Genomic DNA, 252,740 nt, shown 5'->3' on the forward strand with positions numbered 1-252,740 from the left:
TCCCCTGCCATAGCTTAGTTTTGGTTGATGTTAGACTGCAAAGATCTCGTACTTCCTTATTTTCTCTAGCCTATCCTATCCATTATGCATAATACTAGCATGATTTAAATATTACTATTCTGATATGTTTTTATATTATAAATATCTCTTGGCTATATAAATGTGTCTGACTGGAAGACAATACTATGAGCAAATCAATTCTATTTAATCAGGGTTCATGAGAGGAGATGGGCAAAATACTTATAGCTGTGTAACCCTACAAAAGTACTTTGCTTGTCACTGCCTCCATTTCTTCATGTATAAAATCAGGAAAATATTAGTACCTACCTTACAAGGTGGTTATGAGCATTGAAAGAGTTAATATTTGTAAAGCAATTAAAGCAGTGCTAGACACATGCTAAGCCCTGAAATCTATGTAGGAGTCTGTAAGGAAATCGATTTATCTGGAAAGAAAGAACATGGATGGAAATTCATAGGATGAGGCCCTGAACGCCATTATCAGGAATGACTGATCTTATGTGGCTAGGTTTGTGAGCAGAGGATAGTGAATGTTGTATCTAGATGAAATCTAGTAGTGGAAAGCTTGATGATCCTCTTGACCAGAAACCTGAGCTTAAATCTATTGACAGAATGTTTCAAAGCCTTGATTTATTTACTGTTGTTTTAGATTCAAAACATTGGTCACAGGCATTTCAGTGTAAGGTAATGTCAATTAATTAGGTCCCAGGTAAGACAGCTGTCATAGGAGGTTTACGTTACTATAGCTTACATTTGAGAAAGTCACAATTTTCAAAATATGGTTAGTTCCAAAGTATATTTTTGATAAACCAGCTTGGATACTGCATTGTGGATAACAAGGTTAAATAAAGGTTCTAATAAGACAAACAGCGACAATTTAAATAAATCAGATGTTTTTGCCGAAGATTACTCTGTGATTTTCTCCAATTATTCATGACATTTCACCCATTCATATTGTGATCTGCTTTAATAGTGGAAAGAAAAAAAAACCTTGTCTCCTTGTTTATTCTTTGTTCTCAAGGAGATAAGCTGTTTATAAAGATACGTTATTTGTTATTTAAATCACTTTTACTGAAGTTGTTTATTTCCTTGTTTCAGTTTCTAAAAATATTGCAACAATTGCAATGCTTCATAGAGATGTCTATTCAATTCAAAAATGATTTGTACTGAAATTCTTTGCTAAATGGGCACAGGTGCTGATGTGTATAACATGCTAGAGTGAGTCAAAACTAATAAATGCTAAAAAAAAAAAAAAGATAAGGGGGATATACTTGTGTCAACTTTTGAAATCCGCAATTAAAAACATTTTAGACCTAAAGTCTCAGGTATTTGTAAAGGTTATCTCTATACTTGTCATTTCATAACTATTTAATAATAGTAATAGTAATAATGATAATAATGAATTAGATAACACCAAAACTCTAAGCAGAAAAATTGCATAATTTAAATCCAGAAATCTATTTCTTAGAAAATGCCCTTTAATCACTTCATAGACTTTCAAGATCATAATTATTATATAAAAGTAATTACATTAGAAGATAATTTACCTGGTAGTAAAGTATCAAATTAAAGCTGAAAAACAGTACTTGTAAACAGAATTATATTTTTAAAAAATTGTTGAACAGCAAACATGGCAAATTATATCTCCTGCTTCTCTCTTTGCTATGCATAAAATTACCTCCAGAATAAATTCTGGTAATCTGATACTATAATGCTTCAGAGTAATATAGTATATCGCTGTGTATTACAAGTCTTGCATATCAATGTATAAACTCAAACTATGGCATATCCTAGGTAATCAACAGGACTGATGTGTAAAATAAAGCCAAAGGAATTTAATATTTTAAGGGACAGTTGATTATTTGTAAGAACTCAAGCTTCAAAATCCAGCTGAGTTGATTTGGACTAAAGAAATGAAGCCTGGTACCATAAATTATAGTATGTATTCCTGCTGAGTAAGCCCTGGATATTGCAAACTTGGGTCTGTAGATGCACATCTCTCCCTTTGAAGTTGATGAGAATTGCTTGGCCTAAGTGAGATACATGCTGGGAAAATTGGGCCCTTACAATTGGTGTGTATAGACATTAGAGGTCTCATGACACTTTCCTCATCTGTTCCCTTAGTTTTCTGCACAGTCTTGGTTTTGGCAGAAGATACTCAACTTTGGAATGAACCCTTCTTGAATTAGATATGTCCTATGATTAACAGATATTCAAGTTTTATCATCTAGAGAGTCTAGATTAGGAACTTCTCTGTTGTCAGTAAAGTTGGGTAAATAAAACTCACCTTGATTTAAAACTTATCCCAGTTTTAATCTCCCCAAGATGTCCAATTGAAAGCAAAACAAAACAAAAGAAATACCCAGCTGATTCCTTTGAAGTCTAGGTCAAATCATTGCTAATTCTGAGACTAATCATCTGCTGCAAGTACTAATATTTATTCAAACAAATGAGTTCATACAATTTTATGATTGCATCTTTGAGTTTTAAATATTGGCTGCATTTCAGGCCAACTTATATTCCTTAGAATATGCAGTCTATAGAACTGAAAAACATTTGGTCTATTTGGTTGCCTGTATTGCATCCACCAACTAAACCAACTGACAAAACTAGATTTGTTATGACCATCACTGAGTGTCAATCAAAATTCTATGTAGCATGGTCTACTTTCTTTTTGTCTATATATAGATCTGATTTAAAGGCTATTTGAAGAACTATCTCATTGAATAGGCAAGCTTTCAGCCTCTATTACTAGTCAGTTAACTTCAAGAAGGAGTAATACCTGTGTTATCTTGGGTAAGTTATTTTTTCTAAGTCTGGATATCCATGTGAATAGTCCATAGTCCATCTATGTGAATGTTGTGTGTGTGTGTGTGTGTGTGTGATGAATGCTGAACACGTATGCAGATTTAAACCTGGAACATCCTTGGAATTGCCCTGGAAGTACTCAATTTCAATTTTTTTTGTAAGTTGTTTTTGTAATTATTTTATTAATATGATCTTTTTTCTAATTACACAAAATACCAGAACATACTTAGAAAATAAAGAAGGGGGTAGGGAGTTGGGGCTAGGATCAGTTTTCCAGTTTTTCTAAAATAATATAGAGAAAGTTTCATGAAAACAAATGAGATATTTGGTAAATCGCCCAGTACATGTTTTCTGAGTCTAAGTCATTCGACTGACAGGAGAAAATGTTAAGTTAGGTAGGGGCCAGAGTTTGATTTTCCAAAGGCTTATAATAAAGAAATTTTATTTCATTCTGTAGATAGTAGGAAGGCATTGCAGGTTTAGATTGTGTGGTGGGATGTGGTCAGATCATATTTTTGGAAACAAATCTGACAGCAGGCTGGAATGGAGGAGAAAGAGATGTAGCCAATTAGGAAATGGCTGCATTTAGCCTTGGAAAGACAGGAGGAAGATCCAATGATAATGGATGGATTTAAGTCATATTAACATTATAGGATTCAGGCATATCTGGTGAAAGACTGGATTTGAGGGATGAGGAACAGAAACTAATTGAAGGTGGCTACCAGATTACAAATTTGCATGTGGAGTTGAAGGAGGTTAGAATTGGTTGGGGGTCGCTGCTCTTTTAAAAAGAAAGATGGCAGAGAGGGCATGTGGAGAAATTACATAAGGAAAGCTTCCACTCTACCCTCAAAGTTTAGGTAAGGAACACTTAAGGAGGAAAGATATAGGTAAATACAGACTTGTTGTCATGTGGTTCAAATTAAAAAAAAAAAAAAAAGAATATCCCAGTAAAGGACATTGGAAACTGAAAAACAAACAGAACAAGTTATTTTTTGTTGTTGTTGTTGTTTTTGGGACAGAGAGAGACAGAGCATGAACGGGGGAGGGGCAGAGAGAGAGGGAGACACAGAATCGGAAACAGGCTCCAGGCTCTGAGCCATCAGCCCAGAGCCTGACGTGGGGCTCGAACTCACGGACCGCGAGATCGTGACCTGGCTGAAGTCGGACGCTTAACCGACTGCGCCACCCAGGCGCCCCAGAACAAGTTATTTTTAATCTGTTGTTGAAAATAAGTGGAAAGGAACTAAATAAAGATTTGAGCCCCGGACTTGACTTCAAGTATTTTGTCTTGGTAGTCTTTAGTTACAGGTTAAACAATGTTTCAATAAAGGGAAAAATGGTAACTTTTGTTGGAAAGTTAGCAAATATATAATTCTTACTTACTAGAAGGAATGGACTGCTTGAGACAACATTTATACTTTATGTAAATTTGTTACTGAAGTAGGTACTGTATATTGTGTTTAGAAGTTTCCATAGTTAGTAGGGTACTTAACCATGTTTGATTAGTTTGTTGAAATTAAGTAACTGAAATTATATTAAAAATTTTTTTAATGTCTATTTATTTTTGAGAGAGAGAGGGAGGGAGAGAGAGAGAGCGAGAGAGAGCACGAGCATGAGTGGGGGAGGGGCAGAGACAGAGAGGGAGACAGAATCCGAAGCAGGCTCCAGGCTCTGAGCTGTCAGCAAGCACAGAGCCCGACGTGGGGCAAGAACCCACAAGCCGTAAGATCATGACCTGAGCCGAAGTCAGAAGCTTAATCAACTGAGCCATTCAGGCACCCCTGAAATTATATTTTTGGTTCAGAATCTTTGTGGTTTTTTTTTAAGTTTATTTATTTAGAGAGAGAAAGCGAATGGGGGGGGGGGCAAAAAGGGAGAGAGAGAGAATCTCAACATGGGGCTCAAACCCGTGAACTGCAAGATCATCACCCAAGCTGGAAATCAAGAGCCCGATGGTCAACTGACTGAGCCACCCAGGCACCCCTTGGTTCAGAATCTTTTAAATACAAATGTTGGAATTTAGAAGCTAGATATTTGATTCTACTTTATAAAATGAGTTATTATGGTTTTAAATCATTCCTTATGTGTCTTTGAATGAATCATAGTGTTTCTTATAGCTCTGAAGTATTTCTTTGTTACAAATTAGAAGAACCTGTAATTATGAGGAGCTGTAATTATGAGGATCTATGTGTAATGACAAATCAGCGAATAAATAAATAAGTGGAAAATAAGTGCTCTTTGTTTGTATTCCACTTCTGTGATACTGAGTTTGATGGTGTTTTTTTTTATTTTTATTTAAAAAAATTTTTTTTTTCAACGTTTTTATTTATTTTTGGGACAGAGAGAGACAGAGCATGAACGGGGGAGGGGCAGAGAGAGAGGGAGACACAGACTCGGAAACAGGCTCCAGGCTCCGAGCCATCAGCCCAGAGCCTGACGCGGGGCTCGAACTCACGGACCGTGAGATCGTGACCTGGCTGAAGTCGGACGCTTAACCGACTGCGCCACCCAGGCGCCCCATTGATGGTGTTTTTAATAAATCTTTAAAATGGGCTCAAAATATGAGGAGTATAACTGATTTCATGAAGCAGGTTATTTGCTTTTTTGCAGAGACTAAAACAATAAATTTTGTATTTTTTAAGGCTGCTTATTCGTTCAACAAACACTGAGTGTCTGCTAATCTAGGTACTCTCCTAAACTTTGGGGATATAACAGTGAACAAAACAGACATAAATTCCTGTTCACATGGAGCTTAAATTCTAAGAAGAGCAGATAATAAACTAATAAATTTGTACAGTGTGTATTATGCCATGAAGTAATTGTTGTGGAGAAAATAAAGCTGGGAAGGAGGAAAAGGAGTGCAGGGTGAGACTGTAATTTTATATAGGTAACTAGGGAAGGCCTTAACTGAGAAGATATAAGGAAGTAAGGACATGAAGAAGTGAACCAAGTAGATATCTGGGAGGAGAGCATTCCAGGAGAAGGCATAGGAAATGCAAAAGCTTTGGGGTGATAAGCAGGCTTGTGAGTTCCAGGAATAGTAAGAAAGCCAATGTGGATGGACTGAAGGAGGGTAAGGGAGAGGGGCTTGAGATGAGATCACAAAGCCAGTTGGGGTCCAAGTCATGAGGTCTTGCAGGATGTTTGAACAATTGAGTGACAGGGGAAGGCATTCTAGTGGATGTTAAACACAAGAATGGCATGATTCAACTTAAAATTTTAAAAACAAATCTGGGGGAGTCTGGTTGGTTCAGTTGGTAGAGCATGTGACTGTTGATCATGTGGTGGTGAGTTCAAACCCCATGTTGGGTAAGGAGTTTACTTAAAAAAATAAAATCTTTTTTTTTTAAACGTTTATTTATTTTTGAGAGACAGAGAGAGAAATAGCATGAGCAGGGGAGAGGCAGAGAAACAGGGAGACACAGAATCCGAAGCAGGCTGCAGGCTCTGGGCTGTCAGCACAGAGCCCGACGCAGGGCTCGAACCCACAAACGGTGAGATCATGACCTGAGCTGAAGTCAGACCCCTAACTGACTGAGCCACCCAGGCGCCCCTAAACAAAATCTTTAAAATAAAGTAAAACATAAATCTGGCTGCTGTGTGGAGGATGGACTGTAGGGGACAAGAATGGAAGTGAAGAGACCAATTGGAAGGTAACTGCAGCAATCCAGGAGGGAGGTGATGGTGACTTAGACCAATATGGTGGTAGCAATGTTGATGGTGTAAAGTAATGGGATTCTGAACACTTTCTAAGGTGAAGCTACAAATTCATTGTTGGACTGGATGTGGGATGAGAGAGGAAGAGGATAACTCTCTTATGAGTAGCCTTCCAGTTGCCATCTACTGAGATGGAGAGGGCTACAGATAGGATAGTGGAAGTGGGAATCATGTATTAGGGTATCCTCTTCCTTCAAAGGAATTGGTTTTAGAACAACAATAATAACAGTGTTAGATTTATACTGGGATCCTAGCTAGTTCCTGCCAATGGCTTATTATATCTGTTCCTCTACACTGTGTCTCTGACAGTGGCTAAAAGGCACTCTAAAATGGCAACCTCATGAACTTAGGGATGAAAAATCATAGTGTATTAGAGTTGGAGAAGAACTAAATATTCCAAATCACCCATATTTATTATGGATTATCATCCTGATTTTTTTTTTTTTTTTTTGCTTTTAATGAGTTTCATAAATTTGCTACTTGAAGTATTAAGGTTCAGTAGAACTTTCTTCTATTTATTTAAAAAATTCTCCCTACCTTTTGCAAGCTTAAGAGTACATTCCTTATTTTTATAATTCTTGGATATCATGAATCCATGCTGTCCTAGACTCATTATTTTATATTTTGACCTTATCCTCTTTCAGTTTCTGTTTATAAGTGTATATGATTAACCCTTTATGTATATATATTATCTCATTTAATTCTCACAAAACCTCTGGATGGTAGCTAGGATAGACGTTATCTTAATTTTATAGATAAGGAAAACAAAGGGAGAGTTTAATTTAGTGACAAAATCAGAACCCAAATATAATTTATGATTTCTATATAGTATGTTGTCTATTGACTACTTTCTTTCCCATTTCCTTTATTACTTTATTTGTCATCTGGGTTCTTTACGTTTGGTTTTGACCGTGGGATTAGATGCCAACACCACTTGGCATTTTCTTTAGGGAGATTTTATTTTTTTAAAAAAAAAATTTTTTTTTTCAACGTTTATTTATTTTTGGGACAGAGAGAGACAGAGCATGAACGGGGAGGGGCAGAGAGAGAGGGAGACACAGAATCGGAAACAGGCTCCAGGCTCTGAGCCATCAGCCCAGAGCCCGACGCGGGGCTCGAACTCACGGACCGTGAGATGGTGACCTGGCTGAAGTCGGACGCTTAACCGACTGCGCCACCCAGGCGCCCCTAGGGAGATTTTAAAAATAAGGACAAAATAATGCTTTCTGATTTTCTGATTTCCTTCTATTACTTTTTCTGATAATGTTCAATGAATTTCTTTCAGGGTTATTTTTGCTTTTTTATTTGTTTTAGCAATTGCAGGAACTGCAGGAGCACAGGATTGATGTTTTAATAAAATGGTTTATAATGGCTACTTAATTATTCTTCTGGTCATAATGAATTCTCTTGAATACAACAGATGTAATCTAAGTTACCTCATACTGGCACGCAATACTGGCACACAATAAAGTTTATTTGCTATGTTTCTGTTCACTTGCACAGCCATGTGAAAATTTCCTGTAGATATTCCCGCCAATTTGGCATTAAACTGTCTACGAGTGCTTATTTCACTTCCATAATTGTTAAGCTGTTGGAATCTCTAATAAAAAGTAATTTCAGGGGCACCTGGGTGGCTCAGTCCGTTGTGTCCAATTTTGGCCCAGGTCATGATCTCATGGTTCATGGGTTCGAACACAGCGTCTGTGCTAACAGCTCAGAGCCTGGTGCCTTCTTCAGATTCTGTGTTTCCCTCCCTCTCTGCCCCTCCCCTGCTTGTGCTTTCTCTCTCTCTCTCTCAAAAATAAATGTTAAAAAAAATTATTAAAAAAATTTAAAGTAATTTCATTGACTAAGGCAAGCAATTATTTTTCCAGAGCAAACAAAATGACACACAGACACTCTCTGAAAATCTTGAATGTGATAAATATGTAAATCAAGGAAGAATAGATTTTTTTCAAAAGATATTTCACAAAGTGTCACACTCCAAATTAATAGTATTAAATGCAAAAAAGAAATATTCACTATAGCATGGAGGAATAGTTTGTCATGTCAGACAATACAACTTAAGATAGATATCAAATAGTAAGTGAAAATTTATTTTGAAAGATACAATCAAAATAACTTTTCCATAAACAATTTGACAGTAGAGAGTTTCCAAATTATTATTCTATGCTGTGCTCTTTTTCCTGTTTCTTAGGAATCTTCTATTGTGGATGAATTGTTTGACTTCCTGGAACTCTTTCTAGTGTAGTCTTTTTAATTTTCACTCAATCGAAATGTGGCTTTATCCTTCCTGTAATTCATACTTTCTTGCCTGCCTGCCTTGGTTCACTCTATTTCCTGTTCTTGGAAGGTCTTCATCTCTTGATAAAAGTAAAGCTTCCAGAATGCCCTCCTGATTTCCCAGCCAAAGTGCTCTCCTTAAGTGTTCTCCTTTCATTGATTCCATAACATCTGGTAGAATCTTTTGTTGCTTTTTTTCATCCCTGCTGATGGATTGCCAGCCTCTTCTGGACAGGAATTTGTACTCTCAATACACTTATAATAACTCAAACATTTTTTGTTTAATCAAATTAGGGCAATCACTTAAGAGAAATTCCTCTTTGGACACACTATCCCATGGCCACTCCATCCACTCGTTGTCCATCTTGGGCCATTGGCTTTCCTATGCCAGTTATACACTCTTTAAAAACATTTGAGTGTATGCCATATTGAAAATGATTTATGCTATTCAAATATAGGAAGAAAAAGTGGAAGGTGCTCATTTCAGGTACTCTGGCAAAGATGAGTCGGACGCTGGAGGCAAAGGAATTAGGGCTACCATTTAGGGAGGTGTGACCAGGTAAACATCAATATTTCATTAAAACATGAGTGCCCACTGGGTCACCTACATCTTATTTAGGTTTCGAAATCTCGGTCAGGTACGCAAACCGAAAAAATGCTCAGGGGTGGTGACGTGACCGTACGTCACTACCGCGTTCCACGTTCCAATTCCCTGAAAACGTTTTAGGATCCAGTGCCACGGACGTGGGCTGGCTCTGGGCGTAGGATCGCCCTTCTCCCCAAGCCTGTCCCTCCCCTCGCTCTGCTCCGCCCCCGGCGCTGCCGCATTGCATGCTGGGAGTCGTAGTCTGTCTGGCAGCGCCCGGAAGGACGGAAGGGCACCCGAGTCTAGCCGGTCCTCTTGCTACCGGAGGTCGCATTCTTCCTCTGCTTCCTTTCGTTCTTTCCTGCGTAGCCTTCTGTGAGCACGGCTTGGTTTGTCTGTGCCACCGTTTCTCTTTTGGGTTTCAATAAAGTTTTCCTCTTCCTCCCTTTGTACAGAGCTCAAGATGGCGGCCTCCTGGTCGCCCTTGGTTACACTGCGCTTAGTGCAGAGCCGGCTGAGAGGGAGATGTGTTGGGTGCGGGGCCTGGGCTGCTGCTCTCGCCCCTCCGGCCACCGCCCCTGGAAACACCTTTTGGAAAGGTCAGTGACTGTACCATGAGTAGCCCGAGCCGACTGCATATGACCGGGGAAGCCTCGGGTCAGTCACCCTCTTACCTCTCCCAGTTGCCTCCTGGTTTCACGGTTTTCGGAGCTACGGGTCCCTGGAGAGGAGTTTCAGTCTCTCTTGTCTTTGGCTGGCTGCCCATGAAGGAGCCCTGAGCACTGAGGAAACTGACCCAGAGCAACTTACATTTTTGAGGTCAGAGGTCAACTCAGAGTTTGTTCCCTTCAGGCTTTCAGAGAGTTAACACCTACCTGGTGAGCCCAGGCGTGGGAGTGCCTGGCTTGAATGGATACAAATGTGGGATTGGGGGCTGAGGACCCTTACACCTGCGCCTCACCTACTCTCCTGGCTGGTGACCCTGGCCTGGATCTAAAAGCCAAACCTCGGACTTCTGAGGGCCCTGCTGGCTCTCAGGATTCTGGGAACACAAATGTGCAAGCTTTCGCAGATGGAGCGATCAATTCTTGTTCTTTTCAAGCCACTAGAGGCCTTAGTGGGGTATATTTTGTTACCAGCCTTGCTCATTCATTCATTCATTCAAATTGTTAAGTGTTCAGGAGTGATTGAACATATACTGTGAGTAACCGAGTCCCAGGAATACTGATTTTGCTGCTTATATTCATATACTCTCATGAAACTGTGGGCTACTTAAAAACAAGGACTAAGTGTCTTGTTTCTTCAGCACAGTGTTTAGTACCTGATGGGCAAGATATATTTTCTGAATGAATGAATGAATGAATGATATTCTTATTGTCTCTTCCATCCACATACCATTTTTTTCTCATCTCCAAGCACCGCTTCTTCTGTGTCTTAATCAATTAACTCTCATTGGCTCGTTTGGTTACAACCTTATCAGTCTTTCATTATTATCATCAGTAGAGTTGAAATTAATACTAGAACTCTGATTAAGTCACCTTAGGGTTTTTTTTGTTTGTTTGTTTTTTGCAGTTTCACATAATCTATTTACTACATAATGAAATATTTTGGTAGCATAAAGGTTGGGTCATAATATAAACTTTATTATTTTTAATTTTGGAATAGGTAATAAAAACAAATGATACAAGAAAGAATATGGTAAAATGTTAAGACTATTCCACCCCTATCGCTTAGCCACTTAATTTTCCTCCCCAGAGGCAACCTCTAATACTAGTTTCTTTTGTATTCTTCTAGAGACATTCTGTGTATGAACAAACATATATACATATAAACATCTGTATTTAAAAAACAAAATAGAAGTGGTAACATATACACACCCCTCGATACCTTTCTTTTTTTTTTTCATTTAATATATCTTGGAGATCATTACATATCAATCAATTTAGAACTGCCTGATTTTAAATGGTTGAAATAGAATTCTATGGATGTATCATAATTTATGAAAACTAAGATGTAAGGAACATCATCACAATAACATGCAGTATGCCAAGTGCTTTCTACATATATTATCTCATTTAATTCTCATTATTCTCATGATCCATTTTGGAGATGATGAATCCAGGGTTGCAGAAGTTATATGGCTAGTTAAGTCAAGTAAAGGCTGTATTTGGATTTATATCTTACAACAAAAGCTTTGCTATGCACCTGTATTCATATATATTTTTTTAAATTAAATCAAGATTTTGTTGTTTTCAGAATTATCATTTGGAATTTCAAAACTTACTGGTAACCAAAGGGTTAATGGGACTAATTACAGCAGCAAGCTAATAAGCACAGCTGCAACTTTTCCTCCAGGCCTTTTCCATTTGCCTTCATATTTCCCTCCTCCTTTGGAGAGGTGGATTTGAGGCTTGCTCCTTCATCTCCTTGTTTGGCTACCTCTCAAGCAAACCCTTTTCTGGCTGCATACTTGATGTCTTGGTGATTGTCTTTGCTGCAAGTTGGGCAACCAAACCTGGGTTCAGTTACACATTTGGCAAGCTAGCCAAGACTTTTTTGCCTGGCCCTGCGTGGTTTGTTGGCCGCCAGCTGGTGATGGGGGCCTCGTGACAGGTTGAAGCAGCTGCCTAGGTGACAGGTTCTTTGCTCTAGGAACTGTCCCTAGGGTCCCACCTACCTGGGTACCTCTGACCTTTGGTGCCTAATTTTCACTCTTGTGGCAAGGAAATGTTTTTTTGGGTTCAGTTTGGACAGATGTCTCTTGGTGACTACTTCGTGTGTGATGGACAGCATGTGAGTTTATTTCTTTCTCCCTTTGGTTCGGCTCTCAGATTTCTTACTCCCATTTGGCTGCCATCAAATAGTGGGTTTTGGTTCTCTTAGCCTCCTTTCTTGTTCAAGAAAAGGCTGACTAGGAAGCCATTTGGTTCAGTCAGTGAAGCTCTGATCTTTAGGGAGGAGCCAGAAACTAGGGAGCCATTTGGTTCAGTCTGTGAAACCCCAACTTTTGGGGAGGAACTGATGTTCACAGAAGTACTCTGGGCTTCATGTGTTTTTTTGTTGCTGTAGATTTTGGTATTTTTGAATAAAACTAGCCACGTTCTAACTGGAAAATGGAAAGTGACAATTTGATCCCCACATGCAACCTTTTGGACTGTATTCTGCAAAATTGGGCAGTCTTTTTTTGCAACACCGTTGGCCACATCCATTAATTGTAATACCATCTTACAATTAGATTTGTGTTGTAAAAGGGGGATATTTGAAATTGGGCCTTTAAGATTTTGTTTGCATCGTGTGTGTGTCCATGTATATTGTAAATTTGAGATATTTTCTCTATCTCCAGATGTTATTGCTGAAATTAATTTGTAAAAGAGCTCTATTTAATTGGTTTAAAGGCTAGCACTTATAAGAATTGGGCATTCTAAAAGAAAGATAGAAACTAACCCAGACGTTTTTTAAATTCACATGATCTTGGAAAATATTTGGTATTAAGGCTAATTCATGGTTATTGGTTTAATAAAAATGACATGTCTTTAGAGTTATCAGCATTAAATGTAAAACTTTTATTCTGCCTGTCTTTACTTAAAGTCAAATAAATTAATGTTCTCTCCATTGAGAAAAGAAAAAAAAAACATTAGAACTTTGTCTAATGCCTCAAGAAGTTTTATGAGTATTCTAATAAATATAAATAATTTAAATAAATGTAATTAAGACTACTGGAAATGATAAGGGAGACAACTCTATATCTGAGGAAAGTGAGACTGGTTATTTTTTTTTAAAGAGGAATTAAAAAAAAATTTTTTTAAGTTTATTTTTGAGAGCAAGGGAGAGCACTTGCATGCAAGTAGGGGAGGGGCAGAGAGGGATACAGAGAATCCCTGCTGTCAGCACAGAGCCCAATGTGGGTCTCAAACTCATGAACCTAGATCAAGAGTCAGATACTTAACTGACTGAGCCACCCAGGCACCCTATTATTATTACTTTTAAATGGTTATTTAATTTGAGTGAGAGAGGGAGAGAGAGAGAGAGCACGCATGCAAGCATGCCTGCACTGGGGAGGGGCAGAGAGAAAGGGAGGGTGAGAATCCCAAGCAGGCTCCATGCTCAGCACAGAGTCCAATTGGGGCTCAATCCCATGACCCTGAAATCATGACCTGAACAGATATCAAGAGTCAGATGCTTAACTGACTGAACCACCTATGTGCCCAATAGCAGGTAGTTTTTGATATTTGTTAGTATTTGTAGACAGCCCTGTAAGTTGGGTTGAAACTTCCATGCCTTTCAGAGAAGGCCTCATCAGAATTTTTCAAAAATACTTTTAAGCAAAATTATTCCTAGTTTTGGATTCTCACTAACAATTCAGAGCAACAATGGAGTCGCATTTGGGGCAAAAATCACACAAGCAGTGTTGAATGCCTTGGGCATTCAATGGAAATTCTATGCCTCCTGGAGAAGCCAACAGATTGGAAAATAGGAAAAATGAACTTTGGCAAAAATATGCCAAGAAACCAACTTAACTTGGGAAGAAGCCTTGCCAGCTTCTCTGCTTTGAGTAGAGTGGCCCCTAGAAGTAAGCTTGGTTTAAGCCCCTATGAGGTGTTATATGGAAGACTCTTTCTATACTCATTTCGTGACTTAGGAATTCTTGATGGGGCTCACGTTAGGGAATACTATCAGCTACATTCGCTATGTAAATTCGCGTCCAGGAGGTTGATGTGCCTTTATACCACCTGAATCCTGGAGACTTGGTGTTATTAATGACCTGGAAGAACAAGCACCTGGAGGACCAGCTCCAGCCACCATAGACAGGACCTTAATGAGATGCTGTTGACTACCCATTTTTCAGGGAAACCAAAGGGAATTAAGCCTTGGATCCATCACACTTGAATAATAGAAATCTACAGGTTCCCTATATCTTGTCAGCAAGAAGAACATCAAAAAGAGTCCTGCTTGGACTGGCAAACCTTTGATGGACCTGAAACTACTTTTTAGGAGAGCTGGTCTGAAGAAATCAATAAGTACAACAAGCTAGTTGGTTACAACAAATCTCCCCTGAGACCTAGATAAAATATTGTACAAGAACTAATAACCAAAGTACAAAAATCTTGGTAATGCAGGATGTTGGGTTTCAACCTGGAACCAAGGAATATTTCTAGATGACTGCAGAAAGGTTCTATTCCTCTAACCCTGATCTTCACCCCCATCTCAGCAGGAAGTAACTAATAGAGGTCATTGGCCCAATTCTCTTAAGAATGAGGAATGGTCAAAAGACAGTGGGGATTGAAACCAGTAACCAAAGGGTTAATGGGACTAATTGCAGTTGCAAACTAACAAGCCCAGACCTCTTCCTTTTCCTTTAAATCTCCCTGACTCTCCTTTGGCGAGGTGGATTTGAGACTTGCCTTCCTGTCCTCTTGTTTAGCTGCATCTGGAATAAACCCTTTCCTTGCTACATACTTGGGATCTCAGTGATGGTCTTTGCTGGGCATCAGGGCAGACGAACTTGGGTTCAGTTATAATACTGCCTCTTATACTCAGAATTTAGCCAGTTTTGGGTGTGGAGATTTAATGAAAATACAGGTAAGGGAGAGGTAAATTTAGTTGTAACTACATACACTCCCTTCCTCTCTTTAAATAAAAAGAAAATTTTAAGTTGAAATGTTTTTCCGTATTTAGAGTACAATTTTAAAATTGGTCTTGTATCCCTCAATCTTGGGAGTGGGTGTTATTTACTGTTTACATTTATATTTATCTCCATTTTTTCATCTTTTCAAGTCTACTCTTTACTGCAGTATAACGTGAGGGAAGCATTGGCTTAATGTTAAACAACGGAAGGAAATACATAAAGGAAAGGAATGAGGGGAAAGGAAGAGCATGTTCTTTGTTTTTATGTCTCATCTAAGCTTTCGTGTCAGCCCTGGCTCCAAGATGTTTTGGAAACTGACCTATGAAGACTTGGGGGGGTCCTAAAATACTCTTCATCCAAATTGCCTATTTGATTGCTTCACTTAAAATTCCTTAGGAAATACAATATTATGAATTCCATTTTGGGATCTGTGTATTTCCATTAGTTTATTAAAAATTTAAATTGAAATTTGGTTATCTTATTGTAATTTAAGTAATATGCTCCATTTTAATTTCACTGCCTGTTTTCTTTTAGGTCTAAGTGTATCTTCATTTAATGTAATGTTTAACATCCAGATAGTTAAGGGGAAACATTTTATTCGAGATTAGAGTGGCCATAGTGTGGGTGAAAAATGCCTCAAATTCAGTTGGAGCCTTGTATTTAGAGTATGTGTGTTGGGTGAGGGGAAGTGAATGAAATGGGGTCCCAGCCCTTGAATAGCTCACGGTCTTGGAAGGGAGATGAAATTATAATAGCTAATATTTATCAAGCCCTTTCTATGTTCCAGGCCATCACTGGCAGTTTCTTTTTCTCATAATTTAATCTTCACAAAAGCCCTGTAAAATACTTGTTAACTCTGTTTCATAGATGAATAAACAGGTATGGCCACCCAACTGGGATTTGAACCCAGGTACTTTTTACTCTAGAAGCACAAACTTAACCCTTATCTTCCAGCTCCTTAACATTGGACATTAATAACCCATCATTTCGGTTCATCTTAAGTGTTGTAGGACTACAGAGGGGAAGGCAGCTCTGCTAAGAGAGAGAAGGGGGTTGTAGCACAAGTGTAGAAGTGAGCTGTACATGGCCCTTACTGGTTTATGGGCCCTCAGGGAGAGCAGCTAGAGATGAAGCTGGGAAGGTGGCCTGGCTCTGGTTAAAAGTCCTGTATAGTGTGTGAAGATGTCTAGGCTCAGTGGGATGCTGATGGAGGTTTTATAAGAAGAAAGGTGATCAGATCAGTTTTAGCATGATTATTCTTATTCCTGCCTGAAAAACATCAGGAATGCCTGAGTGGGGAACATTGGAAGTGCAGTGGTTATTTAGGAGGAAGTTGTGGTTCGGGAGAGAGCTGTTCAGGGCCTGAATTACTGCTGTGGTGAGGTGGAGAGCCGGGCAGCAAGGTGGGGGAAGGGGGGAATTCAGAGGCACTTGCTTGGTAGAATTGCCAGGCTTTGGGGGAGACAAGGAAAGAGAAGGGTTAGGATCAATTCAGATATCCTAGTTTGGGTAATTTGATGGCATCACCGTCCATCTAATCAGGGTAATCAAACCAAACAAAAAATAGGGCCAGAGGCATTTTAGGGAGAGATTCCATCTCGGACTTGTTAAATTTGAGGTGGTTATGACATCCTGGGTAAATAAGTTTAATTAGTTCTGGGAAATATGAAGGTCTGAGACTGAGAAAGGAAATACGATATGTCGAGAGCCACGAGAATGTAAGAACTAGCCTGAGAGTATTTGTAGAGTGCAAAGGAGAAAATTTTCCTTGAAGGAAAGCTGACACTTTATGAGAAGAACCTGACCTTGTCAGAGAACATTAAGAGAGGTCCTAGGAAAATGAGAAGAGAAGCCAAAGAGGAGAATTTTACTAGGTTTTCTAAAACTGAAAATTGGCATATCTGAAAATTATATTTTATTTAAGCTAGCCTTGGAAATAAGTTTGTTTCATAAAGGCAAGGTAATATGAGAGTCACGTCTTGTGATTTCTTTTTATTATAGAGTCTTTTTGTATCTCAGTGTTGTATTTTTAGGTGTCTTTATTAAATGATGACTCACATTTACCTTTGGCTCCACAATCTTTTCTTTACTGCGTGTATGTATACATGAGATTTCCATTAGGCATTAATATGAGAACAAATGCACCTCAGCCATATGAATTGGTATAATTAATTGGTAGTATATATTAGTGATTAAGAAAATGGGCATTCCAGGTCACAATCTCGTGGTCCGTGAGTTCGAGCCCCGCGTCGGGCTCTGGGCTGATGGCTCAGAGCCTGGAGCCTGTTTCTGATTCTGTGTCTCCCTCTCTCTCTGCCCCTCCCCCATTCATGCTCTGTCTCTCTCTGTCCCAAAAATAAATAAAAATAAACGTTGAAAAAAAAAAATTAAAAAAAAAAAAAAAAAAAAAGAAAATGGGCATTCGACTTTACTACCCAATTAGATGAATACCTTTACGTGAAACTTTGTTTCTTGGATTTTCATTAATATCTATTATTATATTAGAAGAATGTTCATGCCTACTCTTGAGACTGATAACTTTATGATAATGGTTTCTTCCAAATAGTTTTTAAAAAGGATAGCAGAGCCTATTACATAGGCATAGCTGGTGCCCTAGATGTAGTTCTGGGGTGGTAGGAGGGGCAGATGAAACAGGGCATGTCTAAGAATAGAACTGGTAGAAAGGAATGTAAGAGGTCCAGATATGGGTTATTGAGCTACTGTAGATTAGCACTGCTTTACACCTCAGGAGCTTCATCCTCTTTGTTTAAGAAAATAATATTTAAATGGGGTATAACTATTTTCTTGATTTGTCTTTTTACAAAAAGTACCACAGAAATAATAGGTGTTAAGACTCTGAAACTTGGTAGTTCAGCCTTGGGTGCAGTATAGTGATATATTCCATATATTTGCTGGCAAGTGATCTAGCCTCTGCTTGAATATATCTAACACTTGTTTTCCTAGGTCACTCATATTTTTCACTGACCTGTATCTAATACTTGTCCGAATGTCTCTCTTATAAACCTTTTGGATATATCTGTTCTTCCTACTTTGTTATGTCTTCCTTACCTAAGGTTCTTGATTGAGGTCCCCTTTCTGCATCTATTCTGCTGGTGGTACCAGATTCTTTAATCTCCAGAATCTTTTTCATAGGTTTTCTTTCCTGTCCTGCTCATGCTGCCTTATTTCTTTTCTTCATTGAGCCCTTTCTAGGAGTTACTTTTCAACATATTATCTGTTCATATACTTTTTTAAAAAATATTTATTTTGAGAGAGACAGATGGAGCACAAGCTGGGGAGAGGCAGAGAGAGAGAGAGAGAGAGAGAGAGAGAGAGAGAATATCCCAAGTAAGCTCTGTGCTGTTAGCATCTATCTATCCATATTCTTCTTTTTTAAAAAAATGTTTGTTTATTTTGAGAGAGAGAATGAGAAGGAGACGGGGAGAGGCAGACAGAGAGGGAGACAAGGAATCTGAAGCAGGCTCCAGGCTCTGAGCTGTCAGCACAGAACCCAACGCAGGGCTCGAACTCGTGAACTGGGAGATTGTGACCTGAGCCAAAGTCCGATGCTTAACTGACTGAGCCATCCAGTTTATCCATAGTGGATAACCACCCAGGCTATCCATAGAGGGCCATGTATCTATTCATATTCTTTCCTGGATGGCAGTTTTCAACAACTTTTAAAGCCTGAATGTGTATTTCTTTTAGAGTAGTTCCTTCATAACTCCATAATGCAACCATATCTTAACTGTAAACTGTGTAGATTGCATTAAAAAATTCTTATATGTATGTGTGAGTGTATAAAATTTAAAGTAAATGAACATAACATAATAGATGTTATTTTTCTTTATCATTTGAAAGAAAATAGATCCCTTAGATCTCATTATTAAATAGTGTGTGAACAGGGTGAATATTAAGGAGTTACTCAGTATGCTAGGCCATGCCTATAATTACTTCAGAATAGCTTTATTCAGATTTTTAGGCGGTATTTTACTGATTTGTTATCATGAAATTTAAAGTACTATTTTTTTCCTTTTGTAAAGTTATACACTGGCACATTAAGATTAACTAGCTTCTAAAGCAAAAGAATGATAACCAGCAAGCATTTAGTTTTAATTTTCATAATTTTTCTATTTAAATCAAAAGCACCCTTTTAAAGCCCCTAAATCAGCCTTTTATAAATAAAGTAAATCATCTTGTGATGCATTCCTTGATGATGGCTTATGTTGTTTTTCTAAAGAAAGAGTTTAATTAAGATTTGATTTTCTTCTATTCTGCACTTTGTTTATTCATCACTGAATCAAACATAGGTCTTTAATGCCGCTGGTAAGTCTTGACTTTTTGGGTCATTGATGACCATTGCAGTTTTCAACGAAACAGCCGAATATTTATCTTTCAGGTAGGATTTAGAACATAATAAAAGAATAAATGGGCTGCCTATGACCTTAGTATGGACTTCTGTCATTGTAGGGGAAAATTTCTGGTCAGTGGCCACTGTTTACAGTTTTTTAAAATCAACACAAATGTACAAATAACTCATGAATAATTGTGAACACAGTATTTGAATAGATGTTTAATAAATATGCATTAAAAATCTAATTACAGTAATGAAGTTTACAGCTGAAATTTTAATCCAGCCCTTTAGAAATATTAAACGTGCTTTTCCTGATTGTGCATTTTTCTCACAGCAGTTGGGTAAACATTTTAAACTGGAAATCTAAATTTCTTATATAGTTTTGATTTCATTTAACTAAGCGTGTGTTCTTTTTTGGCAACAAGCTTCTTCCTCTTTGTGAAGAAGTGAAGCTCCTTTTATTCCATAACTGTTACTTTGAAGAATTTTGATCAGTTCTATCTTAGGACTGATGAACATGCAGGATACCAGATGAATAATAAAATGTGACCTGCAAAACTAGATGGTGATTTTGGTTTCATTTGTTGTATGAAGACAGTCATTTAATTGGTGTTTCCATTTTCTTATCTGTAGAATGGGATTAATTATCCTAATTCTACCTTCCTTACAGGTCATTTATGAGGCTCAAATAAGTTACTATGTGAGAAAATAATTTGAAAACTATAAGAACTGTTACATAAATGTGGAGCTATGCTGGGAGTAATTGAAATATTATTAAAATACCAGAGGTGGTAGATTCCAGTCAGTGAACAGAAATGGAATGAATTCAACTCTCTACAGAATTACTGGAATCATTTTAATTTGAGAGGAGGACTCTGTTATAATAACAACGGCAAAGAACCCAGTCTGATTTCAGTGCTTTGAATTCTAGAAAATGAAGCTTTTTTTTTTTTTTTTTTTTTTTTTTTTAACGGTTGTGGAAGGGGCCTCTGTAGGTAGCCAGGGATAGTTTTTGTTCTCCTGGACTTAACTACCTTTTCTCTGGATACTCTCTGAATACCTAAAGGTTCTTTGTCATGATGTTTCAAAGAAACCTGTTGAAGTTTGATTTATAGTATGAAGGTAAAATCTCTTCATTTAGTAAGAAATTGATACTGTTTTCAAAAGTAACTCAACTACTTGCAAATTATTTTCTGTGAAGAAGATATAAAGATAATATTTTATAGAATCATAGAATATTAGAACTGAAGAAGTCCTCTGGGTCATGTAGTCAAAGGATATTAGATAGGCGTGTAGTTTCTGCCTTAACTGTTTCTTTCATTTTTGGAGAACCCTACGTGTTAGAAAACTCTTTTTTTTTAATTTTATTTATTTATTTTAAGTAATCTCTACACCTGACATGGGGCTTGAACTCACGACCGTGAGATCAAGAGTCGCATGCTCTTCTGACTGAGCAGCCAGGTGCCCATAGAAAATTCTTTAAGTAGACTGAAATTTGAGATTTTCTTTACCTTCTCTCCATTCATCTTGAATCTTTCCCCAGGCACAACCTATACAACTCTAGTCCTGATTGCATATATGACAGTTCTTTAAGCATATCAAGACTGATAATATCATTACCTTATTTACTCATTTTTTCATTCATTCATCAGATTATTGGGTGCTTCTTTGTCTTGATTCCATTTGACAACTTTTCAAACATTAAAGACTTAGATTTCTTCCATTCATTCATTTATTCCCCAAATATTTCTTGATGCCATCTATATGCTAGACCTAGGGTGCTTGGATCTTGTTACTGTCTCTTCTCAATGTCAGCCATCCCTTGTCCTATTGGTCAACTCTTATGAAATGGTTTCTAGATCCCTGGAACAATTTCCCTTCTTGAGATTACAATCTACTTTCTGAATGTCACTCTATAAATATGGCCCCTGTATCTCAATATATTCCTTCAGATATGTCTGGCTAGAGTACTGTTGTAGGTTACCTTTCCTGTGTCCTGTTAGATTCTGTCTCACCTTAAGATTCCTAGGGCTGTTAAGACTGATCTCTCCAATTCATATTTGATTACTTTTTTCTTTTTAAAAAATAAATGATATTTAATTACAAAACATAGTATATGTGCATAGTAGAAAATACAGAAAAAAACATTAAGTATACTTAAAAATTAAGTTATTGAGATATAATATTCAGAAAAGTACACAAATAATAAGTGTAAAGCCTATTGAATTTTCATAAAGAGAATAGATCTGAAATAGAAATCTAAATCAAGAAATAGAACATTTATAGAGCCCTAGGCAACTGTTGTAGACCCTCTAAGTCCCTAGCCCTTGACTTGTAATGGTAATCAACATCTTGATATATATATTACTATTGATTTATTTTGCCTGTTTTTGAATTTTATATAAATAGAATCACAATTCTGGCTTATTTCACTTAAAATTATGTTTGTGAGGTTCTTTGATCTTTTTTACACATAGCAACTGTTAATTCATTTGCTGAATATAACAAGATATTGTATGATTATGTCACAATTTTCTTAAAGGTCTTCTATTTTTTTAATTGCAGTATAGTTGACATACAATGTTATGGTAGTTTCAGGTATACACTATAGTGATTAGACAACTCTATATGTTATGCTATGTTCACCAAAAGTGTAGCTACTATGTGTCACCATACAATGCTATTACAATACCATTGATTATATTCCCTGTTTCTTTCATCTTCATGACTTACATGATCTGTAACTGGAAGCCTGTACCTCCCAATCCCCTTCACTCCTTTTGCTCGTCCCCCCACCTCCCTCTCCTTTGGAAACCACCAGTTCTGTGTTTATGGGTCTGTTTCTGGTTTTTTTGCTTGTTCATTTGTTTTTTGGATTCCACACATAAGTGAAATCGTATGGTATTTGTATTTCTCTGCCTGGCTTGTTTCACTTAGCGTAATACTCTCAAGGTCCATCTATGTCATTGCAAATGGTAAGATCTCATTCATTTTTATAGCTGAGTAATATTCCATTGTGTGTGTGTGTGTGTGTGTGTGTGTGTGCACGTGCGTGCATATATATTATATACACCATATCTTTTTTATCCATTCATCTATTGACGGACTCTTAGGTTGCTCCATATCTTGGCTATTGTAAATAATGCTTCAATAAACTAGGGATGCTTATATTTTCTCAAATTAGTGTTTTTGGTTTTTTTTGGATAAATACCCACTAATGGAATTAACTGGATCAATATGCATTTCTATTAAAAAAATTTTTTTTTAATCTTTATTTATTTTTGAGAGAAAGAGAGACAGAGAGAGACAGAGCTCGAGCAGGGGAGGGACAGAGAGAGAGAGGGAGACACAGAATCCAAAGCAGGCTCCAGGCTCTGAGCTGTCAGCAAAGAGCCCAACACAGGGCTTAAACTCACGAACTGTGAGATCATGACCTGAGCTGAAGTTAGACACTTAACTGACTGAGCCACCCAGGCGCCCCTATGCATTTCTATTTTTAATCTTTTGAATAACCTCCATACTGCTTCCCACAGTGGTGTACCAATTTATATTCCCACCGATAGTGCATGAGGGTTCGCTTTTCTTCAGATCTTCACCAACACTTGTTATTTCCTGTCATTTTGATACTTGCCATTCTAACTGATGTAAGAATTCTACCACAATTTTTAAATCCATTCTATACTTTTAGATATTGGGGTTTCCAGTTTTTGGCTACTACTGTTCATAGTACTGCTGTGAATGTTTGTACAAAGTTTTTGGTGTACATATGTATGCTTTCTGTTGGGCAGATACCTGAGAATTGCTGAATCATACAATATATGATCATCTTTAGCAGATAAGGCCAGTTTTCCAAAAGTATTATATCAATATGTATTTCTACTAGCAGCGTATGAGATTTCAGCTGCCATGCATCCTCATCAATACTTGGTATTCTTTTTAATTGTAGTCATTCTACTAAATGTGTGGTGATACCTCATTGTGGTTTTATTTTGCTTTTCCCTGATGACTGTTGAGGTTGAGCACCTTTTTTACATATTTATTGGATACTTGGATTACAGTCTTTTGTTTAGCTTTTCAGGTTTTGTGCCCATTTTCCTAATGCATTTTTTGGTCTCTCTCTCTTTTTTTTTTTAAATGTTTGTTTATTTTGAAAGAGAGAGATAGAGTGAGTGGGGAAGGAGCAGAGAGAAAAGGAGATAGAGAATCCCAAGTAGGTTCTGCCCTGTCAGCACAGAACTGATGCAGGGCCTGAACCCATAGACTGTGAGATCACGACCTCAGCCAAACCAAGAGTCAGACACTCAACCGACTGAGCCACCCAGATACCCCAAGGTCTCTTTCTTAATAATTGTAATTCATTATATATTCTGGATATGAGTCCTTTGTCAGATGTGTAAATATTTTCTCCCAGTCTGTGGCTTGCATTTTAGTTTTTTTCATGGAGTCTTTTCATGGACAGAAGTTCTTAGTTGTAATGCCCATTTATTAGCCTTTTTTTGTGATCCTATTTAAGACATCTTTCCTTATCTTAAGGTCATGAAGGTATTCTGATATCTTTTAGAAGTTTTATTGTTTTACTTTTCACACTTAGATCTATGATCCATCTGGAATTTTTGTTTATGATGTTAAATTTGGGTCAAGATTTTTTTTTTTTTTTAATGTGGATATTCATTGACCTGGGAACATTTTTTGAATAGAGAATCTCTTTGCCAGGCTACTGCGGCATTACCTTTGACATAAATCCAGTGACCATGTATATGTGTGAGTTTCTGTTTTGTTCTGTTTGGTCTATTTTTGTGCCAGTACCACAGTGCCCTAATTATTTAGCTTTATCATCTTAGTATCTGTCTGTATGAGTCCTCTAAATTCACTCTTTTTCAAGATTGACTAGACCTAAATGAGCTGTCTGGTACCACAGCCACTAGCCACACATGGACATTGAGTACTTGAAATGTGGCTGGGGAACTAAATTTTAAATTAAATTTAATTTAATTTTAGTTAAATATAGATTTTAAAAAGGATACTTGATTCAGCTATTGGAAGACATTTTTAAAAAAGATTTTATCTTTAGAGCAGTTTTAGGTTCACAGTAAAATTGAGCATGAGGTACAGAGATTTCCCATGCCTCTTAAAAAAAAAATTTTTTTTTTGATGTTTATTTATTATTGAGAGACAGAGACAGAGCATGAGCAGGGGAGGGGCAGAGGGAGACAAAGAATCTAAAGCAGGTTCCAGGCTCTGAGCTCACAAACCACAAGATCATGACCTGAGCCGAAGTCGGACGCTTAACTGACTTAGCCACCCAGGCACCCCGAGATTTCCCATACCTCTTGCCCTCACACTTACATAGCTTTTCTCAGTAACATTAAGTAATCTTGGAACAACTTAGGAAGGTGAATCTACTTTCTCAACTGTAGATTTTGTGAAGTCTAAGTACAGATTAAATATTTCCAGTGAAAATTTAGCATCCAAATTGAGACATGTTCTAAGTGTAAATTACATACTTAATTTGAAGACATGAAAAAAATAATTAAAAAATTAAAAAAAATTTCATGATTATTTTGAGAGAGTAGGAGAGAGAGAGCATGAGCAGGGGAGGGACAGAGAGAGAAGGGGACAGAGGATCTGAAGTGGGCTCCATGCTGACAGCAGAGAGCCAGATGTAGGGCTCAAACCCATGACCCACAAGATCGCAACTTGAGTTAAAGTTGTGATGCTCACCTGACTGAGCCACTCAGTCGTCCCTAAATTTTTTTTTTTAATTTTTATTTTTGAGAGGGAGAGAGAGAGAGAGACAGACAGACAGACAGACAGACAGAGCTTGAGCAGGGGAGGGTGGAGAGAGAGAGGGAGACACAGAATCTGAAGCAGGCTCCAGGCTCTGAGCTGTCAGGACAGAGCCCAACGTGAGGCTCGAACTCAGGAACCTGAGATCATGACCTGAGCTGAAGTCAGATGCTTAATTGACTGAGCCACCCAGGCGCCCCTGAAAAAAATAAATCTAAAAATCTGAGTACATGTTGATTACTGTTCTTGATGTTAAGAACTGTGAAGGTGGGGCGCCTGGGTGGCGCAGTCGGTTGAGCGTCCGACTTCAGCCAGGTCACGATCTCGCGGTCCGTGAGTTTGAGCCCCGCGTCAGGCTCTGGGCTGATGGCTCAGAGCCTGGAGCCTGTTTCCGATTCTGTGTCTCCCTCTCTCTCTGCCCCTCCCCCGTTCATGCTCTGTCTCTCTCTGTCCCAAAAATAAATAAACGTTGAAAAAAAAAAAAAAAAGAACTGTGAAGGAGCTGAGATTTTATCCTGCTTGCAGGAAACATGTTAGCTTGTCAGGATTTCTTGAATGTTGGCAGAAGACATGAAACTCCTGGGTCAGAGACAAAGAATTTAATTACTCATGGCCCAGCAGGCGATGTGCGTCCTGTATGCCTCCATTCCCCTTGCCCCTCAAGCTCCATGGGGGGTGGTGCAGAGGTTGATCCAGGTGGATGCTGACCTACTCAGTGGTTTTGTTTCACAATTGAAGAACCCTGAACTTAGGAAATCCTATCTTTTATAAGGGAGGTGCAAGGAAATTTTGGCTTTTGACCTGGGAGAGACCTTATTGTACAACAAATATTGTTGGAAAGACTAGAACAAAAGCTGTCTGTTTCTTTACTCACAGGTGTGCAGAAATGTAAAAGATCTATGAAAAATTGTCTTTTAGCAGTTGAAATAATATTTTGGTTATATTGGATTAAATAAAATGTGTGATTGAGATTAACTTCACCTCTTTTAAAAAATGTTTATAACCATGTAGCTCTTAGGGGTGCCTGGGTGGCTCAGTCGGTTAAGCATCTGACTTCGGCTCAGGTCATGATCTTGCAGCTAGTGAGTTCGAGCCCCCAGTGGGCTTTGTGCTGACAACTCAGAGCCTGGAGCCTGCTTCAGATTCTGTGTCTCCCTCGCTCTCTGCCCCTCCCCCACTCATGCTCTGTCTCTCCCTTGCTCAAAAGTGAATAAACACACAAAAAAAATTAAAAATGTAGCTCATAGTGAAATTTAAATTATATATGTTCATATTGCATTTCTTTTGTACAGCACTGCTTTAGGCCATTCTAGGTCCTTTGCATTTCTATATAAATTTCAGAATCAGTTTAGAAATTTCCTCAAAACAAAAAGTGGGGATTTTTAAAAAAGTGAAGTAAAATTTACCTAGAGTGAAATGCATAAATCTTAAATGTATTATTCAAGGAGTTGTAGTAAATGTATTCACTGTTACTTGCACTCAATGAAGATACAGAATGGGGGTTGACAAACTTTTCCTGTAAAGGACCAGATAGTAAATATTTTATGCTTTGTGGGCCGTAGGGTTTCTGCCACATTTTTTCTTGCCTTTTTTGTGTAAAAGCAGCTGTAGATCATATAAATGAACATGGCTGTGTTCCAGTAAAACTTTATTTACAAAAACAGGCAGTGAGCTGGATTTGGCCCATGGTCTAGAGCTTGTTGACTTCTGATAAAGAACATTTCCATCACCCTAGAAAGTCATTCTGCCCCTTTTACTTATTTTTTATATCCTATAGGTTGATCACTGTTCTGATTTCTATTGCCATAGATTAATTTTTCTATCACAATGATTTTATCTGTTCTTGAAGTTCATGAATGCAATTATATAGTATACTCTTTTGTGTCTGGTTTCTTTCACTTACATAATTTTTCAGATTAACTCCTATGATTTCATGTTTTAGCAGTTTTATTGCTGAGTAGTATTCTGTTATATGAATATACCCCAATTTGTTTATCCATTCTCCTTTCAATGGACATTTGAGTTATTTCTAGCTGGTATAATCTTATATTGGTTATTTTGGATATGTTTTCATTTCTCTTGGGTGTGTACCTAGGAATGGCATTTCTGGTTCATATAGTGAGTATAGTTTATAAGAAACTGCCAAACTATTGCCTAAAGTGATTTTACTATTTTATACTCTGAAATAAGTGTGATTGTTCTGGTTGTTATATATCTTTATCAATATGTGGGGTTGTCAAGGTTTTACATTTTAACCATTCTAGTGAATGGAAATGGTATCCTATTGTGGTTTATAAAGTTGCATCTACTGGGGCAACTGGCTGGCTCAGCTGGTAGAGCATGTGACTCTAGATATTGGGGTTGTGAGTTTGAGCCCCACATTGGGTATAGAGATAATAAAAAACCAAATAAACTAAAAAAAAAAGTAAATTTTCGTATACCTAATGACTAACATGTTGAGCAATTTTTCATGTGCTTATCACCATTCATGTATCTTGTCAAGTATTTTTTGATACTCTTCTGTCCCTTTTAAAATTGGGTTGTTGGTCTTATTGGGAGATGTTCTTTAAGTATACTGGAAACAGGTGGGGTTTTTTTTTGTTGTTGTTGTTGTTTTTTGTCATATGTATGTATTGGGAATATTCCTGCAGGAATTTTTCTTTAAGATTTTTTTTTTTTTAATTTAAGTAATCTGTACACCCAACATGGGGCTTGAACTCACAACCTGGAGATCGAGAATCATATGCTTTACTGACTGAGCCAGCCAGGTGCCCCTGGAATTTTTTTAATTAAAAATTCAGATGCAATTCATATTCCATAAAATTCACCCTGTTAAAGTGTACAATTCAGTGGTATTTAGTATATTCACAAAATTGTGGAGACATTACCACTATCTAATTCTGTAACATTTTTACCACCCCCAAAAAGAAACCCAATACTCATTAGCACTCACTACCTATTTCCCTCCTCCACTGCCCCCACCCCTTGGCAACCACTAATTTACTTTTTGTCCCTATGGATTTGTCTGTTGACATTTCCTATAAATGGAATCCTACAATACGTGGTCTTTTGTGTTGGCTTTACTTAACATAATGTTTTTGAGGTTTATTCAAGTTGTAGTATATATCAGTGCTTTATTCCTTTTTCTTAGTTTTTAAATTTTTTAAATTTAAAAAATTTTTTATTTTTAAGTAATCTCTACATGAAATGGGGGGCTCTAACTCATGACCCTGAGATCAAGAGTGGCATGTTCTACCAACTAAGCCAGCCAGGTGCCCCATCATTCCTTATTATGGCTGAATAATATTTCATGGTATGGATGGATATACCTTAGTTTGTTCATCAGTTGATGGACTTTTGGCTTGTCTCCACTTTTTGGTTAATATGAATAATGCTGCTACAAGCATTTCTGTATACATTTTTTGTGTGGACATGTGTTTTCATTTCATGTGAAATGAGCCATGTGTAAACTCTGTTTAAGTTTTTGAGGAATTGTTACTATTTTCCAAAATATCTGCACTATTTTACATACCCATTAGCAATATATGAGGGTTCTAATTTCTCCATACCCTCTTCAACATTTATTATTGTCGTTTTGATCTTCACTCACCTAGTGGGTGTGAAGTGGTATCGTATTGTGGCTTTGATTTGCATTTCCTGATCGACTACTCATATTGAACATCTTTTCATGTATTTATTGACTATTCACATATCTTTGGAGAAATGTCTATTCAAATCCTTTGCTATTTAAAAAATTGGGTTATAAAATTGGGTTGTAAGAATTATATATTCTGGAGCCAAGTTCTCTAGCAGATATGTGATTTGCAAATATTTTCCTCATTCTGTGGGTTGGATTTTAACTTTCTTGATAATGTTTCTTGTATAAAAGTTTTAATTTTGATGAAGTTCAATTTTTTTTCCTTTGGTTGCTTTTGGTGTCATATCTAGGAATCATTGCCTAATTCAAGGTCATGAAGATTTACAATTATGTTTTCTTCTAAGCATTTTATAGTTCTTTACATTTAGGTTTTTGATCCATTCTTACTGGGATTTAGTTGGGATTCAGGAAGTCTGAGTTTCACAGGTTGAGTGTGATGTCCAGACAGGATTGGTCTTAGTAATAAGTCCACACCTACTAGGAGAATAGATCAAAGATTGACAGACTTTTTCTGTAAAGGACCAGATGACAAGTATTTTTGCCCTTGCAGGCCATATGTTCTTTATTGCAACTACTCAACTCTGGTATTGTAGTGTGAAAACAGTCATAGACAATACAGAAACTAGTAGGCATGGCCTGTAGGCCATAGCTTGCAGATCTTTGTACTAGGTAAATATTCATGTGTAGTTTCTTTGAATTTAATATTTACATTTTAAAACCACCTGGAATTTATTTGGTGTGTAGTATGAAGGGATAATTTAATTTCTTCTGTTGTCTCCCAGTTGTCCAAATATCACTTGTTGAAGAGTCTGTTGCTTCCATTGCTTTATTTATTCAACAAATATTTATTGTGTGTCTATCGTATGCCAGGCATTGTAGGTGCTAGGTATATAGCAAATTGAACAGACAGCCTACCTGCTTGTAGTTTGCAGTCTAGTTAAGAGGGATAGACAAGATGGATAACAAAAATATAAGTTAGGTGATAAAAGAACAGTGATAAGATTTGGTATGCTTCCTTCTTTTATTATATATTATGCCATAAAGACTTTTTTGTAAAAGTATCTATTCTATTCATTGATCTTTTGATCATAGTGTTTTACATTTATTTTCACATCTGGTAGGCAAGAACCCCTGTATTAATTTTCACGGTTTTCTAAGGATTTTGGTGGAACTGTATTTAACCTATAAATTGTGAAGAATTGGCGATGTTGGTAAAGTTGTGTGTGTTTCTTTTTTTTTTTTAATTTTTTTTTTTCAACGTTTATTTATTTTTGGGACAGAGAGAGACAGAGCATGAATGGGGGAGGGGCAGAGAGAGAGGGAGACACAGAATCGGAAGCAGGCTCCAGGCTCTGAGCCATCAGCCCAGAGCCTGATGCGGGGCTCGAACTCACGGACCGCGAGATCGTGACCTGGCTGAAGTCGGACGCTCAACCGACTGCGCCACCCAGGCGCCCCAAGTGTGTTTCTAATATTAGGTCTATTTTTCCAAATTTTCATTTAGGCCTTTGAGAAAGATTTTTTTAATATAAATCTTACAAATTGATGATATTGTTCATCTTTATTCTAGACTTTTTATTGTAATGGTATTATCCTTTTTTTTTCTCTTGTATTTTCCAACTGGTTATTGCTAGCTCGTTAGAATGATGAAACCATTAAAATATTTTTCCAGTATTCTCCTTTTTTGCTTAAGAGGGGCATAATCAAACTACTGCATTCTTTAAAACTCCTAAATGGCTTCCTATTGTTTTCAAGGTTAAATTCAACCTGCCTGTCATTGCAAGGCCCTGTGGCACCTGGTTCCTTTATAATTCTCCAGTAGCTCATCTCTTGCCCCATTCTGCTTTCCACTTTACATCTCAGCCGTATTGAACTTGTTTCATTTTCTTTAGTGTGTGCCATGCTCTTATGTTTCAAAGCCTCCTCAGGCTAATGCATCTCATTCCCTTCCTTCCTAACCTGGCTAACTCCTGTTCATCCTTTTGCTCTCAATTGAAACATCATTTCCTCTGAGTACCCTTAACTCCCTAAGCTAGATTACTAGTTTTGGCTGTGATCTCCTAGCATTCTTCTCTTCCCTTTATGTACTATACTGTGTTAGAGTTGTTCATCCACTTGTTTGTATCTCTCCCAGGGCACTGCCAGTATTTTGAGTGCAGTTACTGTGTCTTTCCAGCTCACCACTGATTATATAAGAAGTTTTTAGCAGAGAGCTTTGCACTCTGTAGATGCTTTATAAATATTTGTTTATTTGCTGCTGACTGAATTCTTCTATTTAATAGGTTTTCAACTGATTCTTTTCAGTATAATTAAGTTTTTGAACTTAAATTCATCTTAGTTAAATTTTATGTTGGTATTTTCATCCAGTTTTGTAGCACATTAACATCACCTTGAATCAGGATTGTGATCATTGATGTGTCTTCCAACTTTGTGTCCTCTTCCTATTTGAGGGCTAGGTCATTATGTCTTTATTTAGTGCCAAATGTATTAATATTTTGTTATCAAAGCTCAGAAAGGTATGTATATATAAACCTGGTTTGTCAAAATTCTTAAAAGCCAACTGTGTGAAATATAAGGGTTTTTAGATTCATAGGGAAAGGAATTTCTTTCCTGTAACACTTCATTTTGGGACTTTTAATAGAAAAATCTGCTGCTGGTACATTTTGGAAGTGCCATTTACTAGAAGAGACAGGTTGACCCTAGAATGTAGGCAGGACAGAACTCTGGCAGGGCCCGAGGAGGATGGAGATCCAGGAGGAATGGGTTGGTGTTTGCTCCAGGAGGCTTGAGGACTTCAAATTAGAGGGCCTGAGAGAGGTTTGTGTTTTGATTTTCTGTTGCCTGGCTACGACAAGTGGGAGCACAGCCTTCACTTATCCATAGTATTATGGTTGTTTTAATGAGCGTGACATCCTGGTGGTTTGGGTCACTTAGCTTCAGATCCTGGCTTGGCCGTTCGCTTAAGTTTTCTAACCTTTTAAGTTATTTTAGTTTCTTTATTTGTAAGGAATAATAATAACTACCTCATCTTTTTTGAGAGAAGATAATGTGTAGAAAGTGCTGCCTGTGTGCTAAGTATATAGTAGGCACTTAATAGTGTTAGTTTTCTTTACCTTTCAGAGTTTTGTCATTCATGAATTTTCAAATGAATCCAAGTTTCACAAAGAAAACTTGAAGCTGTTAAAATCAACATAAAGCATATAGCTTTCCTGAGTTATATAAATGCCTCTGGTAGTCTGTTGATTTTGTATAACTTCTTTGATTATTCTACTGCAGTAAACATACATAATGCCTTGAAGTGGTCAGATTCATCACATTGTATTAAGTATTTCTAGATATATAATTTTTAGGAATGAATAATGCAAAAAAATTGTTACCTTGGAGACTCTTTATATTTGTACGGTCATGTGTCATCTTGCATATCTTCGATTCTTTCTTTTAATCATAGGATATTTTTGAGCTTAGAAATCTTTATAGAAGATTTTTGAGCTGAACCCTGCTTTACTGACAAGATATATGTAAAATTTCTGGCCATTAAACCACATCTTTACTGATTCTGAGTATAAAGTTAGAGATAGATTCTCAAAAAATATTTAACTTCAAGTATTAAAAAAAACTTCAGGATGAAGCAGACTTTTAACATGACAGTTTTTTAAATTTTAAATATTTATTTATTTATTTTTAAATTTGTACATGTTTATTTATCTTTGAGAGAGAGAGACAGAGCACAAGTGGGGGAGGGACAGAGAAAGAGGAAGACACAGAATCCGAAGCAGGCCCCAGGCTCTGAGCTTTCGGCACAGAGCCCAATGTGAGGCTTGGACCCATGAATTGTGAGATTGTGACCTGAGCTGAAGTTGGATGCTTCACTGACTGAGCCACCCAGGCACCCCTTTGATTTTTATTTTTTAAGTAATCTCTCCACCCAAGTGAGACTTGAACCCATGACGCTGAGGTCAAGAGTCACATGCTCCATGACTGAACCAGCCGGGTGCCCCTAAAATAACATTTCTTTTTTTTTTTTTTTACATTTATTTATTTTTGAGAGAGATGGAGCACAAGTGGGGGAGGGGCAGAGAGAGGGAGACACAGAATCCAAAGCAGGCTCCAGGCTCTGAGCTGTCAGCACAGAGCCAGACGTGGGGCTTGAACCCACAAGCTGTGAGATCATGACCTGAGTCGAAGTTGGATGGTTAACTGCCTGAGCCACCCAGGTGCCCCTAAAATAACATTTCTTAAAGGAAAAGTGCTTACCTTCTGCTGAAACAGTCTAGTCCACCATTTTCTAAAGTATCTAAACAATATCTTCAGGATATTCTCAACTATCTACCTATGTGTAGAATTAGAAATCCACTCCAATTTAAAGCACCAAAGAATACAAAGGCCATGTATCCCCTATGCTATTATCACTCCAGCTCTATGGAAACAGTGTCAGTACAATTAAGGTTTATAACCTATGTATTAATCAGGGTTTTCTAGAGAAACAGAGCAAATAGAATACACACACACACACACACACACACACACACACACACACATTTAGAAAGAGATTTATTGTAATGAATTGGCTCATACAATTATGGAGGCTGACAAGTGCCAAGATCTATAGTCAGCATGTCGGAAACCCAGAAACCCAGGCAAGTTGGTGGTGTAATTCCAGTCCAAGTCTGAAGGAAGGCCTGTGAACCAGGAGAGCAGATAGTGTAGTTTTATTCTTTCAAGACCAGCAGGCTTAATGCCCAGGAAAAGCCCATATTTCAGTCTAAAGCTCATATTTCAGGAGTCCAAAGACAGGAGAAAACTGATATCCCAGCTTAAAGGCAGGCAGGAATTCTCTCTGACTCAGGAAGGGTCAGCCTTTTTGTTTTATTTAGGCCTTCAGCTGATTGGATGAGGCCCATCCACATTAGGGAGAGCAATTTGCCTTAGTCTACTGATTCAAATGTTCATCTCATCCGGAAGTACCCTCCCACACACATCCAGAATAATGTTTGACCAAATGTATGGGCATCTCATGGTTCAGTCAACTTGACACATAAAATTAACTGTCACAACATATATCAAGACTATTGTTGTCCTCCTCCATGTGTCAACATTTTCCCTCATGTTCTTAACATGTTTGCAGCAGTCCAGGATTCCCCATTTGACAGAGAAAAGTACAAAAGGCAGGAAAGAATGAGTTCTTGTTCTGGTCTCCTTTTAAAGAGCTTTGGGGAACTTGTTGGAATGAGCACTGGGTGTTGTATGTAAGCGATGAATCATGGGTATCTACTCCCGAAACCAAGAGCACACTGTATACACTGTATGTTAGCTAACTTGACAGTAAGTTATATTAAAAAAAAAAAAAAAGCATTGGAGGAAACTTTGGCATAAACTGACTTCCCCTTAGGCATCAGTCCTCATTGGCTAGGATGGTGATCACATGCCCAATCTCCCCAATCCACCATCCGTGGTTGAGAGTCGATTCCAGAGCCCATCCTCCTTCCACCATAATATTCTGCCTCCCTGTTGTACCTGTGGGGACAGATGTTGGCTCTGCCACTACCTGACTATGGGAACATGGACAGGTTACTTACTTAGCCCTTTTGTGCCTCAGTTTCTCTACCTTTATTTCCTTATTTAAAATTTTCTTTATTTTGAGAGAGAGCACGAGCACAAGTGTATGTGAGCTGGGGGAGGGGCAGAGAGAGAGGTAGAGTCAGAATCCCAAGCTGACAGCATATAAGATCATGACCTGAGCTGAGATCAAGGGTCAGACCCTTAGCTGACCGAGCCGCCCCAGCGTACCCCTGACTCTTCACCTTTGAAGATACTGTTAGTACCTATGTCATACGGTAGTTGTGAATATTAAATTAGTTCATATATGTAAAGTACTTAGAAAAGTACCTGGCACTTAGTAAGTACTTAGTAGAGGTCAGCAGTTGTTGCTGCTACTGTTATTAGCCACATGATCTTCATCAGTTTACTTAAGTTGCAGTGCTAACTCTGGTCCAAATTATGGGGATCTTTGAGCTAGATTATTGTTATAGTTTCCTAACTGGTCTCTGCTACTACTTAAGAAAATATAGGTAATAGCTTTTATTTTATTTTATTTTATTTTATTTTATTTTTATTTTTATTTTTATTTTTATTTTTATTTTTATTTTTATTTTTAGAAAGTGAGAGAGAGAGGGAGGGACAGAGGAAGAGGGAGGGAGAGAATTTTAAAAAGGTTCCACACTGAGTGTGGAGCCTGAGGTGGAACCTGATCACAGGATCCTGGGATCATGACCTGAATCGAGTTGGAACCTTAACTGACTGAGCCACCCAAGCACTCCTGTGCTTCATAAACTTTAATGTGTATATGAAATACTCAGGTGTTTTGTTATAATGCAAATTTTGATTCAGACTTCGACGTGGGGCTTGAGATTCTATATTTCTATTAAAGTCTCTGGGAATGCCTAGGCTGTTGGTCAGAGACTCTAGGATATCCCTTTTATTTTCATCACTGTACAGATCACTGTCTGCTCCTTTAATTTTTTGTCTCTTTTCCCCTTGACTGGAGTGAAGGCTCCACAAGGGAAGGAATTTTTAGTGTGTTTTTTTCACTGGTGTCAAGAATAATACCCCAGATGTAGCTGGTTTTCAGCGAACAATGAATGAATGACTGAATGAACAAATTTATCCCTGGATTTTTTAGTTATTTGTATAATAAGATTATTGTGAGGATTAATAAAAATAATTGTCATTACTCTAGTCCATGGCATACGGTGAGTGCTCAAAAAAAGTGAGCAGCTATTGATAGATTTTCCTTCTAAAACTCTTAAATTTTGGTAGTTCTTTAAAACAGTGGTTCTTAACCAGTTTTCACAAACTTGTTTGACAATCCAAAGGAGGCTATAGTATGTTCAGAGATCTTGCCTCAGAAAAAATACACAATTAACACATATACATACCCATAGTTTGTTTTTAATAGGCTCCCAGACCTCCCCACCTCCACCCCGGTCATGAACCATAAATTAAGACCTTGTTTAAAAAAGAACTGTGTGTTCTATAATAGCTCTTGTCAGGGCTATTGGTGACTGTTTGCCTTTTTCCAGTTTCTTTTATAATTGTGCTATGTAGTTGCCTCTTCTTTCTGCATTATATGCTACCATGTGCCATTAAAACCTGTAATTGTAGCTTAGTATTTATTAATGTAGTGAGATTAGTTAAGTGGAGTGTATTAGCTTGTAGACTGCAGAACTTCAGAATTGTTTTCTTCCAAATTGCTCTCCCTGCCAATAGTGCCCCAGCAAACAAACATGGTAAATATTCCCCAAACCTGTGGCATTTCCTGTAAGAAATGGGGCACGAAGTGACATGGGACAAGAAGGGCAAGGATTTTTTTGTAAGCCCAGGGAAAGTGATCTTATTACAGGAAGCAGAGAGGCTGTGGTGGGCAGACTAAACAGATTTTCTGAGAAAAAGCTAAAACTACAAAGGAGATTGTGATGATGCTTGAATGCATTGAACCCAACCGCAGATCTGGGCAGTGCTGGCCATTAAGACACGCAGGCATTTTGAACTGGGAGGCAATAAGAGAAAGGGCCAAGTGATCCAGTTCTACGCTTCATCTTTTGTTTAATATGAAGACCATAGAATCCTGAGGTTATGTTCACTTAAAAAAAAAAAAAAAGGAAATCGGAATAATCACAAATTCACTCAAAGGTTGGGGAAACTTTTTTCCTGGGGTGGAGGGTGGGTAGAAATAATTGTTAAAATACTATCTAGGAAGTCATAAGCACTCAGACAGAAGGACATCATGATATTGACTAAGTCTTGTAGCATGTGAACTATGGAGTGTAGTGAGATCTTCTTAAAACATTTAAGAGAAAATGGTAAAATCAGGTACAAATTGAGGCATTAGAACAGTGCAGGCTTTATGGGCCTCTAAAATTTTCCATTTATGTTTGTAGATCACTGTGTGGATCTTCAGAATGGCATTTTCCCACTGTCCATTTGGAGTACAATAAGACAAATTAATACAAATCAAAATAATATGGCAGCAGCATCCCATAATTTGTGTACACTGATGTAGTAACAGATTTAATTTAGTGCAGCTTTTGAGAAGTCTTTTGTGTTTCAATTTATACAGCTGCTCTCCAGGCCCAAGCTGGCCAATCTCTCAGCCTTGAGTGTCTTGTCTGATTCTCTCTCTCTTTTTTAGACGTTTTTTTTTTAAGATCAGTTAAAAAAAAGATCAATTTTAGGTTCACAGCAAAATTGAGAAGAAGGTACAGAGATTTCCCACATTCCCCCTTGCCCCCCACATGTATTGATGCCCCTATTATCAATATCCCTCACCAGAGTGGTGCATTTATAAGAACTGATGAACCTACATTGATTCATAATAATTACCTAAAGTCCATTTGGGTTCACTCTTAAACAATGGGCATGTATGTATGTATATATAAGGACATGTATCCATCATTATAGTATTATACAGAGTGTTTTCACCACCCTGAAAATACTCTGTGCTCTATTCCCTCCTCCCTGCCTCCCCAACCCTTTGTCTACTATGGATCTTTTTATTGTCTCCATAGATTTGTCCTTTCCAGAATGTCATATAGTTAGACTATCTGACCTTACAATATGCAGCTGTTTCAAATTGGCTCTTTCCCTTAGTTATATGCATTTAAGTTTTGTCCATGTGTTTTCATGGCTTGATAGCTAATTTCTTTTTAGTGCTGAATAATATTCTATTGTCTAGATGTACCAATTTATTTGGCCATTTGCCTATTGAGGGACATCTTGATTGCTTCCAAGTTATGGCAGTTATGAATACAGCTCCTGTGAACATCTGTATGCAGGTTTTGTGTGTGTGTGTGTGAATTTAAGTTTTCAATTCCTTTAGTTAAAAACCAGGGAACATGATTGCTAGATCATATGGTAACAGGTTTAGTTTTGCACGAAACTGCCGAACAGTCTTCCCAAGTGGTTGTACCATTTTGTATTCCCACCAAGAATGAATGGGAATACATTCTTGCTCCATATCCTGGCCAGCATTTGTTAGTGTTCTGAATTTTGTCCATTCTAATAGGCGAATAGTGGTGTCTTATTATTTTGCCTTGCATTTCCCTGATGACATATGTGTAGATTTTTTCCTATGCTTCTTTGCCATCTGTATATTTTCTTTGGTGAGATGTCTTTGGCCCATTTTTAAATTGGATTGTTTTCTTGTTATGAGTTTTAAGAGTTCTTTGTATATTTTGTAGAACAGTCCTTTATCAGATGGGTCTTTTGCAAATATTTTCTCCTGTTCTGTCTCTTGTCTTCCAATGACACCATGGCATTGACTTTCGCAGAAATTTTAGATTTTAATTGAAGTCCAGCGTATCAATTATTTCTTTCATGGATTGTGCCTTCAGTGTTGTATCTAAGAAGTCATCACCATAACTCAAGAGTATATAGGTTTCTTCTATGTCTTTTTACAATTCTCCTATGTTACCTTCTAGGAATTTGATAGTTTTGTGTTTTACATTTAAGTCTGTGATCCATTTTGAGTTAATTTTTTGTGAAGGGTATATGGTCTTGTACATTTTTCTTGAGATTTCTTCTTTAACACATATGTTAGAAGTGTATTGTTTAATCTCCATATGTTTTAGAATTTTCCTGTTACTTTTCTGTTACTGATTTGTGGTTCAATGAGTTGTTGTCTAGAGCAGACATTATATGATTTCAGGTCTTTTAACTTTGTTAAGATGTGTCTAATGGCCTAGAAGTAGTCTGTCTTGGTGAATGTTCCATGTGAGCTTGGGAAGAATGTGTATTCCCCTGTTGGATGAAGTATTCTATAAATGTCAGTTAGGGCAAGTTGATTGTTAATGTTGAGTTCAGTATGCCCTTACTGAGTTTTTTGCCTGCTGGATCTGTCCACTTCTGCTAGGGAGATGTTAGAATATCTGGCTATGATAGTGAATTCATCTATTTCTCCTTATATTTCTGTCAATTCTAGCATCCTATAGTTTAGTTTGATATTCTGCTATTAGGTGCATATGCATTAAGGATTGATTCTTCTTGGAGAACTGACTCTTTTATCATTATGTAATATAATGCCCTTATTTATCTCTGATAACTTTTCTTGCTTTGAAATCTGCTGTGTCTAAATTAATACAGCTACACCTGCTTTCTTTAGTGTTAGGGTATATATTTTTCGCCATTCATTTACTGTTAATCCATGTCTTTATATTTAAAGTGAGTTTCTTGTAGACAACATACACTTGGGCCTTGTGTGTTTTGATCCACTCTGACCATAACTGTCTTTTAATTGATGCATTTATATCATTGATCTTCAAAGTGATTATTGATATAGTTGGATTAGTATCTACATGTTTGTTATCTTCTAGCTGTTGCCATTGTTCTTTGTTCTTGTTTTTGTTGACTTCTCTTTTTCTGTGTTTTGTGGTTTTAACTGAGTGTTTTATGATTCCATTTTCTCTTTCTTAGCCTGTCAGTTATATTTCTTTTTACATTTTGTAGTATACCTTCACAGCTGATCCAAGTCCACTTTCAAATAACACTACACCACTTCAAAGGTAGTGCAAGGACCATGTTATAATAACAAAATAATCCCAACTGCTCTCTTCTGTTCCTTGTATTATTGTTGTCATTTATTTCACTTATATATAAGCATGCATAAACATGTATATGACCTATGCCTAAGCATAAATGATTGAATACATTGTTGCTATTATTTTGAACAAATTGTTATGTGTTAAATCAATTAAGAATAAAGAAAGTAGGGGCGCCCAGGTGACTCAGTCGGTTGAGCGTCCTACTTTGGCTCAGGTCATGATCTCACATTTAATGGGTTCGAGCCCTGCATCAGGCTCTGTGCTGACAGCTCAGATTTAGAAGATTTAGAAGCCTAAGGGGATTTTTTTCCTTTATTGACACTAAGAACTTGGTTGAGCTCCTGGAGGTAAAATTCAGGAAAGTATGGGAGCCCCTCTATGCTGGTTACCCCTGGAGTTTTTAAATCTTGAGTTGTTCACATTGAGCTTCTAGCAATTTGTCAAATAAGTTCAGGTTTTCCTACCCTGGCACTGGTTCCTGGGATGGTTTCCACTTGTGAGTCTCTGCTCCGGTAAGCGATTATTCCCTGTATTTGCCTGTGTTTCTCTTTAATCTTAGGGGCAGTGGTTTGCCCTGCATCCTCCCTTGTCCTATGGATCTGGGAAGAGATGTTTTTTCAGTCTGCTTAGCTTTTTCTTTTTTTTTTTTTTTCTTTTTTTTTTTTCAACGTTTTTTATTTATTTTTGGGACAGAGAGGAACAGATGAACGGGGGAGGGGCAGAGAGAGAGGGAGACACAGCATCGGAAACAGGCTCCAGGCTCTGAGCCATCAGCCCAGAGCCTGACGCGGGGCTCGAACTCACAGACCGCAAGATCGTGACCTGGCTGAAGTCGGACGCTTAACCGACTGCGCCACCCAGGCGCCCCTCTGCTTAGCTTTTTCATTGTTAGGATAGACTGGCAACTTTCAGGCTCCTTGCATGTGGAACTGGATAACTGCTATTTCTCTTTTTATGCCTGCTAACTAGCTGAAGTGATGTCTTATCTTCAGTGTGCCTTGGTTCTCTTTTTTGAAAAATGCAGGTGAAGTATATATACTACTAAATAAAGATGTTAGGCTACTGAAAAATCAGAAGCAAAGAACTTAAGCCTCTCTATGGACCAAGAGAAACAACGTACATTGCCCACAGTCCTGATCTTTCTAATGACTACCTTTAAAAATCAGATATTTTATGATTGTGAAAAGGAATATGAAGACTGAAGAGTAGCTCCTGGATTTGGCAATAGTAGGCCTTGGGTGAATTTAGCAGCATCTGTCTCAGTAGAACCTTGACCACAATGGGTTGAGAATTGAGCAAGATGTGAGGTAGTGGCCAGAAGAAGTAAAGGTAATCAAGTGGTTTGGCTTGTGAAGGAAAGGAGGAAGAACAGATGTCTTATGACTGGTTTTGTCGTTAGTATGTAATTTGAAGATAAGAAAGGGTTGAATCGGTATGAAGAAGCTGGTAGAGAGGGGAAGGTTGATGATATAATACAGAGGTGGTTAGTGAAGAGAATGACATCTCTGGAAAGGTAGGAAGGGAGGGGATTCAAGAAATATTTCATAAGCACCAGTTATGCCCCAGGCACTGTTCACTGGGGAATATACAGCATTAAACAAAACAACAAAAATTCCTGTCCTCAAAGAGCATATACCCTGGGGGGAAACAAACAAACAAACAAACAAACACACACTCTTGGTGGGGAAGGCAGACAGAAAACAAAAAGGTAAATAAGTATAATATATGGCATTTAATATAACTAAATCTAGTAGTTTTGGGCACATATTTAGGTCACATACATATAGTAAAATATGAAAAATACCAGAGTATGTCATGCATATTTTTCTTTTTAAACCATTTATACTCTTACTAAATGTCTTATTTCATGAAAATTGTTTTTCAGTTATTTATACATGAGTGAATATTGGATCATGATGATTAAAGAGGGTTCAAAAATTTGAAAGCCTCTGATTAGAGAACAAGGAGGCATTAATATCCTTGATGGAATGAGAAACAACTCTTAGGCTAAGGAAAGAGAAAAGGATGGGGTAAATACAGGTGAGTTTGGAGGTTTTGGTGGTAGGGAGCTGAGGGACTTTGAAGGGTGGTGAGGTTCTGTGAGGGAGAGATTAGGCTGGCAGAGGCTGGAAGAGAAGGATGTCCAGCCAGGGAATCTGTATGAACAAAGGCACTATGAAATGAAAGAATGGATTTGAGATGTGCTGAGTAATCCACTTGACTAGAAGACAACTCCCATTACTGAATCTCCCTTTGCATTTTCCATTTAACCAGCTTCCTGACATTTCTACTACTGCCCGTCCCAATTTAGGCCTTTATTATTTCCCACCCAGAATAGTTTCGTGACCAGTTTCTCTGTACCCAGATTTCTTTCACTTGCTAGTGCCAGTTGATCTGATACATTACTGCTGCATTTTTTTTTGCCCCTCCACCCCCACTTAAAACTAAAAAAAAAAAGCAACCTTGATATTCTCTATTACCCTGTTACCCATTACATGTGATGGATGCTCAATCGTTTCTTGTATCAGTGGATGCCTTTTGGAGAGTAGAGGGAGAGCAGTCTGGAAATGCAGACTGGGGCCCTGTTCTGGATTTCTCGAACCCCTGAATGAGGATACTGTGTTTGGGGATTCCCAAGACTACCTCCAGGTTTGGTGACTTGCTGGGAGAATTCACAAGACTCAGCATATAGTCGCGCTCACGGCTGTGATTTATTACAGTAAAAGGATACAAACACAGTACAGCAAAGGGGAAAGGCACGCAGGGCAAAATCTGGAAGAAATTAGGTGCAAGCTTCCAAGAGTCTTCTCCCAGTGGAGTCACATAAGACATACTTGGTTTCTCCAGTAATGAATTGTGACAACAGATATGAAATGTTGTCTGTTAGGGAAGCCCCATAGAGACTCAATGCTTAGGGTGGAGTGGGGATGGTCACATAGCTACTTATTGCATAGCATGTACTAACATTCTATATGCGTAGAAGGAAACTAGGTGTTCAGCCTAAGCCACGTTGCTTATACATGGTATAAACGGTTCAGGCACAGTGAGTCACTCTTTCCATTTCTGGGAATGGTGGGAACCCTCTTGGAATCCAAGTTCCCAGCCAAGGGCCCACCGTGTAAGCAGACCTTTCCAAGGACAGTAATCTCAGGCCTGCTGTGCTCACTCTTTTCTGTACACTGTTTGTACTTAATGTGATTCTATAAGGTGGAAAAGTGGTTTCAGGGCTGCTTTAGAAATGGGGGTGGTACAGTTGTAGAAATAAAGGAGTTGTGAAGAGGGTGGGATTTTGTGCTCTCCTCCCACTTTTCTCTTTAATAAATTTAGGATTCCATGGAATGTTTTGTATGTAAAAAACACAAAACAACAAAAAACCCCCACAATGCTGCTGTTAAAATTATGTTTGAAAACCATCCTTTAAACAAGGAGATGAATTTCAAGGTAAATATTGATAAAATCACATTTGGATTTTAGCAAGATCATTTCTATAGTTGATGGAAGATAATTTAGAGATTGTGGTAAATTTGGGGTCAGTGGAGGTGATCAGAGGCAGGGAGGCCAAGCCAGAGATCATGAGAGTCCCAGCTAGGGTGGTGATATGAGGAAGAGTGGGAGGGGATGGATTAGAGTATTTGCCATATAAGAGGAGTAGTATGGACGGATGATTGGCTGAGGACCTGGTTGAAGAGCAAGATAGAAGTTTTTTATTCTTTTCCATGAAAATCCAGTAGGTGGTCCGGAGCTGATTTGGCAGCTTAACATTGTTGGAGAACTTTGCTCTGCTTTGCTCAGCATTCTGCGGGCCTCTTCTTGCCAGGCTGGCTTTTCCAGCTGCAGTCCCTATACTTACATGCCAGTTAGAAAAAGGGGAGGGGGAGCAGGAGCAGTTTGCCCTTTCTCTGTAAGGGCATCCACCAGAGCTGCTTGTTTCAGGTTACATCCCATTGGTTAGAAACGGTCCTATGGCTGTGCCTGGCTGCTTGAGAGGCCAGAAATGGGTTATTTAACTGGGCAGTCTTGTACCCAGCTAAAACTTTTATTCAGAAAGGAAGAAGAGCTGTTAGAAGACAGCCCTGCCCTATCCCCAACATTTGTGATTTATTTAGAATTTTTTTTTCCTCTCTTGGGAAAAAGATGGAAATAACCTTGACTGTTCATTTTTTCCCCAAGGTAAGTAATTTTCATGTTACTGAAACAAAGGAAACATGGTATTCAATGAAATGAGAACAATACTCACAGTGTGTCTTTGCAAAAGTTTTGTCAGACGCAAAGATGGGCACAGCCCTATCTAAAAATGTGCCGGGTTGCTGCTGTTTATTGTTGCTTTTACAAAATAGGGAGAGAGATAGTCAATATTATAATTTTGTATGGTGATGGGTGGTGACCATCTATTGTGGTGAGCATTGCATGAGGTATAGAATTATTGAATCACTATGTTGTCCACTTGAAACTAATATAACATTGTATCTCAATTATACTTCAGTAAAAGAATAAATAAAAATAGAAAGGGAGTTTCTGCTCACTGAAACCTGCCCCAGATAAATAGTTATGACTGATCTTGCCACGGTCAGTCATTTCTCTCCCAGGAGAAGCTAAAAAAAGGATCAGAAAACCTCACTGCTTTGAAACAGACACTCTATTGTGTTTCACCTCTTTGTGTCCAACTTAAAAGTTGTGGAAAAGGGAAGGAATCTTATAAGCAGAGGGCTGAAATCAATGTGGTAATATATGAATGCTGTGTGATTTTGGAGAATAAAGAATAAAGGGACAGTAGAAAACACTTTGTGACTAGTCTCTGTGTCTCTGCCTTGGTACTCAAGAGCCAGAATTAGGCCTAATTCAGAGGGGCCAGCCCTGCTGCGGGGAAGGATCTGATGAACCGAAGTGGCTTGTTTAATGGAGTAGAGATAAAGCAGAGACTCTGTGGCAGGTTAGGTTTTTAGAAGAGGGGTTACAGTGATAGCTTATGGGGTTTGCAGTTTATTCCTTTTTGTTTTATTGTTTTAATTTTTTTTTAATGTTTATTTTGAGAGAGGGAGAGACAAGAGTGTGAGCGGGGCCAGGGCAAAGAGAGAGGGAGACACAGAATTCAAAGCAGGCTCCAGGCTCTGAGCTGTCAGCACAGAGCCAGACATGGGGCTTGAGTCCACGAACCGTGAGATCACAACCTGAACAAAAGTCGGATGCTTAACCGACTGAGCCACCCAGGTGCCCCTATTTTAGTTTTTTAAATGTTTACTTATTTTGAGAGAAAGAGTGTGAGCAGGGGAGGGGCAGGGAGAGAGAGAATCCCAAGCAGGCTCTACGCTAGCAGCTCAGGGGCCCCATCTTGCAAACTGTGAGATCATGACTTGAGCCAAAATGAAGAGTTGGACGCTTAACTTACTGAGCCACCCAGGTGCCCCTACTCATTTTTATTAAAAGGAGATGATTATATTTATTGAACAGAATGTGTTTTAATCAAAATGAGATTTACAATAACTGCTCACATATACATACTTATAACAGAAAGGTTTTAATGTGACCATTAAGAAACCTGTGGAGTATTATGAAATACTTTCCTTTAAGAAAGTCTAAAGTTGTATATATTTTTTGTTTATAGCCTATACAGTCCAGACACCTGAGATTATGTCTCCAACTGCGACTACAGAGGTTTATTCAAAAGCTTTGGCTGTTTGCCATGGACCACTGGACCACTATGACTTTCTGATCAAAGCTCATGAGCTAAAGGATGATGAACATCAAAGAAGAGTCATACAGTGTTTGCAGAAATTACACGAGGACCTTAAAGGATATGATATAGAGGCAGGAGGTCTTTTTTCAAAGGTAAGATTTGTGTGATATTAAAGATCAAACAGTTAAAAGTGTAGGCATTTTATAAAATGGATTAAGTGCAGTTAGTACAATCATTAAACCGCTTCAAGATTTCTCACCAGTTCCTTTAAACAAGCTCTGTTGGATCTCCATTCCTGATCTCTTGATGCTCCATAGCTTTCTTTTACCTTTGGCAGGGGGGATTCAGATAGCTTCATATTTAGGTAATGACTGATGCAGTCTAGTCCAAATGATAGCTGTGCAATTCAAATACTTCCTCTGTCTCTAGCTCAGGCCTGTCCCAGGACCAGCAGTGCAGAAGGCGGAGTGATTTGTTCTTCCCCTTTCTCCCCTCCTCCTCCTTTCTCTGCTTGCCTGGCTTCTCCAGGGTCAGGATGAGAGGGAAGGAAGATTACAGAAAAACAGTGGAGTCTTCAGTGACCAGTTAAAAGCTTTTGGTGTGGTAGACACTGACATGCTAGATCTTTGTTGAGGGGCACAATGGGGGGTTCTTTTGGACCCTGGGGGACCTCCCCACTGCTCCATTTTTGGATCTCTTAGGACTCTAGTTGAATACCTTGCAACATTGCTTTCTGCTGCCTCCCCTTGCCTTTACACTTGACCTTCTTGAGTAGGCTCCTTTCAGGACAGCTCTAGCCAGGACACCTTTTATGGTGTCCACTTAGGCCACAGGGAGAATAACATCTCCTTTCTCTAATCCATACTCCAGCATCAGTAACCCTCTTGGGAACACGTGTCAAGTATTTCCATGAACACTTCAATAGCCTGCTTTGGTAACTGCCTGTGGATTTCCTCACCTAAACAAGCATCCAGCTGAGGAGGGGGATATCCTCTTGTTATATGCTCAATCCTGGTCTTTTTGGATGCTTCTCTTGGGACTACCTGCTCTTAGCATGAGGTTTATCTGGGGGAAATAGATGCCACAGCATTCCTTACTTAGTTAACAGCTTTCTACCTTGATTACTTCAGTTACACTTTGTTTTTAGAAATATTTTTGCCTTTTGTTTTTCTTTTTGAAGTAATTCCTGCATGGGTATGACTAATACTCTCTTTAGAATGTAGGGAAACCTATTTCTCCTTGTCCTTAGCTTTGAGCTTTTGCTGAAATTCTGAACCAACAGGAAAACTCCCATTCCTTATTCCATTATAATGTTTATTTATTTTTGGGAGAGAGGCAGAGACAAAGCATGAGCAGGGGAGGGGCAGAGAGAGAGGGAGACACAGAATCCAAAGCAGGCTCCAGGCTCTGAGCTGTCAGTGCAGAGCCTGACACGGGGCTCAAACCCACAAACTGTGAGATCATGACCTGAGTCAAAGTTGGATGCTTAACCAACTGAGCCACGCAGGCACCCTTTTTTTTTTCTCTAAGTGTTTATTTATTTATTTTGAGAGAGACTGAGAGAGTGGGGGAGGGGCAGAGAAAGAGAGGGAGAGAGAGAATCCCAAGCAGTCTCCGAGCAATCAGTTTGGAGCCTGATCCAGGGATAGATCTCACAAACTGTGAGATCATGACCTGAGCCGAAGTGGGATGCTTAAACAACTGAGCCACCCAGGCGCCCCTCCTTATCCCATTATAGAAGCCATTGTCATCAGCAGTGTCATCTTCAAATTATGAGAGATATTAATAGTAATAAGAATTAGAGTATGGCTCAACCAGACAAACTAGTTTTCTTTTAACTGACTGGCCAAACCATCTCCCCCTGACCAACACAAATATTCTATTACCATGAGGCCTTTAGAGAAAGGTTCAGTATAACGTATGTTAGTAGTACTTTATTTAAAAACTCTAGGGGCATTTGGGTGGTGTAGTTGGTTAAGCATCTGACTCTTGATCTTGACTCAGGTCATGATCTCATGGTTCGTGAGTTTGAACCCCACATCGGGCTCTGTGCTGATGGTGGAGAGCCTGGTTTGGATTCTGTCTCTCCTTTTCTCCGCCCCTCCCCTGCTTGTGCACACACACACACACACACACACACACACTCTCTCTCTCTCTCTCTCTCTCTCTCTTTCTCTCTCTCTCAAATAAATTTAATAAAACCTGTAATCAAAGTAATTTTACTTAAAAAAGTCTTTAGAGTATACTTAGTTTTATTTTTATGGAAAGAAAAAGGCTGTCATTGTATAAATGTCTTTTGGTTAAATGGAGTAGGGATTCATTTAGGTTACAGAAAGAAATGGAGATTTAGAGCAAGACTACATATGCAAATAACAATGAAGGGCATCTCCCTCATATGGCCAGGCCTCAGCCGGCTTTACATCAGTGGCTCTGAAAGCGGCCAATGACTTGATTGGCGGTAGTAACACGTTCTTTCTGATTCTTCCTCCATTCCTCTGCCGTTCATGTCATTGACTTACTTTGTTGTTCCTTTCCCCCGTGTCCATTTCCATTTCTGTTTGTTCTACCAGCTTATTAACTCTCTTCCTGTATCAGTGGTTTAAATTCCTGGGTAAGAACCTGATAGGACATCCAATCACTTTATCCCTGTTTGGGCAGAGCTTTCATACCGGGTTTTTCAGAGGCCACCAGCCAGGGTACAGATCATATCTCTGCCTTAGGTACCATCCAGGGCTCCCATAAGTGTGCTGATTTCCCCCTAGAAGTAGACTGTGAGTGTGGTGGCCAGTATGATTGGCCAGTCCAGCACAATGGTTATAGGAAGTAATAATGAGTTATCCCTTTAGATGGCCACCCCTTCTTTTTCCAATATTTCCAAAAGTCTATAGGTGAGTAAAGAACTAAAAAGTTTGGAAAATGTAGACTGCTTATGTACTGTGCACCTAATTATAGTTTGTAATACAGATGGTCTTCCAAATAAAATATTGGCGTAGTTATGTGTCATAGCCAGGAAACAGGATGTTTTACTTAACTGGGTTTTTGGCTATCTGAGAGTTAAATTGCTTTCATGAATGTTCTATTTTGTTCTGTTTCTAGTCCTTTCTCTCCCTTTTAGAAATACAGTCCTTTTTTTTCCTCCTCCCCATTCTGTATCATCCTTGGGGCTCAACTTACTGTGAGTGGTGAACTCACATTCAGTGAAAAGTATCCTTTAATCATTAAAGTATCTGGTTGCCAATGCAACATGGTTTTTTTTTTTTTTTTTTTTTTTTTTTTCCTTTAAAATTGTTGTTTGGCTCTTTTTAGGGGTATTCTCCCACATTTTGTCTTTTGATTTCTGAATTGGAAGTGATGCGTCTGCCTAGTAAATTGATAGCTATTTAGCAATATGTAAATGTAATATTTAGTATATAGGATCCCTGGTTTTAAGGTGTAGTTGTAATCTTATAGAAGTAAGAGATTAGACATCTCGGTAGTTTTAAACACATCTACTGAAATCTTATATTTGTTAAATCCTAATGCATCCGTGAATAGTCTTTTGTAGACAAATCAACATCTCTTTGTGATGGTATTTGTCCTGTAGTTCCTTAAGCTTGCCGAATCTTTAACATTGAAAAAGACCCCAACATCTAACATAATTTGAATAAAACATATATAAAAGCTTTAGTTTTTTTTGTTTTTTTTTTTTGTTTTTAAAGAGCTAGAAGTTTATTGAATAGAGGAGACGGGGTTCTTCACCTTCAGACCACACCAGGGAGCTGCCCTGGCCAAGACCTTCAGGTGTCTGAGGAGTACTAGGGTTACACCACCAAAGACCCGAAGAGAGGAAGGAGAGGGAAGGTAGGATCCCTCCGAAGGGCAAGAGAGGAAATTCCTCACCCTTCTGGGCAAGGGCAGTCTGGCTGGTTCCCTCTGGGGCTTTGGATCCTCATTGAGGAGTAACATCAGCCCAAGGTCCAGTTTTTACAGACAGTATGTCTTTCTCTGACTGACTTCTTTCGTTTAGCGTAATACACTCTAGCTCCATCCAGGTCGTTGCAAATGGCAAGATTTTATTCTCTTTTTATGGCTGAGTAATGTCCTATTGTGTATATACATATCACATCTTCTTTATCCATTCATCAGTTGAGGGACATTTGGGCTCATCCGGGTGCCTGTATCCCTTTGAATCAGTATTTTTGTATCCTTTGGGTAAATACTTAGTAGTGCAATTGCTGAGTCATAGAGTAGTTCTATTTTTAACTTTTTGAGGAACCTCCATACAATTTTCCAGAGTGGTTGCACCAGTTTGCATTCCACCAGCAGTGTAGGAGGGTTCCCCTTTCTCAGCATCTTATGACACCTGTTGTTTCTTTTATTGTTAATTTTAGCTATTCTGACAGGTGTAAGGTGGTATTGTTGTGGTTTGATTTGTATTTTCCTGATGATGAGTGATCTTTTCATGTGTATGTTAGCCATCTATATGTCTTTTATGGACAAATGTCTATTTGTGTTGTCTGTCCATTTCTTAACTGGATTATTTGTTTTTTGGGTGTTGAGTTGTAGAAGTTCTTTATGTACTTTGGATACTAACCCTTTATTGGATATGCCATTAGCAACTATCTTCTCTCATTCTGTAGGTCGCCTTTAGTTTTGTTGATTGTTTCTTTTGCTGTGCAGATGCTTTTTATTTTGATGAAGTACCAATAGTTATTTTTGCCTTTGTTTCCCTTGCCTTAGGAGACATATCTAGTAAGAAGTTGCTACAGCTAATGTCAAAGAGGTTACTGCCTGTGTCCTCCTTTAGGATTTTAATGGTTCCCTGTCTTACATTTAGGTCTTGAATCCATTTTGAATTTATTGTGTATAGTGTAAGAAAGCGGTCCAGTTTCATTCTTTTGCATGCTGCTGTGCAAATTTCCTAGCACTATTTGTTGAAGAGACTGTCTTTTTTCCATTGGATTCCTGGTTTGTTGAAGATTAATTGACCACATAGTTGGAGACCTATTTCTTCTAAAAATAAGCACTGATATGCCAAGAAGAAGGAAAATTTGGGCTACTAGGTTTTTTTAGTGAAAGGAGAACTTTAATTATAAACTTGTTGATTTTGGAAAGTAGGATTTATGATTTTATTTTTCTTCTAAGCTTATTGAGAAATTTTTGACATTTAGCTTAGGAAAGTTCAAGGGGTACAATGTGATGATTTGATACTCATGTATTACAAAAGATTACCACAATGAAATTAGTTAATATCACCATCCCCTCACATGATTACCGTTTTATTTTTGTGATAAACCATTTAAGATCTACGGTCTTAACTAATTTTGGGTATATAACACAGTATTATTAATTTTAGTCACCATGCTGTACATTAGATCCCCAGAACTTACCCTATAGCTGGTGGTTTGTACTCTTGGACCAGTATTTTGCCATTTCCCCCAGGCCCCAGCCCCTGGTAACCACCATTTTACAAATTTGGCTTTTTTAGAATTCTACATATAAGTGGGAAAATACAGCATTTGTCTTTCTCTGTGTGACTTTTTTCACTTAGCTATATGAGTATTTGGTTTTTGTGTTTAATGTAAGCTCTACACATCATGGGGCTGGAACTCACAACCCCGAGATTAGGAGTCACATGTTCTGCCATCTGAGCCATCCAAGTGCCCCTGGGCATTTGTTTTTAATGCAGATATTTAAACGTTCATTATAGTGGACTTTTTTTTCATTGTACTCCTAAGAAACTTGCTGTAAAGCTAAACTATAATATTAAAATAAAATGCATCTGAATTATTGATGAGAAAAAAAACTGGTGGCAGTGTATTAGGCTGCTTTGATGTACCTGTATAACGATGTTTTCTGTATTAAAAATTTGAAAAAGTTATGAGCAGATGACCATTATATAGAAGCAACAAACTATGAAAAATGAGCATTTATGAACACTTTACCTTTGTTATCAAATAAAACTTACAACCAGGTTAATCTGACACATTTAATGTATGCATAATTGTTATTGTGCTGTGAGGTAATTAGGCATAAATGGTAAGTAGTTCATGTAAATCACTATAATTAGAATTACTTTTACACAGCCAAATCAAGCATTTCTAGAGTCAGGGAGGGAGAGAATTAAATAGAGTGTGGAGTTACTGTGAACATCTCTGTTTCCATTAATCAGGGGTATACAGGCAGCCAGGTTTTTTCATCTCTTGGGAGGCGACATCATAGCCTAAGAGACCTGGGAATAGGAGTGGAAGGCACGGTATTCCTTTCCTTTTCCTCCTGCTCTCTACAAAATAATTTTCAGCTTTTCCCTAATGAGAAATTATTTCAACTTCATCTTACATCCTATCATCTTTTATTTGGATACTTGTTCTTACCCTCCTAAGAACAATGCATAGATTGCGTAGAAAAGACCTGTCCTGCCTTGAAAGCCAGCTAATCTCAGGTCTTGATGCTTTTCTTGTTCTGGCTTCTAGTACCTGGAGGCTATGAGCAGGATACCTGGAATGCTGGGCTGTAGCCTTTCCTCGTAGGGGATGTGGGAGCCCTACTTGTCTGAATCCAAGACTAGGCTATTTGCTGCTTTTCCTCAGTTCTTCCCTTCTCTCTTCCACCTAAGGGAGTGAATACTTATTCTCTCCATTCTTCTTAGAACCAGCATTTCCTATAGGTAAAATGGGTTGAGCAGCATGATTTGGTTAAATTTTCTCTGATCCCTTCATTTATTAGAAAACCATAAACAACCTTGAATACAAAATGGGCAACATCTGTAGCTATATACAGCTTTATTGAAGACCAGGAATATTTTTTTTTTTTTTACTTTTTAAAAAATATATAACATTTTAATTTATTTTTGAGAGACAGAGAGAGACAGGGTGCAAGTGGTGGAGAGAGAGAGGGGAGACACAGAATCCAAAGCAGGCTCCAGGCTCCCAGCTGTCAGCACAGAGCCTGGTGTGGCGCTTGAACCCACGAACTGCAAGATCATGACTTGAGCCGAAGTCAGATGGTCAACCGATTGAGCCACCCAGGTGCCCCAGGAATAATTTTTGAATGAATGTTTCTTGTATCAAATTTTCTGAAAGCTGTAGCAAAATTATGTCCTAACCCAATGTTGGTATTGTCTGTAAGAAGTAAGATCAGGAGTCAGACCACATTGTTTATTGAGAACTAACATATCCCAGACTCATTTAAAATCTGAAATTTGAGAAACAGAGTGTAATAGGCCTGTTTCCATCTACAGAATAATTAACCAGTGCATTCAGTTTTATTTTCTAAGGTGAAATTATGCCATCAACATAGATGAGAATATCTTTAATAATTCCCTTGAAATGAATTTAAAGGAAGGGATATAGCCCTACTTCATAATATTGATGATTGGAATGCTTTCTGTCTTTATCAACCAAAGCTGACTACTTTGGTTATGGAAGCAAAATTACATAGGCCATAAAGAGGAATCAGTACTGTGGAATCTATGCTGAGATTATAGTCAGATCTCTAGATCACAGGTTGGCAATTATTTATTTATTTACTTATTTGGCAAATATTTTAGGCTTTGGGAACCGTATGACCTCTCTCCCAATTACTTGGCTCTGCTGTAGTCAAAGCAGCCACAGAAATACATAAATAAATGTACTTCAACAAATACTTATTTACAAAAACAGGCGTCAGGCTGAGTTTAGCCCACAGGTCATAACTTGCTGACTCCTGCTCTAAATGAGTGCTACCTGAGCAGATTTGATGGCTGGTGGGAGACCACTCATTATATTCACAATTCTACTTAAACTGTACTTAGTCTAGCTTTTCAGTCTGATTTCCCATTACCTCTCTTTATATATACCTGCCTCTAGTCAACAGAACCATTCAGTGTTCCATTAGACAGACAAATAGAACAAAATAGAAAGTTCAGAACTTGAATGAAAACTTGATGTGCTATTGACTTGGCACTGAAAATCAGTGGGGAAAAAGATGGTCTAGTCAATAAATATGGATGAGAGGCTGAGAAAATTGATTATGTGAAAAGTACAATAAAATTAGGTATCTTTTTCTTTAAACATAAACATAAATTACATAGAATTAATGTCTTAAACTTCTTGAAGAAAATATAAAGGAATATCTTTATGAACCTGGGAATAGTAAAAATTTCCTATATAAGATAGGAAAACCTAAATTATGAAGATAAAGATGGATACATTTGACTATACTAAAATTTAAAACTTTTAGCTGAGAAAAAGTGACGTAGAAAAGGTGAAAAGGCAGAACACAGACTGGGAGAGAATACTTGCATTAAAAATAATTGATTGTGGATTGTTATCTGGATTGCATAAAGAACTATCAAAAACAGAAGAAAAAAACACCTCAGTAGAAAAATGGATGAAGAGTCTGTCTTGTGGGGATAACTAGCAGATGCCACAAAACTGGATAAATAAATCAGAATGTATTTCTAAAATGGAATGTTGCGTAACATGGGGATGTTTTCTCTGAGGAAATAGGATACAAAGGGAGGCTTCAGCTGTGTCTAATATTTTATTACTTAAATTTTGGGATAAATATGTTAAAATATAAAGATTTGAAAAAGTTGGGTGGTAGGTAGCTAGCTATTCAATATTTTATCCAATTTAGCCTATTTATTATATTCTATAGTAAAAATATTTTAAGTGTAATTGTTAGATATTTCAACAGGTTTCTTAAAATCATTTTTAGGGGCACCTGGGTGGCTTGGTCGGTTGAGCATCCCACTTTGGCTCAGGTCATGATTTCACGGTTCGTGGGTTGGAGCCCTGTGTTGGGCTTTGTGTTGACAGGTGAGAGCCTGGAGTCTGCTTCAGATTCTGGGTCTCCCTCTCTCTCTACCCCTCCCCCGCTCATGCTCTGCCTCTGTCTCTCAAAAATAAATAAACATTAGAAAAAATTTTAAAAACACAATTTAAAAATCATTTTGGGGAAATTACAACTTGATGATGTAATTTTAGACTCTACTGTTTCATCATTTGCTTCTTACAAATAGACTAAAGAAGGGGAACTATTAGCACATAGCTCAGAAAGGCCTAGAAAGTACTATAGACTTTTTAGCAATGGAAATTTTTTTCTCTTTCTGAAGTTCCATAAGCTGAATTGTCTTGGCTTAAATCTTTTTCATGAGTGCCAGATGTTTCTGAGTCCTATATATGTAGTTAGGTATTCATTTTTATTTATTTATTTTTTTTAATGTTTATTTTTGAGCGAGAGAGAGAGAGCGCGCGCGCATGCACGCGCGCGCAAATGGGGGCGGGGCAGAGAGAAAGGGAGGCACAGAATCTGAAGCAGACTCCAGGCTCTGAGCTGTCAGTGCAGAGCCCGATGGGGGGCTCAAACCCATGAACCGCAAGATCATGACCTGAGCCGAAGTCAGATGCTTAACTGACTGAGCCACCCACGCACCCCTGTAGTTATGTGTTCATTTAATATCGATTTAATCTTATCTTATGTTTGGTAATGTTTTGTCTTTTTCAAGTAATGTGCCCATTTCAAGTACTGGGGAAATAATGAGACAAGTGTTTTCTTGCTTTTTTTTTTTCTTTTCTTTTTCTTTTTAAAATTTAAATCCAAGTTAGTTAACATATAGTGTAATGTTTTCCAGAATAGAATTTAGTGATTCATCACTTACATATAATACTCAGTGCTCATCCCAACAAGTGCCCTCTTTAATGGCCATTGCCCAGTTAGCCCATCCCCTCGCTAAACACCCCACCAGCAACCCTCAGTTTGTTCTGTGTATTTAAGAGTCTCTTATGGTTTGTCTCCCTCTCTGTTTTTATATTATTTTTACTTCCCTTCCCCTATGTTCACCTTTTTGTTTCTTAAATTCTACATATAAGTGAAGTCATATGATGTCTTTCTTTGACTAATTTTGCTTAGCATAATACACTCTAGTTCCATCCGCATTGTTGCAAATGGCAAGATTTCATTCTTTTTGATTGCTGAGTAATATTCCATTGTATATATATACCACATCTTCTTTAGTCATTCAAGAACTATATTTCTAACACATAATCTGATTATACCATTCTCCCACTTAAGGGTTCTTGATGCCCTTGGGAAAAAGTACAGACACATTAGTGTGTTCTACAGGGTCCTTGAGAACCTGGTCCCTGCTTCTAGCCAGCCTCATCTGTTTTAATTCTCTGCCGTTAAAGCACCAGCTGTGACAAACTATTTGAAGCACCTTGGGCAAGACTAGGACCTTCTCTTGCCTTGGAGTCTGCCAATGCTACATCTCATCTTTTGTTTAGCACCTCTCATATTGCCCACCTGGTGACCACATATTCCTTTAGTAAATACTTTGTGTTCTGAATCTTCTGGGTCTGCAGAGCCTAGCTCACTGCCTGGCACAAAGTAGGTGCTCAGTCCTTAATCCTTGTTTGCAGAATAAATGAAAAAATGAATGACAAAGCCATCATTGAAGATTCAGAAGACAATTCTCTGATTGTCAATTCTCTGATAATTCTGAATGATAGGCTATCAGTCTATCCATGTGTCTGTGTGAGTGTTGGTGTCTCTGTGAGTTTCTATATCCATATGTGTCTCTGTGGATGTGTTTGTATTCTCATTCCCTCCTTAGCATCAGTTTTTGATAATCCAGGAGAAGCCTGGAAGGTCACTTTAATTCTTCAAATTCAGAACTTCAACCAGGGATATTCAGACCAAGGGATATTTTTCACATTTTTTTTTTTAAATGAATTCCAGATTGGTTTGAGAATTATGCTTGTGTCTTGGATATCCCTCTGAACTAGTAGTGGACTGGAATAGATCATACCTAGTATAGCTTTGTCTAAGCCAGTTAGAATCAGAGTACCAGTTAGGAGTGAGCAGACAGTGTAGATTTGCTGAAGAAATTACCTGCCGTCATTTGTTTCCCAGTGGCACATGTAGGCACTTAAAAATGCTTGTTGCTTGAATGCATGAGGCATTAAAAAGTCATTTGCATCCTCAAACTATGTTATAATAAAAAATGGAGCCATTTCTTATCCTAGTTGTTCTAGAGGTTTAAGCTCACCCCCCCCCTCGCCCCCCCATACATACTTGCTATTTAGGTACATAAATAGGCTTAATTATAGGAGTAAACTGAACAAATTGGTGTACTTTAGGTTAGGAGGGTTCTTCTGCAATTCAACTGAAGGCATTTTAAAAAAGATTTTCATTTAAAGAGCCTTTATGGGTGCTAACATATAGTTCATTCTTTTAGTTTTTAAAGATCTCCTTAGAAACCTGAAGTGATCTACTTTTATCAGAAAGTGGTCTATGTTGAGAATGATATAATGCTAGTTTTTAAAAGATGTAATTATGCCCAGCATTCCAGCTGGAATCATTGTCTCTGATTCTATCATTTTTGGAGATAATAATGGAATGATGAGGGGAGTGGGGAGAAACAGGAAAAGTAGTATTCCTGCATTTTAAACAAATTGAAAACAACCCTTTTTATTTTAAAGCACCACCCTTATTATCTAATTGTCCTAATGGAAATTATGCTGGAGTAGCAGGTGGGGAGTAACCCGGAAAGGTGGAGGACATGCTATTTCAATTTATAACTTTGGTGAAAATCACCTCGGATTACTTTTTAATGCTAGAATTTTTAACATAAGGAACAAAACATAAGTTAAAATGATTAAATCAAAATATTCAGAATGAGGATAACAAATGTTTACTTTGCCTCAGTTAAAGGAATAGTTTTGGTAACAGTTTTGAAAGCAGTTGTCTAAAATGTAAATATGCAGATACTTTTGGAATAATTTTAGACTGAATTCAAAAGTAAAAGCATTTCACCAAAGGGGGAGGCGGGGAGTAAAAGCAATTTAGTTATTAGTCACCACATTTTTTCCCCAACTTTTTATTTTGAAAAAATTTGGAGCACCTGGGTGTCTCAGTTGGTTAAGCATCCAACTTGGGCTCAGATCATGATCTCACAGTTCTGTTCACGGGTTTGAGCCCCACATCGGGCTCTCTGCTGTCAGCACAGAGCCTGCTCAGATCCTCTATTCCACTTTGGATCCTCTGTACCTACTTCTCTCTGCCCCTACCCTACTCGTGCTCTCTCTCTCTCTCAAAAATAAGTAACCATTACAAAAATTTTCAACAATACTTAAAGTCTATGAATGTTAACAATTTGCCACTTTTGTTTTTTTCTCTCTAAATTATATGTTTTTTTCTTTTTGTTTTTTCTTTAATTACCTGAAAGATGCAACATAATAACACTTGACCCTTGAAAACATCATTATGGGGGCCCCTGGGTGGCTCAGTCGGTTAAGCGGCCGACTTCGGCTCAGGTCATGATCTCGCGGTCCGTGAGTTCGAGCCCTGCATTGGGCTCTGTGCTGACAGCTCAGAGCCTGGAGCCCGTTTCAGATTCTGTGTCTCCCTGTCTCTGACCCTCCCCCATTCATGCTCTGTCTCTCTCTGTCTCAAAAATAAAAAAACATTAAAAAAAAAAACCATCATTATGTATTTCCTAACAAGGATATTCTCCTGAATAACTATATTACCAGTATCATACCCAAGAAATTTAACACTGGTATAATAGTATTATTTAAAATAGAGTTGCCTGATTTAGCAAATAAAAATACAGGATGTCTGGTTAAATGTAAATTTCAGATAAATAATACTTCTTTAGTGTATGTATGTCTCTTGTAATATTTGGGACATAATATGTACTAAAAAAATATTTGATGTTAATCTGAAACTCATATTTAACCGGCCATCCTATATTTTCTCTGGTAACCCTAAATATGAAGCCCATGTTAAAATTTCTTCAGTTGTCCCCTAAATATCCTTTTAACTCTGTGTGTGTTTGGATTCACACTTTGAATTTGATTATGTCTCATAAAATTTTGGTAGAATAATGATTGGATATTTACTTCTTACAATGTAAGCCCCATGTTCAAAAGATTCTATGGGTGTAAATGGGCTTTTATATACTGTATATAAACTTCAAAACATAAGTTTCTACTGAATTTTGCAGTTTGGAGTACATCACAGGCAGGACCCCAAACATTGGTGCTATCAGCACATTTTTCATTGGACAGTTGGCAGTTTAGCTGTATTGTTTTGAAAAATTTTAATGACACTCTTTTAACACCTGCTTTTCCTAATCCTCCCTTTTGATTTAAGTTATTACAGCAGGTCTCCTAAACTTAAGAATGCTCTGTGACTAGAGAGTTCTGTGAGATTTTTTGTTTTGTTTTGTTTTTTAGATTCCACAGATAAGTGGTATCATTCAGTATATATCTTTTTCTTTTATTTTTTGAAGTTTATTTATTTTTAAGTATTTTTAATGCTTTCTTTATTTTTTGAGAGACAGTGTGTGAGCAGGGGAGGGACAGAGGAAGAGGGGGACAGAAGATCAGAAGCAGGCTATGCACTGAAAGCAGCAAGCCCAACGATGGGCTTGAACTCATGAACTGCAAGATCACAACCTGAGCCAAAGTCGGATACTCAACTGACTGAGCCACCCAGGTGCCCCTAAGTTTATTTATTTTAAGGAATCTCTAAACCCAACGTGGGGCTCAAACTCACAATCCCAGGATCATGACTTGCATGCTCCTCCAACTGGGTCAGCCAGGCACCCCAGTACATATCTTTTTCTGCTTGATTTATTTCACTTAGCTTGATGCCCTCAGCGTCCATTCATGTTGTCACAAATGGCAAGATTTCCTTCTTTTTTTATGCCTAATATCCCACTGTAAATATACACCACATTTTCTTTATCTGTTCATCGATTCATATACCCTTAGGTTGTTGTCATGTCTTGGCACATGTAAATAGTTCCACAGTGAACATGGAGGTGCAGATATCTTTCTGAGTTAGTGTTTTCATTTCCTTTGGATAAATGCCCAGAAATGGAAAGCTGGACATCTATGGGGTGTCTCCAAAAGTGTGCAGTGTGACCTCCCCAAATGGGAGTACGTTAAAATTCACTGTGCTATGAAAAAAAAAGATTATAGCAGTTCATATTCTTACCAGTTTATGAGCCTTCCTTGTCTTCTACATTTTTGACAACACCGTATTCCCTCAGACTTCTAGATTTTTGTCATGGCAATATTTCATTGTTATATTAAATCACACCACTTTTATCGTGAATGAGAAGTACTCTTTCAAATGTTTAAGCCATTTGTATTTGTTTTTCTTACTGATTTATAAAAACCCTGTTTACTAAGGAAATAAATTCTTGTCTCTAATAAATATTGCAAGATTTTTTCCTTGTCTTTTACTGTTAGCATTTTTTCCCCCAAGCAGAAATGGTTAATTTCATTGCTTTAAGTCTTTCTGCCTTTTCCATTATAGTTTTTGGGTTTATGTCTTGCTTTGTAAGACATTACACTTAAAGATTGTAAAAATGAATTCACAGGAAGGCTTTTATAAAGATGTTGATGAAAAGGATTACAGGAGAAGTGAAACATTTAATTTGGTGGTCATGGTTCCTGAAAAGGTGGTGGGGGTGGGGGTGAGGACTGAGATTCAGAAATTGAGAGAACATTGCATAGGAAGAGGAATCCTCTTACTTTGTCACGGGAGGGAGAGAGGAAAGGATGGGTGCAGATATGGGTGGGATTGCAATTTCATATAGGAAGTTGAAAGAGTTCCACCTCAATGCCTTCTGTTTTCTCTCTAAGGAGAAGTAGGAGACATCTGCTGAAAGTGATGGGGGAGGTGTAGTTCGGCTTGAAGAGAGCTGAGAAGGTTCCAGAGAAGCACTGCAGAAACAGAGAGTGAACTAACCAGAGAAATGGAATTGCTGGCAATATGAAGGGACTGGCGAGAAGCTGCACTCTAAAGAGATTTCAGACTGTTTCAGCAATATTCCGAAGGCTGGGTGAACATGATGGGAAGGTTGATTTTCTATTTTTAGCTATCCTTCCATCATTTATTTTAATTTTATTTCATTATGGTTGGACTAAAGTGATTCTTTGGAATTTATTGAGGTTTCCTTTATGGCTTAGCATATTGACTATATTTGAAATTGGGCTACATGTTCCTGAATATATTCTTTATTTGTTGAACATAGGGTTTACATAGATATAAAATAGCTTGAGTGCACATTGGTGTTCAGATCTTAGAGATGTCTCAAATGGTACGGTGTTTTTTTTTTTTTTTTTTTTTTTTTTTTTTTTTTGGTGCATAGACTTTGATGGAAACAGACATCCCTAAAACATAAAGTTTGCAGTCTTCAGCATGAAGGAATGGACCTTGCAATTAGTGGGAACGCCCTGTGCTCTGCCCTGTACTCAGTAGATAAGGAAACAGCAGGCTGTTGAGTTGATAAGTCTTATCCAGGGTCACAAAACTAATAAGTAGCAGAACCAGCATTTTTACCCAGCCCTTTGGGGCTCATTTCCAGTATTCTTCTGCTCTTTTATGCTTAGTAGAGGCAGATGATAGGTTACCACTATCTTTCAACATCATCTTTATTTATTTTTAATTAAAAAAATTTTTTTTGTTAACATTTATTTATTTTTGAGAGACCGAGAGAGACAGAACATGAGCAAGGGGAGGGACAGAGGGAGAGGGAAACACAGACTCTGAAGCAGGCTCCAGGCTCTGAGCTGGCAGCACAGAACCTGACGTGGGGCTCGAACCCACAAAGCATGAGATCATGGCCTGAGCTGAAGTTGGATGCTTAACCAACTGAGCCACCCAGGTGCCCCTATTTTTTATTTTTTTTTTTAAATTTAATGTTTATTTTATTTTTGAGAGAGAGAGGGAGGGAGGGAGGGGAGGGGCAGAGAGAGAGGGAGAGAGAGGATCCGAAGCAGGCCCTGCACTGTCAGTGGAGAGCGCAGTGTGGGGCTCAAACTCATGAACCGTGAGATCATGACCTGAATTGAAGTCAGAGCTCAACTGACTGAGCCACCCAGGTGTGCCCCCCACAACATCATCTTTAATCTTACCATCTGCACAGTCTATAATACAGAGTCATTGGAGATTTATCAAAAGCCCAGTGGAGAAGGTGTCGTCATCCTGCTTTATGAATTTCTGAAGATACAAGTAACATAGCAAATCTTACAACTGGTCACTAATGAAACTTGTTCATCTTCAGAGTTTCAGGCCTTTGTTTAGTGTTAAGTGCATGCATTTAAAGGATAGGGTGCGTATCAGAGTCCTGGCAGGAAACCGTTCACAGCAGATGTTTCAAATAAAGACTGAATCAAGATGACTTAGTCATGACTTAATCAGGCCTACGACAGCAAACGAGATGGAGAACGTAAGGAGGAGCCTGGAGTGGGCTGGAGCTGTGGCATGAGGGCCTGATTGATGGTCCTGAAGGGATGCAGTTCTGCCAGAGACTAGCAATGAAGCCAGGAGGAAACAGGAAGGAATGGTCTGATTTTTCTTTCCTCCCTCTCTTCCATCTCCTGCAAGTAGTATGTCACAGAGGCTAACGCCAGCTAGCAGCCGCCGGCAAGGTTAGCCTCCTGGGGTGCAGAGCTGGAGGAAGGAGATGGTTGGGGGAGGGGAGCAAATGGAGAATATCAGCACCTAAGAATGATAGCAGGGTGGAGTTTTCTGAGACCTAAGAACAAATGATAGAAATTAAAACACTATAGGGGTGCTTGGGTGGCTAGGTCGGTTAAGAGTCTGAGGTCGGGTCATGATCTGAAGGTTCGTGGGTTGGAGCCCCACTTCAGAGTCTGTGCTGAGAGCATGGACACTGCTTGGGATTCTGTCTTTCTCTTTCTGTCTCCGCAACCGCCCCCCCCCCCCCCCCCCCCCCCCGCTCCTCCCCTACTCACGCTGTGGTCTCAAAATAAACTTAAAAAAATTAAAGCATCATAAAGGAAATTTAATGGAACTGAAAAATAGGGTAAATTGTGAGAAAATGTAAATTAGGAGCATGTAAATGATGTGGGTTTCTGTCTAAGTCATTTTGAAGAAAATTGTGAACCTTACTTTCTGTGAACTCACTACTATAAATAAGGAATTTTAAAACTTCTTTAGGACCCATTTTATAGTCTTCTAAATAGTCTTACTGTTCACCATTTGATTCTGATTTTCCCCTTAAAATACAGATTTTTATCTTTTTATTTTTATTTTTTTTTTTAAGATTTTAAGTAATCTCTACACCCTATCTCTACTTGGGGCTCAAACTTACAACTCCAAGATCAAGAGTCACACGCTCTACTGACTGAACCATCCAGGTGCCCCGAACTATAGATTTTTAGGGGTGCCTGGGTGGCTTAGTTGGTTGAACATCCGACTTTTGCTTTGGGCTGAGGTCATGATCTCCCGGTTCGTGGGTTCAAGCCCCACGTTGGGCTCTGTGCTGGCGGTAAGGAGCCTGCTTGGGATTCTCCCTCTCCCTCTCTCTCTGCCCCTCCCCTGTGCACATGCTCTCTGTCTGTCAAAATGAATACAAATTTAAAAAAACCTTAAAAAAATATATAGATTTTTAAATCCCTTGAAATAATTTCAGTAATTTTTGGATGACTGAAAGTATATTAGGAGAAAATTGAAAAAGTGAAAAGTGAAAATACTTGGAGTATATTTTGTTTAGGTAGATGGTATCTAACATGTTATAATTATAATATAATATGTATATGTAATACATATTATATAATTTAAAAATATGTATGTAATATATAGTGTAAAATAACATTTGCCAAAATGTTTTTTTCCAAAATATGTTGAGTTTGAGTGGGTAAAACAGAAGATAGGACCAAATGCTGGTTTTTTTTGGCAGCATTGAGTTCTCTCTGTGTCATCTTTTCCTCCCAATCTTTAAGTTTTTGCTTCGAACTTCATTTATTTAGCATATATTGGTGATCTCATGTGGATAGTACTAGAGACCCTAGACTATTCCCGCAAAGTGTGTTATGAAGAATTATGAATTGCTATGACCCTTGGAGTTACCTAATACAGAACATTGCTTTCAAAAGATTTTTTAAAATTTATTTTGAGAGAGAGGGTAGATGGGGGAGGGGCAGGGAGAGGGGGGTGGGGAAAGAGACTCCTAAGCAAACGCCATGCTGTCAGCACAGAGCCAGATGGGGGCTCTGTCTCACAAACCATGAGATCATGACCTGAGCTGAAATCAAGAGTCTGTCGCTTAATTGACTGAGCCATCCAGGCACCCTTCAAAAGATTTCTAATACATAGACTATACTTAGAGATTATGAAGTTCTATGTAAGCTTTCCAATTTGAAGCTGTTCTAAAATTATTTAAGAGCATAATGCTTTTTTCTGGCAAGTTGAAAATAGCATAACCAGTGTACAAGAATGGCTCGTATAAGATCTTAAAACAAAACAAATTAAGAGGTTTTGGCAGGAATGGAATCTGTTTTCAGCTGAGATTTAAGAATAGATTGAGAGTTAATGTGCAGAGGAACACAGGGAATGCAGTCAGCTGGCAAAATCAAATCAAAGAACGTCCTTTTGCCTAAATGGTGGGGAAGGGGCATGCTAGAGTCAGGGGCTGGATTTATAGAGAAGGCTGAGAGGGGCAGGAAAGCAACAGAAGTTTCTGAGACATGTTGGAGTGAACTCACAGACTAAAAAACAACAGCCATTATGTACTAGATTGTATCTAGCCTTTGAGTATGTTCTCAGCCAAAATCCTGACTGCTCTGGTTTGTTCTAAGAGGCATAACCTTTGCCTCTTTCCGCTTTTACCCTTCCTGAATTCTCTCTGCTCTTGCTTACCTTGGTTTTTTGCACAGGTGTCTAGAAATTTGCAGAGTTCAAAGGTTACTTTTCTAAGTGGAACAAAATTTAGTATGGTTATTTGGGTTGACAGTAGTATCAGGCAAAGAGAAGTTGCATTTTGTCTCTTCCTTGGAGCCCTCCATCCTCCTATTTTGATCTGGACTTGATTGCCTTCTTCATCTGCTTGTGTCTCTGCTTCTGGAGCAATTCTCTATCTCACCAGGGCTTCCTTCACAGGATCCTTTGTCTTTCCTGGAGTCTAGGGGTTCCTATTTCTGTTAGGGGGATATTATTAAGACCCGCTATGTATGGGGGCACCTGGGTGGCTCAATCAGTTAAGTGTCTGACTTGGGCTCAGGTCATGATCTGATGGTTTGTGAGTTTGAGCCCTACGTCGGGTTCTGTGTTGACAGCTTGGAGCCTGGAGCCTGCTTCAGATTGTGTGTCTCCCTCTTTCTCTGCCACTTCCCCGCTCACACTCTGTCTCTCTCTCTCAAAAATAAATAAATGTTAAAAAAAATAGACCTTCTATGTATGGAATGTCAATTTTCCATTTTCATACTTGATGTATACTTAGGGTAGATTAGATTGGAAATCGTTGCCCCTCAAATCTTATTCAAGTCTTTATCTGTTGTTTGTGACTTATTACCCTACTCCTTTGTCACCCTCCCCAATGGCCACCTCAGACATTTGTAGAATGTTTCCTCTATCCCTGGTGTGTAAAATTTCAGGGTTATGACTTGGTATTGGTTTTATTTCCCTCTCTCTGCTGGGCACTTACTCTTTCCTCCCAAATCTAGAAATGAAGTCCTTCAGATCTGAGAAAAATCTTGGTATTATTCCTTAGATAACTCCTCCTCTCTTTTCCCTCTATTTTCCCTTTCTGGAATTCCTTTTTTTTTTTTTTTTGGCCAGACATTGGACCTCCTGATGAATTAATCCAGTAATCTTATATTTTCCATTTATTATTGTTGCTGTTTATTGTATTTTCATTAAAAAAAAATGTTTGTTTATTTTGAGAGAGAGAGTGGTGGAGGGGGAGAGCAAAAGAGGGAGATAGAGAATCCCAAGCAGGCTCTGGAGCTGTCAGCACAGAGCCCGATCCAGGACTCGATCTCACGAACATGAAATCATATTCTGAGTCCAAATCAAGAGTCAGAGGCTTAACCAACTAAGCCACCTAGGCACCCCTAAAGACTTTGTATTTTTAAAGTAATCTTTACACCCAACATGGGGCTTGAATTTACAACCCCAAGATTAAGAGTCACATGCTCCACTGCCTGGGCCAGCCAGGTGCCCCTCTGCTACCATATTTTATTTATTTATGTATTTATGTACTTATGTATTTATGTATTTATTTTTTAGACAGGCAGTAGGGTTTATTGGTGGTCATGAATAGGGAAGGTACAGTGCCAAATTTCTCATGAGTGCAGAGCCTGCCATTTTTCCAAGAGGCCATAATTAGGGATGTATTTGACCCCACAGCCATCTGGGATGAGCTGTTTTCCTACTACCATGAATTCAAATTCATCCACATTAAACTTAGTAAATCCCCGTTTCTTAGAAATGTACATCTTCTGTCAGCCAGAGAACTTGAACTTGGCCTTGTGTGGGGCCTCAATCACATGTTCCTTGTTTTGCAGCTTGGTTACAGTTGGAGCCTAAGTTGGAGATGGGGTGAGGTCATACATCAATGTCCACTGGAAAGGGCTGTCTCCAAGGTCCCTTAGGGCAACCCATACAATCACCAGGCTGCATATACTACCAAGGAGGCTACTGTTCGCAGCCATTGCATACTGAGCCCCCACAGGGAAAGAGCACAGCCTACTTACTTAATTGGCTGCAGATCTGCTACCGTATTTTGAATTTCATTCTTATTGTTCCTTTTTAAAAATTGCATTTTGTTCTTGCTTTACAGTTTTAAAAGCTTTTCTCGTTTTCCCCAGCATGTTAATTATACTGATTCCAGTTTTATTTTGAAGTTTCCTTTTGCTGTCTAGGTAGTCTCTGTTTCCTCTGAGTTTTTATCCTCTCTGTACTCTTGCTCTGGTCTCCAGATTTCATCTTGGGCATTTTCTTTTCACGTTTCTATTGATTCTTGGCTGTCAATTCATTTTAGCATCTTTTCAGATACTGACAAGCCGATTGAAGGCTCCATCATAAGAGGGTGGTTGATTGGTGGTGCTCTGTTGTGAGGTGATCTAATAGGGACCAGGTATTTCTTTGGGAAAAGTCCACACATAAGTACCTTTGGGCTTTTTCTTTTCTGTAGACTATTTAGTGTCTCCAGAAAAATTCCTCTGCTCTCTTGCTAGCTGGGAATGAGCTAGGCTGTCATTGTTTGGGGAGCCCACTTGGGGAAGACGGCATAGTTATTAAATGACGTAAGGGAGGTAAACTCCAGTTGTGTGACTTCAGCCCTTGCCCTGGGCTGCTGTGGTTCTTGCCTCCTACATTAAAATGGAAGTTGGGCTTCATAGCTTTTACATCAAGTTTTTTTGTACTCATTATGTATAATAGCCTGTTTTAGTCCTATATGTTATAGTTAGGAACACTGTGTATATGGTGATATTTAATTATTTCCATGTTAGAGATTTATTATTTGTTCTTAATTTACAGCTGTTTTCAAGGAGCAAACCTCCAAGGGGCCTGTATGTTTATGGAGATGTTGGTAAGTGTGCTAAAATAAGTTTTGAGTGGTCCAAACAGGAAATTTCCCAGCTTTAGCCCAGGGATATTTCCATTTCCATCCCTTAGTCTGCCACCAGGTAGGGAATAGGATGGGGCAAAGTAAAACAGGAGGAGAGGATAGGGGAGAGGTGGGAGCTATCTTAGTTTTCACTTTCACTTTTCATAGAGAAGTGACCTGAGCTGAAGTCGGATGCTTAACTGACTGAGCCACCAGGCGCTCCTAGGCACCCCTATTCTTAATGGATGAGTGGTTATGTTTCCTTGGTCTCCCACATCCACATACTGGGCACAAAGACTTACCTTTTCATGGAAACCTTATGAGCTATTGCTTACCTTCTAGATTTAACTAATCAATGAATGTCTGCTTCTTTTCTGACTTTGTTCTCGGTGAAATTGTCTATTGTTTGGCTTCTGTTTCCTTCAAACAAGTTCTTTTCTCCTGGTCCTAAACCTTTCCCTGTTTACCCACATTTATTGATGTCATAAAGGTGGCTCTTATTTTATTTGGTCTTAATGCTTATCAATCATTTTTTTTATTGGCTTACTCAAAATGCACATTTACGTATAGCAAAATCGGTTTGCTCCTCAACTGATAAACCTCAGGCTCCCCTACAGCCATAACAAATTTGTGCTATGAGGAAATGGTAGCAAAAGTTTTTATCTTAATAAGAATTTTAGGACCAGAAAAGTATTAGGAGTTGAATAAGTAGTTATGGTGCCTTAAAGATCCAACTGTTCTTTTCTGGGTCCTCCCTCTTCCCATTTGTTTATGAATGCCTGTAAATACCTGCTCTACACTTAGAGATTTAGCAAGTTTAAGAAAAAGAATCAGTGAGTTCATAAACAAGTGGATGATAAGAGATTGTCCTTTAAGATTCATCAAGTTCTTGGAGCTTACAGATTTGGAAAATGTCAAAGAAGTTCAAGCTATTCTATTTTGTTTTTGTTTTTTGTTTTTTTTTTTTTTTACATTTTAAAGTAATCTCTACACTCACCATGGGGCTTAAACTCACAGCCTCAAGATCAAGAGTTGTACGCTCTTCTGACCAAGCCAGCCAGGCGCCCCCAAGCTATTCTTTTTCTTAGTTCATTGGCTAATTGGTATTTTTAAGAATAGCATATGCTTATTTCTTATTTAGAAAACAATTTATTCCAAAGGCTTATTTACAAAGCAATTTATTCCACAGTTTTATGTGTCTACACCTTTGGGTACTGTTCTCATTCTGTGGTCATCTCTTATTCTCTCTTATTCTTTGCCTCTTTGGAGAACATTTACTTCCTATACCTTCACTTTCACGTTTAGTCATTGCTAAAATCAACATCTTTGTTTCTCCTGTTACCTTAACCACTTACCCATAAATGGAGATGGTTAGTAAAGCACAACTGTTTCTACTTCTGCAAAAGGGCTTTAAAAAAAAAAAAAACCAAACCTATAAAAGTTACTGGATTTTAGTTTGGAAAATACAGCCATATGCTAACAAATTGAAGGGAGGTATAACAAGCGTCATTCGTCCGAGTGCTTGAAGGAATTGGAGAAGATGTGATAACATGGGATGTTCACAGAGCTGGGTGTGTGGCAACCTTTGGTTAAGAACATCTTTATAGCGTAGAGAGGGGAAGAGAAAGGAATTCTAAAATAGGAAGGAAGATGAACATTTTGGTGGCTATACTCAGTTTAGTTTAGGATACTTACAAAAACAGGTAGTAAAAGATAGGTCAATTCTCAGTTTGAGGGCGTTCTCTGGCTGGGAGAATAGCCTCAGAATGCTCTCCCAAGCTCTTTTTTGTTACTATTTTCCTTTTTTTAGACTTGGGAAACAGGTGTTCAGTTTCAGAGAGACTCATGACAAAGAGAGGTCTGTGTCATAGCACCCCCTTCCCTTCCTTATTTCTGCACTTGCCCTAGGCTCTGTCATGCATGCTTCTTTCTACTCGTGTGGAGATGACTGACTCAGATGGATCCTCAATCCAGGAAGCCCCAGTAGATTTGATTCAGTAATTTTCATTCATTTTCACTAATAAAATGCTTATTAGCACATCTCCTGCAGAAGCCAAAAGCTGCAATAGGAGTGTTTTTTTTAATAAAATTTTGTATAAATATGTTAAATGTTATATTTATATAAATGTTTTATTAATGTTAAATTTATTTATTTTTTGAGAGACAGAGTATGACTGGTAGAGGGGCAGAGAGAGAGGGAGTCACAGATTTGGAAGCAAGCTCCAGGCTCTGAGCTGTCAGCACAGAGCTGGATGTGGGGCTCAAACTGATGAACGTGAAATCATGACCTGAGCTGAAGTTGGATGCTTAACTGACGCCCCAGGAGTGTTTTGTGGCTTCATTCTTACCCTGCAGTTGGCTTTCTTGGGTTTCAGCTCTGGCTAGCAGACTGCTGTGGTGATGGCAGGTTGTTGATTTCCCTGGTACATTTGGAGAGAATCAAAGGAGGTTTTTGTTTATCAGTCCCTTTTCTGCTGCCTCCTGATTTAACCTCACCTGCTTCACATTGATAATTTCACCAGTCAAAAGGCAGGCTGGTTTTAGGATTAGGAGTTGGGAAGCAAAACTCTGGGCTTGGGGCAGTGATGGAGGACACCACCCCCAGCTCCTTTAGCAGGAAGATTGGCTGTGAAAAGTGCACCGTGGGGAAGGGGGGCTAGCACTTGAGTAGTCCTTTTTGGCTTCCTAACTATATAGGCTTGAAAGTTAGAACTTAAAAGGGTTTTAGGTTTTATAAGAATCTTCTCTTGAGAAAAATACAAGGTTTTATTTAGGATACTGCAGAGACCAAAGCAAAATTGTGAGGTAGATAAAATTTATTGTTGGTTTCTTCCCCACGTTTTTTCAACATCTGTCCTCATTCTTGCGTTCACTTGACAAGTGTCTGCTGTGTGCCAGGCACCGTGTTGTTTCTGCAGACGGTGGTGGTCAATAAAAGCAGACACAGTCTTTGCTCACCCGAAGCTTACAGACTCTTGTGATGGCTCTAGAAACGTTTTTTGAACATAACCTACAGTAAAAAAATATTTTTACATTCTGACCTACATGTGAGTGTGTGTGTGTGCACACATATGTACACACACACACCCTGAAAAAATAGTTTCATGAAAGAAAACTTACCCTTACATGTGGTACATTTTGATATTTTCTATTCTATTCTATGAAAAAATAATTCTGGTTGTAGAGGCAGTTTTTTAAAAAATTCTTTTAAATCTTTATTTATTTTTGAGAGACAGAGAGACAGTGCAAGTAGGGGAGGAACAGAGAGAGAGGGAGACACAGAATCTGAATCAGGGTTCAGGCTCTGAGCTGTTGGCATTCTAGGGTTTGTTCCTGCTGTTTCATCTCTTTGGGCATTAGGATTTCTCATGCTGGATCTTCCATGAGACACAGCTTTCTCTACTAGTTAAACTTACCTGGTTGGACTCATATTATTCCAGGATCTTCTAGCCTTCTAGCTAAACTTCTGAACTATTTCTAAGCTGTTTTTAATCTTAACTATTCTAAACTACTTTTTAAGTTTTTGTTAAAATTTTTAAATATTTATTTTAGAGACACACACACACACACACACACACACACACACACACAGCACAAGTGGGAGAGGGGCAGAGAGAGGGAGACACAGAATCCGAACAGGCTCCAGCTGTCAGCACAGAGCTCAACGTGGGGCTTGAACCCATGAACTGCAAGATCATGACCTGAGCCAAGGTGAGACACTTAACTGACGAAGCCACCAGGCACCACTACTTTTTAAGTTTTTAATGGGTTCCATTGGATTAATGGGTTACCATTCCAGAACATTTGCATTTAAAGAGAGTCTTCTGAGAGTTAGAATTTCACTGAAACTTAGTATATGAAATAGAACTGTAGTGATTCAGCTGGCCAGTTGGTGATTTTGGGCAGACAAATCTTTTTTTTTTTTTTTTTTAATGTTTATTTATTTTTGAGACAGAGTATGAGCAGGGGAGGGGCGGAGAGAGAGAGAGACACACACAGAATCTGAGGCAGGCTCCAGGCTCAGAGCCATCAGCACAGAGCCCGACGTGGGGCTCGAACTCGTCAACTGCGCGATCATGACCTGAGCCGAAGCCGGACACTCAACCGACTGAGACACCCAGGTGCCCCCTGGGCAGAGACGTCTTTTAACATCTCTGAAATTCTACCACACACAGGCTCTTGCCCACCCATACTAAATCTAATGGTGCTTATCATAGACACATTTAAAGAATTTTACATTTTAGAAAGATCTTTGCTACCATTTCTTTCCTTTTTTTGTTAGTGTCATGAACTTAACATTTTCCTCCTATTCTCCCTAAACACTCTTTGGTGCTGAGGAAAGTCAAATATTAATAATTACTTGGGTATATTTACTAGTCTCTGTTAGAAGTAGAGAAAAAAATAGATATTGGTAGAAATTAATAAGAGAACAAATACAAAATAAGTAGAATTAAGTATATATAAGCCATACCATTTTCATATTAACATTTTAAATTTCATTAAGTATTCAGTTACTCAGATTTCTAATTATATCATAAATGTTTCTGTTTTCAATGTGATATTGTTAAGTCTTTAGTCTGTGTGTGTGTGTGAGTGTGTGTGTGTCTCACATCATACCACAGAAATGCATCAGCAAAATTCAGGCTGTTCATATATATGCAACATACATAATGCATGTATAATGTTACATACATACATATATAAACCGATTTGCCTGGTAGGATTTCCTACAACCTGGATCTTGCTGGTGCATCCCTGTGGTATAGTGTGAGAGTCTTCCAACTTTGTCTTTTTCAAGATTGTTTTGGCTATTCTATGGCTTTTGCATTTCCATATAAATTTTATTTATTTATTTATTTATTTATTTATTTATTTATGAGAGAATGCAAGCATGAGTGGGGAGGGACAGATGGAGAGGTAGAGAGAGAATCTTAAGCAGGCTCCATGCTCAGGGCGGAGCTGGATGCGGGGCTCAGTCTCACAAACTGAGTCACTAAGGCGCCCTGTTATTTTCTTCTTCAAAAAATAATAGTCACCCCAATGAGTGTGAAGTGGTATCTCATTGTGCATTTCTCAAATGATTAGTGATATCGAGCATCTTTTCATTGTAGGTTTCTTTTGTATTTGTCCTTTATGTGTTTGAAAGTATGCTGCTTTTCCTAGTTTGCTGAGAGATTTGATCATAAATGCGTGTTGTTTTTTTCTTTTTTTTTTTTTTTTAATTTTTTTTTTCAACGTTTATTTATTTTTTTGGGGACAGAGAGAGACAGAGCATGAACGGGGGAGGGGCAGAGAGAGAGGGAGACACAGAATCGGAAACAGGCTCCAGGCTCTGAGCCATCAGCCCAGAGCCCGACGCGGGGCTCGAACTCCCGGACCGCGAGATCGTGACCTGGCTGAAGTCGGACGCTTAACCGACTGCGCCACCCAGGCGCCCCTGTTGAGTTTTTTTCAAGTGTGATGATTATATGGTTTTTATATGTTAAATTTTATTTTGGCAGGGGGTTAAGTTACTTACATGCCAGCTCAATTTATTTGAAGGTGTTTTTAATTGAAATTTTTATTAAGATAATTAATAGATTCACATATACTAGTAAGAAGTAATAACGGAGGTATCTGTGTACATGTTACTCATTTCTCCCCAAAGATAACATTTTACAAAGACTACATACACTATAAATATCGCAAACAGAATGACATTGATACAATTCACTGATCTCATTCAAATTTCTTGTTTTACTTGTACTCATTTATGTATGTGTGTATTTAGTTCTATATAATTTATCACCTGGTGGTTCATGTATCCACCACCACAGTCAAGGGACTACACATTCTGTCACCGCAAGAGTCCCTTGTATTGCTCATAATTTTATAACCATACCTAGTCACCCATTGTTTCTAAGTCCTGGAAACTACGAATCTGTTCTCCATTCCTAAGATTCTGACATTTCAAAAATGTTACATAAATGGCATAGTAGGTAACCTCATGAGATTGGCCTTTTGTTTTTTTCTTTCTGAGCGTAATTCTTTGGACATTCATTCAAGTCGTATGAGTTCAGTATCTCTGGAAATTGTTCATCTTACAGTTCCCTGGTGGCCATTCTTTGCCTCGCATCGTAGAGGATCACCCTACACATGAGCAGCTAGTATTCAGCCAAAGACTCAAGAATACCCTCATGTTGATTTCTGGAGCTCTTTCATAGCTTCCTTTTCCCTGGCACTTTGCCTTGCAAATTTCACCTCTGTGGGACTCCTAATTCTGATCTCTCTTAACCCATCTCAGCCAGTTGTGGGTGTTTTGCTTGGATTCCTCCGTTCTGTTCAGCAGTCTGGAGGGTGCCTCCAAGCCAAAAGCTGAAGTGATCTAGGGTTCATCTTGTTTTTTCCTTCCATCATGGATCAGAGTCTTGTACTGTTATTTTCCAGTGTCTGAAAACATTAGTTTCATGTATCTCATCCCGTTTTCTAGTTGTTTACATTGGGATGGCAAGTCTGGAACCAGTTACTCTCACATAGTCTCTCAAATGTTTTCATTTTCTTGGTACACATTGCCAAGCTTTTCTTGCTCCAAGGTGATACAAATGTTCACACATTATCTGCTGGGTCTTTCATATTTGTTAGCACCTTGGATTCATCTGGAAATAATTTTGGTGTGAAATGTGATGGTAGAGATCTAGTTTTATTTTTTGCAAATGGTTGAGCATTTGTCTTTAGCAATCACTGTTTTTTTTCATATACACTCATATATACTCAGATCTGCTTAATTGGTTTAGTTGATTTTTTAAAAAATTCAGTACCACTCAAATATAATTTCTCTAATTTCATAGTATATTTGTATTATGTAGTTTCTCTTCTTCCTGTCTTTTCCCCCCCCATCTCTATTACTTGCGACTTATCTTGTTTTAGAACATTTTTGACATTTTTTAAAAAGAAATTAACTGCTCAGCAGAATTTTTAAAAGTGTGGGTGTTTTGTTTTACTCAAATGTTAAGTGCTTTATTTTTTTCTAATTAATCATGGGTCTTAGATATCATGCCATATCAGAACATACAGATTTACCTCATTCATTTTACTGGGTATAATATTTTATTATATGAACATTTCACAATTCACTTAACCAGTTTCCTGTTGATAGGCATTTGTTTATTTTTTATTTATTTATTTTTTACCAAGAGATTGACTTTAGGATCATGTTGTCAAGTTATTCCTAAATTGATTTTTTTAAATGTTTATTTATTTTTGAGAGAGAGAGAGAGAGAACACGAGCAGGGGAGGAGCAGAGACAGAGGGAGACACAGAATCAATAACAGTAACAGGCTCCAGGCTCTGAGTTGTCAGCACAGAGCCCGATGCCGGGCTTGAACTCACAAACCGTGGGATCATGATCTGAGCTGAAGCCAGACGCTCATCTGACTGAGCAACCAGGCGCCTCCCTAAGTTGAGTTTGATTGGGATTTGACTGAGCTTTGAAGTAATTTAGGGGAAAAAAATCTCCTTATACTATTGATTTTGGTTCTGAGTATTTTTAAATACTTATCTTTTGATGGATACTGCCAAACTGACTTCCAGAAAGGATTTTTTTGTTTATTTTAATTTTATTTATTTATTGTGTATGTGTGTGTGTGAGAGAGAGAGAGAACATGTACAAGCGGGGAACGGGCAGAGAGAGGGAAAGAGAGAATCCCAGGCAGGCTCTGCACTGTCAGCGCAGAGCCCAACGTGGGGCTCAAGCTCATCAACTGTGAGATCATGACCTGAGCCGAAACCTAGAGTCTTAACCGACTGAGTCACCCAGGCGCCCCCAGGAGGGCTGGTTTTATACTACCACCAGAAGTGTGTCGGAGTGCTTGTTTTCCTACATCGTCACCAATATAAAAATGTTGTATAATTGGTGTTTTAATTTGCATTCCTTTTTATTTCTGGTAGAATTAAACTTTTAAAAATATGTTTAAAGCTATGTATTTATATTTTTTGTGTCATTTGAATACTCATATTTTTTTTTTTTTGCTCATTGATCCTCTGTTTTTTTCTTTCCCCTCTTGAGTCTGTACTGTTTAGTACTCTTTCAGTTGTAGCGGGGAAAAAAAGGCAGTTGAGTTAGCTGAACCAGAGGAGGAATTTAAAGGTTGGTTTAATTATTTGGTTGAATAATTAATTAATAATAATTATTAAGTTAAATGAATTAAGTTGATTGAACTGAGGGTAGATCTATATTTACTATCTTAAATAATGTGTTAGGGATCTCTCTCCCTTTCCCTCCATTTCCCTTTTCCTTCATCTTTTTTGTCCTGCTTTCCTTTTTGTCTTCATTCTTGTTCACAGGTTTGTCATTGGATTCATTGTTGGTCACAATTTTTTGCAGTTATAGAAAAGATTTCTGGAATTTTCTAGGTTGCTCTTTCAGAAAGAAAAGAGATGATGGTCATTCTCAGAACCTATATTCACTGCCCCTGGATAACACTGACCTAACCTAGGTACATGCCGATTGCAGGGCCAACCACAGTGTGTATGATAACGGGGTATTTTTGATTGGCCCATCCTGTGATGAATACCCTCATAGAATCATGCTAAGTAGAGAAGTTTGCAGAAGGAAGAGATTTAGGACAGACCACAAAACAGAACAAAACAAAATACACAATTCCATTGTAGTTTTTAAGAGCTTTTTATATTTTAAAGATATGTAAGGTCAATCTTTAAAGTTTCATGAAGGCTGGGATTTTTGTCCGTTTTGTTTACTACTAGATCCTGAGGCACGATAGGGCCTCACACATGGTGTTCAGTAACAATATATTGATTGTATAAATAAAGATATTAATTTTACTTATAGTGATTTTGATATTCAGAAGGTTGAAGTTCATGTAGCCTAATTTATCATTTTTTTTCTTTTTGATTTTTTTTTTTGCTTTTATTTCCAGAAACGTTTTATATGATGGTGTTGTTAAGTCTGTTTTTTAAAGTGTTAGCACAAAGATTGCATTCAAATATATATTATTCACATTTTTGGTTAGATAATTCATGACTTTTTTTCTGGATCTACAAGTATACTGTGCTTCATGCAGCAGAGTTTGAAACTTTATTTTTTGCATAAATGTAATGATTTAAAATCTGCCACTTACTGTATCAGGAAATGTTATACTGAATGGTTTTACAAAAAATTATTTTTAAATCTAATTGATCTCTTTATTAGTGACCAAATGTGTTTGGTGAATTGTACTTTCATATACAAAAAACTTTCTGGTAATTCCAGTGGCATAGGTTCAAAGTCATGTGAAGTGGAGGAAAGCCAAATAGATTTAAGGCTCAGATTTTACATCCTCAGCTACCTATCAATACGCGTAGCTCCTGCAAAGAGAGGATGGGCACTGTGGTAGAGTGGTGGTGGAGAAAGTGGTGAGGGTGAGAGAGAGCACCAGCCTGGCCTGGCTGGGCCTGCTGAGGAATGCTGGGTCTGAACCCAGCTCTAGTGCCACCAGTGTCCCCAGAGCTCTGGGCTTCCTGTGAGGGAATAAGACTTTCTGTGCATACTTTGTTGAATGTGATTCTTTGATTACTAGAGCAATCACAGTGATTAAAAATTTCGGTGTGTTGAGGGGTGCCTGGGTGGCTCAGTTGGTTAAGCGTCCGACTTCTTCGGCTCAGGTCATGATCTCGTGGTTCGTGGGTTTGAGCCCCGTGTTGGGCTCTGTGCTGACAGCTCAGAGCCTGGAGCCTGTTTCAGATTCTGTGTCTCTCTCTCTCTGTGACCCTCCCCTGTTCATGCTCTGTCTCTCTCTGTCTCAAAAATAAATAAACGTTAAAAAAAAATTAAAAAAATTTTGGAGGGGAAGGAAAAAAAAAAAAAAAGAGGTTAGAGTGGGAGAGAGCCAAAGCATAAGAGACTCTTAAAACTGAGAACAACTCTTAAGAGACTCTTAAAAACTGAGAACAAACTGAGGGTTGGTGGGGGGTGGGAGGGAGGGGAGGGTGGGTGATGGGTATTGAGAAGGGCACCTTTTGGGATGAGCACTGGGTGTTGTATGGAAACCAATTTGACAATAAATTTCATATATTAAAAAAAAATAAAATAAAGAATGAAATAAAAAAAAATTTCGGTGTGCTGAATATTAGGTAATTAAATTATAAGGGTTAACTATATTAGAATTTCTTCAAGTAGGCCTCATTTTGAAAGACTTAGGTGCTGAGCTTTTTAAGAAAGTGTTACATTTTAAGAACACTTTCTTAAAAAGCTGAAACAAAACAAACAAAGGGGGAAAAAAAGACAAACGGAGAAAGAGACTCTTAACTATGGAGAACCTGATGGTTACCAGGGCAGAAGTGGTGGAGGGATGTGTGAAATACACTAGGTGATGGGGATTAAGGAGTGTGCTTGTCATGATGAGTTCCAGGTGATGTATAAAATTGTTGAATCACTGTATTGTATACCTGAAACTAATTTAACTCTGTATGTTTACTGGAATTAAAATAAAAAACTTAAAGAGAACATAATATCAACATTTATAAAGGAAATCCTGTAGGATATGCAAGAAGAAATAAAGATTATTTCTTTATTTATAAAGATTATTAAATAAATAATAAACTAATAAATAATAAAATAATAAATTAATAAAATAATAAATTAATATTTATTTATTAAAGATTATTTCTTTATTTATAAAGATTATTCTGTAGAACACTACAGAAAAAGTGTTCTATTGGCAATTCTCCAGTTCTAACATACATGTATTATTTATTTTCAGAATTTATGTTAGATACTAATCTTTTCTTTTTTTTTAATTTTTTAATTTTCAAATTTCCCATAGTGCCTAAGACCACTCCTCATGCGTATGGCCCAATAAAGCCATAAATATTTATTTAATTGATAAAGTTATTTTATTCATATTGATGTCTTTTGGAAGAGAAACTGAAGGATGAATAATCTGCAAATCTTACCAGTTTATTTACATAATTCTCTGGGAGAAATAGCCCCTGTAATGTTAACTAGATGTCATATTTCCTAATAACAGGATTTTAACAGAAAAGAGCAATGTCAAGATTTTATTTTTAGCTGGTTTAACATAAAAAATAAACACTCCTTTCTAAAAAAGTAACATAGTCTTAAGCTTTCCAGTAGAAGAGTGTGGTTTCATTATCCCAAAGCTAATGAACAATCATTAGAGCAATCAGTACATACTGTTTAATAGTTTTTTTTTTTTTTTAAGGTACAGGGAAAACAATGGTGATGGACATGTTTTATGCTTATGTGGAAATGAAGAGGAAGAAACGGGTTCATTTTCATGGTTTCATGCTAGATGTTCATGAAAGTAAGTTAAATGATCTAAAAGAAGGGGTTTTTAAGTGGACAAACACTACAAAATACTTTTCTTCATCTTAAAATTCTTAATCTTTTAATCTTTTAAAATATTAGATTTTGCTTAAAGTAAGGTTTTATTTGGTTTCATTTGTTTTGTGCTATATTGAAATGATTTGTAGCGTATTTAGAGTTGATCCTAAAGACAGATTCAAAATCAGTACTTCCCAATAAGAGAAGAGAGGTTACTATATGAAGGTCAGGTATTTTCTCCTTCTACTAAGGGTCAATAAGAAATGTTAAAAACTCACTTATTTGGAGAAGTTGTTCTTGATTAGGTCCTTTCCTCTGTGTTACCTTAGCATGTAGGCATTCATGTACTTGTAGGCATGCTTTATTGTTTGTCAACGTTCCTTTTTAAAAAAATTTTTATTTTTATTTTTTGAGAGCGAGCTCTGTGTGCGAGGGAGTGCGTGCAAGTGGGGGAGGAGCTGAGGGAGAAGGAGGAGGGTATTTTAAGCAGACTCCGTGCTCAACAGGGAGCCTCAGTTGGGGCTCAATTTCACAGTCCTGAGACTATGACCTGAGCCAAAATGAAGAGTCAGACGCTCAACCAACTGTGCCACTCAGGCGCCCTGCTTTGTTGGTGTTCTTAAGTTATGTCATTTTGCATTACTTGTCTACCAGCTATACTAACCTCACCAGGGCGGGAACATTGTATTTTTCTTCTAATACTTTCAGCATTTAGTACACATATAATGAGTGAAGTGGGACTGGCTAGAGACCAGGAAGCATCCTGATTATGTATGCTAGACGTAGGGCAGGATCACCTCCTCTGCCTCCATCTCTGAAATTCTCAGCAGTAAGACTGATCTGTTGATCCATCTAGTTACCATCTTGTCATCTAGCCTATCATTTGTCATCTCTGAAGTGATTGAAAAGAGGGGGGATGGAATGACTACAAAGTGTCCTTACAGCCATGGGAATGCATTAATATGTGAACAACTTATTTTGAGGTAGAGAAAGTGCAACCAGTTTTCAATAATCACATTTGATTTTATGTGGCATTTACACTTAATTTTTATGTTTACGCTAAGATTTCATTTAGAGATTTAAAAGATATGTTATAGTTGTCTAAAATGGACTATTAATACAATATTTGATTTGTGTTTAATTTTATCCATTAAAGGAATACACCGCCTTAAACAGAGTTTGCCAAAAAGGAAACCGGGATTCATGGCTAAATCATATGATCCAATAGCTCCCATAGCTGAAGAAATCAGCGAAGAGGCATGTCTCTTATGTTTTGATGAGTTTCAGGTAAGGTAGAGATATTTCATAGATGTAGAATGGTATGCTGAATGATATGTGAAGATTTAAATTCTGTTCCTGATTTTATCATTGTTTTATAAATTGATTTGACACATTACCTCTTATGACTTTATTTTACTGTCTGGTCCAGGAGTCAGCAAACTATGGCTTGCAAAGGGAAAATCTTGCCCATCTGCTTTTGTATGGCCAGTGAGAAAAGAATGATTTATATATATATATATATATATATATATATATATTTTTTTTTTTTTATTTTTTTTTTATTTTTTTTATTAATTTTTTTTTCAACATTTATTTATTTTTGGGACAGAGAGAGACAGAGCATGAACGGGGGAGGGGCAGAGAGAGAGGGAGACACAGAATCGGAAACAGGCTCCAGGCTCTGAGCCATCAGCACAGAGCCCGACGCGGGGCTCAAACTCACGGACCGCGAGATCGTGACCTGGCTGAAGTCGGACGCTTAACCGACTGCGCCACCCAGGCGCCCCGATATATTTTTAAAGAGTCTTTTCAAAAAGAAAAAGAAAATGCAACAAAGGCCATATGTGGCTTGCAAAACCTAGAACATTTACTACTCAGTCTTTTATAGGAAAAGTTTGCCTTCCCCTATATTACAGTCAGTGGATTTACATTTCCCCTATACCACAATTGAGATAATGTTGATTACACAATAATGTCTAAAGATATTTGAAGTTTTTTTAAATGCTTATTTTTATTTTGAGAGAGAGTGTGCACACACAAGCAAGCATGAGAGGGGAAGGGGGAGAGAATTAGATAATCCCAAGCAGGCTGTGTGCTGTCAGCACAGAGCTGGACTCGGGGACTCGATCTTATGAACTGTGAGATCATGAACTGAGCTGAAATCAAGAGTCAGACGCTCAGCCAACTGAGCCACCCAGGCACCCCTGAAGTTTTTTGAAAACATTATATAAAAAAACAAATGATTCACTCATCTCATTTAGACTTTACAACTTATTTGTGATAAAGGGAGGGAGTTCGCCCTCCTTGAACTTCTAAAGTTTCTTCTAGTATTAGGATTCTCTGAAATAGTACGTTTAAATTGGTAATATGTTAATTTCTGATCTTTATTTCCTATGAGAGCAAATATGGCATGCCAGCAAATACTGTGTCTTACGTTTTTTTCTGTATCCCAGAGTTTAACAACACCACCACCACCACCACCACCAACAGATACTCTAGTTAAGAATTATTTCCTCATTTCACTGCTTTCTTTAGTAGTTCTGAAATGCAGTAGTTGATTTTTCTATAATGCTTATCAGAAGAGCAATTGGTTATTGGAATAAAAATAGAAAAACCATAAGTACTGAATATAAACTTAAAAATAGGGCATCACTGGGGTGCCTGGGTGGCTTAGTCAGTTAAGCATCTGACTTCAGCTCAGGTCGTGATCTCAAGGTTGATGAGTTCAAGACCCACATCAGGCTCTCTGCTGTCAGCACAGAAGCCTGCTTGGGATCCTCTATCCCTCTCTCTCTCTGTCGCTTCCCTGCTTGTTCTCTCTGTCTCAAGAATAAATAAACTTAAAAAAAAAAAAGTTTCACTCCCAAAGCTTTTGAATAATATTTCTGGAGCTGAGTGCAGAAATTCCCATGTCTGATTGCGTAAAATAAAGGCCCAGAGAACTTTCAAGGGTAGGAAGCTAACGCTTTGTGCCTACTCTGAGGTGGGCCATGGTGAGTCACACATTTTATTTAAGCCTCACGACATATTTGTGATGAAGGGAGGAAGCCGTCCTAGTTGAATTGTAAAGTTTCTTAACAGTTTTAAGATTCTCTGAAATGATGCATTTAAATTGGTAGTGAGTTATTTCTTGTTCTTTTGTGTTTAAAAACCTGGGTTGGTGGGAAGATAAGAGGCCAGGATGCCTTTATCCCAAATGAGGCATGAGAAGTCTCCTTTAGTAGCTTGATACACTTAATCTAAGAGCAGTCTTGATTTATGAGAGAAGAGAAAGAAGAATTTTTGCCAGGAATGGTGTTACACTGAGCCATCTAAGGGAGGGGAATCTTTATTTCATTTTCCCTTCAGTCTATTAAGATACCCTGGCATTCACTTTTTGTACTGTACAGCTACAAAGGTCTTCAGAAGAAAGGCTGATGGGCAAGAAATGTTTACTTACTACTCTGAAGAAGAGTACTAAGTACACCAATGTGTTGCAGAAAGAAAAGGGCCTCATTTAGTTCTTTTTTTTTTTTTTTAATTAATTTATTTTGAAAGAGAGCATGCGTGTAAGCTGGAGAGAGGCAGAGAGAGAGAGAGAGAGAGAGAGAGAGAGAGAGAGAGAGAGGGAGGGAGGGAGAGAGAAAAATCTCAAGCAGGCTCCGAGCTGTCAACGCAGAGCCAGAGGTAGGGCTCTATCTCACGAACTGTGAGATCATGATCTGAGCCTAAACCAAGAGTCGGAAGCTCAACTGACTGAGCCACCCAGGTACCCCTAGTTCTAAACGTAGCACCAAGTTGACAGTTATGCTGTCTTCAATAACAGAAGTCAGCAATCAATCAGGGAAGGCCATTTCTCTTGTTTCCTCATTATGAGTCTGTTAACCACAGTTTCCTTAAATAAAATTGAGTTGGCACAGTTAAATTAAAAAAAAAATTATATGTTTATTTATTTATTTTGAGAGAGACAGCCTGAGGGGGGGGGGTGCAGAGAGAGAGAGAGGGAGAGAGAATGAGAAAAAGAGAGAGAGAGGGAGAGAGATAGATAGATAGAGAAAGAGAGAGAGAGAGAGAGAGAGAGAGAGAGAGAGAGAGAGAGAGAGAATCCCAAGCAGTCTCTGTGCTGGCGTGGGGCTCAAACTCATGAAACTGTGAGATCATACATAACCTGACCCGAAACCAAGAGCTGGACACTCAACCAGCTGAGCCACCCAGGCACCTCTGAAGTTAAAATTTTTAAAAAGGGTACTAACACCCAACCTTTGTAAAATGATTCATGGTTTACAAATTTTTCTTATATGCTTCATTTAATTCTTTTTTTTTTTTAATTTTTTTTTCAACGTTTTTTATTTATTTTTTTTGGGACAGAGAGAGACAGAGCATGAACGGGGGAGGGGCAGAGAGAGAGGGAGACACAGAATCGGAAACAGGCTCCAGGCTCTGACCCATCAGCCCAGAGCCCGACACGGGGCTCGAACTCACGGACCGCGAGATCGTGACCTGGCTGAAGTCGGACGCTTAACCGACTGCGCCACCCAGGCGCCCCTATGCTTCATTTAATTCTATAAAATAGTTATGATATTCATTATTTAGATGAGGATATAGAGGCATCAGAATTTCCTCGGTATCGTATGAAGATCATTACCCTTAACTTAAAATGTGTAAATTTTAAAACTTTGAGAGAAAAGATTGGCCTGTTTCTGTGACATGATGACCATTGACAAGACTATTTAAGAAGCTAAGGAAGTAATGAAAATTTGGTTGTGCAAAGGAGATCCTGAGAAGATTAATAGCAAGCAGGGCCAAATTACCCATGAGGTGCAGGAGGCACAGTACTTAGGGTCCATGATACTTTTAGGACCCCATGAAAATATTTTAATTTCTTTTAAAATTTGAAGAAAAAATGAATGTATCATCATGAATTCAGCCTGTATCTGTCTGTATCTGTATATATCTTACACCACCATAGTCATAAAATACAATTATGTATATAAACACACATATTTTCAAATGTATTTTCTAATTGAGGAAGGGGCTCATGAAGGTAAAACCAGGAAAGTCATAATGTTGCCCAGATAGTGAGGTGATAACAGAAACCTGTCTGGTTGCACGGGGCATTCTCCATTGAGTTCCAATTTCAGAAGGTTGATGCTTGGCTGGGAAGAAGGAAACAAAAGCAACTCTCAGGATACTTATGTTCCAAATGAGTGAGTCTTGCAAAAGAAAGGCAGGCAGTAAAAATGATTTTTTAAATAAAGTATTAAGGAGATCAAGGGGGATACAGGTCCCTTGCCTGTAAAATGTTACTTATCAACAAAGAGAGAGTGGATGTGATGGAACTGTCATCACCTGCCCTGACCAGAGTTGGTTTGATGTTCATTCATTTGTTTACTCATCCATCCCTGTTGCCTTAAATAAAGAACCTTATCCCATACTATAAGACCCTATCTGACCCACAGTCAAATGGACCATGTCTGGACATCTGATCTCTGAGTAGCCTACACGGTTGTCAACAATATTGCACTTTTTGGTGTGCCCTGGGGATTGAGCCAATCATATACTCCATCTCATGTCTTTCAAGTAAAATGCAGTTTTACTGCACAGTAATGAAACAAGGGCAGTTCCTGCACAGTAATGAAACAGGAACAAAGAGACCTAGGAAATAACTGAATCCCATTAGGGGGAAGACTACAAGGCTGCTCCCTGAACAGATGCTGAAGTCTCCAGAGCTACCTATGCTCTGAAGCCAATCTTTAGCTCCGGTTCCCAGTAGGTGCTAACAGTGCTGTTCCCATCCTGGTGTCTTATTTATTTATTTATTTATTTATTTATTTATTTATTTATTTATTTATTTATTTCTGAGAGAGAGACAGAGAGAGAGAGAGAGCGAGCAAGCATGCACATGTGCAAGCAGGGGGGAGTGGTAGAGGGAAAGGGAGAGAGAGAGTCTTAAGCAGTCTCCACGCTCAGCAAGGAACCCATGCAGAGCTCTGTCTCACAACTGTGAGATCCTGACCTGAGCTGAAATCGAGAGTTGGACACTTAACTGACTGAGCCACCCAGCTGCGCTCCATGCATCCTGGAGTCTTAAGTAAACCCCTTTTCTTTATCTGAATCTCCTGTCCCTGTTTCTTGCAAGCAGTCTCGATGAGGATGGAACTCCTGTTTTGCTCTTATCTGCCTTAGTGGTAGGGATTTCCCTGTGGTCTGTAAAAGCTAGCATAAATAGGAGTACTGTGAGGAAATGTCACCTTCCTTCATATAAAATCCAGTACCTCCAGTGGAAGGAGAATTACCTGATGAACTAAAGACAAAAGATCCCAGAGATGAGGTATCTCTTAGGATGCTTTTGACTGCAGGTAACAGAAAACCCAATTTAAAAAGGCTTAAACTCTAAGTGGGGGGTCGGGGGGAGGGATGGAATACAATAAGATAGTGTCATTCCTTTTATTCAAGCCTGCCTCCTTCCTCTCTGATCTTATCTCCTATACTTTCAGCCTTGCTCATTGCTCCCTACTATTTCCATCCCTATTGTTTTCATAGATTAGGGAACCATAGCTAATAGATTTGGGTGTTAAACCAAATGTTTCTTTCCCGTCAGGGCTCTGAAGAAAATTTGCTCAGAGATGGTAAAACAAGACTGAATACCAAATTGATTGCCTTTGTTTAATCCCAAATGCTACTAGAATGAAGCATTCTGGTATGTCAGAGTTGACAACATGAGAGACTCTCTGCTTTTAAGAAAGTTGGCCTGCATGTCTTAGGATGAAACATGTTAGTAGTTTTGCTCTTTTATTTCCTCTACAATTCCAGACTCGAGCCCTGGAATCTGTATGCAAGACCCTGTATGCAAGAAAAGGCCAATATCTGCATATACCCACTGTTGAGAAGAACCAGGAAAGCAAGAGTATAAGGGCAAGAATATGTCCCTTAAGAGCAGAGATGATCACTGAGCAGTACCTGGATCTCCTAGTTTTAATATCTCGACTGTGTTCCACTGGTCTTAGAGAAGCTCCTCCAGCACACCAAAACTGGATTATTTCTAGTCCAAATCTCTCCTTGTCTCTCATTCCAAAATTCAAGAGGATAAAGGGATACCTCAAAAATATTGCTGCAGCAGCATTCTGATCCCCAACATCCACACAATTTAGAACAAATAAGCAGAGCCTTTGCACTGAACTTTCTGCCTGGGACGGTCTCTCCTGGATACCCCTAAGAGTCTCTCACTTCTTCAGATCTTTGCTCAGTTACCTCCTTAACAAGACCTATTCCTACAAAATTGCAATTTGCCATTAATCAGTGTCCCTTAGTATCCTTTAAAGAAATTTTTTTTTTTAATAAAAATTTTTTTTTCAACATTTATTTATTTTTGGGACAGAGAGAGACAGAGCATGAACAGGGGAGGGGCAGAGAGAGAGGGAGGCACAGAATCGGAAACAGGCTCCAGGCTCCGAGCCATCAGCCCAGAGCCTGACGCGGGGCTCGAACTCACGGACTGCGAGATTGTGACCTGGGTGAAGTCGGACGCTTAACCGACTGCGCCACCCAGGCGCCCCTAAAGAAATTTTTTTTAACGTTTATTTATTCTTGAGAGAGGGTGAGAGAGAGAGAGAGAGAGAGAGAGAGAGTGAGTGGGGAGGAGCAGAGAGAGAGAGAGAGAGGGAGACACAGAATCCAAAGCAGGTTCCAGGCTGTGAGCTGTCAGCACAGACGTGGGCTGGAACTCAGGAACCATGAGATCATGACCTGAGCCGAAGTTGTATGCTTAACTGATTGAGCCACCCAGGCACCCTAAAACCATTCTTTAAAAAAATAACATATCATCTTCTGATAGATAATATATTACTTATTATGTTTACTATTTATATAATTCCTCCATAACAATGTAAACTTGAAGGCAGGAATCTTTGTGTGTTTTTTTGAATGTTTATTTATTTATTTTGAGAGAGATTGAGAGAGTGAGAGAGGGGTGGAGAGAGGGAGAGAGAGAATCCCAAGCAGGTCCTCCACTGTCAGTGCAGAGCCCAATGAGGGGCTCAATGCCAAGAACCGTGAGCTCATGACCTGAGCCAAAATCAAGAGTCAGTCGCTTAACTGACTGAGCCACCCAGACACCCAGGAATCTGTTTTTAATTGACGTATCTCAAATGTCTAGAACAGTGTTTGAGGATGAATGAATGAATAATAGTGAGTGAATGAATGAATGAATGAATGAATAAAGCTAGTACCAAATGATAAATATTGAGCTAGTCTCCCAACTAAGTCCCACTTCTCTTATGTATAATAACTACCCACAATTTTTCCTGTCAACATTCTGAATTATCTTAACTTTTTTGTCTAATTTAATAGATGAAAAGTGGCATCTCATTGTTTTAATATTTATTCCTTTAAGTAACAATATAGTTGGATTTTTTCTATGTTTATTTACTAACTACCTAAAATTCATCTTTTATGAACTGAGACTGCCATTTATTGGAATGCTTACATTCCATCTATTATGTGTATTCTGTAATAACATTAGTTTTTGTTTGTTGAGTACTGTGGGGCTATGTTCTTAACTACTGTACTATGCTAAGTATCATTCTATAGCTAAAATTCTATACAGCTACATATAAATAATATGCAATTATACTAGCATATATACCATACATAGATAATACAGCTGACATTTCTTGAGGATTTACTCTAAGGATCATAACAATTTTGCAAGGTAGGTATTGTTACTACCTTCATTATATTGATGAGGAAATTAAGGGTCAGAGAAGTTAAGTAACTTGTCCAAGGTCACACAGCTGGTAACTCAGTTTGAATTCATCATTGGTGCTCTGATTCATTAGTAGTAACAGCTACGTTATATGTTCTCTTTGGTATATGATGTCTTGTGTTATATATTTAAATACATAGATCTAGAGCTGAGTTGACTTTTAGTAGATATTTTAATGACAGAACCTAAAAATTATCCTTAAGCCTATTAAGTCTAGTATAATACATTGCTGATTTTCTAGAAAAGAATTTTTTTGGCCCTTTTTTCTTAACAGCCATATGTCTACAATCATCACATCACTTTTAAAATTGAATCCTACTAGTAGTCTTGATTTTTAACTAGTTATTATTGGCCTTTTGGTAGTGTTAATATAATATTTATTTTACTAGGGAGCTGGACGGGAATTATTGCTGCTTAAAATCAAGAATACATGTGCTCTTGAATTTGAGGAATTTAAAAATTATGTTTTGGTAGCATTCAGATTACATTTCCAGAATATATTCTTCATCAGCTTGGTCATTTTAACTAGGTATAGCATTTCAGTTTTGCCTGTAGTATCAAATATACTATTCTTGTTTTGTTTGAGAAATTTGGCTAGGTAGGTTGTTTTTATGTGTTTTAGTTGCTAAAATAAAAGAACAGCTTTTCCTCAGAGTTTTCTGTAGGGTCTTCATTGTGTTGACTTTGAATGATTATGTTTCTTATTACATCATTTATGAATCTGAAGGTATACAATACTGAAGGAAACCGACTTAAAAAAAAATGTTATTTCTTCCTGTCCCTTTCAGGGGCACTGGATGGATGTTTTACTAATATGGTCTTAAAAACAAAAAAAAAAAAGAATTCTGATGAGCAGAATATCATGCAAAATTCTCCTCTGTAAGCTATCAATATCATTTAAAAAATAGTTTTGACCGTTTTTGTAAAACAGAAAAGCTATTAAAAACTGCTAATAAAAAATAGGTGCTTATTTTTGTGCTAATACTAATTACTGATAATGCATGCTTATGTTTGTCACTCATTACATGGCACTGTACCAATCAGTGGGTGACTGAGACTCGAGCACTTACATATGTAAATTAACCATTAGATTTTCTTTTTTTCCTTTTTTACTTAAGTGAGTCATAATGGAAAGCAACTCTAGGTCATAAAAAATCTTTTCTCTTTAATGCTAATGAAATGTCTCCCCTCTCTGTATTAGCAGACTACCCTTATTGGTAATCTGTAGCCTTCTCTTTTGTTCCTGGTGGTAATGAAATGCTGGGTGCTAAAAAAGCCCGCTCTCCAAGAATGTGTGGCCAATTGTCTTCTGTTCACTTATACTGTAAAATTACTGTTCCCCAGCAAAGCTGAACAAGTGCGGGGACAAGATCAAAAGAGTATACATTGGCACCCGGCTACACCAAGTGACTCCTGCTTTATTAATTAGCCATAGCTTCTCCAAGTTAATTTACTCTGATAGAGCAAAAACATTTCGTAATACAAAAACAACAAATGATAATTCAACCACGAGTCTTTAATAGTTTGCTTTCTTCAACTTCCAATTTAAATCTTTGCAGTATGTTATAAGCTAAATGTCTCTTCACTCTTCTGAACCTTAGCGCACAAAAGCTGTTTTTAATTTTTTTCAACAACATTAGTGAGATAGTGGAAGGACAATTTTTATTTTCTAAAATTGGTAACTTTTAATTGATATCATTCTTTTTAAAAGTCAGTGTATTGGGAATCTAATTTAAAAGTGCACTTGCTTCTGAAATTTGCAAGCTTGTTTGTTCTCTCATCAGAAATGCCACTGGTGTTTAAGCATTTGAAAGGGGCCTTCTCTGTGAGTATTTTTGCGGAAGCAAAATTTGACAGGGAACCTAAGCTCCAAATTTAATAATATCACTTTCTTCTTAAATAATTAAATACTACTTTTCATTTTAGTCACCACTTTGTAAGTTCCTGAAGTCTTTTTAATTTAAGGAGTCTCGTAGTTTTTTAGCTAATGTTTTAAAGTTAGAGCTTGAGACAGCAAAAAAAGATCTGTGGGCACAGCCCCATTTTCTGGTTTGTTTTTGTTTTTGTTCAGGTGGGAAGGAAATAATGTAACGTTTGTGTAAGATAATCACCTGAAAAGAGAAAAGAGATGGAGCCCTGTGTAGCCCAGGTGGTTGTTGTCAGTTAGTTGGTAACTTTCAGTATTTTGATCTAATTTGAAAGAATTCCCCCAGTTTCTATGCTCTAACATGGTTTAAAAATAAGAATGTGATATTTATTGTGTGATTTATTTTGTGAATATAAAACAAATTTTATTATCTAAAATGCCATTAAAGAAAGATCAAAATAGCTTTACTTAAGAAGTATCTAAAACCCATTTTATTATATTTATAAGGGAAGGTAACAATGATTAATATCTACCTTCACTGTACCTTTGTTTTTGAACTCAACTGCCTTCCCTCCTTAATTTCTGTATTTCTTTGTGATTTTAAAAAGCTTTTTAAAAAGTTATTAAGCTTACTTGTTAATTGTGGATTTTCAAAAATAATTTTAGAAAAGGTAGCTCTATGTATCTCTAACTTAGGTGGAACAGTTTTATCTATATTATGCATTTCTGCTTTTGTCAGAAGGAATTTTTTAAAGCCCTGTATTAACCATTCTTGTAAGGTTTTTATTTTTTTCCTTTTTAATAGAAGGAATATTTGTGTTTGCGAAGGTTAGCAGAGGCTGGCTGTGCTGGAAGTGACTGCAGTGCCTTTTGATTATTCATGGACAGTAATAGAAGGCACTTAAAAAGAACAATGAAATTGCTTATTTTTGTGATGGGCCATCTGTTGAATTGTTTTGTGCAACAATTGCACAATAGTATCTATGTCATATCATTCTATTTTCAACAGCAGCTGATTATGTCTCACTGGCTATTTGTCCTTATTTCTAAAGTCCCATGACCATTTAAAGTCACCTTTTCAGGGACCTTTGCCAGAAAGGTATTAGAAATCTCAATCAGCTGTTTATTATTCTTTTTTTTCTTTTTTCTTTCTCTCTCTCTTCTTTTTTTTTTTTTGGTGGGAAGGGGGCGGTGGATGGGGTCTGTGATGGGAGCAGGAGGAGGGATTTGGTCATGTTAGCTCTAATTAATTAGACTTCCTAAATGTTTAGGACAATTATCTATGCTTTCCACCTGTAGTTTATAAAAGAAGTTAACACAGAACCATTTGATAATTTGGGTAGAAATGATAGGCTTGCAAAAAAAGAGTCAAGTTTAAAAGACTACTATACACTCTTTTATGGTTTTAATTATCTGCTCTTTTCTTCATGGTGATAATTAGAATTTTTCTCTTGGAATTCACTTCCATCCTTAAAAAAAAAAAAAAAGAAGATGAGCCATTAGCAAATTTGTTAGAGCAGAAGTGAGTATAAAATAAAACAAATGTGTTGTTGTCCATAGGTCACTGACATTGCTGATGCCATGATTCTGAAACAGCTTTTTGAAAATCTGTTCAAAAATGGGGTCGTCGTTGTGGCAACATCCAACAGGCCACCGGAAGGTAAAAACAAACATTGTGCTAGTCTCATCCAATTAGGTGGAAAATAACAAGCTTTGAAAAATCCATAATTTTATACTCATTTTATTGTGTTAGTAGAATCTGATGACTTTGCTTATCATTCATTTTATAACAGACAATCTAAAAAATCAGTTGGTATTTGTGTCTGAAAAATGTTTGTATTCTTCGCAAGTTAAACCCATGTCACCCCCTGTGTTTGATGCACTTGCTGTTTTTCTCTGAGTATTAGATATATCATATATTTGTATCAAAAAATGATGCCGGGAGGTGCCTGGGTGGGTCAGTCAGTTAAGCATCCGATGCTTAGACGCTTGATTTTGGCTCAGGTCATGATCTCACAGTTTGAGCCCCATGTCGGGCACAAGCCCCCATGTGGAACCTGCTTGTGATTCTCTCTCTCCCTCTTTCTGTGCACTCTCTATCTCTTTCTCTCAAAAATAAATAAACATTAAGGAAAAAAAATGATGCCAGCAGGAAGGCTAGGTTTGAGGACCCAGAGGGGGCCTTGCAGGACCAGCCAAGAGGATCCTTGACTTTACGAAGGATACAAATCAAATACAAAACACCAGAAAGTGAGAACAGGGTTTACTGAAGATACAGAGGGAGCAGATGCAGATGGAGCATCTGGGAGACTTGGGAAGGAAAGGAGCATGGGTCTTGTCTTGGTTCGGGGTTTGGGGGTTTTATTAAGGATTGTGGTCTGCTGTATGTGTCCTTTCAGGCATCTAAGAACTGGTTAGAACAAAGATAAGGGCCCAGGTGTTAGTCCTTGGAGCCAGAGGGCCTTGGCATTGAGATGTCTAGTGCTGGTGGTCTGGAATATTCATATGACAGCTTCATTGGTCATTCTCACCTGGTCCTTCCTTAGATGTAATCTCTACTGAAGAAATCATTAACTAACTCCCTGCCCCTTACAAGGAGGAATTACAGCTGTCTGCATTCTGTGGACTGTGTAAAGTGGGGTATGGGTCCTAGAAAGAACAGAAGCAGGAAAAGGAGCAAAAAGCAGATTTTTATGGAGTTCTTCAGTTCCTCTGTTTCAAAAATACAAGGCTTTCTAATTGCTTTTTAGGGGCTGTAAAAGAAGCTCAATGAAATGAAAGAGAAAACTCCTAATTGAGTCTTAGAAAAAGAGTTGAATCTCGCTTGCATAAGTAGTTTCTAATACTTAATTTTATTCCTAAAAAACCACTTGTGGCTTATTTGAACATCATTTAAGGATTAAAATACAAGTAATATCTAGATAAAAACAAGTTTAAAATGTTTTATCATTCCATGATGTGGTCAGTTGAAGGCCAGAGGAACCAAAACCAATATTTAATGCCTTCTTTAAAAAAAAATTTTTTTTGATGTTTATTTACTTTTGAGAGATAGAGACAGAGTCTGAGCAGGCAAGGGGCAGAGAGAGAGGGAGACACAGAATCTGAAGCAGGCTCCAGGCTCTGAGCTGTCAGCACAGAGCCCGATGTGGGGCTTGAACTCACGAACCACGAGATCATGACCTGAGCTGAAGTCAGAAGCTCAACTGACTGAGCCACCCAGGCGCCCCTAATGCATTCTTAATGTTAACATCTTTCTACCCTGGAATGCTCTACCACCTGGAATTCCCTGCATGGCTAATTCCTTACCTTTTTCAGGTCTTTACTCAAAAGTTATTTTGCCAAAGAACTGTAGACTTATCTTTCTATTTGAATCTACAACCCATCCCTTTTTTTTTCTTACCTTGCTTCTCCTTTCCTCCTTTATTTTCTTCCTTGTGGTTTATTGTTTATCTTCTTCCAGGATGCAAAGGGTTCATGAAGGCAGTGACTTTTATCTCTTCTGTTCATGGGTATATACTGAACAACCAAAACAGTGCCTAGCTGATCTCAATAGTCTTAGAGTGGATGTTGAATGAATGCATGTTTTTAAAGGTTATCCCTGGCTGCAATACTGAGAATGGATTGTGGGGATGAGATTTCAAAGTTGGAAGTAAGGAGACCATTGATGATATCATTGCTGCAATCCTGAGGGGAGATAATGGAGCAGTGAGAGTGGTGAGAGTAGTCAGAGTTTGGATATATTTTGTAAGCAGAGCCAAGAGGATTTACTAATGGGATGAATATATGGTATTAAAAAAAGAGAAAGGGATAAAGAATGACTCAAAGGTTTTGGCTTGAGCAATTAAAAGGATGAAGTTGATGTTTCCTGAGATGGAGAGGACTATAGGAGAAGCAGATTTGGGTAGGGAGGGGAAAGTACTGAGGCAGATGCATATCAGAGTTTGGATTTTAATGGAAAAGTTTAGATTGGAGATGAAAGTTTGGGAGTTCATTGGTCCTAAAGGAAGCTGGTCAGAGCAGCCAGTGAGGTAAGAGGAGAACCAACAGAGTATCAAGTGAAGAAAAGGAAAATGGTACAAAAGGATGGATGGCCACTTTTGTTAAATGCTGCTAGGAGGTGAAGGGGAGGTTGAGAATTGACCATTGGAATTAGTAACATGGAGTTTATTGGTGGATCTGAAAAGAGCAATGTAATAGTGATAGTGTGAGTTTTTCCTTAATAAGCCATGTCATGTGGATGACTTATATTGAGTTTATAATCTGTTGTTACCTAGATCTTACTTTGTGAGCTGCTGTCAAACTAGGTGTCTCTCATTCTGTGTTTGTGTAGTTGATTTCTTTTTTCTTCCTATTACATTTCAGCTTATTAGTCTGTCTGCATTGTTCTATTTTATGATTTATGTTTGATTATATTTGATTTATGTTTGTATCTTTTTGAAGTGTGGTTCTAACAGATTAGTTTTAGCTATCCCTACTAACTATGACGTTTATAAAATGGTAATCATGCTGCTATATCTTCAGCCATTCATTAATTAAAACGTAACCAAGTTTAGACCCTCATAGCATACCATTAGAGGCCTTATTTTAGGGAGACATCAGTTAATTAATACTATTAAATCCAGTTATTCAAACAACTGTAGTTATACCTCATCTATTATATTCTAAGAGAATTATGAATGATTCAGATGCACTTATTAAAATATCTATAATACTGTTATAGATAGCATTCTTTTTTTTAATTAAAAAAATTTTTTTTAATTAAAAAAAAATTTTTTTTTTAACGTTTATTTATTTTTGAGACAGAGAGAGACAGAGCATGAGCGGGGGAGGGTCAGAGAGAGAGAGGGAGACACAGAATCGGAAACAGGCTCCGGGCTCTGAGCTGTCAGCACAGAGCCCGACGCAGGGCTTGAACTCACAGACAGCGAGATCATGACCTGAGCCGAAGTCGGCCGCCTAACCGACTGAGCCACCCAGGTACCCCTTAATTTTTTTTTTTTTAATGTTTACTTATTTTCGAGAGAGACAGAGACAGAATGTGAGTGGGTTAGGGGCAGAGAGAGAGGGAGACACAGAATCTGAAGCAGGCTCCAGGCTCTGAGCTGTCAACACAGAGCCCGGCGTGGGGCTTGAACTCATGAGCTGTGGGATCATGACCTGAGCTGAAGTCAGACACTCAACCAACTGAGCCACGCAGGCACCCCAGCATTCTTGTGATTTACTAGGGTGATAATGCTATGAGACACAGCAGTGAGTGTTTTCATATTAGATCATCTGTGAAGACTCTCCTTTAGCTGACTGGTGACTTAACTGTGTCATCAGTATTGCCTTTAAACATTCAGTGATAAGCTATAAATAGCAAGGTGGTAGAACAAGCTTGGAGCACTGCCCCTGCCACCAGCACCAGTAAAGACTGCCGAAAGGATGATTGCAGTTTGCTGCTCAGTTGGCAGTGATAAACTGAGGAAGGACAGCCACAGGGAAAGGTTAAGGAGCATTCTGGAACTCAAAGCTTTGTAGGAGTGAGCAAAGTTACAGGCCCACCAAGGTAGCATACAGAAATCCAAAGTGGAACCACTTTTCCAGAGAAGACTGAAAGTTCAAGATGTGGAATTACAAAAATTGGGCATTAGCCTCAAACGTAAAGCCTTTTCTAAATACGATCCATTGAAGGGACACTGTCATACACTGTTTTTTGTTTTTTGGGTTTTTTTGCCATGGCAGACAATCATCATAAATGGCTTAATATTTTATTATAAAGAAGATGACATATACGTATGTACCAGGAAAATATAAAAGTATAGGACAAAGAATAAATAGGTCACTGGTTGCCAGAGGCTACAGTGGGAAGGTGTTTGACTGCAAAGGGGCAACATAAGATAATTTTTTTGGGTGTTTTGTATCCTGGTCATGGTTGTAGTTACTTGTATTCAAACTAATAGAACTGTAGATGAAAAAAGTTAATTAAGATTAAAAACAAATCACATGGATAAGAAATGGCAGAAAAGAGGTTAGAACCTAGGTTTTGTGACTCGTTACACATTATCCTCTATCATTTCTCCTTGTTGGTCATCACTGATCTTTGTCTACCGTGTCCTAGATAAAGTGTGTCCTCTTTTCCAACCATCAAAATGCATTCAACTTTTTCTTTAGGTCACAGCTTTTCATCTAGAGCCTCCAGATAGGTTGTTGTTGTTGTTATTATTATTATTATTATTATTATTATTGTTATTATTTAAATAGCATCTACTTATTCTTAGAGTGTTATAAGAGGTGGGGGAAGAATCTTCTTATTAGAGGGTTGAGGCAAAGCCCAATGGCTGGAGAGAGAATGACCCGTTTGAGGAATTGGAAAGTAGCCAGTGTGGCTGGAGTACAGGGAAGGGAGGAAAGTAGGATGCAGTGAAGTACACATAACATGAATCTGGAGAAGTGACAGACCTTATAAAATAAAAATAAGGATTTTGGATTTTATTCTAAGAGAAATGGGAAGACATTGGAGTACTTTCAGTAGGGACTGACAAGAACAGAGTTGGACTATCACTGGGTATAGTGTGGAGAATGGGTTGTGGAGTGGAGTGGAGTGATGCGGTGGACTCAGTGAAGACATGTTAGGAGGCTCTTGCAGCACACTGGATAAGAAATGGTGTTAGTTTGGCATAAGGCAGTTATTGTCACCTAGGGGGATATTGGCAGTGTTTGGGACATTTTTGGTTGTCACAACCAGGCAGGGTGGCAATAAGTGCTGCTATTGGCCTCTAGTAGAATTCTTGGTGGAAGCCAAGAATTCTGTCAAAATATCCTATAATGTGCAGAGCTACCCCTCACAACAAGGAATTATCTAACCAAAAATGTCTATAGTTCTGAGTTTCAGATACTCTGATATATGGTGATACCAATGGATATGGAGAGGATAGATCTGAAAGATATTCCAGAATTAAAATGGATAGTACCTGGTTATAGAGTGGTCACTGAGGAAAAGGTAAAGGAAGATTTAGAAATTGTTTTAAAATTTTAGGCTTGTACAATTAGGTGGTGATGCCTGTCATTCAATAAAGACAGAAAAGTCTGGAGGTTAAAGGTCCTGAAGATAGTGCTCAGTGGAGAAAAACCTAATTTTTCCCTTCATTAATTTTTTAGCATCTCTGTTTAATTTTCTTCTACTTCATTCATCTCATTCCCTCCATTTCTTTAAAAAAATTTTTTTTTTCAACGTTTATTTATTTTTGGGACAGAGAGAGACAGAGCATGAACGGGGGAGGGGCAGAGAGAGAGGGAGACACAGAATCGGAAACAGGCTCCAGGCTCTGACCCATCAGCCCAGAGCCTGACGCGGGGCTCAAACTCACGGACCGCGAGATCGTGACCTGGCTGAAGTCGGACGTTTAACCGACTGCGCCACCCAGGTGCCCCTCATTCCCTCCATTTCTAGTTGTGAAAACATAAACTTCATGAACAAGAATGGGGATTATTGTTGTTGAGGGAAACTGCTATCATACCCTAATTTTTTAACAGCTTATAACTTGTCAATTAATAGACAAATTAATTTTAATGGAAAATGAGCAGAAACATTTAATAATTAATAATTTTAATGAAAAATAATTGATAGCCAAGTGAAAGCAACACCAGAATTTAGGAACCTAAGAGAGAAAAATTGTGTAGAAGAGAAAAAAAGGAAGTAATATTTGAGGGGAATGAAAGGAATAAGGTACCAAAGAGTGACTGCCTGTATGTTACTTTTTTCTAGTCCTAAATTTGAATTCCTCTCTTGCTTGGGTCCAAGGTCTCACTCTTTATACCCCAGGTAGTTGCTAAAACCCCAAACCAGCATCAGTTCATGATTAGTACTTTAGCTTTTAGCCTCCTGTTTTTTTGCTGGTCTATAGGGATTTTCCCACTTTCTTGCAAGCTTAAAATATGTTTAGTATATTATATTTTTAATTTTTTAAAGTTATCTGTTTTGAAAGAGACAGAGCGAGTGGGGGAGGGACTTAGAGAGAGGGAGAGAGATAATCCCAAGCAGGCTCTGTGCTGTCAGTGCAGATCCCAACATGGGGCTCAAACTCACAGCTGTGAGATCACGACCTGAGCTAATATCAAGAGTTGGACGCTTAACCTACTGAACCACCCAGGCGCCCCTATATTTTAGTATATTTTAAGCAACAATTGTAGTGCAACATTTGTAGTGCTACTGTTTTATATTTTCTAGGATAATCTGATTAAGGCTTTTGAGAGAGGATCTTGGATCAAATCTATAGGAATAGGAAATTGCTAGAAAATTTTCAGATAAAACATATCTAGAGATAGTTTTTATTTAATTTCTTATTTTTATAAAACCCCAATTAAATGGTTTATTCATCATTTTTGTCATTTAGGGAAATACTTTGTATGGCCCATATACAAATAGACATAGTTTACTTATCAAAGATTATGCTGTCAGGTCATTAGAAGAGCCAAAAACAAAAATGCACAACTAAAATTTCATATATATGCTACTCAATTTTTAGGTTCTGAAATAGAATGTTGTTAATTACATGATATTCTAGTAGAGAAAAAAATATTTAAGAGCATGGAGAGCCTAACAACAAATTGATAATAGACAAGTAGGTTACATTAATTAAAATGTGAAATTAATAAATTTAAGAACTTATTCAATCAAAAAACAAGAATACATTTTTATGGGGGAAATATGTAAGTTGAACTCAGCTGTGCTTCTTTGACAGTAAGACACAAAGTGGTAAAAGGAAAAAAAGACATTTGGGCTCTTTCCATACTTTGGCTATTGTCGATAGTGCTGCTATAAACATTGGGGTGCATGTGTCCCTTCGAAACAGCACACCTCTATCCCTTGGATAAATACCTAGTAGTGCAATTGCTAGGTTGTAGAGTAGTTCTATTTTCAATTTTTTGAGGAAACTCCATCCTGTTTTCCAGAGTGGCTGCACCAGTTTGCATTCCCACTAGCAGTGCAAAAGAGATCCTCTTTCTCCGCATCCTCGCCAACATCTGTTGTTGCCTGAGTTGTTAATGTTAGTCATTCTGTCAGGTGTGAGGTGGTATCTCATTGTAGTTTTGATTTGTATTTCCTGGATGATGAGTGATGGTGAGCATATTATCATGTGTTTGTTGGCCATCTGGATGTCTTCTTTGGAGAAGTGTCTATTCATGTCTTTTGCCCATTTCTTCACTGAATTATTTGTTTTTTGGGTGTTGAGTTTGGTAAGTTCTCTATAGATTTTGGATATTAACCCTTTGTCTGATATGTCATTTGCAAATATTTTCTCCCATTCCATCAGTTGCCTTTTAGTTTTGCTGATTGTTTCCTTTGCAGTGCAGAAGCTTTTTATTTTGATGAGGTCCCAGTAGTTCATTTTTGCTTTGGTTTCCCTTGTCTCTGGAGATGTGTTTAGTAAGAAGTTGCTGTGACTGAGGTGAAAGAGGTTATTGCAAGCTTTCTCCTTGAGGATTTTGATGGCTTCTTATGTTTAGGTCTTTCATCCATTTTGAGTTTATTTTTGTGTGTGGTGTAAGAAAGTGGTCCAGGTTCATCCTTCTGCATGTCACTGTCCAGTTTTCCCAGCACCATTTGCTGAAGAGACTATCTTTATTCCATTGGATATTCTTTCCTGCTTTGTCAGATTAGTTGGCCATACGTTTGTGGGTCCACTTCTGGGTTCTCTATTCTGTTCCATTGATCTGAGTGTCTGTTTTGTGACAGTACCATACTATCTTGATGATTACAGCTTTGTGATACATCTTGAAGTCCAAGATTGTGATGCCTCTAGCTTTGGTTTTCTTTTCCAAGATTGCTTTGGTTATTTGGGGTCTTTTCTGGTTCCATACAAATTTTACAATTGTTTGTTCTAGCTCTGTGAAGAATGCTGGTGTTATTTTGATAGGGATTGCATTGAATATGTAGATTGCTTTGTGTAGTGTTGACATTTTAACAATATTTGTTCTTCCTATCCAGGAGCATGGAATATTTTTCCTTTTTTTGTGTGTGTGTCTTTTTCAATTTCTTTCATAAGCTTCTGTAGTTTGCAGTATATAGATTTTTCACCTCTTTGGTTAGGTTTATTCCTAGGCATTTTATGGTTTTTGGTGCTATTGTAAATGGGATCAATTCCTTGATTTCTCTTTCTGTTGCTTCATTATTGGTGTATAGGAATGCAACCAATTTCTGTGCATTTATTTTATATCCTGCGACTTTGCTGAATTCATGGATAAGTTCTAGCAGTTCTTTTGTGGAATCCCTTTGGGCTTTTCATATAGAGTATCATGTCATCTGTGAAGAGTGAAAGTTTGACTGACTCCTGGCAGATTTGCATCCCTTTTATTTCTTTGTGTGGTCTGATTGCTGAGGCTAAGACTTCCAATACTATGTTGAATAACAGTGGTGAGAGTGGACATCCCTGTCTTGTTTCTGACCTTAAGGGGAAAGCTCTCAGTTTTTCCCCATTGAGGATGATATTAGTGGTGGGTCCTTCGTATATGGCTTTTATGATCTTGAGGTATGATCCTTCTATCCCTACTTTCTTGAGGGTTTTTATCAAGAAAGGATGCTGTATTTTGTCAAATGCTTTCTCTGCATCTATCATGTGGTTCCTGTCCTTTCTTTTATTGATGTGATGTATCACATTGATTGTTTTGTGGATATTGAACTAGCCCTGCATCCCAGGTATAAATCCCAGTTGGTCATGGTGAATAATTTTTTTAATGTATTATTGGATCTAGTTGGCTAGTATCTTGTTGAGGATTTTTGCGTTCATGTTCATCAGGGAAATTGGTCTATAGTTCTCTTTTTTAGTGGGGTCTCTGTCTGGTTTTGGAATCAAGGTAATGCTGGCTTCATAGAAAGAGTTTGGAAGTTTTCCTTCCATTTCTATTTTTTGGAACACCTTCAGGAGAATAGGTGTTAACTCTTCCTTAAATGTTTGGCAGAATTCCTCTGGAAAGCCATCTGGCCCTGGACTCCTGTGTTTTGGGAGATTTTTGATTACTAATTTGATTTCTTTACTGGTTATGGGTCTGTTCAAGTTTTCTATTTCTTCTTGTTTCAGTTTTGGTAGTTTATATGTTTCTAGGATTTGTCCATTTCTTTCAGATTGCCCATTTTATTGGCGTATAATTGCTCATATTCTCTCATTATTGTTTTTCTTTCTGCTGTGTTGGTTGTGATCTCTCCTCTTTCATTCTTGATTTTATTTATTTGGGTCGTTTCCTTTTTCTTTTTGATCAATCTGGCTACAGGTTTATCAATTTTGTTATTTCTTTCAAAGAACCAGCTTCTGGTTTCCCTAACACACTCACATTCTGTGTCTGTCTCTCTCAAAAATGAATAAACAAACAAACAAAAAGGTGTAAAGTTAGGTTGTGTATCTTTGACCTTTCTTCCTTCTTTAGGACGGCCTGGATGCTGTATATTTCTTTCTTATGACCACCTTTGCTGCGTCCCTGAGGTTTTGGGCTGTGGTGTTACCATTTTCTTTAGCTTCCATGAACTTTTTAATTTCTTCTTTAACTTCTTGGTTAGCCCATTTATTCTTTAGCAGGATGGTCTTTAGTCTCCAAGTATTTGTTATCTTTCCACATTTTTTCTTGTGCTTGATTTAGAGTTCCATAGCGTTGTGGTCTGAAAATGTGTGGTATGATCTTGATTTTCTACTTGTTGAGGGCTGATTTATGTCCCAGTAAGTGATCTATTCTGGAGAAATGTTCCATGTGCACTGGTGAAGAATGAGTATTCTGCTTTAGGATGAAATATTCTGAATATGTCTGTTAAGACCATCTGATCCAGTGTGTCATTCAAAGCCATTGTTTCCTTGTTGATATTCTGTTTAGATTATCTGTCCATTGTTGTAAGTGGGGTGTTGAAGTCCCCTGCTATATGGTATTATTATCAAAGAGTTTCTTTATTTTTGTGATTAATTGATTTATATATTTGTGTTCTTCCACATTTGGAGCATAAATGTTCACAATTGTTAGATCTTCTTGGTGGATTGACCCCTTAGTTATGATATAATGCCCTTCTTCATCTCTTGTTGTAGTCTTTATTTTAAAATCTAGATTGTCTGATATAACTATGGCTACTCTTTTGGCGACCATTAGGATGACAGATGGTTCTCCATCCACTTATTTTCAATCTGAAGGTGTCTTTAGTGGGTCTCTTGTAAACAGCATATAGACAGATCTTGTTTTATTATCCATTCTGTTACCCTAAGTCTTTTGATTGGAGCATTTAGTCCATTGACGTGTAGAGTGAGTATGGAAAGATATGAATTTATTGCCATTATGTTGCCTGTAGATTTGGAGTTTCTGGTGGTGTTCTCTGGTCCTTTCTCGTCTTTGTTGCTTTTGGTCTTTTTTTTTCTCCCGTTTTTTCTCCCTTCAGAGTCACCCTTAAAATTTCTTGCAGAGCTGATTTAGTGGTCACAAATTCCTTTAATTTTTGTTTGTCTGGGAAACTTTTTATCTCTTCTCCTATGTTGAATGATAGCCTTGCTGGATAAAGAATTCTTGGCTGCATATTTTTCTGATTCAGCACATTGAATATATCCTGCCACTCCTTTCTGGCCTGCCAAGTTTCTGTGGATAGGTCTGCTGCATACCTAATCTGTCTTCCCTTGTAGGTTAAGGACTTTTTTTTTCCCTTGCTGCTTTCATGATTCTTTCTTAGCCTGAGTATTTTGTGAATTTGACTATGATATACCTTGTTGATGATTGGTTTTTGTTGAATCTAATGGGAGTCCTCTGTGCTTCCTGTATTTTGAGATCTGTGTCTTTCCCCAGGTTAGGAAAGTTTTCTGCTATGATTTGCTTACATAACTCTTCTACCCCTTTTTCTCTCTCATCATCTTCTGGGACCCCTATGATTCTGATGTTGTTCCTTTTTAATGAGTCACTGATTGCTCTAATTCTTAAATCATGCTCTTTTGTGTTAGTCTCCCTCTTTTTTTCTGCTTCATTGTTCTCCATTAAGTTTGTCCTCTGTATCGCTGATTTGCTGCTCTGCCTCATCCATCCTTGCCGCTGTGGCATCCATTTGACATTGCACCTCAGTTACAGAATTTTTTTTTCATCCCGACTAGCTTTTATCTCTGCAGAAAGGGATTCTAATCTGTTTTCAACCCCAGCTAGTATTCTTATTATTGTGATTCTAAATTCTGGTTCAGACATCTTGCTTGTATCTGTGTTGATCAAGTGCCTGTCATTTCTTCCTGTCCTTTCTTTTGGGGTGAATTCCTTCATTTCATCATTTTGAAGAAAAGGAATTAATAAGGTAAAAAAAAAAACCTTAAAATTAAAAAATTAAAAACAACACAAAAAAGTCAAATAAAGGATGCTAGATCCTACGTGTGTTCTGGTCTGCTTGTTGAAAGGAGCTTGATAGAGAAAAAAGGGAAGGATAAGAAAAGAAAAAAAAAAGAAAATGGTTGAAAGTTTGAAAAAACGAATACAATGAAATAGAATAAAATGAAAGATGGAAGTAAAAAAATAGAATTTGAAAAATTTACAAAAAAGTAAAAAATGTAGTAGGAAAAATGTAAAGAAAAATATTTTTAATAGAAATGGAAAATAAAAATAAGTTTTTTTCTCATTCTATATTCAAGAAATAGAAAAGAAAAAAAAATTTGAATAGATGGACCAGCAAACAGAGTGAGGTATGATTGAAATTACCTTGGTTTCCCCTAGAAGTCGAACTATGAGGCACTTTATAGTCTGTAAACTAAGCAGGCGGAGAGACTTGTGTTGTTCCTGGAGAGTGAGGTTGGTCCAGCTGGGCGGGGCTTAGTGTAACGGCTCCGTTCTCCACTAGATGGCAATGCTTAGCTTACTGGGATGGATTGTTGTGGTCCTTGTAGGTGTGTATGCACATGCGTGGGAAGGGTGAACATCGCGTCACTCAGCTATCCAGTCTCTAGTGTTGGGACTGTGTCCTCCCTGACCAGCAATTGCACACCCCTCCTTTGTCTCTGGCTTTTGTCCACTCCCTGCTTTTACACTGTCTGTGACCAAGCCATCAGGTTGCCAGGTGGCACCTCCCTCCTGAGTTTTATGTCATATGCGGCTGTGTTTCCCAACCCCTCACTTCTGAGGGACTGTGGTTTTGACCCACTCAGACCTTCTGGGGGAGGGTCTCAATGAGCAATGCTGGCCCGCTTCTAGGAATGTTTGGGAGACCATGCTGCTGCTGATGCCCAGAGACTGCAGCTGGGTGCCAGCCTGCCCCAGAAAAAGTTCATGCAATCATGTAGCAGCAGCGTTTTAGGGATTATGAAAATAACAACACACATCTGGCACAGGCTTCCTCCCAACATCCTTCTTCCAGCACCAGCGAATGTGGATGTTCTCCAGGATCCACTGGGACCTTTGGCTATGGGGAGGCGGCACAGCCTCTACCAAAAGTCCTCCCAACAGGGGAACTGCCTCTTGCCATGTATCCTAAGGACCCTGAGGATCTTGCTCTCTGCTCCTGGGGATTTGCCCTTCCCACCAGAGCACTGCCAGGTATTGAGCTGTGGAGTTTCAGACTCTGTGCTCCCCCTGTTTATAGAGTCATAATGGAATTTAAATCCTCTCCTTTCTCCTTTTTCCCTTTTTTTGTTCTGTCCCTTGTGTATTCTGTCCCCTGTGTACTCTTTCTTTTCTCTCCAGCTGATTTCAGGTGGAGGGGATGCCCTCTGTATTCTTCCCCCATCTCTGTCCTCTCTCCACAAGCAAAAACAGCTCCCTGCCCTCTGTGCCTTTCTCCCCCAGTTCACCTCTCCATGCTGTGTACCTGCTGAGTTCTCTGGTTCAGGTTGTGCAGATTGTTGTGTTAATCCTCAAATCAGTTTTCTAGGTGTGCAGGATGGTTTAATGTTGATCTGGCTGTATTTCAGGGACGAGACACGCAAAAAAAAAAAACCCTTCCATGTGATTCCTCCATCTTGGGCCCTCCTCTAGTTTCTTAATATGATACCAAAAATGTGTATATCTGTTCAAAAGTCATTATTATGCTTAGGTGGGACATTGGTATTTCTACTACAAGTATGAACAAAGGAAGGATGCTACCTATCACTTTTTAACATTGAACTACAGTAGAGACAGAAAGAGTATAAGAACAACTGGGAGGATAGGGAAGGGAACCAAGGAGAAAACACATATCTTGATTATAGGGATTCTCTGAGATTAGTCATACCACTCCTTTTTCAAGGTCATGTAAAAAGAAAATACCATAATATGGGAACACTAAGTAGAAAAGAAAGAAGTAAATATTAGGAAATTTCTGTTTTATATTCTTTAAAAATCAGGAAAATATAGACTGTATAATATAGAAGATCTAAGTGGAGAGAAGACAGATTGAATTGAAAACCTATTTACTCAGAAATCAGAAAATGAAATCACTAATGTTTAAGAAGTATGGAGAAATAGAATAAAGAGAATAAAATGATAAAGAAAAAAAAAGTAAGTGCGTGCCCTGGAGGAAAGAGGTCTTAATGTTTCTCAAAAAGAAATGTTTGAAATAAGAAAATTGATGATACCAATGAATTGAGTGTAAATAAATGTTTGTAGTTACTGCTTGCTTAGATATTTGTAAATTTTCTTCCCCTTGGAGAGAGAGTTTACTGATTCTGAGTGACAGTATCATAATTTGTGGTACTTACCCCTGGGGAAATATGCAGTCAAGTATTTTAGAATTTAAGGTATACTTTTCAAATAAGTATAAATAAGGTAAAAGAAAAAATATTTCTTAGAGCAAAAACTAGAAAGCAGAAGAAACAGAAAATAAGTATGCACAGAGCATGAAACAAGATCAAGCATGTCAACAGGAAATATCAATGGGATACATTTATCTATTAAAAACTAAAACTGATATGGCTGAGTTCCTAGCTCAAAGCCCTAAGCTTCTAGCCAAATGGCCTTCTTGCAGACAATAATAATAAATTCTGAATAAAATATATAACACAACTATCTGAAGGTCTTAGAGAGTGAAAAAATGCTAGGGCAGATAAGACTTAGAAGTAGGTCCAAAATTGGAGAGAATATCTTTCTTAATGGTTGTCACCTTTAGGGCAGGTAAAGTTAGTACTGCGCTGAATGACTGAAATTCTGATAGAAAACCCACAGTTTTTCTGGCCTGAAGTACCAGATGCAGAGTTTGGGGCTAGCATTACTGCAGAGAAATGAGAAGTGAATCCCAGAATAAACTAGATGGCTGTAGCTCTAAGTTCTGTGTATAAATCCTGCCCAAGTCTCTGATCTCTGAACCATACATTTGCAGAGTAGATCACAAACTTCCTAACTAAAGGTAGGGTCCTGAACTGAGATTTCTGTTTGTAGTTCAAGTCCATCTAAGGTAATTTCTTGCTAAAACAAAAATATTGACAGTCTTCAGAGAATGAGACAGAATCTACAAGGCCCAGAACACAATCTCAAAGTGAAGAATGAGTAAAGTATGACCCAAGAGAAAAAACAATCAACACAGACCAACCCCAATAGACTTTAAAGTAACAATTATAATAATAATTGTTAGAGAAATGAGTTAAAGAAGATATGTTCATAATGAATGAAGAGATAGGAAATCTCAGCAGAGAAATAGAAATCATAAAAAAGTTCTAAGTTTAAAATTTAGAATTAAAAAAGACAGTATCTTACATGAAAATTCACTTGATGAGCTTAATAGCAGATGGAAATAACTGAGCAGAGAGTCAGAGAACTTGAAATTATCCAATGTGAAGAATGGAGACCAAGTGATAGAAGAAAAGAAATAGAGCTTTAAGAATTTGTAGAACCATAACAAGCTTTAGAACATAGTTCTAATTGGAATCCCAGAAGGCAAGAAGAATGAGGCAGAAAAACTTTTGAAGATAATGATCGCAAATTTCCTAATCTGTGGGAGACAAAAATCTACAGATTCAAGAAACTCAGTGAAATTGAAGCGGAGGAAATACAAGAAAACACTGCTAGGCATATTGTAGTCAAACTGCTAAAAACCTAATGTAAAACAATCTAGAAGCATCCAGAGAAAAATAGCATATTAAATACAGGGGAACAATGATTAGCTTCTGATGACTTCCATTAGGAACTATGGAGGCCAGCAACCATGGAACTACGTCTTTATGCTAGGGGAAAAAACCCATCAACCTAGAGTTGTTTATGAAACAAAAATTTCCTTCAAGAATAAAGACAAATTATTGTCTACACCATGATAAAAAAGTTTCTGTATAGCAAAGGAAACCATCAACAGAATGAGAAATCAATAGGAGAAGGTATTTGCAAATGATATATCCAATAAGGGGTCAATATCCAAAATCTATAAAGAACATAAGAAACTGAACACCAAAATTCCAAATAATCCAATTAAAAAATGGGCAGAGGGCTGATAGACATTTTTCCAAGGAAGACATCCAGATAGTCAATAGACACATGAAAGTGTGTTCAATATCACTAATCATCAGTGAAATGCAAATCAGAACCACAATGAGATATCATCTTACGCTTGTCAGAATGGCTAGTGTCAAGAAGACAAGAAATAGCAAGTGTTGGTGAGTATTTGCAACCTTTGTGCCCTGTTGGTGAGAATGTATATTGGCATAGCTACTGTGGAAAACAATATGGAGGTATCTCAAAAAATTAAAAATAAAAATAGCATATGATCCAGTAATTTCACTCCTGGGTATTTAGTGAAAGAAAATGAAAACACTTATTTGCAAAATTATATGCACCCTGATGTTCATTGCAGCAATATTTACAGTAGCCAAGATATGGAAGCAGCCTAAGTGCCCTAAGTGTCCATTGATAGATGAATGGATAAAGAAGATTTGGTGTATACACACACACACACACACACACACACACACACACACACACAATGGAATACTACTCAGCCATAAAAAAAACCAAGATCTTGCCATTAGTGACAACATGAATGGACCTAGAGGGTGTTATGCTAAGTGAAAAAGTCAGACAGAAAAAGAAAAATATCTTGTGATTCCACTTGTATGTGGAATCTAAAAAAGAAAACAGAAAAAAACATAAATACAGAGAACAAACTGGTGGTTGCCAGAAGGGAGGATGGGCAAAATGGGTGAAGGGGAGTAAGAGGTGTAGGCTTCCAGTTATAGAATGAATAAGTCATGGGAATGAAAGGTATGGCATAGAGAATATAGTCAATAGTATTGTAATCGTGTTATAGGTAACAGATGGTAGCTACACTTGTGGTGAGCATAGCGTGATGTTTAGACTTGTAAAATCACTGTGTTGCACACCTGAAGTAATATAACATGGTGTGTCAACTATAGTTCGATTAAAAAAAAGGAATAAAGACAAAATAAAGACGTTCTGATAAAAAAAAAAAAGAAGTAAAGAATTCATCACCATTGGGCCTGAACTATAAGATATTCTAAAAGAAGTTTTTCATAGGGGCGCCTGGGTGGCGCAGTCGGTTAAGCGTCCGACTTCAGCCAGGTCACGATCTCGTGGTCCGTGAGTTCGAGCCCCGTGTCGGGCTCTGGGCTGATGGCTCAAGAGCCTGGAGCCTGTTTCCGATTCTGTGTCTCCCTCTCTCTCTCTGCCCCTCCCCCGTTCATGCTCTGTCTCTCTCTGTCCCCAAAATAAATAAAACGTTGAAAAAAAAAATTTAAAAAAAAAAAGTTTTTCAGGTAGAAAGTAAATGATAATGGATGGACACTTGGATCCTTAAGAAGAAATGAAGAGCATCAGAAATTGTAAATATTGTGGTAAATATAACTAGCTTTTCTTCTTAATTTTTAAAAAATAGAAATAATTGGTTTTCATGCAATTATAATATTATCTTCTAGGGCTTATTATTATATGTAGATATGATGTCTATGATACCCATCCCATAAAGTGGGAAGTTTGGGGGTACTTATATTGATGTAAGTTTTCTACACTTTTTTGTGAGGTGATACGATATTGATTCTAAGTAGAGTATGAAAAGTTAAGGATATATATTATAGCCCATGGAACAACAACAAAAATAAAGCCCAGAAGTCAGATGAAAAAGGAATTTAAGAATAAATTCAAATAATCTGAAAATGTCAGGAAAAAATGAACAGAAGAAGAAAAAACAGGGGGGATAAAAAGAATACTAATAAAATCAAAGACCTAAATATTATGGATATACCCTTACTTCCTTGCTGCTTGGTGGCATTGCTCACTTTTCCAGGGTGGTCTAGTGCCACTCTTATCTCTGTAAAGCTGTCTTTGAACCATGATAAACTGAATAGCTTTGTGCTCTGTGTATTATGTTTATACCTTCTGTCCCTTTTCACCTTGAATCATGGTTATGGTCTGGTTGTGTCTGTCAGCTGTGGTAAGCTGAACGGGTCACAACATGGTTCTGAAAAAGTCCACAAGTTTTAACATCATTAAAGACCTTGACTCCTAGGTATGCCAATCACTGGCAGGAAATTCAACAAATTACCTGAAACTCTCAGTATCAGTTTCTTTATCTGTAAAAGGGAGGCAGAAATACCTGCTTTGTTGTGTTACTGTGATTTGCATACATTGCCAATCGAATTGCCTGATTCCTAGTAAGTATTCTGTAAATCCTAGTTTATTTATTTATTTCATTTATCTTTTGTCTTTAGCACTCATTTCAGCATAGCTATATAGTAGGAATTCATGAATGTATGTTGAATATAAAATGATAATATAACATCCAATGGGAACATTTAATTAGCTGTATTATCAATGCATTTAGTAACTATTGCATCTCCAATTAGTTGTTTGTTTTTTTTTAAAGCTACATAGTACTTGCTTCTTAAATGGTCTAAAGGGACCATTTTCTTTTAATCTATACTAAAATAAGAATCTCCTGGAAGGATAAATCAGATTGGTTCCATAAAGCCATGCACTTTTTTTTGTGTTAATTTATAGGCACACTCCTTTTAATTATCTGTCCTAAAAGTTTTCTTACTCTCAACAGATATGTACTTATATAAATAAGCATTATACCCTGTTACTTTTGACACTTGGAATTCTTTTTTAAGTTTTTATTTTAATTCCAGTTCATTAACGTACAGTGTTATATTAGTTTCAAGTATACAATATAGTCATATAATACTTATATACATCACCCAGTGCTTATCATGGCAAGTGCACTCCTTAATCCCCATCACCTACTTAGCCCATCCTTCACCACCTCCCTGCTGGTAACCATCAGTTTGTAATTAAGAGTCTGTTTCTTGATTTGTCTGTCTCTTTTTTTCCATTTGCTTGTTTGTTTTGTTTCTTAAATTCCACATTTGTCTAAAACGTCTAAAACCATGGTATTTGTCTTTCTCTGACTTATTTCACTTAGCATTGTACTCACCAGCTCCAATCATGTCATTGCAAATGGCAAGACTTCATTCTTTTTTATGGCTACATAATACTCCATTGTGTGTATATGCCACATCTTCTTTATCTATTCATCAATTAATTGTAAATAATGCTGCTATAAATACAGGGGAGCATGTATCCCTTTGAATTAGTGTTTTTGTATTCTTTCAGTAAATATCCAGTAGTGTGATTTCTGGTTTGGAGGGTAGTTCTATTTTTAACTTTTGGTGGAACCTCCATACTGTTTGCCACAGTGGTTGCACCAGTTTGCATTCCCTCAAACAGTGCATGAGGGTTCCTTTTTTTCCACATCCTAGCCAACACCTGTTGTTTCTTGTGTTGTTGATTTTAGCCATTCTGACAGATGTGAGGTGCTATCTCACTGTACTTTTAATTTGCATTTCCCTGATGGTAAGTGATGGTGCATATCTTTTCATGTGTCTGTTGGCCATCTGAATGTCTTCTGTGGATAAATGTCTATTTTGGATAAATGTCTATTTGTGTCTTCTGCCCGTTTTTTAATTGAATTATTTTTTGGGGGGGTGTTGAGTTGTATATGTTCTTTATAGATTTTGGATACTAACCCTTTATCAGATGTGTCATTTGCAAATATCTTCTCCCATTCCTTAGGTTATCTTTTAGTTTTGTTGATTGTTTTCTTTGTTGTGCAGAAGCTTTTCATTTTGATGGAGTCCCAATAGTTTATTTTTGCTTTTGTTTCCCTTGTCTCAGGAGGCATATCTAGAAAAAAAGTTGATACAGCTGATGTCAAAGAAGTTACTGCTGTGTTCTTTGCTACAATTTTTATAGTTTCATGTCTCACATTTAGGTCTTTAATCCATTTTGAATTTTTTGTGTAAATGGTGTAAGAAAGTAGTCCAATTTCATTCTTTTGCATGTTGCTGTCCAGTTTTCCCAGCACCATTTGTTGAAGAGACTGTCTTTTTCCCACTGGATATTCTTTCCTGCTTTATTGAAGATTAATTGACCATATAGTTGTGGGTTTCTTTCTGGGTTTTCCATTGTCTTCTATTTAACTATGTGTATTTTTGCCAGTACCATACTGTTTTGATTACTACAGCTTTGTAATATAACTTGAAGTCTGGAATTGTGATACCTGTAGCTTTTCTTTTCTTTTTCAAGATTTCTTTGCCTATTTGGGGTCTTTTGTGGTTCCATGAAAATTTTGGAATTGTTTGTTTCAGTTCTGTGAAAAATATTGGTGGTATTTTGATAGGGATTGCATTAAATGTGTAGATCACTTTGGGTAGTATAGACATTTTAACAATATTTGTTGTGCCAATTTGTAAGTATGGAATGTTTTTCCATTTCTTTGTGTCATTTCAGTTTCTTTCATCAATGTTTCATAGTTTTCAGAGTACAGGTTTTTCACCTCTTTGGTTGGGTTTATTCCTAGGTATGTATCTTACTGTTTTTGGTATATTTGTAAATGGGATTGTTTTCTTAATTTCTCTTCTGCCTCATTATTTGTGTGTATAAATGCAACAGATTTCTGTGTATTGATTTTGCATCCTGCGACCTTACTGAATTTATTTATCAGTTCCAGCATTTTTTTGGTGGGGTCTTTCAGGTTTTCTATATAATGTCATCTGCAAATGATGAAAACCTTACTTCTTCCTTACCAATTGGATGCCTTTTATTTCTTTTTGTTTTTTGTGTGATTGCTGTGGCTAGGACTTCTAGTACTCTGTTAAAAGATAGTGAGAGGGGACATCCTTGTCTTGTAGATCTTCAGGTAAAATCTCTTAGTTTTTTTTCTGATTGAGGACGATGATAGCTCTGGGTTTTTTCCATATATGGCCTTTATTATGTTGAGGCATGTTCCCTTTGAATCTATTTTATTGAGGGTTTTTATCGTGAATGGATGTTCTACTTTGTCAAATGCTTTTTCTGCATCTATTGAAATGATCATATGGTTCTTATCCTTTCTCTTATTGATGTGATTGGTTTGCAAATATTAAACCACTCCTGCAACCTAGGAATAAATCCCACTTGATCATGGTGAGTGATTTTTTAATGCATTGTTGAATTTGTTTTGCTAGTATTTTATTGAGGATTTTTACATCTATTTTCATCAGATACATTGGCTTGTAGTTTTCTTTTTTTGTGATGTCTTTAACTGGATTTGGTATCAGGGTAATGCTGGTCTCATGGAATGAATTTGGAAGTTTCTTTCCTTTTCTAGTTTTTGGAATAGTTTGAGAATTATAGGTATTAACTCCTGTTTACATTTTTGGTAGAATTTACTTGTGAAACCTTCTGATTCTGGACTTTTTGTTTGTTGGGAGTTTTTGATTACTTATTGAATTTCTTTTCTGGTTATAAGTCTGTTCAAATGTTCTATCTTTTCTAAGAATTTATCCATTTCTCCTAGGTTGTCCAATTTGTTGGCATATAGTTTTTCATAATATTCTCTTATAATTGTTTATATTTCTGTGGTGTTGGTTGTTATTTCTTCTGACTCGCTTGTGATTTTGAGTCCTTTCTCTTTTTTTCTTGATAAATTTGGCTAGAGGTTTGTCCATTTTACTGATTTTTTGGTTTCATTGATCTATTCTGTTATATTGTTTTTAGTTCCATATCATTTATTTCTGCTCTAATCTTTATTATTACCTTCCTTCTCCTGGTTTTAGATTTTGTTTGTTGTTCTCTTTATAGCTCCTTTAGTTGCAAGCTTAGGTTGTTTATTTCAGATTTTTCTTCTCTTGATGTAGGCCTGTGTTGCTGTAAACTTCACTCTAATCTAGACTGCTTTTGCTGCATCCCAAAGATTTTGGACCATTGTGTTTTCATTTTCATTTGTTTCCATGTACTGTTTAAATTTTTCTTTGATTTCCTTGTTGACCCATTCATTGTTTAGTAGCATGCTATTTAACCTCCATGTATTTATAGTCTTTCCAGATTTTTTCTTGTGTCTAACTTCTACTTTTATAGCCTTGTGGTCAGAAAAGATTCATGGTATGATTTCAGTCTTCTTGAATTTGTTGAGGCTTATTTTATGAACTAAAATGAGATCTATTCTGGGGAATGTTCCATGTGCACTTGACTATAATGTGTATTCTGTTTTCAGATGGAATGTTCTGATTATATCTGTTAAATTCACTTGGTCCAGTGTGTCATTCAAAGCCATCGTTTCCTTGTTGATTTTTTTGTGTAGATGATCTATTGATGTAAGTAGAGTGCTAAGTATTATTGTATTATTATTATTATCTATTATTATATTGTATTATTATTGATTAATTCTTTTATGCTTGTTACTGTAATTATGTTTATTATTAACTGTTTTATGTATTTGGGTCCTTGTATGTTGGGCACATAGATATTTACAATTGTTAGGTCTTGTTGGATCGTCCCCTTGGTTAGTATATGGTGTTCTATGTCTCCTGTTACACTCTTTGTTTTAAAGTCTATTTTGTCTAATGTAAGCATTTTTACTCTGGTTTTCTTTTGATAACTATTTGCATGCTAGATGTTTCTCTGTCCCCTTACTTTTAATCTGCAAGTGTCTTTTGGTTTGAAATGGGTCTCATGTAGGCAACATATAGATGGGTCTTATTTTTTTTTGTCCATTCTTTCACCCTGTGTCTTTTGATTGAGGCACTAAGACCATTTACATTCAAAGTAATTATTGATAGATATATATTTATTGTCATTTTATTATTTGTTTTGTGGTTGTTTGTAAAGATTTTCTCTGATCCTTACTTGCCATTTTTTTCATGTTTTGCTGAATTGTTTAGTGATATGTTTGGATTTCTTTCTCTTTATTCTTTACATATTTATTTGTGGTTTTTGATATATGGTTACCATTAGGTTTGTATATAACCTCTTCTGCGATGTTTGGATTTTTAAGGAAAATATCTGTATATCCATGTACATTAGATCCTTGTAATTACTTTAAAAATCCTCTTTGCATCTGTTTCATCTGTAAGTATTATTATAGTTATTCACTGTGGAGAATGTAGAGGTCCTTATAACCATTCTCAAAAAATGAATGTGCCATAATTCCAGTATACTCTCTTATATGACCAAGTGCTCACTTAACTGTGTTTAGAGGTCGTTAAAAAATCGTAGGCAAGAACTTCTGGTGAATTTTTAAACAGTATTTAGTAAACAATGACAAATGTTGATATAAATGTATCATAAAATCTTTGGGAAAAATCATATTAAACGACTAGTATGAAAAAATTGGTAGCTAAATAACATTTCAGGAGATGGATCTGTTGCATTGATAATTAGCATAATATTTGAATTGCAAAAAACTCTTCAATTTAATGAGTACAGCTCTTTTTCACTTAAGTGTCCTATAAAAACCTAAAGGTTTTCAAGCCAAATGAATTTTGTTTAGAATTCTGTTTAGAAAATACTTTTCAGAGCATAAAGTTTGAATTGTATATCTTTATAAACACAGATTTTTAAAAAAGTTAACCCTTTGAAAAATTAACTCTTGAAGACTTACAGGTATTATTATTTGATTTTGCTGATGAGTGGAAACTTTTAATCAAGACTACTGTAAGTGGGGCTTTACATCCTACTTTACAAGTGGGTACATTGTCATGGACCCACTAAAGGGTGCAGGCTTGTTAAGTTACAACTCAGAGCCTTATGTGTCCATAACAAAGATGTTATTCTGTAATTCCAAAAGGTTACCTTAACATAGATAGACTTTCATTAGTGTGATGTCTTAGTGTTAATTCTATAACATTGTGTTCTTCAGTATTCCCTTTGGTATTTTTCCCAATAAATTTTAGAAGAACATATTAAGGTATAATATACAATAATTGGTACATATTTAAAGAATACAATTTATAAAATATTGGCATGTGTATACATCTGTGAAATCATCACCAAAGCCAATATAATGAACATTTCCATCACACTCAAAACTTTGCTCTCTCCCTTTTTTCATCTGTCCCGGGTGTCGCTGTCATCCTCCTTGCCCCTTCTCTAGGCAACCACTCATTTGCTTTTTGTTATTGTAGCTTTAATGTGCTTTTTCCAGAGTTTTGTATAAATGGAATCAAACAGTATGTACCCTTTTTTTTTTAATGCCTGGCCTCTTACTCTGCATAATTATTTTGAGATTCATCTATTTTGTTGTATGAATAGTTTATCCTTTTTATTGCTAAGTAGTATTTCTTTGTACAGAAATGCCACAGTCTGTTTATCCACTCACCTAGTGATGGACACTTGGATTGCTTCCAGTTTTTGGCCATTGTAAATAAAGCTGAAGTTTTTAGCTTTTATGAATAAAGCTGCTATAAACATTGAGTGTATTTAAAATTATTTTATTTTATTTTATTTTAAAAATTTTTTTTTCAACATTTATTTATTTTTGGGACAGAGAGAGACAGAGCATGAACGGGGGAGGGGCAGAGAGAGAGGGAGACACAGAATCGGAAACAGGCTCCAGACTCTGAGCCATCAGCCGAGAGCCCGACGCGGGGCTCGAACTCACGGACCGCGAGATCGTGACCTGGCTGAAGTCGGACGCTTAACCGACTGCGCCACCCAGGCGCCCCAAGATTATTTTATTTTTTTAACCACTTAGTCATAATCATGGCTGTCAACTCTTATCATACAGCATTATTTTTATGCACCTTTCCCAGCAACTTGGTAATTAGGGAAGACTATGAAAATAACTAATTTTATAACTCATTTTCTACATTTTAGCCATTTTACTCATTTGAGGTATTGACTATAGGAAAGGAAAGCTCTCATTTTGAATGTTGAAATTCCAACAGTCTGGCCAGCATTATCTTACCTTTTATAATATCTCTAAATAAAAATATTAAATGTAACTGAATTAAAGCCTCTGGTCCTTAAGTAACCAAAGAACTTTGCAAATACTTTATACACTGTAATGATATTGTGATGGATATTTTTCTAAAGAGAATAAATGTTTTTTAATGACCATGTTTTATTTCTATAAGCAAATGTGGCAGTTGAAGTCTGTCTCAGTTATCACATTTTCTATAAACAAGGAAATCTAGAAAGAACCCTATAATGCAATATTTAAAAGAAAATTGAGACACATAATCTAATTCATGAGTTTTATTATTGAGAAAGTTTTTACTGTTCTTCACATTTTTATACTTAAAAAAAATCTCATTACTTTAGATTTTACTTTTAAGAGGAATGTTTTATATGCAATAAAAGTTCAATCTCTTGAATAAAATTCCAAGTCTTTTTTTTAGAAGGGAAGAAAAAAGGAAGAGTAAAATAAAATATGCAAAATTTAAAATTTGTTGCCCCTTTTCACTTTTTTGCGCTTGATGGTATGTGTTTATGTGTGTGAATATGTGTCTAAACATACGTACAGTGACACATGCATATATGAAAATTACCATTGTAAAGCACAAGATACGAGCAACTTATTATTTATAAATGCATTAAATTTATAGTCTATTGAGAATGGAATGTTAATTTTGGGGTAATTTCTTTTAAAGTAAAGTGGCCTTGGGGCGCCGGGTGGCTTGGTCGGTTAAGCGTCCGACTTCGGGTCAGGTCATGATCTCGCAGTCTGTGAGTTCGAGCCCCGCGTCGGCTCTGTGCTGACAGCTCAGAGCCTGGAGCCTGTTTCGGATTCTGTGTCTCCCTCTCTCTCTGCCCCTCCCCTGTTCATGCTCTGTCTCTCTCTGTCTCAAAAATAAATACACGTTAAAAAAAAAAATTAAAAAAAAAAAGTGGCCTTAGTGTTATTCACCTTTATGTTAAATATATAACTTTGATACAAATATATGCACAGCTCTGTCTGTTGATGTATTTTATTAAAAGGCTAATCTTGTCATACATTTTTAATTATGTACTAAGAATTTTTACTATAGATTGAGATAGAAGACAATATAATTCCTTTACTAGTAAAATTCTATATTTTCAAATATTAAATACTTTTAAGTATATATCTTGTGTTGAGTTATTGACTTAGGAATATTTGTGATATCTTTGAAATTCTTTCATTGCTTTTTATTGTACTTTAAAGCTAATTTGATTGAATGTCTTTTGATCTTCTTTCTGTAATTATTAATTTTTCTTCTTATTAAGAATGAATTTTGTATAATACCAGAATGGATATCATTTTGGTTATTTTGCTTTTGCATGTTTATCTTTTTTATAAATAAAAGCTTTATTTCTCAGGCCAAAATATGAGTTAACACTGATTTTAAGCTATGTAAAATGCTAATATCAATTTTTTCTTTCAGATCTCTATAAAAATGGACTCCAAAGAGCTAACTTTGTACCATTCATTGCTGTTCTAAAGGTAAGAAAAATCACTTACTTGTGTTCACTGATTAATATCATATTGATTGATAATTAAGGGCTTTTATAGGATTGCCTATGGTCTTTCATTCAAGCAGAATTCATTTTGATATTAGATAGTTATAGTCAAAGACACTAAAGGAGAAAAGAATGTTTTTTATATAGTATTCATCAATGTGTACACAGGAGAAATTATAAAATATAGTCTAAATTATTGTCTAACTGAAACATTTGATAGTTTGCATTTATAAATTCTAATTTGAGGTTTGCTCATAAATATTATAGTGCAGTATTTAACCTTATACATTGATTTCTGAAAAAAATGTTTAATGTTCTCTATTTCTTTCAGGTTAATGGTCTTTAACGTGTTTTCTCAGCTATTAAAGTTGCTATTCTAGAGTAGCATTATTACAAAAATATTCTAATATATTTAAATGTGATTGCCATCAAGTTATGAAATTATGTCAAGTTGAGGCACCTAAATAGTTTAAATATTTGTGTGTATCATCACTGCATGGAGTTTGAAATAGTCTTCATTACAAGATGATTAAGAATAAAATAGCCTCTTTTTTCACTGTTAATTTAAATAAATTTTTATACAATTATTCGATAATTCTATATTTTACCAATACTTATTGAGAACCTACTATGTGCAAAGTGCTACTTTGGGCATGATGGGTAATGCAATCATGAAATAGGCTCTTCTTGCTTACAAGTCATTTATAATCTAGTTGGGCACATGGGACATACACAAATATCTATAACACAAAGCAAAATGAAGTACCAAAAACAGTACCAAAAATAAGCATATGTGCCAAAATATAACTCCCATAATTCTTAGGTACATAGTTTTTCCCAGTCTATAGCAATATAACTGAAGAAGGGATGAGGTTGTATTATTTTTAAAAACCTAAAACCTCAAAAATTCTTATCAAGAAGGAGAAGTAAAACTATTTTTTTCTACAAGTATTCTAAAGATACAGTCAGATAGTCTTTTTCAAATTGTTGCTACCAAACTTTATTCCCTGTGCTATACTTGGGAGAATTAAAACATCTTTTTCCTTGAGCAATTTTAAGTTCCCAGAGGTTTTTAATTTCTCTGAGATATTTATAGATGTAAGGAAAAGTACTCTTTGAAGATTTATGCTGTTAGTATTTTTTTCCCCTTTATATTCATGTTTTGCATTTGGGGGGAAGGTAAATGTACAGTGTTTTCTTCATGCTGGGAATCCAAAGTAATTTGGTACATGTAGATACCAAAATATAAACAGGGAAGCTAAGAAAAATGGGTACTAAAAATAGTATCTTCATGTAGCATAAAATATACAAAATGTAAAGAGAGAAGGCTCACAGAATGAAACAAGTTAAAGGTTCTCAGGGAACTTTGTATGTATACTTTTTATTTTTTAACCACAAACCTTATTTTTCGGCCAGTAATTTGTCATACTTTAATATATAAATATATAATAGCATTATTAATAAACAACTAAATTGGCCAGATTGGGTTTAATTTTTTCCCTTTTTAACCCTCTCTCTCTCTCCATATATATATACTATATATATATATATATATATATATATGTATATATATATGTAGTATATATATAGTATATATATAGTATATATATATAGTATATGTATTGTGCGTATATATATATATATTTGTAGAGAGGAATGAAAAAAAATATATATATATACACACACATACATATTTGTAGAGAGGAAGAAACCCAAACTTCCCAAATTATCCAAATTTGAAATTGAACAAGAACTGAAATAAATGTACAATTTGAAATTGAACACAAACTAAAATTCCTAGGAAACTGAATATCTTATTGGATAAGAAAGTATTTAAAATGTCCCGTTTATTCAAAAGACTTTTCACATGTAACAAAACATCAGCCAGGTAAATATATGCTGTGGCTGGTTTCCCTGGAGCTTTTTTGGTAGGCATATGAGGTTTCCTTCGTAAGGAAAGTTTGTTTCATATTTATTTAAATGACATTTCGCCTATTCACATATGCTAGTGTTACTCTTGCATTTTGACCCAGCTGAGAGAACTGTATAGCAGAAGTCAATCTTAAAACTAATAGAGAATCTTGGTTTAATAAAAAGAGACTATAAACCAGATAGAAATTTATTTGGGGAAAAAGTACAGTGTATATTCACTTTTTCTTTTATGTCCTCTCCTATAAACCAAGTGATAACAAATTGGTAATTCACTACAAGAACTTGTGATTTGTTGCTTGGAGTATTGCAAAAAAACAGAGACTATATAAGTTCTTAGTAAACAATAATATTTTTATAAGATAGTAGGAATGATGAGGAGGACTAATATGCTGTTAAAAAACAAAATGTGGTATATTCATACAATGAATTATTGTTTTGCTATAAAAAAGGAATGCAAATTTTGACATTTGCTACATTACAGATGAACCCTGAGAACAAAGGACAAATATTATATGATTCCACTTATATGATGTGCCTAGAAACGGCATATTCAGAGAAACAAAAGTAAAATAGAGGTTACAGGGGCTGAGAGGAGTGGGGAATGGGTAATTATTATTTCATGGGTAGAGTCTCTCTTTGGGATGATGAAAAGGTTCTGGAAATAGACATTAGTAATGGTTGTATAACATCATGAATGTACTTCATGCCATTGAATTGCACACTTAAAATGGTTAAAATGATAATGTTTTTGTTATGTATATTTTACCACAATTTATTTAAAAAAAGAAAAGATAAAGCCATAGTACTGGAAAGAATATAGAAAATGTTTAGGTATATCTCCTCTAGGAAGCCCCCCTGGAGAACTCCTTCAAGCAAAGCAAGGCAAAACCAAAACAAAGCAAAACCTAACCCTTACGTATAATTTCCACTGCCATTTAAGTGGGGAGGCTCCAGTTTTGCTCTTACTTGCATTTTCTTTGAATTTATCTTGCTCTTCATTTTCTAATTTACTGAGATTAATTTTTTTTAAATCTATTTTCAACCTTCTTTCCTAACTGCATTTAAGGCTATTTATTTTCCCGTAAATAGCTGCATTCCTTAAGTTTTTATATTTAGTATTTTCACTATTAAGTTCAGAGTATTTTCTAATTTCTATTGTGATTTCTTTTTTAACGCATGTGTTAGCTAGAAGTATGTTTTTTAATTTCCAAACAAGCATATGAAATTTCCTGTTGTTATTATTTTCTCAACAAATGCTTAATTGCGTTGTGGTGGGAGGATATGCTCCATGCAACTTAAATCCTTTAAAATTTGTTGAAATTTCCTTTATGGCCTAATATATGGCCAATTTTTATAAAAATATTCTTTGTATTCTCGAAAATAATGAGTACTCAACTACAGTTGTATGTGATAGTATATATAACACAGTACACCCATTAGATTGGAGTTGTTAATTGTGTTCAAATTTTTATTATTTTTTCCCATCAATTATTATGAAGCTTATGGAAAACATCTCTCACTATGATTATGAATTTATTTATTTCTCTGGTAATTCTGTCATTGACCTTAACATATTTCGAGGCTGTAAGTTGCATGCAGATTTAGAATGATTAAATATTGCTTGTGAATAGAACTTTTATAATGAATTTTTTTACTAAGTAGTGATGCAAGCTTCTTTGTTGTTACAAGCATAGTCATAATTGTGGAAGCATTTTTGTCATATCTGCTTTAAATTGCACACGCATAGGGTAATTTTATCAGATAATTTTAACATTTTTGTCATCTTTTTTTTTTTAATTTTTTTTAACGTTTATTTATTTTTGAAACAGAGAGAGACACAGCATGAACGGGGGAGGGGCAGAGAGAGAGGGAAACACAGAATCGGAAGCAGGATCCAGGCTCTGAGCCATCAGCCCAGAGCCTGACACGGGGCTCGAACTCGCGGACCGCGAGATCGTGACCTGAGCTGAAGTCGGACGCTTAACCGACTGAGCCACCCAGGCGCCCCCTCTGTCATCTTGATGTTTTTTTACAGTGTAAGATCTTCCTAGTTTTTGGTGTGAATGAATTTATCTAGTGATTGTCTTTTTATAGTGTGAGATCTTCCTGGTTTTTGGTATGAATGAATTTCATTTGAAATATGGACATTTTCATAATCTGTCATGAGACTTTGGATCTTATTTAAAAAAATTTTTTTATTGTGGTAAAGTATATATAACATAAAATTTACCATTTGAACCATTTTTAAGTGTACAATCAGTGCTGTTAAGTACATTCACATTGTTGGGCAACCATCATCACCACCTAGCTCTAGAACTTCGTCTTCCCAAACTGAAATTCTGTACTCATTAAATAATAACTCCCCGTTCTCCTCTTCTCCCAACTCCTGGTAACCATCATTCTACTTACTATCTCCATGAATTTGCCATTTTTAGGTACCTTATATAAATGGAGTCATATGATATTTGTTCTTTTGTGTCGGGGTTTTTTCACTTACATAATGTCTTCAAGGTTCATCCATGCTGTAGTATGTGTCAGATTCCATTCCTTTTTAAGGAATAAGATTCCATTATACATATATACCACTGTTTGTTCATCTGTTCATCTATTGATGGACATTGGGTTGATTCTACCTTTTGGCTGTTGTGAATAATGCTGCTGTGAACACTTGTGTACTAATATTTGTCTGAGTCCTTTTAATTCTTCTGTGTGTAATCATTGTAGTTTTGATTCATGTTTCTCAAGTGATCAGTGATGAGTAACATATTTGCGTGTGCTTATTGGCAATTTGTTTGTCATCTTTAAACTTGAGTTTTAGATGGCTTTTTGGGCACTATTCTAACAGAAGGATAGGCACTGTCTAATTATTGCTAGATATAGGGGGCAGTCCAGGTTCTTTATCAGCATCTATAGAGCAGGTACTCCTTGTTTTTGCTGGTGGAGAGGTTCCACTGACATCATCGGGGTAGGGAAGGTGGAGTGCTCATTATTGACTGGCAGGGATGAATGTTTCTTTTTTTTAATTTTTTTTTTCAACGTTTATTTATTTTTGGGACAGAGAGAGACAGAGCATGAACGGGGGAGGGGCAGAGAGAGAGGGAGACACAGAATCGGAAACAGGCTCCAGGCTCTGAGCCATCAGCCCAGAGCCTGACGCGGGGCTCGAACTCCTGGACCGCGAGATCGTGACCTGGCTGAAGTCGGACGTTTAACCGACTGTGCCACCCAGGCGCCCCTGAATGTTTCTTTTTTTAAAAAATATTTATTTATTTAAGTAATCTCTACCCCCAACATGGAGCTCGAACTCACAACTCTGAGATCAAGAGTTGCACGCTCCACTGACTGAGCCAGCCAGGTGCCCCAGGGTTGAAAGTTTCAGTTCCCCACTTAGCCTTCTCTGATGTCACTGACAGGAGTGTTGGGATGCCTCATTAACAGCCTTGTGAGAATGTACTTCTAGACTCCTCTCAGCCTTTGCTGGAAAGGGTGCAGGTGGCATCAGTTTTTTCCACTGCGGTGTTTGCCACAGTACAAGTTATTGTTGAAAAGTTTCTTCTTTGCTATGCTGCCTTTTTCCTGGGTCCTCCCTTGTCCATGTCCATTGGCATTCTGGGATGCTGGCTTCTTCAGTTCCAAGTCTGGAATACATGAATTGAACAGAAAAGCAGAGAACTCACCATTCTGTTGTTTCTCAGGTCTTGCGATCCCTACCTCTTTTTTGTTATACTTTTTAGTATGTACCTATGTTTATTTTATATGTGATCTCTAGGATTTTAAATTGTACATGTCAGGAGGGACAGAGAAAGGATATCCACTCCATCTTCCCAGAAGTAGAAGTCATTTTATTAAATGTCCTTGTCTGCTAATTCCTTCATTTCTGTCATTTTGGTTTTGTTTTTGTGTTCTGATTTTAACCTCCCCGCCACCCCCCCCCCCCCCCCGTTGTGAGTCCTCCTTTCCTGATTCTTGGCAAACTTAATAGTTTGTGATTGGATGATGAACATTGTGGTGATTATATTGAGTGTTACTTCCTTTAAGGCTGTTGAATTTTATTTTGGCAAGTGGTTAAGTTGCTTGCAGATCAGCTTTATCCTTCTGAGGCTTTTTAATTAATGTTTATTTATTTTGAGAGAGAGAGAGCACGCAAGTGGGAAAGGGGCAGAGAAGGAGAAAGAGAGAATCCAAGCAGGCTCCTCACTGCCAGCACAGAGCCTAATGCAGGGCTTGATCCCACAAACCTGTGAGATCATGAGCTGAGCTGAAATCAAGAGTGGGACACTTAACCAACTGAGCCACCCTGGGTGCCCCTTGAGGCTTGTTTCTAAGCTTTGATAGTATGTCTCAAGTAGCCTTTACTCTAAGACTATTTTACCCTTTCTTCTAAATGTGACCCTTCTAGAGTCTCTACTGAATCCCCTTAGTGTCACCAACTTCTCTCTACTCTGTCTGTTCAGAATGCTTGTATCTCCCAGCTTTCTGTGGATTGTTCTTTCCCCAGTCTTGTGAAGTTTCACCTTATGCACGTGCAATTTAATATTCAGCCAAAGATTACAGACATTCTCTATGCAGATATTCTAGAGCTCTGTGTCTGCATAGCTTCCTCTTTTACTGAACTCTGCCATGCAAATCCCAACTGCCTCAACTTCCTAGAGCTCTGATCGCTTTCTCCTCAACTGATTTAGACTGCTGTGCTGCAGTCTAGAAATTGCCTCTGACAGAAAGCCATGGGAAGTATAATGCTTGCTTAACTGGTTTATTTCCCACATCTCAGGGATTGTGTCTTTTGCTACTCATTGTATTATGTCTGGTAGTAGAAGTTTTAAATGTTTTGTCCAGTGTTTTAGTGCTTAATGGCAGGAAGGCAAAATTGACTTCTAAATACTCTGTTTTGGCCAAAAGGAGAAGTCTCTTAGTTTTTTTTTTTATTGAACTATAATTAAAATTTACCATTATATTAGCTTCAGATGAAGCTAATCAACATATTGATTCAACAATTCTGTCTATATATTACTCACTGTTCACCACAGTAAGTGTAGTCACCATCTGTCACCAAACATTATTGACTATGTTCCTTATGCCGTACTTCTCATCTTTGTAACTTATTTTATAACTAGAAATTGTACCTCTTTTTAAAAAATTTTTATTTATTTTATTATCTTTTCAAATTTAAATACGTTAGTTAACATATAATGTAATGATGAAATTCAGGAATAGAATTGACTGATTCATCACTTACATATAACATGCAGTGTTCATTCCAACAAGTGCCCTCCTTAATGCCCCTCAGCCGTTTAGCCCATCCCTCTGCCAAACACCCCACCAGCAACCCTCAGTTTGTTCTCTGTATTTAAGAGTCTCTTATGGTTTTTTTCTCTCCCTATTTTTCTTATTTTTACTTCCCTTCCCCTATGGTCATCTGTTTTGTTTCTTAAATTCCACATGAAAGAAATGATATTTGTCTTTCTCTGACTGACTTATTTTGCTTAGCATAATACTCTAGTTCCATCCACATTGTTGCAAATGGTAAGATTTCGTTCTTTTTGATCACCGAGTAATATTCCGTTGTATGTATGTGTGTATGTATGTGTATATGTATGTATGTATATATGTGTATATATACATATATGTATATATGTATGTATACATACATATATGTATGTATACATATATATGTATATATATGTATATATACATATATATGTATGTGTGTGTATATATACATATATATGTATGTGTGTGTATATATATATATATATATATATGCACACACACACATACCACATCTTTATCCATTCCTCGGTCAATTGACGTTTGCGCTTTTACCATACTTTGGCTGTTGTTGATAGTCGTGCTATGAACATTGGGGTGCTTGTGCCCTTTTGAATCAGCACTCCTGTATCCTTTGGATAAATACCTAGTAGTGCAATTTCTGGGTTGTAGGGTAGTTCTATTTTTAATTTTTTGAGGAACTTCCAAATTATTTTCCAGAGGGGCTGCACCAGTTTGCATTCCCACCAGGTGCAAAAGGGTTCCTCTTTTCTGCATCCTCGCCAATGTCTACTGTTGCCTGAGTTGTTAATTTTAGCCATTCTGACAGGTGTGAGGTGGTATTTCATTGTGGTTTTGATTTCTCTTTCCCTGATGATGAGTGATGTTGAGCATTTTTTCATGTGTCAGCCATCTGGATGTCTTCTTTGGAGAAGTGTCTATTCATGTCTTTTGCCCATTTCTTCACTGGATTGTTTTTTGGATGTTGAGTTTGATAAGTTCTTTATAGATTTTGGATACTAACTCTTTATCTGATGTCTTTTGTAAATATCTTCTCCCATTCCGTTGTTTGCCTTTTAGTTTTGCTGATTTTTTCCTTTGCCATGCAGAAGCCTTTTATCTTGATGAGGTCCAGTAGTTCATTTTTGCTTTTGTTTTCCTTGCCTCTGGATACATGTCAAATAAGTTGCTGTGGCTGTGGTCAAAGAGGTTGTTGCCTGTTTTCTCTTCTAGGATTTTGACAGTTTCCTATCTTACATTTAGGCCTTTTATCCATTTTGAGTTTATTTTTGTGTATGGTGTAAGAAAGTGGTCCAGGTTCATTCTTCTGCACATGGCTGTCCAGTTTTCCCAATACTGTTTGCTGAAGAGACTGTCTTTTTTCTACTGGATATTCTTTCCTGCTTTGTCAGAGATTAGTTGTCTATATGTTTATGGGTCCATTTCTGGGTTTTCTGTTCTGTTCCATTGATCTATGTGTCTGTTTTTGTGCCAGTACTATACTGTCTTGATGATTACAGCTTTGTAATACAGCTTAAAGCCCGGAATTGTGATGCTTCCAGCTTTGGTTTTCTTTTCAACATTACTTTGGCTATTTGGGGTCTTTTCTGATTCCATACGGAAATTTGTACCTCTTAATCCTCTTTATCTATTTCACCTGCCAAGAACCATCAGTTTGTTCTCTGTATTTAGGAGTCTGTTTAATTTTTGTTTCTTTATTCATTTGTCTTTTAGATTACATGTATAAGTGAAATTATATGGTATTTGTCTTTCTCTGACTTATTTCACTTAGCATAATGAAGGTCCATCCATATTGTTGCAAATGGTGAGATTTCATTCTTTTTTGTCTGGCTGAGTAACATTCCATTGTGTACATCTACCACATCTTCTTTATCCATTCATCTATTGAAGGACATTTGAGTTGCTTCCATATCTTGGCTATTGTAAACAATGCTGCAGTGAACACAGGGCTGCATATCTTTTTGAATGAATATTTTTGTTTTCTTTCGGTAAATACCCAGTAGTGGGATTACTGAATAGTAGTATGCTATTTCTATTTTTAATTTTTTGAGGAAACTCCATACTGTTTTCCATAGTGGCTACACCAATTTACATTCCTGTCAGGAAGATTCCTTTTTCTCCACATCCTTGCCAATATTTTTCCTTCTTTCCTTCCTTCCTTCCTTCCTTCCTTCCTTCCTTCCTTCCTTTCTCTCTCTCTCCCTCTCTTTCTTTTCTTTTGTAGGCTCCATGCTCAACATGTGGCTTAAACTCCTGACCCTGAGATTAAGAGTCACGTGTTCTACCAACTGAGCAAGCTGGCCAGGCATCCGAGTTATTTCTTGTGTTTTTGATTCTAGCCATTCTGACAAGATGTAAGGTGATGTCACATTGTGGTTTTGAATTACATTTTTCTGATGATGAGTGATATTGAGCAGTCTGTTGCCTGTCTGTATGTCTTCTTTGGAAAAATGTCTTTTCAGGTCCTCTCTCCATCTTTTAATCAGATTACATGGGGCTTTTTGGTTTTGAGTCATATAAATTCTTTATATATTTTGGATATTAACCTCTTATCAGATAAGTCATTTGAAAATTATCTTTTCCCATTCAGTAGGTTGCCTTTTCACTTTTTAATGGTTTCCATCATCTTAGCTTTTAATTGAAAATAAGAAGACAGGATATTTTGTAATTTAGGAGCTCAGAGCCATATTTTTTTTTTTACAGATACTTTAAAAATATAAATAGGATAACTTTTTTTAAAAACTTTTTTATTTACTTATTTTGAGAGAAACACAGATATTGTGAAAGGGGGAGGGGCAGAGAGCGAGGGAGAGAGAATCCAAGCAGGCTCTGCACTGCCAGTGTGTAGAGCCCGACATGGGGCTTGAACTCATGGAAATGTGAAATCGTGACCTGAGCTGAAACCAAGAGTTGGATACAGAACTGACCAAGTCACCCAGGTGCCTCAGGATAACTATTTTTAAGAAGCAGTGATGGGAACATCTTTCCCATCTTTAAAGGAATCATTAAGTAAATGATGGTACAGTCACATGAGGGGATATTATAGTATACTTACTTGGAATGATATTTTAAAAAAGATTTTAATGTATAATAATGTTCACAGATAATTTGAGTGAAAAAGTATGGTGCAAGAGTATATCCAGTACTCTTAACTGTGAAAGTAATGTACATGTACATGAATAGAAAACTACTAGAAATAAACACCTCAAAATATAGCTAGAACTTATTTCTGAAGAGTTAGATTATAGATGATTTACATTTTCTCTGTTAGACTTTTCTAAGATTTCTTTTTTTAAAAAATGTTTATTTATTTTGAGAGAGAAAGATAGAGAGCGAGCAGGGGAGGGGCAGAGAGAGAGGGAGACAGAGAATCCCAAGCAGGCTCTGCTCTGTCATTGCAGAGCCTGATGTGGGGCTTGAACCCACAAACCATGAGATCATGACCTGAGCTGAAATCAAGAGTTGAACACTTAACTGACTGAGCCACCCAGGCATCCCTTACTTTTCTAAGAATTCTAACATTAGACTTTTCTGGAATAATCTTGTATTATTTTTTGTTTATTTTTCTTTTTCATATTCTTAAAATTTATTTTGAGATAGAGATAGAGAGAGTGTGAGTGGGGGAGGGGCAGAGAGGTAGGGAGAGAGAGAAATCCTAAGCAGACTCTGCACTGTTAGCACAGACCTTGATGCAGGGCTTGAATTTATGAACAGTGAGATCATGAGCTGAGCCGAATTCAGATACTTAACCAACTGAACCCCCCAGGTGCCCCTTGTATTATTTTTTATAATAAAACCCATTCTTTTAGCAGGTAAATTTTTGTCTACCCTTCTTAGGAAGTCAGCAGATCTGGGTAGGACTATTCACATTCAGGGTTAAGGAATTAGCAAAAAGCAAAATGGAATGAACATAGGTCCTATGTACAGAGGCTATTATTAAAAGAGTGAAATGGTGGGCATAGGAAGGAAGCAGCAGGAGCAAACAGGAGAGGTAGACACGCACTAATAAGTAAAAGCACATGAAGAGTATACTTCGGAAGAACTACCTAAGGAAATGGGAGACTTTTGTAGATAAAACTATATGTATAAACACACACACACACACACACACACACACACACACACACACATATATGTGTATATATATATATATAGAGAGAGAGAGAGAGGGGTAGGGGCAGAGAGAGAGGGAGACAGAATCTGAAGCTGGCTCCAGGCTCTGAGCTAGCAGTTAGCACAGAGCCCGATTCAGGGCTCGAACTCACAAACCGCGAGATCATGACCTGAGCCGAAGTCAGACACTTAAACTGACTGAGGCACCCAGGCGCCCCATAACTTTACTATATTTTAAAAGAAATTATAAAGAAGTTATGGGTACCAGTGAAATAAGAGGACAGGTAAAGTAGCTGCAAGATTAGATGGAAAGTGAGGTGGCAGAGCTAAGAAAATAGAGTGAGGGTAGACACATTAAAAAAGTGAAAAGCATCTTAGGAAAAACAAGTTAAAGGATTGAAACTGCTAAAAATAAAATTAGTGATAAATAGACTCAACTTATGGAAAAGTCACACAAAGTGTAGCTAGAATAGTCAGATGAAACAATTACAGTGAAAATGCTAGACATGGAAAGCAGACAACAGATCAATCATTCACATAATTCATATTTCTGAAAGAGAAAAATAAAGATAAAATAGAGGGGTAATATATTTTTCTGATGCATAACTGAATTTCAAGGATAAAGAAAGAGTCATACAGTTAAATAGAAGAAAAGTTGGGGAGCTGGGTGACTCAGTGGTTTGGGCATCTGACTCTTGATTTTGGCTCATTTTATGATCTGGTAGTCATGAGATTGAGCCCTGCAGCAGGCTTGCTTGGAATTCTCTCTCCCTCTCCCTCTCCCTCTCCCTCTCTCCCTTTCTCTCTCCTTCTCTCTCCCTCTCTCCATCCCTCTGTCCCTCTTCCCTGCCCTCTCTCTCTCAAAATAAATAAATGAACATTAAAAAAAAAAAGATGTGCCTTCTTGTTAGCCAAGGTGTCACGAAAATTTAAGCCTGCAGATACATATTTTTGGATATGTGGTATTGTAGGATTTATAGAACTCATGAAACTTCTTGAACAAACTACTTTAAGTCAGAATTAATAACTTTTAAATGGAGATATTAGAGTAATAAAACATTGGTGGTGGTCATTGAATCTGGTTAAATATTGTCTTTTTTATGGTCCGTAAGTCAGTAAAATTTTCTTTGTGTCAGGTGGGAACTTCTGTAATTGAGTTAACTATAGAATGCCAAAGAATATAGAAAAGGGGCCCCAAACCACACCAGCAGTTTGAGTGGAGTAGATGGTACATGTCAGGAGTATTTCCAAAGAACGAGTGATACTTAAATTGAAACTTAGAAATCAAATAAAAATTACCAGGCAAAGTGGGAAAGGGCATTCATCATGGAGGAAAAAACCACATGGAAAAGAAACACAAGCATGAGAATTACAGATTAAAAATTTTGTGATTAGTAATTCTTTGAGATTTTTATAACATAACAACTATTACGTTCTTCTGTTTGCTTGAAAGTTGGAAATTAATTAATTAATTTTTGAGGGCGGGGAGGAATAGATGGAAAGAGAATCTTAAGCAGGCTTCACACCTAGTGCAGAGCCCGACGTGGGGCTCCATCTCATGACCCTGGGATCATGACCTGAGCCAAAATCAATGTGAGTTGGCCGCTTAACCGACCTGAGCCACCCAAGCACCCACTTGCAAATATATTTAAAAGTCAGATCCCCACCCCCACCCCCATAAAAGAATATGTATTGCATGTAGGGTAGTTCCTTGTTACCCACAGTTTGACTTGCTACAGTTTCAAATTTTTTTTAAAATTTTTTTTTTAATTTTTTTTTCAACGTTTATTTATTTTTGGGACAGAGAAAGACAGAGCATGAAGGGGGGAGGGGCAGAGAGAGAGGGAGACACAGAATCGGAAACAGGCTCCAGGCTCTGAGCCATCAGCCCAGAGCCTGACGCGGGGCTCGAACTCACGGACCGCGAGATCGTGACCTGGCTGAAGTCGGACGCTTAACCCACTGTGCCAGCCAGGCGCCCCAACTACAGTTTCAATTACCTGAGGATCCCCCTTGGTCTGGAAGCAGATGATCCTCCTTCTGACCTGTTGTCAGAGGTCAATAGTAACCTAACACCACGTCACATTGCCTTTGTCACTCACTTACTTCATCGTATCATGTAGGCATTTTATCATCTCACTTCACAAGAAGGATGAATATAGTACAATAAGATATTTTGAGAGAGAGACCATAACCACATAATGTTCATTACAGTATATTGTTGTAAATCTCTTACTATGTCTAATTTATAATTTAAACTTTATCTCAGGTATGTGTGTGTGTGTGTGTGTGTGTGTGTGTGTGTGTATGTGTGTATAAGACATAGGATATATAGGGTACTATATATATATCTAGGGTACTATCTGCAGTTTTAGGCATCTTGGACTGTATCCATCACAGATAAGGGGGTGGGGGGAGACTACTGTAAATTTAAAAAAATTTAGTATGTAACATTCCCTTATGTATATTAAAGATGGTTAATACTATGATTATTGTGCATGCTTCAAACTTGAAACTCCTTGCTTACTATATAACACAATGTCCTGATTTTGCTGATTTAGTCTTAAAGAATCTTTGTTGTGATTTTAATAAAACAGAAGTAATTCTTCTAAGTATATAAACATATAATTGTGAAAGCATATGTTGGTATCTACATAGCACTATTCTGTAAAATTAAGTATCTGACTTAGTTCCACACTGCAGTATTTTAGACTGTGATAAGCTATACCAGGGATTGTTAAACTATAGCCAGTGGCCAAATCCACTCTGCCACCTGTTTTTGTAAATAAGATTTTATTGAAAAACTTCATGCTTATTCATTTATGTATTGTCTGTGACTGTTTTCACAGTACAGTGGCAGAGTTAAGTAGCTGTGGCACTTACGGCCTTCAAATTAAAATATTTACTATCTGCTTTTAACAGAAAGTTTTTCTTATCCCTGATTTATACAACGTGCAAAGGAAAGAGAGATAAGCGTTTAAAATAACATATGTTATAGCACTTTTTTTCTGTGAAGAGTGACTTTTTTATGTGGTAGAAATCCTGTGTCAACATAGATTCATTTTTAAATCTTGCAGAAAGTGTCATTTTAAGAATTTGCTGTATAAATGGTTGATAGAAGGGAGGAAGCTTCTGGTGAACCAAAAGACAAGACAGTGGCTCAGTATCAATTTCAAATAATTTGATAAGTTGAGAAATACCAGTTTTTTTAGGATCAACTTTCTTAGAAATATCTTCAATTTTTACATTTAAGACAATAATATCTTAAATGCGCATTCATTGTATAATATACATTGAACATAATTTTGTGTTGTAAATATTATTTAAATCATTGTGGTTGAGGGGTGCCTGGGCAGTTCAGTTGGTTAAGTGTCCGACTCTTGATTTTGGCTCAGATCATGATCTCACTGTTCGTGGAATTGAGCCCCACAAAGGGCTCTGTGCTGACAGTGCAGATCCTGCTTGGGGTTCTTGTTCTCTCTGTCTCTCTCTCTCTCTCTCTTTCTCTCTCTCTATTTCTCTCTCTCTCCCTCTCTCTCTCTCCCCTCCCCCCATCCAGCTTGTATGTGTGTAGTGTGTGTGAGCTTTCTCTTATTCTCTCTCTCTCAAAAAAAAAATTAAAAAAAATATATATACATAATTTAAAAAATGAAATCTTTGTGGTCGAAAGGAAAGGACCAATTGGTATTTTGAGAAGAGTAGTTTCTTAGGTTAATTTCAGCTAGACACTATTATTGGCTTTCTTGATACATGGATTGCCTGGCAAGCATTGTTACTTTTCTCATCTGATCAAATTCCAGCCATCTATGGTATTTTGGACAGCTGTTTTATATTTGGGTAAAAATCTGTCTCTTTACTCCATCACTTAAACTTAGATACATCATTGTGTCTGATGCATTCCATAATGAGCCCTTAAAGAGATAAATGCTATTCATACTTTTTAGAGTTAAAAAATAATTTTCCATGTGATTTTATTAACTTTCTTTTATAATTTTCTTTCTTTCTTTTTCTTTTTTAAAGATTTTATTTTTAAGTAATCTTTCCACTGAACAGGGAGCTCGAACTAACAACCCCAAGATCAGGAGTCGTGTGCTCTACTGACAGAGCCAGCCAGGCATCCCTTTTTATGATTTCCTTAATCATTTTAACAATGTGGACAGATCTAAAATAATCTCCCCATGGGAAATGTTCCTGTGTAGTATTGTATGTAGTGTTTTGCTATATGGTGATAGATTCTGTTGTCAGTAATGTGGCATTTTAACTTTCATTCACACTAATGTTTTAGCAAACTATCTTCTTTGTTAAGTTTTTAAATTTCTATTTACAATTAAATGATTAGAAAAGAAATGAGTTAGGTGTTTAATAGATTATGAAAATCACACCTGTAAGCTGGTCAGAAATAACCAACAAGGCATTCCGCAGTATAATTTTCTCTTTGATGAATATTAGATTACTAAATTATCAAAAAATAAGATACTAGCATTAACTTATAAATATGAATTTTCCTTTTCCTGATAAAGAGTTGTCCATTGGGAAAGCATCATAATCTGATTTGGTTTAACATTTGTTGGGTTTAACTATGCAACAAATAAAAATACTTTATAATCTAAAGTAGTAATGGTTTTATTATTATGATTTTTATAATATTTTTTAATGTTCAGGCAATAACTTTATTTCTTCTACTTGGTTGTTAATGTTTCTCAGTTGTTACGCATCCTTTATCTAAAACTGCCCACTCCGGGGTGCCTGGGTGGCTCAGTCGGTTAAGCGTCCGACTTCAGCTCAGGTCACGATCTCACGGTCCGTGAGTTCGAGCCCCGCGTCGGGCTCTGTGCTGACAGCTCAGAGCCTGGAGCCTGTTTCAGATTCTGTGTCTCCCTCTCTCTGACCCTCCCCCATTCATGCTCTGTCTCTCTCTGTCTCAAAAATAAATAAACGTTAAAAAAAAAATTAAAAAAAAAAAATAAAACTGCCCACTCTCCTCAAAATGCTGAGTATTAGCTTTTGTTTTTGTTTCCTGAGGACTTTTTTTTTCCTAAGAAATCTTACGTCAATAGTGAACTCTGAGAATATTCCGGTATTGTGTGATTTCTAGTTACAAACTTAAAAAAAAATTGTTTATAACCCTCAGGTAAAACACTTTAATGCTCAGACTGCCCAGCTACCTGCATTGGGATTTATAGATTTGTTAAGTGTATATTTGCCATTTCTTCCTGCCATAATTTTCATTTCATTGGTGAAATTGATTTGTCAGTTTGTTCATTATAACTTTCAATACTAGAGATTTCAGAGGGCTAAGTAGTCAGAATCAGCTCTTGAGGTCAGTGTCAACTCCACTGACTGACCTCCACTATGTTGTCACCTGAGTCAGTGTAGCAAGGATTAACTCTTTGTTAGTGTGATAATGTCTTTACTTAGGAGTTAGGTTTTTATCCCTTAAAGATTGAAAGAAACAAAATGTGGAAAAGTAATAGACTGAAGTCCAGAATTGAAAAGAGTTATGACTTTCCCCCATAAACCACTAAAGTGTTCATTGGAACTTTAGTATTTAATGTTTTAAGATACAAAAATGAGTTATTGACTTACAAAACATTCCTATAATTTGCCAAATTTTAGGCTAAAGAAATTAACGAAATCTATTTTCATATACCTATTTCCTATATGTTTGAGAAAATATATTTAAGCAAATTGGCTGTAGTAACAGGCATTAAACTTTGTGACAGTATTTTTGTGCTGTGTCCTTGAAATAAATAAATATCTAGACTAAAAGTTATTGTAATGTGGATTTAAAATGTAATTCTTGTTCATCTTGATAGCAGAATGTACACCTTATATTAGTCATGACCTACCTATGGAAAAGTGATTTTGGGTGTATGCCTTTTAAAATAATATTTTCTGTAATTGTCTTACATAAAATGAAAACATAGATTTCCCATGAAATATATAAATGATACATTTATATTTATGTAATCAGAAATAAAATATATAGATGATATATTTATCAAACTGGACTACAACAGGCTATTGCTTATGTGTAAAATATAGACTGTTAGGTCTTGAATTCTCTTCTCTTAGAATAATAAATAGTTATTTTTGGCTAAATTACAAGAAATCAATTCTCTAATGGTAAAAATGGTTGAAAGGAAGTGTGTCTTAAATATGAATTAGTTGTTTGACTCATGAGATAAATTAGTTTAATTACACGTGGCAATTTTCTTGGCTAGTGATGTAATGTGAAATAAAATTCTCCCTTTCCCCTCCCTGAAAACTCAAACCAATTAATAGAACTTTTAAGCTCTTTGTCATAGGCCACCGTGGAGGTCTGCAGAGAAGAACTTTAATCCAATAAACATTTCATTTAGATCATGAAAAGAAAGCATGAGGAGACGCTCCCATAAGAGAGGGTGTTACTATGATTCCAGCCATGAAGAGATGTGAGGAATTTGCCAAATTAACCAAGAGGTCCTCATATTTAACGCATAAATGTGTCAAAACTAACAGAATAATTATTTAATTTGCTTGAACTTTATATTGAGAAAACTCTAAAAAGCCACAACTGTTTGCTTCAAAGCCTTCACTGTTGGGCTGGATGGACAGGGCAAAGGGAGGTTGTGAGAAATCCAGATAGCAAATAACACTGGCCGAAGCTGGTCAGAAAAGGGAATAGATAATTAGACGTAATTAGCGTGTATGAATTGTTGTCTCTCTGCCCTTAGCTTGAATAAATTTTGAAGAAAAAACCCTGGTGGTGAAAATCCTTTGATGTAGGAAGAGTCATTGTGGCTTGGCAGCATAAAGGCAGTGTTTTATACTTCTTACATAATGGTTGTGATACAGAAAGAGTGAATGGACTCAGCACCCCCCTGTCTGCTTTATAGCAAGGACTTTTGGATTCTCTTGAAACAAAATGCATCACAAGTTTTCAGTTGTTAGTAATGAGGGAGCGGACCTCATCAGTGCTCGGAGGAAGCCATCTTTAGCTTTTGTTTAAATCTTAATCACAGTTTTGTGTTTTTTTTCTGGGAAATCTGTTTTCTTAAATCAACACTTCTTTTCCCTCCTTTGCTTGTACCTCCAATAAGAGGAAGGAATAATGATCAAGAAAGCTAAACACAAGAGTTCAACAAAAATTATCACATAAAAGACTTATACATTTTTGTGGTTTTAGTCCCATATGAAAAAGATGCTTGTTATATTCCTTTTTTTGCCTCAGATTGATAAGGTTCCAGGAAAGTGGTTTTGTAATAAAATGTATAAAAAACCTATGAGGAATGATTTTAGATTAGTTTTATAAGGAACTTATCTTTCAAATTGAAATTACACAAAGTGAAGTGGTAAATATGTTCTTTTTTCACCATAGTTAAGTTTTTAAATGGAAGTCAGCTTGGTTAACAATATCACTCAGTAGATTTACTGTAAACTTTACTTATTTGAAGGACATAGTGGAAATATAGGTTTGGGAACCTAGCTCTGTGTGGATATTCTGTGACCACTACTGATAAGACAAGAAATTATTCTTGAGAAAGCATTGCATTTATTTTGAAATCTTCAAAGATCTGAAACAATAAATCATCCAAAATGCATTATCAATTTATTACCATACTGAATTATGTTCACTTTGTCTAAAATATTTTTAAAAGTTAGTCTTCAGAGAAATTAGCTATTTCAAGACTCTAAATCATGTATTTTTTGGGGAGAGGGGTGTTGCTGGTATTAAAAGAGTTTTACATATTATCCTTGGTATCAGAATAATACCCCTGAGTTTTATATTTCTGATAGATTTCCACCCTCTTCCATCAACTATTTTGGTATTACATTAAAAAAAAATCTACCCTTTAACTTCTCAGATTTCCTTCTAATTAATATTCTTCTTTTTACATATTTTAATGATAAGACTTTCTGCAGTAGTCATCAGGATCCATTTCTTAATGTGTAATCTATGAATCTATTTTTATAAGTGTCACTTTGCTTAGTGTATTTTTGTTCTGACGTTTTGATTCTGGATAGACTTCTTTCAAGCCACAATGCTCTGAGATGCTTTTGGCTACTTAACCCATTTTGCATATTGTGCCATTTGTAGAATAAAGTAGCCTTTTATACTTGAAGTTGATTTGAACTCTGAAAGGCAACACCTGAGCATCACACAAAACTGGATAATTATGGCTGATTGTGTTTTTCAGGTATAGGTCACAGGAAATTCATTTGGGGTAAAGTACGTACAAAGCTAAGAAATATGCAGATTTTCTGTTGTAGGATTGTGTAAAAATTATTTACAGTTAATACTTGCATAAAGGTTAGAAAGGTTGATGAAGTGATATTTAGTTTTGCTTTACTATTCACTGCATGTCAGAATGTAATTATGACTGATTCATGAAACTGTCTTAGAAACGAAGCATCTTTATTAAAATGCTGATCAAGATAAGAGCTGACAGTAATAAAGAATAGAACATTTTAGTCTTGTTGCTTTTGAATGATTGCTAATTACCCCAGAGGTCATGTATAGTGCTTGGTAGGATTCATTGACATTATTTCTTTTAAGTCTGCTGTTTCAACAACATCTGAGCATGAAGACACAAACTGTGTGCACATTGAACAATAGTTTGGCCAAGTTTTTGAGGCTTCAAGATATCCAAGAAACCTTTTCCTGCTTTAGTGCATTTAGCTTTTCTCTCTCAAAATTATAGCATACTAGGGGTGCTTGGTACAAAATATTTTGTATATTCTTTTACTATTGACTGTCTCTACACTTCCCATTTATAAGTTGGTGTTAAATAGTATACACAGGTTATTGAGACAATGTCCTCTCTGAGTATACACATAAACACTTAAAGTAAATAAGAACAACATGTAGATTGGCACTAAAATTAGAATTAATAGAAAGGACTTCTTAATGTATAATCAGAATGTACTTCTTACTGTCAATAGTGTTCAGTTTGTTTTTATTAAATGTGAAGTCTGCAATTTGTCTCTAAAGACATGTGGAAGTCCTTAAAGTTATAGTATTCCTCAGTTGATAATGAATAATGATCATTAGGATTCACATATTATAAAGATATGGTTGATTAACTGAATAAGCTCTGCCATAATACCTAAAATAACTTATATCTTTAAAATTCTTAACAACTGAAAGTAGAAGAAACCATACAGCCATATCACATATTTATGTGGTTTCCATGATATAGCAGAAGAATAATGGGTTAAGAAGGCAGTTCTTTGTGAGCCTGTCTCTGTTCCTGACATTTGGGCAAGTGTCTTGAATCCACTTGAGTTCACATTTTTTTCATCTATAAATGATAGGATTGGACCTCAAGATTGCTAAGGCCCTTATTGTGCTACCAATTTTCAAAAAATTAAGTTTCAGAAGTTTACTTGTAAATTATTTTTTTGGATTATGATAGATTTCTCCTCTAAACATTGTTCTAAATGTGGTGTTCAAGTCCTAGGCTAGCTGGTCTGCAAAAGCCTAATTGCCCAATTAGCTCAAATATTACACCTTTGTAAGATAAAATACAAGAAAACAATATTCAGATTTCAACATGCATGCTAACTTCCTTTTAGCATTTATTAAGTGCTTAGTCACTAGGATTACAATGGTGAAGCTGTCCTGAAATGAATCCTGCCATCAAGGAAACCAGGGTATTCTATTAGAGGAAATAGACACACCAACAAATAATTATAAGAAAAATATCATACTTCAATATTGAATGGGTTAGGAGTGATTAACTATGTGCTGGGAGTGTACAGTGCTAACAATGATATAAAACAGTGATAAAACCACAAATTTTATTTTTTTAAATTTATTTATTTAAATTCAAATTAGTTAACATACAGTGTAGTATTAGTTTCAGGAGTAGAGCCCAGTGATTCATTACTTGCATCTAATACCCAGTGCTCATCCCAACAAGTGTCCTCCTCAATGCCCATCACCCATTCAGCCCATTTCCCCCCCCCCCCCACAAATTTTAAATAAATTTTCTATCTTCTGTAATGCTGGTGATTATGAAGGATGAGTGAATGAAATGGAAACTTACGTGAATTCTGAATGGACTCCCATGTGTGTCTGCAAATTTCAGAGGCTGATGAATCTGAGCCTTTTGTTTGTTAAGCTTTTTGTTTTCTTCTTTTAGGTGTGTCCCTGCCATCACTCTTGGCTTAGTAGTCATGCTTATGATTTCGTTTTTGGTCTAATTGGAGTTAAGTGAAGATTTTCCTGAGAAAGCTCAGAAGGCTTAGAAGGGAGAGATGAGGGCAGAGGGAGAAAGCTAAAACTAGTTTCAGTGTATTTGGGAAAAGCTACCTGATGAAACTGAATAAGTTATGAATAATGAGAGCTGAGAAATGACTACAGAGCAAGGAATATATGGAAGGAGCCTTAGAAACATTTATACCAGCACCTTATACTGTAAGGTAACATTTATACCTTTTTGAGGCTCATGCCTAAGATTGCCTGGCTAGTGGCAGAGCCATACCTAGAACCCAGATTTCCTGCTTTTACTGAGAGTTCTTTCCACCCACCATGTTGCTCAGTGTGTGTGTGTGTGTGTGTGTGTGTGTGTGTAACATTATATATTTGTTATATTTACATATTATAATATTGTCTTTGGGTAGAATTAATTATATTCTCATTTGCTTTTATCAAGGAACTATTTGTCTTTCTTTTATAAAGTATAATCTACTTTATTAATCTACCTTTAGTTGTACATAATGATAAATATAATGATGTTCAATCTTGTTTTAGCTAATCGCTTAAAATTTACTCTTCAGATCTTTTATCAAAGATCGGAATAAGTTACAAGATTGACTAAATTCATCTTCTTTCTCTTCCTCTTGTCATCTTTATTTTATTATTTTTAAGCTTTTCAAAAATATATATATTTTTTTGAGAGAGTGCAAGCTTTTAAGCAGGGGAGGGTCAGAGAGAGAAGGAGAAAGAGAATCCCACACAGGCTCTGTGCTGTCAGCATGGGAGTCCCTTGCAGGGCTCGATCCCACGAACCGTGAGATCTTGACCTGATCCAAAGTCAAGAGTCAGATGCTTAACAGACTGAGCCACCCAGGTGTCCCTTTCATCTTTAAATAAAAGTGCTAATGAACAGTGAAATGACAAAAAGCTGAGCAAATATAATGCAGAAAAGCAGAACCAGAGTTCAGAATATTTATAAATGCTATCCTGGATCCTGGAAGTCTTAATGCAGTCTCTGAAAATATACAAGGATGATTTTTTAAGGTAAATATTTTATTGAGGTTTAGTTTTTCTTTCTCATTCTAGAAGTTGTGATTATAGAAAAATGAATCACATGCATTATGTACTTTGTATTTATAGTATGGTTATATTTTTTAAGATAGAAAAGTTACTGTTTACCTCTGATTATTTGTATAGAAGAAGGAAAAATCTTGTGGGTAAACTTACTGGATTTTCAAAAAAACAGATTTTGCAAAGCTGCAGATATAGTGGGAAGTTCCTCTTAGCCTGGGGATATATTGCCCAGTTCCTTTTTGTGGGAGAAAAAAAGTTTACAGGTGCTGCAGTTATGGGTTGGTAGCATAGTTCTAAAAAAATTTTTCAAAAGGTATATACATCAACTTTTTTCCAGTCTGTGATATGTTATTCATATGTTTTTCTTTTTATTTTTTAAGTTTATTTTTATTTATTTTGAGAGAGAGAGCAAGCAGGGGAGGGACAGAGAGAGGGAGACAGAATCCCAAGCAAGCTCTATGCCATCAGCGCAGAGCTGGATGTGTGTGAACCATGAGATCATGACCTGAGCTGAAATCAGGAGTCTGTACTTAACCGACTGAGCCACCCAGGCTCCCTGGTTTTTCTTTTTTTAACCTCAGGAATGAAAACTCTGGTTTTCTTGGATAAAGTAAACAGTGGGAGAAGAAATGGAATATTAAAATTCTGTTGGTTGTGACAGGGCTGGAAATGTATAATGACTAATTTCAATAAGGCAGCTATCACTTTTTTCCAGGTACTGCTATTTTAGGGACAATACATGGGCTCTCTAAGATCTTTCCTTTTATAAAATTTTATGTGAGATAAATGAATGCATGCTAGGTTAAAAAATCAGAACATCACATAAGTGTATATATACTAAATATCAAATGCTTCCCCTTCACTACTCTCCCTTCTCCCTATTTTTTCCCTTCTTCCACCCGTGTCTCATTTCTACTTCCCTCCTCAGGAGTAGCTGCTGTTAAAAATTTAATGTGGAGAAATGACATCAGTATTAGGTTGAGTAAGGCATCTCACGTTCATGCCCCCCCCCCCCCAACAATAATTTGGCATCCATTCACAGACAAAAGTGCCTTTGTGAGCAGTGTTAGATTTAGCACCATATGCCAAATCACCTGGGAGGAGGTTTACCCACCTATGTGTCAGGTAATAGGAATATAGACCTTGGTCCTGGCTGTGGACCAGCTCTCGCCTCTCCCAGCTGTGGTCTGGGAGCCCCTGGAAACACTCTCTTAAACAGTCACCCAAGGACAAGAGAGCCTTTGTAGATGTCCGGGTTTCTAGCAGAGGAGTTTCAGCACACTATTGGAGCAAAAACAAAACAAAACAAAAAAACAAACCCAAGTTTGGACACATTGGGAAGGGTCAGAGAAATGGTTTAACTTTAGCTGCGTCACCCCTCCCCTAAGGCAGCACAGTTTAGGGCAAAAAGAGATCTTGGTCTGTAATTTCCCCTGCAGGGGAACAAAAGAGGATGTGAGTGATCACCCTGCTTCCCCAGCTGTGTGGGATACTGCCTAAGAGGTTCATTCTTCTTTTACTCCATCCAGAGTACTGATTCTGACCTGGATGGCTGGAGGGCAGGAGAGAGGCTGGGAGAGGGACAGATAGAACTCTTTGAAGGCATTAAAGAGAGGTGGATCCTACTAACTGCTTCACATACTTCATCAAGAAGCTTGTTCACAAGCTGCTGGGGACACCTCCCCCACAGTCCCCCAGCTGGCTTGAGGACATCTCCAGTGCTCTGCATATCACGTGCGCGCGTGTGCGCGCGCACGCGCGCACACACACACACACACACACACACACCCTCATTTTGTGGCTGATGCCCTGTGCATGCTCCCAATGGTTGTGGTAAGAGTGAGCTTTGGTAGATGGCTAGTGAGCATGTTCAGAAAGCAGTCTGAATCTGCACATCTGAGAGAGATCATAAAATTGAGCATTAGCAGCATCTCTGGGAAAATAAAAGGAAAGTTGTCAGCCCTCAGCCTTGTGTGTTGCAGGATTGAGAGAAGGCATGTAAGCATGTGGTCATATCCTCTTTCAAGGGAGAACAATAATTGTAGAGCCATAGAAGGTCTGAGAAAGCCTCCAGATCGCGAGTAGGGCTGATGGAAGGTATTTCTCTCCTGAAAGTAATTAGTAAAGATAGGAGGAGGTGACCGCTACTTCAGATATGATGACAACAATGCAAAACTCATGAAAACATGATACCACCAGAGGATCACAATAATCTTCCAGTAACTGATCCCGAAGACATGGACACCTGGGGTTTACCCCATCAAGAATTCAAAATAGCTGTTTTAAGGATACTTAATGGCTACAGGAAAACACACCAAATTCAACAAAATCAGGAAAACCATACACAAACAAAATGAGAAATTTAACAAAGAGAGAAAAATCATAAAAAAGAACCAAATAGGGACACCTGGGTGGCTCAGTCAGTTGAATGTCCGACTTCAGCTCAGGTCGTGATCTTGTGGTTTGTGAGTTTGAGCCACAATTCGGGCTTACTGCTGTCATCCTGTCAGTGCAGAGCCTGCTTCAAATCCTCTGTCTCCCCCTCTTGTTGCCCCTCCTCCATTTGTGCTCTCCCGCAAATAAATATTTTTTAAAAAAGAACCAAATAGAAAATCTGAAGCTGAAGAATACAATGAATGAGGTGAAAAAAAAAGATCAATATCAGACTTAAGTAGCTGAAAGAATCAGTGAGATTGAAGACAGGAACTTTACAATCATCCAGTCAGAACAACAGAGGAAGAAGACTGAAAAAGAATGAAGAAAACCTACATAAACTATGGGATCTCATCAGAAGAAACAATCTGTGAATTATTATGGTTCTAGAAAGAGAAAAGAGGGAAAGGGGACAGAAAGTTTATTTAAAGAAATAATGGCAGAGAACTTTGCAAATCTGGGGAGAGATTTGGATATCCAACTTCATGAAAATTAGAGGTCATCAAACAAACCCAAAGCATCTTCTCCAAGATACATTACAATAAAACTGCCAAAGGTCAGAGACAAAGAATTTCAAAAGCAGCAAGAGAAAAAGAAATTTGTTACTAGCACACCATAAGGCTATCAGATTTCTGAGCAGAAACCTTACAGACCAGAAGAGAGTGGGATGATATATTCAAATATAGCTTAAATTAAAAAAAAACAAACAAACACCTGCCAGTCAAGAATACTCTATTCAGCAAAGTTATCCTTCAGAAATAAAGTATAGGTAAACACTTATCCAGACAAAAGCTGAGGGAGTTCATTATGACTAGACCTGCCTTATGTTATAAGAAGTTCTTCAAACTGAAGTGAAAGAACAGTAATTAGTAACATGAAAATATGTAAATATATAATACATTGGTAAAGGTAAGAATGTAGTTAAGTTCAAAATAGTCTTTGGCAGTGTGTTAGCCACTTAAATCTGGTATAAGGGCTAAATGTCAAGAGTATTAAAAATAACTATACCTAAAAAAATTAATTATACCTATAGTAATTTGTTAATTAATACACAACATAAAAATGGTTAAATTGTGACACAAAAACAAAAAAGAAAGGTAAGTATAAAGGATAGAGTTTTTATATGAGATTGAGGTTAAGTTGTTACCAGTGTAAAATGCACTATTTATAAGATGTTTTATGTAAGTCTCACGGTAACGACAAAACAAAGACCTGCAGTAGATACACTAAAGATAAAGGGAAGGAAATCAAAGCCTACCACTATGGAAAATTATTTGTTTACAGAGGAGGGCAACAAGAGAGAAAGAAAGGAACAAGAAAACTACAAAACAGCCAGAGCTGTTATTAATATAATTAATAAGATGGCCTTAGTATGTCCTTATCTATCAATAATTATATTCTAAATATAAATGGATTAAATTCTCTAAAGACGTAGAGAATCTGGATGGATTAAAAACAAGAACAAAAAAGCAAGACCTAACTATATGCTGGCTACAAGCACATAGCATTAAGGACATGTAGGCTCAAAGTGAAGAGATGGAAAAAGATATTCCATGGAAGTAGAAACCAAAAATGAGCAGGGATTGCTATACTTACATCAGAGGAGATAGACTTTAAGTCAAAAATTGCAACAAGAGTTAAAGAAGACCACTATATAATAATAAAAGGGTCAATTCATCAAGAAGACATAACAATCATATATGCACCCAACATCAGAGCACCTAAATATATTAAGCAAATACTAACAGTCTGAAGGGAGACAGCAATACAAAAATAGTAGGAGACTTCAAAAAATGGGCAGAGGAACCAAGTACATATTTTGCCAAAGAAGACATACAAATGGCTGTGGGTACATGAAAAGATGTTCAGCAGCACTAATCATCAGGAAAATGCAAATCAAAACCACAATGAGATGTCACCTCACATCTGTTAGAATGGCTACCTTCAAAAAGACAAGAGATAAGTGTTGGGGAGGATATGGAGAAAAAGAAACCCTGTGCACTATTGGTGGGACTGTAAATTGATGCAGCCACTAGGGAAAACAGTGTAGAAGTTCCTTAAAACATTGAAAATAAGGCTAGCATATGATCCAGCAATCCCACTTCTGAGTATACATCCAAAAGAAATGAAATCACTATCTTGCATAGATATCTGCACTTCCATGTTCTTTGCAGCATTATTTGCAACAGCCAAGATGTAGAAACAACCTAAGTGTCCATCAATGGATGAATGGAAAAAGATGAGGTATATACATACAATGGAATATTTTTTGGCCCTAAGAAGGAAATTCTGTCATTTGTGGCAAAATAGATGGACCTTGAGGGCATTATGCTAGGTGAAGTAAGTCCAAGAAAGACAGATACCATATGATATCTCTTACATGTGGATCTTAAAAAGCTGAACTCATAGAGACAGAGAGTAGATTGGTGGTTGCCAAGAGCTGGGGAGTGGGGGAAATGGGGAGGTGGGTACAAAGTTTCAGTTGTAAGATGACTAAGTTTTGGGATCTAATGCACAGCATGGTGAATATAGTTAACAGTGCTTGAATGTTGCTAAGTTCTTGCCATAAAAAAAAGAAATGGTAATTATATCAGGTGATACGGTGTTAGCCAATGCTACTGTGGTAATCGTTTTGCAATATGTTAAGTTTATCAGTTGTACACCTTAACCTTACAAATGTTATATGTCAATTATATCTCAATAAAGCTGAAAGAAAATATGTATCTTCTCAAGTACTTTTCTGTACATTTATATGCATACATATCTTTATGTATGCCTAAGCATATAGTTTTGTTGTAAATTAGTGGAGTAATAGTTTTATCTAAATCTAAGTTGTGCTTTTTATACCTTGTAGATATCCTGAAGAACTTTTTATATCAGATATAATTCTACCTTTTTCTTTTAAATGACTGCTTTGTATTTCTGTTAATGGCTGCGCTATCATTTCTAACCTAATCTGCAATTTTTGTATACTAAGGTTTATTGTGTTTCTTTTCAAATAATGTTTAAAAAAAACCTGTTTACAAATGCATTTTTAGTCACAAGAGTCAATGTTTTTGTAGGATAGTTTCCTAGAAATAGAATTTCTAGGTCAAAGGTTCTGTGCAATTAAAGCTTTATTAGGTTTTGTCAAATTACACTTAACTTGTATATTAGCTAACATTGAAAATTAAATGGTGAAATTGAATATACAAATAGTAAGATGATTTTTTAAAAGAAGCTACACTAATCCTTCTAGGACACAGCAGGGTATGAATAAATAAATGACAAGAAATCATGTGGATTTAATGTGTGATAACTGAGAATTTTCCTGGATGTTGCTTGTACATATATTGAATCAGTATCATTATTGCAAAATCATAATGGCCAAAATACTTAAAGGTTGTGGAATTTTTGGACTTTTGTTCTATGTCTTTTTCTGAACACAGGAGATATGTGTAGTGGTGAGGAGCACGTGGTCTGCAGACCTGTAGCTTCATTAACAGTATGAGGTATGAGTTGAAAACTTAACTCTATAAACTTAGGGTCAGTTAGTTTGAGATGCTGGAGTCCTCTGATGGGCCAGTCTGTAGTATCTCATCACTCAGGTCTTTTTCTATCCTTTCTGCACATTCTCATATGTTTTATTTTCCCTAGGGAAATGTATTCCAAATCCTCTTCATTTAACCAAACTACTCCAATTTTAGAATATTTCTTCAACCTACATTAAGCTTTATCAGTCCTTTGTTTACTTAGTATTCTGTTCATTTCCGTTGCTGAAATAGCTCTTGACAACTCATATGCTTTTATGTCTTTACCCACATTGCAAAGTAATGGTGATTTCTTTTTCATCTCATTTTGTCTGAACATAAACAAGAAAGGAATCAATGCTACCAATCTCTGACTCTGTGATTCTAGGATCGCAAACACCAACTCTGGGTGGTCTTATGGCTTTAGTTACCACCTATGATGGACATGGTGGTTGTTTCTCCTAAATTCATTCCACCTCTCTTGTGCTGTGTAGTAGCAATGTGATTTGGATGGGACCAATTGGAGGTGGGGCCAGATTAGTCTAAGCCAGTGGTTCTCAACCCTGGTTGCCCATTAGAATGACCTGAGGAGCTTAAAATAAAACAGATTTGTCAGCCAACCTAAGCCCTCCTCTGCAAAAATGTCTGGGAATGTGACCTGGATATTGGTACTTTCTAATTCCCAGCTAAAGCTAATATACAGCCAGTGTTGAGAACCACTGGCCTACCAGTTAGAGTATTCCCATCCTCCCTGCCACTTAGCATTGGTTAGCTTGTGTCATTCCCCAAGCCTCATAAGTTGATTGTAGTAGGCTTAATCAGCCTAATCAGCATAGTTCAGGACTTTTGTTTTATGAATGTGGATATACTCTCAGTTTCATCTCTGTCATTGAAGAAACCCTGCCTCGGGATGAAGTTCTTATTTGGAGGAAGATACAACTCCTTGGCTAAATTTTCTGTCTAAGCTGAGTTCTGACAGAGACTTTCTCCTTGACCATACTTTAGTTAGCCTCCTCAGAACCCTCTTGTCTCTAAGGCCTCAACCCTGTCCATGTCAGTCTTTGTTGAGTCTAGTTTTAGCAAGAATCCTGCTAAGTCAGTTCCCATTTTGTCATAAAAGCTCCTTAGGAAAGGGACTGTACTGGTTGGCTTTTTCCTGTAGTTTCTAACAATATTGACTTGTACCTAACCTTTGCATATAGATGTTTGCTAATGATTTGTTCAGTTGATTAATATTAATTGAGCATTTACTATGTACTATGTACTACGTACTGTGCTAGGTGCTAGGGACACAATGATGAACAACAGACATGATCCTTATCTCAGAACTTGCAGACTTGAAACCAAAACCTATTTCTATTACCTCAGTCATTAAAAGAAAACTTCCAGTTTTTTATGTGCAGTATAATATAACTGGACAAAGTTTCTGAAAAGCTGCTCCATATCATTTTTGTATGGGGTATGGTTATAATAAGTAAATGAATCTGTTCGTTGCAACAAAGCTGCTTCTCAAGATAACCATCAAGACTAAGCCTTACTTGGTTAGCATATAATCAGAAGGCAGGAGAGGTAGGACTTTTCCAAGCAAGGGACAGAGTACTGCAAGGACTTTCCAATAAGCTCATGTGAATTTTGCATTGCCTTGTATTTCCAAGTAAGAGACCTGGTTGCTTGAACATATCCCGGGTATGGAGGCAATATAGCAAAGTAATTAAGAATGTGAACACTGGAGCCGGAATGCTTGGGTTTGAATCCTGGTTCTGGTACCGAAACCCAAGTTCAGCTACCTGTCACACAAAAGGCCACTACCCAAGAGATGAGTTTTGACTGGAAAGGAATATGAACTTTATTCGGGAGCCTGGCCACCTGGGGAGAAGGCAGATTCTTGTCCAAAGGCCAACTCCAAGGTTTCTGCCTGGCCCAGAGATTTTTAAAGGGGTTTAATCCGTTAAGGGAGTACAGTGATCTGTAACATTTCTTGATGCAGATTTGATGATGCCACCTACAGAGTTATCTTGGTACTCAGAGGTTGTGTAAGAAGTTCTGGTTCCTTGATGCCCAGGGGTGATTGTGCAAGAAGGTCTGGTTCTTTGGTGCCCAGGGGTGATTGTACAAGGTCTGGTTCCTTGGTACCTGGAGGTGGTTGTGCAAGAGTATTCTGTTATTTCTGCAAAGGAGGGAAAGGTCTTCAGATACACAAAGGGAGGTGAGTAAAGTCATTATGTGACCTTAAAAAGAAAAAAAAAAAATGTTTTGCTAAAAGATTACTGGGCTGATCAGAAAGCCAAGGAGGCTTCAAGGAGTCTTGCTGGCCTCTATGGCCTGGGAACATTCTGATCCTTCATTCCTCAAGGCCAGTAGTCTGCAAATCTCAAAGAAAGTAAATTAGTTGTGTTATAGTTCAAGGGCTTTAAGTCAGCAAGCAAGGAGTGTGTTAACTTGAAGCAAGTTAAACCTAAGACCAGCTGGAGTGTTGTTACCAGGCTATCAGAGCAAAAGCTTGTTCATTATTGTACTTTCAGTCACCATGGAAGTGCCCAGCATATAATGTTCAGTGTATGTTAGGTTAATTCAAAGTGAATATTGAATTTTCAGGGGACTTGATAAACCATAAGTGTATTTTTTTGTGCTACAAAACAGTGTGGCGTATTTGTAAAATATGTGGGACATCTTTAGTATCATCTTGAAAAATCAATGTACAAAAAATATTACATTAATAATTGAATTTCCAAGATTGCTGGATATAAGGTCAATATTCAAAAATTAATTGTATTGCTTCATATGAGTAGCAAACACATACTTAGGAATGCTCATACACTACTGGTGGGAGTATAGGTTGTACAGTCACCTCGGAACACTGACAGGGTTCACTACAGCTGAGCAGACTTACCCTGTGGTCAAGCAGTTACTCTTCTAGGTATATATCCAACAGGAACATGTGCACGTGTGCACCAAAAATCATGTGCGAAGAATACTCGTGGCTGCGTTATTTGAAAGGGCTAATAACTAGAAACAGCCCACATGTCTGTCACCAATGGAATGAGTCAATGAATTGTGGCTTCTTCACATGGTGGATATGAAAAACCGATCAAACTACAGCTATACACAACATATGGGTGGATGAATCTCAAACACATGAAGGAACCCAATCCCAAAAGAATACATCCTGGGTGCTTCTACTTACATAAAGCTCCCAAAACAGGCAAAATTCTATGTTGCCACAATCAGGGTACCGGTTACCTTTGAAGAAGTAGAAGATAGATACCAGGGGGACTCCTGAGGTTCTAGTCATGTTCTGTTTCTTGATTGAGCTAGACATTTATGTATTTTAAGTTTATTTATTTTGAGAGAGAGAGAAAGCGCATGGGTAAGCACAAGCAGGGGGAGGAGCAGAGAGAGAGAAGAGAGAGAATCCCAAGCAGGCTCCATGTGCTGTCAGCGCAAAGCCTGATGCGGGCCTCGAACTCACGAACTGTGAGATTATGACCTGAGCTGAAATCAAGGGTCGGACGGTTAACTGACTGAGCCACACAGCACCCCACTTGTGTACTTTTTTGTACTTGTGTTATACTTACATTATAAGAAGCTTAAAAATATGTACAAGGTTATTATGTACTGAATTATTTAAAATGTGTATTTATTTTCGAGAGAGATCTGAGCGGGGGAGGGGCACAGAGAGAGGGGCACAGACGATCTGAAGCAGGCTCTGCGCTGCCAGCGGTGAGCCCGATGTGGGGCTTGAAATCACGAACAGTGAGATCATGACCTGACCTGAGCTGAAGTTGGACACTCAAATGACTGAGCCACCCAGCTACCCCTATTATGTACGGAACTTTTATATATCATTGCTTAAACTTAAAAGTGGTAACACATGATTATTTTAAATGAGATTGAAGCAGATATCTTAGAATGTATACATACTTCAGCATACATATTTGAATGTATACCTGCCTCAAAAAAAGGTACCCCCACCTAGACTCCCACTCCCCCTCCTTTTTTTTTTTTTTTTTTTTTTTTTTTGGTACACCTAGCTAGTCTCCCACGCCCCTCCCTTTGTTTTGGTTCAGCATCTGTCTTGTACTCTTACTTGTCATTTACTTACAGAATTGTATTCTTGGCAAACAAGATAGTACCATATTCAGTGTAGCTTTCCTACACTAGTTATTTAGTGTAGAGAAATCTAGTTATTTCTCTCATACAACTTTTAAGTTATCAGAAAGAATTAAGCTTACAACTGTGTATATAAATATGATCCTAATTTCTCTGTCGTCATCTCTATACGTGTATATAAAACTTGAAGGATATATGCTATAAGCAAACTTTTTTCTGAGAAGCGGATGATAGACTTTTATTTCTGCTTTTACACTTTAATATTTGAATTTTTTACAATGAGCACGGATCACTTTTTTTAGCTTAAAAAGATACAGTTTTAAAGCCTTAAGTAAAAAGACAGTTCTTAGTTATTTCTGGAAGTAGAAAGGCCTCAGCCATTTTTTCTTGTATTACTTACTTATTCTTACTTATTAAAAATTTATAAAGCCAATCAGTCCAATATTGTCAAGAAAAACTTCAATAATATGTATCTTTTAATTTTCTATTTAATATAATCACTTAGATAAGACGTAAAACTTTGACTTATATGGTTTTACTCTTTTTCCAAATTTTCCATAATAAGCAATATTACTTTTATAGTAAAGAGTATTTAAGGTGGGCAAATCTTTATTATTTCAATTTTTGCTTATGAGGTTGATGTATTGTGGTTTTTAAGGCTTTTCTCCACAATGTTTATTGTTCTTTTGTGCCAATTTGGAAGGGAAAAGCCACAGTAGTAGCTTTATAAAGTTATTTTGCGGGATGCCTATTTTTCTGATGGTATTATTCGCAGTTGCTAAAAATATACACAATAGCTCTTGAGGAAAATGCAAACCCCTAGAATATGGTTTTTTGAGTAGTACATTTTTCTTTGCAAAGTCAAGGCCTTTCACTCATGCACATGCTCCCATGGGTATGTTAACCTCCCTCCACTTCCTCTCCAAATTTCCTAATTGCATTTTTAGATTGTATAATTGTATTTGTCCTTTGTATATGTAAATATACAAACTATTTTGAAATAAGTTTCTTTTGGTAGCTGATTAATTTTATTCATTTCAAATGGATGGTGATAAGAGGTCACAGGTCTTATAAATATCCCTGGAAATTAGGAAATTAGATCTTGCCCTTTTGACTAGATTCACTAACAGGGAAACTGCTTAGCTTTCACCCTCCTTCTGCAAAGTGTTTTGAAGAACTTAGCTTAAGTGAATAAAATCTGAAAATTTGAGGCTTATTTTTCTTTAAAAATATAAACGGAGTGTTAGTATTTGTCAGACAATTAAGAGCTAAAATCTAAGGGCTTTGGTTGTAGTTCTTTTGCTGCTGATTAGGTATTCCTCGGTGGTGATTAGTGAATGTACAAATGCAATCATTCGGTAGGGCTTAATCACTCATATGAGAGAGAAGTTAGTTACCCAGAAAGAGAAATTGAAGCTTGTGTAACTTCCATTAGTCCTTATTTTTTTAATAGAAAAAAAAAGAAGGAAAATTTTGGCTAAATTAGGAGTATTGGGTCATGGAAGATAAATTGTGGTTTAAAAGAAATAGAGAACCTCAGTAAATATACTTACATGAACACATTGCAGTACTATTTATTATATTGCCTGCGGTACAGGTGGCTTATGAAAACCTGGACAGATTTCCTTCAGAGAGACAGAGAATGAAGTGTTACCTAAACAAGTTGTCTCCTTTTTGTACTGGATGGCTGAACCCCCACAATTGCAGGATGGGCAAGGAGAGGAAGTGCCTGTTTTCCCAAGTTTAGCACATTACTCAAAGTTGAGAAGCCATCTGAGGCAAGAGGAGAGTCCATGTATTTGACAGTACCATATTCCTTTCTGGTTAGGTGGGTTATGGGGCTTGAGTCCTGAGAGTGAGACCTGGGGAGTGGATTTGAGCAACTTGGAATGGCAAGTTAGGGATGTCTGTGTGGGGAGGCCAACTGGCTGCATGAGTCTAGCATTGTAGGGTGGTATGACTTTGTTAGGGTCAGGGCTTGTTCGCCACGGGTAGAGTTCAAAAGCTCAGCTTTGAAGACTGCCCCAGGGGAATACCTTCTTCTTGTGGACATAAAATAATCCCTAAACAAATTCACAATTGCTGACATATAAATCAAAATACTCCAGCCTTCTAGTTCAGATTTCTGGGTTATTCCTAAGGTGACCAGGACTGTCCTGGTGTTAGCACCCAAAGTCCTGCATCCAGAAAAGCCTATCAGTCTTGGGGAAGCCCCTCAGTCCCAGGGGGATTGTTGATTACCCTATCTTACTCTCTTGAGCCACTTAGCAGCTGCAGCATAGGAGGAGGAGAAATGTATTCTCATTACCACTGTGTACAATCTCTTGCCTATAGTGCTGATGATAAACAGCCCTCAGCTCTTGGATAGCAGTTCAACCCAGGATGCAATTTCAGAGAGGAAGAATGTTGCTACATTTCCAGCATGCCCAGATATGACTGTTGTGATTATCTACTGCTGTGTAACTAATGACTGAAAAACCTAGAGGCTTAAGATAATATTGCTTCATTATCTTTCCTGGTTTCTGTGGATCAGGGATTTGAGAAAAGCTCAGCTGGCAATTCTGGCTCCTTTAGTACCATAGTGACAACAACTGGAACAGCTGGATCAGACACCTCTGTCTTCCTGTCCTCTCAGGGTCTCTCCAGGTCTCGTCTCTGTATGGGCTGCTATAAGCTCTCTCTGGCATGCTTGCCTTCAGGTAGTTTGATGCTTACCTAGCAGGTCAGGGTTCCAGAGCAAGTGTCCCAGCTAACAAGGAAGAAGCTGCCTTGAAGGTCACATCAGATATTATCGCATAGCATCATCTTATCGTAGTCACAAGATTCAGGGGACGGGGAGCATAGCCCCCACTTCTTGATGATTGGAATATCAACATCCCAATATTTTGGGATGGAGAGACAGTTGCAGCCATCTTTGGAAAATATAGTTTGCCACAATTACCTTGGCCCCCAAAAAGCAGTTTTCACTAGTAAAAGTAATGAAGTTGTTAAAATATGATTTTTTCCTCATGAATTTTCATAGAGCAGTTTTCATTTTGGATGAAAACAAAAAGTTCAACGTGTAAATGTTTCTTGATTTGTTCTGAAAACCCTTGCTCACCATTGTTCTACTGGAGTGTGTGTGTGTGTGTGTGTGTGTGTGTGTGTGTGTATAAAATATATATTTGTCCCCTCTTCCCCCTTAAAAGAAAGCCAGTTGACCAAGATAGGTGTAGCAAAAGTTCATAAGCTTCTAGAGTAGGAGTTTCAGGGTGTGTGTGTGTGTGTGTGTGTGTGTGTGTGTGTGTGATGAGTTTCCATGCACATTTGCAACCTGGGGTAATGGAGAGGAAAGAATAGGGAGAATAGAAGAATGGGACTCAGGGTGAAGGAAGGTGTCTACTGGAAAGCACTCTAATGACATTGATGACTGGAAAGGGGACTAATAAGGGACAAGGGCGGTGGCAGTCATTTGGAAGTGAAGGTCAGGTATACATACAGCATCACTTTAATATGATCATTTGCTTTAAATTGTGGATACTAATGTTCTGGCCCAACTCTCTCCCTTTGTGGTGCTGGAGACCCATGAGTTATTCTTTTTGATAGCCTGTAGCTCCTTATTTCCTGGTAACAGAAATTGGGATTTAAAATTTTTTAATGAGGGGCACCTGGGTGGCTCAGTTGGTCAAGTGTCTGATTTCAGCTAAGGTCATGATCCATGAGTTCAAGCCCCACGTTGGGCACTGTGCTGACAGCTCAGAGCCTGGAACCGGCTTCAGATTCTGTGTTTCCCTCTCTTCTCTCTCTGCCCCTTCCCAACTTGTGCGCATGCTCTCTTTGTATCAAAAATAAATAACCTAAACAAATTTTTTAAATTAAAAAAAATAAAAAAAATTTAATAAAAAATTAATTTTTTTTAATGGAATGCAGTTATATGGGGAGTTTGCTGATAGCACTGTTTTAGCAAACTTTCAGAAAGGCATGCTGCAAATCTTAACTTTCTTGAACTTATTTTTTGGGGGCTTGATATATACTTAATATTCAACTTTTATGAATCTTCCATGACTTATATTGTTTTGTCCTAAACTCATTGTTTTATTGAGGAAAAATTTTAAAAATTTTAAGAAAGGAAAAGGATAGCAGAGAGATCATAATTCTAAGGCACCACTTGTTTAAGAAGATATTTATGTGTTTGGATTGTAGGAATACTGTAAGACTGTCCAGCTAGATTCTGGGATAGATTACCGGAAAAGGGAACTTCCTGCTGCAGGAAAACTCTACTATCTGTAAGTTTCTTAAGTTCAATTTTCTAAATTTATTATCTAGTAATTAATCAAGAAAAGATGAGAAAAATAAGCAGGGTAATTATTAAAGCCTGAAAGGCTAGTTCTGAAGCCCGTGATTTTTAAAATAGAAAATGTTATAATGTTAACTTCTTTAAACTGTGTTTTTTGCCATCCACATTTGCATGATTTATAATGTGTGATTGGATGAAACCCTAATTAGTTTTTTGGGGAGGAGTGATGACAGATGGTTAGGAAGTAATGAGAATCCTCTTATGAGACTCTGGTATTAAGAGAACATCTTTATTGTGTGAAAGTAATTAATTATTTGTGGATATCTCCTGACAAATGTGCCATTTCTTTTCCCCAAAAATTGTTGTTTTATTTTGTTGGACAATCTGTTTGTATTTATCATTGTTGATTGACTTCCATGCACAACTATGTAAAACATATATACACAAGTAAAATCAGGATATATTTTATCTTTTGAAAACTAAGACTTTCCTGAGTAGGGGCAATTTATAATAATAGATGCATTCAGCATGTGCTATTAATGCTGGGAAACAAATACTTGGTTTTATTTTTATTATTATTTTTTAATTTTTTTAATGTTTATTTATTTTTGAGACAGAGAGAGACACAGCATGAGCAGGGAAGGGGCAGAGAGAGAGAGGGAGACACAAAATGTGAAGCAGGTCCAGGCTCTGAGCTGTTAGCACTAGAGCCCGACGCCGGGCTCGAACTCACGAACTGTGAGATCTTGACCTGAGCCGAAGTCAGACGCTTAACCGACTGAGCCACCCAGGCGCCCCACAAATACTTTTTTTTTTTTTAATGTTTATTTTTGAGACAGAGAGAGACAGAGAATGAGTGGGGGAGGGTCAGAGAGAGAGGGAGACACAGAATCCGAAGCAGGATCCAGGCTCTGAGCTGTCAGCACAGAGCCCGACACGGGGCTTGAACCCACAGACTGTGAGATCATGACCTGAGCCAAAGTCGGACGCTTAACCGACTGAGCCACCCAGGCGCCCCACAAATACTTGGTTTTAAAATGTCATTTGTGAGAACCCGAAAAGGGACAACTGCTTTACAAACATAAACTGTTGTTTAGTGCAGGCCACCAGTGTTTGGCACACAGTGGGTTTTCAAAAAACAGATCTGTCTGAGGGCTAATTGTGATTTAACTCAAAGGCATGTTTCTCTTCATTTAAATTTTGATGACAATGTGTATATGAGAGGTTCAGAAAAGTTCTTGTCTCTGCCACCTTGTAAGCAGAAGTACTTTACTGTTTTTGAAGTAGAAATTAGCTGGAAAAATCACATAATTAAAATTGCATACTTTACAGGGTACCAAGGGGAACTATTTCAGTTTATTATTCAGATTCTGATGATTATTATAGGAGGTTCTTCATGTGCCCTTAAGTACTTTGTCTTTAAAGTACTTTATAATTTTTAAAAATTCTTAACAGCACTTTTTTTCTGCTTTAACTTGGACCTTTTTCCCCCTCTGTTTCTTTCATGTTTGTGTTTTCTGGTTTTTAAATTTTTCTGATATTTGCAATCTTTCCCTAGTTCCTTGCTATCTATTTCGTGATATTCCAGATTGTGTGGTACTTAGAAATTAGTATCGTTTTATTCTCTGCATTCTTTTTCAAAGGAGGTAATCCTTGTTCCCTGTTTTCCTACAAAATGTATCCTTACGTGGAAGAATTAAAGCATTTTCCTAATGGGAAATTCCTTAGGTAAGAGTCTAAATCATGAAATTTGTTTATGCTAGAGAGATCTTGGTGGAATTGACAGGAGGTGGAAAGCTGCTTTTATTTGGAGTGTGGCCATTTTCTCTCTGACTTTCTCTCTAAGGCTGCCTCTTCCTTTTCCTGATGAAATACAGTTTTAACACAATGAAATTCAGGTTTGTACTTAAAACATACATTGGAGGAAAACAATATCTAACAGTGTCTCAGAGTCCAGGAATGAAACTCTGGATCAACTTTCTTAAAAATATATAAATTCATGTAATCCTCAGGGAAGGTAGATTTTGTTCATGCATTTATTATCAAAAGGGCTTCACCATAATCTGGTAACCAAAAATAAAGAGTCTAGAGGCACACCTCACTCAGAGGGTAAGGCAAATATGTGTTCCTGAGGAGAATCAGGAATTAAAATCATCTCAGAAGTGGGAGAATAATATTTGATACCAAGACAGGGTGCTGGGAATGTAATTTATATTGTTTCACATGAGCCCTTATGTAGTACTTCTTTCATGACAGAGTAAAAGAAAATTTCCTAGGGTCATGTTAACATTTCTGATTTAATTAGGTTTCTTTTGATCTTGTTCCGTTTTGCTTTTAATTAAAAACATTTTTTTATTTTATTTATTTTTTTTTAAATTTTTTTTTTCAACGTTTATTTATTTTTGGGACAGAGAGAGACAGAGCATGAATGGGGGAGGGGCAGAGAGAGAGGGAAACACAGAATCGGAAACAGGCTCCAGGCTCTGAGCCATCAGCCCAGAGCCCGATGCGGGGCTCGAACTCACGGACCGCGAGATCGTGACCTGGCTGAAGTCGGACGCTTAACCGACTGCGCCACCCAGGCGCCCCAAAAACATTTTTTTTAATGTTTATTTTTGAGAGACAGAGAGAGCATGAGTGGGGAAAGGGCAGAGAGGGAGGGAGACACAGAATCCGAAGCAAGCTCTAGGCTCTGAGCCTGTTAACACAGAGCCTGACATGGGACTTGAACCCATAAGCTGTGAGATCATGACCTGAGCCAAAGTCGCATGTTCAACCACCTGAGCCACCCAGGCGTCCCACTTTTGATGTTGTTCTTATAGGGAAACTTATTAATTTCCCACATAACAGGTTTTTTTTAATTTTATTTTTTAATTCTTTTTTCTTTCTTTCTTTCTTTCTTTCTTTCTTTCTTTCTTTCTTTCTTTCTTTCTTTCCTTATTTTTAATTTTTTAAAATTTACATCCAAATTAGTTCCCACATAGCAGGTTTTTAATGTACCATGCTATATATTGTCCTATTATAGCATGTGTTTCTCTTTATTACCCTCTCTGAACATCTGGTACTCATTCCTATATATGCAAGTTCAGACTCCTCCTCTGTCAATCTCACTGGCCCCCCAACTGCCTAAAAAGAAAAACAGAATTCTAGCTTCCCTCCAGGGGAACACCAAGCACTGTCTCAGAATTTCATACAAGCAAAATCCTATATATAATTTTTAATTGAATAGAAATATTCATTAATTCAGTATTTTATTAGTCTAACTTTCAAAAAGCTGATTCAGAATGTTCTCAAACAAACACAGTCCACATAATACCAAGAATTACCAGAGATTTTAAAAACTATCCCAAAGGGGCGCCTGGGTGGCGCAGTCGGTTAAGCGTCCGACTTCAGCCAGGTCACGATCTCGCGGCCTGTGAGTTCGAGCCCCGCGTCAGGCTCTGGGCTGATGGCTCAGAGCCGGGAGCCTGTTTCCGATTCTGTGTCTCCCTCTCTCTCTGCCCCTCCCCCGTTCATGCTCTGTCTCTCTCTGTCCCAAAAATAAATAAATGTTGAAAAAAAAAATTAAAAAAAAAAAAACTATCCCAAAAGTTGACATGGAACACTTTTTAATATATATGTTTTTAAGTTTATTTTTTATTTATTTTGATAGAAATATAGAGAACAAGCGGGGGAGGGGCAGAGAGAGAGAGAGGGAGACAAAATACCAAGCAGGCCCCGCTCTGTCAGCGCAGATCCCGTCGTGGGGCTCAAAGTCACGAACCATGAGATCATGACCTGAGCTGAAACCAAGAGTCAGATGCTTAACGGACTGAGCTCCCCAGGCACCCCTGACATGGAACACTTTTTATGGTTCATAATATTGTCTGGGTTACACAAGAACTAATTCCTGTAAGACATTGTGTGTTTGTATGTAATCTATTTCAGTTGTAGTTTTATATCACATTAAATGTAGAAATCTTCCAGTACCTTTATAAATAAGTTCCAGATGTTTTGGACCCATCCAAAGAAGTTTTTAATCTTCTATAAAATAAACTCAGAAACTTTAAATTTAGCAAGTTACAAATGATAGGAAGCTGAGTCCAGATCTATGAACTTTTGCAGAAATTAAAACACCTGTGGTTGTCCCAAGTTTTCATTGTGTGAGAATTGCATGCTTACCCCAGAGATGAGCACAAAGCCATTCTCTTCCTGGTTACTTGGTGGATTGGGCTCAATAGGAATCCCATGTGTGGAATATGGTCTGCCAGAATCCAAACAGGTCGACTAAGCATTGGGCTTCCTGTTTGTATTTGGGTGGGGGCTTAGGCCAGTAATGTTTTTGAACTGCCTGATATTTACCAAGGGTGGCCCATGCCTTCCAGAGAATTTTAGTGCTTCAGATTAGCTCTCTGCTTAGGAGCTAGCGACAGTGAGGTTATCATTTTTTATATGCAACGAGCATCTCTTTTCAGACAGGAAACACCACTGCCGAGGGGTACATGGGATGCTGCCCCAGGCTATTTTGCTGTCACTTCTGTGAGGAGTTAACGGTTTTTCATGGCTAGAGAAGGTCAGATCATGTTCGACTCCCTCATTCTTTCTCTCTTTTGCTTTTTTCATTCAGGAACTGAGTAGTATAGATTCTTTTTTCTAAGTCTGTTGAAGAAACTAGGGTTGGGAGTGGCGAGTGGGTTCCTATTCAAACATCGTATCTTTGTCACACTCACGTACAAACACCCCACCCCCAGCACAGAGGCCATGGCCTCAGTAGAAGACTCTAAACTGAACCAAAAGGGGTGGGGAGAAAGTAATGGGTCTGGAATTTGATTTTATCCTACTTAACGGCTAATACGTTTGCCTGGTATGGTTTCGTGGATGCTGACAGAAGATACTAGAGGCCGGTTCAGAGACAAAGGATTTTACTGCCCTTGTCATAGAGAGCATGTTGTGTGTTGGTTAGTGCCCTCCTTGCCCTGTAGTCCCATTGTGGGGAGCATGGGGAATTTTGCCAAGGGCCCAGATAAATACCTGTTTAGGCAGTGAACTGTATTATAGTAGAGGAACTCTGAGCTTGGAGAACCTACCATGTTATAACCAGAAGTAAGCAAGCCTGTTTTTTGTGTCAAGGGAGACATTGCCTCATTTCTTAAGGTTTCTCGTGCCAAACACAACCTTGAGAAATGTTCAGGGCCTCGCATTCTTGGTGTGCTTAGCAAAATGTACAGGTGAGTGAGAGACCCGTGGAGGACCGTTTCTCCCAATAGGGGACATTAACCAGACTTTTAACCTTAAAGAAGCTAGGCTTTCTCCCTTCATTTCTTTTGGCTCCTATCCACCAAATCATCCACCACTTCTAGAAATTATATCTAACCACATTATTCACTTATTTAATATTTTAATTAAATTGTCTCAAAACCATCTCACTTTCATGTTTATGGGAGCTATGGATCATATTGAAATGATGAAAAATATGTTACAACTTTTAGGCAAAGCCCAAATATTCACATATTTTTTACCTGGCTTAATATAGTACATGTATTTATCTTTCTTTTGAACCTATTTCGAAAAGAAGTTTCTTCTTTTACCAATAGACATTTCATGACTCAAGTACTCTTAATCTCCCGCTTGGGAAATATTTATCCCAAATAGAAAATAATTTTTGAGAATATATTTTGAACATTAAAAAAAAAAAAAGAGTTTGCCACCCCAAACCACACAGCTTTAAGGTTACAGCTCTGTTTGAGGGAGAAGGGTCTGTGAAAACAAAGACTGGTGCTCACACATGTTAAAACATACTTCCCTGCGATTAAAAACTTCATATTTCTTGCCTGTGATAGTCCCTACACACATTCTTCCCTCAACTGAGAGAACCAGATCAGTGAAAACTGAAAACATTTCTTAGCTCTGTTGTCATATCTTTGCATGCCTACAATTTTGGCAGAGAGCTCTCTTCTGTCTGGGAAGTTGCCACCTTCTACTTCACAGTCTCTAGGACATCCTGGGACCTTCTCCTCATTCCCCATCATTACCATTCCAGGTGTCTCTGTCCCAGACATTGGCATTTACAGTGTCAGTCTTAGTTTTTCTTACCAGGTTAGAGTACCAACTCAGTCATTTCCTGTTCCAATTCCCACTGAAGACCCTCTAAAACATCTGCCAATAGAAGCAATGTAAAAACTGTTAAGTCTAGCTCCTTTCCTTTTAGACGGTAATTTGTTTCAGTTTCATGTACCTGACTGCCCAGAGTCCCAATAGCAGGCTGTGTACATCCCTCTTTGAAACAGTTTTTCTCTCATCATCTGTAAGTTTTTATAGTCCAGTGCCAGATATGGGCCCACTGTATTCTTTTCCCTTTAGTTCCCTGAATACTCTTCACGTGTCTTTTAGAGTCTTCTACATTCATATTATTCCTACTTCCGACACTAGTTTTCATGGTGTCACAATGGAGTATTGATAGTATTGAAGGGAAAACACTACATAGTTCAAGAATATAACATTTGTTTAGTGGCAAAGGCTACAGAAACATATCTACGTGGTGATAGTTGCACAAAAACAGAGGATGACATAGCATATTCTCATTTGAAGTTGTAAGTTTTTCTGACACGTGAGGGCCCAGTAGCTGACAAGGACAAAGATCCCATCAGGTCACCTTTGTCATTCTTGGGTTGGTAGGTGGGGGGTGGGGGGTGGGAAGCAGGGAGGCTTACACCCTCCTGGTGAATCCTGACTGTTGTGGAGACTCTGGCTATTGTACAAGGCTGCTCACCAGGTACAGCGACCAAGTGCAAACTCTAGGATATGCCTGAATGTTCACTGTCAATCAGTGTGAATCAAAGCTCAGTTTCTAATCCTTCATCAAGACCAGACACTAGGCCTTCCCGAAATCTGTTCCTTAAAGGGTAAGAAACAGAATTTCTTCCTCTGGCAGTTAGAGAAACTACCTTCATGGGGTTAAGATTGTTGATGTGGCTAATCCTTAAGCCTGGGGAAGGGAAGAAGATGGTTGGGACATTTTTGATGTTTACAGATTAAACTTTATTCCTTTGTAGCATGATAACACAGAACATATCGGTTTATACACTTATGAGGTCATCATATTCATGAAGTAAAATATTTACAGATAGAATAATACAGTGTGTGGGATTTGCTTCAGAATAATCCAAGGTGAGAGAATTATGGGAGGGAAGTGGTTTAGATGAAACAACATTGGCTATGAGTTGAGTGGGTGATTGTTTATGTTGAGTTTATTATACTACTCTCTCTATATGTGTATATGTGTGAAATTTTCCATTATAAAGTTTTTTTTTTAAAGATACAGAATCTTATCTTTTCTGATCATACTAGCAGGAATTTTATTAATTCTTTTGATTCTAAAGAAACAGCTTTTGTTATATTGATTTTCTCCATTGCTTTCTGTTTTCTATTTCATCGATTTTGGCACTTCTCTTTATTATTAATTTTATTCTGCTTAGTTTGGATTTAATTTGCTTTTCTTTTTCTAGTTTTTAAAGATAGAAATTTAAGTCCTTGATTTTAAAACTTTGTCCTTTTTTTCAGTTTTTTATTATTTATTTTGAGAGTGAGAGAGAGTGTGCATATGCGCATGAGCGGGAGAGGGACGGAGAGAGAGGGAGAAAGAATCCTAAGCAGGCTCCACACTGTCAGCGCGGAGCCTTATGGAGGGCTTCATCTTATGAACCTTGAGATCATGACCAGAACCAAAATCAAGAGTTGACTGCTTAACCAACTGAGCCACCCAGGCACCCCCTGCTCTTTTTATATAGCATTTTAATGCTATAAATTTTCTTCTGAGTACTATATTAATTGCATGTCATACATTTCAGTATGTCCTGTTTTCCCTTGTGATTTATTCTTTGACCCATGGATTGTTTTAAAATGTGTTGTTTAGCTTTCAAACATTTGATGATTTTTCTATACATATGTTGATTGCCTTTTCTTTTCTTTGTTTTTCTCCTTCCCCTTTCTTTTTATTTTTTTAAAGTTTTTACTTAAATTCCAGTTAACATACAGTGTAATATTAGTTTCAGGTGTACAATATAGTGATTCAACACTTCATACAACATTTGGTGCTCCATTCTAACTAATTCTTTTTTGTTTTGTTTTTTGTTTCTTTTTGACTTATGTTTTTTAATTTATTAATTTTAAAAAGCAGTAAGAGCAATTAGTTACTGTAATATATACTTAATATAACATCCACAAAGATGATAACATTAGGATTTTTTTTTAATCCAAGTTAGTTAACATATATGTAACTATGATTTCAGGAATAGAATTTAGTGATTCATCGCTTACATTTAACACCCAGTGCTCATCCCAACAAGTGCCCCCCTTAATGCCTCTCGTCCATTTATCCTATCCCATCCTCTCACACAACACCCCACCAGCAACCCTCGGTTTGTTCTCTGTATGTAAGAGTCTCTTATAGTTTGCCTCCCTCTCTTTTTTTTATCTTGTTTTTGCTTCCCTTCCCCCATGGTCATCTGTTTTGTTTCTTAAATTCCACATATGAGTGAAATCTTATGTTTGTCTTTCTCTGATTTATTTCGCTTAGCATATTACACTCTAGTTCCATCCACATTGTTGCAAATCACAAGATTTCAGTCTTTTTGATTGCTGAGTAATATTCCAGTGTGTGTGTGTGTGTGTGTGTGTGTGTGTGTGTGTGTAGGTATTTATCCATTCATTAGTCTATGGACATTTGGGCTCTTTCTGTACTTTGGCTATTGTTGATAGTGCTACTATAAACACTGGGGTGCATATGCCCCTTCAAATCAACACTCCTGTATCCTTTGGATAAATACCTAGTAATGCAATTACTGGGTCATAGGGTAGTTCTATTTTTACCTTTTTGAGGAAACTCCATACTGTTTTCCAGAGTGGCTGCACCAGTTTGCATTCCCACCAGCAGTTGATTGCCTATTCTATAAATCTTGCTCTGAAGTCTATGCTTAGTATCGGTGTAGCCACTTCAGCTTTTTAAAATTAGCATTTATGTGATCTACCTTTTCCCATCCTTGTCTTGCAACCTGTCTGTCTCATTATACTTAAAATGGTTTCTTGTAAGCAATACATGGTAGGGAATTTATTTTTTATGTAATCTGACATTCTCTTTCTTTTTTTTTTTTAATGTTTATTTTTGAGAAAGAGAGAGCACAAGTGGGGCAGGGGCAGAGAGGGAGAGAGAGAGAGAGAGAGGGAGAGAGAGAGAGAGAGAGAGAGAGAGAGAGAGAGAGAGAGAGAGAATCCCAAGCAGGCTCCATGCTGTCAGTGCAGAGCCCAATGTGGGGTTTGATCTCACAAACCTGTGAGATCATGATCTGAACCAAAACCGAGAGTCACATGCTTGACTGAGCCACACAGGTGCCCTGACATTCTCTTCCTTTAATGAGGTTGTTTAAACCATTTACATTTAATGTGATTATTGCTATGGTTGGGTTTAAATATGCCATTTTTTTTTCTGTTCTTCCCATTTACCTCTTTTTCTGACTTGTTTTATTTTTAAGATTCCATTTTATATCTTATATTAGCTTGTTGTTTTTTTTTTTTGTGGTTGCTTCAGAGTTTAGAGTCAGACACTTAACCAACTGAGCCACCCAGGCACCCTCAAAGTATTTTCTAATTTCTTTTTGATTTCTGTTTCTTTTCCCCACTTGTTTCATTTAGGAGTGTACAGTTTAATTTTCATATATTTGTGATTCCAAAATACCTTTCTGTTATTTCCAATTTACTCCATTGTGATTGAAAAACATACTTCATATAATTTAATCTCTTTTTTCTAATTAAAACATTTTTTAAAATGTTTATTGCCATGAGAGAGAGACAGAGTGTGAGAAGGGGAGGGGCAGAGAGAGAGAGAGAGAGAGACAGAATGGAAAGCAGGCTCCAGGCTCTGAGCTGTCAGCACAGAGCCTGATGCAGGGCTCGAACCCATGAACCGTGAGATTGTGACCTGAGCTGAAGTCTGACATTTAACTGACTGGGCCACCCAGGCGCCCCTAATTTAACCTTTTTTAATTATTAAGGCTTGCTTTATGGCCTAGGATATGATCTTTCCTTCAGAATGTGCCATATACACTTGAGAATAATGTGTATTCTGCTGTAATTGAGTGGATTGTTTGTATAGATGTATGTTAGGTTTAGTTAGTGTATATTGTATTCTAAGTTTTTCTTTTTTTTATGTTTATTTTTGAGAGAGAGAGAGAGAGAGAGAGAGAGAGAGAGAGAATGAACAGGGGAGGGACAGAGAGAGAGACACACACTGAATCTGAAGCAGGCTCCAGGCTCTGAACTGTCACCACAGAGCCTAACACGGGGCTCGAACTCACAAACTGCAAGATGATGACCTAGGCCAAAGTTGGACGCTTAACTGACTGAGCCACCTAGGCACCCCAGTTGTATTCTAAGTTTTATATTTCCTTTGATCTTCTGCTTAATTGTTGTATTCTTATTGAAAGTTGGGAGCGCCAGGCTGGCCCACTCTGTACATCATGTGACTCTTGCTCTTGGGGTTGTAAGTTCAAGCCCCACATTGGGTGTAGAGATTACTTAAAAATAAATCTTAATTAAAAGGTTGAAAAAAAAGTTGGATATTCAAGTCTCCCAACTATTATGCTACACTGTCTATTTCTCCCTTCACTTATGTCAGTTTTTGCCTCATGTATTTTGGGGCTCAGTTGTTAGGTGCATATGTTTGTAATTGTTATATTTATCCTTATGTTTATCATTATGAAATTCCCTTTTAATCTCAAATCACATTTTTTGTTTTAAAGTCTGTGTTGTCTGGGGGCGCCTGGGTGGCTCAGTCAGTTAAGTGTCCGACTTCAGCTCAGGTCACGATCTCACGGTCCGTGAGTTCGAGCCCTGCATCAAGCTCTGGGCTGAAGGCTAAGAGCCTGGAGCCTGCTTCCGATTCTGTGTCTCCCTCTCTCTCTGCCCCTCCCCCATTCATGCTCTGTCTCTCTCTGTCTCAAAAATAAATAAACGTTAAAACAAAAATAAAAAAATAAAGTCTGTGTTGTCTAATGTTAGTAGTGGTTGCTCTTTGTATTGATACGTTTTTTTTTTTTTCTTGTGTTTTTACTTTCAACCTAGTTGCATATTGAAACCTAAAGCATACCTCATATAGACAATATATTGTTGGATCTTGCTTTTTATTCATGCAGTCTCTGCCTTTCAACTGAATTGTTTAATCCATTCACAAGTTATAGTATTATTGATATAGTTGGAGTTACACTTGCTCTTTTACTTTATGTTTCATGCCTTTTTTGTTTGTTGGTTCTTCCTTTTACTGTTTTTACATTAAGTGAATATTTTTAGTGTAAATTTTAATCTTTTATTTTTTTCACTATTTTTTTGTATTTCTTTTAGTGAAGAACTATTTATCTCTGAGAAGTATAAAGTTTCATCAAACTGAAATGTCTCAAATTCAAAATGAAGCATTGTATGCTACTATATGTTTTGAGATTAAAAGGCCAATAATGGTAATAAGTCTGTATTCTCAGGCCACCTGTAGGAAAAAGTGCTCTATGGTGGAGGAATATAGTTGGTTCTCAAAAGTAGATGTACAATATCTTTCTTATAAGAACCCCTGTTGATATTTTATGAATAAGTAAGGCTCTGTGACATTATAAACTTACAATTGTATATTAGTAAGTAACAACAGCTTTCTGCTTTATATCCTGTAGGACATCGGTAGGCTATTATGTCTGTTAAAATCACAAAATTGTCCTTTTTGACATAATTTAGATGTGCATTTAAATATTTATTAATCTTTTATTAACTTAGGGAGTACTGGATTAACAATTTCAAAGGTTTGGAAATATTTGAAATACCTCCTAAAAAGTGGTATAGCAGCAAAAGAAGCTCATCTTGTATAGACTTCGGTATCAGATTCCATCAGTCAGCTCAGCATAACTGTTATCTTCCATTCTTTTATTGAATGGTAATTTGACAATAGCATATCACAGTGTTTATTTTCCGCAGGCCAGACAGGACCAGAATAGAGCTGGCCCACCATTTCCAGCTAAACACACTGACAAAGTATTCAACTATATGGCTGTATTCATCTAGTAAAGTGTAAATAAGCTATGTACACAATGTGTACACGAGTAAATTATATGTATGCTTATACCTGTAAAAGTACAGAATAAAGTTCTTAGATTTCCATAGAATTCTTATATTCTTTTTTCTTTCATCTTCAAATAGATTACATGTGTATAAAGGTCAGTCTTCAACATTAGGAAAGCTGATCTGGCAAAAGTCCTTGGTCTTTAGTTCCTTGCTGTGTACTTTTTTAACTGTTAAAACTCCCTTGTCCTCCCTTTCCCAGATGGATAGGACCGTTTTCTTCTCCTGAAGAGGAGTCAGAGCTTTTTGCTCCCCAGCTTCTTCCTCGTTTTTATTTATTTATTTTTGTAATCTTCAGTCATTCTAGCTTTTCTTAAATTTTATGAAAAGGAAATATTATTGTATCTACCAAGTTGCAGGTCTGCATGTTACACCACTGACTTATTTGTGGGGAAACGCAATATTTAGATTTAGTAGAAATTTTATATGGAGTTTGGGGCTGAGAAGAGGGGGTCAAGGTCTGGAATTTGAGAGCGAAAGGTGCTAGGTCCCACTTTCTGCATTAGACACAGGTCAAGATTAATGGAACCAGGTAAGTTACTCTCCAGGTGATTGAGAATGGTGGGAAATTTAGAGATTGAAATGGATCTCTGAACAGTCAATTAAGCCTTTGAGTGATTGAGAAGATAAATACTAGGACAAAATCCATTCTAACAACTGATTCCGTTATGTAAAACAAACCTACAGGATTTGAAATGCAACCAAGTCTGTTTTATATTAAGGCAAATATAAACCAACTTAATCTTAGACCTGCCTCCAGCCCCAGATTATGTTTGGTAAGAGCACAAAGAGCTGTACAGCATGAATACACAAGGAATCAGTAGAGTGAGAAGGCTCACTGCCAGGGAAGTTTGGCACAAGAACTCTAAGAGGAAGGGGAAATTTCTCCCTCGTTGAATCAACTTTGGCTCTCTGGAATAGAGAACATGGAGAGAGAGGGACCAAGGAAAGCCAACCCTATTCTACTTGTTGATACCCTAACAAGCTGTTGATTTTAAAAAGGGGATAAAGGGGCAAAGTGTGGGTAGCATTCTGTTCCTCTGAGTCAATCCTAATGAAGTGGGAGGTTCTTGAAGAAATTAATTTCCATTTAAATTCATGTGTGACCCTCTTCTAGAAACCTCCACTTCTTTTGGAATTTTAGTTGAGAATTTCAAATGATCCAGCAATAATAAGGTCTTTTTTGACATGTTCTATTTCTCCAAGTTTTTTGTTGAATGCCTGATTTCCGCTATAGAAATTTTCTTAAAATTGGAATGACTGATTACTTTCCTTTCTGTTTACTAATTTAATATGGAAAAATAAATCATGGTTCTCATACTTCCAAAGCAATCAGGCTTTTAATCCAGGGTACTGTACTCACAGGTTTCCTGTAGGAGTTCATGCCAGATTTTCTGGCAACGAAACAGTGGTCGATTCCAGGGCTTTTCTGACTTAAAGACACAGCAGTACTACTTAGCACAAAGTAGAAACCTGCCCCTCCACTGCAGTTTCCACGCTTAACAAAAAGTGACAGAAGCAATGAAATGGGTGGATTTTACCAGGGTGTTATAGAACAAAGGAAAAATAGTCTGGGCTCTGCCTGGGCCCTGTGTACACTCCAGCCCCCCCCCCCCCCCAAATCATCTGAAAAGAATGACTTTGCTTTTTCTTCAGAAATGACTTTAATTCTCTGACTTTTGATCATCTGTGGGCAGATTTTCTGTTTTGCATCCTATTTGCCCCAAACGCTGGCATACAGTAGCATCCCACTGGTGGGGCAATTACCTAGAATTGAAGGAAGTCACTTAAATTCTTTATCCCTACTCAGTTGTAGGAGCTTATGTGTCTGTTTTACCGGAGGGATACAATTCATAGCACCTGAGCTTAATTTCTGCATTTTCTCCTGATCATTTTCATGCTACTCAAGTCACTCTTTTATTTGTTTGTTTATTTATTTATTAAGTTTTTATTTATTTTGACATAGAGAGACAACATGAGCAGGGGAGTGGCAGAGAGGGAGAGAGAGAGAAAGAGGGGGGGGGCGAGAATGAGTCTCAAGCAGGCTTCACACTGTCAGCACGGAACCTGATGCAGAACTTGAACTCATGAACTGTGAAATCATGACCTGAGCCGAAATCAAGAGTCGGATGCTTAACCTACTAAGCCATCCAGGTGCCCCAACCCGTCACTCTTTAAGACATGGCACTTTGTGGTTAAAATTGAACTACACGAAGCTGAAGAGAAAGTTTTCTTCCTTGCTATGTGACATGATACTCTTGTAGCCCTGAAAGAAAACTCTGAATTTAGCTTCCCTTTTACGCTGAAAAAAATCGTTTAATTTAATGCTATCTTTAGGCTGCAGCTTTTCCATGCAACTGCTGTTGACTACCAGGTATTATACCTTCTTCAAATTTGACTGGTTAGGGTAGAATATCTTTTAATTACGTTTGTAACTTAGGTCTGATTTTAATCACTGTTTGTAGTTATGTATAACGTAGATCCTTGAGTAGTTTTTGTACATTTGTTTTCTGAATATACCTATTGCCAACATTAGGTCTTGTGTCCCAAACACTTAATTTTTTGAAAACTGTCTGATCCTGTTCCTTCTTTGGAGCTTCACAGGCATGGTTGTATTTTTGAGGATAGATTGTTAGGTAAGATGGAGTCATAGACTCATTCCCATTACTCCAGTTTTTCTCCATTATAAGTACCTTTATTTTCCTATTTTGAGGTTAAAGTCATTTTCTCTGGTGGGAAATTTTATAATAATGTTATGTTCTTGAAATTTCCTAGTTAAAAAAATCAAGAGATCTTAGTGTTTTTAAAAATAATTGTTTTTTAATTTCAGAGAGAAAGAGTGTGAATGGGGGATAGGGAGAGAGGAAGGGAGGGAGGGAGAGAGACAGACAGACAGACAGACAGACAGAATCTTAAGCAGGCTCCACCTTCAGCATGGAGCCTGACACAGGGCTCCCTCCCGTGACCCTGGGATCATGACGTGAGCCGAAATCAAGAGTCAGACTCTCAATCAACTGAGCCACCCAGGCATCCCTTAAGAATGGTTTTTAAATTTTATGTATATCATGACATTTTACTAAGCAAATGCTTCTGGATTAACTACTGGATTAATTGTATTTTAAACCCCACCCACTTCCAAAAATAATTTGAGGCAACTTACATTAAAATCATTCATGTCCACTAAAATCAACTACAATGGAAGAGATGGGAAAAAAAAAACAAGTGTAGGCAAGGATGAAGAACAAGTAGAACTTTCTGTATGTGCCCATAAGAGAGTAAACTGCCATAACCATTTTGGAAAAGTGCCTGGCAATATTTACCAAGCTGAACATTGGTATGTCCTATGAGCAGCAATTCTAGTTATACAACCAACAGACATGTACACGTAAGTTTACCAAAAGGCACATGCTAGCATGTTCACATAGCGCTATTCATGGTTGTCCTGAACTATAAGCTACACAAATGCGCATTGTTCAGGACTGGATTGTGTCCTCCCCAAATCCATGGGTGAATCCTAACCCCCAGTGGGACTGTGTTTGGGGATAGGGCTTTTAAGTAGATAAATTGAATGAATGAAGCTAGACACATGTTAATATAGGAAATGAGGGGCCCCTGGGTGGCGCAGTTGGTTAAGCGTCCAACTTCAGCCAGGTCACGATCTCGCGGTCCGTGAGTTCGAGCCCCGCATCGGGCTCTGGGCTGATGGCTCAGAGCCTGGAGCCTGTTTCCGATTCTGTGTCTCCCTCTCTCTCTGCCCCTCCCCCGTTCATGCTCTGTCTCTCTCTGTCCCAAAAATAAATAAACGTTGAAAAAAAAAATTAAAAAAATAATAAAAATAAAGATCAAATCTTTACAAAAAAAAATAAAATAAAAAATAAAGGAAATGAGTTTATGTAAAGCAATAGGTACCCTAACACCCAACTTGAAAATAATTTAGGATACGCTCATAATGATTTGATCAATATCAGTGCAAAATGGCATTTTCCTATGTCTGGAATATTTGTCAACCAGCAAAGAGCAGATCTATCAGAGAGGCTGATTAATGCCATGTGTTTTAAAAACCTTCAATTAAAAAAAATCTTTTACCTATTAAATATTAGAGATACTTTTAAAATAATTTTATTTTGTATTTATTTTGTGTTGTTTCCTTTTTTAAAAAATTTTTAAATGTTTATTTATTTTTGAGAGGGAAAGAGACAGAGCATGAGCAGAAAGAGGCAGAGAGAGAGAGCAAGAGAAAGAGAGAGGGAGACAGAATCCGAAGCACGTTCCCGGCTCTGAGCTGTCAGCACAGAGCCCAACGCGGGGCTCAAACTCACCAGCCCTGAGATCATGATCTGAGCTGAAGTCGAATGCTCAACCGACTGAGCCACGCAGGTGCCCCTGTGTTGTTTCCTTTTAATATTTTCTACTATCAAAAGTGCATATCCAGTAGAGATCATTTTTATGTTGGTGAAATATACAGCATAATATATATATAATATATAAATGTACGTAAATCTGTATAAATATCTAAAAATGTCATAGTATATTGTAATCATGATAAGTCATGAATTTATTTTTATGCCATTTTTTTTATAGGAAACTGCTGAAGCTTTTAGTAAAACCCTGTACAGAAAAATGATTCACTGTTTATTATTATGGACACACATTATTTGAAAATGCATAAAATATTGTGATGAATACAGAATAACTTATGATTTCAGGAATCGGAAACACTTTTTTGCGGGGATGCCCCCTGATTTTCCACCTGTGTGGTTATCCTCAACTCTCCTCTGGTTCTCCATGCCAGAAGGACTGCAGGTTTTCTTTGGAGTTTTAGTTGCCCTGAGCAGTCCTAACTTTACTGCCTTCAGTCTGAAAGTTGTAAAATGGGTAATTCACCCCATGTTTTTCCCTTTTCCCAAGTGTCAGTTCTTTCCAGAATCTGCCTGCTTCTGTTCACTGTCCAGTGCTTTCAGATTACCTATTTTCTCTTTTGTCTAGAGTTTATAGCTGCCATGGGCAGGAGGGTCACTGGGGGAAGTGCTTATTTGGTTCTACTGGACCAAGAACTCTTCTCGCTTTTCTGAGAGCACACCCTCTACTATCTTACAAAGAAGGCTGCGTGGGAAATGGATTTTTTGAGAAATCACCTGTCCAAAAATATCTTTATTTTGCTTGACTAATAATTCGACTGGGCATAGATAGTTTGGCAATAATTTCCCTTTAGAAAATTTTAGATGGCATACTATTATCTTTGTGCTTCCCTTATTATAGTTGCAAAGTTTGATGGGAATTGATACAAATCAGTTTCTTGACCTTTTATATTTAAACTGTTTTTTCCTTTGAAGTTTTTGGAATATTCTTTTTGTATTCCTGGTTTCTGAAGTTTCATGGTAATATGCCTTGGAATGGAGCCTTTTCCCCCATTCTTTGTGCTCGGTGTTCACAGGACTTTTTTTTTTTTTTTTTAATGTTTATTTTTGAGAGAGAGAGGGGGCAGAGGATCCAAAGCAGGCTCTGAGCTGACAGCAGTGAAGGGTTAGGGACTCAAACTCACGAACAGTGAGATCATGACCTGAGCCAAAGTCGGATGTTCAACCAACTGAGCAACCCAGGTGCCCCTGGACTCTTTCAACTTAGACAAGCATGTTCTTCAGTTCTAGGAAATTTTATTTTTATTTTTTCAGTGCTGCTTCTTTTTTTTCTCCATAAGTTTTGGAGCTTCTCCTGGTTAGATATTGGACCTTCTGGATTTATTTTATAATTCTTTTATTTTCTCCTCTGTCTCCTGTTTTTTTGTACTCCTTTTGTTCAGTTTTCTGGAAGATTACTTCAACCTTTTTCTTCTAATTCTTTTCCTGAACTTTTTATTTAACAGTCCTATTTAGAGCTCTTTTATATGCGCTAATTGTTCTTTCCGTTTACAGCATCCTTCTTTATTCTATGGATATAATATCTTCTTCTCTCTAGGTGTATTAGAGTGCATTTTTCTTTGTTTCCTCCAATATCCTTTTTTCTATTTATTTTTAAAAAAAATTTTTTTTCAACGTTTTTTATTTATTTTTGGGACAGAGAGAGACAGAGCATGAACGGGGGAGGGGCAGAGAGAGAGAGGGAGACACAGAATCGGAAACAGGCTCCAGGCTCCGAGCCATCAGCCCAGAGCCTGACGCGGGGCTCGAACTCACGGACCGCGAGATCGTGACCTGGCTGATGTCGGACGCTTAACCGACTGCGCCACCCAGGCGCCCCTCTATTTCTTTATTTTGGTCTTTATCTTCTATCTTAGAGGTTTTCCTTAAATGCCTAGAAATACTTGGTTGTCCATTCACACTTAAGATTGAAGCATTAAAAAGCTGATTATGGATAGGGTGTTATTGATTGGTATGCCTCACTGGATGGTGGTAGACAAGGTGGCAAGTCAGGTTTTTCCATGGAAGAATTCCCGATGTCACTATCTTACAAGTCTTTCTTTTGACTATTCATTTTCCTCCAGAGCGTTTCCTCCAATCTTTCTACTTCCTAGGGTGGAAATTTGGCTGGTAGGGTTCTGGATGCTGTAGAGGGAGGAACTGTTGGTTTTGCTATTTAATATGTAGGATTTCAGTATGGTGTCTCTCCCCCTTTCTTCGTTGTTAAAACTGACCCAGATGCTAAACTTACCAGTTTCAGCTGGAATGGAGGAGGTAGAGGAATCTTGCTATCCAGGTAAAGGCAGGGAGTCTAAAGAACTGTCTTTGTCTTATTTTCCAACAGTGCCCCTGTTTCCAGCCTGACTGATATCTTCAAGTATATCTAGTAGTGCTGAACCTTTGGAGAGTTTTTAGTGAGAATTGGCTTGCTTCCTATTAGCTTAGCACTCCATCTCCCACCTTCTGATTTCTCAATCTACCAAGGTCCTACTCATCCAAACAAACAAACAAACAAACAAACAATGCCAGATTTTTCTTCTTTCAGGCTACCCTAATCTTTCCAAGTGATTGTTGTAGAGAACCTTCCCCCCCATCACTTGTCTTTGAGAGAAGGTAAATCATCCTCTTCTTTCCTAAGGAGAAGGCACTTACAGCAATGGATAATCATCTAAACAAAATCAACAAGGAAACAGTGGCTTTGAATGTCACACTGGACCAGATGAATTTAACAGATATATTTGGAACATTCCATCTTAAAACAGCAGAACACACATTCTTTCAAGTGCATGTGGAACATTCTCTAGAATAGATCCCGTTAGGCCACAAAACCAGCCTCAAAAAATTCAAAAAGATTGAAGCTATACCATGCATCTTTTCTGACTGCAATGCTATGAAACTAGAAGCCAACCAGGAGAAAAAGTCCTAAGGGAAAGAAGGGAGGAAAAAGGGTCTTATCACAAATACTAGACACAAAGACCAATGACTCCTGATCCCGTTTCCCTTCCTTATAAAGATGCTGTGGTGTGGTGAAGAGACGGTAGCATTTGGAGTAGGGCTGATTCTCTTCATTATTTAACCCTGGGGGCAGGAGTCTGGATCCAGTCATTGGTGGCACATTGGTGGTTCTCTTTAGACACTTGGGGGCACTAAGCACTTCTAGCCATCATCTTTGGACCTTAATTGCAGTTTCAGGACAAGAGGAAAAAGTTGTATTCAAACACTGCGTAATATTTCATTGTGTGAGTGTATTCCTCATTGTGGGACATTAGTTTCTTTGTTTTCACTGTTTTGATGTTAGCGGTGTCGCAATGGACAACCTTATAGTTGTTAACCATTCTTATTTCCATAGGTGAAATTCTCATGAGTGAAATAGCCATGTGATATGGTTTGCATGTTTTTAATGTTTTTATTACGTATTATCTGGTTGCCCTGAACTCTTGTACCAATTTTATACTCCTCCCAGCAGTAAATGAAGAGGGTCCGTTTTCCCCTTACCTAGGCTTGCTCTAGTATTTTTCTTATCTCTGCCAATTTAGATAAAAGAGTAAGGTCTCATGATTTTACTTTGCATTTGTTATCACTAATAAGAATGAATGATTTTACATAGGCTTCTTGCCCACAGAGCTATTTTTTTTTAAGTTTATTTATTTTGAGAGAGAAGGTGTGTATCCAAGCACTTGTGAGTGAGCATGAGTGGGGGAGGGGCAGGGAGCCAGAGAGAGAGGATACCAAGCAGGCTCCACACTGTCAGCACAGAGCCTGACCACAGAGCCCAACACGGGGCTCGAATCCACAAACCATGAGATCATGAGCTGAGCTGAAATCAAGAGTAGGATGCTCAACTGACTAAGCCACCCAGGTACCCCATTGAGCTATTTTTAAATGCAATTTGTCTGTTCAGGTCCTTTATCAGGTTTTCTGTTGGAGTATTATATTAATTATTAATACATTGATAATAATAGGCCACAAATATTGCCACTGTGTTTTCTAATACTTTGTTATTTTATTTCTAATACTTTGTTATAAAGTTTTGTGTTTTAAGATCTTAGATAAGTGACTTAATTCTCTGAGTGTCAGTTTTCTGCTCTGTAAAAATGGGATAATAACACATACTACATGCATGGCAGGGTGGGAGTAGTATAGGTAAATTAGCTGTTACATAATAGTTGCTCAATAAATACAGCTTTTGTTCTTCCCTGTGTGGCACATTGAAATAGTTCAGAATCATCTAAAATTTTTTACTAGAATTACAAAGCATATTCAAAGATGTTTAAACCAGATATGAACTTGTATAATTAGTAAAACTCTGAATCTTTTAAATTAATATGGATAGGTAGGTTTTAATTTCTCTTTTTACTTTTCTAATTCTCATCTTTTGTTTTTAATGTTTATTTATTTATTTTGAGAGAGAGAGAGAGAGAGAGAGCGCACAAGCAAGGGCAGGGGCAGAGAGAGAGGGAGAAAGAGAATCTCAAGCAGGCTCCATGCTGTCAATGCAGAGCCCAACATGGGGCTCGATTCCACCAACCGTGAGATCATGACCTGAGCGGAAACCAAGAGTTGGACACTTAACTGACTGAACCACCCAGGCACCCCTCTAATTCTCATTCTTTAAAAAAGGTTAGTTCTGGGTTCCACACCTAGGTAAGAGTGACTTGTATGTCAAAATTAAGCACATCGGCAAGTTATCCTGTATAAGGTTGTATGTAGAGTTGACGTAAACTTATATTTGCATTTGAAGTTTTTTTTTTTAACAGCATTTATTTTTTTCTGCCGGTTATTTTATTGACAGGTGGCTCAGTCAGTTAAGCGTCTGACTTCAGCTTAGGTCATGATCTCATGGTCTGTGATTTCTAGCCTGGCATTGGGCTCTCTGCTGTCAGCACAGAGCCTGCTTCAGATCTTCTGTCCCCCTGCCCTCTCTGCCCCTCCTCTACTTTCTCTCTCTCTCTCTCTCTCTCAAAAATAAATAAAAACGTGAAAAAAAAGTTAGCTCTGATTGATGCATCCTTTTAAGTAGGGAAATCTGGTCTGGTTGAGGGTGAAGACTAAGGTTTTCTTATAAATTACCTGTTAAGGAATTATGAATAAGTTTATTTCTGGTAAGGATTTCTTTCATATCATCCTCATTTATTTTGTGTCCATATGGATACATCTAATAGAACCAAAAAGACATACCAGCCCCTCCTGTTTTTAAGACAATATGAAGCTGAGGTTCCTGTCCTTCAGCCAGTCAATAGAACTCACTCCCTGAGGTCAAGTACAAATTGGCTTAGATGGAAAACCGTCTATTCAATTGTGCATTACACGGACTACTTTTGTGAACATTTATTTTTAGGCCACTACAGCAGTAAAAAATTTTATTTTGCATGTTATAATTTCTGAGTAACTTTTTATGATAATAGAATTTTTGTAAGATACTGCTATAATAAAAATAATTGTATCATTTCACATTATATACATTTCACATTTCACATGCAGTGTGCCATTTCACTTATAGTGAAATCATGTATAGTAATTTCATAGATGATGTAGAAGATGTGGCCTGACTAAAGTCTTGTGAGCCTCATTTTAATGTTACAGTATATTAGAGCGCAGAGTAAAACAGAAATCACCACTGATGAAATTTGCAAGCAATTATTTATTGACCAAATATGCTTTTAGAAATGTAATCGTGTTCTGCCTTGGTTATTTTTCAAAATTCATCTCTCCCCTTCTGTTGGGTAACATGCCTATCCTAAGGAGAAGTTAACTTTCTACAAGCCAGCAGATATCCTTGGTGTCTGGCTTTGCTCCTTCTCTATATCCCTTAAAAAGTGCTTTGGCTTCTCCAACAGTTGTTGTGTTTACGCCCATTACAACGTGGAGACAATTCTAAATGAATTCTCAAGAATAATGTTGGCAAACCCATCTAAACATACATGTGCTTGGTGTGGGCGTTGACATTTACATTGGCTTGTGTGATTTCTTTCTACCTTTAAAGTTGTTTTTTTGTCTCTATAATCACTTTCTGTAGTGCCATTTTATTATTTTAATACTACCCTACTCAGATGTCATACAAGGCCTTACTTAAGTCAAATAGCATTTCCCCTGCAAAGTTAACCGTTGCAGATGATGTTTTTAAGATCCTTTCAGGTGGAATGGTTATTACATGGGATGTGACAATTCCATATCCTTCATAATAACTGAATAATAACATAACAAAATGCAAATGGCGTTTTAAAAGCATTTGCTGGAGAACAGTTGAAGAATTAGGTGCTGGTGTGTTAAATGCCTGCTACCTGATAATTATCTCAGGGAAGGAATGAGTTTAGTTTTGTTTAAACTTAATCTAAAGAAAAAATAATTTGTCATTTTAGTTTTCAGTAAGACTTTATTGAGATGATGTCCAGAATTGAGTTTAATAGCTTCCACACCTAGGTGAGAGTGATTTGTATGTCAAAATTAAGCATATCGGCAAGTTATCCTGTATAAGGTTGTATGTAGAGTTGACGTAAACTTATATTTGCACTTGAAGTTTTTTTTTAACAGCATTTTTTTCTGCCGGTTATTTTATTGACAGTTAATTTATAAATCTCTCTTAAAAAAAAAAAAGTGACAGGAAAAAAGGCCATAGTGTTATCACATTTGTATTTGTGAGTTCCCTAAACCATATGGTGATTTGTAATTAGAATACAAAGGATTCTTTGATGAGACTAACTTCCAGTAGCAGGCAAGTGGTAGGCATCTCCGAAGGAGAGAGTTTTCTTGAATTTCTGACAAGGACACTTTTGAGAGAAACTGTGTGGTCTATAATTGTCCTTATACTCGAAGTCTGATAAAGTTATTGATGTGCAGATCAAGTTGGTATTTCGAAGCTGGTCATTTAATTCTGGATGTTTGATCCTCTCAGCCAGTGGCTTGACTTGATTTTTTTTTTTTTTTTTAAGCAGCTTCAATATTTAATTTCACATGTACCCTCTCAGTAGAGATTTCAAAGGATACTTTGCTGGATGCTTGACTGCCTTGTCTATTTGCTCTTGTTTTGCATGCAAGAGAGAGCCAGAAGCCTTTCTTCTCATTGTGTACACATAGTATTAATGGATTTACTCTGCCTGTATCGTCTCATTACTGGAAACAGCCAGAAGCACAGAAGTCTTTCAGTGTATGCAAATAAGGCAGAATCATCTACCTGAGAGTTAATATTCTCTGCTTTTAAGTGTATTCTAAATCTAATGTTTGTATTTAGAGCATAACATCCTGTTCTCTTTCTTTATGGGCAAAAAGCTAAGCAGGCTCAGGCAGCTGTTTGATGTTGGCTTCAAGTGTTATTAATTTCATATTCTATTATTCTTTTCACTGTAGCACAAGTGAAGCTGATGTGGAGGCTGTCATGGATAAGTTGTTTGATGAGCTGGCTCAGAAACAAAATGATTGTACGTAAGTTAATTTCTCTTGAAAGAGAATACATTTAGAACACAATGCCCAATCTCCACTGACCAATTAATAAGTTCCATTGCTGTATATGGGTTGATGCCACGCTCAAGTGGCAGTCATTGTATCAGCATTTTGTCTAATTTATGTGTTGAATCATGTGCTATTATTCATCAAGCTATGCATTTCCTATCTGTAAGAGATGAATTTTATAGTAATTATCCAGACAAGATTGAGTCTTTGTTCATGTTCCCATAGTAACTAGACCAAGGATTCTAAAAGTGCAAGGCAGAGAGCTGCGGCTGAATAAAGCCTGTGGAACTGTTGCCGACTGCACATTTGAAGAGCTGTGTGAGAGAGTAAGTATCCAGACACGTCCAGACTCATTGGCCTTTTCACATGTTAAAATACTTCATATTTTCCTCTCTGCCTGTTTCAGATTTTAAAATACCATTCACAGAGTCGGAACTGATTTAAAAGTCTCATTAAGGGAAATACTCATCTGTATATGCCATGTCCCTTTTATAGATATTGGCTCAAAATTTGTACTTAGAGGGATGCTAAAGCAAAATTAGAAATACAGAGAGAACTATCAACTGTTGCTGGAAGCAAAACAAAAATCACTTTTAGGAATGTTCTGTAAAAGTCAAACGTAAGAGAATTATGTTTTTTTTTTTTTCTAAATTGAAGTGAGATTAGTGTGTGGAACAAGGAAGATGAAGTAATACCACCATGATCCAAGGAAGTAGGACAGAAGAATTTCTGTCCCTCAGTCCCATTGCCCACCTGTTATTGCCATGACTGACCTATTTGGGTGAGGGTCAAAGAAAGTGAATTTCTATAACTGTGCCGTCTATATTATATAATAATATACTCAACAGAGAAAAAAATGTATATATATACACACACATTCATATCAGTGAGAAAGACCTGGATTGTAACTTCATTATAGATATGAATTCTGTCTTTTAGAAGCTCTAGAATTGTCACTACTCAATGGATATTCAATGTATTTATTGACTGTAAATCTTGAGAAGAATCCAAATTATACATAACTTCAAGCATAATTCCTCAGTTGTCATGTAAATAGTCTCCAACTTATCTTAAGTTTTAGGCAACTCAAGAAAGAATTTTTCAGCGAGTGGGAAGAAGAAAATCTTTATTTATAGTTGCCCACCATTTTATGAGTACTTTTCTTACAAGCTAATGACTTAATTACTTTTAGCCAGTGTAATTTTATAATTTTTAAGTCAGAGATGAATCTAATCTGCAATTGTTATTACAGAAATAAAGCACTTCAGTAAGGTTTAAGAGCTAGTCACATCCTCTGACAGGGTGATGAGGTCACCCCTGGTAGTGAAAGTCGTTCTGGGTAATGTGGATCCTTCACACTTCTACGGGATCATTTCATCAAGGTTGAATTTTATCTCTAGACAAAATTCTATGCGTGCTTTCATTTAAGTTTTACTTACTTTGCCAGAGAAATAAACTTGAGAAAAATCTTATGTATTCAAAAGATGAGGCTCATCTTTCTTACATAGAAGGACACCTAGGGAGGAGAGAAGAAGGACAGACCTGTTCCATTTTGGGGGAAGATGGTCTCCTGGAGCAGATACTGAGTATTTACCTATATTTTTTTATGTGATCATTATTTCAGGAGACACTTAGTACCAGGAAAAACCCACTATTCAGGGACTCAGATCTTCACAGTTACTCTGTGGAGGTGGTGGGGAAGAAGGGGTTGCAGAGAATTCTTTTTCCTTTATTTACAAAATTTCAGAACAATTAAATAAATTCAGGTAGAAAGTTACTAGTATACATCTTACCTTTTTATTTTTTTTTTTTAATTTTTTTTCAACGTTTATTTATTTTTGGGACAGAGAGAGACAGAGCATGAACGGGGGAGGGGCAGAGAGAGAGGGAGACACAGAATCGGAAACTGGCTCCAGGCTCCGAGCCATCAGCCCAGAGCCTGACGTGGGGCTCGAACTCCCGGACCGCGAGATCGTGACCTGGCTGAAGTCGGACGCTTAACCGACTGCGCCACCCAGGCGCCCCCCATCTTACCTTTTTAAATCAAGTTATGGTATGAGTCAGTCACGAGATTTTATCCCACCCTTTTCTTAGAATTCTGAGGGCCCATGGGAAACAAACTAGGTGTATGCATGTGTGTTGAAATTTTACATGTAACTGCTTATGTCCTAAATTCCTTATCACACATTCAACTGCATCCCGTAAATTGGCATTGCAAGGCAGCTGAAGGACCAGAAGATAATTTTCAAGATGCCTTTCGACACCAGGACTATGACTCTTTAACTTAAGGTTTGATGAAGAATGTGAGGAAGCAGAGAGAGGACAAAAAGAGTTAGGGATAATTTTTGACATTGGATTTGCACCCTTCCTACAAGAATCTGACCCACTCTCTACTAAGCGCTTTGTAATCTCACTTCTGCCCTACCTGTCCCCTGTGCTTTAGCCAGGCTGGCTCCTGCCTTATTTGGACATGGTGTTGCCAGAAGTCAGCATATTTGAGAAACGGCACACATAAATCAGCAATGCTGCAGGAATGATTTTGCTGCTGGGAAGGTAAAGGGCCAGGGAGATTCCTGGGCTGTCTCGGCTCTGGTGATTAATGCCCTTATTCCCTGATGCTAATCACCGCTGTTGGCATCCAGACACCATCAGCCTTGACTCTTGGCCAAATAGTAGAGATAAAAGCTATTCATCCTTTAGTATTTAGTCAGAGTATACCAACCACAGGACACAAACCAGAAGTAGTTCCCAACCAGTGGTTTCGTTTGGAATACATGAAATGAAATAAAGCATAAAATAGAGAAGCGAAATGTTTTTTAACAACTCCCCAAGAGGTACTGTTAGGTACAGTTATAAGTCTAACCATATATGAACTAATGCGCCATAATCAAGATTAATAGACAGATGAAGGCCAAAACATGTATCTGATGGATCTCCATTCCTTGAACGCTAAAAACCAAAAAAGGAAACTCCTAAGAAGTTGACAGTGAACATGTGTACACCCATGCATATGCATCAACTGATATATTTTTCTGCTTAGACTTTACAAACACACCTGGCTACCTGTCATTATTTTTAAGACACAAATAACTAACTACTCTTGCAAATAGTTACTTGTGAGCACAGTTATCAGTTGAGGAAACAATTTTCTGCAGGTGTAAAAATTACATTTTTCAATAAGGAAAATTTAGGTATAGTCAGTTTACTCATTAAGCCTTTAGAATTCAGTTTTGGCTCACTTTCTTTGAACAGGGTTCTTTCATTTTTGGTCCACAAAAGTTTAACCCTAAAGCAAGTGTTTCTCAAACTATTTGGTTTCAGGAACGGTTTACACTCTTAAAAATTATTGAGAGACCCAAAGAGCTTTTGTTTCTATGGGTTATCTCTCAATATTTGCTCTATGTATTAGAAATTAAAACAGAAAAGTTTACAATATTTATAACTTATTTAAAATAACAATGATAAAAACCATTATATTCAACCCATCAAATTAGCATAAGTAACATTTGTATGAAAAATAACATTTTATAAAGTGAGAATAATTTAGTAAGAAGAATGACATATTTTTTTGCAAAGCTCTTTAATGTCTGGCTTAATAGAAGATAAGGACAACTGCATATCTACTTCTACATTCAATCTTTTGTGATATTTTGGTTTAAGTATGTAAGAAAATTTGGTCTTACAGAGATATGTAGTTGGAAATGGGAAAAACATTTAAAAAAATTTTTTAATGTTTATTTATTATTGAGAGACAGAGAGAGACAGAGCATGAGCGTGGGAGGGGCAGAGAGAGGAGGAGACACAGAATCAGAAGCAGGCTCCAGGCTCTGAGCTGTCAGCACAGAGCCCAACCTGGAGCTCAAACCCACAGACCGAGCAAGATCATGACCTGAGCCGAAGTCAGATGCTCAACCGACTGAGCCACCCAGGCGCACCTAACTTTTTTTTTTTTTTTTTTAACATTTATTTATTTTCGAGAGAGCAGGGGAGGGGCAGAGAGAGCGGGAGACACAGAATCCAAAGCAGGCTCCAGGCTCTGAGCTGTCAGCACAGAGCCCGACACAGGGCTCGAACTCACAAACCGTGAGATCATGGCCTGAGCCGAAGTTGGACGCTTAACCAACTGAGCCACCCAGGCACCCCGGGAAAAATATTTTAATAGCCATATCAGATAATTGTGGATACCCTTTTTTTTATAGGTTTATTTTTATTTTTTTGTGAGAGCATGGGGGAGGGGCAGAGAGAGAGAGGAAGAGAGAGAATCTCAAGCATACTCTGCACGGTCAGTGCAGAGCCCACAAACCGTGAGATCATGACCTGAGGCAAAATCAAAAGTTGGATGCTTAACCAACTGAGCCACCCAGCTGCCCCATGGATACTCTTTTTTGATGCTACATGAAAATTCAACAAGAACTTCCTTCCACAGAGCACAGTATGAAAAGGGTTGGGGGGAAAGGGTAACTTTATAGGGGAGAAACCTGACAAACACCACCTCAGACAAATGTGATCAAGGTTAACATCAACAGCAATAATTCATGTTGATAGTTTGTACCCTTGATATGCTATGATGAAAATAGCACATGACCTCTGTGGTTGTTCTCCCATTACCATAATTCCAGCCTAATCATGAGAAAAACATCAAACAAATTCCAGTGGAGGGACATTCTACAGAATAACTTGCCAGTGCTCCCCAAAATTGTCAAGATCATCAAAAATAAGGAAAGTATGAGAAACTGTCACAGCAGAGGGGAGCCTAAAAGCCATGATGACTAAAAGCTAATATGGTATCTTAGGTGGGATCCTGGGACAGAAAAAGGACCTTAGGTAAAAAGTAAGGAAATCTGAATAAAATATGAACTTTATTTTTTTTAAATTTATTTATTTTGAGAGAGAGAGAGAGGGAGAGAGAGGGAGAGAGAGAATATGAGCAGGGGAGGAGTAGAGAGCGAGGAAGAGAGAATCCCAAGAGCCCCATTGGTTCATTAATTGTAACAAATGTGCCATACTAATGTAAGATATTAATAATAGGGGAAACTGGGGGAGCCTGGGTGGCTCAGTTGGTTGAGCATCCAGCTCTTGATTTCAGCACAAGTCATGATCCCAGGGTCGTGGGATCAATCTCCACAACCAGCTCCATGCTAAGTGTGGAGGCTACTTAAGATTCTTTCTCTCTACCTCTGCCCCTCTTCCCTGCTTACATTCTCTCTCTCTCTAAAATAAATATAATGCTACTACTACTACTACTAATTATAGGGAAAACTGAGTTTGAGAGTACATGAAAACTCTCTGTACTATCTTTTTAATTTTTCTGTAAGCCTAAAACTATTCTAAAAAAAGCCTATTTAAATTTTTTTTAAAAAAACTTGACAAGAAGATTTTAAAATGTTAGCTACAATGTAGTATATGAAGCAGTATCAGTGTATTTTTGGTATTCTTTTATCCTTCTTGAACTTTAAATGGATCTTTTGTCATGCATGACTTTGTAAGAGAATGAATGCACTGGTTACTGGAAAATATTGATTGAGTTATATAGATCTTTCAAGTGTTGGCACATTTAATTATACAATATCAAAGCATTATATTCATTAATATAACCATCAGTCTCATCAGAAAAATAAACATATTTGAGAATTGGGAAGCTATCAAGTTCATGGTGGAAACAACAAGCTTTCCAAAATTCCAATTTTCAGTTTTTTGCTCAATTTGATCACTGACAACAAATTACTTTTAGTTGTTTTCCTTGAAGTGACTGTCTTACTTGTTCATTTTCAAGAAAATGTCTGTGAAACATTGTGATAATGTTTCAGTGTGAATAACCATAGTTTGCCTGTAACTCATTCTTTCAAATAAAAATTATGTTCCATGATAAAAGCGGCTAGTTCGCTAGCAACTCAAACAACTGCACAAGTGCTTTTCCTCAAGATATGTTTGGTGTATAGTGGAAGTGCTTTATGTGTACTTCCTTCACCACAAAGAATACTAAAAAGATGTGTTCTCAAGGGTTCAGATTTTAAAAATCCTTTTTACTGCTTCTTCAAGGACATCTGAAGTGGAACTGGATTTTTTTTGTTTTTTTTTTTACTGTGAGTACATGGGCAGTGAAGAACACAATATGATTTGGTGCCACTGCTTTGATTCATGCTTAAGTGCCAGAAGTTTTACCCACCATTGCTTTTGCACCATTACTGAAAATGTCAGCACAGTGAAAAAAGTAAATAATGTCCTAGTATTATTACTGCAAGTTTTGGCTTCAAAGGACCTCTGAAAGGGGCTCAGGGACCCCTAGAGATCTTAGAACTGCACTGTGAGAGCCACTGACTTAAGTAACAGTATTTCTGACTTCTGCTTTGCTCTTCATTTGAGCCAAGTAACTGTATCAAGGGAAGGAAAGGAAACCTGAAAGCTCATGTCATGTCCATAGAGATGAATCTGCTCACTTTCCTTTACTGTAGCTCGGATGTGGGGGGAGTGACCGGGAACAAAGACCACCCAAATATATTCTCCTTTATCCTTCTATAGTTCCCTGAAACAGGGCTTCCCAACCTTCTTCATATCATGACAGGGAGAGAGAAATGGTAAGATTCTTATTAAAGAGTAAAGAAATGAGGCTGCCTAAGCCTTGAGGTCCCTAGCCTGGAGGTGTAGATCCTTTATGGCTTTCAGGAGTACCCAAGGGTCAGTAGCACAGCTACCAGATCGTGTGGATATGCCAAGCCACATGAGTTGGACAATTCTGTACTAAGGTTCTCATCAGGGAGGGAGCTCTCACACTGGAGGATGTCTGTTCTACAGCCAGCTTCATGCTCCATAAAAGGCTCAAAGGTTAGCTCAGATGTGGGAACTCACAAAGTATCTGACTGTACTTCATGGTAGAACCAGAATTGAAGATTTGATGTAACCTGTCCGGAACATTTTTGGAGAGAGTGTGGTGATTAAGAGCACAGAGTCTGATTCCCAAACTACCAAGGAGTTCAAGCCACTTGCTAACTATATGATCTTGGGAAAGTAATTTAACACATTGGTGCCTCAGTTTTTCTACCTATAAAATGGGGACAATAATAGTGCCTACCTATTATAAATATTAAATGAGTTAATACATATAAAGTATTTAGAATGACACATGGCAATGTTTGCCTTATTATTATCCAAGTGCTATAGGCTCTCCTAATTGGGTTTGCTTTTCTGAACATGACCATATTGAATTGTAGATTTGCAAAGAAAGAATCCTGACGATACCAAGAAGCTAGATGTTAACCTGCAGGATTGCAGATGTGAGGAAATGTGCTTGGAGCAGGGAAGGGGAGAGAGGTGTGGGAAGGGGGGAATGATCTGGGCCTCTTTAGTTTTACTTACGGCTTATAGTCAAAACCTTTTTTTATCTATGATGGCACTAATAGACAAACTGCTACCTAATGTATAAGTCTATAATATTATTTTTTCTTCGAAGGGGCAATGGCTCAAAAATAATCATTACTGACTATCAACCCCTTCATTCCTTGCCAAAGGTTTTCTTTCATGGTGGTATCAGGTGTGGTAATTGGGTAAGTCTCAAGCTTTAAGAGCCTCCCAGAAAACCAGGCCATCGAAAGCTGGGACTGTCCCAGATATAACACATGCCTGCTTTTTCACTTGGGGTTGGATGTGTTTTTATATTTACTGAATGGTTTTTGTTTACTGAACTATTTAGCCTGACTCAGAAGATTATACTTAATTAAGAATTTTAGGTTACATCTGAAACTGAATGATTTCGAGAGTCCTCTTTATGCAAGTATTCAGTATCTGAATTGCCATAGTTATATGGTTGCAAAGAAATGCAAAATTATCATAACAAGAAAATAGTCACAAATGAACTGACCCCTTAAAAATGTAGCCCATCCTGGGGTGCCAGGGCGGCTCAGTCAGTTAAGTGTCTGACTTTGGCTCAGGTCATGATCTCACGGTTTGTGAGTTTGAACCCCATGTCAGGCTCTGTGCTGACAGCTCGGAGCCTGAAGCCTTCTTCACATTCTGTGTCTCCCTCTCTCTGCTCCTCTCCCACTCACACTCTCTTTCTCTCTCTCTCTCTCAAAAATAAATAAATATTTTTAAAAACTTAAAGAAATGTAGCCTTTCCTCAAACATCTCTCACAGCTTATACTAGAACCATGCCCCACCCATCACGTCTAAGTCTTTTGCCACTAAGTCACTGCTGGTCTGAGGTAGTAAATACCCTAACAATGTAGATAAAAAGCAAGCCTGTCCATGCAAATGAAGATTGGTCAACTTGATAAGGAAAAAAAAAAAAAAGAAGGATAATGACACCATAAGAGCTTTAAAAGAAAATAATTAAATATTTATGAAGTAAAAGAGGATTTTGAGGGGTGCCTGGTGGCTCAATTGGTTAAGCGTCTGATGCTTGGACTTTGGCTCAGATCATGATCTCATGGTTTGTGAGTTTGAGTCCCGAGTCTGTTTTGGATTCTCTCTCTGTTCCTCCCCCATTTGTGCATGCTCTCTTTCTCTCAAAATAAGTAAATAAACTAAAAAAAAAAGAGAGAAAAGAGGCTTTTTAAAAAACTGATGAAATTTTTAAATATTTTTGTAAAAATATTTTCTGTGTAGCTGAACAACCAAATTGTGAAGTGCAGGATGTACTATTTTAGCATCCTAGAACTTTATCAAGAAAGTTATGCTGAAAATGAATAGTAATTTGTTCACTTTTTATTCTAGGAATATAGTTTATAGGTGCTGTTCTAATCCATATTTTGTTAACTAAGCTAAAATGACATTTTATAAGCATTATTTGCATTTTTCAAGATAAAGCAAGTTTGGAGGTTGAACTGAAGGATCAGTTTTTACTAATTGTAGATGGTGATTTGTATCTTCCAAGGAAATAACTATCTGTTGGGTTACAAGTTATGATTGTTGTATTTTGCTGTTTTAAAGGGAAAAAGAAAAAAGACCTTTAGAGAAATGCCCATAAAGGAGGGCTGGATTAGAAATTTAAAAACTATAGCTACTTGAACGTGGCCATTTCCATGATGGGTAAAGAAGAATCAGAAGGAATGAAGAAAAACTGGGTTGAGAGAATGCCTTCCTACTCTCTCCATATGACAAGTTTTCTGTTACAGGGCTCATTGCGAGGCTGAACAGTCCTGCTCGCCTTCTGTTCCCAAACTAGGGCAAGCGTAGCTCTTTAGGTGATGTAGCATATAGCCAAAAATGTTAAAGTCTGTAAGCCATTGACTACTTAGGCTCAGCTGCCTGAAGCTTCTCTGAGAGAGAAAGCTTGCTTTCATTTGCTGTGGAAATGTGCATGGTCCCTATAATGGGGAGAAAGCACCTAGGGATTCCCAGAGTGTCTCAAGGGAAGGATGAATGTGTTGTATACCTTCAATATGTTATCTGTCTTAAGAGTACAATTATTTTGAGGATCAGATTTAGTATTAGACACAACTCCTCATGTTCCCTTTAAGATCACTTTTGTAAGAAAGTATGACAAGCTAATTTAATTCAATATTTGCTTTGGTCTTTGAGAGGAATGTGTCATTTACCTGCTCAAGGATTAAAAAGTATGAAATAAAATTTTAAAAATTGGATGTGAGGGCGATCTGGCTGCGACATCTGTCACCCCATTGATCGCCAGGGTTGATTCGGCTGATCTGGCTGGCTAGGCGGGTGTCCCCTTCCTCCCTCACCGCTCCATGTGCGTCCCTCCCGAAGCTGCGCGCTCGGTCGAAGAGGACGACCTTCCCCGATAGAGGAGGACCGTTCTTCGGTCAAGGGTATACGAGTAGCTGCGCTCCCCTGCTAGAACCTCCAAACAAGCTCTCAAGGTCCATTTGTAGGAGAACGTAGGGTAGTCAAGCTTCCAAGACTCCAGACACATCCAAATGAGGCGCTGCACGTGGCAGTCTGCCTTTCTTTTGAGACGACAACCCCTACCAAATATTTAAAAAAAAAAAAAAATTAAAGTCACTAGCTTTTTAAAATTATTATTATTATTATTATTATTATTATTATTATTATTTTAAAGTAAATGACCTGGGGCATCTGCATGGCTCAGTCACTTAAACATCTGACTCTTCATTTCAGCTCAGGTCATGATATCACAGTTCATGAGATCGAGGCCCACGTTGGGCTCCGCGTGCAGAGACTGCTTAAGATATTCTTTCTCCCTCTTCTACTTCTCTTCCTGTGCTCGTGTGATTGCTCTCTCGCTCTCTCAAAAATAAATAATAAATAATAAATAAATAAAAGTAAACTGAATGATCTGACTTGGAGTATCACAACTCTAAACTACAGAATTGAATTCGCAAACTACCAAGGAGTTCAAGTCCTGGCTCTGCCACCTACTAGCTATGTGATCTTGGGATGGTAACTCAGCATCTCAGTGCCTCAATTTCTCTACCTGCAAAACAGGAATAATAACAGAAATAGTTCTCTAAACATAAGATCTGTATAATGACAAGATTGGTAAATATAGGAAATATAGGTCAACCAATTAATAAGACTGTAAAACACTTTATAGGTACTTTAGTTTTTAATTTTTTTCTAACATTGATTCACTTTTGAGAGACAGAGACAGACCACAAGCTGGGATGGGACAGAGAGAGAGAGAGAGAGAGAGACAGACAGACAGACAGACAGACAGAATCTGAAGCAGGTTCCAGGCTCTGAGCCATCAGCACGGAGCCCGATGTGGGTCTCTAACTCACAAACCATGAGATCATAACCTGAGCTGAAGCTGAACGCTTAACCCACTAAGCCGCCCAGGCGCCCTACACTGTATAGGTACTTGTTTGAATTTTAAAAGTTTTAACACTGTGGCTTTTTTAATGCCTACCTACCAACTGGCTCTTTTTTATTATTATTATTTTTTAACAGAAGTTTTATATATAAAGTAATTCTGTGATTTTTAATTTTCAAGTTTTTCTATTTCCCACCATAAAATACATGACTTGATATTCTCCATAGTACCTTTCCTCTGGATTAGATCAGTTGACTCAGAATTAGTAATTACTTAGTACATTGCTAATTAGAATATTTAGTAAAATATATTCCAATAGATATATTATGACTTTGAAATGTATTTTATAGAAAAAATTTTGAGAATTGTTAGAATATACTATTTTTGTTTCTTTTTTTTTTTCAACGTTTATTTATTTTTGGGACAGAGAGAGACAGAGCATGAACGGGGGAGGGGCAGAGAGAGGGAGACACAGAATGGGAAACAGGCTCCAGGCTCCGAGCCATCAACCCAGAGCCTGACGCGGGGCTCGAACTCACGGGCCGCGAGATCGTGACCTGGCTGAAGTCGGACGCTTAACCGACTGCGCCACCCAGGCACCCCATATTTTTGTTTCTTAAAGTAACCTGAAGATACTAAGGCCAAAGATTTTGAGAAAAACCTAGAAATGAGTTATAGTATCAAAAAACTGTAAGATTTCTATGTATTGTAGGATGAAACATTACTTAGCTCTTTTATCTTTTTATTGTTAACCAAGAAATATATGTTGTGTAAGATTCCCCCCTTCGAAAGATTGTTACATTGATTCAGTGGCCAGCAACTATTTCTTAAGTACTTCCATATTGGTATACCACTGTGTTATGAGGAGTATAAAAAAGTATAAGAAGTTTACAATTTAGTAAAGGAAATAACATGAACAAATGCCAGACAGTGTTGTAGAGTGGAAAGAGGCCCAACCGAATCAAGAGATAGGAATTCCAGTACTTACCCAGATACTATGTAGCTGAGTGGCCTTGGGCAAGTCACTTAACATCTCTGGGTCCAAGTATCTCATTTGTAAAATGATACAACTAATTTCTTTCATTATTTTGAGCTGTAACAAGTCTATTTTGAGGAGTTGTGCTCATTAGTACATGTTATGAGTACGTCAGGGGTTAAAAGTAAGGATAGTAAGGATTGGGAAGACTCTGAGGAGACATGAGACTTAAGGAGGAAATTGATCTTGACCTTGATAGGTGAGTAGAATTTAGATGAGCAAAGTGAAGGTATTTCACCATAATCTGAGGCCAAACACTGCATGTTTCAGGAGGAACAGAAGATACTTTCCTAATGAGAGTACAGTACATGTTAGAAAAGAGAAATAAGCATGAAAATTTCAGACAGATCCACCATAAAGACCAGGCAGAGAAATTTAGACTTCTTACCATGATCCACAAGAAGTCATTTTAGATTGAGCAGGACCATGGTACATAAAGTAATAGGATGATTAACGGGGCAGTACACTCTAGGAAAGGTTGTAACTTACCAGCATGTTCTAGTGGGTCAGCAAATAGTATCTCCCCTTGGAAATGCCCTTCTTTCAAGAAGGAAAACTTGGATAAATAAACCAACATGCTAGGTAATTGTTTGTTACCTTTTATGCAAGGTAACAGAGAGAGCCCTACCCTTTTTATATTTTATGGTACTTCTTTCTAGTCATTCAACAGATATTTCCTGAGTACTTAATGGAAGGCTGGCATAGTTCTAGGTGCTATAGGGGGTACTAAGGTGAATAAGAGTTACTCTGTACACTCACACAACTTTAATTTAGAAGAGAAAATATGATCAGTACATAGATCACTGGAGTGTGAGGCAGATTATAATTAGTACTATTGGATCAGTGTGAGCAGAAAGTTGTGGGTAATTAAAGAGGAACTAGGCCTTAAAGGCTGGAGGGTTGAAGATTCTGCTGGCATGGAGAGGAGAGAGTGTGAGGGTAGCTGTTTGGTTGTTCCTAAGAATAGGGCATCATGGGGGCAACCTTTGATCTCTTCCTCCTCTGAGGTTTTGTGTTTTTATGAAAAATACGGAAGTAGGAAATGGCAGAGTATATTCAGAGAATTGAAGATTCAGGACGGTTCTACTTCCGTTAATGACAGAGTAGCACCTATTTGACTAACCCACCTTTAGATCAGAGCTGTAACTCTGGACAAATCTAAGAAATAACTGTCTGGGAGGCAATATTGAACAACCAAAAGCAGGGAGAAAGCTCAGGCATCACTTGGAAGAAAGGAAAGACACTGGTGAGTTTCTTATTTTTGTAGGTTTTTGTTTTGTTTTGTTTTGTTTTGTTTTGTTTTTTGCCAGAGAAGAGATCACAGTTGTTTTCATATGGAACATCTAAAACTCAGTAGAAACCTGAAATATTCCTGGCTTGAGGAATGAGAAGAGAGCTGGAAAATAAGAAAAGAAATGATGGAACAGAGAGAACCACAGAGGAAGAGCCCAGAGTTCTTCACAGAGACTGCCCAAATCTTGGGCTGACCTGTGAACTGCACATGCACAGCTAACACTAAAAATACTGAACAGAGACTTCAGCTGCTGCTCATCATAGAGGAGACAGAGTTTGGAGTTTGGGACTAGCCAAGTTAATTACCTGCTAAAATAGCAACAGTAGAAAATCAATATACTTTGGTAGAATAAAAAGAATTCCAAGTCTCTAACAACATATCACTCACCTTATCTAGAATACAATCCAAAACTGCTAGCTGTGTGCAGACACAGGAAAATCTGATCCATTTTAAAAGAGAAATGATAATCAACAGAAACTGACCCTGAGAGGATACAGATGTTGGAATTAGAGGGAAGGATTTTAAAGTGGTTTTTTTTTTTTTTTTTTTTTTTTTTATCTACAGTCAAGAATATAAGGGAAAATATACTGGTAATGAATAAACAAATAGGAAATCTTAGCAAAGAAATTGAAACTAAAAAAACCAAATAGAAATTCTAAAACTAAAAGTTGAGAATTCTAGATCTAAAAATTTTTAAGTTTATTGTACTTCATACCAAACTGTAGAAGAGTAGAGTCAGTGAACTGATAGGTCAATAGAAATTATGCAATGATCTGAAAAACAAAAGTGTTGAGGGGAAAAAAAAGCAAAACCTCATGACATAAACTATATCAAAAATCAACTGTATCATTGGAGTCCTAGAAGGAAAAGAGAGAATGGGGTGGAAAAGTTTTTTAGAGAAATAATGGCTGAAGTTTTTCCAAATTTAAGAAAAGATATAAATTTACAGATACCGGAACCTCAACAAACCCCTAGCACGTACAAAGAAAATCACTCCTAGGAACATCGTAGTCAAATTGTTGAAAACCAAAGATAGAGAAAATTTCGAGGCAGCCAGGGGCACAACAGTATGATTGAAGACTTCCTATCAAGAAGCAATAGACAAACAGTGCAATATCATCTTTAAACTACTAAAAAGAAAAATCACCCAACAATCAAGAACTCTTTTTCCAGACAACTTAAGGGTCATGGCTGGAATTTAGATAGTATGTAGGAGAGTGGTATGCACTGAGTCAGAATAGATGGGTTGAAGTCAGTATAAAGGGGCTTGCATATCAGGTGGTAGAGTTTGAATTAGAACCTTCATCAGCATAAAAAAAAAAACTTGTCATTTTTTAACAGATCTATATTGGATAATCTGCCAAAGTTGTATAAGATTGTCTCTGCTGCTACCATATATGGAACCTTTGTGCATTAGATAAAGCTCCCCAAGATGGGCATGGAGCTACCTAAGTGAGCAAATCATGCCCTTATGTGCCCCTTCCTCTAGATTGATGCTACCCCTCATCAGGGTCTGTGGCTTGGAATGCAGAACATGGGTTGAATCTGTGCTCCCAGTTGCCCCCTAAAACAGGTGTACATGATAGATTTGAAAGAACAAGATGAATATGAGGGAAATATTTAAGATTGGATGCCGAGAGGTCTCAGGGCCAAGGGCATGCCACCTAGGGCTCTGATGTTTTCAGTTTGGATGACCAGAGGGATGGCAGGACCCTTGACAAATACCTGATATAGGAGAAGGGGACTTACAAGCAACTGGAAATCTAAGACTGAAGATACAGATCTGGAAGTCATTTATAGAGATGTGTTAGTTTGAAGTTGAAAGGAGTCCATGAAATCACCTGAACTGACACTGAAAAAGGAAGAGATGAGGGGTGTGGATGGGATTGGAAAATCTTACCATGGGATTTAGTGGAAGGAAACAGAGTCAGGGTCCTAGTTCAGCTGAATCAAAGGGACATTAGAAACAACTAAAATCTCCCACCATTTCTTGAATAATTTTTTTATTTTTATTTTTATTTAAAAATTTTTTTAACGTTTATTTATTTTTGAGACAGAGAGAGACAGAGCATGAACGGGGGAGGGTCAGAGAGAGGGAGACACAGAATCTGAAACAGGCTCCAGGCTCTGAGCTGTCAGCACAGAGCCCGACGCAGGGCTCGAACTCACGGACCGCGAGATCATGACCTGAGCTGAAGTCGGCCGCTTAACTGACTGAGACACCCAGGCACCCCTTGAAGAATTTTTTTAAATGGAAGTAATTTACTAGATTGGTAACATCTTGGGATTTGGAGGTTACTATGTAAAATGTGTTAATAGATGAATATAACAAGCCTCTGCTCTTAACTTAATCTTACTGTTTTCCAACCTTAATATATGTGGAAAAACTCTGTAAAATATAAATTATCCTTCACACTTACATGGAGATACAAAAATTATCTTACATACATTTTCCCCCAGTTTTATTGAGAAATAATTGACATACATCACCATATAAGGTTTAAAGTGTACAGCATGATGATTTGACTTACATATATTGTGAAATGTGATTACCCACAATAGGTTTAGTTAACATCCATCATTTCATATAGATAAAAAGAAAAGGAAGAGTGATTGTCTCATAACTGAAAGTTTGCACCTTTTAACCACATTCCTCCATCTCCCTTCCTCCCAGCTCCCCACCTCTGGTAACCACAAATCTGATCTCTTTTTCTATGAGTTTTTTGTTTTTTGTTTTTTAGATTCCACATATAAGTGAGTTTAAGTTCGTCTGTTAACTAACAAACTTAAAAGATGTACTGCTGTTGAGTATCTAAAGTTCTTACATTTTATTTCCCGGATTCCCTTTTGCTTCCCATCTAATTAAAACAAACTAAATAACAAAATAAGCCTTAAAAAGAAATAGAAAAAGAATAATTTAGGCATGTATTTATTTGTAGCAAAAAATATTACAGATATACACATATACTCACAAATAGAATTATGTAGATTTTTTAAAAAAGCAGGGCAAAGAGAAAATAGAGAATAATTAAGTTGAAAGGAAAAGTTAGTATATGTAAATGCATGTCATAAACCTCTACAAGGTTCTTACACTGAACAATTATATCAGCTGTCAGCTTCTCCCAAAGAGGGGGAAAGATGTTCAGTAAGTTATAAGACATAAAATTAGTTACTCAGGAGAAGTGAAGCTTTTTCTGGCACTTGGACCCATAGGGGCTTCTAAAAGATGCCGGCAGACAGTTTTCTCAGCACTATTTCTGCTGTCAGTACAAGTTTGTATCACACAGATTCTTATAAACAAGCTGGGGCCCTTATGACAAAGTACTGTTCAATGAAACTAGTGCTATAAGAGGTCAAAAATGCCTTATAAGTAAGCTTTTCTATTATCAGGTTGATCCAGAGAAATTGCTTAGAAATTGGATAAATGCTTGGAGGTTGGATAGACTCATGTTCAAACCTTTCATGAATGTTGTATATTTTAATAAAAGTTGAGTAGCAGATAATTCAAGGTTGTCTTTTTGGTAAGAAGACGGAGTGAAGAATTCTATTGGTCTTACTCTGAAGCATTTGGCCCTTTGTGTAACTAACAGCACAGAGAGGCATTCAGCCTTGCTCTAATTAACTTTTTAGTATCTTTAGAATATTAATTAGTATTTTTCACCAAGTATTTCCATGATTTTGAAAGCAGAAGAGTGGGAGGAAGAAAAATTCTTTGATATCCATTTCTTTTCCAACTCTGATTAGGCTTTTTCAGTATCCAAGTCTAAGAGGATTGGGGAGAGTCCGTGAACTCTCACAGGGAAAAGCAAAACAAAAATAACAAAATCTCTGCATTTGTAAGACTTTAACAGTTTCAGAAGTCATCATCCTCAAATTTAAAATAAGTTACTTGCAGGGGCCTGGGTGCCTCAGTTGTTAGGCATCTGACTTTGGCTCAGGTCATGATCTCATGGTTCGTGACTTCAGAGTCCCACATCTGGTGAGCACAAACCCTGCTTTGGGTAAAAACATGAATCTGCTTTGGGTGTGCCCCGCTTCTGCCTCCCTCCCTCCTCCCTCCCTCCCTCTCGCTGTCTCTCTCTCTCTCTTTCTCTCTCTCTCTCTGTCTCTCTGACCCTTGCCCACTTGTGCCCCCCCCAAATAAAATAAAATAGGTTACTTGCTATTCTATATCCTCTTGCTTTTTAGTGTCTTAAATGTCACTTTTCGTGCCTCCTTGCTTTGATTTCCAAAGGAAGGAGTTTACATTGATGAACCTTTCTTTTCAAACGCACGTTTAGAACCAGTAGCAAAGGTGTAGACCCTCATTTGGGGGTAATCTTTCAAATTTCTTCTGGATAGATCTCAAAGCCAGGCAAATTTAGAACAGTCTTTCCTCCAACAGAGATGTAGCAAATACTGCCCTCTACCGAGGGGATACGCAGGATGGCTTGACTATGTTAATGATTAAGTGCTAGTCTTCAGTTACTGATTTCAGTGAATTTGGTGGAATCATGTTGTTACTAATTACTTCATCATTACTGTATACATTCTTATTAAAATCATTATATTAAAAAATAGAAAACATAAGGGATGAAACATTTTAGCCTTGGCCACATACATTATTACCTCTGTCGTCTGTACAATCAGATATAATGTCTGAGGCATTAATAATAATGTTTAAATTTCCATTTGTTTTAAACCAGCTAATAAAATCTTTTTACTAGTGGGAAATTAGAAGGAGGTTGTTACCGTATTGTTTTCATAAATGAGTTTGTAAAATGCAGTAATGATGAAGTAATTAGTAAAAAAAAAAATAGGAAAAATGTGGAGATAAAAACACAGCGTTAGAAGAATGTGAAAAAGTAGGAAATCGTTAGCATCATCATCATTATTAAGAGGCACCACTGAATGTAAGCATCAATACAGCTCCAAGAAAATACATAAAAATTTTGGTTTTCTGTGCTACAGGCTATAAATCAAATATTTTTGTGACAGTTGTTGGAGTTTATATTTCCTACATGAACTGGAAGTATTCCTGGGAATCAACCCAGCGCAGTGCTTTTCATCCAGCAGGTACTCAATAGATCTGATTTGATGTGGTTTGTGTTTTAAGAAAGTTGTCAGTTCTGGAATCTCCAGACTTAGGTATCTCCAGAATTTGGAGATTTATTACATACAGAAAGCTAGTCAAGTCAGAGTGAGGAAAGAGTGCAATCATCTCTGGTTTGCCACATAGATTTTTTTGTTGCCATTGTTATTATACACTCCATTAAAAATGACACGCACAACCCCAAAAGAGTACTGCATTAGCCCATCATTATCTCGAGGGGATAGAGAGTTTGCTAAAGATCCGGTAGATTTGGGGAGAACTAGCCTTCCTGCCATTGAGACTCTAAGTCAAGGAGTAAATCTTTCCCTCAGCACACCAGAGAACATTTTCTGAAGTAGAGTGTGTAAGAGATGGTAATATTTTCTGGAATAGTGAGCTATTTCCCAGTTGGATGGTAGGGACTTCATATTAATGTGATTTCTCATATTAAGGTGCCGTATTACCAGTCTTGGGAAATTATGTACTCTACAAATACACACATTTCAGTGCTTTGTTTTTCTAGTTATTATCTTTATTGATTTGGTGCACATAGTTGTTTTAACAAATTCATATGATATTTTTAGTTTGTTTTGAAAAGGATGCATTCATCCTAATTAAAGTGTTTTTTTTTCCCTATTAAAAAGCACTTTTCTTTAAGATATGATGTATTGTCATTTCTGTATACACAAAGCAAGATGCCATGCATACTTGTGTAATGAGGGGCTATCAGGGTAGCACTACAAGGAATTTATAAAGAGAAGTCTATACAGATAAAGAGTAACCCTTAGGACAATATAATCTAGACAGCGCTTGAAATAATAATCATCCTACTTGAGCTGAAATAATGGTGGCAGAGCAAGCATTAGCCAGGCAGAGAAAAAAGAAACTCAAGCTGACAGCTCATTCGTGTGTGCTGAAGTGGACCAACCGCTCATTGCAGGGCAGAAGGCAGCCTGGTGGTAACGCTCGTGCATTTCACACTGGTGTGGCTTTGAGAAAATCCCCGCTCCTGGCACCAGGGTCAAACCGAAGCAGACAGCTGTGCCGTTTCTCATACAGGAGAAAGAAGACAGCAGGCAAGCTCTTTATTCCTAAAAGTTTTTTAGAAAAACTGTGCTACATATAATCCAGCTGTATACTCCCAGTAATTAAGGAAAACAAATGCTCTTTGCAAACTCATTATAGATTTAAAGTTCTTTAGGTTTTCATCAGGTTTCCACAGAAACAAAGAGTTTGAAACAATAGTCGAGAATGCACAAACCATCGAATAAGTGGATTTTAATTGTTTCTGTTTAGAAAATTATTCAGATAGCCAGCCACATCAGAGACTATTAAACTTTTTAATTGCTCAGGTAGAAAGATGGAGAGTGCCATCATTATCTATCATAAGAAGAATCTGCATTAGATAATGCTACTTGAATTTTGAGCTAGAATAACATACTCAAGGATGCTACTAACTGAAGTGGCATTTAGTAGTCGAAAATAATCATATGCTTTAATTATTCATAGGACACAATGCATGAATTTATAATACTAATTATGGTTTCAAAAGGTGTCTTATGCTATGGTTTACTTACATAAGAGGATCAACTAATGCAAACAAAAGTGTAAATACTTACAACTGCTATAGAGATCATGTGCATGCAATTTTGTGGTGTGTTAGGTCAGAAGAGTAGAGAAACGTATCTTTGTGTTTTGCGAAGTTCTTGTGAGAGTTAGTACAAAATTTGTATTTGTTAAGCGTTCAGTAGTTACCATTGGTTCTGAAGAAGACTTGGTGATCATGTGTTTACTTGTTCACTAGTCTTGTATTATGCAAGATCGTGTTCCCTGGGCTGGTAGGTGCCCCAGACACTTGGGTGGACAAGATAGTACTGACCCTCCTGGGACTCCCAGTCTCGTACAGTGGAGTAAATGAGGGTGGCAACTGCAGCTTTGAATAGATTTGTAACTCCTCAAGCTCTTTAGTATATGCATTTGCGGTGACTGTTTTACACATTCACTCTTCATGATTATTAGGGAAGATCAGGGGATTAAATAACTGAAAAGCAGGGGTGCCTGGGTGGCTCACTTGGTTAAGTGTCTGACTTTGGTTCAGGTCATGATCTCACAGTTTGTGAGTTCGAGCCCCATGTCGGGCTCTGTGCTAACAGCTCAGAGCCTGGAGCCTGCTTCGGATTCTGTGTCTCCTCCTCTCTCTGCCCCTCATGCTCATGCTCTGTCTTTCAATAAGATATAAATGTTAAATTTTTTTTTTTAAACAGCTGAAAAACAAAACCAAAGAGTATACTTTGCAATCAGTAAAGATCTTCAACATTGTTTTGCTACATCATTCAGTTTTTACTCTTTTGTCACAATATATTTTATTTCCCTTTTGGAAAATGCAGAAAAATCTATAAAATAAAGAAGATCATAAAATATTATAAAATATAGACTTCTAAGTCTGTCACTATCTATAACAATTGTTAGCATTTTTACGTATTTAGTCTTTTTCCTACATATATATCTTGAGCAAAATAGGTACCTTAGTATAATTATAATTTTGAAGTATGAGTTTTTCACTTAGCTTTTTATCATAAGCATGTTTTCATATCATAAAATATGTTTCGTAAACATTATTATTTGTTGGCAATATGTTCCATTATGTCAGCATGCCATAATTTATTGAGCCTTTCCTCTGTTGTTTTATTTTAAAGTTGCTTTTAGTTCACATAGTTATAAATAATCCTGTATATAGCCTTTGGTTGGATTTCTGGTCACTTCCTGTAGATTGATTTCTAGAAACAGAATGATTGGGTCAAGTTGATGACTTCTTTTAGGGCTCTTAATACAATCCAACAAAATATTTTTGGAGCATCTGAACTAATTTACTCTCTTAGCAGCAATGGATGTCTCATTACCTACTTGCCAGCATTGAGTAGTATAATTTATTTTTCTTGGCAAAATTGCTATATGAAAAATGATATATCATTCTTATTTTGTCTTTCTTTGGTTACTAGTGAGCTTGACTATATTTTTCATTTGTTTATTAGCCTCTTCGACTTTGCTTTTAGTTCAGGAATTATGTATTCGTATCCTGTGTCCATTTTTCTGTTGGAATGCTCTTATAATTTTAGTTTCATTGCAGTCAGTCCTTATCTCTCTCAGTTGCCTTTTTCATGCCAGCTTGTTTTTTCTCTGTGACTTTCTGTTTTTATTTGATTGGTCCATGTCTTCTGGTATTCTATTGGGATGCCACATAATTTTCTAGCTTTTTTTCCTTCTAGCTCTTGTATACAGTTAATCACCAAGTTTTATTTTTAGACATGAGTTCTGTGCTACACCATAAAAATGCCATAATTGATTAAGAAAAATAAATGAACATAAAACAAATGACAGTATGTGTCTTTACATATCCTCATCAATTATATAAGACCAATCTTGCTACAAAAGCTAGACATACTTTTCTACGTGTGCTGGACTTGCTAAGGACTTTTGAAATATGGGCTTTTCCTAGTAAACCTCTCTGTAGCAAGTATAGTGTTTCAGTTAGCTATTGCTACATAACAAATCACCCCCAAAATTCAGTAGCTTAAAAAAATAAGCCTTTATTATTGCTCTCTAATCTACAGGCTTAGCTGGAAAGTTCTTTTAATATATTTTGGATTCACTTATGCATCTGCAGTCAGCTTTGCTGATCTTGGTTGGGTTCTCTCATCTACTATGGGCAGGTGGGGCAGCAGGCTGGAGGCTGGCCTCAGCTGTTTTCTCAGCTTAGACAGTTGGCTCTTCTTCTTATGCTGTCTCCTTCATCGGGAGTCCAGCCCAGCTGTTGCAACAGAATGAGCAGAAGTGTGTAAAGCCTCTTGAGACCTAAGCTCAGAACTGGAAAATTGTGACTTTAGCCTCATTCTATTGGTTGTGGTAAATACAAGTCTGGCCCAGATTGAGGAGTTGGGCAGACAGATGCTAAGACATGGAAGAGATGGAAAGTCACAATCTAAAGAGTGTAGACAAGGAGGCAAGAACAATTGGAACCATTATGATAATTAGACTACCCCACAAAGGCATTCTTTATTTCTCCAAAAATATATTAAATGGGTTTAAATTGAAAAATTTTTAAGAGAATTTTTAAGTTGCACTTGAATGCCCCAAGCATATTTAAATATCGAATACTAGGGGAAGTAAGGGTGAGTAGTCCTGTGGCAGCATACCATTTGGAGGGTGCACAGGGCTAGATGAGATAATTTGTCAGCATCTATATGTGTTTCGATGAAAGTGTTTACTAAATTTCCGTTATATAATCAGAAGAAAAATAAACTTACAGACATATTTAAAATGCATCAAATATTAAATTTGAACAAAACTTTAACATCTTTTCAAATTTGTAATGAGAAAAGTTGCCTCCATTAACATAACTTTTTAAAAATCAGCTTTGAGGGTGCCTGGGTGGCTCAGTCGGTTAAGCATCCAACTTCAGCTCAGGTCATGATCTCACAGTCCGAGAGTTTGAGCCCCACGTTGGGCTCTGTGCTGACAGCTTGGAGCCTGGAGCCTGCTTCAGAGTCTGTGTCTCCCTCTCTCTCTGCCCCTCCCCCTCTCATGCTCTGTCTCTCTCTGTCTCAAAAATAAATAAAAACATTAAAAATTTTAAAAATAAATAAAAACCAGCTTTGATTTGAAATGGATAAGTGCAGTTCCTGATTAAAAAATTTTAATGATAATCTGAAGAAAACTTGAAGAGAAATTTTTGATAGTGACCATCTTGTGTGAAGAAGAATCCTTATCCACCTAGGAAATGTGAGAAAGTCTTCCACTTCCAATAATGGTGGACTCTGTCAGTAATTTGCACTGATCCTGTCGTTAGGATGATGAAGGAAGATGGATGAAATAAGAATTAGGATAAGCTAGCTGCTGAAACAAACAACCCCAAATCTCAGAGGCTGAACAAATGAACGTGTATTTCTTGCTCATATCACCATCCAGTGTAAGTTGGCCAGGACACTGCTCCATGTGGTCCTTCATGGAACCAGACTTTGTCCCTGTTGTGCTTCCACCCCTCCTTCGAGTCCTCAGAGCTCTCTGTTCAGCATGCAGGTAAGTCAAGGCAGTGAGGATCCTGTGGGCCAGATCTAGAAGCCATGCAGATCACTTTCCTTTACATTCCACTGGCCTTAACCTGATCACACGGCCACACCTAAGTGCAAGAGAGTCTGGGGAATAGTGTCTAGCTGGGTGCCCAAGAAGATGAGGAAAACATGGATAGTGGTGAGTGCTAGCAATCTTTAAAAAAAAATGAGCTGAGTTGAACTGAGCTTACTTTTGGCAGCCTCACTGGACCAGCAGGACAAAAGTCAGAGTTTAGGACCAGCCCAGGATGGGGACCTAGTAAACTACCCCCACTTTGGATGGAACCTTGAAGGACTGAATGCTAGGAATAAGTGTGAACTAGAAGTCAACTAGCTCTCTCGTGGACTTCGGTCAAATTCAATGAGCCAAGTGACTCAGAATACTTCAAGCCTCGAACTTGGCTTTACTTCTATGAGTGTTTTTTTTTTCCCAAGATATACGAAGATACACAAAGCAAACATATGAGGAGACAAGACACTGTGGATGTGAACAAGAACAAGAACAAGAACAAATGATAAAATTAGGAACTCCAGATATTGGAATTATGAGTCTCTATTTTAAACAACTAACCTTATATATTCAAAGAGATTTTTTTTAATAGGCTTGGAAATTTAAGTGTAGGGATCTAGAAAGGTACATCGGCTTTGGAAAGAACCAATAGAAATTCTAGACCTATAAAGTACAATAACCAAAACAACTCAATGGATGAGTTTAAGAGCAAATAAACCAGAGCTAAAGAGAAATATAGTGGACTAGAATAGGGGTCAGAGGAAGCTATCCACGGTGAGTCATGAAGAACTGAAAAAGGGAAAATACAAAATAAAGGATAAAAGCAATGGAGAATATGAAGTTTAGCTTAGGTTCTCTTAGAGTACCAGAAGGAGAAGAATGATGGAGCATGGAGCAGAGGCAATATACATGTACAGATGGACTAGATGTTGTCTGACATTTATGGAGAAAAGGAATACAGCACATTCATCATCAAGCTTGCATGGAGAAAATTTGCTCAAATTAAAACATGACATAAATGGAAATATATCAATCTGGGCTGTGACAGAATGGATTTTGACATCACTAGGCCTTTGATCAGGGAACTCTGGCGCTTGGCCGCAAAAGCTAAACGTGAACTATTGGGAGATGCTACCATTTACCTCATCCCCTCTGTCTGGTTTTCCTAGTGTGAAGAACATAACTATATAACTAAAGTCAAATTTCACCCCAAATATGAAATCCCTTATCCTTTTGTCAGACTGTATAGGAGAAAATGTATGTTCAGCCTTATGTTTTATTTTCTTTTTAAATGTCCCTGAAAAAATAATACTTCCATGATGAAGAAAACCTTGGGGGAAAAATGTCCATGAAAAAACTGATATTATGATCTCACACATATGAGATAGGGTATAAGATTCCAATTATAAAAAATGACCCCCCACCAGAAATACTATTTTTGTTATTTAAAAGTAACACAGTTCATGGGGCAGGGATGGGGGGAGATCAAAAAGGTATAACAAAATTAATCTTTGATTCCACCACCCAAAGATAACCACTGTTAACATTTTGATCTATATCTTTCTAGACTTTTCCTACATACATACTAAGATATACAACAAAGGCTTGCCTTGGGAATGGGGAATTTGGGCCAACTAAGAAAGAATAGGAGTTTTTTTTGTAGGTGGTTCAATTATTTTGGAGACAAATGGGTATAAAAGAAAGAATAAGTCTGCTCCTTGGGCTGTGTTGTGTTTTATTCACACATTCATTTGCTAATTCATTCAGTAAGTATTAAGCACTTCCTATGTGCCATGGTGCCATGTGCTGGGGGTAGGCGCTCTTCATTCTGTGGGCCTGGCGCCTTCCCCCACCTGTAGTGCTAATGGTATTACCAAAAAAGTGGGAGGGGGCTGGCCTGAGACATGCTATTTTTGTCATCTGTAAATATGACTTCATAGGGCGCTAATGTGCCTGGCTGACAGAGACCGCAGCTTTTACCTCCTGAGTGCAAAGGCAGAAGCAAACTGGAGTCGAACTATTCACTTGTTTGGGCTCCCTGGCCTCATGAGCTCAGGAAAAGGTTATTTGATAGTTACTAGAAGAGTGGCTACTATTCATTAAATATCTGTTGTATGCCACATAGGTACTGTGCAGATACCATTTCATTTGCTTTTCATGTGACCTCTTAAAATTAATTTAAAATTATATTAATAAATTAATAAAATAAATGTGCTTTTCACATGACCACTTTAATAACTAACATTTATTGAGCACTTACTATGTGACGGCCACTGTTAGAAGATTTTACACGCAGTCAGTACAGTGAAGCTTCAGGACAAACCTGTGAGACATGTCCTGCTATGATCCCCAGTTTACAGATGAGGAGATGGAAGTTCAGAGATACTTGCTCAAGGTCGCATGACTGGATGTGACCAACAATTCCAAAGTATAAAGTATGTTTTTGCCCACAACTTTAACTTATTTTATTAATGAAAAATCGCATTTCTGAGTAATAAAAAAACAAACCAACCCATCTCTCACCAAAATCAATTCTGAGAGTTTATCACTTCTTGGCTACTTCAACATTGAATCTAGTATAAGAAAACACTCTTTACTAAAGATTTCACATTTTAGATTAATATTAATCTAATGTTGGAGCTGGTTTCCTTGGTTAATGATGTCCTCCTTCAATTAATACATTTCATTCTTAGGTTTTATTTATTTACTTATTTATTATTTTATGTTTATTTATTTATTTTTTGAGAGAGAAATAGAGACAAAGACAGAGAATCCCAAGCAGGCCCCGCACTGTCAGCACAGAGCCCCACGCAGGGCTTGAACTCAGGAACCATGAGATCATGACCTGAACCGAAATCCAGAGTCGGGTGCTTAATTGAGTCACCCAGGCGCCCTTCTTCTTATATATACATTATATATATATATATATATTTTTTTTTTTTAGTGTTTTTTTTTTTTTTGAGAAAGAGAGACAACGTGCAAGCGGGGGAGGGGCAGAGAGAGAGGAAGACACAGAATCTGAAGCAGGGTTCAGACTCTGAGGTGACAGCACAGAACCTGATGCAGGGCTCAAACTTACAAACTGAACTCATGGACCAGAAGTCAGAGGCTTAACTGAACTGAGCCACCCAGGTGCCCCTCTTTTTATGCTTTTAAAGAAAAAATTATATTGTTACCTCTCTGCAGCCTAAGTTGGGATTTCTTTGTCAGTGAATAACCTTTACTAGTTTTAATGTTTTTTGTGGTGGTGGTGGTGGTGGTGGTGGTAAAATAATATATAATATAAAATTTGCCTTTTTTTTTTTTTTTGGCCATTTAACCATTTTTAAGAGTGAAGTTCAGTGGCATTAAGTCCATTCGCGCTGTTGTGCAGCCCCCACCACGGTTCATCTCTAGAACACTTTCATCATATTCCCAGACTGAAACTCAGTATCCATTAAACAGTCACTCCCCAGTGCCCACTGTTTTTTTTTTTTTAACCATTGTTTTAAACTGTATAAAGCTTAATTTTCTTTACATGAATGAGCATGTAATTTTTTAGGGATATGATATTTGCTAATATAATGGCAAATGTAGAACCTACTGACAAAGGTATATAATTTGTAAAAATAGCTGAGTGGGCAAAATTCTGATTTTCAGTTGCCCTAGGCACTCCAGTGCACTTCTGATGATGATTTTCCTTGGGCATGTAGTTATACTGATAGAAATCACATCCGTGCATAAAGAACGAGTTTAATTATACATAACTACATACCTAAGATGAGGTTTTACATTTTTTTACATATACTTTCTGATTTACAAAAGATGAGACACTAAATTCTCACTGATCTTAAAAAAGTAGTGTGTCACCCTCAGAGCGAGTGTCCTATTGTATGAGTTACACGCTGTATCTTGCCTTCCCCCTCCCCCTTTAGGGAATTGTTTTCCTTCTAGGGGATTCCACAGGCTCATTTGGTCCCTGCTGTGACTCTGAGGACTGGCAAATGCACAAAGACTGATTTAGGGGTTTGGATATGGTGGATGGGGGAGCAACGTAACTGGTCCTATTTAAAATGACACTTTACATCCTCAACTCGTCTGTATTGAGCCTAATCATTTGAGCTCAAGATAATAAAAATAAAAAGCAGCCAAAGTGATTTGAGTGCTAATGTATGCCCTAGGCACTGTGGTAAATCCTTTGCCTGTATTATTTTGTGTCATCTTCACAGTCCTGTGAGATAGGAATCAAACTCCCATTTATAGATGGGAAAACTAAAGGAAGAGAGGGTGCCTGGGTGGCTCAGTCAGATCATCTGACTCTTGACCACAGCTCAGGTCATGATCTCATGGGTTTGTGAGATCAGGCTCTGCGCTTACAGCATGAAGGAGTTCTTGGGATTCTCTCTCTCCTTCTCTCTCTGTCCCTCCCCGCTTGCTTTTACTCTCTCTCTCTCTCTCTCTCTCTCAAAATAAACATAAAAAAAAAAAACCAAAAAACTAAAGGAAGAGAAAGATTAGGTAGCTTGCCAAAGGTGCACAGTTAATAAGTAACAGACTGAGTATTCACTCCTGGTTCTTAACAACAGGCTTGACAGCAGGGTTCCCTTGAAGACAGCCAAGGTTAAACAAACCAACAACCCCACAGTAGAGTCCCTATATGGCCGAGTGAGTTGGGGAGCCTCAGCTAAGGCCAGGCACTGGGTCTGGAGGTAAAGGCTGTCCAGCCAGGGAGGGAAATGGGAAAGGCAAGGGTCCCCTCTTCCAGCCTCATTTGGTACCTGGTTGGTGAGAGGAGATGTGGAGAAGGGACATCTCTAAGCAGATTTCCAAAGGAGCCAGGACATTCTTTGTGCTTCTTTGTGCCCTCAGTCTCGTGCGCCTTTGCTCAGGGTCTGATAATTGCTGCATGCTTTTTTTTTTTTTAAGTTTATTCATTTATTTTTGAGAAAGCAAGAGAATGCATGAGTGGGGGAAGAGAGAGAGAGAGAGAGAGAGAGAGAGAGAGAGAGAGAGAATCTCACACATTGTCAGTGCGGAACCTGACTAAAGGCTCTATCTAATGAACTGTGAGATCATGACCTGAGCGGAAGTCAGATGCTCAACCAGCTGAGACACCCAGGCGCCCCAACTGCTGTATCCTTCTTAGAAGCTGCTCTCGCTTGAGGGAACCACTTCCCCAGAGCTTCACTCTCTGATTTACTCTCACCTCCCCACACTTCCGTGAGGGGTCTACTTTCCTGAGTGACTGGATTCAGCTGGTTGCCGGGAGAGTATAGGCTTAAATAGATGGGCTCTGTAGTGGAAATGACTGTCTCTCCTTGTCACAAGTCCCTAATTCTCCCTGGAACATGGTCATACCTACATTTCTGGAAGAAGTTTTGGTGCAAATAACTCAAGGAAGGGAGAGGTTTTTGGACAGGGTGGAGTGTTGGTGGATTCTGCCTGAAACTGAGAGGCTTCACAGCCTGTGTCCCAGAATGTGTTTGCAGATAGTTTTCACGATTTTCATGAGCTAAATTCATGTTTCAGGAAGAAGTGCCTTACGTTATAGGTGGAGCCTTTGTGAATAATTTTGTGAGCCTTGAGTGTTGGACCCTCCTCACATCAAGAGGGAACATGTTGCTCCAACTTATGCTCAAGGTCTCTGTCTGCTTCTGGTCAGGAAACCCTCTAGTATCTCCTATAGAAGCTGGCAGTGTTCACTGTCTTGCTCTTGAACACGTGTACTTGAAATTCAATGGAAGATTTTTTCTGATGATTTTTTTATTATTATTTTAATGTTTAATTATTTTTGAGAGAGAGAGACAGAGCATGAGCCGGGGAGAGGCAGAGAGAGAGGGAGACACAGAATCCGAAGCAGGCTCCAGGCTCCGAGCTGTCAGCACAGAGCCCGATGCAGGGCTGGAACTCACAAGCTGTGAGATCATGACCTGAGCTAAAGTTGGATGCTTAACTGACTGAGCCACCCAGAGGCCCCATTTTCTGATGATTTCATACTGAAGCATAGTCTGTATGTCAAAATGGTGACATCAGAGGTGGCTTGCCATTGTAAGATAGCGCCATTTAGTGGTAGTGACAGTTTGCGGTTGAGCCATAAGAAGGATTTGTTGGGACACGTTTACAGTTATGTCATAGAAAAATAAAAAAAGTGAAGGCTGAGTTTAAGACAGGGACCTACAACCTAACAACTGAGGCGGCTCAAGATACTCTTTCACTCGTCACCACACTCTGTCCTCTCTCCTGCCCCTTTCCTCCATCGCTATTACAGTTTCGGTAGACACCGCTCTTCACCTGCTGTGAAAACTGCTCCATTTGGTCAGGTTACCCCAAACCACCCCCTAGATCCGACCACGACCAGAAAAGGAGGTGTTTTCAAATTAAGGCAGGGCAACCAGAATTGGCTTTAGGTTTCTAGTCTTTACTTCATTTTAATTACAGCCACTTGGAGCCAGTGACTATCTGGAACTGTCAAAGAATTTCGATACGGTATTTTTACGAAACATTCCACAATTTACGCTGGCCAAGAGGACACAAGCTCGAAGATTCATAACTCTCATTGATAACTTCTATGATTTCAAGGTAAGGATGTAGTGCATTTTCTCAAGACTAAACATTTTGAACTGTGGAGCCAGCTTGCCTGGGCTGGAATCCTGCTGTATTCTCTGTGTCTCACTATCCTCCTCTGCAAATTGGGGATAATAGGATTTGCCTCAGAGGATTGTTGTTGTTGAGGGCAAAATAAGCTAATCCATGAAGAACATTTAAAACGTTGTTTTGGTTGTTTTGAGGATTAAATGAGCATGTAAGGCAACTCGAATATCATGTGGCATTTGAGGGCAGGAGGCAAGTACCAGAATCCACTAGGAGGGAGAGGTGAGATTTTAATGTTTCATTAATTCATTCATTCAGCAACCTTTCTCATGCTAAGCAGTGCTAAATGCTAGAAATTCAATGACAGGCGAAGCCAGGTCTAGTGCCTGCCTTCATAGAGCTTATAGTCTAGTGTCAGAGAAACATTAATCAGACATCCACAGAGCTAAATGTGAAGTCACCACTGAGGACTGATCTCTTGGAAGGAGAGAGAGGAGTATGGTGCTCTGAGGGTCTGGGGGAGAGAAGGCTGATCTTTGGAGGTGGGGGGTGGGGGTGGACACAGGGAAGGCCTGCTGTGGACCGCCTACATCAGAATCCTCTGGGCTACCAAAGGCCCACATTCCAGAGCCCACCCTGTCCCCAGACCAGCAAATGAGCCCTAATCCCAGGGCTGTTCATCTGCAGATTCACAAGCTCCTACACCGCTCCTTATAAATGCTGGAGAAGCGATGGCTAACCTCCAGTGCAGGTTGAAAAGGGGTCACCAGGGGGCATGTTTGCAGCTTGCAGCAAAGGCCCTGTGGTAGGCCTGAGCACAAAGGGCAACCAGCCTGGCTCAGGCATGGTGCCGAGAGGACTCGGCCACAGTGAGTCACCTCAAAATGTGCCACACACTCCAATGGGGCCAGCATACACATGCTCAGCTAGACAGGAGAGGAAGGAAGCTAGGGGATCAAGTCCGGTCTCTTGTCTCCTGCATCACTTATCCAGACACCCTGCTCTGAAATAATCATGTGGGGTCCAGCATGAAGGGAGTGAGCCTGGAGGTGGCCCTCTGTTTTTAGAGGGCAATGCTTCAAGAAGAAAGTGGCAGAGGGGCATTAGTAGGTGGTTCTTAGAGTAAGAGGATTGATAAACTCTTACTTGTACATGTTTCAGCTAGGAATAACTTAAGGAAAACATATGCCTCTCCCCCTGTCCTATCTCACCCCCCATTGTTTCACTTCTTAATTAATGGGAAAGAAGATTTCTGTGGCAATATGATGGAATACCAGAACCACTCTCCTAACGTTTGCTTTAACTATATATCACACATGTAGGGCTGATATTCTTTTTTTAGAGAATCATTGAAATTCTCTTATTTCAGAAATTGGGAGCGCTAAACAGACATTATTCTAGAATGTATTCATGGAAATTTGTGAAATCAGAGTATTCCTGTCTCAATGATGAAAGAAGTGTCATTTGTGATTAAAAAGAATTTGTAAGAGGAGGTAGGAGACCGTCTGGAGATGGAAAAAACTAGTCCCAATGTCAATACATTATTTTAAAGTATTGGTATCGTTGTTTAAATAATGATTTTTTAAAGGATAGCTGTGAATCCTGAAAACAAATTCAGGACTTGGTAAGCATCAAGAAGAGTATGTATTATCTTTAAATTTGTGGACATAGAGTTTATAAAGATATAAAAGCTGTTTCCAATATATGATCACATATGCACACTCAAACACGTAATCAACAAATATTAATGCCAAGCTTAGTCTTTTTGAAGAATCTCTTAGTGTAGGATGCTGATATAAATGTAGGTTCTAGAAATTCAGGGTGTAATTAGAGTAGCAATGCATTGAACTTAGCAGTCACCTCTGCAAGAAGCATCTTTGATGTACACAGAGACGGGCTCCAACCAGCCAGGTGTAAATGTCAACATCAAGGTGTAACGGAAAGACCACTGGACTTCAGATTGGGAGACCTGAGCTGGCATCACGAAAATCTTTGCTTCCTACTTTACAGGATATTACAAGATGTAAGGAAATATTTAGAAACGTACCATGCAGTTTAAAAATACCACTTTAAAGAAACACAAACTATTAGGAAGAATACAGACGTTCTAAAAGCGAACATCTAAACTCCTTGTAATGACAAACACAATTTTATTTCATGAGAGATTTGCTCTTACTTTCGAGTTGTGACATGTAAGGAGTCGTACCATTTCCTCATTCTCCTCTCTTTCAGGTGCGCATAATTTGTTCTGCATCGACTCCTATATCAAGCTTATTTTTGCATCAACATCATGACAGTGAGTTGGAGCATAGCAGAATACTGATGGATGACTTGGGGCTGAGCCAGGTAGGCAATATTAACATAATCTCTTTTTATTATAAAACAGCCTAATTGTTTTGGGTTTTATACGTGGCTACGTTTTGAAGAAGGAATGCGATACATATTTAACTATTGACTTGCTGCTTTCTTCTAAAGCCATTATAGCAGACTTTTCTCTCAATGTCACTAAAGTAGAGAATAAAATCTTAGGGTGGAAGGAATCTTCATGATCGTTTTTTGCATATAACGAAAACGAAGACCAGAGAAGGGGACCAGTGGGCCTGTGATCATCCTGCTGACTAATGGTGGGCAGGCCAGAAGCTGGACACCAGGGCACCTGTGTCTGGTGCTGGGCTCATTCTGCTACACCATGCTGCCTTTTTCTTTTTTTTTCTTTTTTTTTAATTTTTTTCCATGTTTTTATTTTTTGTTTTTGAGACAGAGAGAGACAGAGCATGAGCAGGGGAGGGGCAGAGAGAGAGCAAGACACAGAATGCGAAGCAGACTCCAGGCTCTGAGCTGTCAGCACAGAGCCCAACATGGGGCTCGAACCCGCGGACCGTGAGATCATGACCTGAGCTGAAGTCAGACGCCCAACTGACTGAGCCACCCAGGCGCCCCACCATGCTGCCTTTTGTAGATATTCTTCGTGTCTACTGGACTTGTAGAGTGCAAGATACAGTATCCAAGCATGCAGGCTGACTATTCCAGGACCATAGAGTGCCTGGCAAGACCCTTGGTTTAAAAAGAAGTACATCTTTCATCTCCCAACACCTATTCCATAAACATGCTATAGAGAACCAGCCAGTGCTGGCTCAGTCCTCCTGGAGCTTGGGGTCTGGTGATTCACCCCAGGCCAACCTAAAGTGATGTTACATTTCCTTATTCTGTATGAACATTACAGGGGATATTTCTCAACAGTTGAAATATTAGTCAAAATTTTAAAGCTATCCATAAACAATAATCTCCAGAATGAGGGGAGCCCATTCTTCCAACCCCAGAGTTGAAAGACCATCTGGAGTGAGGAAACATTTCCTTACTGACCCAAGTAGAAATTATGCAATCTTAGGAGTTTGGGGAAATGAGGCCTATAATTCATTAAAAGGTGAACTTCTGGGGCACCTGGGTGGCTCAGTCAGTTAAGTGTCTGACTTTGGCTCAGGTCATGATCTCACATTTGTGAGTTTGAGCCCCATGTCAGGGTTTGCGCTGACAGCTCAGAGCCTGGATCCTGCTTCGAATTCTGTGTCTCCCTCTCTCTTTGCCCCTCCCCTGCTCACGCTTTGTGTCTCTCTTTTTCTCAAAAGAGAAATAAACATTAAAATGTTTAATAATTTTTAAATAATTATTAAAATGTAATAATAAATAAACATTAAAAAATTAAAAAAAAAAAGAAAAAGGTGAACTTTCAGGGCACTTGGGTGGCTCAGTCAGTTAAGTGTCTGACTTTTGCTCAGGTCATGATCTCACGGTTCGTGAATTTGAGCCCCACATTGGGCTCTGTGCTGACAGCTCAGAGCCTGGAGCCTGCTTTGGATTCTGTGTCTCCATCTTTCTCTGCCCTTGCCCACTCATGCTGTCTCTCTCAAAAAATAAATAAACATTAAGAAAATAAAATTAAAAAATAAATTTTGAATTTTTTTTTTTCAACGTTTATTTATTTTTGGGACAGAGAGAGACAGAGCATGAATGGGGGAGGGGCAGAGAGAGAGGGAGACACAGAATCGGAAAGAGGCTCCAGGCTCTGAGCCATCAGCCCAGAGCCTGACGCGGGGCTCGAACTCCCGGACCGCGAGATCGTGACCTGGCTGAAGTCGGACGCTCAACCGACTGCGCCACCCAGGCGCCCCTGAATATTTTTTTTAAAAGTGAACTTTCAAAATATGACTGCTTAAACCTATGTGTAAAAATAAATAGCTACTTATAAATCTATATGCTAAGAACTTTCAAAATGGTGGTTTCTTTAAGAACGATACGTGTATCCAAATAATATCTTTTACTGTTTGAAAAAATACACTGGAGGGGCTATATCATCTCAGTTTCTAAAGTTTTTTAAATCATTGGTGCTTCAGTTTTTCTCCCTATGATCAGGGTTCACATGTAGGGTAAAGTAAGCTCAACATGTGGGGCCAATAATCTATGAAGGAATGAGGGCTTTGGACCACAGGGTCATGCAGTTTTGCAGTAGGTCAGCCAGGAATACGTGGACTAAGGAGTCGAGAAGTTTTCTCTGAAGAAATGTGGTAGAAACCCCTAAGGAAAGAGACGCAATTTCTCTTTCTCACTTACTGACCACAAGCCCATGTTGCTATCACCAGTCCCAGGCTGTTTGCTGCCCTCACTGAGGGATCCCCGACTTAACCGTGGTTGGTGGGATCACAAAATGTCCCAGCAGCTCAAGACCAAAGGGCAGCTCTGCCTTCCCAAAATAGGCTTCCAGGCCACTCTCTAGGCCCACAGGGGACCTCTGTGTCAGCCCATTAGGAAAAGGTTCTGCAGGAGTTTATCCTCAGGGCCTCTGGTTGGGAATGTGGCCCTGCCTGTGACGCTTCAGAGGGATGTGTCAGCCTCTTCCAAACTTGCCAGAACTGCTGTGTTTTGGGCATTACTTCCTTCTGGTGTGCACTTTTGGAGAAAGAATTCTTTTCTGTCTGACGTGTCCTTTCTTCAGATTCTGCAGAAAACTTTCATCATGCAAAAACTTTCTTCATGCAAAAATGTTCATATTTGGATTTTGGGGCATTGCTTCAGCTTTAATTATTCTTCTTATGTTTTCCCTATCATTTTCTCCCTGGTAATTTGTTCTATCCATTGATTATTGGCTTAAATTAGTGGATTCTCCAATATCCAGAGAGATTATTATATATGAAAAGAGATTATTATATATGAAAAAAAGGTGTATGAAACATTTTAAAATCTAAACCAAAAAAGGTAAACCTAAAAAGTTGTTTTAACCCTGTACTTAGTTTTGTAAATCTTCATTTGTGGTAGTTTTAATTGGTGCTGGGTTGTTTCCTTTGTTTTGTTTTGTTTTGTGTTTTGGTAACCAGGACTCAGCAGAAGGACTCTCCATGTTTACCGGAGAAGAGGAAATCTTTGCGTTTCAGCGCACGATTTCCCGGCTCACAGAAATGCAGACTGAGCAGTACTGGAATGAAGGGGACAGAGGCAAGAAGTAACCGTGACTTTTTCATGAATAAAACTCAGGACAGATGATCACGGCGGGGAGAACTCTTCATTATGGAACTTGAAGGAATCATTTTCTCATCGTTAATTATGCACTTTGTCCTCTGAACCATTTTTATCTAAAATTTCCCTCAGAGATGTAGTAATGGATTCGTAAGTCAAAGCCATTTTTGTAGGGTTTTTTTTGCCTATTTATTTGGCTTTATTTCTGCACCACAAAATTAAAATCATCACTGCTGAAGATTAATGTAGGACCAGACCTTTTGGTTTTGTATTAAGCCACTTGAATGATCCTTGAACACACACACACACACACACACACACACACACATACACACACGGTTAAATGCGGTGTCGTTATGGAAATCTCCGAGCTTTGACTGCATAGTAGCCTCATGATACAAACGCATCTTTTATGAGAGGGGAGAAAAACCCCTATATTTCAATTCAAAGCCAAGAAACTTTCTGATCTTATTATAAACTAAAGAGAATAACATTTTAGAATATGGGCTTATATGTGTGATTTTGGGGGGCCAAGAATGACACTAAATCTCCCAGGCTTTCAGGATTCCTCACAACCAAGGATATGTTTTTTGACCTGCTATCAGGCTTGGCAGAGGCAGGACCAGATCTTCAGTGGACACGAAGTTGCCCGAAAAAAAATTGAGGATGACACCATAGAATAAGGAGCGAGGGTGTCAAATTCTAACCCGCAGGCAGATCCCCCAAGTCTGACTGCCAGTAGAGGAACAGATGCCAGGAATAGGGGCCAGCGAGAGGGTGTCAGGAGGGGACAGAGTCCTGGGCACACAAAGTAGCAGAGCGGATTCCAGCTCATCTGACGCCAGCAGGACCCCAGTGGACGGGAGGCTCTGCCCAGCGCTCGGACGCCTTTGCTCTGGCTGCCAAATGCCACTCCCCACTCTCGCCTCTGCTTCTGTGGTGAGATGGACTTAACCGTAAATGAGAAGGAACACTGATGAACCTGCTTAAATAAAATCTGACTTGTCCTTCATCGAGGTCTTTCCTTCCTTCATTCAAGTACAACCTGACTTTGCTATTATCCCAGAAGGGATCTGAGTTGAGGCTGTTAATAGGATCTAAATCCCTCTTCCAGGAAAAAAGAGAAAAGGAAAACTGCGAAATCTATAACATATTGTGAAAATCAAATACGTGGGGGGAGTAGGCACAGTTCAAATGATTACGGTTGTCAACACAAGCCCTTTTGAATCTTTTGAATTTATACGTGAATCTATCCACATGGGTCTATTTTGGACATTAACCTAAGTCAAGCAGATAGATGGATAGGGTACCCAAGTATAGAGAGAAGTTTAAATCAAGGATTCTGAAGATTAACTGTGGATTTAAAAACATTAAAAGTTTTTTATTTCTGGGGTGCCTGGGTGGCTCAGTCATTTAAGCATCTGACTTCAGCTCAGGTCACGATCTCATGGTTTGTGAGTTCGAGCCCCACGTCGGATTCTGTGCTGACAGCTCAGAGCCTGGAGCCTGGCTTCAGATTCTGTGTCTCCCTCTCTCTCTGCCTCTCCCCTGCTCACACTCTGTTTATCTCTCTCAAAAATAAATAAACATTAAAAAAACATTAAACTTTTTAAAAATTGAAGTATAGTCACACAGTGTTGCATTTAGTTTCAAGTGTACGTGATTCCACAAGTCCGTACATTATGCTGTGCTCACCACAAGTGTCGTTATCATACAACGCTATTACAGTACCATTGACTAGATTCCCTATGCTGTACCTTTTATCCCTGTGACTTATTCATTCCATAACTGGAAGCCTCTATCTTCCATTTCCCTTCACCCATTCTGCCCATCCCCCCAGCCTCCTCATCCCTGGAAACCATCAGTTTGTTCTCTGTACTTGTGGGTTTGTTTCTGCTTTTTGTTTGTTTGTTTTGTTTTTTTAATTCCATGTGTGAGTGAAATTGTATGATATTTGCCCTTTTCCGCCTGACTTATTTCACCAGCATAATACCTTCTAGGTCCATCCGTGTTGCTGCAGATGGAAAGATCTCACCCTTCTTTATGGCTAAGTGTAAAAATATCTTCATTGAAGTGAAACAAAAAGCGTCAGGCTCTGGGCTGATGGCTCAGAGCCTGGAGCCTGTTTCGGATTCTGTGTCTCCCTCTCTCTCTGCCCCTCCCCCGTTCATGCTCTGTCTCTCTCTGTCCCAAAAATAAATAAACGTTGAAAAAAAAAATTTGAAGTGAAACAAAAAGAGTTCAAAAACATGCCAAATAGGTTAAGGGGGACAAAGGTGGGATATATCCACTGTCTGCCAGATTTATTGCTAGATATTTATATTATCTCAGATAAAAAATTTAGCCTAGAGAGTTATATAATCATCCCTGTTTATAGATAAGGAACCAAGGCTTGGAAAAGTTAAGTAGCTGGACCTAAGATTCACAACTACAAAACTCACTTGTGCTTTATACCACATCACCTCTACAAAAAAGAGGTTATTTTTAATATTTTTATAAAAACTTCAGTGAATATGAATTTACAACAGAACCATTGCTTTAAACTCTGTAAGTATGAAATGTGTAACTTGTTTCCATCAATCTTAGTTTTTTGCTTTTCACATTTCTTTGGCAATTGTGCTATACCTTAATAAAAAGACGGTATGAACGGATGGACAGACAGACAGATGGCCAGCCTGACTGATAGAGGAACTGTCTCTGAGGGTGTGGGTGTATGTGAACTAGTCTGTACTCAAATACTATTGTAAAAGTTCAGTTGAGGTAAGGTATTTGGAATTAGAATTTCACTTTTCTATGGAAACAATGAGGTGATGTTAGGGCCCTGACTCACTGCACAGAAGCCCATGGAATTCTCAGTGTGACTGACCCATAATTTTGGTACTAAAGAAATTTAACTTTTAAATATTGTTTCTATAGGGCAAATTGTAGTTCAGGTTCCACCGTACTTGGATCATGTCCCCACCTCTGTCCCATCCCCTATGCCTCACCTCCTCCAGGGCCTGGCAGTATAGGCCATAGTGAAGGGGCTGTCTGAGCTGGGAGTTGGGGAGAGGAGGGAGTTACATGGTGGCTGGAAATGGCACGTCTTTATCCCCATCTACTCTCCACAGAGTCTGTTTCATAAACAGCCTGCAAGAAAAAGAAACAAGTCTTAAAGAATAGCTGTTACCAAAAAAAGAAAAAAAAAAAAAAAGCTGTTACCAGGAAACAGTATGGTGCTAAAAAAAATTAATGCCAAAATGAGACATGAAAAACAACTTTTAGATTGGAAAGCAGTATTTCAATTCATGTGTTTTTCTTGCAAATCCTGTCCCTATTACATTCTCAACATTCCAGTCTTTCTCCCTGGGGTTGCATGAAATCTCTCAAAGCAAATGTTCTCTCTCTCTCTATTTTTAATGCGTTAAATTGATACTTGAAGATGGAGGTTTGACCTGAGTATTTTTGTGGAACCCTCCCATGCACCTTAGAAAGTCAGACCGAGGAAATCTTTATAGTCAGGAAAATACCCAGGGCACCGTCCGCAGTGACCACTAATTACCAAACTTAGAAGCAATCAAGTAGAGAAAAAGGGCAACTTTTCTTTAAAAGAGAAAGAAAAATCTGATCATTGCATTTTTCTTGGATTACCTTAGCAGCGGATAGGCTTATTTGCCAACATCAGTAATAATGAAAAGAAAGATGTGGTGGGCCTAGAGAATTTTTAACTTATTTCTGATGTTTATAAAATGTCAAAGACTACAGTACCATTCTAATCTAATTTATGCATTTTCAGTGGGATTTCAGATTTTAGCCATAAGGAATACTTGAATCTTCCTGAAGTAGATTTCTTGTAGCTGCAAGTGTACAAATAACATCATATTTGAATTGCTTGGAATTCTGAAAACAAATTTAAGATTTTACTTGTAAAATATGTAAGTGGAAGAGCTCATATCCACTTATTTCTTTAGCATTATGTAAGAAACACATGGTGCTTACTATATGCTGGGCATGGTTCTAATACTTTATAAATAAATTCTTTTGATCCTTAAGAACAATCCTGTGAGATAGATTACCATTTTACAGACGTGGAAACTGAGGCACAGAAAATGGTAAAACAACATACTGAATTGCTAGGATGTACATTGGAGCCAGTAAAAGTACCCACATACTGATTTATTATCTGTCCTGAAAACAGTCTCCCTGAGTCCGTACTTGAACCTCTACTTGTAGCACCTCGTCTGGGATACAAGCACCTGAGAGATAGGGGTCCCCGGGCTCTGACATTTGGGTTCCTGACTGATAGCCAGAATTTGTGTGGCAGCAAGTCTGTAACAAGTGATCTTGTGATCTTGTAAATCACCGTCCTCAGATCTACTGACCCGTAAGACATCCCTTGCTGGTAGAAAAAGATTTTCTTTGGAGATTGAGTTTCCACCTTTTTCTTAAGACAGAATTAAGATTTGTTTTTCTCATTGGCGTAGCAGTTCATTTTCCTGGATCACAAAATTAAAAATAATAGGGGCGCCTGGGTTGGCTCAGTCGGTGAGCGGCCGACCCTTGGTTTCGGCTCAGGTTATAATTTCACGGTTCATAAGTTCGAGCCCCGCGTCAGCCTTCTGCTGACTGTGCGGAGCCTGCTTGGGATTCTCTCTCCCTCTGTCTCTGCCCCTTCTGCACGTGCTCTGTCTGTCTCTCTCTCAAATAAACTTTAAAAATAATAAAGTCTGTCTTCTTCATTGAATGTCTGCTGATTCTGTCCAGCTTCACACTGGAAACTGCCCATCTGTTACCTCAGCAAGGCACTCAGCCCCAGTCAGACATGTCTACCGACCTGCTGTCTGTGATAACGTCAAAGTCCGGAGGACCTCTGTCTTTCCTGCCTGCCTGGGAAGTCCTCCAGAGGTTTTCCTGAGAGGTTTCCTTTCTCAGGGCTGTACTTTTTGGGTCCCCAGTGGTTGACTGCTAGTCTCTATGATGTGCCTTCTCTTCTCATCCAAGTATAGTGGGAAGGGTTCAGCATCTGGTTCTGCCAGCTTTTGCTTTGTGACCTTGAACTAGTGCTCTGAACCTCAGTTTTCTCATCAATTCTCATCTGTAAGTGAGAATAGTAATACCCATCTCACAGAGTTTTTCTGAGAATATTTGGCGAAAAGCACTTTGCAAGTGGTAGATGAAAAGCAGTTATAGATACTAGTGACTAGGATCACAAAGTAATAATAAATGCCTACTCTGCTTCACATTCTAGCGCTTGAGGAAACAAAACAGTAGATGACACATCCCAACTCACTAAGGTTTCCAGCTGAAGAGAAAATAGACACGTTAAAGTGCTAGACCCAAGGGCATGGAATTCTGGCTTAGTGAGATGCTGTGAAGATTGTTAAATTCAAATATATTCTTTCAGGACCTGAGAGCAAATAGATTGCTGCCTGTTTGGCGATCATCAAAGATTTCCCAGAAAGAGGGCACCATCTTGTGGTCAGCGGGATGAACTGACAGGAAAAAAAGTCCAAGAATCACACAAGCTGCCTATTCCCAGGCCTAGGTCCCACTCCTGGGGAGCCCAATACACTTGGTCAAGTGTGGGGCCTCGGGCCAGTACTTGTTAATGCTCCCATGGGTTCTCATGTGCAGCCAGGGTTGATCACTGCCCATCGGGCGCTTGCCCATGACCGCATGGCCAGTAACCACAGAGTTGGGCCTATAGCTGGGTCTTCTGACTCCCACACCTGGAGCACTTCCCAGGCAGGGAGCAAAGGCTGCTGCTCAGAGGTCCTGGAGCCCAGGTCACTGGCACAGACGGACATCTCCAGGGCCTCCCTGCTGCCTCCTAGTGCCTGTTCTCTTCCTTCTTCCGCTTCTCATCCTTTCTTAGACTTTCCTGCCTTTCGCCCCCATTCCCACTAACAACAGAGTAGCTAACCCAGCATGCTCCTACCCTGTTATTTCATCCATAGCAGTCTGAGGGAGATCCGAATATTCCTACTTTTTTATGAGGAAATGGAAGCCAGGGGTAACACAGCTGGGAAACATGTCTTCTGGACCCAGATCCTGTGCTCTGTGGCCTTCCCTGCTCCAGTAGTAATAAAATAAAAATAATAGCCCCCATTTATTGAGTCATTGTGGACCCTGATGTCTGGGGTAGGAAAGATGTGGGTGTAGGAGCATGTACAAAGGGGCTGTTCCTCACTGTAACGTGTGCGATGGCAAAGAACCGGAATCACCGTGGTTGGCAAGACTTTGAAGTCCCAACTGGCACAATAACTCTGTAAGAGGAGGTATGATCACTACCAGTCTTTTCGTTTAATGAGAAAATGGAGCGTCAAAGAATTTGCCTAAGTGGAGGCCACCTAAGGGAGTCTGTCAGTGGGGGAATGGCTAAGGAGGGTGCCCTGAGCTTGCAGGGGGTCCTCTGCAACAGTGAGAAGCAATGACCTGGATTTATGTATGGTATCATGGGCAAGCCCAAACTGTCCTGCGGGAGCATTAGATTCAGTACCATTAATACGAGTTTGGAAACCCATACATAAAATAACACCCAATATTTTTCTAGGGCATGCAAAACCTAAATGTATTAATGGCAGATAGATTGGAGGGAAAGAATATATACTAGAATGGATGCTTCTGGGGGGGAGGGAAATGACATGGGGTGTGGCAGATGAGAGGGAAAAACAAAAGGGTGGCCTTGCATGGGCAAATGATGTCACTGTGTCATAAACTGAGGAGTATAAGCCACATAATTTGACGCACCAGAGGTCCCTAGAAAGAAGACTGGAAGGTATTTGGAACGAGGGTTTGAAGGGAAGTGGGGGTGAGAGTGTCCCTTCAGGGTTGATTGCAGCTGCTGGGAAGGTCCAGCCAAGGTTGGGGGGTGGGGTGGGGGATGGTTGCTGTGAGTGCTACAGGAGCCAGTGGGCAGGGTCACCAGAATTCTCCATCACTGGGCCTCCAGGGAGATGCAGAGACAACAGACATTTTGGGGAATGGCAATGACTTTGTAGAAAGTCTGTGCAAGGATGGGAAACTGGGGTGCTGGTGAGAAACTGGGGAGGCAGGAAAGGCTGTGGTGTCCACACAGCAGAAGAGCTGGGTCGGGGAGGGGACGAAGGAAGGAGGGGACTGACCTTCCTCTACTGCTGCCTTGTGCAAAGAGAAGGCTTGAAGAAGTAAGGAACTTGATAAACTGTTTACTCTTTTTGTTAATGTTTATTTTGAGAGAGAGGAAGAGTGAGAACAAGCAGGGAGAGAGGAAAAGAGAATCCCAAGTAGGCTCCATACTGTCAGTGCAGAACCCAACACCTGAGATCGTGACCTCAGCCAAAATCCAGAGTCTGATGCTTAACCAACTGAGCCACCCCGGTGCCTCTGGACCATTGTTTACTCTTAAAATTACTGCAGATTCCAAAAAGCTTTTATTTGTGTGTTTGTGTGTGGGGGGGTGTTTATTTAACCATATGAGAAATTAAAATTGAGAAATTAAGTGTTAATTCATTTTAAAAATAATAAGCTCATTACATATTACATGAATAGCATTATAAAAATAGCTATATTTTTCAAAACAAAAACAATTTAGTAAATGGCGTTGCTTAAAATTTTTGCAAACATCTGGCTTAATAGAATATAGTCAGAGTCTCATATCAGCTTATGCACTCCATCTGTTGTGATGTGACGCATCATGTAGCTTCTGGAAAATTCAAGTGTATACCTGTGAGGGAGTGACAAAGGTAGAGAATGTCTTGGTGGTATTATGAAAAATAGTTTTGATCTCACACTCACTGAAAGAGTCTTTGGACTATACTTTGACAAGGTTGAATTTTATTGCTAAAGGGATAAAGGATTCCTATGAGCCCAGTGGGGCCCAGCAGTTGAGGGCTGGTCTAGGGAGCTGGACTGGGGAGAGGGCACTGGGCATGGAGGTGGGGGGAGCAGGTGGGGCTAAGCCCTATGGGGATCTGAATAAAGAGAAGATGGCGGTCAGTCTACCTAATGAAACCTCTCTCTCTCAAGCCAGCCCTAACTTCCTCATTGCCAACTGCAGAGCTCTGGCTTTAGCCTTCAGTATCTCCTGCTGCTCTGAAGCACTTAGTGCTTCACCACCCCAGCCCCACCTTTACAGCTCTCTCTTCTCTAGCCGCCATACACCAATACTTGATTCTCCTCCTGCTTCTTATCTTCTCCTTCTCTGAATGCCCTTGGCTCTTTTTCCTTCTTCTCACCCCCTAAGTTCTTTCTTGAACCCATTAAAAATGGTAATTATAAAAAGACCCAATATTATACAAAATACTTTCACCCCTATCATTTTCTTCATAATTCTCTTCTTGATTCCCACAGCTACAAATACCACCCGATGCCGGTAATTCCCAAGTGTGTATCCCCACCCCTGACTTCCCCCCATCTCCCAGTCTGTACTGCCAACCGCCTATTGGACCTCTCCTCCTGAATGTTCTTTAAACTCAGTATGTCTAAAATGGTACTTCTTTCAACCCAGTCTTCCAAGCCCACAGTATCTTCTTGCAATGGTATCATCCCAGGCACTCAGGCAGCTGCAATACTCCATGAATTGGCAAGGACCAGTGATGTCAGAAAAAGAGGAGAAGTGATAGATGTTAGAATCATGTCGATACATGCTTCAGAAATGGTTCAAATAAGTGTTTGCACAGGACCAGACTTGGTAGGTCATTAATTCTTGGAATGAATAGCAAATCCAATAATCCGAAGGTGGGAGCAGTTTGAGCAAACATGATCCTAAGCCCTCTGGGCCTGTCCTGAGTTCTACGGTAACTGAATTAGGTTTGGAGTCTCCACGGGCCTCATTATTCGCCCTGTGACTGAGGATATTGGAGACTTACAGAAAGGTAGAGGCTGGCCTTCAGGAGTACAATAGAAAGTTGATAGTTCTCATTCCTCTCATTCATTCTCTAACTCATCAAATTAAGGGCTTCTTATGGTGAGGCACTCTGCCAGATGCCATGTGGGCTATAATGATGTAAATGCTTACAAAATAGTGGTTATTTTGGTAAGAGAATCTATATGTTGACTAAACTGTTTCCCTAAGGAAATCTCTCCAATTTCAATCAAAATAAAACCTAGAATTAGGCAAGGATAAGCCATACTTGTTGAATTTCCCCAAATCTTAGCTAAGACAAAGACTTTCTTCATGTTTTGGGGGACACAGATAATAAACTCAGAAAGTACTTGGGATCCAGATGATTTGGCTTATCACACTTAATTTGATTATCTTCAGCTTGCACCTCCCCTTTGCTTCAGCTCTCCCTCCACAATCCAGACTCCTCCTCTGTCCCCTACCAGGAAGGGATACTCTAATAGACACAAAGATACCTCCAAGAACCGCACCCCCCCAAGGAAGACCAAAAAGAACCCCCTTCCCCAGCCGTGGCAGATGTTACCAGAGCTAATGCATCATCCAGTTTGTCTTTCCTTCCAAGCTTACAGGAGGATCACACCTCCTTTCCCCTAGACTGTTAGGCAAGTCCATGTAACTAGTTCTAAGCAATTGGTTGTGAGCAGAAATGGTGTGCCCTGTTGCTTCCGAGGTGAAGCATCATCAGGTGGTTTGAAGTCTTCTAGATTGCTCTTCTCTTGCCATGGAAAACATGGAAATATATTAAGACAGTTACACCCAAGACAGAAGTAGCCTGGAGTGCTGAGCCACCACATGGAAACCCATGGTGAATGTTGCATGAGCAAGGAATAAGATTACATTCTGATAAGCCATGGAGATTTTTGGTGGTGTTTATTTATTGCAGCATAAATGAGCTTATTTTGACTGGGTGGCAGCCATCCCCCAGGCTAGCTCTTTTCATTTTGGTTAATTGTCTGAGGACCTCACGCCTTCCTGAGAATTCACACTAAGGATGGCTTCCCTCTTCAGCTTTATCTCCAGATCCATGTGCTGTGTCCCTGGGAGGATGGGGGTATGACAGCTTATCTCTATATTCTCCCAAACCCCAGCATTCGTACATAAGCCATGACTGTCCTTACCAGCCCTACCTCATTCCTTAACTTTTAGTACTTTCCTACTTCATTTTTGTGTTCACAGTCATAGTGACAACATTAAGTGGATAGGTTTAAATTTGTTCTGTAACTTGAAACCCATGCTCGAGGGGCACCTGGGTGGCTCAGTCGGTTAAGTGTCCGACTTCGGCTCAGGTCATGATCACGATTGCACGGCTCGTGAGTTCGAGTATGCTGGGCTCTGTGCTGACAGCTCAGAATCTGGAGCCTGTTTCAGATTCTGTGTCTCTGTCTCTCTCTGCCCCTCCCCCGCTCGCACTCTCTCTCTCTCAAAAATACAAGTAAACATTTAAAAACATTTAAAAACTAAAACCATCTTCGCTTGCACTCTAGTGACAAGGAATGTTGCTTCAAGTTACTTAATGCTTGGAGTTCAGCCACCAGTTGCTTCAAACTTTAAGTAGCTGCAAGTTATAAAAACCGTCTGCTCAAGTACAAAGTCAGCACCCAGACAAAACCATCTTCAGAGATGAAACCAACCAACCAAAGACAAAAGGATACGGCCTAAAATCAAAAAGTGCTGGAGCACATGCTTATGCTGACTCCTAAGGAATTCAATGATTTATTGGATGAATCTTCACTCATCCAAGGGCATCGGAATCCAGAGGCAACCTGACGGAAGGGCCAGGTGGGCAAGAAAGAGCACTGGTTAGGAGTCAGGAGTACATTGGAGACCCTGTATTGCGTCTAGCCACGCACAACCTTGGGTAAGTCATCTGTGAAGTTTTCCTGTGAAGCTCTGACATTTTATAATTTGATTAAATAGCGTACAGATATAAGTGGCCAATAAGCACATGAGAAAATTCTCGGTAACTCGTTAGGGAAATGCAAATCAAAACCACAATCATATATCATGCCACACCAGTAGGATGGCTAGAATCAGAGAGACAGATAATGACAAGTGTTGATCAGGTTGCGGAGAAACTGGAACCCTCCTATGTCACTGGTGAAAGTGTAAAATGGTGCGGCTTTTGAGAACAGTTTGGCAGTTCCACAAAATGTTAAACATAAAGTCACACCAAGGTGAATGAGACAAACTCCCTAGCCATGATGTGCGCATGATCTTCCCGGGACAACACACTACATAATGTTGTAGATGCCAAGAGGGTAGCTTGCCCAGGTGTCCTGGGAACACTGAGGGGGCTCAAGTCAGTCAAGAAGTTTAGTAAAAGGCAGAGGAAGAACAGAGTGACAGACATCATGTGCTTAGGGAGAGGTGCAAGATGGCACGACCTATCCCTCCTCTCCAGGAGATTAACCTGATAAGAAGGAAGAATAGAGGGCAGGGTGTGATACATACCATGAGAAATTACTAAGTGCTCTGGATATTCAGAGGAGGGAGATAGAATGACTTGAATGTTATTCTTCTGAGTGTTGACAGAAATGGGATATCAGTTGGTCCTCCTAGATTTAACAACTCATTTTTAGAACACCAAATTTAGGATGCATAGTGTAAAAACTGCTGCTAGCCATTAAAACATACCCATATTTTGCACCAGTAACCTATCATATTAAAAAAAAATGTTTTTTAGTGTTCAAAATTTTTTTTAGTGTTCATTCATTTTTGAGAGACAGAGCACGAGTCGGGGAGGGGCAGGGAGAGAGAGAAACAGAATCTGAAGCTGGCTACAGGCTCAGAGTTGTCAGCCCAGAGCCCGATGTGGGGCTCAGAACCCACAAACCGTGAGATCACGACCTGAGCCGAAGTCAGACACTTAACCAACGGAGCCACCCAGGTGCCCCGAGTAACCTATCATATGTTTAACCGAATTCTGTAACATGCAGAATGTTAAATTCAATTGCTAAAGAAATATCAGTTGATTTCTGCTGAATAGAGTAACATAGTCTGTAGAATTAAATATAATTGCTTATGCCTTTGCGGTGCGGACATAATCAGATTTAACGGCACAAAAATAATCCTCTAACCATGATAAGGTAACACTGAGTTTGGGGCAAAGGAGATGCCCAGAGCACAGGTGAGCGACACCCTCGTGTTAGGATGCCTGTGACGCAGCCCACACTCTGAGAAGGAGGGAAGGACAGCTGTGGCGTGGCTGGCAGGGCACTCCTTCCGGGGCGTGCAGGAGGGACAGGATATCAACATCCAAAGCTGTTGTGGCACAAGGCAGATGGTTCCAGGGTGGCCTTCTGATGCCGGCTGAGGGCAGCTCCTTCGCCCCGTCTGGGCTGGTGCGACCAGCTCCCAGAGAAGCCCAGGGCACAGCATCTAATGCGGGGCTGAACGGGAACTGCAGCCTGTGTGTGGATTCTGGGACCTCCTATGCACCTGCCTCAGAAAGAGCTTTCTTCCCCAAGGTTCTGGGCTGTCCCCAGTTTGGGCCACTGAGCTTCAGCGCCATCAGCTCGGCCTCGAGGCCAGAAACTGTGCCCCAGGGTTGCATGGGTGGGGAGAGGTTGTGCTCACACCTGTCCTCTCCCTCACAGTCTGCTTTTGCCTTGTTTAAGTCCCGGGCAGAGCATAGCTTCTGTTTCTGGCTTCCATTCGTGGTGGAACGGGTCTGGACTGGGACCAAGAGACATCAGCTCGGAGCCTGGCACCGTGCCGGGGCAAAGCCCAGTTCTTAATGTCCTTTCCACGGAGGGCCAGCTTGCTGTTTGGAGTCCAACCCTCTAGATAGCCATGTGACCTTGGTGTGTTACCTAAGGTCGCCCCGCCTGCAGGTTCCCGTTGTAAAATGGGTGGGGCAAAGCACACCGACCTTGCAGCCTGTTATGAGGATGAGCATGTGGCAAGGTCAGGCATCTGTTTGGTGATCATGGTCATCTATGATTCTCTTCCCAAGAGACGTGCTGGGTCACGTACCCACTCTGCTCCATTCTTCGGCCTGACATTTCAGGTCCGTCGGAAGGATTTGCAAGGGGACCCCGAGGAAGCTGCCCCTTGAATTCAGAGACCCAGATGATGACTGGAGCGGTCCACTGCAGCTCCCTGACCATCAGCCTTCCTCCTGCCACGCTCACTGCTGTCTGTCCGCGGCCTGCCTCCAGCCTGGCAGCACAGGTGAGCTGGCGGAGGGCCGGGCTTGAGCCTCCCTCCCCGGACATGATGCCTGCAGGGCAGCGGGACCCACTGGCACCATGATGCCATGACAAGCAGTCTCAGCCCCTAAGCTGAGGCTTCACCTCTTCAGTGTCAGGCTCCATCGAGAGCTGAGCATGAAAGGCCAGAGGCCTTTTCAGAGCAAGGGAAACACGGCCCATTCTGTACACAGATCCTCTGAGGCCTTTGCGCAGATTCTCGAGTGGCCCAGGGACCCCACGTTAAGATGTGTGCAGTGGCCTCTCCTAATCAGGGAAGGGGCTCAAGCGCCCACCTGCTTTCTGGAAGGCACCAAATACAGGGTGTCCCGGCCCAGGCACTGATGCCGGGAGTGCCAAGGGTGAGCTGCCCTCCTCTCAGGCAGGCCAGGGCCCCCACGACACACCTCCAAGTGTCTGGTACATTTGGAGAGAGTCCAGCCAAATGCCAACATTATAATCAGGTTTGAAGCAAAATCTTTCACTTTTTTTAACACTGTTTTCCAGCCATGAGCTTTCCAATGGTACAACGAAGCATTGATACGGTTTTCCGGACGATCGGGAAAGGGTAAGTTGTTGTATTGCCCCCAAACCCAGTGAGCCACACGACCACCTGTGAAGCCTCATGCAGATTATTGGAGACCACCTCAAGGCTCCTGAGTTTCAGTCTTCTGTGGAGGGGCCTGGAAATCTGCATTTTAAATAAATGCTCTCAGAGAAGCTGATGATTGAGACTGGGAAACAAGGACTTAAGACATTTAACATTTCTAGAGAAATTTGTGGGCAAATCAAATACTCGAAGTTACATCCCTGAGGGATTTTAATGTGTCTATTAGTTCTACCACCTTTTTTTCTACAACCTAAGTAAGGTAACTTTGAGAGGTGCATAGAACACAGTGATTTTTTTTTTTTTTACCTGAAATAAGAGAAATGAAACAGATTAGATTTAAAAAGAAGTTAAACTGGGGCGCCTGGGTGGCTCAGTCAGTTATGCGTCGACTTCAGCTCAGGTCATGATCTCATGGTTCGTGAGTTCAAGCCCTGTGTCGAGCTCTGTGCTGACAGCTCAGAGCCTGGACCCTACTTTGGATTCTGTGTCTCCCTCTCTCTCTGCCCCTGCCCCGCTTGCACGTGCGCGTGTGCGCGCACGCGCTCGCTCTCTCTCTCTCAAAAATAATAAATAAATAAATAAATAAATAGGGGCGCCTGGGTGGCTCAGTCGGTTGAGCGTCCGACTTCAGCTCAGGTCACGATCTCGCGGTCCGTGAGTTCGAGCCCCGTGTCGGGCTCTGGGCTGATGGCTCAGAGCCTGGAGCCTGTTTCCGATTCTGTGTCTCCCTCTCTCTCTGCCCCTTCCCCGTTCATGCTCTGTCTCTCTCTGTCCCAAAAATAAATAAACGTTGAAAAAAAAAAATTAAAAAAAAAAAAAATAAATAAATAAACTTAAAAAAATAAATAAATAAATACAAATAATTTAAACTAAAGCTGTCTTATAACCTCATATATCAGATTTCACTGGAGCAATTTCTACTTTCTTATATTCATCCCTCTCTGTCTCCCTTGCCCCCTTTCTCTTTCTATTTTCCCCCATAAGTGGATTTGGGGTCATCTCAAATGAGACTTTTATTAAACTTACCCTGTAACAAGTATTTTAAGAGGATACGAGTGAAGTCTTTACCCAATATTTATTTATAAGGGTCAGCTGCCCTGACCCTTATATTCGTGTGTGTGTATGTGTGTGTTGGTTGGGGTGAGGGGAACAGACAGTTAACAAATGCACGTAAAAATAAACAAGAAAACATCCAGGTAGGCTTAGTGTTGAGACGAAAGTAGAGAAGGTGCTGTGATGGAAAGTGCCAGGCTCCCCTCGATCAGGTCAGGGAAGCTCTTGAGGAGGTAGCATCCGAGTGGAGCCCCAAATGACGTAGGGGACCAACTGTGTGACCTCGAGGGAGGGTGTTCAAGACAGACGGAAGCTACTGCAAGGACCCTAAGGCAGGACCGTGTTAGGGATGTGGGAGGAACAGAAAGAACATCTGTTGAGTCTGCATCTAAAGACCTTTTTTGTTCACTGTGCAAAATTTTTTATTAGAAACCCAATGTACCTGGAACACTGTAGGGGGGGCTACCTTACTGTCCCCTCCCGTGACCTGTGGATTGTTGAGTTTGTCCTTGCGAGTGACATGGTGAGCTCTTCCTCTTCCATCTATACGTTCCCCTGACAGGTTCTTCTTCGTGACATCTCCTAAAGGCCACTCCATCATCTTCTCTCCATCCTTTCCCCTTGTTGCAATGGTACCAAAACCGGTACCACTGAATAGCATGCCACCTCCTCCAGGAAGCCTTTCTCAATCCTTCTAGGGAGAATGAGCCAGAACCAAGGGTCTTTAGCTTCATGCTCCCACAGCCCTTTCTTGCATTTCTCCAGCAGCTCCTACTTTGTCCTGCCCTGGATTGTATGCCATCCCTTATTTATACATCTCTCATCCCAGTACATGAAGAAGCCTCAAGAATGAGGTCTAGGCTTTATTCAGCTGAGCCCTGCCCCCACTGGGTTGGTGGGCATCTGCACGTGAGAGGGCTCGCTGTTGGTGGAGCCCCTCATTCCATTAACCCAGGGGCCTGGAGCATCTGAGCTTTGCTCTACCTGTGCTAGATTCTTGGGGGGACGAGAAGGATAAGGCCCAGCCCTTGCTTTTAAGATGCTTAGAAATCTATATTGGTGGGGGAGGGGCAGGCAAGACTGGCACCCTGGAAGTACCATCAGGGGCAGTGGTCTCCAAACTGGGGGGGAGCACACACCCCAGGAGCACTTGACGAGCATTAGGATGCAGGAAGAAAGCATAAGCAGCTCTAGTTTGTTGTACTGCTTACTATCGATTTAGAAATAAATGAAAAATTTAGAAATAAACATTGTTTTACTGATTTTCGCTATCTGGCTTGCCCTTGACACCTCTCCAGGCCCCTTGCCAGACAGCCACAGTCACATGACTCCCCAGGGAGAGGTTGCAGCTGGAGTGAGGAGGCCTGGGCCTCAGTGCCCTCACTTGTCCTTGCTAGTGACGACTCACCTCACACTCCAGTTTAGGTGTTACAGGATGTCATCAACATGGCTACTTCTATGAAGACAAGACCTTGAGGGGCACCTGGGTGGCTCAGTCGGTTGTGTGTCTGACTTTGGCTCAGGTCATGATCTTGCAGTTTGTGAGTTCGAGCCCGGTGTCAGGCTCTGTGCTGGCAGCTCAGGGCCTGGAGCCTGTTTGGATTCTGTGTCTCCCTCTCTCTCTGCCCCTCCCTGCTCGTGCTTGTCTCTCTCTCTCTCTCTCAAAATAAACATTAAAAAAAAATTATAAAGACGAGACCTTTAAGTAATAGGAACTTTAGGGGCACCTGGGTGGCTCAGTTGGTTAAGCATCTGACTTCCGCTCAGTTCATGATCTCACGGTCTGTGAGTTCAAGCCCCGTGTCAGGCTTTATGCTGACAGCTCAGAACCTGAAGCCTGTTTCGGATTCTGTGTCTCCCTCTCTCTCTGCCCTCCCCTGCTCATGCTCTGTCTCTCTCTGAAAAACAAATAAACATTAAAAAAAATTTTTTTAAATAAACAATAGGAACTTTATGATATTTTGCAAATGAAATGGTGGGGAAAAGGAGTTGGCCATGAAAATCTTTTGTACCACAGAGAGGTTCTGGGGTTAAATTAAAAGAATTGTTGGACTTAAAGATGAACTACACATTTTTTCCTTGACAAACGGGCAAATAAGAGAAGAAAACGTAATTGTTCCAACTATGCCCGCCTTTCCTGGGATCAGTGGTTTAGTAATGGGCCACCAATGAGTATGTTTTAATGTGATACCTTCAAGGGATGGGTGATGTTTTTAAACGAGTGTGAGAAAAGAACAGCCTTCCCATAGCAGTAGCAGCTGTACAAAGAGAGCATTTTGAACATGTCTGGGAATATTGCATCATAATAGGATTTGTGGCCAAAAGGGATGTTAAGTGTCATTAGTAAGAACTCCCACATCTGCACACTTAAAAAACAGTCTTTCAAATTAAGGGTTCATTTGTTTAAAAAAGAAACCCACAAAACACAATACCTTTTGGTGTCAAGAAGGTGGAAAAGAACCTCGTAAGTGGTAGAGAGAACTGAAATACTAGTGTCATGAATTAGTAAGTGCAGTGATTAATACAATTTTCCTAATTTGAATCTATAAACAACATCTTCTTCTGCAACAACAGCCTTTAAAACCAAGTATAGAAATAAACCCAGGACTAGGTCTTTGAATCATAAAGTATTACACTACAATTTTAAAAAGGCAATAAAACATTTCCAGTCACAATCTTATTTTAAAGTTGGGAAAAAATTGACATTCAATATCATGTTAGTTTTAGGTGTACAATATGATGATATTTGTATATACTGTATTGTGAAATGATCACCATAATAAGTCTAGTTGTATCCGTCATCATATATAGATACAAAATTGGTGTGTGTGTGTGTGTGTGTGTGTGTGTGATGAGAGCTTTTAAGATCTACTACTCTTATCAAACTTCCAAATACGCAACAGTAGCATTAACTATAGTTACTGTTCTGTACATTATCTCATAACTGGAACTTTGACCTTTTGACCACCTTCACTCATTTCCCCCATCCCCAAAACCCTTGCCTCTGGCAACCACCAGTCTGTTTTCTGTATCTGTGAACTCGGTTTTTTGTATGTTTGTTTGTTTTTAATTCCCACATATAAGTCAGATTGTATGGTATTTGTCTTTGTTTGGCTTATTTCACTTAGCATAATGCCTTGAGATCCAGCCACATTGTTGCAAATGGCAAAATTTCATTCTTTATATGACTGAATACTATTCCATTGTACATGTATACCACATTTTCTTATATTCATCTATCTGCCACATATTCATCTATCTGCCAACCGACACATTGTTTCCGTGTCCTTGCTATTGTGAATAATGCTGCAATAAACGGGGTGGGGGGTGCAGGCATTCTTTGAGAGAGTGATTTTGCTTCCTTTGGCTATATACCTAGAAATGAAATTGTATCATATGGTAGTTATATTTTTAATTTTGGGGGGAACCACCATACTGTTTTCCATAGTAGCTGTGCCAGTTTACATTCCCACCAATAGTGCACAAGAGTTCCCTTTTCTCCACATCCTTGCCAACATTTGTTATCTCTTGTCCTTTGATAAGAGCCATTCTGATAGGTATGAGGTAATATCTCATTGTGGTTTTGATTTTCATTTCCCTCATGATTAGTGATAGTGAGCATCTTTTTATGTATCTGTTGGTTTCATGTAACTGTATATGTTCTTTGGAAAAATGTCTATTCAGATCTGCTGCCCAGATTTTTAAAAATTAATTAATTAATTAATTTAAAAATTTACATCCAAGTTAGTTAGCATATAGTGCAACAATGATTTCAGGAGTAGATTCCTTAATGCCCCTTACCCGTTGAGCCTATCCCCCCTCCTACAACCCCACTGGCAACGCTCTGTTTGTTCTCTATGCTTAAGGGTCTTTTATATTTTGTCCCCCTCCCTGTTTTTATATTATTTTTGTTTCCCTTCCCTTATGTCCATCTGCTTTGTATCTAAAATTCCTCATATGAGTAAAGTCATATAATACTTGTCTTTCTCTGATGGACTAATTTCGCTTAGAATAATACCCTCTAGTTCCATCCACATAGTTGCAAATGGCAAGATTTCATTCTTTTTGATTGCTGAGTAATACTCCATTGTGTATGTATGTATGTATATATATATATATACCATATATATGGTGTGTGTGTATATATATATATGTATATATATATATATGGTGGATGTGTGTGTATATATATATATATATGGTACATATATATGTACACACATATATATGTATGTGTGCATATATGTATATGTGTACATATATATGTATATACACATATATATATGGTACATATATATATATATATACACACACACCCACCATATATATATACCATATATATATATACACACCATATATATATGCCATATATATATACCATATATATCATTTGCCATACATATATATCATATATATGTATATACACGATATATATCATATACCATATATATCATCATATATATATATATATATATCATATGTATATATGTATATATCTTCTTTATCCATTCATCTGTCGATGGACATTTGGGCTCTTTCCATACTTTGACTATTGTCAATAGTGCTGCTATAAATATTCGGGTGCATGTGCCCCTTCGAAACAGTACACCATATCCCTTGGATAAATACCTCCTAGTGCAATTCCTGGGTTATAGGGTAGTTCTATTTTTAATTTTTAGGAACCTCCACACTGTTTTCGAGTGGCTGCACCAGTTTGCATTCCCACCAGCAGTGCAAAAGGGGTCCTCTTTCTCCACATCTTTGCCAACATCTGTTGTTGCCTGAGTTGTTAATGCTAGCCATTCTGACAGGTGTGAGGTGGTATCTCATTGTAGTTTTGATTTGTATTTCCCTGATGATGAGTGATGTGGAGCATTTTTTCATGTGTTGGTTGGCCATCTGGATGTCTTCTTTGCAGAAGTGTCTATTCTTGTCTTTTGTCCATTTCTTCACTGGATTATTTGTTTTGTGGATGTTGAGCTCAATAAGTTCTTTATATTTTTTGGATACTAACCTTTTATCTGATATGTCATTTGCAAATATCTTCTCCAATTCTGTCAGTTGCCTTTTAGTTTTTCTGATTGTTTCCTTCACTGTGCAGAAGCTTTTTATTTTGATGAGGTCCCAATAGTTCATTTTTGCTTTTGTTTCCCTTGCCTCTGGAGGCATGTTGAGTAAGAAGTTGCTGCGGCCAAGGTCGAAGAGGTTTTTGCCTGCTTTCTCCTCCAGGATTTTGATGGCTTCCTGTCTTACATTTAGGTCTTTCATCCATTTTGAGTTTATTTTTGTGTATGGTGTAAGAAAGTGGTCCAGGTTCATTCTTCTGCATGTTGCTGTCCAGTTTTCCCAGCACCACTTGCTGAAGAGACTGTCTTTATTCCATTGGATATTCTTTCCTGCTTTGTCAAAGACTAGTTGGCCATACGTTTGTGGGTCCATTTCTGGGTTCTCTATTCTGTTCCATTGATCTAAGTGTCTGTTTTTGTGCCAGTACCATACTGTCTGGATGATTACAGCTTTTAATACAGCTTGAAGTCTGGATTGTGATGCCTCCAGCTTTGGTTTTCTTTTTCAAGATTACTTTGGCTATTCGGGATCTTTTCTGGTTCCATACAAATTTTAGGATTGTTTGTTCTAGCTCTGTGAATCTTCTGCCCAGTTTTAATCAGATTTTTTTGCTATTTCAATCACAGTCTTGAGAGAGAAAACAATTTTTCAACCCTGTTAATAAAATAAGATAAAAACTGTTTATGATTTTACTTTAATTTCAGCCTTTAAAATATATTTTTCTGAAACTAATATTACATTGTATGTTAACTAACTGGAATTTTTAAAAAATTGGAAGAAAAAAATGATACATACATAAATATATATATTGGTATTATAGTATACAAATAGATGCTACATTAGTGTAAATCTGTAATTTATGTATTAAATATACATCATGTTTATTGATTGGGAGTATATGATGAAAAAAATTGGAAACTAGTGGTGTGGTACTTTTGTAAAGTTTTTGTTCGTGTTATATTAATGTTATATTAGTTCAGGTGTACAATATAGTGATTCAACACTTCCATACATTACCCAGTGCTCATCACAAGTGCGCTTGTTAATCTCCACCACCTATTTCACCCATCCCCCCCCACACACACACCTCCCCTCCGGTAGCCATCAGTTTGTTCTCTATAGTTAAGATTATGTTTCTTGGTTTGCCTCTCTCTCCTCCCCCCCTTTGTTCATTGCTTTGTTTCTTAAATCCCCCATATGAGTGAAATCATATGGTACTTGTCTCTCTCTGACTTATTTCATTTGGCATAATATTCTCTAGCTCCATTCTTGTCGCTGCAAATGACAAGATTTCATTCTTTCTCATGGCTAAGTAATATTCCACTATATATATATATATATATATATATATATATATATATCATATCTTCTTTATCCATTCACCAATAGATGGATACTTGGGCCATTTCCATGATTTCACTGTTGTAGATAATGCTGCTATAAACATTGGTGTATATGTATCCCTTTTAATTAGTATTTTTGTACTCTTCGGGTAAATACCTTGTAGTGCGATTGCTGGATCATAGGGTAGTTCTATTTTTAACTTTATGAGGAACTTGCGATCTGTTTTCCACAATGGTTGCACCAGTTTGCATTCCTACCAACAGTGCAAAAGAGTGTGGTACACTCTTATTGGTTACCTCCCTAGCATCTATTCCTTTTCTCCCACCAAAATTCAGGGTCCAGTTTTCTTTGGAGAATGCTCCCACCCCATTCTGTGGTAGCCATACGTGCTGTGTGAGACTGATTCCACCCTAACTCCAGAGTGGACCCTGTTTGGCTTACATTAGTCAGAGAATCCTACCCCCTGCTTTGGGCATTGTGATTGGCTTAGGGATAAGAACCAATTGTGATTGGCTTAGGGATAGGGACCAGTCTTGGCCTCACAAAGATACAAGGAAATACTTAACAAGGGCTTTTGATCAGGAAGCTTCCTTGATCTTCTGGGCACTACCAAAGGAGATAGCTCGTCTTTGTCTGGACTATCTAGCATGAAGATATGAGGTCTGGCCTGGCATTGCCACAGTCAGTTCTGTAGCCTGCGGATGATGCCAACATACCAAAGGGCAAGGGTAGAAAGAACCACACAGACAAGGACTCAGAACCCTGAAGACAACATGAACTTCTGGATCAATCCATGCCTGAACTTTTCCTTACCTTTGTTTTTTTTTTGTTTGTTTTTTTTTTTGCAGTTATATGAGCCAAGAAATTCCTTTTATTGTGTTTGTATGTTATATTACTCAAAACATGAAAAGGCCCTGCCAAAACATTTAGAGAGTAGTAAATTTAGCTGAATTATGGGACAGAGGGATCCAAAGTGTTCTGGAATATCACTAATGGTGGGGGGGTGCAATGCTCGTTAAATTAAGACTTGTTGGGGCGCCTGGGTGGCTCGGTCGGTTAAGTGTCCGACTTCAGCTCAGGTCATGATCTCACGGTCCGTGGATTCAAGCCCCGTGTCGGGCTCTGTGCTGACCGCTCAGAGCCTGGAGCCTGTTTCGGATTCTGTGTCTCCCTCTCTCTGTGACCCTCCCCCGTTCATGCTCTGTCTCTCTCTGTCTCAAAAATAAATAAACGTTAAAAAAAAATTAAAAAAAAATTAAGACTTGTTCGTAAAGTTTATTCTCAAGCATAGGTAGCCCGCACTTCAGAACCCAAGCTGGATTAATGGGAAGGTCCCCATTCTTTGGACACCTCATCTACCCAATTTCAGCAAAAGTTCACCTTGGTAAAAGTTGGCATCTGATGTTTTCTGCCTCCTCTTTTGATAACTGTACGATGTTCTCAAACAGTTTCTTTCTCCTTGTTTCATACTAAGGGGTAAATGAATCATGCGTGTAGTGGATTCTTCCTCCCATGGTGTAGATTGCAAGGGATAGAAACTCACTCTGATTGTTTAGAGAGCCTGGGAAATGAAGACTGGAATTTGCATGTACACTTGGCTCGCAGCCACAAGATGGCAGGAAGAGACCAGTAAACACAGGCAAAGACCTGGCTCTTCCCAGCTCTGCAGAGGGCAGCCTGGGGACGCTTGCTCCACTTTGAGGAAAACACAACCTGCCAACTCACCTGAATTTCTTTTAAATTTTCTGTAAAACAGTGAGAGGTGCTGAGGAAAACAAGTGGAGGCTGTGAAGTTTGATAGTGAAGGTAGCCAGTATGGAGGGATGTGTGTTTCTGCTCTTCCTCTCTCCCTCTGCCTCTCTCTCTCCCTGTGCAAAATAGGGGATCTGGCTGTGACCTCCCTCACTGCGATAAAGCAGGTAAAGAATAAGATGTGCGAAGTGCCCTGAGAGCCACAGAGGAAAGATGTATTTCTAGAAAGATGGGCATCAGACTACTACCATGTGTGTCTGACCCTCCTGGAACCTTCTGGGCGCACATAATGTGCCCTGGTACAGGGTGACTGTAGACTATGGACAGTCTCTAAATGTGTCTCCCATTCTGACATGATTCTCTACTTAAGTAAGACAGTGACACCAGCGGAGTTACAGACACTTGCCAGAAAGAGGTGCCAGAGGCAGAGGGAAAGATACTTTCTTCTTGGGGGGGATTCTAGGAAGGATGAATTTGGAGCCAGGGGCTGTGGTAAGGTCCAGCCCTGTTCTCACCAAGCCTGGTTCTTGGCCTCAACTCTCCTACCTGGAAATAAAGGACTGCCTACCGCGTAAGCCCCTCACAGGGCTCAGCGGAGATGACAAGAAACGTTAATTCTGATCTGAATCGAGTTTGTATATAAGCATGTGGGGCAGTTAAGAGACGGCCTCTTCCCGGTCCTTTGTGCTGAATTTCACCATGTTCTGTCAACTTCAGTCTAGGTACCTCATCGCATTAGCCGTGGTAGGAGGACACTGTCTGTGGTCAGCTGCTCAGCCAGTTTTGATTTCTTTCTGCTTCTGCAGAGTCACCCCTTCCTATTTCATAAATATCATTGTAATTTCTTGGCACCTTAAGCTGGGAAATGAACAACAGTACTGGGGTCACTGTGTATTTTCACTTTAGTTAAGAAATGCTTCTTGAGACTTTACTAAAGCTCTTTCTGTTCCCACCCCAACCCTCCGAGCGTGTTATACGTGGTGGCTGGCGGGAGAGAATGAGAAGGAACTGTGGAAGCCTTGGGAGTGATGAAGATGAAGGCACTTGAGGAGGAGGGAGCCTGCTCGGGCCTTGGCGAGTAGGTTCTCCCAAGGGATCTGTCCTCTCCAAGTACAGTGGCAGCAGCCTCAGGCCGACTCTTGGGGAAACTGGAAAACCTGGCCTAAGAACAAGCCATTCTTCGCAGGGAGTGTTTTCACCAGGCGAAAATCTGGAGGCTGGAACGAAAGGAGCTTGAGGCAGAGAATTAAAGTGAAGACAATTACAACTGTGGAACTGGCAGGCATTGGTGGGGCTGTGCTCTGGGAGCACTGGGGGGTTGCAAGCACATGCAGAGCTCAGCTGCTGACCCGCCTGAGAGGCCTGCCAGGCCGCCGAATGCACTCAGGGGCTCCCTGATGGTGGCTGTTTGCACGGATCTAAGGGACCATAACAGTTGGCAGCAGCAAGAGTGGGGAGCCCACAGCAAGCCGGTTCATGACAATCCACAGCAACACCCGCGGAGAGAGCGATGTCAAACAGCACTGCACGGATGCTTCCAGCAAGGATGGCAGCGGCAAGGGGTATCTACACCAGACCAGGAGTACTAGGCCAGCGCTTGGCTCAGGACACAGAGTAGACCAACCCCCCTGGTTCACGCTGGGTTCGTGCAGGCAAACAACGGTGCAAATACGAATGAAGGCCTCCACTGGCAAGCCCCGGTTTCAAGATTATTCTGAAAAATTACCCTTTTGGGAGAAAAATGTTCCAGAATTGGGTCTCATCCCTGAAGTGATTCATTTACTTTTCAGCAACCATTCCATTTTTTAGAGAAATGCAAGACTAGAATGGGAGTGGTGGTGGTTATAAAACCCAGAATAAATGTTAGGGGCTTTGGTATGTAGCTCATCTCTTTTTAAAAAGGGATATTTTTTTCCCCAAGCTGAATCTTTCCTATGACAGCAGTTACAGGCCAACTAAGGCAGGAGTTTAAAGACATCAAGCCCATCATCCACTCGTGCAGAACCCCCTTGCTGATGAGAAAGTGTTGACATCTTTCCTTCGCCTAATCCCCAAAGAACAGGAAGCCAGGGATCCCTGAATGGGGCTATAGGGCCATCAGTCAGGTACAAAATATCTATTGTATCTTTTGCCCACCTTTCTATAAACAAGGGCTTCCTTTTAGTGTCAAAACGAACTCGGGCATCTCCCATGATTGTGGCTCTACTTTATTTTCCATTAATTGAGAATAATTCATAATGACAAGTATTCGTGACAGTGCTTAAATACCATTTGAAAATCGTAACACATGGATGTGTGAGATAGTGTTTTTCAGCCTCAGGCAATGGTTAGAAGATATGGCAGAGCCATTGCAGCGGCTCCAGGAAACGCAGGAGGGGAAAAAAGCTAAGACATATCCTAACCCTTAAGAAGTGTATCACCTAGTTTTAAAAATGGGCCTACACGGGGCTTGACCTTACAGAGTTGTGATTAGCATAGCACTTGGAGACTGAGAGCTTTGGGACAAGTCAGGGATTTACTTGGCACTTGACACAGCACCTTTCGCCCACAGAGTCCCTCCGGAAGTGTTGCTGAATACCTGGCGATTACGGAGGGGGATGCGGAGGGGAGGGGTCACCTGTGGCCAGAAACTGTCCCAGGACCCCAGCTCCTCCACACGTGAGAGAAGTAGGTGGCTGTCTAGAGGCTCAGCCCCTGGGACCTTCCCTCAGAACCTCTCCCAAGTCTCAGCTGGTTTGAGACATGAGAACTTTGTAGACAGAAAGAGTCTGAAGTCAGCCTGGCTCTATTCCAGGCTCGTTTTGGTGCTTTGAAAAGTAAAGTCCACCTTTCTACCTAGAGACTAGTCTTCTCCCCCTGGACACCTTAGAGGGAAATGGTAAAGAAAACATAAATCAGCAGCCTGATCCTCCACAACCAGCCTAAGGTCAGACCTTTTAGTGGGGGTGGGGGTGGGGGTGGCAAGTCTGTTTTGCACCCCCCTGCCCCCGAGGGAGAGGTCCGGAAGTCCAAAGACTTCTTTTTCAGAGGGCAAAGGGTTGTCATGTGAGAGCAGGAGAGCACCTTGGCTAAGCCCAGGAGAACTAGGTTGAGCAAAGTAAAATTTTGTGTTTTGCACTTGAGTTAGGGACATGGACCTGGTGACTGTGGGCAGGAAATGTAATTGGGGCATATTCATAATAAGTCATGGGTCCCCAGGAAGTTTGGCAGAACTCAGAGCTGGACCCAGATAAAGAAAATTAGACCTTCCTAAACAGCACCTCTAAAACACACTAACAAAAACTAGCAGAAAGCAGGTTGCCTTATACTACACACCAATTCAGCAGAAATAACGGATCTCCCAAAGCTGTCGACTTTCTATGGTTAAAAGCCAAATGAGTCTGGTAACTGTATTACGATTCATTTCTGTTCTCCTTTGCATTCAGGGACACTTGGCATCCTTTATCATGGCCACAATACCATTAGGTACCCGTGAAAGGCTTCAGTAAAAAAAATGTAATTTTGTATAGCTCTGATGATCTACTGGTTCAGTGAAAGGTCAGAGCTTGCAACCAATGGCACCCTGTACGGACAGGGACTGTGGTTTAAATATCGACCGTCTCTGTGCTCAGTGATATCACAAGTATGGGAAGATGCTAAACATCAGTCCTCCTTTTCTCCCTCTTGCCCTTCCTCCCTTGCTTCCTTCTATGTTTATTGAACATCTGCGATGTGCTGGAGATACAAAGACAAATTAGACACAATCCCTGGCCTCAAATCCCTGGCCTCACTGAGCTTCCAGGCTGGTGGGGAAATAACGAAGATGGCTCTTGCTAAAAAAGAACCAAATCCGGTGGTTAGAAATAGGTAAGCCACGAAGACATAACAAATATCCCTGCACATGTAAAGAAGGGAAAACAACAGCTCTGTGGCATTTTATCTGAATATTAATGATATGGGCCAGAGTTTCATTTATAAAAGGATGCAAACAGAAGGTGTTAGATAAATGCTTTTTGAAGAAATTAATTAGCCCAGTCACAGATGCTAGCACCAAGTGCCTCTGAGATTGTCTAGGCTAGCCTTTTCATTTTATAGAAGGAGACAGTGAGACATGGGAAAGTCAAATGGCCTGGGTGAGCTGAGAATGGAGCAGGGGACAGCAGCCATGTCCCCTGGGCCTTGTGCTTTTTCTCCTATATTGCTCCTGGTCTGAGCATTCAACACCCAATTTTTTCTTTTTTTCTTTCCTTTCCTTCTACTTTATTTCATTTCCTTTAGTTTCATCATACTTTACCCACTTTACTGAGGTATGACTGATACTCAAAAAGCTGTATATATTTAAGGTATACAACCTGATGAGTTTGGAGATAAGTATGTGCTCTCCCAGACCATCACCACCATCAAGGCCATAAACTTATTCATCATCACCTCTAAAAGTTTATTTCTGCCCCATTTCTTTTTTTCTCTCTTTTCATTACTTTTTTTTTCTTTTTTTAATGTTTATTTATTTTTGAGACAGAGACAGAGCGTGAGCAGGGGAGGGGCAGAGAGAGAGAGGGAGACACAGAATCTGAAACAGGCTCCAGGCTCCGAGGGGTCAGCACAGAGCCCATCGTGGGGCTCGAACTCGTGAACTGTGAGATCATGACCTGAGGTGAAGTCAGACACTCAACTGACTGAGCCACCCAGGAGCCCCTTTTTTTTCTTTTGTGGTAAGAGTACTTAACATAAGATCTCCCCTCTTAGCGAAATTTTAAGTATGTAACACAGAATTGTTAACTACAGGTCCTATGTTGGTAGAGATCCCCAGAATTTATTCATCTTATATAACTGAAACTCCACACCCTTTGACACCTCCTCGAAACACATGATTTTTTTTTTTAAAGGGATTAAAACACAGTCTTTGTATTCAAGTAGCTCAGAGTCTGGGAGGGAAGATCCCCCTGCAAAAGGACTAAGGCTGAGCTGAAGGAGAAGGAAGTGGGGTTCCGGGCAATAAACAAAACAGAATAAACTAGTTTTAAAAGAGCGTTTAAGAGGAATCCTTTATAACAAGAGAAATGTGGTTCAGCTGGGTGAGTGCAGTGTGACCTATAAAGTTCCCTTCAGGTGGTGGAGTCTGTGAGGTGTGTGTGAGGTCAGAACCGGGGCCTGGTGCCCAGCAAGGGCCTGGGGTGGACTCTAAGCAACATACTTCTGACCCAGCCATCTGTCTTCCAGATGCTGATGAGGGGAAGCAGAGGTCAGGGATGGAGACTGTGTAGGAACGTGGAGAGTGTGTGGTCTTTGTAAGTCCGCCAGACCTGGCTTCTGGTCCCACTTTTGTCACGGCCTCTGCTGGGAAACTTCTAGCTTGTGGCTTTCATTTTCCTCATTTATGAAATGGAGAGAACATCATCCCCTTTCGGGGGCTGTTGTGACTTTATGATGATTAAATACACAGAGAAGTTCTAGTATCGGCACTCCTTCTTAGCAGATGCTCAGTAAATCTCAATTAAATCTAAATCATCACTAAAAGAAACTGACAAAATTAAATGGTTCAACAATTTTAATTGCTAGTGAGAATGTGGACAAAGAGCGCACACATCCGGTGCTGGTGAGAGTGCAAACGGTACAACCACTTCAGAGAACAGTCCAGCGTTCAGTGAAGCGGGAGATGCCTATGACCCAGAAACTCCTCTATCAAGTATAGACTGAAGTCATGCACGCATGCCTAGGAACGCCAGAACAACAATGTTCTCAACTGCACTGAAATGGAAACAACCCAATTAGCCATCAACATTTGAATAGAGACACTAACTATATATAGATTATACATAGATGGAGAGCTATTCATACAACTGACTATTTGGCAACAAAAATGAATGAAGCAGAGCAGCCCATAGCAATATGGGTGAACCTCACATTATCCAGAGAGGAAATAAGACCCAAAAGAAGACGTAGAGATCACATATGCAGTGTGATCCCATTCATATAAAGGTAAAAAAAATTTTAAAAAAGAGGCAAAACTAAAGGAGAGTGTAGGGGCGCCTGGGTGGCTCAGTCGGTTAAGCATCCAACTTTGGCCCAGGTTATGATCTCACGGTTCATAAGTTTGAGCCCCGTGTTGAGCTCTGTGCTGACAGTTCAGAGCCTGGAGCCTGCTTTGGATCCTATGTCCCCTTCTCTCTCTGACCTTCCCCCGCTCATGTTCTGCCTCTCTCTCTCAAAAATACAGTAAACATTAAAACATTTTAATTAAAAAAAACAAAACAAAACCAAAGGAGAGTGTTTAGGGCTGCAAACAAGGTGGAAAGCTATAAAGAAAAGCAAAGAAATTACCACAAGTTTAGGAGTGATGACTTTTAGGGAGATAGGGGAGGGCTTTGATGGGAAAGGGCACTTTAGGGATTTTAGGGTGCTGGTAATCTTCTATTTCTTTTTTTAAATATATTTTTTAAATGTTTATTTATTTTGGAGAGAGAGAGGGAGACAGAGGACAGGAAGCAGGCTCTGTGCTGTCAGTACAAGGCCTGATTCAGGGCTCAAACTCATGAACTACAAGATCATGACCTGAGCCAAAGTCGGATACTTAACCCACGGAGCCACCCAGGCACCCTTTCTATTTCTTGACCTGAGTGTTAGCTATATGATGTTCTCCTAACAGCCATTCATTAAACTGTACTGTCATATAAAGTGTAAACTCTTCTCTGACTTTCTGTAAACATGTTATATTTCTCAATAGAGAACTGAAAAAAAGAAAGTATATGTTGAAAAAGAAGATAGGCGTATCATCCTCATAGATATAGGACAAGTACAAAACATAGATGCCTTTTAAAATATTTTAAGTGCCTTTGTTTCCTATTGGATAAGTTGAAAGATTCAAGGTTAATACACTTTTTTATTTTCTTTTTAGTATCTGAGAGAATGAAAGCATTAGGCGGGACCACATTAAGGACTTCTAGAAGGGATTTTCCAAGCATTCTCATCTTCTGAGTATTTCTTGAATCCAGAAGTTAAGCAACAATGATGTAAGAATTCTGACCAGCCTGCTTTCAATATTAATATACTACAACTGTGGAAAAGGGGAGGAGGACTAACTTAAAACATACTAGAAACTAGTTTTTATACTTGAGATAGGAATGCAATTCTAATTGTTCACTTGGGGGATCAATTTGTTTAAAAGGAACAACTTATTGGTAATACTGAGTTTATAGGGGGAGGGGCGAAAAGGTCAAAATGACTTCTTTCAGACTGAGCCTCATGGAATTCTTCCACCTGTGGTTTCCCCAGCTCGGCTCTGATTCTCTATTCAGCAGGTGAGGAAAGTTGATTTCACCACTTACCACTGAGCTGTCAGGTCCAGGGGACAGCTGAGAATGGTTTCTGAGGCCACCAACCATCCCCTGGCTGTTGGACTCTCCTCTCTGCTGCCTGTGCACTGGAGAAAGGCCAGCTGTGCAGGCCGCAGTATCTCCCACTTCTAGGCTCCTTGTGGGTCACAGCCCTTTCAGTTGGTTGTCATGACAACCAATTCACTCTTCAACCACATAGTTTGATAACACAACAAATGAGAAAAAAAGGGGGGGCTTGGCTCAAACCTCATCTTATTGGTGGGCAAGATCCCTACAAACTACAAAGTGAGTTTCACTCTCCATAGTGAATAGGAAAGCCTGACCCAAAGTGATGGGTTTGGTTAGTTCCCTCAACAGGACAGGTACCCTAGGGATTGTGGGTTTTTATGGAATTATTCATTTGGCTTCATTATTTGTTTCCAAAATACAGATTTTATAAAAGTTTAAGAGTAAAAAAAAAAAAAAAAAGAAGCCCTTAACAGTATACATTTGAGAATTAATTGAAGTTGCAAAAGAGCTCTAAATGCCATGCAAATACGTGTGGTTCAGATGTTACGCTTTCATAAAATGACTCGTGTTTGGAGGCCTGGAGGCTTCTTCCTCACATATGTCTCATTTAGCGATTTTGTTACCTATTTTGTTGGCATCCGTAGTCTCTCCAGAAATGAGCACAGGTAACCCCTGAGAGGGCGCAGAAATGTGATTATTAAAGGAATGTGAACTATCTAGAGAGTCAAGCAACAGAATGAAGGTGAGGCCTTTCCAACACGTGGACAAGAGTGGATCGAACCACCAACCAGACTTTCCTCCCTGGTGAGAACCCAGGTGCTCAGGCCAGATGCCCTGAATGCTTCTTGAAGTGGGCAGACTGGACTCAGAAAGCAGGTCCCACTAATGGCACTAGGACCCCTACTCAGGCCACCAAGAAGGGGTCTGCCATGACCTGAATTGAAAGAGAAGTTCCTCTGGCAAAGGATAAACCTTCTTCCAAGACATAAGGCAACTGCGGTAGCTTACCCAGTACTTTCCTATGCCAGGCTTTGCTGTAACATATGCACAGACCTCATACCTTGCTAGTTTGAGGATTTTAAATTGTTTACATCAGACTTGCAAAATTTGTCAAACTTTTATATGTTTCCTCTGCCGTCTTCCTGTTCCACAAATTTACTCCGTTTCCAGCTGTGAATGTAGGAGAGGCAATAATCATGTCTCGTGAGCCTTGAAACACACCCTGTAGGGATTTTAGTATTAGATTATTCTAGAAAACTTTACACACTAGTGGACATGCCAAATTGCACCAGGTAGATGTAAGTCTGAAGAATAACGAATGGTTCCATGTGACCTTGATTTCTTTAAAGTACCACATCAATGTTTTAAAGTAATTTGTATGTAAGATTCCAATTACTAGGCATTTAAAATAGATTTTCCAGCAAGTAGATGTACAAGTTTTCCCCAAATGAGAAATGGAGTGGATGCACCACTTATGACGCCCAATGCAGTCTGCTGCAGGCCTGTCAGCTGGCAGCATTGTATTAATTCTGCCTTCCTGGCTTCCTTTCCTTTAGAAGTGACTTGTTGGGGGGTGCCTGGGTGGCTCAGTCGGTTAAGCATCTGACTTTGGATCAGGTCATGATCTCGCGGTCTGGTCCGTGAGTTCAAGCCCCACATTGGACTCTGTGCTGACAGCTTGGAGCCTGGAGCCTGCTTCGGATTCTGTCTCGCTGTCTCTCTCCTTGTGCTCTGTCTCTCTGTTTCTCAAAAATAAATACACATTAAAAAAAAATTTAGAAGTGATTTGTTGAATCTTATAATAGAATTTAGAAACTGTGGTCACAAACTCAATTCTTACTGCTGGCTTTCAAAAGAAGAATTGAGTACTTCCTTCCTTCAACTGGCAAACAATAACCTATAAGGCATTCAGCCTAGCCCTGAGGTCTTCAAGGACCTAAACTCTACTTGGGAAGAAAAAATTAAAAATAAGTAAGAAGTCTTTGATTTAAAATCTATTTTGCTTTTGTTTTCTTTTGAACTCTGTTCTTTGCTTATATTTTCAAGCTTCTCTTTTATTTCTTGAAATATATTAAACACACTTATTTTCTGGGTCTGCTTATTGCAATATCCTAAATCTTTGTGTATCTGATCTTTTTTTGTTTCTATCTGCTCTTACTTATGGAGGCTTGCTTCCTTATTTGTTTTGTTTTTTTTTTATTTTAATTTTTTATTTTTTTATTTTTGAGACAGAGAGAGACAGAGCATGAGCAGGGGAGGAACAGAGAGAGGGGGAGACACAGAATCTGAAGCAGGCTCCAGGCTCTGAGCTGTCAGCACAGAGCCCGATGTGGGGCTCCAACTCATGGAGTGTGAGATCATGACCTGAGCTGAAGTCGGAGGCTCAACTGACTGAGCCACCCAGGCGCCCCTGTTTTGTTTTCTGATTATAAACTTCTGTTCTTGAAACTTTATCTGTGGGCATTCTTTGGGGCCTAAGTTCAAGATCTCCTCCTCCAGAGAGGATTGTGTCTGCTCTTTCCAGTTGTTTGGAGTACCCCAAACTTGAACTGATTAGGTTTTTAAAATTCCATGGTATCAGGAATTTAAATCACAATCTTACGTGCGATCACAGTGTAGTGATGAACTCTCAAGGAAGATTCATATGTCTTTTTGGTTTTACTCCATCCAGCACCAGATCAATACCGGCAAATTTTGGGGGGGGTCCGCTTCTGCAGAACAAGTCAATTTCACATTCACCTTTATTTGGCTCTTTGGAATCCCAGTTTTATCAGAGAGGTTCTTTCTTTTTTAATATATAAGTGTTTTATATGAAATATTTTCTCCCAATTTTATTAAGGTATAGTTGACATGTAACATTGTGTAAGTTTAAGTTGTACAGCGTGTGCTCACTTTGGCAGCACATATGCAAAAATTGGAATGATAGCATAGCCCCCGTGCAAAGAAGACATACAAATTTGTAAAGCATTCCATATTTTTTTAAAAAAAGGTCCACAGCATGATTATTTGATATATGTATATATCGGGAAATGATTAGCACCATTAGGTTAGTTAACACACCCATCACTTCACATAATTACTCGTGTGTATGTGTGTGTGTGTGTGTGTGTGTGTGGTGAGAACATTTAAGATTTACTCTCTTAGTAACTTTCAAGTATAAAATACAGTGTTGTTAAATATAGTCACCGTGCTGTACATTAGATCCCCAGAACTTAATCATCTTATAACTGAAAGTTTATACCCTTTGACCAACATTTCTCCATTGCTTCACAAAAAACCCCTGGCAACCACCAATCCACTATTTCTAGGAATTCGACTTTTTTAGATTCTACATATATGTGAGATACTACACTCCTTCTCTGTATGACTTATTTTGCTTAGCATAATGCCCTCAAGTTTCATCCATGTTGTCACAAATGGCAGGACTTCTTTCTTTTTTATAAGTAATATTCCATTGCATAAACACCACATCTTCTTTATTCCTTCATCCCTTGGTGGACAGTTGTTTACATGCCTTGGGAAACATACCTTGGGTATTGTGAATTATGCTGCAATGAATATTGGGGGTGCAGATATCTTTTTGAGATAGTTATTTCATTTCCTTTGGATCTCCAGAAGTGAGATTGCTGGATCATATGGTTGTTCTATTTTTTTTTTAATTTTTTAACATTTATTTTTTGAGAGACAGAGACTGAGCATGAGTGGGGGAGGGGCAGAGAGAGAGGGAGACACAGAATCCAAAGCAGGCTCCAGGCTCTGAGTGGTCAGCATAGAGCTGGACGCGGGGCTTGAACTCACAAACTGTGAGATTGTGACCTGAGCCAAAGTCAGCCAGTTAACTGACTGAGCCACACAGGCGCCCCTGGTTGTTCTATTTTTAATATTTTGAGGAACCTCCTTCCTGTTTTCCATAGTGGTTGTGCCAATTTACATTGGGATAGGTTCTTGTTATGCTCATGATCTTGGATAGGCTTCGGGGTATATCTTCTGGGTCTCCACCACTGGGTACCTGTCATTGTGGAAGCTCAAGGCCACTGCTGTTTGACAGATTTTCTAGGAGCTTGCTCACTTGCCAGGGGTCCCACCGTAACTTTGTTTTTGACTTTGGTGGTTTCCCTGCTTTCTTGCCAGTTCAGTGATTCACTTTAAAAAATAGTAAAACATCCAAATTTAGTTTTCATCAAGAGGCTGTACTCCATCACAGTAAGTTCAAGTACTTTAAAAATAAGGTTAGACAGGGGCACCCGGGTGGCTCAGGTGGCTAAGTGTCTAACTTTGGCTCAGGTCATGATCTTGAGGTTCGAGGGTTTGAGCCCCGTGTTGGGCTCTGAGCTGGTGGTGTGGCGCCTGCTTGGGATTCTCTCTCTCTGCCCCTTCCCCACCTGCTCTCTCTCACTTTGTCTCTCTCTCAGCATAAATAAACTTTAAAAATAATAAAAATTAGACAATGTATAATCAATTACTTAGCAGAATTGAAGTAGTTTCTCAAACACTTCTGTTCCCTTCACTTTCTACTTAGAACAAATCTTCGTCTTCGGAGCCCCAGACAGTAGCTGAGTGGAGTGGGGGCAATGGTGTGCCAGCAAACTGACTTTCAGGAAAAACGAAAACAAAACAAAACCCACAAAAGACTCGACTGTTAGCATTGCCAGTTTCTGTGGGGTAACAACTCCCACAACAATCCATTTCGAGTGACCAGTCTGTTTCACGGAACAAAGAGTTGGGTAGGGATGTGCACAGTCACTGCTCATGAGCTGGAAGGAGCCAGCTCTGTTGTGCCCTGTTGAGGCAGAAGATACAAGTTAGGTGGCTAAGTCGAAAGTCTAGAGGTCGGTCAGGAGACATAAATGAAGAGGGCCTGATGATGTAGAGGTGAGCTGGAGAGCACATAGCAGCTAATTGTTGCCATGTGTTACCAGAGTTACTTATTTCTCAAGAAGAATGAGAAATCTGACTTTCAGGTGAAATATCCTCCTTTTCAGATGTTGCCAATTGATTCAAAAACTTTAATTTTTTTTAAATGTTTATTTGATTTTTGATAGAGAGAGAGTGCGAGTGGGAGAGGGGCAGAGAGAGAGAGGGAGACACAGAATCTGAAGCAGGATCCAGGTTCTGAGCTGTCAGCACAGAGTCCGACACGGGGCTTGGACCCACGAACCGTGAGATCATGACCTGAGCTGAAGTCGGATGCTTAACTGCTGAGCCACCCAGGCACCCCTCAAAAACTTTAAAAACACATGAGAGATCCAAGAAAACAACCTGATGGGTGCAGATTTGGCCAAACACCAGCTTTGGGTTGGTTGGGTTTGCACTTGGAGTTCTGTTTGTTTGCCTGTTTCCAGCTCTGTTTCTCTAGGCTAAATGGCCCACCTAGATAAGACTTGCAGCGTTGGTGAAGGAGCAAATGCCATGGACCCACACAGCCTTTTGTGCCAATTCTGGGCCTACCACTCATTGTGTGACCCAGGGCAAAATGCTGTAAAATGAGAGGGATGGTCCCTACTGGGGTAGGTTGTTCTAGAGACAAACTGAGATGTGTATGAGACCTGCCCCCTTGTGCATACTTAGTGGTCTGTCATTATTCTTGAGCAGAAGCCAATAGTTCTAGCTGAAGGCAAACACTGGAGTGCAAAGAGAAGAGAGACCTCGAATTCAGTGTTCTCAGTTTTCACTGCTTTAGATTCATCTGGCAAACATTAAAAAAAAAAAAAATCAGTGCCAGAACATACTCTTCAGTTGGTCCCAAATGGAGCCTGGGCATCACTATATTCAAAGCCCCCCTTTCCCAGTATTCTAATCCTAAATGCTTTAGGTTCACCTCATTTAACCTAATCTTTCCAATATTATTCTCATTTCATGAATGAGAAACTAAGGCCAAGGGTTAAATAATAGCCCAAGGTCACATACCTGGTAAGTGAGGGGATCCGACTTAACCTCAGAGCCTGAATTCTTAACCCCATGACATTTAGCATTTGGTGTATCTACCTGATTTGGTCTTTGTGAGGGCTTAAATACTGTAAATAAAGTGCTTACTTCAGGGCCTGGGCCAGGACAAATAAAGGTTAGCTATCATTATTACCTCATAATACCAAAACAGAGAATCCTTTCCACTTCCTCTTCTCGATGCAATTCCCTTTCAGGTACACCTTCAATGTTTTTTGGATCCCCACTCTTTCCCTGCTGAAAACATTCATAGTTGTCCTCCAAATGAGTCCTAAGACCATCACTATAATGACTAGGGGAGGCTCTGCCAGGGTGTGTCATGCCCGAAGGAGGCAGAGGAGAGAGGACAGGAGCTCTAGAGATTCTTGGGGAGGGTGGTGATGAAACCTGCCTCGAATGATGCCTTGCTATATAACAAAAATTCAACTGAGTAAAATTGAAGCTCAAACTGGCTTTGTTAAACTATTATGAATTGAGCGGCATCCCATCCAGCAGAAGAGAGCTCCACCAAGCTATAAAGAAGGAAAGGTTTTTAAAGGTGGAAAGGAGGTGGAAAAAAAGACATTATTAGCAAAGAATGCATTGTTTCAGGCAAGGTCGCCTTCCTAAGGGGACTGGAAAGGGGACTTCCCATTGGGATGGTTATCTCATTAGTGCTAACCAGGTAATTCCATGTTGACTGGTTACAGGCTACATTCCTGGGGGTGGCACGGGGTGGGTATTGAAACTGCAATTACATTAGGTATAAAGTCTTGGTTTGTTGATGTGGGACTTAGCAAAAGTAACTCCATTTTGGGCCTGCTGTCTCCTTAACACCCTGAAAGACAAGGCAAAGTTCAAGCTCTTTCATACATAGTGTTCTATATTTTTTCCCTGTGAGTAGTTTGCTGAGGAATGGGAGGCAGAGGAAGGGACTAATGTGGATGTCAGACAAAGGGTGGGGAGCAGCCATAGACCTGAATATTGGGGATCCTTCTTTCTTTCCAGCTGGGTCACATATATGTTTGGAGGCTTCTACTGTACTTATTTCCTGTCTTCATTGTTGAGATGGATGTAGAAGCCAGTCCTCGAGGGAAATGAGCACTGGGTTGACGGGAAGCATGCTCGCTCCCTAGTATTTAGGCTCTGGGGTCAGAGGAGTATGCAGCTGACAGGTGTGAGGAGCATCAGTAAGGACCCAGGTGCTGAGTGGTGGCCCCCTCAGAGGCAGAGCTCTGGCATCTACTACCAATTGCCTCACAGTTAGATGTTGGAAATGGTGAATTTACTTAGCTTATTCGGGTAGAAAGTTTTGTAAAGTCTTGTTCCTCCAGTGACTGAATTTACAATGGAGTGAACAATTACCACCTCAGATCATTTATAAAAGTAAACAAGAAGTGAGTTAAGAAGTGGGGAAAGTTTTGGGGCACCTGGGTGGCTCATTTGGTTTAGTCATCTGATGTTGGCTCAGGTCATGATCTTGCAGTCGGTGAGTTTGAGCCCTGTGTCGGGCTCTGCACTGACAGCTTGGAGCCTGGAGCCTGCTTGGGATTCTGTGTCTCCCTCTCTCTCTGCCCCTCCCCCCACCCTGTCCCTCTCAAAAAAAAAAAAAAAAAAAAAAAAAGACGTAGGGCAAGTTTTGACCAAAAATTCTACCACAAAGTTGAGGCTGGCATTCCTTCTCGATCAACAACCATAACTTACTCAGCTTTCCTATACAGATCTTCCTTGACTTATGATATGGTTATGTCCTGAAAATACCCAGTGTAGGTTGAAAATGCATTTAATGTACCTAACCTATCGAACATCATAACTTAGCCTTGCCTACCTTATGCTCAGAACACTTGTATGTATTTTTTTTTGTTTATTTATTTTTGAGAGAGAGACAGCAAGACAGAGTGTGAGTGGGGGAGGAACACAGAGAGAGGAAGACACAGAATACGAAGTGGGATCCAGGCTCTGAGCTGTCAGCACAGAGCCCGAGGCGGGGCTGGAACCTGCGAACTGCAAGATCATGACCTGAGCCAAAGTCAGATGTTTAACCGACTGAGCCACCCAGGTGCCCCTCAGAACACTTATATTAATAATCTACAGTTGGACAGAATCATCTAACACAAATCCTACTTTATAATAAAATGTTGACTATCTCATGTAATTTATTGAATGCTGACAGTGAAAAACACAATGACCATATAGGTATAGAATGGTTCTAAGTATATTGGTTGTTAAGGCCAGTGATCAGGTGGCTGGCTGGGAACTGTGGCTCACTGCTGCTGTCCAGCATCACAAGAAATGATCTACAGCACACGGCGGGGGGTGCAAAAGATTAACATTCAAAATTTGAAGTAGGGTTTCTACTGAATGTGAATCGCTTGCACATCACTGTAAAGTTGAAAAACGCTAAATTGAACAATTCTAAGTTTGGGATTATACGTACTAAAAAGTGTAGGGAGAAAAAGTTGCGGGTAAGAAATGAAGGCGCATGGAGGCTTTGTGGGGAAAGCAAAGGTCAAAGCAATTTCACGCTAAAATGTAACAATCACTGAGATTTTCCAAGGTTTGCCCATAGGGACAAATTACAAGGGTAAATTTTCTGAGTAAGATGCACATTTACCAAGCTCAATGCTTCTGATCACTGCCATTTGAAGTTTTTGTTGTTGTTATTTTATTTCCATTTGAAGTTTTGATCCTCAACTCATTGGAAACTTACCCAACACTATGCATGACCTCTTGTGTTTGTCTTGTACTGCTTTTCAACTCTCGAAATACTGAACTTTTTAATGTCTTGTCTCCTCAAGGCTGTAAGCTTTCTGAGAGACATAGCTTTATCATGTACCCAACCTCCATTCCTCACCAAGGGGGTCACAAAAAGCTAAATTAACCTACTGAATCTTTAATGCTTCCAGGTTTTGAATGCCCTTGGGATAGGCATTCTGTAAATGGACACTCAACAGATTTTTAGTGAAAATCTAATAACCTGAGAGCCCAGCCAGTGTAAACATATTCTAAGTCTGCATGTTTGTACTTTAAGGACAAAAGTTTGCTTAGATTCAGAGTGTGAACTTTTTTTTTTTTTTTTTTAACAGTGTGCTATAAGTATTAAGAAGGAACAACTCAAAGTTCTTTGTATTCTATGCTCTATCACGGTGCAAAGCAATGGGTGATCTGGCCTCTGGGTTCCTCCCAAAAAGCTGAACACGCTGATGCTGAACACGACTCCTGGTAACATGCCCCAAAGCCCCTCGGCCCCCCATGTGATCTTTGAAGTCCCAATCCGCCCCCTTACCCCCCAGGGACACTTTCAGTTGAGAGTTGTCCTATGTCAGGGTCCACATTGCCAGGCTATAAACCAAACGCAAACTCAGGGCTCTCAGGACAGGCCCACAATGAGAAAAGTGGAGCAGAAAGCGCAGGAACACCACCAGGAAGCAGTCAGAGCCCCCCTTCCCAGAGTTCCCTTCCAAAGAGAAGCCGAGGTAGCAAAAGCGCATTTGTACGTGCCAGAGCTGTATGCCCAAGTGACGGGCGCGTTCGGGGGACATTCTGAGCAAGAGAGCGAGGTCACAAACTACGCAAGGTGATAAATCCACCTCGCGGCCAGGGTGTAGTGTGCCAGGGAGTATGTGAGCATGTGAAATCGGCTCCGGAACCTGTGGCCGCGGAGCCCCGCCGGCTTTGTTCCCGAAATGTTATTGAAAGAGCCGAAACCGGGCTTAAAGAAGGCAGCTTTTGGTGGCGGGAACTCGTCGTCTCCGCAGGGGCTTGGGCAGCGCGCGAAAGTCGCCATCAGGCTCACCGGCCCCAGCCAGCCGCTGCGCTGGAATCCTGCAGCGGAGACAGTCTGCCTGGCCCATGAGCGGAGCCCGGAGAGGTCGTGGCCCGGGTCTGCAGCGTCCCCCAGCCAGCGCGGGCTGCCCCACGCGCCAGCCACTCCGCTGCGCCGCCAGCACAACATTCCATTTAAAAATAACACCCACGTGCGCTGGTAAACAAGCGCGCGCGGCTACTGCTGCCGCGCGCCCCGGGTGAGCCAGTTCGGCGCGCGCCCGCCCTCCTCCCGCACGTGTCTGCCGGCTCCGCCTGCGCCGCTCCGGCGTGTCTCACTCTCCACCCCCTCGGACTGCCGCGCACCGCCCAGAAGCCCCAAGCCCGGCAGCTCCAGGGCCCTAGTGTCCCTCCAGTTTGGCAGGCGCGCCCCGCAGGGTGCTCTCCAAGTTTCCGCTCCCTACACCACCACCTCGCAGCAGGACCCATCGCCCCAGGTCTGCTCCCCTTCTTCCCTCCTCTGTCCTCTCAAGTCCCCCGCCTCTGAACTCTCCCTCAGCGCGCGAAAGGTTGGCTTCAGGTTCGCCCTCTCTTTCTCTCCTCTCCTCTCTGTCCCCTCCTTTCTTCCTTAGAAT

The 252,740-nt window shown here is 38.6% G+C and overlaps 1 protein-coding gene, 1 non-coding gene and 1 pseudogene across 3 annotated transcripts; 2 read left to right on the forward strand and 1 right to left on the reverse strand.

Annotated features, from left to right (window-relative positions):
* Positions 1–9,653: 9,653 nt before the first annotated feature.
* AFG1L (AFG1 like ATPase) lies at positions 9,654–213,229 on the forward strand. 2 transcript variants are annotated; one of them, XM_043592063.1, is made up of 14 exons: positions 9,656–9,742; positions 9,871–10,014; positions 45,038–45,261; positions 66,377–66,428; positions 77,645–77,746; positions 78,923–79,053; positions 89,937–90,036; positions 115,925–115,983; positions 152,826–152,908; positions 176,790–176,860; positions 177,117–177,217; positions 206,557–206,697; positions 208,942–209,055; positions 212,079–213,229. In XM_043592063.1, exons 1-14 carry the CDS (start codon positions 9,661–9,663, stop codon positions 212,205–212,207), a joined length of 1,533 nt encoding a protein of 510 aa, XP_043447998.1. In that variant the 5' UTR covers positions 9,656–9,660; the 3' UTR covers positions 212,208–213,229. The 2 variants fall into 2 exon arrangements, with proteins under 2 accessions (XP_043447999.1, XP_043447998.1); XM_043592064.1 differs by lacking the exons at positions 208,942–209,055; positions 212,079–213,229 and adding an exon at positions 195,962–196,097 and having other exon boundaries at positions 9,654–9,742; positions 206,557–206,683.
* LOC122490700 lies at positions 65,466–65,603 on the reverse strand. Its single transcript, XR_006299233.1, has one exon. It is a non-coding gene; the product is annotated as a small nucleolar RNA SNORA70 (small nucleolar RNA).
* A 32,073-nt stretch (positions 213,230–245,302) lies between the features above and the next one.
* Positions 245,303–245,397, forward strand: LOC122490682 (annotated as a pseudogene).
* Positions 245,398–252,740: the final 7,343 nt, after the last annotated feature.

This window comes from Prionailurus bengalensis, chromosome B2 (assembly GCF_016509475.1).
Source record: "Prionailurus bengalensis isolate Pbe53 chromosome B2, Fcat_Pben_1.1_paternal_pri, whole genome shotgun sequence".
In the NCBI taxonomy this organism is placed as follows: domain Eukaryota; kingdom Metazoa; phylum Chordata; class Mammalia; order Carnivora; family Felidae; genus Prionailurus; species Prionailurus bengalensis.

Bases quoted from the DNA above. Each gene is read 5' to 3' on its own strand.
- AFG1L (XM_043592063.1), top strand. From the start codon at position 9,661: ATGCTGGGAGTCGTAGTCTGTCTGGCAGCGCCCGGAAGGACGGAAGGG. The intron at 9,743-9,870 runs GTCGCATTCTTC...CCCTTTGTACAG, and splicing joins CGGTCCTCTTGCTACCGGAG to AGCTCAAGATGGCGGCCTCC. The intron at 209,056-212,078 runs GTAGGCAATATT...TTTGGTAACCAG, and splicing joins ATGACTTGGGGCTGAGCCAG to GACTCAGCAGAAGGACTCTC.